This window comes from Polypterus senegalus, chromosome 13 (assembly GCF_016835505.1).
Source record: "Polypterus senegalus isolate Bchr_013 chromosome 13, ASM1683550v1, whole genome shotgun sequence".
Taxonomy (NCBI): Eukaryota; Metazoa; Chordata; class Cladistia; order Polypteriformes; family Polypteridae; genus Polypterus; species Polypterus senegalus.
Window position 1 is genome coordinate 135,700,573 of NC_053166.1, and position 267,500 is coordinate 135,968,072.

At 37.2% G+C, this 267,500-nt stretch overlaps 6 protein-coding genes across 15 annotated transcripts in view; 3 read left to right on the top strand and 3 right to left on the bottom strand.

The window, feature by feature from the left end:
* The window catches only part of foxk1 (forkhead box K1), a 71,623-nt gene extending 51,434 nt beyond the window's left edge, over nucleotides 1-20,189 (bottom strand). Inside the window, exon 1 of the mRNA XM_039774131.1 lies at nucleotides 19,671-20,189. Within this exon, the coding sequence (XP_039630065.1) occupies nucleotides 19,671-20,071 (401 nt within the window). The 5' untranslated portion in view covers nucleotides 20,072-20,189. The remainder of the gene's footprint in view (nucleotides 1-19,670) is intronic.
* A 21,316-nt stretch (nucleotides 20,190-41,505) lies between these two features.
* On the top strand, nucleotides 41,506-66,319 carry ap5z1 (adaptor related protein complex 5 subunit zeta 1). Of its 3 annotated transcripts, none has more exons than XM_039774026.1 (17): nucleotides 41,506-41,790; nucleotides 43,582-43,719; nucleotides 44,004-44,190; nucleotides 46,031-46,175; nucleotides 46,867-46,979; nucleotides 47,263-47,431; nucleotides 48,167-48,307; nucleotides 48,414-48,451; nucleotides 49,495-49,657; nucleotides 50,351-50,529; nucleotides 52,495-52,637; nucleotides 54,370-54,519; nucleotides 54,772-54,883; nucleotides 59,978-60,075; nucleotides 63,411-63,543; nucleotides 65,380-65,594; nucleotides 65,881-66,319. In XM_039774026.1, the coding sequence occupies exons 1-17, from the start codon at nucleotides 41,783-41,785 to the stop codon at nucleotides 66,161-66,163; spliced, it is 2,415 nt and encodes an 804-aa protein (XP_039629960.1). In that variant the 5' UTR covers nucleotides 41,506-41,782; the 3' UTR covers nucleotides 66,164-66,319. The 3 variants fall into 3 exon arrangements, with proteins under 3 accessions (XP_039629960.1, XP_039629959.1, XP_039629962.1); XM_039774025.1 differs by lacking the exon at nucleotides 41,506-41,790 and adding an exon at nucleotides 41,798-42,094; XM_039774028.1 differs by lacking the exon at nucleotides 41,506-41,790 and adding an exon at nucleotides 41,798-42,094 and having other exon boundaries at nucleotides 44,097-44,190.
* A 2,277-nt stretch (nucleotides 66,320-68,596) lies between these two features.
* Nucleotides 68,597-169,658, bottom strand: radil (Ras association and DIL domains). Of its 4 annotated transcripts, none has more exons than XM_039774022.1 (17): nucleotides 169,409-169,658; nucleotides 166,005-166,121; nucleotides 164,501-165,066; nucleotides 140,242-140,373; nucleotides 137,071-137,366; nucleotides 132,092-132,781; nucleotides 122,817-122,854; nucleotides 120,984-121,105; nucleotides 108,254-108,366; nucleotides 104,079-104,319; nucleotides 96,723-96,895; nucleotides 93,428-93,578; nucleotides 87,520-87,710; nucleotides 74,390-74,789; nucleotides 73,917-74,020; nucleotides 72,056-72,195; nucleotides 68,597-69,280 (listed from the first exon to the last, which is right to left on the bottom strand). In XM_039774022.1, exons 2-17 carry the CDS (start codon nucleotides 166,040-166,042, stop codon nucleotides 69,181-69,183), a joined length of 3,495 nt encoding a protein of 1,164 aa, XP_039629956.1. In that variant the 5' UTR covers nucleotides 166,043-166,121; nucleotides 169,409-169,658; the 3' UTR covers nucleotides 68,597-69,180. The 4 variants fall into 4 exon arrangements, with proteins under 4 accessions (XP_039629956.1, XP_039629957.1, XP_039629955.1 ...); XM_039774023.1 differs by having other exon boundaries at nucleotides 73,917-73,969; nucleotides 120,984-121,135; XM_039774021.1 differs by having other exon boundaries at nucleotides 120,984-121,135.
* Nucleotides 169,659-189,543: 19,885 nt separating this feature from the next.
* On the top strand, nucleotides 189,544-190,790 carry c13h16orf91 (chromosome 13 C16orf91 homolog). The gene is made up of 2 exons (XM_039775019.1): nucleotides 189,544-189,744; nucleotides 190,389-190,790. Exons 1-2 carry the CDS (start codon nucleotides 189,656-189,658, stop codon nucleotides 190,717-190,719), a joined length of 420 nt encoding a protein of 139 aa, XP_039630953.1. The 5' UTR covers nucleotides 189,544-189,655; the 3' UTR covers nucleotides 190,720-190,790.
* A 230-nt stretch (nucleotides 190,791-191,020) lies between these two features.
* On the bottom strand, nucleotides 191,021-193,465 carry LOC120542506 (histone H3.3A). The gene is made up of 4 exons (XM_039775020.1): nucleotides 193,364-193,465; nucleotides 191,979-192,116; nucleotides 191,602-191,755; nucleotides 191,021-191,511 (listed from the first exon to the last, which is right to left on the bottom strand). Exons 2-4 carry the CDS (start codon nucleotides 192,104-192,106, stop codon nucleotides 191,383-191,385), a joined length of 411 nt encoding a protein of 136 aa, XP_039630954.1. The 5' UTR covers nucleotides 192,107-192,116; nucleotides 193,364-193,465; the 3' UTR covers nucleotides 191,021-191,382.
* Nucleotides 193,466-220,953: 27,488 nt separating this feature from the next.
* unkl (unk like zinc finger) overlaps nucleotides 220,954-267,500 on the top strand; it is a 97,095-nt gene continuing 50,548 nt past the window's right edge. For 2 of the 5 annotated variants that reach the window (XM_039775705.1, XM_039775707.1), the window contains exons 1-4: nucleotides 220,954-221,379; nucleotides 223,167-223,376; nucleotides 249,356-249,532; nucleotides 253,872-254,005. In XM_039775705.1, coding sequence (XP_039631639.1) covers nucleotides 221,198-221,379; nucleotides 223,167-223,376; nucleotides 249,356-249,532; nucleotides 253,872-254,005 — 703 coding nt within the window. In that variant the 5' untranslated portion in view covers nucleotides 220,954-221,197. Of the gene's footprint in view, nucleotides 222,255-223,166; nucleotides 223,377-249,355; nucleotides 249,533-253,871; nucleotides 254,006-267,500 lie in introns of those variants that run through there. The other 3 variants (XM_039775706.1, XM_039775708.1, XM_039775710.1) reach the window with 3 other exon arrangements.

Below are 267,500 nucleotides of genomic sequence, written 5' to 3' on the forward strand. Positions count from 1 at the left end.
TGGTCACATTTGGATGAAGTCCTCTACTTAAACCTTCCTAGACTCCAAATACCAATTACTTGTTGGATAACCTCGAGAACATCAAATCACTTAGTGCCTGAATTTTATTTTTAATGGGGGAGGGATAGCCTCATGTAACTTCAATTTGTGGCTTAATGGTTTTAGAAGGATTACACCACCAGCAATACACAGAACTATAAAAAGAGGCAGTCTACTAACTACTGACAAACAGAAGAAGTTATATTAACTCAAAATAAGTGTTTTTCTCATTGATTAAAAGTAAAATGAAAATAAATTGAAATACCATGTATTAAAAAGAAAAAAATAAACAAAAAAATAAATGAAAACAAAACTAAAACAGATCAGTTTGAAATGAAATCATCGCGGGTAAATGAGTACTGTACTTGGTTTTTTTTTTTGGTTTTTTTTACACGATTCACATAACTATGACTAACACTTCGCTTTCCTTACTATCCTGTTATAAGTAGGTATTAATGGTTATGTGTGATAACATGTCTTGCAAAGGAGTTGCTTCACATTTAAGGCTGCCACTTTCCTTGCTTAGACAGACACCACTTTCTCATGACCCTAAACTAGATAAGAAAATAGATGGATGTATAGATGTACCAGCTACATGAACTACTGCAGCCACATCCATTTCATATAAAATCCCTTTTCCTTCTTTTTGACTAATTATGCTATTTTTATTAGTCAGCAATTTGTTCTGCTGTAATTTCTAACAACCTCATTCAACCATGAAGAACTTTGACTTACTAGGTTTGTACCTACCAGCTTACAGATAACTTCATCTGCTCTCAAAGTACACATGAATGTTTTTTTTAATCTCTCATCTCATACAAAAATGAATAAAACTGTAAAATTCATAATAATAACCTTTGAAAATGTTTAATGTTTAAAATAATGAAAGAGGCTGATGACATAAGAAAGCTTTTTTTAAATAAGCAGTTTCAAAACTTAGCCCTGAAAAAATTACAAACCAGATAATTTGTTCAAAATAATACTGGCATAACAAACAAATATGCCCAGTTTAACGTCTGTTCCAATTAGAAGTCAATATTTGCTTTCAAGTGTTTTTTCAACTGCTGATCTCAAAGGTACTGCTGCAGTAATAACAGTGACCTCAATCATCCTAGTTACTTTTCCATTAGAACCTTATATAGCAATTCCTGTCTAATTCAAAATGATTTATCCTAAAATAGTATATATGTGTATATAAATAAACGTTAAGTGTCACATGAACTTTCTGTTGTACAAAAGACAAATCCTACAAATGAAATTTGAAAATCTGCTAGTCAATTTTAATCATATACACTAAACATTACTCTTAATTCATCCAGTTGTTAAAATAAATTGCTAATACAATTACACGAACTTGACCTCTATTACAGTCTTCAACACTAATAGACTACTGAAAAGTCCATTGCTATCAGACAATGACAGCTAAACTAGCAAGCTCATGAGTCTGTGCCAAAAAATCCTAATACATAAGAGGTTGAGGAGTATACCAGTAGATAAAAAGTATTTAAAAAATAAATAAATGGTACAGTAGCAGCATTTCAAGATTTTCAGTGCCAGAAGTAAGCGCACATATTCCTCTCAAAACCCTCCCCCCAACACTCGGTGGAATAAGCAGGTAAAAAGATTCCTTGATGTGAAAAACAAAGGGAAATATTACTTGAACGAGATCATGACTTTATGGTGGGGTGGGGGTTAAATCTCCCCACACACCAAAATTTTATGATGAGATTGAGACTTATGAAGGATCACATATTGCTCCAAGGTAATTTGAGACTTCACAGGGAACACCACAGTACTTCCCGATTGCTATCTCAAACATTTTATGCTATCAAGAAGGAAACAGTGTATGGTACGGTCTGATGAAGCAGAACAACAAGGAGGTGCTCAATTGTGATGTGCACCAAAGAGGCTGAAGCAAGACCCAGGGGGTGGGGGGTATTTGTAGTTTGGTTATCCATCATTTGCTTAGGGAATTGTTTTGGTACTGGCACTGAGGTTCAGAAGCTGGTATTGATACCATATTTAAAATTTTTGAACTGGTCCAACACTACAAAGCACACAATGTCAATCAAAGCAACAAGATCAAGTGTAAAACAAGATCATTTAATAACGTGACTGGGAGACAACAAACTCTTAAGGTCTCAGATTTTCAAAATAACAGTGCCAGTGATTTAGGACATCATTAGGTCATTACAGCTTCATGCTTTAAATATCACCATTTAGAGCTAATACTGTGTACAGTAGTGAACTACATAAAAATGTCTGCTAGTAATGTGTGTTCATTTCTTTAGACTTATGTAAATGTTTCTTTGTGTGTGTTGAGGTAATGTGTAAACCGTATACTGTCTCTAAGAGCTAGAGTGATATTTTGTTCCAGGATGCTCTCACATCTACAGTTGTTCTAAGAACACGCTTTAAAATTTTCTCCAGAACCAGAATGTACCGTTCTGCTCCTGGTTCGGTTCCAGTTCACTCTTAAACCTGTGATCCCTGACTTGCTGCCGTTTTATGCTAGACGAAGTAAGCATCCATTTACCTAAAAACAAATCTATCTATATATTATATAATAAAACACCACAGTCTGTGTGTGTCTGTCCTGTCCCTCAGAGTCTTTCCGGCTACAGCCCCAGTACAAACGAAACCGTGTAAAAATCACAAAAAGAAAACAGAACATTTATTGTCACATTTTCACAGATTTTTGGGTCTGCTGTGTCTGGGAGCGTGCTGCCTTCCAGCATTATACTTTTCACCCTTGGCTTGCTCCTTCCACCCTGTTTCATCTTCTCTGTTCTTCACTTGAAAAGTGTTGCAGGCTGCGTACTAATTACTCCAAGTTATGTGAAAAACATTGTAATGTCAATCTCAGTGATTTCATACGTGACAGACACAGCTCTTCTATTAAACTCTGTGTTGTTATATTTTACATACACTACAGAGCAAGATTTACAACGAGTGGCAGCGTGGTGCCGGCTGGTCAAGCATGCACATAACAGTTCCATTGTACTTGTTACACATGGTAATAAATAACTGAACACATTACACACTTTTTGCCAAAAGCCTTGGTCACCTGTTTGCCAATACTAAGTTCACAATCCCAATCAACACACGATAAAAATATACTGGGAAAATTAAAAAAGGCATATTACATAACAGAGCTAAACCACAATGAAGCAGACTGGAGTGCCACAAACCAATTATCGTATTTTAGAGTGCATGCTAAGATGGTTTTGCTGAGGATGTGGTAATAAGATAAAAGCCTGATGATAACATTTTTCAGCGAGTAAAAGTAATTAGTAAGTTTCACAGTCTTTTCTCAGTAGACATTTTCTCAAGCTCATATTTCTGCAGTCTATGACTGAAATAACTGATCACCAACATGTTTTTCAGATATGTCTATAGCAGGGATCACCAACCTTTTTGAAACTGAGAGCTACTTCAAGGATACTGAGTAATATGAAGGGCTACTTGGTTGATACAAACATCCTGAATAACAAAGGTGCACAGTTCACCTTTAATGATAAAATATTCATATATCATGTCCCGTTTGTACTAACCACTACCTTTGTAACATTTCTGAACAAATCATGAACTCTGTCCAATGTTTGCATAAATTATCAGTTATGTAAGATTTAAAAAAAAACTTTCACATTTTTAAATGAATCCTATCAAATTTATACTAATCACCAAATCTATATCATTTTAAACAAGTCATCACATGTGTTACACTTTTTTGAACAAATTATTTTTCACATTTTTGCACAATATTTGAGTTTAACGTTGCCATGGTGTTTCACTAAAAACATCCGTTATCTCTTTCTTTGTCTGTAAATGTCTGCTAGTGGGAAGCCTAGCATTGCATGCTGTTCACCAGTGTACTGTAATCTGGGGTATAATTTGACACTGCAACTCTGAGTGAGACTTGTAGATGGGCATCAGTAAGGCATGTTCTGTGTTTGTTCTTGATGAAGTTCATGTCAGAAAAGGCTGATTCACAGACGTAGTTTGAACCAAAAAGGCAAGCAACTTTCATAGCTGCTGTGCATACATCTTTGTACTTTTTTTGTGTCCACAAGACACCAAACGTTTGGTGCGCCCTGATGGGCTTTGAGGTGGAGTTCATTTTGCAGCCTTACTATTTCAATCTCCACTTGTCCAGCATCCAAGATGAATGATGCACTTAGCTGCTCACCAATGCATGTTGTGTCAACATGCTTGAAAGGATTTGAAATGAATGACACACATGGCTCAGGTTGATCAAATTCACAAAACCTGTTCTCAAACTCTTGCTCAAGTCTGTTTATGACTTGAGAGTACTTTTCTGCGGCTTTGCTAAAAGCTCCAGATGCAGGAGCATTGTCATTCAGCACTGACAGTACAGAGGGAAAGTTCAGCACTATTTTTCTCTGTAAATGCACAGAGAAAATTTTCATCTTAGCTTTAAATGCGTTTACAGCACGTATCTTGTCTGCGACAGTTTGCCTTGCAGCTCACAGTTCAAATGGTTCAGCTTCCCAGTGATGTCTGTTAAAAATGCAAGTTCCACTCAGTGTCCTTGAGCAGCGAGGTGTCTTCCTCTTTGGACTGCATGAACTCTTTGATTTCGCCCAGAAGTGACAAAAAACGCTGCAAAACTCGTCCCCTGCTGAGCCATCGGATTTCTGTGTACAGTAATAGGTCACCATACTCATCTGACAGCTCCTCCAATAGTACCTTGAATATCCTGTGTTGTTTGGCTTTGGAGCAGAAGCCATTTATGATATTCATAACAGGAGTCATCACATGATCAAAGCCAGCCATTTTTGCACATATCGCCTGGTGGTGTATGATGCAGTGGTAATGCAGAAATTTTGGGAAGTCTGTGTCACCTTTGCATTTCACAATGAAGCCTGCATGTCGACCTGTCATGGCAAGAGCCCAGTCTGTAATCACAAACACCAGCTTTTCAAATGGTACCTTTTCACCACATTGTAAATGCCATTCCCCTAGTTTTTGTCTTCAGGGCAGTAGTGTCAGGAGTTCTTCTTTTGTGGAGAAATCATCAAACACCATTTGGATAAACATCATCAGCTGTGACGTGCTGCGATGTACTGCTGCAGTCCACGGACTTGTCACACTGGATGCTAAACCACCTGCACTTAATCAGGTCCAGCTGACACTCTTCTAACCATCGTACTTGACCACAGTTGGATATTGAAGAGAGTAGAGATGACATCGGAACCATTCCTCTCATCTTTGAACACAGTGTTTGCAATTATCATCATTGCTTCTTTCAAGACCTTCCCATCCAAAAAGACTTTCTTGTTCTTTATCTTTTTGTGACATTTTCACCAGCCTTGTGAAAAAAAGACCGATTGCCCAAAACTGCCTTTAACTCACTGGCTTTTTCTGCCCATAGTGCACTGCCATGTGGGTAGTTAGCATGGAAGCTTTTGTGACATGTGCTGAAGTATCTCTCTACATTGTGCTGCTTTGCCGTTGCCACAGTCACCCCGTAAATGACACATACACACTTTTCTTTTACTGTCGTAAAAAAGAACTCTTCCTCCCAATCATTGTGAAAATGGTAAGTTTTCTTTCGCTTTTCAACCATGTTTCTTTATTTTTTGGGGGTAAAAGCCACATCTAGCTCCTAATCGTAGCTGTGCCTATTTGCTTGTCTCAGCGAAGAGTGAGATGAAGGTTTTTCTTGTGCACAATATTGTAGTTTGACCGCAAACTACCCCCCAATCTACATCAATGTGTGTGTTATTGACTCAAAAAGAACAGCAACACAATTAAATACAATTTTCAGTAGGAGCTCCATGGTGTCTAGTGCCATCTTTAGAATTTGCCCAGCAGGGAACTCACGTGGTCCCTATGGGTGACCAGGTGCCCGCAGGCACCGTGTTGGCTACCTCTGGTCTAAAGCATTTGCAATAATCACATGACATGAAAGACTTTAAGTGATTGCAGATGTGACTTTTTTCGATGAATATTGTCTAGCTGTCTACAGAACTGAGACACAACGTTAGCGATATTCAATAATGTAAATTATAAATGTGCTTTTAGATCACTTTTTGAGGAGAAACCTCAGCACTAGAACTGAAAGGTTACAGGGAGGTTGATGTTCATTGAGCTGAAATGCACAGTTGGCAGCCTTTTGAAATGACTGAATCTTACAAAATGTATTTGCTGTTTCATTTTTTTTCCTTTCTAAAATGACATGGACACACTATTGCTCAATATGAGCGTAATCTGAAAACACAGTTCAATACTCAATAACACTTTAAAAAGGCTGTATTTGGTAAATTTAAACCCTTTACTTTTCACATTTGGACCATGGTCCCATTGCTTCCATTTTAAAACACAACAACAGGCTAGTCTTTTTTATTTGTAATTCATAAAAAACACTTCACTTTAGAACACAAGTCATGTGGTAAATTAACATACAACATGATTATGAACAAATAACTATGACTTAAAAATACGAAAATGATCCTTTAAAACAGAGCAGAGGACAGTGAGCTCATATGCATCTCATTTGTTTTTCTCCATTTAGTGATGGGTGTAATTTACCACTTTTTAGTTTGGAACATGTGTATATTCATTGTCCGTTAAAGTCTAATACACATTAGGTTCATGACCTATGTATGTGAGGTTTACTTAAGCAAAAGTTTAACAACTTAATTAACTGACAGATATTGCTATGTTAATCAGTTTCAAACTACTTTGTTTTCCTGTCCGTTTACACAAATCTGTGCCTTCATGTGTACTCAATTTGTGTTTAGTAAAGTTTCTAATTGTGTTTACCAGTGAACTTGTTACAATGCTCTGAACCCGAACTCGGTGAAGAGCGATATACAAAAATAAACTGAATTAAAAATTAGCAGTATGAAAAACAAAATGTTAAAAGAAAACACAAAGCAATAAACAAATCAGTGAAATTGGGTGGAAAAGTTCCTCCTGGTAGGTTGAGATTGACATTTCACTATAGCCAAACAAGTTTTCATCCTTAGCTGCATTATAAAAAAAAAAACTGGTTAAAAACAAAAATGGATGTTTCTTTTGTTTTTTTTTTTTAACAAAGTGAACTTAAATTAAATGAATAATGCACACTGCCCTCTCTTAACACATATAATCTGCATCTCTTGTCTTGTGCCTGAGGCTTCCAGGATCGGTTATGGCACCTTTTGACCATGATTAACACCAGACAGGCATAAATTTTATGAAACTGATACTTTACAATGTTTTCCATTTACGGAATTGCTTACTTGACACTTATAGATATTACAACCCCTTAAAATCAAAAAGTGGATACAGAATCTTCCAAATTTCTGTCAAAGAAATTGGAGATAAGAATCAGCCATAAATGTCATAACAGGTAGTACATGTCTAAAACATAGGATATAAAATGAAGCAATTTCGCACATTGTCTGTAACAATAATAGACCAAAAAAACAAAACAATAACACCACAAAGTGCAATGCAACAAAAATGTGACAGTTATCTGTAACCAAGATTAAATGTCACAAGTCAAAGTGTTTGCTGTTGTTTTTTTCTCTATTTACTTTTGGAGAGTTGTTTTTCACGTTGGAAATTCTCCAATTAGTTTTGTTTACCTAGTTGTGCTATGATTCTCTTATTTGCGTCTTTTCATTGTTGGTTAGTTCATTACCTCATAATAACCCCACTGTCACAAATGTCATTACAAATGGGGCAGCATTAAGAACAGATGGGTAAGCTACACAGGAGTGGTGGATGTAAGGCAGTTGGAAAGCTTCCAGGATAGCTCCTGATCATTTTGCTTGTCTAAACAGGTGTACTCTAATTGTTTTGTTCCCATCTGAAGACTGGCATTTGATGACCCTGCCAAACAGATCGACATAATTTTTTTTGTGCTTCCACAAACACTAACCAAGAAAAAACAAAACAAATACATTGACTTTATTAGTTCTACTCACTAATATGTCACCCTAGAGTGGCAACATTTTGTGTGTTGATTAGCACATGCATTTAAGAATTTCTCAATGTAATGTGGCAATAATAACCTTATAAACCTAAAAGGGGACACATCAAAGTAGTTCACAGTTCTTTATCTCTACAGACAGGACTCTTATAGCACACCACAACAGATGGATTCAAAAAGATGGGAAGTTGATACACAGACAATTTAAATGACTAGACAATAACATGCTGCACATAATGGGCTAAATAATGATCAACAGTAATTAGTTACTATGTAAAACTACTTTAAAGCGGTTACAATTTCTTAGCATGTGCCCAAATCTAATAATAATATTTATATGATTAGGTTTGGCTAACAAAATAAGCAAAATAGCAACTGCCAACATACAAATGCCAAAGGGAAACAAAAAAGTGCAACCTAATTGTCATTTAATGATTAAAAAAGAACCCCATGGAATAAATCTCTTTGAGACAACAGGGGACATAAACATGGCCATATCTGCTTCAGGAATAATGTGACATTTTTCTTAATATGTTGCCAACAACAAATGAGGATATGAAAATATTTAAGCTTACAAATTAGTCAAGTCTGATATAATTATTTGGAGACAGTGAGGCCTGCTGTTAATGAACAAGATAATCAGGTGTGCCCAATAACTGTCATTGATGGACATAATTTTCCTGCCGGTGTGTGCATCTGCAAATTTTAGAGAGAACAGCATCTCTTCATATGCTGTATTCAAACAAATAACACTGCCAGTGTGAACAAAACCATGGCTATTTTACAATTATAATTCTTACCAATTTTATCAACTTTGATTAAGTTGTTTTCTTGTCCACCACAGATAAATCTGATGGCAGGGATAATTCAATCTAACTTGTCATTACTATATCTGATGTTAGATAAAGCTACTGCAATATTTCAGTAGATGGCAAAGACTGATAAATATCCAGCCATTTGGGCTCAAATTAAATGTTAGGGCTTTCTTCTATGATTCAATTTTTATGTTTGAAATATTTCCTCATTTAAGTTTGCATTGCCGTAGCATATCACAAATTGATATACGAGGTGGGCAAAGTTACATTAAAGCAAAAATTGACCAAACTGTGCACAATGAACTCCCACAAGGATATACATTTAATAAAACTAACTGGGTTATAGGCAAGAAAAATACATTTACTGGAATTACACTGTTTTCCTAGTTGCAGCATTTTGTTAATTTTGTTGAGCATTTTATTTGTTGCATGTTAATATTAGTCTTTTTTTAATACACATTCTATATATTTAAAATTATGTAACGCTGTTCAAAATTATCAGATTACTAGTAAAGATGTACCAATATGTAAATTCTAGTAGAATACCAGCAATTGCTTTTCCAGCTATTATTATATATGAGCTAAACTGTTTAAATCAGGTATATACTGCCATTTATTTAACTTAAATCTTTTGTACTATAATAAACTACCAGACTGTAAGCCAAAACAGATAGCAGTAACATTGTTTAAACATTTTATTATTCCTTAAAATTCAAATGTTAATATTGAGTACAGCAGCAATGAATATACAAATAAAAACGCAATGAAAAGTCCTACGGTATACAGTCATTATTTTGGATCATAAAACTAACACAGTCATTGGTAATGATTTCAGACATATTTGCACTCCACCAAAAGGAGCTTTTCATAACTAGTAAAACAAAAAAGTAACATAGAGAGTAAAATTAAAGTACTTGCTGCTCAGGTTGAGGATGTTAAGCAAGCATTTACGTTTATTGCATTTGGACTGTACTTTCATAAGATATCTCAATGTTAACCTTTTCTACACTGCTGCTGGAGGGAATTGTTTTGTTCTGGACGTGCCCTGTCTCTTGGCATGTCAGAGGACCAGGACTTTGTGAAATGTGATCTACCCTTATTTGGGGAGGCAAAATGGGGTAGGGAGAGAAAGAGAGCAATGGGATTTCTTATTTACCCTTTCTACCCAATAACAGTAAGTGCCAATATAACAATAGGCTATATAGCCATAACACTGGGCAATAATATGAAGTCTAGGCAAAAGTTATCATATGTAACAATGTACTACCTTAAGTCAAGACTACAAAATGTCAACAAAAGTTCAGAAGCAATGTCTCTATGACCAAACACTGAACTTTGTGAGCTGAAATGTCAAAGGTCTCCATCATGAATTCAAGATAAAATTAAATTGTATATCTTAAAATTCAAATAAATTAAAAATATCTAACTAACATTGACTAGTCAAAATGTAATTACAGAAATCTCTAAGTAAAAGCAGCACTTAAGTCATACAAAAAAATCCATCAGCTTTATCTAATCAAAATGGAATTACATATATCTACAACTAGAAACATGAGCAGCCAAAATCTAACTAGACATCCTTCTACCTTTTTGATTAGGTATCAAAAATAGGAGTTTCAAAGTATTAAGCCAGACATCTGACACAAAGAAATCCCACAGCCCATTTCTTAAATGTGACATATGAATGGGACTGCTTTCAGTACACATAGGAAATTCATTTTTGACTAGTTTAAGTCGTATTATTACTAGAATTAGATATTTTAATGATACCGCAATATTGGATTTTTGGCATCCATGTTGACTTGGTGCTAAAACAAGAAACACAAACTACAAACCACAAATGCTAGAAAGCTGTAATTTATATATTTAGTACACAGGAGTTAGTCTTTAGACACTTAAAAAATCAACACTGTACATACTCTTTTTCCTGTCCAATTTCAAACTTGTTTAATCCTGCGTTGTTTGTATATGTACATATTGATGCATATGGACTCAGCTTTGAGCAAATGAGTCCCATCTTAAGTCTATCAAGTCAACTATATATGGAATTATTTTTAACATTCAAAATTATTTCAGAAACACATGGGGTTAACTTCTGAATAGGTTATATTTTAAATTTAAAATGAATCATAGTTAATTACAAATATATAAAGGCAATTCAAAATATATGAAGTCACACCTGATATACAGTACATAGGCTCCACGAAACATAAACAAGTTCAAAGCTGATATTTGGGCAATTTTGAATACAAAAAATGAAAACACTTCCATATTTTTACACTATCTATACAGGCCTAATATGTTATATAGAATGCAGTTATCAGTTTTTAGTCAGAATAACTAAGTCATTAATAAGTGGATTATCAGAGGTATTTTTAAATAACACAATTTTGACACACGGTCATAATCGTCATAAAGCACAGTCCATGTAATCATTTCCATGGTTGCATAAACTGAACTAATTTCACTAGTATGAAGTTCATCTTTATTGTTTAAGTTCATAAGGCCAGGTAACTTACTAAGCATCTTTCTAGCAAATACCAAAGAGGACTAGCCCATTCAAGTTATGAGCACAACTTTTTTGTTCACAGAACATTTGCGAAGTTCATGAAAATGTCAAAGTGTTTGGAAATGGAAATAATGTAGAATACAAACCCTTTAAAATGTCTGATAGTCCAGATGAGCCTACAAGGGGTGGAAACAATTTTACAGTACCATTCTTTGCCATGTATAAAGTTATGATTTTACTATTAATCAAATATTAATCCATCCATCCATCTTATAAACCTGATGTGCTTTTAATCTAAAACTTCATGGTACAACAAAATAAAAAGACTCTTTAGATCTGTGCTGGAGGAGCATAATGGATTCTGTGGACAAAAATAATAGTTATATAAAATAATAACTATAAAAAAAGCCAAACAAATAATAAACGTGTAATGTTTACAATTTGAATGAATATGTACATAGATAACTAATACAGAGAACAGAACATTATGTTTACAGTGACTCCAATTAAAACCCTGATAAATATATCCTGTGTAACCTTTTGGGGTTTTGTTATAATATACATGCCCAAGTTGTTTTGCTTTATATACAGTATATTTATATCAGATTTAACTTTGTATGTTCATAGTCTAAGTATGTTTCAGTTTTAAGTTTTGATATGAAAATAGATTGCTATATGAATTGTGTATTTAAACCATACTGATAAAAATGGACTTTCTTAATTCAAAGCTTATTTACATCAAATTTGAAATCATCTATATCAAAATTCAGTTAGATATCTATCCAGCTTCTGAACTAGTTTTAATCCAGTGCCCAACTGGAAGGTTACACAGGTATTACATAATTATAAATATAATTTCAATTGCACATAAAATTATAAATTGTGTACAATAAGGTGGAAACAAACAACTTGTTCAGATTTTTTATTACTATTTTCTTTGTTGACATTCTTTTATTTAACCACAGCAAAAGTAAACATCTATACTGATTGATTTACAGTGTTCCTTGAGAGTCCTTTTGGTATCAGGCAATTTCCACATAATTTGCTCATTGTTATGATCCAATCAGCATAATGTACTGTGAATGTTACCCAGGAACAGACAGGCAGACATGCTGCAATTCCACCACCACGCGTTTATTTACAATACTATTTACAGTTCAAGGTGCACACAAACCCCTTCAAGTTCCCCAAAGTCCTAGCCACACACAATGTCTTTCTTCGGGCCGCCTCCACACTCTCTTGTCCTCTCCACACCCGACTCCAGCCTCGAATGAAGGGAGGCGGCCCCTTTTATTATCACCCGGATGTGCTCCAGGTGGGTTCCGGCAATTACCCACCAACACGCCCCTGTGTGGCGGAAGTGCCGGCTGCATCCCCGGAAGTACTCCGGGTGTCCCTGCTCTTCTTCCCCACAGCACCTCCAGGTGTGGTGGAAGTGCTGAGGTCCAGGGCTCCAAAGGCATGGGGGCGCCCCCTGGCGGCGACCACGGGCCCCTACATGGTGGAGCTTCAAAGCTCTGTACCCTCTGTACAAAGGAACCAGGGCGGTCGGCCCCAGATGGTCTGGGGAAGGCGCAAGCCCTCCTCCGGTCCTCCTGGGCATAGCCCATTATGCGAGTTTCGGTTTATTTGAGTTCAATACTTTGGTCATCATTATTATTATCATTCATCATTATGTTCGGTATCATCACCGTAATTATTTTTTTGTGCTAGAATTTCATTGCTACTGCCAAATTGTTTACTGATAGTTGGTCACCTGACTTTCAAATCAAGTGACACATGTCATCATGTCTAGTCTATATAAGGTGAGGGCAGGCATGTGTTAGCATCCTTGCTTTCAGATTGTTCTCGTTACTTTCTCAACTCTATGCTTGCGTGATGAAATAGAGGTCCTTATGTCCTTAATCTATATCTCTCTCTTTATATATATATATATATATATATATATATATATATATATAAATAAAATTATAATAAAAGTATATGTGTGTATGTATGTTCTCGCATCACGTCCGAACGGCTCAAGCGATTGTAATGAAACTTGGCAAACATGTTCCTCATTGGTCGACTACAAATACTGTAAGGTTAAATCAACCCTAACCCACCCACTTCTGGGTAGGGTGGGGGATGATCTTGCGCTCTTGTATGCATGTTATCATCCAGTTGACACTCGGAGCGACCACCAGAGGGCGAACTTCAGGTGACTGCCAGCATTTTTTATGTTTGAGCACCACTGCACGCCCTTGTTGCTTTTGAAATTACATAGAGTTGGCCGGGTTGGTATGCCAACTATTTTTGGGACTCATTCTGTCTTTGTGACTTGAACAGCCATATACAGTGGAACCTCGGTTCACAACCATAATTTGTTCCAAAACTCTGGTTGTAAACCGATTTGGTCGTGAACCGAAGCAATTTCCACCATAGGATTGTATGTAAATAGGATTAATCTGTTCCAGACCGTACAAACTGTATGTAAATATTTTTTTTTTTTAGTTTTTAAGCACAAATATAGTTAATTAAACCATAGAATGCACAGCGTAATAGTAAACTAAATGTAAAAACATTGAATAACACTGAGAAAACCTTGAGCAACAGAGAAAACTAACACTGCAAGAGTTTGCGCTATAGTGCTAGGAACCGCTCGCTAAAAACACTTTTTTTTTTTTTTTAATGAGTTTTAAGCACAGGGAAAAAAATTTACATTTGATAAACCCGTAATTTAATAAACCACCAAGAAAAGTAACATTGCCCCAATGCACGCTATGACCTGATCGCTGTAAACAGAACTGAAAACAAAAACAAGCCTTTTCTACCTTATGCTTTCAACCCTCCCTCTCTCGCTCACTCTCTCTTTCGCGAGCCTGGAGTGCTTGTGTGTGTCTCTCTCTCTAGCGCGCTCCAGTGTGTGTGTGTGTGTGTGTGTGTGTGTGTGTGTGTGTGTGTGCACCTCCGTGTGCCTCTCTCTCGCATGCCTGTGTGTGCGTGTCTCTCTCGTGTGTGTGTGTGCCTCTCCCTCACGTGTGCACGCCTCTGTGTGTGTGTCACTCTCTCTCGCTCACTCGCTCACTCGCTGCACAGGGAGAGACTGACCATGTACAAACCGAAAGGGAAACTGGCTTGTTCATATACCGAGTGTGTGGTCGTGAACCGAGGCAAAAGTTTGGCAAACGTTTTGGTTGTAAATCGATTAATATGTGTACTAAGACGTTCGTGAACCGGAGGTCCCACTGTATATTTCTTATATAAAACGTCTACGCATGGAAGTGTGTGTGACCTGTCCGGCCCGGAAGTGAGACATAGAGTCGGGGTGAGGGCTCCAACTCCAACGATACGCAAGCAAGGCCAGCACACTGGCAAAAGGAAACCTCTGAAGAAAGACAGTCGCTCACCTGCTAATGCACAAACGATGCAAGCACTTCGTCAACATGAATCCTTCTAGCAGAGAGATGCTCAGAGTAGCTCTGACGATTTAAATACTTACTAGAATCCCGTGCTGGCATACACAATTAGTATATACCAGGCGACTGCCAGCATTCTTTATTGTTGAGCAGCACCACACCCATGTTGCTTTTCAAATTGAATAGAGTTGGCCGGCTCCAAGCGGTCAACTAGATGATAACATTCATGCAAGACCGCAAGACAAGGACATTAGTGAGTCTTTATTGTTTGTCAATTTATTTTTATTGTTGTGTTTTTTTAATTATGTTTTTCTCAAACAATTAAAAAAAACATGAGGGTGAACTGGAGGTGACTGCCAGCATTCTTTATGTTTGAGCACCACCGCACCCCTGTTGCTTTTCAAATTAAATACAGTTGGCCGGTTCCGAGCGTCAACTGAATGATAACATACATACCCTGTACAACTTCTCAAGACAAGCACATTAGTGTCTTTATCCATCCATCCATTATCCAACCCGCTATATCCTAACTACAGGGTCACGGGGGTCTGTTGGAGCCAATCCCAGCCAGCACAGGGCGCAAGGTAGGAGACAAACCCCAGGCAGGGCACCAACCCACCGCAGAAAACCCACACAGACACGGGGAAGACCCGGGAAGTGAACCCAGGTCTCCTTACTGCGAGGCAGCAGCGCTATCACTGCGCCACCGAGCTGCCTAGTGAATCCTTATTGTTTATTCATTTATTTTTAAAGTTGTGTTTTTTTTATTATGTTTTTCTCAAACAATTAAAAAAAACCTTTATTTTCCTCCCAAGCAATGTTGGGTATTTAAGCTAGTAAGTGGGATATAGTATAGCATACAGCAAAAATACTAATCTTGCATATACAGCTAACCAGATGAACTTCATTGTGCAATACCACTTCACAAATAATGACCAAGAATGTACGGTTAACCTTTCTGTGTTCTGAAACATGAATTTGCTCCTCACCCAATACAATTTTGAAACTTTGCAACATAAATAGCTGTTGAAAGCATATATACATGCAACCACAAAGGAAAAATAAAAAGTCAATGTGAATTCCACACAGAGTTCAACTCAGAAATATCTTCATGGCTTTTAATTATTCTTCAGTTTGTATAAATGTACATTTGCTTTTACACCTGCATACTGACCCTCTCCAATTTTTTCAGATTCAAATACAAGGGTAGACTGTACCATCGTGGCTAAGGTTCTGTACTATAAACAAGAAATACCACAGTTCAAGTCTAAACTCTTAAAATAATGGTTCTTTAATGGCATGTTACTGAGTGGTGTAGTTCCTTAGAACCATTGCTTGAAAAAGGGAAATTTTATTCTAGGAAGGGATTCTTTGCATATGGAATTTGTTTTTGGCTATTTGAAAAGGTTCCTAATATTCGGACAGAATGGAAACCATTAACATATAGTAGGCTACCTAGAAGGATACTAACAGATCTAGAAAACCTGAACTTATCCCTTGGTATTAGTTCAGGTAGAGTCCTTCTAAAATTATGAACTCATGGGTATTTCGCAAATCTGATATCATCTATTCATGTTTATTAATGGAACCTGTTTCAGATCTAAATAAAAGAGTCTTTCTGGAATCTTCGTGTAACTGGTTCTTCTAGGAACCAAAATGATTCTCCTTTGTTATCACTCTGAAGAAAAACTTTGCCACATTTATTTTTATGAGTGCAGGCACCCCAACTCAAGACCTTGACAGAGTCACTGAGCTTCTCAGTGTTCCATATGTACAATAATCAAAATAGTTCAATCTCTGTTTTAACTAGGACGTATGGCATGGTGGTGCAGTGGCAAATGTTGTTACCGCACAGTTACAGAGCTCCTTAATGTAAATTCCCTTCCCTAATGTTCTATTATTTGGCCTGGTTTGAGTCAGCATGAACATGTGTTTCCTGTGATGACTTAGGGCCCCGTCTAAAATTAATTGCAATTTTTTGGGGACTGACCTTCAACCCAATGATCCTGGCTCCTAAGTTAAGCAGGTTTTGAGGGTGAATGGATGAACCAACAGATTTTATGTCACACCTTTAATATCATTCACCTCATAATGCACTTTTAAGGTATTTTCACACTTGTAGTCTGCTTGCTTTATTTCAAATCAAGGATGATTCATAACTTTGTTTAAATTTCCAGTTATTTCAGATATATTTCACGTTACAAACTCTCAAGAAAACTAAACATATCAATAAATATTCCGTGGGGCATGTCGTGATATTTCTTTCATTGGGCAGAAGCATTCTTCTCACAGGAAATAATATGGCAGGTAGACAACATTAGTGTTTGTGCACTGGCACAATTTTCATAATTATCTGGTTTATTTAACAAACAGCTCAATGAGCAAAACACCTATTATCGAACAACTGGAAGACTACTTGAAAATTATCTTCTACTATGCATGGTACAAAAAGGACAGGTTTTAATTGAGCGAGTGTACAAAAGAAGGCAAGCTCTGCTGAGGGTATAAACTGATGCACTTCAGTTTAATGACAGTAGATGTATCAGGCAAGTTTCATTTAACTGTATGATGCTGCATACTTACTCCCCAGTTACCACTATTTGAGCGTAACCGCAACTCAAATCACATATCTACTGTCTTAACCCTTAAAAATATTTGAGAATAATGCTTATATTGGAAAGTTTAATGATTACTACATAGTATCAAAATTACTGTACACATTGAAAAGATGCCCCACCTATGTGCACATTCTTTATGGTGTAAGATTATGAGGTTTGATAGTTGGTCTCACAGGCACTGCTATTTGTGTCTCACCACCTCTGCATGTTGTTTTTCCAACCTGATCACAAGTGAAATTACACCTTTCTGTTTTACTCCAACTGACATTTGATTGCATTCAAGAGAGACTGTGAGCCTGATTCAGGTGCTAGGCCTGTTCTGATTGACTGGTAATTGTGCAAATTGTTTTACACAAGCTGTATTACATTTGTTCCTACATGCATATTTATTTTTACCATTTTATTGCTTTCAGTGCTCCACATCAACCCTCAACTCATTATACTGTGAATAACACTCTGTAATTACTAACAGTAGATGCTTTGCATGACAACAGCAGCACACAAAATTTACCAATAATGCACAGTGTTTCATGTAGTTTGATTAGTCCTATGTCAGTTCACATTCATAACTCATACAAAGCACTCCAAAGCTCTCATGGCACAGCACTGAAACAAAGGGTCTCGGTACAGTTGTTTTGGTCTGCACCAGAGTCTGATTGGCGTGTTCACATCTGCCTAAATGAACTGGATATTCCAGGAAATCGTACCAGAGTTCAAAAACACTACAGCAAATGAATAGTTGTGAAAATGCCTTTAGAGAGAGAAGACGACTACAGTATGAGGATAAAAAGGAAAAAATAAGTTTACATTGTAAATAAAAAAAAAATCAGGATTGATAGACACTAAGATGTATTTGATAAGTTTTTTCATTTGTACTGTACTGTTTCTATGCAGAAATAAATCAAAATGACTTGGATGATGATATGGATTCTGGATGATAGCACAGGGGTGTGTGGTGCTGCTTCACAATTCAAAAGGCCTGGATTCATGATCCTGCCTTGGCACTGTTTAGGTGAACTATGTATGTACATTCATAAATCTTTGTTTTCCCCAAGTACTCTGAAGGTGTTGTTAATGTTAAACAGCAGCAATGCCCCTGTGCGAGTAATTGTACATGGTTCCTGCCCTGCACCTAGTGTCGTCAAGAAAGGCCACAGCACTCCATTAACCTAGAATTGGAGTAAGCAAGTCCAGACAATTTTATGAATAGAAATAAATGTGAATGTTCGGTACTATTCTTCAATGGTTTTTAGAATGGTAACACTATTGAAATACAACACATGAAATAAAGTTAATCGTTGATAACAGTTAATGTTAAGTATTAATCTCACAAGTCTTATGCTATGACATACTATTACTAAACTAACAGCAGGTCTTATTTCTTAAAGATTTAACAAGAAACCACAGTATTGGAGCTTCGGTCCCCGCCAATGACTCAGTGCAAGACCCCCTTGATGAGTCACTTTTCATCTGCAAGCTTAGAAACCACATGTAATTAATTTGTAGTTTGAAAAGAATATGTAATAAACATACACTCCAAAATATAATGTATGGAAAAAGCTCCATTTTAAAACTTCAACTTCACAAATGTTCATTGAATAGTAAAAGGTGCATATAAACATTGAATCTGGGCACATACTGAAAAGCCAAAAATGAATAACAGATTAAACGCAATTTCTACATCCTCATTTAAAACCCCAATATCAAAACACTGTAATCCTGTCTTTATACGCTGTCTTTGAAGTCCACACTGTACTTAATAGCAATATACCACTGACCACTGTAATCGTTATTATTGGTCATTTGTGCTTCAACACCACACACGCTCCATACAATGAGAAACGGCCGTGCACTGCAATTAATCTTTATTCTATATAGCGTCAATTGACTTGTTCCTTGACGCCAAATCTAGTAACACTCATATTAAAATGAAAGTCCATAGTAACCGTTTGTAGACTAGTCAGCAACATTTACTAATTCAACCAGTTTGTTGTGATGAGATCCAAGAGCCCCTAAAATAGAAACATGAAGCAATGGCTGAACAGGCTGCGTAAACAGTACACTGGAGGTGGGCTTCATGAGGGGCCAACTAGCCAGTTCGCTCTCACGGGCAGGCACGCTGTTCTGCGTTTACAGCTGCGGGTGGTAACAAAGTGGCTTCAAGGAAGGTAAACAGAGTGGCGGAGAGGGACTCCGACAAGGTCAGGAGCTGCGCGCACGCGGTCGACGTTCTTTCCTTTTTTAAAAAATCCTTTTTTTCTAGAATCTCGTGCAACTGCCATAAACTAAATCATGGCGTTACACTCTCTAATAACAACATTTTTTTGTAAAAAGGTTGAAACTTACTCTCTAGGTAGCAACAGTGGGGGAGCCCCTCTCCTCTGGAAGACACCGTCCACGAACACGCCGTTTTTGCCCAAACACCTCAAGTAAAAATGTGGCTCCTCAAAAGTAATCTGCAAGTGTCGCCGGGAGATGAAGCTCGAATGGCCCATATTTACGTCTACTGAACCGTGCGATGAGTTCCTTCCAACCGTCACTGTCTTCTGTCGCATCATGAACTCAAAGCCCCGGCCTTCCAGGCGAGCTAGGGCCCGCGGCGGTGGGGAGAGCGGTATCGGGGCGATCCCCACCGAGTTGGCAGGCAACGAGTAACCGGACGGAGCCCCACCACGCACGGGGCTACAGGGCGCGGACTTAAGCGCCAGCAAAGCTCGGGCTCCGGTATCGTCCCCAAAATCTGCCATCTTCTACTCTGCAAGTTACAGGGTATCGCAGCGCAGCTGCCAAGTGTAAGTAACTCTTTACTGCTGTAGAGGCACAGACACAACATGAATTGAGCAAACGCCAAAAGCTGGGACAGAACATCGGAGCTGGAGTGGAATTAGGCGGGACCAAAACAATACTCGTTACTTTTGAGCCCTCTGGGTATTACAAGTAGTTTTAACATTTCATTAGACAATTACTGTATTTTTAAATGGTTCCCACCACAATAACACATCACCCTTTAGGGGCCGATATTATCGTAGTTTCTGTGAAAGAAATAGATTTGCGAATTGGAACTCCAGGTCTTGTGGTGTTCTTGTCACAATCTGAGTAAAAGGACTCCGCTCTTTTTCAGCCTATGTTGGCCCTTGCTATTTAAATAAATTCCCTGCAGAAAGTACTAAATCTGAATTTTAAACAACTAATGACTGAAAGCATTTTTCCTGTTAAATTAATGACTGAGACATTTAACATTCCAAAATTTAATGGTCACTATTTTATGGGTATTAACCTGAGAATTAATTTCTGAAATTGAAAAACAAAGTAACATTAGGTATTTTAATTTTAATAAAATTCAACATTTGAACAATTCCAGCTGTCGAGCAATGCACTGCATTAATCCTTGCTAATTCAGTTCTGTATATGTGCACGAAAGGTGGATGATCATAATTATGGCCAAAGTACTTGGACTTATTTCCCTCATGAATTCTCATGAGTCTCATAATACCAGGAGATTTTAATTGTAGATTAAACTGTGTTAATTAGACCAAATAACATGTTCTATTACAGTATCTAAAATTACACTGATAATTTTATCAAGGATAGCGGCCTGTGAACCTTTTCTACCATTAGTTGAGATAATATCCAATTTTTTGCCAGCATATCATACCGGTAGTTATTTAAAAATGTATTACTGTATTTCTTTAATTAAACACCCTCTCTTAAATCTTGCAGCTACAATGCCATTGTCGTTCCTGACGTTGCTCCTATTGTTTTGGAACTGCAAACTCCACTAATACCACTTAAGACTTGTGTCTCATCCTGTTTACTCCTAGCTGTCATAAGAAATAACCTATTTAAGGAATACAATGATACTGTATAATACACATCATGGTTTTGTTATGTATTAATGTGTGTATATAGCTTTTATTGTTGGTTTTGAATTATTATTTTTCATATGTTTATGTACTTTGTTGTTTTAACTGTACCTTCATTCTATGTATTTTGTTGGTGGAGCTCCAGGAGACGGGGCCCTGTGACATTGCTGCACCTGGGTCCTCCCTCTGCCTTTATCTGAAAAACAGAGCAAGAGGCAATTGGCAATAATGCTCCTTCAAGACAGGTACGATCCAACATTAACTCCAGAAGAAGATCCAGTCAGTTGTTCATTTGGTTTGTTATTAGGATTCTTTTTGTAATCATTATTATTTCTTGTTTTGCTGGTTTCTGGTTTTTCTTGTCTGTTTATTTGAAATTTTTCTTTAGGATTTGTGCATTGGTACTTCACTATTTTGGATTGCCTTTATTTTGCTGCTTTGAAGCATTTTGCTTTGTTGTTTCTAATTTATTAAATAAATTCATCAATAATAAAGATTCATTGCTGCCTTTCTGTCTACAAGCCATCGGTTTGCATTTATTCCCTCCCTCTTAGGATATTTTGAGACATTTCTTTATATTTTTAATTGTTAAGCCAGTTTTCCCCCTCTTTGAGCCTAGCCTGGCTAAAGCCAGCAAGTATCTGTCTGGGGCAAACTGGACTGGGTGGGCTTCATCTGAGCTGGCCTGCCTTTATGTGTCTTTATGCAGGCCTTGATCCCCTTTTGTTATGTTTATGAGTCATTTTCATAGCAGGTGTTACAAAGGTGAGATTTGTAAAAGAGTGATTTCTTTGATTAAAAAAAAGAATTGCTGAAGCTTAATAAATTTTATGTAAAGAAGATGGACAAACCCTTCAGGCTATCTAACACGATAACTTCCTTAAAATGGGAAACCCACTGACCCAGATGGCAATTTAACATATTTCGCCAACATTTCACCAAAATAAGATTGATCGATATATAGATACTTTATTAATCCCCAAGGGGAAATTCACATTATAATACACTATGTTTTAATTAATGGTTTCTTTTAAGAAGAATAAAGGCATTAAAAAATGATTTTCAGTTCAGCAAAACAAATAAACTGCAGCCTAACTACAATTCTTAGTAATTGAAATAAATATCTAGCTTAATTAAGATTCCAAATATTGAATGCAGATTCTTTAATTAAAATCAGTAACAGTTCCTTTCTACCACAGATCATTCCTTCTCTTACCTATATCTCCTGAAGCTGCACTAAAAAGAATTTCAATGACTATACCGGTAGATATTACTGACAGAATTGTTTGTGCTAAAGTAGTCAAGAAAGTGAATCATATTGTAGAGCTTGCCAAGTAAGAAGAAAACTGTCTGATCTTGGAATGTTTGGTAAAAAAAAATTATGTCAGCAGTTCAAATTCTAGTAGCTTTTGCACATAATAGAATGAAATTCATACTTACATTTCTCCTCAGAACAGTGACTGCCATACAGTATAAATGCAAAAGACTTATATAAATGTTTGTACTGTATGTGTTTTTTTCATATTATCAATATCATGCTCATCTTTCTGCCAGAAATTCTTAGGTTTAACTTAAGAAAATATTTTTTTTTTTGTGGTGAATTAGTGTCAGTTGTACAGTAATGTTGGACATGTCCAAACACTAAGAACAGGTCATTTTTCTAATTAGGCTGCTCTGTATAAATTAACACCCTGAAAGTCCTTACATGCTTTACAAAATATATAGCTGAATATATTAAATGTTGCATTTTTATTTTCTTTAAATATTTTTCTCCTCACTTTCATTATTATCAGTGATGATACAAGCAACCATTGAAAAATCAAAATACACTTATTCTAGAAATGACAAGTTTTATTACTTTTAAATTGCCAATTTTTAGAAATTGGCACTTCCACTCAAATATTCTCTAGCACGTAAATTACATGTTGTGTTGTTGATTGTTTTGTTTTTTGAGTTGAAAAACTTCCAAACAGAAGCTGTCGCTAGGTTTGCATTAAGATTTATAAGGAGATATGGTGTATCTGATGTGCAGCTCCCAGAGAATTAAAGGCCAAGCAAGCAACATTTATATGAGTGTTTGGGAGTGATGTGTACTAAATTCTTGGTTGCAGCAAATCGGACCAAACCAATGTTTATTTGTAAAATGCAAGGAGAATAGGATATTTAAGGATTCTATAAATATTATTATTATTTACTGCACTGCCTGGCAACTTACTTCATGCACAATATTTTTGTTCTCTATGCAAGGAAGTACTTTTTTAACAAAATTTACCTGTAGCTAGCTTCTCTTTGTGCTACCATATACTTTCAGTAGATCTGTATTATCCATCCATCCATTTTCCAACCCACTGAATCCGAACACAGGGTCACGGGAGTCTGCTGGAGCCAATCCCAGCCAACACAGGGCACAAGGCAGGAACCAATCCCGGGCAGGGTGCCAACCCACCACAGGACACACAAAAACACACCCACACTAGGGCCAATTTAGAATCGCCAATCCACCTAGCTTGCATGTCTTTCGACTGTGGGAGAAAACCGGAGCGCCCGGAGGAAACCCACGTAGACACGGGGAGAACATGCCAACTCCACGCAGCGAACCTGGGCCTCCTTACTGCAAGGCAGCAGCGCTACCATTGCGCCACCATGCCACCCATCTGTATTATTAATCTGCTAAATATAAAATAATAGTCAATATATTTAATATATCGTAAATATAGACTATATTTTAAATTGTCTGTTGTAAGTGGTGAATGTTTTACAAAATAATGTTTCTCTGAAATTTAGGTGCATCAAAAGTAAGTGCAGTGAGAGTGTGCTAATGACAGTAAGTGATTTCCATCAGCAAGTTGTAGACATAAGCTTTCAAAACTAGATCACAAAGAACAAACCATCCATATATAAATAACCACCTTACAAATGCTGTTTACAGAATGCATCAAAACTATAAAAAGCAGTAAGAAAAAAGGTGAAATCTCATCTGCATCACTGCATTAATTTGACTTGTATGCCAATGTAATCTTTATTTAAGCAGTAGTTTTTTCATATTTTCACTGAACATTGATATGCTATTCAATGTCTTTGTTTTTATTATATGCGTTCAAAATTATTTCAGACCATGTGTATATTTAGAGTTCATTTGAATTATATGCTCCACTCAATGGGAAAACAATTAGTTCTGTGACATGGGTGCTCTTCAGTATAATAAAAAATATGATTTTAGTTGTCACTTTTAAAAGCGCACAACTAAAAACAAATGGGTGTAGAACTGAATTATATACCAATCAAAAAAGATTTCTAAAGATCAATGAAAAAATATTAAGACAGCTCTACAAAAGTAATTAGGAAAAGGAAATCTGGTGCATAACTGTTAAATAACAAATGCCTATTGTTTATCATGGCATTCTATTGAAGAAATTACATCAGAAATCACACTGTATTGGAAAAGGTTAACACAATTGGATCAGTAATATCACAATGTAGTGCAAGTTGCTCATTGTTGCCAGAAAAAGGTAGTGGGACTTTTGTGGTTTCACCTCTCATTCATAAGAAATAAAGCCTCAAAAGATCCAACTTCCTCTTTAATACAACTTAGGTTGTAGTTATCATATATCAGTTGATACAACAATGAGAAACTATTTACTACACTGAGCATAGCCTAAAATTGATAAACTAGTTTGATAATGGAGAAGTGAATGGCTTAATAAAGCGTGTTTACAGATATAATAAATAAACGCAGTTTAACAGTATAAGTAAAAAATTATGTTATTCACACTTTAGTTACTTTCACTCCAAACTAAAAAAGTAAAAATATATATAGTGTCTGTGTGTTTATATGTTTATATATATATTTATATATATATATACATATATATATATATATATATATATATATATATATATATATATATATATATATTGCTTAGTATCATTATTTCTATTTCCATTTATTTTAAACCGTAAATTTTTGACCATAATTATATTTAATTAAGTATAATATACTTAAATATAATAACTTTTTAGTGTTTTATGCCAACTCTATATATAACGACAATCCACAAAAAATGGGCAACAACACAAAAAATTAGAATAGGATAAATTTGATTTAATACTACACAACATATATATGTTTGTGTGCCTTAGTTATATTGATTAAGGCACAAAGCCCAGAAATTAAGTATGGACCACAGGTATTTTAGAAAACCATTAACAAATTATGAACATTTTTTCTCATTGTAATTAATTCTCTTATTATTTTATTACCATGCATTGATTAGTTATTTTTGTAATGTATGAAAAAAGTCCACTACTCAGTCACTGGGAAGGGCAGTAATAAAGAATACTTTTTTTAATCATCACACAACACTATTAAATTCAGCAGCATCATATAATAATATCTGAATTTGTATTAGCACTTGCACGATTACCAAGGCATTTGTCACAATGCCCTTAGAATATATAAATACCAACAGACTATAAAAATTCTGAACGGAGCTGCTAAAGTCCAGACACTGACCAAAGCACAGTGATCATATTAGAACCCAATGGGTGTGGCTATGCTGGGTTCCTGTTGAGGCATAGATATCAAAGTTGCGAATGGTCAACCAGCTAACCACCTAACATTTACACATGGGTTTATGATTAATTGGCACCTTCACTATAAAGTCAACAAAAGAGAGACATTGAGAGTACTGATGTACTTGGGTAAGAATTTTTGTTTTAGCAGAATGGTAACAGAAACAAGATTAAAACATCTATGTAATTGACACACTGTATTCTATCAAACACAACAATTGGTGGTTAATTTAGAAAGTAATGGACAATCTTGAATTAGATCATTTAAATCAGGTGAACTCTCATGTTTTCTCTTTTATTCTAAAATAGTTCCTGCAAAGTGAACACTTTGCTCTGCTTTATTGTATTCATTGCTCAGTTACCACAGTAAACTCTTACCAGTTATTAAGGTCAAGATTTTTCAAAGCTCTTCTTAGAATCTGTCTACATTTGATTTATTTTCTTTAATGTATTGTAGTTCTGAGCATGCTGTTAACAGAATGAGTGGCTCTGTGGGAAGTGCTTCTACCTCATGGATGCAACATTCTTAGTTAAAATCCCATTTGCATTCATAATGTGAGTTTAAACTGCATGGGTGTGTGGGCTTTCCAACAGGTACTTCAGTTTTCCAGCCACATCCCCAAAGACCTGCAGGTTATTTGGGTATTCTAAGTTGGCCTAGCTGATGTGTGTGTGAGTAAGCCATGCAATGTATTGGTACCTTCTGCAAGACCCCCTTCCTTGTGCACAGTGTTACTGGGTCAGACCACCAGAGAATCTAAATTGGATTAAAGAGATCTGAGAATGTCATGTTATTAAAGGCACTATATAAACCACCAATTCAATGTTACTCAGTGCAGATATGAAGGTTGGAAAATGGAAAAATGGATAGAATAGCTTTAAACCAATGCATCTGTAAATACATGTAAATGCAGATATATAGTTAAAAAAATTGTGGTGAACACAGTTATTGAACAAATTACACTTACAGAAAAAAATTACTGTTTCTCATGTAGGGCTAGAATGTACCCATGCTTTGCACAAATTTCTGCCTAGATAAGCCCCATCTCCCTATTACATATTATTGTATTTAAAATTTGAAGAGACAACGGATGGATGTCAAAAGTTGAAAAACTGTTTTATGATGATGGTTTTAACTTGACTAATCTGTAGTGAATTTACATTTTATCACAACAGAAGCAAACTTCGATGTCATACTGATTTTCTGTTTTTTTTTAAAAGGTTGACCTTAAGCCTGTGGCATTACAACTAAATTGTAAACCATTATAAAAATTGTAATAACAGGACATTTTAAAACCCATTTAATCCCATTCAGGGACAGACAAGCTGGAGCCTATCCTGGGAACATCTTTGAAATGTATGAGGATCAGTGAAATACCTTGTTGAAAAACTCACACGAACACCACAAGATCATGAAAACGCCACAAACAATGACCTTTCTTAGCACTCTAGATCTTATGCTACACAAAAGGTAATTTAATATGCAAAGAATACAGTAACTTTAAATCAAATAATTATTTTATGGCTGGCCTAACTAGACTTTAATCAAAGTCTATCCGAACCAGGATGGGACCCCACGTTTTCGCCGGTCACACTCACCCATAGACCTAGAATCTATTCTTCTTTTCTTGTGCTATTGAGACTGTGCACACTTTGCAACATGTTGGTTGTGTTCAAATCTATTTTTTGATATTTAGCTTGTGCACACGGTATATTTGCGGTGAGCAGACATCTTTTTTCTTGGATGTCCACTTTTTAGGGCTTAAAATGTTCATCCAGCTGGGATTTATAAAATTCCACTGTCCTGTATTTTGTTTTACTCATTACTCAAAACTATGTAAACAAACATACACTTTCATATTTGTTTGTTTCATGCACAACAATATATTGAGACTGCATGGAGCATACCTTAGTACTGTGTACACTGACAAGCAGACCTTACTGGCAAATGCAAAGGAGTTTGTTTAAAGAAAAGCCAAGAGGATAGAAATTAGCTGCACTATGACTGAACACCAGATCATAAGTACAAAAGACACCCAAACAAAAGTATACATTTACAGATAACATCATGGGTATCATTGTTCAATATAAGCTATGCTGAGTTGGCCATGTCATTAAAATGCCTGACATATGAATCTCAAAATAAATTCTTTTTTCTGAGATGCTGCAAGAAAACTGACTGTGTGGAAGGCTCATGAAGAGAATCAAGGACAGTATGAAAGCAAACCTCATTGCTTGCGTCATGCCCCCAAGTGACTAGGCTGAAGGAGAGTTTCAGTAGTTGGATGTGCACTCTCCTGAAGCACTGTGTACACTTTTAGTCTCCATATTTCAAAAAAGACATAAAAGAGCTAGAGAAAGTCCACAGAAGAGCAACTAGGCAGATTCTAGGACTGAGAGTTATGAGATAAGAGGAGAAAAGAGATGGAACTTTTTAGTTAAAACAAAAGGAAATTAAAAGGTTGCATGATTATTAATTAAATTATGAAGGGATTTAATACAGTGGATCCCAGCTGCTACTTTATAATAAATTCCTGAACAAAAACAGGGACACACAGTTGTAAGCTTAAGGGCAGAATTCACATTATTTTATAAAGTTTTTCTTCTCACAAAGAACTACAGATACATGGAATAAATTACCAAGTAGTGCAATAGAGAGTAGAGTTATTTAAATTAAATTGATGTTATTTTGGGGAATAGGATGATTGAGTTTGTTGGGCTGAATGGCCTGCTCATGTCACAATTGTTCATATATTCTAATATTCTATACACCACGGATGCTGTTGAACACATGGTTAATCATTAGAGTTACATCCCACCACTCAAATAAAAACTGCTATTGCATTATTTCATAAAAGTATTGCGTTATTTTGCAAAAATGTTGCAATACTTCAAAATAGTATTGCTTGTTGCTGCTGGTAACAACCCATACATTGGTGCTCCTTTTGTCTAGCAATTACTGTTGAAGGAGGAATTAAGCACACACATAAATTGTCTGCTCAGTTCTAGTCACTTGTACAAGTGACTAGAACTTAGCAGACATTAATTATACATTTACTCTTCCCAGTTTAGGGGCAAGGAAGGCAGTGATTCTCAGCACTCTCTCTCTCTCACCAGGTGTAAGACAAGGAACAACCATGGTGGATGGTACACTGGGCTTTGTGATGCCCAATTGCACAGCCAATAAGAAAAGAAACATATAAAGTATCTGTTTAGTTTTAATCAAGTTATTTGCTATAGATATTCTGGAACAGATTGATCGGGTGGTGCAGCAGCTAGTATTTATACTTCAAATCTTCTGGGGCTCAGGCTGGGGGACAGAAAAGAGGATGGATATGTTTTACTTCTCAACACATGAAGGATTAAACAATTTTTTTGGAAATTGAGAAGTATTACTGATAAATTTCCAGCATTCTGTGTTTAAAAAGGTAATCATCCACAGTTAAGTACACTGACTGATACTAATCAAACCAAAATAAATGGGGAGAACATGAAGACCTTGGCACTATGAGGCAGAGGTGTTACCTCTGTGAAACCACTCTGTCTGTGCTAAAACATCTGTACTACATTTACTAAATTTAACCTAATTAAAAATAAATTTAAAAAAAAAGAAACCACGTTTTGCTTTTTTTTCTTTGTATTTCCATTTTGTGTTTGTCTTTTCTGTATTTTTGAAGCAAATGATTGCATGAGAGTGTCATTATAATTCTCTGGCTAAAAAAAACACCTAAGTGTAGACCTATAACTTTGTTCTTGTCAGTGGATTGTACACTATAATTTGTGCTCAATCTGCCCTTCAATAACTGTCAATCAAATCAAATCTAATTCAAACATGCAGAATTTTATTTGTCACATACAATTTACACTATATACAATAATACATGCCTTTATAAATATCAATCAAAATAATAAAATAACTAAAAATAACTTGATAATGTAGATAACTTAATGTAAGACAGTTAACGCAATAGGGTATATCATGTAACTTTAGATACTTGGGAGCTCCTCCTCAGTCTCTTTGAACTGGTCTTTAGGCAGCAGTACTATTTGCCTGACTGCAGTACAGAAAAGATGCTGATGCTGGGATGACAGGTATCTTTGATACTTTTCTTTGCCCTGGTCTGACATTGTTTGGTGTAGATGTTCTAGAAATGCAATCCCAATGATGCATTTGCCCACATAACACTCTCTGCAAAACCATGTAGTCCTGCTGTGTGCTGTTCCCAAACCAGAAAGTAATACACCCTGTCAGGATACTTTTGATAGTGGATATGCATAAGTTTTTACTACTTGGTAGTGCAGCCTTAAATCCCTGACTGGTAAAGACATAACCATGTCTTATTCATCAAGGTGGGATGTGGACACCAAGGTATCTGAAATTGTCCACCCTTTGCAAATGAGTGCTGTTAATAATGCAGGGTGGGGAACAGACAGTTGCTTTCTTCTTTTATTGTTTCATTTCTCCTTTTTACCTTTTTTTCTTGCTTCTTTCTTTCTTTTTTTTTCTCTGTTGCTTTCTTCTATGATCATCAATTAACTTCTTTGTCTATCTGACATTCAGAAGAAGATTGATGTCCTTACACCAGTGTCACAGATTCTCCACTTCTTACAAGTAAACCTGCATATTGTTGTTAGATATCAGGCCTAACACAGCTGTGTCATCAGCAAACTTGATGTTACAGTCATGTACAGCCATGTAGTCATATGTGTAGAAGGAGTACAACAGAGGACTTAGAACAGAGCTATGTGGAGTGTGTGTGCTGAGAATGAGGGACGAATAAGAGTGCCACCCAATTGAATCATCTGGGGTCTTCCTGTCAGGAAGTTAAAACACAGTTACATGGGAATGTGTTCAGGCACTGGTCCTGAGCTTGAGGATGATTTTACAGAGTCTTATTGTGTTAAATGCAAAACAATAGTCTATAAAAAGCATTCACACACAATTCCTTCTCTTGTCGATCAGGTGGGCCAGTACTGTATACAGGATACATGTGATGGTTTCCTTTTTGGATCTCCTGGAGTGATACGTAAACTGTTATGGATCTAGTTCTTTTGGCAAAGAACTGCATGTGTAATTTCTGGCCAGCCTCTGGAAAAAGCTGTTGCTATAGCTGTTAGTTCAGACAGACTGGGTTTGCTTTCTTAGGCACATGGACAATGGTGATCTTTTAAAGCATGGTGGTGGAACAGACCGGGTTAAGAAGAATTTAAAAATTACAGTGAATGCTGGTGCAAGCTGATCAACTTACGATCTTAAAAACATGTCCTGGAATGCCATGAGACCACCAAAGCTAGCATGTGCATTGTTCTCAGGTGCAACATGCAGTATCTTTGCAAAATAATGCAATTCTTCAGGGAAATTATGTAATAATCACTGCATAACAGTGCAATACTTTAGCAAAAATATCAATTTCTTAAGTGAAATAACAATAATTATTGTGAAATAATGCAATACTTTTTATTGCAAAGTAACACCTTTTTCATGTAGGTGGAAATAAGCTTCTGTACACAATAATTACAGATCAATTAATTATGTTTTTGCTTTAATAGTGAAGGCATTTGCAAACTCTGATACAGACCAAAAACTGACATGCTCTCACAGAGAAAAAAGAAATTATTAAAATTGTTTGCACCACATTCTGTTGAAACAAACCAAAAAACCCTTGAAGATGCACCTTATTGTAACATTGCAAATGATGGCCGTAGTCACCGTGCAATCAAGTATTTTGTATATATTTTCTTCCCGTTTTGCCGTTATGAATAATAACTTGCAGTTGCATCAAACGTTAACTCATTTCTATAAAAACTAAAATGCTAAATTTAATTAATTTTTAACAAATAAATAAATAGACATTGATCACTTTGCGGTCTTGCGCCAAGTGTCGATTAACCCCGCCCCAATTTGAATACAAAAATACGGTCACTTTAATTTCATAATGTTGCTATAGAGACATTGCCAGCCTTTAAAAGGACCCCTGCGGCTGCTGTGATGTCATTTGAATAATTATTTGTAGCCATTTGCAAGGCTATCTTATCGAGGACGTGAATCTCGGGCCGTCCCGCGGCGTTGCTCGGTGCCCGCCTAAAAACACAACGCGTTTAAAGAGTTAAAGAGTGCTCGCGCACCCGTTCCAGGAAGCGCCCAGCAACATGTGGCGCTGTTTCGGGACAAAGTGCGCGCTCTTTCTGATCCGCGCATCGCCACACGCGCGCCAAACTCTCCCGCTGACGGTTCGGTTGCGAACACGCTCGAAGAAAGCGGGGTGTAAAGCACCATGCAGCCCCCAAAACACACTGGGCGGCTGACGTCTCTCTTTCTCGTCAGTTACCCCCACCCCCTTCAGTGTTTATAAACACGAAAGGTACAAGAAGTACGCAAAACACGGAGGTCAGAATCCAGCCACGGGAACGGAGGCGGTGCCAAAACAAACAAACAAAGTAAAATTAGGTAAGGGTTCTCTTCTGAAATACTCAGTGAAAATTTCAAGTTATATTTATAAAAAAAAGCTTGGTAAGATTTGAGTTATCTCCATTAACTTCCATTGGCAACGGAGCACATGCACCTGCAAAAGAGCAGCCCAATCCACGGCTGCGCCGCCTGCAGGAATCCAGCGTTAAATCCGGTGCCATCTCCCGCTGCGCAGTACCTCACTGACCTGAGCTGCACATTGCAAATTTAACACCACAAATGCAGTGCAACGAGAAAAATATAAAAGATCCACTGGCTACCGCTGCAGTCTAAGAGGTGTCATACACTTGTCACTGCGCTGGATCGCAGACATAGACAGGTGCCAGCGCTGCCAGAGTCTAGTAATTCGTGTCCAGCCAATACCACGGAACACACAGGCCTGGGGTGGCCGCGGTGTTAGCAGCCACAACTAAGCGTGTCAAAATATCCTGCTGCACTGCCCCAAATCCAGTTTAGTGTTTTCCACTTGCTTTAAGAAAGACAAGTCCCAGACAAAGCTCACAGCATTTAATAATAATAATAATAATAATAACTGACTGTTTCCCAAGGTTCTTATATGCGTAGAGGGTTTTTAACTACAGGACAAGTATCTTCTTATATAATACGCTACCGTGGCTGTCAGTTTGTCTGTCCAGGATTTTAAATCACCTGTAGCTTTGAACTATTGACATGAAATTTGATACACATTTACTACGTAACGTCTACTATCCGCTTTCAGGGTGATGATTGACCCCAAGGTTATTCCTCGTTTTATTTTTATTTTATTTTATTGCAGCGCCGTTTCCATCCCTACCACCTTCGCCGTCACTTCCCCAACCTCTTCATATCTTAAATCATTCTTGAGGCAAATTGAAGACTTGAGTAAAAAATTATGGAAAACGTACTAAGTAATTGCCACACATACACTGACTTAATCAGTTTTAACGCCTTGCTGTTAAAAAAATCCAGAATCCAGCTGTATAGTGAAATGTTGTAGCCTAGCTACTTCCTCATGACCTTCTGAAGGTTAGTTTTGTTGAATTCTGGAGTCTATTAACAATATTCTACCATAAGTGTCTCATGTATCTAGATGGGACAAGGAAAGATGAAGTATAGTTGTTATAGTATCTCCAGTGGAATGGTTCAGATGATAGTCATTGAGGCAAGAGACAGAGGATATCTTCGACATAGGTATAATGGTGGTGGTTTTGAGGCATTTATCGACAACTTCCTGTCTCAGGGAAATGTTTAAAGATGTCTGAAAAAATATCCATCAGTTGCTTTTCACATTCCCTGAGGACTCAGCCAAGTATGTTGTCTGGTCCAGCAGCTTTGCATGGGTTTACATTCAACAAAGATCTTATTATGTCTGCTTTGGACAAACACAGTGCCAGTTCCTCCTGAGGAGGGATGGATTTCCTCACATGTATGTCATTTAAGGCATCAAGCCATGCATAGAAGTTATGTAGAACATCTGGAATGGAGGCATCACTATTGCTGACAGGTGGTGTGGTCTTACAGTTTTTGATGGCTTGGATTCCCTGCCACATGTGCCATGTATCTGTGGTGTCCTTACACTGGCTATGAATTTTCTTGCCATAATCTCGTTTATCTGTTTAGATGCCCTGTGATAGGTTTACTTTCACTGTCCTAAGAGACTTTATCACCTGCTTATTACTTTGATTTTAGCAGTTTCAGCAGTTTAGCAGTTACCTGAATATGTTTATATTAGCATAGGACACCTGGAGTTTGCAGTTTATTCAGCTAAAAATAAATGATTGAAATAATAGTACAGATTCCATACAACTGTATTAATTAGATGAAAGAAAAAGTAACACTGGACACCAAATCTTTTAAAATGTTTTAGTGATTATGATAGACAGTTTCAAGCTGAACACAAATATAATTTCAGATTGAGTGTATCACATAGGAGTTTGGAGAACTTGAAATCAGCTTTAATTGAATTTAGTATATTTAGTCACTTATTGATGCTGAGACATTACATTAGTTTATGTGAACTAAAAATGTTTTGCTACTTATTTTCTTTTGAACTCATCATCTGGTACTTCTCATTTCAGTGTCCATCAGTAGTTGGCCAACATTGACAGATTCCATTTGCCTTTATAATGCTTTCCCATCATTACAATATCCTAATAAAGATTGGCAGGGAAGAAGTTCAAGTATGACTGCAAAAAAGTAATCTTTAGTAATTTTTAGCACTTTATGGTTTTGTATGTTTGGAGCATGTTGTCAAACAGCTGCACACAGATTGATTTGTTCTCAGTAGTTGCCAAGGAACATCTCAACAACATCCTTAAAAGCCTTCTATGCAGTTTCCTCCAGCCCCACTAGCAGATCTTTGAACCACTTTGTCGTTGATAATGCACCTGATTTATGGACCAGCAAAAATGCCTTCTTTAATCTTCGCATCAGTTATTTGTGGAAAAATCTGTCCCAAATATCTAAACCCTTCGCATACCTTGTGCATTGCTTTCAGGAAGTATTTCATCAATCCAAGTTTGATATAAAGAGGAGGCAAAAATACCTTTTTTGCATCAAGTGGTTTAAGATGCCACACTTTCCTGCCATGCAGCCAAATGCTTACAAAGCACCTAGTTCTTTTTAATGTAATGAGACTTTTTAGCATGGCTGTCCCATTTGAAAATTAAACGATACTTTACAAAGTATATCACCACAGACATTCCAGTAAATGTAATTGTTGTACTGTATATGTATGCCTAAAATATGTGATTTTTATGATCAGCAGGCCAAAATATATAATCTACAATATCCAGTGTAATTATTGTGATGTGGAAGAAGTGTTTATGCACTCATGCATATGCATTGTCTTGTTTCATTGCACTATAATTTGAGAAACAGACATGTTCAGAGATGGCATCTAAACCTACTGTCTTCATCAGTCTTACCAGTACAATTGGATACTTCCCAAGAGTTAGTAAAAACAGGGAATCATCTTATCTTAGTTTATATTTTGAACTGCATAAGAGGTGATGAATCCTCTACAAGACCTTCCTGATGCCTGCAATTAAATCACAGTCTGTTTACTCAGTTAAGAACTGACTTGAATCTGGGACATTGGGAGAATACAGTATACTCTTCAGTTGCAATCATATTCACTTTGTGTTTGGCTTTCACTTACATAGTTTTCCCAGTAGTTGATTGTATTCAATTAATCTGTTCAGGGCTGATGTTCAGGGGCTTCATGACCTGTTATCTAAGGGTCGTGGGGGTTTGCAAAGCTGTCTCCAAACCAGCTGGGTGTATCAGAGGTAAGACATTCTTTTCCGGAGTCTCTTTAGATTAATCAACACTAGACAAGAAGGAGCAGCATTCTATTTCTGCATGGCGTGTGTTCTCCAAAGCATCAGCAGAATTTTCTGCTATGTTTTTTCATATAAAGTCTTTAACTGGGTTCTGGCTTCTGGACTAAGCTGACCATATACTTCACTAGTGCTCTGAAAATCACCTATAACTGTGTCTTTACTTTCTGACAGGGTCTTATGTATGTTTTATGTTGTGATATTTTTTAGTTCTTACTATCAGTCTGCTCTGTGATAGGCTGTCTTCATTGTTACTTTGACTTCCTTGTCAGTCCTTCCAGGAAACCACCTTTAAATGAGCAATATGATCTCAATGCGCCCATCCTGGTATTATGTGTTCCCCAGTGTTGATGAATTCTCAACAATGGCCATCCCTCATTAGCCTCACTTTATCTCTTTCTGTATGGAGATGTACTGTATTCCTGTCACTGGCTGGGCCTCCTATCCTGTAACATCATGGGAAACATTGCAGGATTTCTTCTATGTTGTTAGGTACTAGCCTGTTTACTTTCTGGTTATATCCAGTATGCTGATTGGTCCTACATTTCTATTACAGTACCCTTTTTCTACACTTGAATATTGATTTGCAACCTTATCTTTGGAGAAGATTTCTCTCTCCTCTGCAGCCTAACTCGGCCCCATCACTGTTTGTGCTCCCCTTTCCTACCTGGCAACACCTTGCATATAAAGGGCTGGTGTCTCAAGTGGGAAAACCCTACTTTTAATTGACTTTTTTTGGCAAAGGAGGTGAAAGGAAAAAGAGACAATGGATTTGACATCATTTATCCTCTTCCAGTGACTTTTCCACTATTCTAAAGATGAAGAGGTCAGAGACTGTGTAATATCCATTTCCTGCCCCCATACACCCTCAAAATCAGTCCCCATAAGAGACATTCCAAACTGTGTGGCCTTGGACCTGTTAACTCAAAAAGAAATCTTTAAATCTGAATGAAACCTAACACAAATATTAACATTAAAATGTTGAAAGCCTTTTAGTTTTGAGCGAGATTGCTCCAGTAGGTTCTGCTCTACATAAGTAGACAGACACTGCGGGTATACAACCAGTCAAAAGTTTGGAATGATCACGAAGTTTTCATGTTTTTGATAGAAATTTACATCTTATTTATCACTATACTATTAAATTAATTTAAAACTACAGCCACGCCATTATGAGTATTTATAATGGCTGTTTGAAATGACTGATGTTTATTATTCACTTAAATCATAAAACCTCATTTTTAGAAGCTATCCTTCAGTGTCCTGCTAGTAAACTCCCCTAGTTTATCCTTAATTATTCATTTTAAATTCTAATTGGGTATTAGAGAAACCTATGTAGTTGCATTAACAATACTGAAACCTGTTATTCTGTTCACTTATGTTGCAAGGTACCCACATTCCTAAAGTTTAATTTCGAGGACCAAAATGGGCAAAATGAAACGGCTTTCTCAAGAAAATGACAGTCTATTATCTTTTTTTTTTCTTCTTCAGAATGAAGGTTATTCCATGTGACAGATCAACAAGAAACTGGTAATTTCATACATAAGTGTCTATTACTGTCTTGAGAGAAGAATGCATAGAAAAGGAACTGCTTAAGAGTGTAAGAACATTTTTTTTATTTTTAATGAATTTGCAAAACGTCCTAAAAATCCTGCTCTTTCTTTGTCATTTTGGGGTATTGAGTATTGTTTGATGTGGGAAAACTGAATGTAAGTGATTTATCCTAAGGCTGCAACATAACAAAATATGTAAAAAAGTTTTCTGAATACTTTCTGAAGGCATTATATATGTTGCATACTATGTATACTTTTTGCGTGGGAGGGTCTTTTGTTGGTGTTCTATTATTGTCAGTAAGAATTTCATTGCACTACTTTCTGTGTACACATGATTAATTGAGTTGACTTTTACGCACGTGTTAACCATAGGAAAGAAGGCATAACATTTTCCTCTTGAAAGATCTGGTATGAAGAAGAGTTCATGGTCGACTCAGTGGCTGTAAGGTGTCCAAGTTCTAAATTTACCAAATAAATTCTACTAACCCTCCAACATCATGCTAGGCAGTTACAATGAGCTTTCTACTGATACACCAGGTAGGCAAATAACATGGTAATGACCACACAACTCCATTTTTGTCTCACTGTTCATGGGGGTTTGTTTTAGCTTCCCTTCAATGAAGACAATGCTTGTTTAGTTTTTTCCAAAGGCAGATATATAAAATGTAATATTTTTCCATATTGACAGAGACTTGTAGATCACTTGATGTAGCATTTGGTGCCTTGTACTCTTTGTTCTTAGGATCTATTTGCTGGGAAAGCAACTCCTGGGAATACCAACAACATTTTTCTCAGTGCAAAAGCACAGAGTCCAAATTGTTTGCCATTGGCCTTAAAATCCTTCTTATATCAATGATGTCTTTGGCACTACTTTACTGCAGACCTTAAAACATCAGATCATACTGCCTAAGGTTCTTCTTTTATAGCCTGATCAATAGTGAATCAGATTTACCTGATATGCAGTGCATGCCACTAATTACCCTCTTAAATAATTTAAGTGTCCTTACTTTATCAAAAATGATTTTTGTTTGTCATCTTACTTTTTAATAAGTAATTACAAAGTAATATAGTCTACCTATTGTTTGTCACCTGAGGTTAAACTTAGCTAATTTATGGATTTCAAATAGCTGTGTTCAAATGACTCTTCATGCTCACTTTTCTGTCAGTTTTCAGAAAGTAGTCAACTTAAAGCAGAGAAGAAATGCTTATGCCGGTGTGGTTCCTTATTTACCTGACGAGGTAAGAAGATGATATCAGGGCAGCCGAGCCAGCGCAAAGATAAAAGATAAGATAAAAGCAGGCAATTTGAGAGAAAATGGCGTTATAAACAGTCGGTGCCTTCTGTGATCCTGGGAAATGTGAACTCACTACCAAATAAGATCGAAGAACTGGCTGTGCTGGTGAAAAATGTCAGAACCTACAGAGAATGCAGCTTGCTGTGTTTTAGTGAAACGTGGCTAACAACTACCATCCCAGATGCTAACGTGGAGCCACCCAGGTTTAGCACAGTTAGAGCGGACAGAGACGTAGTACCTGCGGGAAGAAGAAAGGAGGGGGACTCGCTCGCTATGTCAATACAAGATGGTGCAACTCAGGACATGTAAACGTTAAAATCTCCACTTGCTGCAGGGACATTGAACTGTTGGCTGTAAGTCTGCGTCCCTATTACTTGCCCAGAGAGTTTGGACACGTGTTGTGAATTTCCCCTTGGGATTAATAAAGTATCTATCTATCTATCTATCTATCTATCTATCTATCTATCTATCTATCTATCTATCTATCTATCTATCTATCTATCTATCTATCTATCTATCTATCTATCTATCTATCTATCTATCAAACTTAATTAGTCCAGTGCAGGGTCATGAAGGACTAGAGCCTATCACAGACACATCAGCACACATTCACACTCTCTCGTCTGTTGTTATCAGCACAACCTTGGCTCTTTTTATGGACATTTTACTGATTTATAAGCTTTACTGTGATTTACAGCATCATCATGGTTTCACTTTCTATTCTATTATTAAAATTTAAAGTGTGTGAACATTTTTTGGCAACTTGTATATATACCTAATATAAATTAAAGATAATGTTTATTTTAGCATTACCATGAAACTTCTTTTAGGTTGGCAAAGCTAGAATCTGATCCATTTTCTAGTGTGCTCAACCATGCAAGTATACAATAAAGATTAAAAAGTATAATTTATATTTGGGCATGGCATGGTGGAGTAGTGGTTTGCTTTATTGCCCTAGAGCAACATACAGTATATAAATGTTAGGTTAATTGGAAATTCAAAGTTAAATGAGCTTGTGTGAAAGACTATACTTTCGGATGGACTGGCACCTTGTTGAAGGTTGGTTCCTGCCTTGAATCTAGTACTTTGGCTCCCTGCCACCATGCATTGAAGAGAAAGGCCTAATGCATTATGGCAGTAAATATATATATGAGAATGGATGTGGAGATGGTGCACTGCAACATAATTTGGGGGCCCAAATCAGTTACAGGCTGGACTGGTCACATAACACAGAGGAACTGTTTAAAAAAAGGTGGGGTAGACTCTTTTTTTTTTTTTTTAGGAAACTGTGTTTCCCCAATATGGATAGCAATATGGATATGTTCTGTAACTCTGTGATGGTCATTGTGATTTATTATGCTGTGGTACGCTGGGCTGGTAACATCACTTAAATAGAGGCCCAGCAAATCAGCAAGATGATTAAGAAGGCAATGTTTGGGTACACTCTCGACTTGCTTAGCAAAGAAGAGAGTGAAAATAAAACTGAGTGCCAATAGGAACAATGCTGCACATCCTCTGTCTGACAAGTTAAAACTGAGGACTTTCTGCCAATGAATTTTTCAGAAGTGTGTAAAGAAATGCTATTGGGGTTCCTTCATTTCTATGGGAATATGCCTTTATAATGACTCACTGGGACAATGACTGCCCTTTTCATCTTTAACGAGTCAGACGTGTATTTGTTATTTATAATATTGATGTTTTTATTTATACTTATTATGCTTCTGTAAAAGTCAAAATTTCCTCTTGGGAAATGTAAAGTTCTATCTAATCTATGTGAATGAAAAATTCAGGCACACTAAGGAAATATCTTATTATCCTTTTATAAAATGTGTTTGCCCAAATCCATCGCTACCAATAAATGAAGCTTTTTAAAACGTGAGGCTGCTGCCATCTAGTGGCAAACCTAATTAATTTATATAATGACCTTGGGTAATTCCAGCATCCAAAATCGATTGATTTCATCTTTTTTAAGATATGATTTTTCCCAAAAAAAATTATTTTCTGTACTTTTACGTGTCATATATACTAACATCAAGAAATGTAAAAGCACTATAAAAATCATCAAAATACAGCAGTATAAAATCTTACTGAATTTGAATTTAATTTTGATACCTGCTATTGATTAACTCAAACTAATGTCAAAGGAAAACTCTACAAATCATCCAGATTAAAAAAAAAGATATGCGTGTAATAATTTCCTTTGCTGTGATTTCCCTAAGAAGGCTCTGCCCTTAGAAGCCACATTACAGTTAAATTAAGTATTCACTAAAAGGGTCTCCGATGATTTCATATTAAGCACATTGTTTTGTGAGGCTTCTTGCAGTTGATTAGTTAGTTGATTCCCCAACAAAATACTGTAAGCAAACGAGTATTCAAAGCACACTGGGGTGCTGAAAAGTACCATTCTCGGGATGGGGGAAAAGTAAATATCCACTGCATTTCAAATTCCCCTGTGCGCTTGACTTGACTTGCTGAGAAGGATTTAATAAAAATACATCCCAGCTACGTACCCACATAACGCAGGACGTACATAAAACCCACTTCATGCAACATTAGTGTCACAGGAAAGTATAGCCGATATTGCCGGCATAAGGTTCAAAGCAGGAAACACACCACCTTCTCATCCACATCTCAAAGGAACATATTTGGATTGGGACGGCACATACCTGACGAACGTGCAGACTCCCTGCGGTCAGTGACCAGACAAGCAATCAAATTTAAATTCTTGTCACATCATTGCATGTTATGTACACTACTTGCTTAACCATCCCGACCGCATAAGGTTATATATATAATATACAAGCATAAATATATATTTTTGGACTGGCGGCAGTAAGCATCCTATCAATGTTGATTTTACAATTTGTAGGCACAATTACTGAGCATTTGAAAAGATAAATACAACAAACAACATCGAATTACAAGGCAGCAGTGTACATCTTTACGCGGCGTACAGGACCGTTGGTCATTATTGAAGGTTCTTAACCTCTTACAGGTCAGAGGACATGTGACGTGTTGCTGTCAGTAACGCAAAAACACCAGCCCACTTCCTTTAAACGTGAACTTTTATAGAATAAAAGACTTCAGCTTGCAAAACAACCTGACGAAAATGCAGCGGTAGATTTGAACAATGCAGTGTTCGTTTGCAATAGCAAGCATTTAAATATTTACTGGGAATTGCCTCATGAACCATGTGGGTGCCTGCGTGTGTGGGTCCTGTGATGGACTGATGACCTGTACACTGACTTTGGCTTCAATGAACTGGTTAAAATTGGGTTGAGAAATGCTTGTTTTGCATGGACAACTAAGAAAGCAAAATAAGGATAAAGCTGAAAAAAGTACACCTGCCTATGCGACACTGAAATGGATGAACATACGAAATACAACGCATGAATGGGCGAGTTTCGAAATTACGTTTTTTTTTTTCTAAAGAGTACTTTTATTTTGACAAATAGATCGCACCGGATGTAGTTTCTTCTCGGTCATTGGATTGTTGTGGCTTTCTCACTGCACGTGACACTTTCTTGACTGGTTGACAGCCAGTTGATGCGTAAATCTGAGAGCAAACCCTCCTATGACAAGCAAATTAGGAAGTAACTGGTACAGTTCCTCTGTTATATTATTAGTTACAGTTTATTTCAAGGCATTGGAAAGGAAAATATGTTTTCTGCTGGGGCAGAGAGTTTAATCAAACAGGCCAGGTAATTATTAAAACAAATTTACACTTTCACGTACAAGTTCCTTTATCCAAAAAATGCCGAATCCGTTGATTTTTATTAAGGAACCTTTCGTAAATGAAATTCTCTATATTTAACGTTTTGTTTAAACCTGCCGCTGGGTGTTTTAATAAAACATTGTTTATTAAATAGTCAAACGGAATAGGAAATTAATCTTCCGTTTTTTGACTGCTTGCTAAGTAAAGAGTTTCTGAAATACCTTCATCGTTTGCAAAACAGCACTGTTTTGTCTGGTTATTAGTTATATTCATAATAAATAAAAGGATGAATGCTATCGATTACGTGCAGTTTTTAAGTCTGTGATAAAACTCTCGTGTGTTGGGACTAGTCTCAGTTTACCACGACAGTGTATTGGAATAGGCGAATTAGACATATCGATCATTATAAAGTCTATGTACAAGTCAATTAATATATTCTGGAACTACCCATCTATCCTTCTAACCCACTTATAGAGGGCAGGCGAAACCAAACCCAACCCAGTTGTACAGCACAAGGGAGGGACAGATTTATTAGTGTTGCAATCTATCAATTTGTAATTTATCTCTTGTGTGTGTGTGTGTGTGTGCATGCGAGCGCGCTCAGAACGATATTTAAGTAATAGCTAGTAAAATCCTGTATTTTCCTCATGCGGATTAATTAAATTCAGAAACTGTAAAAATAGTCAGATTCCATCCCTGGACAGACCCCGCTGCAAATCATATTCACCCACAAACTGTTTAGCTGCCAGTCAACCTAGTCAGCATGTCATTGTAATGTGGCAGAAAACCCACATCAAGATGGAAAGAAAGTAAAATCGCAGAATACACAGTGACTAGGCACACGTACTAAACCAGACACCTTAAGAATTGAGGCCTCAGTGCCAAGTTTGAATTACTAACGATAACCTTTAATAGCAGCATCTATTTAAACAGATCTTCTATGAATTTGCATTCTACTGAAGCTAAATATATTTTAAGCTGATTTGAGGCTGTGTGTAATTGTGCTGTGTATTGGACTGACATCTCACCCAGGGCTCGTTCTTGTATTGTGCCTGATGCTGCTTTAGCTCTCATTACCCTGTATTGAAATTGACAGGTTTATGAAGTTATGTGAATGATTTTCATTGTCTTGGCTCTTCTGTGCATGGAGTTTGCATGTTCTGCCTGTGTCCACGTGGGTTTCCTCCAGGTGCTCCGGAGTACACAGTATGGTTTTCCTAATAGTACAGAGACATTCAGATCAGGTGGATAGGTGTTGCTAAATTGGCTCTTGTGTGTGTGTGTGTGTGCGTGCGTGCTCTCACCCTGCAATGAACTGGTGCACCTTATCCAGCAATTGTTTTTACTTTGCACCCTATGCTTGCTTGGATAGACTCTAGCTTTTCTGTGACCCTGCTCTGTATAAAGTGGGTCTGGAAGATGGCTGGCTTTTAATTGTTTTGTATATTTTCCTTATTGTTATGTAATTCTCAGAGAAATACAGGAGGATGAGCTGCAAAAGTTTTATAAAAGGATATCCAAACTACTTCACTGCAAAGATTATGGAATTGAAACTGTGGATTCACTGCAGAGGCTGTATCTCATTCTATCAGCAACAAAATACACTAGGAGGTTGGTCATACTCATTAAATTATAGTTGTATACTTTGGATCAATGAAATTTTCTAGTGTACAAATACCATTATCGTGATTATTGTAAGCTTTGTTGCTACTGCATTATCATTAGTTGAAATATTTAAATATCTAAATTAAATGGAAAGCATCACATAATTTATTTTTGTGCTTATAAATTCATTGATATCTTTAAGGTTACATAATTTGACATTTCCATGAATATGTATTTTTCCTTGAATTGACATTAAAATGATAATTTCCTGTCTTTTCTTTTAAATCAAGTTTGCCTGCAGATATTCTTCATCCATTGCAGACACTGCTTTGTTACTCAAAGTCCAGTGAACAATTATTCACACTGTCTTCTGCAATTTTAAGAGAGAGCACCCAGTACAACCTTGAGGATATAACACTAGATGACATTCAAGACAGCAAAACCTTGAGTTACTTGACTACAGTGATTCTTGCACAGGTAGTTATTTTCCTTTACTTTATAGGTTTGGAACATATTAAAGAAACATGACTGTTTAGGATCTAGTGATGTGTAATAGCTTGTAAATTAGTCTTTAAATGGCAAGGTTGGTGCTTCAATTCCAGACCCCGCCACATTGTACGACCCTCACCTAGTCCCTGAAAATGCCAATTCTCCAATTCAAAAAAAAAGAGATATAGTCTAGTACATCCTAATTCATATGTTCTTTTGTTAAAGTGTTTGCAAATTCCCTACCTTAATAAAAGGACAAGTCTCTATGTATGACTGTCTCTCTGGTTGCAAGGGTTTGGAAGAAAATTTAAAGATAGGCTAAAAATGTAGAAGGATTAAAAAAAAAAAAAATGATAATAAAAATATCAAATAAGGCCCTAATTTAAAAAAAAAAAAAGGTTTTATCTGCTTTTTCTGTTGTCCAACTTTATACCCAGGGAACATCAGCATGGTATTGACTTTCTTGCATCTCCTCAGGTCACATGAACAAAGTTTATAGTAGTAATGCTAATCACTGATAACTTTGTGTGGTGGGGAATGGGTGGGTGAAAACAATGATAAATCAATGTGCCTTTTGTGAACTTAAAAAGGTAGGAGTCCCTAAATGAAACCAATGTGGTAGCAACCACCAATACATTTTTCCAGCAAAACCCTCACTATAAGAGTAATCAGTTTGACGATCGTCACTGAGTGGAAATGCTGCAAATGAGTTGCTCAGTCCAAAGAGGGAAAGGGATCAGGTGTGTATTGTTATACCAGGCAAAAATGGACATCCCATGTATCAAAAATATGAGGTATACATGTTCTTTTAGATTTCAACCCATCTTAGACATGTATTACAGCTAGTACAGTACAAAAAGTATATTAAATTAATTTAACTCATTTTTTATTAAGTTTTCTGCAGTTGGCATTCATGGATCTTTTAAGGTTTATTCAAGAACCAAGGCTTGACTATGTGTATCCCATCACAATGAAGTTTTTTTTTCTTTCTCCATTCAGTCGACTCAACACATTAAGTATAATACCCATGGAACATGTTACATGTTACTTTTGTGTTCCATTACTGTTACTGCCTCATCTCTGCACTTCTTTCCTGTTTGACTGCCCATGTTGTGCTCTGAGCCAAGAACATTGTGTAAATATTATATGAATTTCATTTCTTCATCAATCAGTTAGAATAACATTAAATATAAGAGAGATCTGATATTTAAATTAGCCCAGACCTTGCAAAATTAATAGCTCAGGGTTTCTGGGGCTAGAGGTTATCCTACCGATATTCATGAAAGGGATGAAGTGCTCCTGGCATGCTCACACAGTCATTCATACAAGGCTAATTTACAGATGCCAGTTAACCTGTTTTGTGTCCTTAGGATGTGATAGGGAAAGTATAGTACCTTGTGAAAAAACTACTTATACACTTGGAGAAATTGAAAAGAGTTAATGTGGGACCTGAATCAGGACTCTGGAGCTATCAGATATTAGGGGTAACCAGTGGCCTACTCTGTTTGTCCAGTTAAGAAAATGGAAAGATGAACATGGCTGTGATTGTAAGAAAAAGTAAATCCAGGAACCCTTAATGTTAAAGCCATAAACATATTTTCTTTATGTTAGAATCAGCTGCTACAGAATTTGATTAAGGATTTAGTAATTCAATATGGTATTGTGGAGGCTTTTTTCATAATGTTTTGAAATATGATCACTTATAAGCACAGAGAGGATAAAAACAGAATGGTAAATTTTTTCCAATATAAAAAAGAAATAGCATTTGACTAATTTGCTTATTTATCACAGCAAAACATATGGATATTTTTCTACTTTTTATTTTCAGGTTGGTAAACGGCAGGATGTTTCATCATTGAGTCAGCATGTTGTTAGGTGTTTAGAGACTCGCCAGCCAGAGAGCAACAATTCTCGATGTTTGCTACCTATCCTGTTGAAGCTCATCAGCCTTTCACCTGAGAGCTTAAATGAAGGCAAATATTTTTTTCATCAAGATTTTAGATTAGTAACATGACCAGACAAAGTCTATGTATTTTTCTTTTGTTTAGTAAAATCCACTTGACATTCTTTGCAATTCATTTATTTTTTTAATAGTAATATGATCATTGTTTTACCAATTTACATGTTGTAATACATTGGTATTATATTGTTGCATGTTGCAATAGCCGTTTACAATTCAAGATCAAGCTGAGAAGTGTCTCTTTTCCATATATTCAGACAGGAAGATAAAGTGACACATTTGTGCCATATAACAAGTTATAAGTTTTAGACAGTTTTTAAATAAGTAACTGCTCCGTTCAGTAATTTTTCTTAAACTGCTTATTCTAATACAAAGGTTGTGGGCAGCTGAAACCAATCCTTGCAGCAGCAGATGTGTTGCCTCAATAGACTATAATGGGGCAAATTTACCCACTTACTCTTGTTCAGTTATATTGGGTCAATTTGGTGTCACCAGTTTGACATGCATTTCATTAGAGTTGTAGTAGTAAGTATTTATCATAACTACATTTGAAAACAGTTAACGGGAAGATGCACTAGGAAAAAATTGTTACTGCAACTCTGAAGTGTTCAGTTAAAGTCTGTTGGTTTTCTGTAAAAACTTCAATGTATGTTTTACTGTATTTATTACCACCTAATGGTACATTAATCCAATTTTCAATGTAGATCAGATCAACGTGGTCAGTAAAAAGCTTGTTGATTGGCTGCGTTATGCCAGTACACAGCAAGGTGTGCCATTGTCTTCAGGGGGTTTCTTTACCGGAACAAGAACACGACAGGTAGATTGTAAATTTCATTGTCATTTGGAGGTCATTTGAACTGTTTAAAACTGAGGTATATTTATTAACTTTTTTGTATGCATTGTTATGTATAGTAGCATACCAATCTTGTCTCTCTTAATGTCAGGTTTTGTTGTTTTTTTTTTGCCTAGAAATACATTTATGTCAAGGTTTTGTATTTTCTAAACACCATTCAAAACTGTAATGAAATTCTTTGGCTTGGTTGGTTTTTTTAATCATGTTTATTTTTGTACATTTATTTCCCACTGGATTAATTCTCTAGCCAGTTCCAATCACAGAAGTTGATGGAACTGTTGCTGCTGATTTCTTTACTGTCCTCTGCCTTGGCCAAAGCTATACAGAAGACCAATGGATGAATATGCATGCTTTTTCTATGATAAGAAAATGGCTTCTCTCTTATACTACAGAAGACAATAGTAGTGCAGATTCAGGTATGTCTAAAACATTTACTAACTACAGTATAGTGTTTTTCTTAATAAAATAAAACCATTCCATTTGTTCTTAGCAAACCATAAGGTTTTAAGTTTAAAATTTTGTAAATTAAGTTGTGGATTTTTGTTCCAACTAAGACCTGCATTTAATTGGAATTGGCTTGAACAAAGACTGAGCTGAATAGCTATTATTTAAGCTGTATGTGCTTGGATTGTATAAATATGTAATGTTTGTCAGTTTTGTTGTAATGATGACATAACATTCTTTGACATGTACATAATGATTAAACATATGGTGTAGACATGAAGATTTATTGACTCAGTGAAATTGTCTTGTTGTTGTAGTATCTTTTTCAAATGAAAAATTTGGTAACTAAGGTAGGTGTACTATATAAAGCAACAAGGGAAGCTGACCATTAACCACTGCCAGAAGGTTTTAAATAAACAATGCCTCCTTAGTAGGCCTGCCAAAAATGTGATTAGTCATATCTGTAAAATTAAATTAGCTAGTAGTTACTTTATTATAGACTGTACACCAGAAATAACTGTATATGTGTTTTATAATATCACAATAGTGAATTCTTTTGTGACTATTAACAAAAAGGTTGTCTTCTTATTGTAAAATGATCTTTGTTACAAAGTAAAGCAAAAAATAAAAATCAGTGTTTAAATAAATGTGCCATCTTAAATTGTCAGTATGTTACTCTAATGCTTTAGTATACATTTTCTTTTCAGATGACAGATCAGAAATTGATGGTTCTGTCATGTCGATGGTTTCAGCAACTTCCACATCAAGTCGTTTACTTCCTCCTAAAGAACGTCTGAGAGAGAAGTCTTTTGAGTATTGTCATCGTCTGATAGAGCAAAGTGATAGAAGTAAGAAACAAACTTATTTTATCCAATTAATAGCTTTTTTGATATATAATAAGTATTTGTTATGAGTTTAATCTTCTTACTGAAGATTGCTACTTTTTATTTTCAGAAGCTATGAAGAGAACAGATGCAGAGCTCCAAAAGGCTGTATGTACTCCCACCAATAGTATTTCAATAGATCAAGTATTTTTTAAAAGAATATTATTCAATATTAGAAAGTAAGATTTCTTTTTCTAATTTCTGGGATATCATTCACTGTGTTATTTGAAGTCACTGTTTTCACACATTTGATAACAGGCTAACTTATCTTTCTACATGACTTTTGTCAAACATATAATGAATAATGCAGCATTATTACTGGTGTTAATCAAATGTAACCATCTGTATTGTGTTGTTAGGTTTTTATATTCTCAGTAAGTTTAGCTAAAGACAGTAGAATAAGGGAGGATGTGTATGGTATAGTGTTTGGTGTTGCTTGCCACCTCACAGTTACAAAACCGTGGTGTGATTCCTTGTTTACCCACTACCTCTGTAGAGTTTGTGTGTCCTCCCATGTACCAACACGTTTTTTCCCCCAAGTTGCATCATTTGTTGGATTACTTCGTAAGAGTGGCCGCATGTATGTTTCTTGTGAAGTTAAAGCCTGGTTTGTGTCTTGCCCAATGCATGAATAGGCTTTGGTTTGCTGTGACCCTGAACTGAAAAACATTAATTCAAAAAGTGTATTGGTGGTAGTTGGAATATCAGACTTTGGCAAACATTGTGCACGTTCTAATTGTAGTTCATGTTTAAAGCAAAATACATTTTTCTATAGCATTTCTTAAATTTCTGTTTCTGCACACTCATGATTCAAAATAATATAATATAATACAATAAGCCATTTAGCTGCCATGACGTGGTGGTTGGCGATGCAGAAGCAGGTATGTACTTGGGGTACATCCTTCATGAAATTTTTCTCCTCTGGTTTGGACCGAACTCCTTGTCTAAGATCATCAAAATTTTGGTGGCTTGAAAAATCAAAGAACTTTTCTTTAAAATTTTGTTAAGTCAGTTTATTTCAGTATGGAGTGAAGGACAAAGTGATTTTCAATAAGAGCAATGTGTAATGGCCTAGATCTTTACATACTATATTTGATAAAAGATTCAGATTTTTTTCTAGCTTTGATTGTGTGACATTTTTATTCCACCAGTGCCTGATAGAAGCTGTTACCGTGATGGATATCATTTGTAGGGAGGACCATTCATATGTATACCGTGCCTTTCCTTGTGTGAAAGCTCTGTATGGAAGGATCAATGGTGACCTTTTATTCTCCAGAGCATTGCTGCCAATTGCTCAATTTTATCTAAATCACAGTAAGTTACATCTGTAGTTACTTTTTTATTCCTATTTTAATGGTCTTTTTTTTACTCCTGTTCAAATCATTTTACCTTTGTGATTTATCCCCTTATTCTCCTTCTAAGCAGCACTTAGTTTGACAGTTACAATAATGAAGTTATAAATAAAATTATAGTTGATGTCCTAACTGTCGCTGATGGAAACCTGATGAGAAAAGCTGCAATACTTTTACAGTATATTGTTTAATAATCTGCATGAACACTGGAGGCATATTGGTTGTTTGTGCTGCTTCCAGGGTCCTAGCACACTGAATGCTTGAATTTTATATTCTTGTTGTTAGATTTCTCTGAATATTTTCATATATTCCCTTCTACATCCCAAAACATGCATGTTCGGTTAAATGTAAACTCCACGTTTATGTCCATTTCCATCTCTCTATCGGTTTTTCTAAACCTGAATACTACACAAAACCGGAAAAAGCATTATATTGGATGCCTTTCCATTGTAGGGAGCATTCACACACTCATCCACAGTCACTCACGCCAGGCCAGTTTAAAGACACCAATTAACTGCAGCAGTCATGCTTTTTTGGGATGTGGGAGAGGGGCTCTTTTTTTAAAGACAGAAGGATTTCTGGTCTAGCAACTTGAAAGAGATAGCATATGGTTAGAATCTAAGAAAGCTATTGATCACAAATTGAACTTTTACAGGTGAGACAGCAGCTGTTGATTCAGAAGCCCTATACCGACAGCTGTTTGAAAATGTCCCTCCTGAATTATTCCATGATTCTGTTTTTGCGTTTGAATTCATCCAGTTCTGCAGAACCAATGTTAAGGTGCTTAGTGAAAGAGTGAATGTATTCCAGTTAAGCTTTCCTAATCTGTTGAAGGTAAGTTGCAGGTCTCTGTATAAAGATATTAACATGTTAATTAATTTTCTGGAGTAGAATGGAGCAGAAGCTGGAGACATGTTGCCAAGTAAATTTTGATAACTTTTTATTTTATAAATTTGCAACTTTGCAACCAAAGGGACATTTTTACACATTCTCCAGTTGACATTCAGGAGAATTGTTCTGTTAGTACATTTTTGTTTACTTCTTGTACTCTGTCTATTTGTCTTCATATACTATAGCAAATATGCTGCCTAGGGTTTCAGAATTCTTGTTTTAAAAGTTTTATAATTTCAAAATACTCGGTCTTTAAAAAAAGACAAATGTATTTGTTTGAACTTTTAATTTTTTCGGCCAAAGATTGGACCTCATTGTTGTCTGCCCATGCAAGAACATTTTGCTAATGTAATGTGGTTTGAACCTAGCTGATGCCTTCAATACAATGTTCATACTGTAAACTGATTGTCATGCCTAAAAAAATTCAGTGAATCAGGTGATTGTTGGCAGGACAGTTAAGGCTCTACACATGTTGTCATTGTTTCTGTGGATTGTGGGTTTGATCAGAGTGTATTTATGTGTTTGTTCAAAAATCTATTGAATGAAGGAGAAGTTTAATCACAAAGTAAGAGTGTCCAAGGTTTCTAAGTTAAACTGCTGTAAAACCAAGAGATGTTGCAGTCTTTGGAAACATTTTAAACACTGCAGTAAAATGAATGGAGATTAACAGAACTTTAAAATAAACAAAACTTGCAGAGCTCTGTGAACCCTTCTACCAAATTTACCTCTCGTATCCGTTCTACGGAACTTTCAGATGGCACATAAAGAATCTCTTTAAGCTTTAATTCTGTTCTTTTTGTTTATGTAAGAAATGAATAGTAATCTGAATAACAGTAATAGTAAAGCTGCATTGGCCATAGTGAAAAGTCTTTCTATATCAGGGAAATTAGTAGTAAAGTTTAATTACACAATTTATTTTTTATTTTAGATTGGCCTGTTTTTCTCTTAAACTATAATGTGCATCTTTATAATGTTATTTGATTTCTCAAAATTGACTCCTCGTGAGTGAGTGTGAGTGTGTGTGTGTGTGTGTGTGTGTGTTTGTGCGATTGTACATTGTAATGTTTTGGCACCATATTCAGGGTTAGTTCCCCTTCTGCATTCAGTGCTAAGTGCATAATTGTGTTACAAAATTGATGGGTGGATCTGCAGTTTTAAAAAAAGAGACATGTCTATTATGTTCAAACTTTTAAGTGTATAAAATAAAGCTTTTCCCAGATTTGCATGCACATTTGTGCTTTAGGGGGAAAATGATAATATTTTAAAATATGTGCCTTAAGTATTAATGAAATTACAATGTAGAAAAACGTGTTTTTAAATTTCATGATATGTCCTTTGAGTGAGAGGTAGAGTTTAAAATGATCCATGACCATTTAGTCCCGCTCTTTAATTCATCATGGCTAAACACAATATACCAAAAATCTGAAAATGAATTACATAGAAGTTAAACAGAGGAGACAGCAATGCTTATGTTGGTATTGTGCTACATTTTCCATTTTTTTAGTTGTAGATAAACTGCAGCGTAGTAAGCAGAAGCAGAAATTGGCTAATAAATAAGTCATGCTCAGATAGCAGCACATTGTCTTTAATTTACTAAAACTTGCTCAACAGATTTTTCTCACAAAAATTTACAGCCTAACAACTATAGAAGGTGCATATGACAGCACAATGTCTAATGCTGCTGTCCTAAGCAAATACTGTATTCTCAAAAATGCAAAAAACAAAATTTGACACATAACTAAACTACTAGAATATTTACTGTATGTTAATGGTTCTACCTCTGTCTGTACTGGAAAGTGTCACCATTTTCATTTTATTTTTTTGTAAATTGGGCATGCCACCACAGGAAAGCTATTAGTCTCCATTTTTATCTGTAGCTAACACTGCCCATTGTGTTGCTTCTTCTAGTTTCTGGCATGGAACAGTAGCACGCTCCTCCCTGAATTTATTGATTTACTTCCATTTTTGATAACTACTGATAAGGCTGTTGAAATTCTCCACACATTGCTGGACCTTCCTTGCTTAACAGCAGTTCTTGACATACAGGTCAGGTTAGTACCCTTCCTTATGTGGTGAATACAGTACTTGAAGCCTTGTTTAATGGATATGTAAATATTGCGTACTGGAAAGGCTAAAGTGACTCCAAATTTGTCCTAGAGTAGTGTAATTTGATAAAAATGAACAATGAGGTTATCACTATTTAAGTGCCATCTTCTCTAAAAACACTACAGAACTGTTAAATGTAGTAATTACATTCTTTATCTTATTATTAAACTTGAAAGCTTAATTATTAATTGTTCCAGATAGCGTTACAGACATTATTGTTTTAAGAAATGGTTCGAAGGTGACACGTTTGATAAATATTATGTCCATTTTAGAGAAGGCTAATAGATTGTCATCTTCATTATGAAAGTGTGCTGTTTACTTTTAACTACAGTGTGTTATGAATATTAATTTAATTTGTGACTGTCATGAGTATGTATAGTAAATTGTCAACATGGTAGAGAAGGTCATTCATAAGTTAATATTGCCTAACAGAAAAAGTCTATACCTTTTTGTTTCAAGGAACATGTTGGCAAAGCAGTGAGTGCTTTCAAAAAGAACAGCATAATTGAAATCAACATTTATCAGAGAGCATCATCTACTAGTGTAAATCTTAGCTCCTGAAGAAAATCAGAAATGCATTTGTCACACACAGACTAGGAGGGAAAATCACTGGTACTATTTGCTTGGTAGTACCAAACATTTTAAAATCTGAAACTTCTTTTAATAGTAGAACCCCTCCGAGTTCTTCATCTGTTGTGTTCAGTTTGTTTAACCTGTGTTGGGCAGACATGCTAGTAATAGTACTTTATACTGTGGACATGTGACAATAATAGTACTGGTCTGTAACAATGTAGCATTTATTTTTTTCCAGACAAAGATGCGAGTCTTAGACCTTGAATTAAATAAGTAGAGGCAGCAAAAACAATGTTGTGTTTGCTTTTTTTTAACTTTATACTGTTCAAAGTCCATTATGTAATAACTTGAGAAAGTAATTGTGGAGAACAGCTCTAATAGTTAACCTAAATAAATTCATTTTGTACTTGATAGATCTCCAGCATAGCTCTGTGTTTTTAGAAAAAGAACACTCAAAAATTGTGGCTAAAAGAAATGTAAAGTTTTGAATCTTTTAACTGATCTCTTTCTGCTTGTAGCAGTTTTGAAGTCAGTCTGTTTGTGAGGAAATGCTTTGTTGCCTTACGCTAAATACACCAATTACAGTTGAAAAGATGGTGTGTTTAGAGGTTAGTACTGCAGTCTCACATGTACAGGAGACTGGGTTTGAATTTTGGCTTGGTCACTGTATTCCTTGAGATAGTCCGCTTTTACTCCCACATGTCTATGAGAATAATTTGTGACTTATGATTGGATTCGTAGACCTGTATTTAGAGTATACTGTAGATGCATTTAGAATGAGTGTTTCTTTTGTATTTCAAATTTTATTTCTGGATTGTCACTTAGGATATCTTATACAACTGATTCTTTCATGTATTTTGCAATGTTAGCCTTCAGCTTTCATATGAGTGTCTGAAAACACAGGTTGTGCACCTTATAATGGAATGGCACCTTTTTCGTTATTTTTTCTCAGACTGTACAAATTGTAGCTTAGATAGGTGTCTAACTTCCCTTCATATAATGTATAGATTAAAATAAATGAATGGATAGGAGAGTATTGATCTTCAATATTTTACAAAGTGCTGTCTTTATATTTTGTGTTAAATTTGATGCTGTTTGCTTTAGGTCAAATTCATTGCAAGCCTCTGAGAGGATTCCCCTGGATCAAAATTCCAAAGTATCCAGCTCAATGGACGCATTCAGACATCCATACTATAGGGGTATGTTCCTGTATATGCTAAGAAGTGAAGCTGGAACTGGAGACACAATTGACAGGTGCTAATTCCTAATAAGAGATCAGCATGATCATCTTTACCTCTTTTATCTTCTTTCATAAATTTATTAAGGCTGACTGAATTCATTTTTCTCTCTCAATGTTGGAAATTGTACTTATGGCTAGGAGAAAATTGCCTTTTGAAACAAATTTAACTTAGAAAAATTCTGTTTTCTCTAGTAAATGTGTATTATAGCAGGATCTTGGTCCGAATGAAATTGTATTTATTTATATATTTATTGTTTTATTCCTAGGCTGAATGTGCTTCATGAGGTGTTAATGGACATGGCTGAATACCCAAGGATTGTGCAGTGTGCACAAGTAGTTCCCATCCTGCTTCATGTGTTTTTTAATGTCATAGCACAGGTAACCTCAAGCTTTTGCATAAATGTAACTGAACCAACCTTTTGCAGGTGGTTAATAGTATGCAGAATTACTGTCACTACATTGACATTTGCCTATATTATAACAGTCTAGTACAAAAGCAAATGTTAGTGGTGACTCTATAAAAAGATGTGAATATTAGAGAAAGGCATGATACACCATACGTTGCATCCATGTTGATGTAATACCAGGGTTTTGGAGTTCTTGAAATAACTGCGTGAGTCTGAGTGTAGAAAGCTTAAAAATTACCATTCTGATTATAACTTTAGGACATGCAATGTTTCCAGCAGTAGTTTTATAGGAGATGCTATGATTCTAATTTATTAGGTTATAGTATTGTAAATCACTATGCACACCCTCATCCTATACAGAATTTGGGTGAATGAGGGTGCTAGCTAGTAAAAACTTGCATTTGAGGTGTGCAGTTGGATTTGTAGAAGAAGTTATTGGTGCAGGACCTTTTCTACTCGTATTCAGGGAAGAACTGGTAGTTATTATTGAGAACTGTGGGGTGATAAATTGCCTATAATTGTACTGTTTTGACCCTGAACAAAACTACTATAAAAATTCTTGTTAACATTATAAGAATTTTGTGACGTTCTTTTCAAGTGTCAGATATTCAGAGCATGGTGAAAAAATGGAGAAGTCAGATGTGCAAAGGAACATCAAATCTGGTTAACATAACACAATAAAAGAGATGGGAAGTTGGACATCTGTAGCAGATCTCCACTGGTTTTAGTTTCAAATTAAAGTATCTACGCAATCCAAGCCATTTTATTACTCACTGGCAAAATCAAATTGTGTTTTATAGAGAAGCAAAATGTGCTCCGTGCTAGCATAAACAAGAAAAAAAAAAAAACATTTTGTTGAACTTGTGTTTGAAGACAATAGTCCTTATAACATCAAAGTATAATTCTCAGCAGCTCCAAAGTGTAAATGTTGGCATGTAAGGAACACATGGTAAATGTTTAATGAAAGTACATTCATCATGCACATGGGGTGCACTTTCTGTATCTACCTTAAGTATACAAAAGTGGAATTTGGCATCTCAAGCCAAACAAGCACTTTCAGTAAATAAAAAAGTGTTAGTGCCTAAACTGCATGCCTACAATGCAAATTTTAAGTTTGTAACGTTTAAGCCCAGATAAAATTTAAATCAGCCATGTGTCTTCACGTACTAAAATGCCACTTTTTTGCCATTTTTCCATCAAGCAATATTTTTTCTTTGTGGTTTCTCAAATAGCTTAGAGTAGACATTCCTTTGTAAAGTCTAAGTTGCCAGCGTGTGAAGGTCAATTTCATTAAAATAAAAATCCTTTGGTGTCAGATTTTCATGTATTATTTGTTTATTTGGGGGGATTGGACAGAACTTGTTAGAAAACAGAGCAGTAGACAGGAGCAGTCATAGTATCATTTGAGAACTGAATTGACATGCAGCCCTGCACAAAGCTGAAATAGGCGTATAAAATATATTGGTTCTCAAGATCACATCATAACTTTATTTGTGTCTATTGCTTGTGCTGCTTAGGTTAAATCTCGTGGCATCCCCTGTGCAACCCTGCTTTATGTGTGTGTCAGAAGTTTTGAAAATACACTTTTCACACATCTTTGTGTGTTTTACTAGTAGGTTACACACTAAAATATTTATTTCTCTGGCAAAACATCTATTAAAGCACTTGATATTCAAGTCAAATAAAAATTTGCAGCATTGACTCCACCATCAAATAGCAGACTTCTCAACTCCACTTAGATGGTTCAATTTATGAATATCAGCTCTACATGAACAGAGGCACAATTTGTAAGCTACTGCTTTAGTTCATTATGGTAGCAGAATATTCAAAGTAGTAACTAATCTCCTACACAGAGCTAGAAATCAGAGCATCATGTACAAAAAATCTTAGTGAAAATTAAGAAGAGTAAAAATAAAAAGCATCACAAAGTCAACAGCATTACCTGCAATAGTACAATGTATATTATTATTTTGAAAATGGGTGGATTCTTGCTTTACAAGTAATGGTACTCAAATAAGCTGCTACTTCCTGCAATACAGTATATGGTAATGGGGGAAGTGGGCTCAGAAAATGTGTAGATGTACAGCCCCTATAAAAAGTATCCACCCCTTGAAAGTTTTTAGATTTTATTATTATAAAACACTGAATTACACAGGATTTCATTTGGCTTTTTTGACAAAATGGTCTAAATTAATTACAAATATAAAACACAAAAATAATTGATTGCTTAAGTATTTATTAGGTGCACCTTTGTCAACCATGAAAGACTTGATTCTTTGTGCACAGATCTCTCTCTGGATCAGCATTATACCTGGACACCACAATTTTTGCTATTCTTCTTTGCAAAACTGCTTCAGTTCTGGCAGGATGCATGGGGATTGCGAGTGAACAGCCATTTTTAAGTCCAACAACAAATCTCAAGTGGTTTGAGAACTGGACTTTGATTCAGCCACTTCACAACATTACTATTTCTGTTTTTAAACTATTCCTGTGCAGTTTTTGCTTTCTGCTTAGGGTTGTTGTCTGAACGGAAAATAAATCTCTCAAGGTGCATATTTCTTGCAGAATACTTAGGGTTTTCCTCCAGGAGTTCCCTGTATAATCTGCATTCATTTTACCCTCTAATGTCACAAGCCTTCCAGGGTCTTCTGTAAAGAAGGACCCTTGCAGCATGATGCTTGTACCACTATGCTTGGTGTGTTTTTAATAATGAGCAGTGTTCAAAATTTGCATTGCAGCTGCCTTCAAAGTCTTCCACATGCTTCCTGGCAAACCCTAGCTGAGATTTTACATGTGTGTTTATTATGTTTTGGCTTTCTCTTTGCCAGTCTCCCATAAAGCTGTAACTGGCAAAGGACTGGGCAACAGCTGTTGTTTGTACAGTCTCCAGTCGTAGCCACTGTGGCTTGTAACTCCTGCAGAGTTCTAAGAGGTCTTTTAGTGTCTTCCCTCACTAGTCTTGTGGTTGCACGATCACTCTGATTTTGTTACCTACTCTAGGCTGATTTCCAACTGTGCTATACACTTTACATTTCTTCATGATTGATTTAAATGGACTCCAGTGTATCTTCAGTGACTTGGACATTTTGTTGTCTCCATCCCCTGACTTGTGTGTTTCAACCACATTTTCATTGTGCTGCTTGGAGTGTTCTCTTGTTTTTGTGTAGGTTAGCCCACTATTCTGACTCACCGCAAGCTGGACCTTCCAGCTAAGGTACATTTACACTATAATCAGTTGAAACCCCAGACTGGTAATCTCCATTGAACTAATTATGGGACTTCTAAAACCAACAGACTACACCCGTGGTGATGTAGGTGTGCTCTCTTAAAGGGGGTAAATATTTATGTGATCAATTATTTTGTATTTCCATCCATCCATCCATTATCCAACCCGTGGTCACGGGGGTCTGCTGGAGCCAATCCCAGCCAACACAGGGTGCAAGGCAGGAAACAAACCCTGGGCAGTGCACCAGCCCACTGAATATTTTGTACTTTATATTTATAATTCATTTAGATCACTTTACAGAGATCTGTTTTCACTTTGACATTGACCACCAGAAAGACACTATTCAATGTCAAAAAAGCAAATTAAATCGACTGTGATTCAGTGTTCAGCAATAAAATGTGAAAACTTTCTAGGGTGTGAATACTTTTTGTAGGCAGTATACTTGAGGCAATATTCAACCCTTATATTTGCCACCACAGCTAACAGTCAACACAATATTAACATTCATTATATCCATAAGTTGATTTAAAGTGAGAAACCTTTTTTGGAATTATTTGTACAAATTCGGCATAATTTATAGAACTATTGCAGTCATGCACAACTTTGTGTCATTAATCCAAATTTAACAGATTGTTTTTAACCTTAATTTATTGAATAATTGTCTGGTGCAAATTGAAGATTTTAAAAGTTAAGTTTTTTTTTTTTTTTTACTTTAATGTAATTGTCAGTCACTGTCCAACCTGCTATATCCTAACACAGGTTTATGGGGGTCTGCTGGAGCCAATCCCAGCCAGCACAGGGCGCAAGGCAGAAACAAATCCCAGGCTGGGCGCCAGCCCACCGCAAGGCACACACACACTCACACACTAGGGACAATTTAGGATCGGCAGTACACCTAACCTGCATGTCTTTGGACTGTGGGAGGAAACCCACGCAGACACGGGAGAACATGCAAACTCCACGCAGGGAGGACCTGGGAAGCGAACCCAGGCCTCCTTACTGCGATGCAGCAGCGCTACCACAGCGCTACCACTGTGCCACCGTGCTGCCCTAATGTAATTGTTCATAACATTTATTGTACAGTTATCCCTTATTATCATCTTCTTCCTGACCTACCACTTTCTTATCGACCCATTCATATTACAGTGTTTTGTAACCATTGAGATTACAGTTGTTTTGGTCAACTGTTTTTAAATGTATTATCAGATATTTACAATTATATAAATGCATCCATCTCTTCATTTTCTGAGTATACCTACTCCAGTTAGTAAACCAGAGGCTATCCTGAGAACATCACTTAAATGAAACATTCATTTATACTCCATCAAGTTCATGCTGAACTATCAGACATCTCCACTGCATTGCTCATAGTTTCTTTAATGGTCTGTAAAATGTGACATTGCACCAATATCACATGTGTTTCTTTTAAAATGCTTTTTGATTTTGTTGCACATGGTGCCTTTGACATTACAAGGTTAGTCAAATTGGGGCCAGACAAGCTTTTACATTTTTGTTTAGACCAGCAATTTTGTGGAACCGAATCCCCCTTAACAGCTAGGAGCTTTCAAATTTGCATAAAAGTCATGCTGAATAAACCTAAACTGCAGGTAAGAAAAGGTCACTGACTTTCATGCAGGTTTTCTGTTGAACTTTGAGATAAGTGAATTTGTTGAATTATACAACACAGGCAGCTGAGACCTTAATTATTTGACTGATTGGTCTCATTTAAAAATAAATATTGACATAAAACAAATGCATCTACATTAAATATTAAATGATGTTTATGATTTGAGTGTGAAAATATTTATACATTTTAATCTAGTTGTTTTACTTTGTTAGAGTACAGACAAGATGTTGATCAACCAGCTGATTTTAGTGCTTTTGGAAAGAAGTAGTTTGCTTTTTGATGTACAAAACTACAAGACAGAAGTGCAGCGGTGAGTTATTGTAGTTTTTAAGAGTCAGTTTTTTTTCTACTTTACATGAATAATTTCAGAAAAAGTATTAAGGGATAATAAGGGATATGTAAGTGTCCAGTAATTATTGTGAGTGAACGAAAAGACCATGTGTCAGAGTTATAAAATTTGCATACATACAAAAAGAGGCTCAAAATGTCCGTGTACAGCTTTCCACACAGTTTATAAAAGAAAATCTTCAGTTTTTCTTGGGCCCTATACTTTTAATTGTAACAGCAATCATGTCATTCATATGCCAGGTAATAGTGTCTACCCACTCAGATGCTTGTGCCTTATGCCTTTCCCTAAGCCCAAAATGCAGAGAAGAGACACTATAATGCTGCACGTGATCTTGTGCTCTTAGTTGCAGTGTGCAGCCAGAGACTCTTGAATGCTCTTAAGTTGGTAAGCTACTCTTCCAGCCAATGATTGCAATATGTATGAGGCTGATTTAGCATTCTCCATATATGGTTATTTCAGAGTTATAACCAGGCGGTGTTCGAGGAGCGTTCGTATATGCATTGTGATTTATAAAGGGTAAATTTCTTAGAAATGTGTGTATGCAATGTTTAATAACTGTGTATGCATTTTCCTGTTTTTTTTGGGGAGCCCAGGTAATCATAGTTGAATCCATGTACGCTTTTATAAGTAACATCCCAGGAAATAGTATTGAAAATGGGTCAAAACCAGGAGATCCTTAAATAACCAGGTAGCCAGAAATCAAAGGACATGATGGCAATCAGAAGTTGTGGACAATAAGGACAGTCAAAAAAAAACAAATACAAACCTACCGCTAGGACCTACTTGGAAAGTAAGCTAACTATATTATGCAAGATGTTGTTTATCACCAAAGGATAATGCAGACTGACGGCAGTACGTATTTAAACTGTAATAATGATAATGTTACAAACGTGATGGCAAGGCCATACAGTGGTGTGAAAAACTATTTACCCCCTTCCTGATTTCTTATTCTTTTGCATGTTTGTCACACAAAATGTTTCTGATCATCAAACACATTTAACCATTAGTCAAATATAACACAAGTAAACACAAAATGCAGTTTTTAAATGATGGTTTTTATTATTTAGGGAGAAAAAAAATCCAAACCTTCATGGCCCTGTGTGAAAAAGTAATTGCCCCCTTGTTAAAAAATAACCTAACTGTGGTGTATCACACCTGAGTTCAATTTCCGTAGCCACCCCCAGGCCTGATTACTGCCACACCTGTTTCAATCAAGAAATCACTTAAATAGGAGCTGCCTGACACAGAGAAGTAGACCAAAAGCACCTCAAAAGCTAGACATCATGCCAAGATCCAAAGAAATTCAGGAACAAATGAGAACAGAAGTAATTGAGATCTATCAGTCTGGTAAAGGTTATAAAGCCATTTCTAAAGCTTTGGGACTCCAGCGAACCACAGTGAGAGCCATTATCCACAAATGGCAAAAACATGGAACAGTGGTGAACCTTCCCAGGAGTGGCCGGCCGACCAAAATTACCCCAAGAGCGCAGAGACAACTCATCAGAGAGGTCACAAAAGACCCCAGGACAATGTCTAAAGAACTGCAGGCCTCACTTGCCTCAATTAAGGTCAGTGTTCACGACTCCACCACAAGAAAGAGACTGGGCAAAAACGGCCTGCATGGCAGATTTCCAAGACGCAAACCACTGTTAAGCAAAAGAACATTAGGGCTCGTCTCAGTTTTGCTAAGAAACATCTCAATGATTGCCAAGACTTTTGGGAAAATACCTTGTGGACTGATGAGACAAAAGTTGAACTTTTGGAAGGCAAATGTCCGTTACATCTGGTGTAAAAGGAACACAGCATTTCAGAAAAAGAACATCATACCAACAGTAAAATATGGTGGTGGTAGTGTGATGGAATGGGGTTGTTTTGCTGCTTCAGGACCTGGAAGGCTTGCTGTGATAGATGGAACCATGAATTCTACTGTCTACCAAAAAATCCTGAAGGAGAATGTCCGGCCATCTGTTCGTCAACTCAAGCTGAAGCGATCTTGGGTGCTGCAACAGGACAATGACCCAAAGCACACCAGCAAATCCACCTCTGAATGGCTGAAGAAAAACAAAATGAAGACTTTGGAGTGGCCTAGTCAAAGTCCTGACCTGAATCCAATTGAGATGCTATGGCATGACCTTAAAAAGGTGGTTCATGCTAGAAAACCCTCAAATAAAGCTGAATTACAACAATTCTGCAAAGATGAATGGGACAAAATTCCTCCAGAGCGCTGTAAAAGACTCATTGCAAGTTATCGCAAACGCTTGATTGCAGTTATTGCTGCTAAGGGTGGCCCAACCAGTTATTAGGTTCAGCGGGCAATTACTTTTTCACACAGGGCCATGTAGGTTTGGATTTTTTCTCCCTAAATAATAAAAACATCATTTAAAAACTGCATTTTGTGTTTACTTGTGTTATATTTGACTAATGATTAAATGTGTTTGATGATCAGAAACATTTTGTGTGACAAACATGGAAAAGAATAAGAAATCAGGAAGGGGGCAAATAGTTTTTCACACCACTGTATGTGCAAATCAATGGCATTGTGTAAAAAAAAAAAAGTTAAATAATTGGAAAATTAAACTTTTTTAAAATTAATCTAAATGATAGTAATCAAAAATGGAATCTGTATGCCAAAATATTTGCAAAAACAAACAAACAAAATGTTATTACAGGAGAAACTATTACATTCTCAATGGATAGTGTTACTTTTATAAAAAAAAAGACTTCCTTACTGTAGTAAAAAAAAAGCACTCTACTATGTAGTTATGCAAGATTTAAAAGCCCAAGATTCCAAATTTACTGAATCAATGAACCAAATCTGTCACTGGAGTGTATAATTTGATCATTTGGAGTGGGCAATAATAAAGTGGTAATTATATGTATTAAATGAAAATGGGATTATTACTTATCTGAATAATTCTTACATTCCACTATACTGAGATACACATACCTTGGTTTAATGTTTTTTGCCTTGAACAGTGTGGTGTAGCAGTTAGGCCTTTACTTAAGTTCATTTCATTAAACCACAGTGTGACAAAAAGTGTGTCCCTAATGTACTATTTTGAAGTATGTGTAAATGTTTGAAATATTTTTTGGATGTAAAACTCACTTTTAGTGAAGTTATGTTTTGTTACTGCTCTGTACTTTGCACAGATCAATTCTGTGCCAACTGTATATAAAGAATAAACATATAGGTATCATATGTAAAGAACATGTTTGTTTATTTTTTATAACTGAAGCAGTGAGATTACATATGATGAGGTACAATGCCATGACCCCCTGCTTATTTCACATTACAGGGTCTTCAGTTCTCAGTTTCTTGTTCTGTGTAGGCTGCACCCTCCGTTGATTGTGGAGCAGTCTAAGGAGCTCCTGGAATTTCTGGGTGCAACTGGAAACATCCAGAACAAAGAGAACTTTTTCACATATGTGGTAAGTACTCAGCAAGACTTCCCTATGCTGACTTTTCTTGTTTTGGTGTAAAGAGCATTGCTACATATTTTTACCTGCTGTAACTTATCAAAGTTTACAGAATATCACACCGGCAGATCTTTTCTTTGCTTGTTTTGCATGTTCTTCTGTAATTAATTCAAGCAAGACTGCTTTTATGTTATATTCTACTATATTAAAACATAATTGTACTTCATTACCTACAAAGAAAATGTAATTTTGTGTACATAATTACAAACATTTTACGAAAACTGAGTGAGTGTGGAGCTGTATGCAGGCGTGTGTTGCAGTGGCCCAGAGGCTCATCCGTGTCATCTGGTGCCTGATGATGCTTGGGTAGACGCCTGGTTCCACACTATTTTGAAAAGGGTTCAGTAGGTTAAATAAACTAATGGATAGAGGGATACTGAAAGTGATATTAGTCGTGAAGAGAATATGTAGTATTTATATATTATCCAAATAGTATAGATTTGCATTAGTGAGTATTTTTCTATTTAAATGTGGCATGAATTATTCATATTGCATGTTAAAATATGTTGCTAAACATGTAGCTTCTGTTTAGGATCAGTACATATGGCAGATTTTGCTATTTATATTGGGTTTAAATATATACTTAATTAAAAGAAAAATACTGTACATACATAAATATATTATTAAATTGCATTATCCATAATGTAGAAAATTTCAAGACAGTAGACAGTCGTTTTTGATCAATGTGTGATTTTTATTTTGACCCCCCATCACACCACAAGCCATTGAACCACTGACATGAAGTGTAGCCTTCGCTGTAAGTACAGGCAGACTTAAACAGTATGCCAAATTCATTACCATTGGCTGAACCGTTTTGGTGTGCTAAAGCAGTTTTGGTTTTGTATCTTTCTTGAAGGACATTTTTTTGTATCAACAATAATATGCTTGCAAAATTTTACTAATTTTGACTCAGCTGAATTACAATGATGCATTTTTTTCTTCCATCCTTACCCATGAAATTTTTGAAACGGCATGTAACCTGGATTTTGAAGTGGTACAGCTTTATTATACATGCAAAATCTCATTAAAATCGAAAAAAGCTTTTGGGAGTAACGCACAGTTTTTAGGTTGCCCCCCATTACAACCACCCTCTGTGATAATTTTTTGAAATGGTCTGTATTTTAAGTTGAACCAACAGTAACCTACATGCAAAATTTCATGAAAATCCTTTCAGCAATTTTTGCATGATTGGCAAATGAACCAATAAACTGACAAAATGCGATCTGAGGGTTGATATAGGGCCTTTAATGAAGTGATTTGAGCAAAATGAATAATCTCAAAGGAAGACAAAATGTTTTGATTTTATTTAATTTAAATTGTGAAATATTTGTGTTACACTATTCTGTTCACCTGCATGCAGTGTGTATAAGTCTGATAATAATGTAATTTAATATTATCAAGCTTGCTTAATCCAATTTGTGTGGAAGTGGACCAGAACCAAACCTGGATCAGCTGCTAGTCCAACACAGTGTTCCCTCATATGGGGCCAATTTAAAATAGCCAGCATTTTTAATGCAGATGTTTTAGGATGTGGGTGCAGAACCCCAGTACCAAAGAAAAATCTGTTCAGACACAGGAATAAAGGGCAAACTCGACACCAACAATGACTGGGCTGTATAAGAAGTGAATTGTTCTGATTGCTGTTTTGATGAAGTACCATGTTTCAACTGTGCTGTATTTTGTAAGGATAAAATAAAATGCTAAAAAACAAAATGGGGCAAAGACCCCAAACTAAAATAGTGAAAATAGGGAAATAAATCTTCAAAGTTTTTTGTGTGTGTTTGTTAGGTCTGGGCTGTCGGCGAATACCTGTCTGTCTCTTATGACAGAAGGTGCACTGTGGAGCAGATTACCTTGTTCTTTGAAACTTTAGAAGCTGTTCTGTTTGAAATTACCCAAGTCAGGCAGTGCACTGGCTTGCACGTACATAATCCCCGAGTGATTACTGTGCTTATGACAACGTTAGCCAAACTTGCTTCACGAAGTCAGGACCTCATCCCAAGGTATGTGCTTATTGAGGTTCATTTTCTGAATAAATATTTTTACTGTGTTTAAAGGTTCACATGCTGCATTCAGATTTTCCACAGTGAAACTGTGCATAATTGGTCATTAGGCAACATAAGTACATGCTCTTCATTTGCTTTTGAAATTGTTAAAAAAAAATCATTATGTAAATTAAGTATTACGGTGGAGAGTATAACTGCTTTGGTAAGTATGCAGAAAAACAGGGAGGCATTGTAGAGAGGAAGAATACTGCTGTGAAATGCTTGGATTTTTGTTTTCATCCAGAGTTTCATTGTGCCTCTCCAAAATGAGCACATTTGCACACAAAAAGGCAGCATCTTCATGTTACAGTGAGGATGATACAGAAGAGATTGTCGCTCGTGCCAATGAACTGATCAACCTACTGAAGTTGCCAAGTGTGGCTCAGTTTGTGCTGGCACCTTCCATGGATGGGATTAATCCACAGTGGCACAGGGATACAAGTGCAGCTCTGCCACTAGTCATGCGCACTATGAGTGCAGTCCTACAGAGGGAGTCGGGCTTTTCTCCTGCATTGTGTCCAGATTAACCTTACCTTCAGTCTTCTTTAAGAACCTGAACTCCAAGAAATGCTTCTACACAAATCTGTGTGTGTGTATATGTATGTGTATAAAATGTATGTGTGTCAATCTAAGAGCTTTAATAATTGATTGAACCTTTAAAAATAAAATATGTTGGCTGCAAAGTTGTTTTATTTTTTTAGTTTATTAAAAGTTACCTCTAGGACAAATAGCCTTGAATGTGAAGGTGTATTTAGTCAGCAATCTAGAAAAAAATCTGCATTTATTTTTATGATACAAAGAAGTACATTGCCATGATCTTAAAAATACATTTTCTGATAAAAATGACAAACATCAATACAACAGGATTTTGTTCCATACAACTTGTGAAAAAATAAAATCAATACAACAGTTACAAACTGGGTGTTTTTGTTAATTTGCATCCTCGTAGAGAGCCAATAACATGTAATGCACATCAAAGACAATGTTCTTTTTTTTAAATAATGATTGTTGATCACAGAACCAGATACAAAGTATTATTACAATAAATATTGTATACAATTTGATTTGCATATTTAATGCATAATAGTTTTCTACAATATTTTTTCACTTTTAGATTATTTGTTGGCTGACAAAACTCTATTTTTTATGTTCACAAGACCAACAGGCTAAAAGACCAATTCAGCTTCAGTGACGCTACATTAATTACTAACCTCATTTATTACAAGACATTCTGCAATCATGATTTATTTCGTGAAAGCAATGCAAATTACTTAAATCACACATAATTAAGTGTTTCAATAGTGAAATCAAGTATTGGGTGGAGAAGGGATGCAATGAATATTCAAAAACAAAACTGTGTTTAATAATACAGCATTTTAAACAGATTTAAATATCTTCACTGATTCTTAGTGAATCAGCCCTTTTCACACAACTCGGAATTAACACATCAACAGGAAAATCTACTTCCTGTTAGTTAAACAGTAATGAATTGTGTTTATTCCAGTTTTCTGTTTTCACTTCCAATAATTGTTTTTTTTTAAATGTGAGAAGCAATGTTGAAAAGCACTACACAACAGAAGCGTCAAAATAGGACGAAGGCTAGAACAAGTTTGTGGAAGAATTCCTTCATATTTACCAAGGTAAGCTTTCATTAACTTTATGTCATTATGCTAACAATTTCAACTGACCTGTTTTTTATATTTAATGTTGGCTCACTCCATTTTTGACAGATGCCAGTATACTGTTATAAGGTAAGTTACCTGTCATTTTATAAAATACCTTTGTTGATCAAGGTTTAATTAGCAACCATTTATCTTTGCATCATTTTTCTTGCATTTTTCGTATGCAAGTTAGTAAGTTCCTGCTGTGAATTGCACAAACATATGACAACTAAACTTATGTTTTATATTGTTATTGCAGTTAAGGCAGGTGCAGTTGACCAGGTCGCTATGTAGTTGGGTTCTAGGAAAAAGGACCTGATGTGCTGTTTTCCATCAAGGTGGAATCTCACACGTTAACTCCAAGATGAGCATTTGCCCTTTAAAGCGTTGATTCCCAGTACAACGCCAAAGTTGTTCCAGCTAAGAAAGACACATGAGCAATTTTAAGGCATCATTATGTGCTCCTCAGATTTAAAGCTCTGGTTACAAACGTAAATGCTGTCATGGCATGTAAAGAATGTGGTTCTTTATCTCTTCATTGCTTAGATCCATTTTCTTCACATATTTTATCAGTGGGAAAATTTTCAACACTGAAAAAACTGTTTTTGTTTAAATTTTGAGCAAAAAGGGACACTGTTTAAGCTCTTCATTCACCATTCTGCCGTTGGTCAGGGCAACTGGAATAGAGCTTAAACCATCTATGATGCCTCAGGGTAGAAAAAAAATAAAGTGTGAAAAAGGCTCATTGTTTCTTAATAACACCTACAAATATGTAAACACTTGAGTGTAAAATATTGAAGTTGGTTTCATTGATGGTTTGTGTTCCAGGCATTTAGCTATATATCATATTCATGTTTTGTGATTCATCAGGATTTTTTTCAATTTTCTCAATTGGCTTTTCATTCACCATAAAAAATACTGTTATAAGAAGCATACACCCTTCAGATAAATAAACAGCAATAATGAAAAGGTCTCATGATAGCTAATACAAGTTTGCAGAACAGGTAGGTAAATTATCCAGAGGTTAAGCTTTAGACCAGCACAGCAAGAAAAATACCACTTTAACTTAGAGATCCTAAAGCTAGAACACCGTCACAGGAGTGAGTACTTTGGCATACTGTTTGTTTATCACATTATCTGGCTCACAGTATATTAGTCACCGACAGGTAGAACCATTTCTTCATTCAGTAATCCTACCTTCATTTATCAACTTAGCTTTGGGAAAAGGTATTTCCTTTTGAGGTACAAAATTGAAAAATATGTCTCCATCACTGAGCTTTACTTCAGCGATGTAAAGATAAGTAAGCACACTCATGTGCTCTTTTTGTTAGCCTACTTGAATTTTTACAAGCTTGTCATGTCCAGATCGTTTTTCTAATTTGTTTGACGTCCCACGTATTTCAAATCATCTAATTTCAGTGTGTGATGAACATTTTAATTACTGATACCACACACTTTAAATCAACTGTGATAATCCTAGACATATGCTTTGATTAGAACAAAGTTCAAAAAGTAAAATAGAGCCTTAGCCGGGGCACAGACATTAACAGTCATATACTTTCTTGTGAGTAAACATGAAAAGTTGGTAATACTGTGGAAAATATTTGCATAATCATTATAACACTTTATGTAACTATTAACAGATAAAATCTTCCCCTTGTTAATGATTCCTAACTGCAGATCAAACCTATTTAGAACTGTCATGGAAGCACAGAACAAAAATTATTTTTCAGATGCCATGAAATGCTTCTTTCAGTCTATAAGCATTACCTCCTGCTGGCAGGTGCTGGAGCCTCCCATGCTTATTTGGTAAGCTGAAAGCTTAACCTTAGAGTGGTTTAAGCAAAGTTAAAGGCTTTGCATATAATGATTTGTTCTTCATCCTAACATGAGGATGCACTGATTTTTTCAGAGACCTCTTTGTCAGACTTAGCAACCAAAAAACGAAGCCTCCCACCTCCAAGACGAATAAGGTCCACAGCACTGTAAAGGAAGCATAATAGTTAATATATGGGTTTTAAAATATTTGCTTTCAACTTTTACATTATTAAATGCCAGAAAAATGCAACTGCATGAGTTACATACTATGATAATGCAAGTGGGGACCAATCATTCATTCCGTCTCAGTTAACTAATTGACATTATTTGAGCAGTGTTCAATTTCTCCTTTACTAAATCTAATAACCAGCAAATTACAAATCTGAATAATCGGGTGTACTATCGTGTGTGCATAGTAAAATTCATCTGCATGTCTGTCATAGACTAGTAATAGAGTTATACAAAAAAGGACAATAAATACAACGTCGGAGACAAACAACAAAAGAAGTGCACATCATGCATGCATTTAGGACTTGTAGTGACTGTTGAATGGAATTATGACTTATGGATAAAACCTGCTCATCTATCCGGTAGTACTAGTGCTAATGGTACTGTGCAACTTGCCAGAACAGAGGAGAGAGATATATGACAGTAGTGCAGATATTGTAATTACTGCTTGCCATTGTAAGATAGCATGTGTTATACAACTCTGTTTTGCTCACAAAACTAAAAGTCACAGGAAAAGGAGCGAAGAACTGCAAGACAAGTCATAGTCAAAATGAGAGCAAAGATTAAAACTTGGAGAAGCAATTAAACCATCTTCAAAGCCAAAATTCAAAGTAAGGAAAACATAGGCTAGAGTTCTTTAACCAGAGAATCAGAAAAATAAAGAAAAGGTGTGCCAAGTCTTAAGTTGTTCAACAATCTCAACAATGGGATATAAGGGTGATGTCACCCACAAGGGCAACCAGATTGTTACCAAGATGACAACACAACTAATGGAAGTGCCCATTAAAAATAAACATGGCATTACAGGTTGTACAAGATCATTTTAAATAATTCAAATAACCGTCGAGCAATGACAAAAATAATTTGCCAATCTTAAAAACTTCAGATAGATGCAAATAATAGTAGAAAAACAGGACAATACTTCCATAATAAATTAAAGAGTAATACAATTCACAACAGTCTCCTGGACAGTGAACTGTGTGCTTATGGAATTCTGTGTGACCTCATCACCCTCTGCTGTCCTGAGCTGAGCAGGTGCCGCACCAGGGTGTTATGTACTGTAGCTATAGAATACATTAAGCATATGTGGAGGTAAAGGCGTTGGTGAGCCTTCTTGATGGTTGCTCCAACAAATATATTGCTGTTTTCCCTCTCCACAGTCTCACTTGCCAGTGTAAATGGCAGTGTGATCTGCCACCCGATTTTGAAGGTCTATGACCAGCTCCTGGATTTTGCTGAATACAAGGGAGAGAATGGTGTTTTGACACCACAGAGTCCGCAGACAAATCTGCCTGCCTGTAAGCCATCTCGACATTGTTAGTGACCAGGCTTGCAATTTTACTATCAGCAACAATTTTTTGATGATGGCGGAGCTGTGTCAGACCACACAGTCAAAAATTGAATAAGGAGTAAAGAAGGAGCAAGCACCAAGCAAGGATAAAGTGATATGGCCAGTATGCTCATTTTGCGCTCTGCCAGTTACGAAGTCCAAAATCCAGTAGCAACTAATGTGCACTCCTTATTCTTAAAATATACTTGTGCCAGAGCATTCAAGAAACTTGTTTTTGGCCTTTTCCTTAACTGCTTTGAAACACAACACAAGCACTAAGTGCTTCATCACCACCGTATTCTTGCTGCAACAGCTGTAGTATTGTTAAAGTTGGCAAAATCTAATTTTGGCTGTTTGTTCAAAAGTGGGAATTTTTCATGCAGCCAACACACCATGTACACTTTTTTCCCAGCCTCATTTAGCACTCTCTGAGAAAGTGTGAGTGAGCAAATGCTTGGAATGACAGAACTGTTATGCCATTATACATAATATGCATGAGTCAAAGGCTTGCAGCCACAGCAGTGCCACATGGCGGCCATTCTTACAACCTATTGACAGTACCTCATAGAACCCGGACCACAACTCTTAAAAAGATTTGAGTGTATAGGGTTATGTTATCCATCCATTTTCTGAACCTGCTTTGTTGTTTGTCAAAGAACACTGGGACTGGAGCAATCAAACAGAAACAAATCTAAGATGGGGCACCAGTCCAGAACACTTTCACACACACAGTAAGTCTCCCATGGAGCAATCCAGAGCTGATAAATCAGCCTATCTTAAAGATGTTTGGGATGTGGGAAGAAATCCCACACAAACCCTTAGTAAATCAGCAAATTCACCACCTGCAGTGACTAGACTGGGAGTGCTAACCCATTCGCCACCCTCTTTAAGATATCCACAACTTTCTATTTGTGTAGACCGCAGTAGATTGTAATTCAAAAGACATCACGCTTGTCTACCTTGAGATAAACACTAACAGCCTGAAGGCATTCAGTGATATTTATGAAAAAAATTATGTTACCCTGGAAAAATGTAATGTATTCACACAGATTTTTTTCTTACATTTTTATATTTTATTAACTTATTCTTAAGAGCATTGTAGCAAACAGAACCTGTGGGAGCTATTTCAGCTAATGTAAGGAAAGCCATTCAAAATTTTATTACAAAAGGTTTTTACACATGTAAGACACACAAAAAAAAATATGGCTTTTCTTCAAATTACCTTCCTGGCAAGGAATAAGTGATGCTCTACTCAAGTAACCCAAGACAATTTATTGCAGGCCACCCTGCCAGCCGCCATGCGAGGCAGAGCGGCACGCTGATGTGAGCCTCCGGAGAGTATTGTTACATCATTTTCTGCCGCAGTAATTCAGAACACTCACCTCTGATAATCAGCTCCAATAAGGCTTGTACCGTTAACTGCTAAAATTCTGTCTCCAATATTCAATCGTCCATCAGATGCCGCAGGGCCATCTGGTATTAAAGTTCTGATGTAGATCCCAGGCAAATTGAGGGGAGTGTGCTGGATTTGAAAAGAAATGATTAGTGATGACACTTTGTTTAGAATTGTCAAACACTGCATCTCATTTATAGCTTTAAATCATGCATCTCATTCGTTGTTTGGGTTCAGCGCTGAAAAGACAGTAAAATATTGGCATTTCTAAGGTGGCAAAAAATGTTTGTATTTTGTATATTCAGGGTCACAAGTACCCTCATGGTGCCCACTTCCTTTGATTTGACAGTGACATTATTACACATGTTCTGTTGTATGGTGGGACCGTGGAGAAGTGATTAGTGCTGCTACCTCACAGTGTATCGTCAGAATTCTGAGCAGCACAAACCGAATGAATACACAGTACTGGGAAATGAGCCAAATTAGGAAAAAAAGAAATTAAACAATACACCAGAGCAATAATTACAATTGTAGTCAAAAGGGTAGTCAACTTTTGAAAGCAGAATGGCAAAGGTATGTGTGGGAAGAAAAAGTTTTAAAGTTGTTGATCCAAATCACAGATGGGGAATGGCGCATCACGCCAGTTGTTAATGCGTCGTGTGGGTAACATCAGACATTGTGGCATATAACCATGCCCACCCCCTCAGGAAATATGAACAGTGTTCTTATAACAGAACCCACAAAATTAAGGAACACACCAGAAATCAAAACAGTGTTGTGAAACAGTAAATTATATACTTTTTTTGAATAAAGTAATAAATCCAGCTTAATTTCCATTGAGCATACCAAGAATATATACAAAATATTTATATACAGTGGCTTCAGAAAGTATTCAGACCCCATCACTTCCTTCACACTTTGTGTTGTAGATTTAAAATTTAAATGGATAAATTGCAATTTTTTTTTAAATAAGTAGGATGCAACTGACCACAATTTGGAGTGCCACAGAAAATGTTTTGTTCACGTATATGTATGAGATACTTCAGTTTTTGATTTTTAATAAATTTGCGAACCTTTATGAAAACATTTTCACTTTGTCATTATGGGTTATTCGATGTAGACTGATGGACAAAAATGTCCAGTTTATTAATTTAAAATCTGTACAGTAAACTGTGCAGAAAGTGAAAGGGCCTAAATACTTTGTATTTTAAAAAATAGACTGTAGGTTTTGTGCTGGTTACTGTGGTTTTCCTGTCATATACCAAAGATGTCTGTGTTATGTTAGCAGACAACAGTGAGGTTTATAGGCTCAGTATTGTCACTTGTAAAGAGTACAGTGAAATTCTTACTTGTATGTGCTAATCCTCATGGAACCACCAAGATTAGCTAAGAACTACCTTTCCTTATCTTATATAAGGATGAAATCTCCATTAAAATGAATACCTGTGTTTGCGATTAAATGTGAACTACTACTAATGTATGTTTTGTGAAATATGTAAATACTGCTTCTATACAGTGTCTGCTACAAGTACAGCTTATAGCGTAGCACAGATAACGTTCATTTCTAAGTTCACGTATTTGTTCTTGTGGGTGTGTGCGAGTGCACCTTATTCAGGCGCTGTTGTTTTTTTTTACCTTGTACATGATGCTGTTGGTATAACCATTTGAACATACACACTTGCCCAACCTGAATGAATTAAGAAGATCTGAAGATTGATGGACAAGCTGCCCCTGCTAGCTTCATAAAATGAATCACAGTAGTGGGGTTGAGTGGGGTTAATTGTTTCATGTAACTCTACTCCACATTAATGAAAATTTAATTTTGTAATATTGTAAAGTCATCTACTCACCAGCCCATCGATCAGTCCCATTCCGAGTCCGAATGGTCCCTTGTCCAGCTCCACTACAAATACGTAACAGAAATCATCAGCTGCTGAGCTGTGACTGGAGGAGACTGGGGTAGGGAAGTCAAAAACATCATTGATGTTGCCTGCACAGGACACAAGTACTGTATATACACGATTCTGCTTGCTTCAGTGTTTTGGTAGGGTTTCATGCAGGAAATTGAGAAAAGAGCTGAAAACAAACCTTGGGGCCAGCATTACCTTTGTGGATGCAACCTACTCAGCAATTAATGCAATTTTGTTTTAGCGTAACCTTTAACTAATATTCTTCAAGTCTTATGAGGAATGCTTTCTGTCAAAAACTAAAATCATAAATAGTATCAGAATAAAATCCTCAAAAGTAATGAGAACATGCTCAAATAAAGACAAAATTCATTCATTATATCTTACAGAAATAAGAAAAAAAGTTTAAAGTCTACCTTCTAGCCCATTGGCGATAAAACCATTCACTCCTTTTCTGGAATTATGAGTAATCCTTGGATTTCCGTTGACTGGCAAGCTCTCTGTCTGGCTGAATTCTGTGTACAGTGGTGTGTTGGGAGGGGTCAGCAAACAGGACGGGTCTAGAGGCTGCATGGCATGGCGGAACGACCCATTTCGTCCCAGGCTTGTCTGGATTTGGAACTGGTGCAATTTCTCCTTCAGTCTGTCATCATGAGGATGCACATCTTTAGAAGTGCAGCTCACGTTTGACATCACTGACACTCTCCCATCTGTGTCCATCTCCACGTGGCTGCCGGGTCGTTGCTGGTCAACAGGAGTGGAGTGTCCGCCCACCACTGTTGTTCTTAGGTTGCTGTGAAATCCTGGGATTTCATTCTGAAAAGAGAGAAAGTGATGCTTATTGCAAAGAAGAGGTGCTGGTATTAACACAACTAGGAAACTGACCAAAACATCTATCCACTCTACAGGAGTTAGTGTAGTGCTATGTCAGTGTGCATCTGCTAAGGAGATAAAAGGTGTGACGGGGGAGCTGTCGTCCCATTGAACCCTCAGAGTTGACTCCAGACACCAGGTAAAAGTCCAAAGTTTGACTTTTTATTATTAAACAGTGCACAAATCACCCTACACTCCACTATATTCATACAATAAACAATACCAATAATCAATAAACAAATCAATCCTCCCACTCCCAGACACGTCGCCACCCTTCCTCCTGACTCAGCTCGTTGTCTGGGAGTTCCCAAAGTCCTTTTATAGTTCATGGCCCGGAAGTGTTTCCCATCCTTCACTCCATGGTTCCTTATCACTTCCGGGTCAGATACAAAGTCCTTTTCTTCACCCTGCATAGGGCAAATAATAGTCCCTGTTTCTCCCTGGAGTGACCCCTGGTGGTCCTGACATTATCCAGCAGGGCTTTACAGGAAAACTCTATAGTCCATGATGCCCTGCTGGAATTTGGGACATCTCCATGTCGCAGGGAGGGCTCCCTCTGGCGGCCTGGGGGTATTGGCCGGGATAAATGGCTGGCCATGGACCACAAAGGTTAAAGGTTATTTACATGCTGAAAAGGAAAGGAGTTTAAATACACAACATTTTGGATGTATAGTCATCATCACGTGTGCAACTAAAAAGGAAAGAGTAAGTAGTATATATAGACGGAAACAACACCATTGCAGGTGAAAGGAGAAAAGGTGAGAGTAACTGTAAAAAAGCTGCCATTAGAGATGATGAAGGGAGAAATTAGCAAGATATTCGATCTTTAAAACCTGGAAGAGAAATTAGAAATGTATTTGATCTTTAAAACATGGAGAATTGTGTGATCCCAGGGTGAGAATGATCTCAGCTTCTTCTGTTTTTCTTTGCGAAGTGTTTTTGAAGCCCTGTGAAAGAACACAAACCGAGAGAACAGTGTGGCTGTGATCAGGGGCTGTGAAGTGTTCTAATATATGCTTTGTGAGGTCTGTTATCTTAATGGCTTCAACGTGCTCCCGGAAACGGTCTGCTAGAGTCGTCCTCCTGTTTCACGTGTGTAGATGGCTGGAATCTCACTACAAAAAAATGAAGGAAATAAGAGTTGTGGACTGGCATGAGGCCCGTTGTTGAGTATTGAATTGATCAGAGGGAACAGATACAAAGCTATTGTTGGGGATATAATTGCATGTGACACAGCAGCTCCCGTTACTTCTCAAAGTACCTGGTGAGGAATGTGGCTCTGCTCTGTGACGTGAACTGCGGACAAATAGTTTGAGAGGTTAGGTGGTTGATGAAAGAAGATCAAAGGAGGGTTATGTAAAAGGTTCCTGTGGAAGGATCAGTCTTCAAAAGGGAGAATTATTTATTTAATGACCTGTGAGAGAGACATGGAGGGTGTTATGGTAGGATGGGAAGAGCAGCAGGTTGTGGATTTCATTATTGGGGTTCTTCTTAGAATGGATGTTACAAGTGGTCTACTCCTGGCTTGATTGAGGGCTCCGTCCACAATAGGAGAAGCATAACCTTTATCAAAGAAGAAACTCCTCTCTATGAGAAGTGAAACTCATCACTGCTGAGGTGGCAGATTCTAAAGGGGAACTATGAAAGATGTAGAGAGTTTTTAGTGAGCTGTAGAGAAGGTGACTGTGTGAGTCAGTTGGCTTGTTATAGACAGTGACTTTAAGTGACAGAAAAACTGGTAGAAGGATTAATATCTAAAAATGGTGTAATTGTGGTGGAAACGTTGACTTATAGAACTGAGAGACGGATGGTATCTATTAAAATCATTGATGAATTCTTATAACTAGAGTCTGGAGCAAGCCTCTTCTTTTTCAGCGGCTCACCTGATTAAGACTGTACAGCCGTAACTGTGTATTTAATCTTCTTTCCTTCTTTCAGTGTGGAAATATCCATTACATTTTTTTTTACAAATTCTTAAGCCTGCTTATTCTGTTTAGTATTCCTTGGAGTTGCTGCCTATCCTAGCAGCACTGGCTGAAACGCGGGAACCAACCTTGGACAGGATGCTAGGCAATAGTAGAACACACTTGCACACCAGAACGCTTACTATGGCTGACTTACTTTAGGGCTGTCCAAAAACAAAACATGCCAATCTTAAGGATGTGGAGAACATGCACACCCCACACATGCAGTGACAGAGCTGGGATTCAAAGATAGGACTCTGCTTCATCAATAATCAAAACAGGTTTTCTCAAGTGTGATTTTCAGTGAAGTAGTCAGATTTATTTTACACTTGACATGCTCATAAATTTGATACTGCCACTTTGCCCTTGTTCTGGTGCCTCTTGGATTTGTGTGCTGCAGACTTATGAGTTCTGACTGGAAGTTTCCTAGCAGTGCTGGAGCCAAATGTTACAATTTGAATCCAAACTACAAAAGAAATATCACCCTCTAGAGAGTGCTTCTTGCTGCTGCTGAGAAGCTGCATTTCACAGATTCTGTCAGTGTTCTCGGTATATGAAAAAAAGAATCAATTTGCATCGTGCTACTCGACTCACTTCTGCTTTTATCACTGATGCTACAACTTCAGAGAAACCATTCATACTTTCTGGATTGCACAAACCTGTCAGTACAGATTGCCTCCAGTGAGATGTTCTGTCTTACAGTATGATAAAATGCACTTTGTATTGAAGCATGTCATGCTGTTAAATGTCTGACTTGAGTAGGCTGATGACGAGAAAATCAAGGATGTGATATGTGCCGCAATCATTAATTATTGTGACAATGTTGCACTAATTTGACATGCTTATTTAAGAAACTAATTTCAGGAAACAAGGGCTGCCCCAGTATCAATCAACTCGGCACCACATTATATGTATTTTAAAGCCAGGAAACCTTGTAATCTGGTAAAAGGTTTTGTATTACTTTTCAAGCGGCAGCCTTTGGGCATGACTGTAGTATGGAACCCCGGTGAGAATTAATTTAGGTGTTAGTTCCATTCTGTCATGTGAGCTGCTGCTTCCATTCATGTGTTTTAGGTTCACCCTTTTGGTCTCATTCATTATGATTCGATCACAGGGTACCTTTTTCTCCCAGACATTCCTGGCTTTCCTAGCCATATCACCTTTCGCTGATCACCTCCACCACCTCCCCAGTTTGTTATTTCTTTCTCAGCACTTTCATTCTGTTATTCTCATGTCAGTCCTTTCTCACTGTGTGCCATGTTCACCCTTTCATTAGTAATGTCTCTCCCTTACATTACATGACTTCACACACAGCTTGCTGAAACTTTTGTCTTCAGTAGCAGAGAGCAACCCCCCAGATATCTCAAATGAAGAACCTCTTACATGCCCATCTTAAAGTTGTTATCACAACTCAAGATTCATCTACAGTCCAAAATCAGAAGAAGTTGGGACGGTATGGAAAATGCAAATAAAAAAAAAAACTGCAGTGATTAGTAAATGTACTTTGACTTTTATTTCATTACAGACAGTATGAACCCAAGATATTTCATGTTTTGTAAGTTAACCTTATTTAATTTATTAATAAACATCTATTGCTAAATTTCAGGCCTTCAGCCATCTCCAAAAAAAGCTGCCTTTAAGATGACATCTTTTCTTGGGATGTCCATGCAATGAAATAAAATTCATAGTAAATTTAAGAATCACTGGGTTTTTTTTCTTATTATTTTCCATACCATCCCAACTTTTCCTGATTTGATTCATTTAGTATGTCACTTAAGTAGCAGACCCTTCTTATTTTCTCCACTATATAAATTTATACTTACTGAATCTAAGCTTGGCATCCCAATACCACAAAACGGATGTCCGCCACTTACAGCCAACCCTTTAAACTATTAAATCTTCTTTCAAGGGTGTGTAATGAAGTGCAGTCATGCTAATCACATATGGCTTTGCCTCTTCCAAAATCCCTGCCCTTTCATCTCAAGCTACCACCTTCACACCATTCACTTATATTCTAGTTTTTATTAAATATCTTCTTTTTTAAATCTACTTTCAGTTTTCTTTTTGTCATCAGTACAGTACCACCATCCTACATCAGCCCGTCATGAAGACCGAGGGTGACAAAAAAAGAATGTTGGAGGCAGCAGCCAGCTTGGATAAAGTCAGATGATAACTAGTAACACTAATTGCTGTGGTTTTATAATAAATCTAACTATTCTGCTGTAAAGTGGAGCCAATGACTCTATACTGAAATGTGCTTAAATGGAAAAATATCAAACAGTAAATACAAAACAGTTCAAACAGATGGTTTGTTATTCAAAGATTCTTAAATTGATTTAAAAACTCTGTTATTTATAGTAGAGATTTACATATCATAACATACTCCAAACCTGATTAATCATATTCAAGGTTATGAGGGTCAATGCCTGTCCTAGCAGCATCAGGCACAAGCAGAGAATACCTAAGCCCACTCACACTAGGACAATCTGGCAGTTAGCCAAACAAATGTGAAGTACTAAAACGCAATTTTTCTTCCTTTTGGGTGTGTGCATGGTTGTGTCTTGGAATGAACTTCTTCTTCATATGTAATTGGCCGTGTAGCCTGTGATGCTAAGATAGGTACCAGCCACCCAACTCCCTGAACTGAATGAGATAATTAGAAAATGAATGGATGGATGGATGGATCAGACACACAAGCTACCTTTCTGTCTGACAGGTGACTCCACACCAATCCAGCAGGAGGCTGACATCTCTTAAAAACTGGCCAGGCTAAATATTTTGGAATTTCATTTCTCCTTCCTAACAGTTTTATCAAACCCTGCTACTTTGTAAGCTTTGTATTCCTTTAACCGGGCCGCCTTACTTGATTGTTGACAAGTCTAAATATGAGGTGCGGAGGTTACTTGACACACAGAAAGTAAGGTGGTAGACATCATTACTTACTATATTGGAAGAGCTATGGTGCAAAGGACAGTTCATCAGTCCACTCCTGTATTTTACATTCTCCGCTATTGTTATGGAGCTTTTGTACATTTTTGTTCCAAGTAGCTGAATAGATGTGTACATCTTATTAGGGCATTCTGTTAGGATCTGATGTGCTGACATTTAATATGTGCCATCTGTTTGCTTTGCAGTACATAGCACTATTGCACTTGGCACATGTGCTACTTGTCGCATGTTTGCTGTGTGCTGTCATCAGGGATATGCATGTGCTCGGGAAGCGACATCAGCTACAGGCAACAGTAAACATTTTGGGGGTCATAAGTATTTACCCACTCTGATCTAAATGGGGAGTGACTGCATCTAGCCAAAGGACTAAGTAAAATGTGTGAAAGAAACTTTTTTTGCTTGACATTTAACTCCTTATTCTTTAATTAGAATTTCAACCTTATATTTTGCATTACCTTTTCTCTTTTGTGTTTGATAAAGAAGGATTTAGGCATTACTGGCTGCAAGTATGAAAAGTACAAAAAAGCAAAAAAAAAAAAACTCTTAGTATCATATTTTGCAGTCTAAATCATAAAATTATGCTGTAGGAAAGACCTTTCTAAAAAGATTATAATACATTGTTTCTCCGAAATTCAAACACATCTTAGAAAATTAGAAATTTTACAAATAAAGATTTTTTTAGTCTACCAATTTGGTTATCTTGTGATCTCCACCAGGATTTTATATTAGTATTTGTAGATCTTCAAGACACAAAAACACACAAACTGTCACTGTATTTAGTCTTTGTGCTAAAAATAAATAACTCTGACAACTATGACTGTGTGTCTCTGGCTTTAAAAGCCGTTTTATTCCAGTTTTATCTGTTTTTGAGGTACTTCTCTGTAGGCAGCAGGGAAGCTCAATCAATATTGCATTACTGTGGTCTGTGTATTTTTAATAAGTTTTGAGCTCATATGAATAATCTTCTTATGAAATAATATTCTTGTATACGTGGTACAGTATATATTTTATTTCTACTTATTATTTTTTATGTTTAATTGCTTGTTTTTCCTTATGATTATAAATTTTTGCTTTTTTTCATTATTAGCAGTATTAAAATTATTTCTTGAGCTCTACCAGCAGAAATGTGAGAAGGTTCTTTGTTACCAGAGATTTTTTAGCAAAAGGGGCAAAGCTCTTAATTAACATGGATTGGTTTATTGTTTTAAAACAATAATATCTTAAATTTATAAAAAAGCATTACCATACAATGGAACACACTAGAACATCACAACCACTGACCTGCTGAACCGCGATGATGTGCAGCCCTCCATAACCCTCTGCCCTCCACACCTGGAGCACCTCGGCTAACAATGAGAGAGACAGAACATTCTAACCGCTGCCAAACTGCTGTGGTTTACCAATGGGGCTGTCTGTAAAGAGCATGACATGGTTTATACACTGAATGATTATTTCATTTAATACACACCAAGTGTAAAATAATTATATGTGTTTTCATTGTTTTGTTCTTGTCATTATTTTGTCATTGTGATAGCTTTGATGGGGTTCTGTATGCAGAATGACTTTTTCACAGTGTATTTCCCAACACTGATCCTTTTTCACATCTCCATTTTTATGCAGCTTTTTAAGACAGCTCTGGTTGCCAAGCATATGAGCTAACATTACATTACATGTGACTTCATGATGTTAATGACATGCTGTATAAGATGTTGGAGAAAATGTTTCTTGAAAAATGTTGTGATTTATTATAGTTAGGGAAAGGCAATTTAGTTAAAATCATCACCCCTTTCTTCTCTCCTTTTGACCTCCGATTTTTATTCCACATATTGCTTTTTTGATTTTTCTTTTCCATAGCCTGTTGGGCTCTTCTGCTCTTTGTTAGTTTGAATTCAGTACAACTGTTAGGTTGACCCTTTTTCACTCTGGCCACTATAGGGTCAAGAACTCAGCAATATATAGTAACTTGCCCATGACTCTGTATTCACTCGTATCCTGATGATGATGCTGATATACTCCTTATTCTTACCAGCTGCTTTCATGAGTCACATCACATTATCAATAAATGACAAGCGAACTTATTTCTGTGTAATATTTAAGAGTTTGAGGCTGATAGCTGTATGCTCTACAAATACAGACATGATTAAAAAAGAAGATTCATACAAGTTCAAGTTAAAAAATTAAAAATTTGTGCACTGCTGTGTAGCATAAAATGCCAAAGTATTAAAAAAAAAAAAAACGTTAATCTTGCATACATACAGAAAGTAAACATTCATTATTAGAGAACTCATATTTTGCTTATATTATCCCTCATGGAATAATTTGATATTTGAAAGGTATACTGTAACTGTCATTAATGAATACAGCGGAGAATTAATTGCTCTTATATTGCATTGACCTAAGTTCAGTTTTAAAAACTCCAACCCTTTATGATGTTTATTGGTACTAAAAGTTGTCAGTAGTCAAATAAAAATGCAAACCATTTAATCTTCAAAACTGTCATGTATCGCTTGTTATGAGTGGCTTTAACTCACACATTAAAACATAAGGCTAGAAGGGGGCATGCTGCTTCATAGTTCCAGGTGCAGTACCTCATAGTATTGCCACTTTTATGTCTTCTACATGTCTGCTTTGTGAGTGTAAGGTTACCTAGTGACTACAAATTAGCTACTTATGTCAGTGTGAGTATGTGCAATACTATGCTCTATGACAGCGTGGCATCCCTTCATTGTAACAATTTTTAACATGTTCAGAACTTAGATGGAGGATTATTAGAAAATAATTACTGAATTCAAAACAGATGATTTTAACACAGTTAACTTTAGCATACTGTTTATCATTGGTCTTTCACTGGACAAGCTATATCAAAGTATAATACTACAGTTTCTTGTTGTCAGAGAGAGGACTCTAAAAGAAGTAAATTCTGGAATTACTAAGAGGATGTAACTGCTTTGAATACAAAGGTTCTTCAATTAAGCATTTAGTAAAGTGGTTGAAAACATACAGTATAATCCTAGTAGCCATATTGCCTCATTACATCACCTAAACTCATTAGAAGATTAGTAATGATTTTAATGTCTAGTACTTAGTTTGGCCTACTGCTGAAGATTCCTATTATCTACTGGATTACAATGTCTCCTAAACCTTTACATCTGCTTCCAGCATGACAGGAAGATCAGCTCTGTTTAAATGATTTGCTACTTAAATGGAAGTGTCCTTAAGCCAAGGTATAATGTAATATTTGCATTGTCTTTTGGAAGACACTCATAATCATAACACATTCAATAGTATTTTGTTTTTAACATTCAGAATTACATTAGCAAGGACTAGGATCAAATTATCTTCAAAGAACATTTGCTTTTAACACATTTTGTTAAACATTTTCTTATCCTTGTTAGTGAATTTTTTGCCATAAAATTCTTGTTGCATGGAATTCGATTTGCTGAATGACATACAATAAATATCAGTACAAACATACTGAATAAGGAGAAAGATCATTTTTCTGCAAACCACACACTTTAACGTATTCATTAACATTAGTCTGTTGTTTTGTTGAGCTGTCTATATACGTATTCAGCATGCACTACTTGAACCAATTAATTTTCTGCAGTTCTTTTTGTGTGGGTGAAGAGTTTTACATGTGCATATGATTTTCAGTTGTTTTTAAGAGTACAGACTACAATACTACATTATTAAATATTAGGTGGACCATGCCACATTTTCTTGAGATTGCAATGTACTTTATGTTATATGATCCAGGTCTAATGGTTATGAGAAGATCAAGAGAAGCTTCACTGCCACCCAAATTTGAATTGCTCTATTAAATTCTAGCAGGTACGTTCCAGATGATTTTCCATTATTATTAATAAGGCATTTCTCAATAATGTCTGATTCAGGACTGAGGAATAATGATTGAATTTGCTTTTCAGAGATGTAGACTAAAACATGTAGCCAGTTTAATAATGCGGATACTTCTCTAGTCTGACAAGTTGTAAGAAACATTGGAAATACAGGATATATATTGAAAAGTACTACAACATTTTTTTATATCTTTAGACCCTTTATTATTTAATTTAATTATCACAATCAGCATACACATGTAATTTTCTCTTAAAGAAACAGTATAAGGGATAAAAAGCATATTAGTTACATATGAGAAATAGGGGATGTCATGGAACATCTTATTATTTCACTCTGAAGCACATATATCTGGTGAGAAATGTTTTTGATGGGTGATTATAATAAAGCATAATATTACTGAATTGCTTTTCCTAATCTTAAAATTGTATCTATTTAATGCCCCCAATAATAGAAATTTAGTGAAAATATGCTCTTGAATAGAGGCAATTGTTTGTACTACTGAATAGTGTATACGTAAAATTCTTTAGTCTTCTCTAAAAAGTCTTTATATTTAATAGGGTTCTTATCATGACTTGGTTTTTCTAAGATTTAAATATTAAACAGATAAAATGTGGACACTTTGTTAGGCATATTTGTAAGTTGGTTCTGCACTGACCTTCAGATCAGCTTGAGTTAGATGAGCAAATAGAACAATGAAGAATGTTTTGAAAGCACAGGATAGCAATGTTAACTCGTGTCAAATTCCATGTGTTGGATCTCTTCTTTGAACATCCTGTTTCACCTCCTTCCATGGATGACAGATTAGGCCAATATATGGTGACTGCAGAGGCAACTACATTCACCTAAATTTTCACCTAATCTTTGAGAAACAATTGAGACCAACTGTTTGTCAGAAAACCATACCCCACATTTACACAGCCTTATCAAACTATGTTATTGAGTCTCAACAGGATGAATTCATTCTGTTTTCACTATGCTCTAGCCCTCATGTCAGCATGTATCACCAGGAAGTATAGGAGTTGTTAAATTAAACATTTTTCAGTTCTTTAATATCCATTGGTTATATTCCCTACCTTACTATAAGGACACCATCGTGTTCTTCACCAGCATTTGGTTGGATTGTTGACAGCCATACACAATCCAGAGATGTGTTTTGTATTTTGTTAAGTCTCTTTCAGCTGCACTCATTTTTATATTGGACTACCTGTAGCCTGACTTTTTGAGTCTCTTTTATCAATGCTCTGTTTCCTACCTCTGGACCCCTCTGGGCTCAACTTTTTTGGAGTGGTTGCCCATTATAAATACACCCAAAACTTTGTTATACATGAACAGCCCAACAGAGAAATTGTTCTGGATCATTTCTTACGATGCCACTTTCACAGCCTGTTAAATTGTCAGTCTCTTTCTCCTTCACTTTCAGAATTGTACAAATATACACATATTCACAAATTTTTTAAATTTATTCTTAATGAGAATGGCATTAAAAGCAGTTTTTGGTTCCAGTAAATTCTGCATTGTCTTTTCTGTGACATAGAAGTTGTTGCTTAACTTATATTAATGAACTTGAAGTAAATCTAACAAGAAAAAAAAATAATTTCATTATTCTAGGTGATGAAAACCTAAATGGTATGCAGTTAGTAAATACACACCAATGACATTACAAAAATATATGACTTTAAATGTAAGAAATCAACATAAATAATTTGCTTTGTTTTGTCTGTATGGATATATACTTAATGTATGTTACCCATATTTTCTATCACTGGCACAAGGCAAAAGGGAGAAACTGAACAGCTATTCATAAAGAAAGCTAAAATGAATACATGAAATAAAGCCATAATACTAATATTAAAAGAAATCTTTATTGTATGGATTAGTGAAGGCAGAAAATACACAATGTTATTCCTTCTCTCCTTTACACAGAACCAATTTTGTCAAACGTCTGCACCCTGACTTTAGTAGGAATTAAGGGGTATGTGTTACATGGGAGAGTCTAAAAGGTTTACAATAGCAGGACCATTAAAGTCAGGTCCACCATTCACTGTCAGTCAGATATGCAGATTGGCTGTTATAGCATAGACATGACTCGCCAAAGGTGGCTTTGATAATCAAAACTCCCAAGGATTTATAGGGGATTTAATACAATGTTCTCTGCATAAGTCACTTATCTATATATGACAAACTACAAAAATGCAACTATTAATACTATTGTGGTGTAGTAAACATTCTCTGTAAGATTAATAACCACATAAAAATCTTTGTGGACTCTCAAATAAAGAAAATGCAAAACACACAAATGCAGTCCGTTTAAGATTTCTTAAGGTTATTGCTATTGTAAATGCCAAATAGGCAACTGTGGCCCATTCAAATTGTGTCAGTCACAACAAATATATTCCTGTTGAAAGCTTCTGTAAAGTTATTAGTAATACATTTCTATCTGGGTCAATCAGGAAGAGATACAAGAACATATACAAAAATCTTTATAGCTTGGAGGTCAGAGTCAGAATCAATATTAAATATAATCCTGATGTATGCTTATGAAAGACCATTGTCCATAAATAACATCTGACAACCAGATGAGCTTGGCAAAATAATATGTCATGGGAGAATGATGAATTTATGTCTTTTTAATGTTTATTCTTTGTTTTTTGCACAAAAATCTGCAGCTTTTAACAGTGTCACTAGACTTTTATAGATTTTTTTTGACTTGTAATAACTTTTTATAGTGACCCAGTTGTATGCCAATCCAGTCACACTCACTTTTAAAAGGTGTAATAGAGAATCTAGTTGGTAAGTCTTTCAGACAGGGGATCAATAGGACAAGTGAGGACTGCCTTTAGCCAGGGTGCCTTTACATATTGCCCATTGGGTGGTGGGAAGCAAGATCTTCAGAAACCGAGTCTGGTAACTATGAAGATAAACAGCTGGTAAGCCTTACCTGAGTGATGTGTCTGTGACCATTTCATAACAAATGTTTAAGAATACGCCAGATTGTTCAGGTTCCTTCAAATAGTGCATATGGATAGAGCTGCTTGTCTCAAAGACATGCTATGAAATTCTCTTTGCAAGGTGTATCCTTGATGTAATTGTTTTTTTATGTGTGTTTTTGCATTAATAAGGTTTATTATATATAAGTTAAGAAATAGAATTATATATAAGTTAAGACATAGACGTTAGTCATATAATAGGGAGAAGACATATCAGAGAATTGTGTTGCTTTGTGCCACCAGAATGGTTTTCTTTATTTTCTGAAAGTTTAGCAAAGTTGATCTTTCAGCTTAGAACTGTTTCAGTAAATGTCTTCCTTTAAGATCTGGTGTTGCCCTACTTCATTCTGTGTGCTTTGGGATGCAAGATGTCATCTCTGGACATAAATATTTTATATAATGGCCCAAGAAAAAGATCATACAGAATATAAGTTGATAAGAGATGGCTAAAGTCAAGAGTTGTGTTTTTTATTTGAATGAAAAATTAACCTCAGACTATGCAGTTTTAATTATTCACTCATTGTACCAGTATCAAAAGACCACACAATTTATGTTGCAATTATTGTGTAACAAGAAGTCCTTAACTATCGCTAGTAGCTATATATCATGATGACAAATAAATGTCTAAATCAAGCCTATATAAATCCATTGCTTCCTATAAAGCTTTTGCCCCAAAATACTTTGAACTTTAATATAGTGTTCTAAATGCATGCTCATATGCATTCATACATCCATCGGTGACATGAAGTTGATTTAGCTCTACAAGATTCATGTTTTTGATTTCACTTTTGCTAAAAATAGAATGTAGTGATTAAAGAAAATGTATTATGTACTGTTATATGTTGCAGAGTTGTCTCTTCTACATGTTTAGAACTACTGTATAGGACAAAATAACCAAGTGCTGGTTGTACCTACCGTCAGCTCCTGCATATCTGAATTTCCATTGGATGGTGAAGCTCTGGTCTTGACACCCCAGAGGAAGTGACGTACGTATAGCAATTGTCTGTAGATATTATCATCCACGCAGTCAGATTCCAGATCCACTTTGAACCCACTGCTGGGCAGGACAATAGGTGGATGGTTTTCAAAACTCTCTAGAAGATCCCCTGAAAACAAAACAACATGATTGTTAACATTAGCGTAACCTTTGATCATACTGTATCAAAAATATCCTTCACTTTTGCTGTCACACTCAATAGTTAACAGATGAAATATAAACACAATTTGGTCTTTTAATATTTTAAATGTTTTATAAAAGGGATTTCATGGTATTCTTATTTTCATCAGGGCAACGGATGGCAATGTGATCTCACCACAACAATAAAGCATCGCATGAAGTACTGTGCTTGACACCATTAGGACTTTTACTGAAAATATTTGTTTTCCAAATCCATTTGAACACATCATAATGACTTATGTTGATTGTAAATGTTTTTAACTATTGAACACATAAATCAATTAAACCACAAAATTGGAAATTAATGTACTGTACAATGAAGCTCTTTCTGACTTCAGGATGTTTCTACATTATGCTTGGCTTCTTTTACATCCTTATTCTTAACAGAATATTCTTTATTCTGTTTATTCTTTATCAGCCTGAGTGCACATAAATCACATGAACTACTGTAAATGGGCATATCCTAACAAAAATCCTGAAATCATATTATAGTTGCATTCAGTAGCAGATTTCGGTACGGGTGAATGGGCAATCACCCAGGGCGGTATGAGGCATCTAAACCAAAAAAAAATAGGAATGTTAAAGGGCATGCACTGCATAAAGTGCGAGGTGTGTACACAGAAGTGTGCTGTTTATGTTGATGAACTGATTTGTACTCAAGACACTGAGGGGGACCCTCTATGTGATCGTCTAAGTCAAATAGTAAAGATTGGCCACTATGGACACCAATGGTTGCTGTCTCTCCTCCCCTCCCCTGCCCTGGGCTCCAAATGGGCTTCGACTGGCACTGGTTATACTGCATCTCCTATAACAGGATGTTTATTGTAGTACAGTATGTGCACATGACAATAAACTTGAACTTGAAAACCATTTCATACAACAACACTACTCAAGTGATGTTATACTGTTATTATTAAATGAGCAGTTATTTTATAGAATACCAGCCAAACAAAAGGAAAGATAGGAAGTGATAGAGAGATGCCTGATAAATGGTATGAAGGCCTTTCTCTGTCTACTATGGCCTAAGTCGGTACGCTTTTATTTTTTTGTTTTGTTTCTACACTTCAAATCCTTCCTTCATGGTTTAAATTAAATACTTGTTTTTCTTATTTTATGGCTAATGTTCCAGCACCCACAAGACCCTACTCTGGATAAGTGAGTTGGAAGATTGGTTTTTCATTGACAAATCCATATGAAAACCTGACATTTTTATAGTACTGTTAAGAAGTGCAAGCATTTTACTGCCTTTACAAGGGCCAAATGAAAGAGGGATGCCTAAAGTCAGGTATATAAAAAGTTGTCTGGTTTGATTTCTAACTTTACTGACCTGAAAGAAGCTAACAAATTTCCTGACTGTGCTCACCAGCGCAACTTCAAAAATTGTTTACAGATTTTTCTCAACAATTTACTGAGCCTGGGGAGAAAGAACATAGTTCACCTACAACAAAAGATATTACTACAGTGAGTTTAGGACTGTTCCGTATTGGCTGCCAGGAGATGACATATATGCATTGCTGGCTATAAAAGCAAACATTTTCTTTATTATTGCAGATTCTTTTTATATTATGCAGCACCTTCACTTTTTCCTGGCAAATAAAAGAGCCATAGTAAACACTTTTTAAGTATTTTATGCTTTAGCATTTTATTGTGTACTAGTAAAATACCCGCGATTCGCAGCAGAGAAGTAGTGTGTTAAAGAAGTAATGAAAAAGAAAAGGAAACATTTTGAAAATAACGTAACATGATTGTCAGTGTAATTGTTTTGTCACTGGTATGAGTGTTGCTGTCATATATATATATATATATATACACACACGTATATATATATATATATATACTGTTGCTGGGGGTGCCAGAATCCATCAAGGAAGAAAAATCAAAAACATTATTTGTACAAAATCTTAATTTATTTATCCATTCCTACATAATTAAATGGGCAGGCTATTTCGTATCAGTGCAATACGCTGCTTGTTAAAACGGATGACTCCCGCTCTTACGTGCAAGTCTGCGTGGATATTATGAACTATCGTATCTGTTCAAGTTCTATTTAAATTTTAAATAGAAGGAATTTTTATTTAGTCGACAGAAATATCTTTGGTAGGAATGTAAGTTAAATGTAGGCATCATTGCATAAATTTTTCTTCACCATAGAAATGTAAAGAGTAAATTCGCCTTACATTCCAACCAAAGATATTTGTGTCGACCAAATAGAACTTGAAAAGATATATTTTTTCGAATGTGATCGTGTAATTCAGATCGAGTTGACGTGCAATACATCGAGTCGGCGTGCTATTGTGCTTTCGCCTGTGTGCCTCAATAAGTCACCTTCCCCTCGCTCTTACTTTTTTACCGTTCATCTAATGATTACACTGAGTATGGCTTTACCAAAACAATCATTGATCACGAATAAAGTATCCATTATTCATAAAGCTTCAATTGGTGATCTGTCTTTCTGCATTAACCGCATATTTTTTCATACGTCTCAAACCAAGGGGGTGCAAGGGTAAAATGAATTCGGGAAGCGCTGATATATATGTATGTGTGTGTGTATATATATATTGAAATAGTTTTACTATGAAATAATGCAAAGAATACACGACACGTGTTTCGCCCTAATTTTGGGGTCATCAGGCGTACACACTCACTGCATCCCCTCTCGGGAATCGAACCTTGGACATTGCACCACGGTGTGTGGTTTGTCTATTTGAGAGTATGTAGATCGGGTATATATATATATATATATATATATATATATATATATATATATATATATATATATATATATATATATATATATATATATAATATTGTGAACGCTGGCCCGGACACAGGCAGATGGACAACATAGTTTCACCACACACCCTTTATTATATACAATATTTACAGTTTTCGTGCACTACCAACCCCAGTGCCTCCTGCACCCTATCCCCCAAAGTCCAGGCTACACAGTCCTTTTGTCTTTCTCTCCTGGCCGCCTCCAGTCTTCACTCCAGCTCCGTCTTGCTTCCTCCCGACTCGCCACGACTGCTGGGAGGCGGCCCCTTTTATGGGAACCCGGATGGGCTCCAGCTGCTTCCCGGCACTCCTCCGCAGACACGCCCTTGTGTGGCGGAAGTGCCGGCTGCGCACCCAGAAGCCGTCCGGGTGTCCCCTGTTGTCTTCCCCCCAGCACTTCCTGGTGTGGTGGAAGTGCTGGGCTCCAGGGCTGTTCAGGCAGCAGGGCGCCGCCTGGCGGTGGCCACGGGCCCCTACAGGGCTGGGCTTCCATGCTTACCCGAGGCCACCAACATAACCAGGGCGGACACCCCCTCGTGGTCTGGTGGAGGTACAGGCCCTTCTCCGGTCCTCCTGGGCGTCCCGGCCGGGCTCCTGCCTCGTCCGGATGTGGCAGATGATGGTCTGGTAGTGGGGCGCCACCTGGCGGTGACCACGGGCCCCTACAGGGCTGGGCTTCCATGCCCTCTACCCAAGGCCACCAGCGTAACCAGGACGGACGCCCCCTCGCGGTCTGGAGGAGGTACAAGCCCTATATATATATATATATAATATATATATATATATACATACACACATACCCATGTTTCGCAGCGGAGAAGTAGTGTGTTAAAGAAGTTATGAAAAAGAAAAGGGTACATTTTAAAAATAACGTAACATGATTGTCAATATACAGTATTTGTTTAGTGAGTGTTATGAGTGTTGCTGTCATCAAGGATTTGATTATCATTATTTCTTTCAATCAGGTTCGTATTTGTAGGATGTGTTGTGTTCAAGTAACATTCCATGTTTGTCAATCGTTGTAAAGATAACAGGTTTTATTCGATCGATTATGTGAATTGAAAAAATAACTTTTTTACAGTATGACAGGAAGAACTTTTATGTTTAATGGTCAAAAGTATATTTTTTCCTTCCAATAGATATAGCAATTTCTAAAATTATTTTCCCATGTAAAATATATACCAACCTCCTTGGCATTAAATCTGAGTGTCTCTCAGGCTCAGAATTCTATGTTAGCATGGTTAAGGCTGAATGACTTTTAGGTTAGGCTGTTAGTGTTCATTTTTAAACCCAAATAATGCTCAGGACAGTATTCTGTTGCCAAACCACAGTGATATGCTTGGTGACTTAAGTTACACAATGCTGAAGCTGGGTGAAGTAATTACATAACATAGCCAAAAGGCAAAATGATGGGAGGACAAAAAAGATGTTAGCCTCCTAATGACTGTTCACCATGTAGGAACTGTCAATGTTTGTGTTATGGGAAATGTAGAAGTCACTAAGCCTTATGCTGTGGCAGCCAACAAGAACTTGATGTGCATGTCCATTGTGTGGATTAGGCACTGACATTCTACACTCTCATGTGCAAACAACAGAAACACCCTGCTACTGCCCCAATTGCGATGCCAGGCTTGTGTTGGTAACTTTTTCAAAGCATGCTGCACAAAGGATGTGTACTAAACCTGCATCAGTACAGCAGTAAACACTAGACAGACCTTTCTAACTGTATGTATGTTGATGTTTTAGTATTTACCTGTTTCTGTTACACATAATAACATTTTTTCTTATTGAAAAATTTCAACATCTTTGGCCTGTTTTACAAGGGATAAACCTAATGCTGAGGAGGTTGACAGATTGCTCAAAACATATTCTTATTAATTTTTGATTTTTAATTTATCACAAGATGATGAATGCTACTCAGGTTTAAATTCATGAAAATTTATAAAACAATGTTAAAGGACTACTGCACCCATAAATTATATTTCTTATATTACTTACCCCATATGGTTTATAGTGATAAGTGAGAAAAATTGTTAATCTCTTGTTTTTGTGGAAAAGTCAGATCACAACATTTCTGACAGAAGCCTGTGGTGACCAATGTTTGACAAAATATCCTTTAAAAAATTTCACATTACTCATGTCACACAATTTTACATTTCCATTAGGAAGGACTCACCAATTAATGGGGGGAGAGAAGCAGGTCTTCAATTCAAAAGCATGATCCTGTGTGAATGGATTTCATGTTTGTTGAGTAGTTTCATTTTCTGAAGGCATTTATTTAACAGTATTTTAGCAAAAAATATATGTGTTTTGATCATTGTGAACATATGATTGGTTTACTTGACGTGTGGATTATGCGACACAAGCAATGTGATATTTTTAATGGATCTTTTTGATAGTCTTTGCTGTTGACCAGCATTGGTCACAATTGGCTCCCATCCTGTTAGAAGTTTTATCTCTGTTCTCATTGATAGCGTGAGATTAAACATTTTCCTCAGTTGTTGCTACAAACCAGATTGGGTAAGTAGTATATAAAAAAAATCTTTTTTGAATGGAGTATTAATTTAAGAGTTGGTCATTAAAGAAAATGAATGATATCATGTGTTATAAGCTTATACTGATGATCTGGACTGGCATGAAGGTGATTTCATCTCACCTGTGCTGGAATGCTAATACTTAATTTGAATAACAGACGTACATAGAGCCCCACATGTGACATCTAGTCACCATTATTTTACCAGTACTGACCCATTCTCATTATTTATTTGTGATAAGCCTGTTTAGCTTGTACCACTCATGCTGTCATGATTTGCATTTTCTCTTCTCCTATCAGTTCATTAAATGCTAGAAATGCAAATGAAGTCCACTAACCTGTTCTGTAAATCTGTGCTTCCTCCTCAGGACTTGGATGCCATGCAGGGATGGGACCAATATCACCCGATAGCTGGTAATGCACTAAAAGATGGTGTATCTGGGCAGGTGTAAGAGATGGGTATTCAGTACACAGACCCTTCCAACTCATCTAAGGAGAAAATAGAGCTTCATCAGTAAAAGGCTAGACATTCAAAGCAGATGGACTAGCAGAAAATCAGCAAATACAAAAGTAGGTTAGTGGATTTAAGAACAAATTAGAATGTACAACATTAAAAATAAATTTTGTGCCCTTGCATATTTTGTAGGAGGTAAATCTTCATTTGTTTTCTTTTTGTATTGGTGCTGTTCAGCGCTTTTGGGGAGCCTCAACTAGTTTATTTTGGTCCACCTTGGGAGCACTTATGGTGGGATCAGTCCTGGTTGTGTTGATGTCTTATGTTAGTTTTTCTATTTAGGTCCATACCTAATTTTAATATTCCTGATAAGACGCAGAATTAAAGAATCTTACTAATTCTGAATCTTTGGTAACTCTGCGTTGTAAGTGAAAATACAAATATTTGATAAAATAATAACATTCTTCCGAAATTGTTTAGTATGGAACCTAAATGCATTTGAGTTTGAAGGCAAGTCCAACTAACTTTACAAAGTTGGAATGTTAAAGAAAGATGCAGGTAATGTGTTAAAAAAGCAGTGCTTTTCCAGAGGCTAATTCTAGCAGGAAGCAGGAATATTATGCAGAGCTTGTGACTGTGACAGACTTATAAAATGCCAGTTAGCAGTTTTATTAATAAAATATATACTACAAAAATATCCTATTTTTTGTGCTTCATAAAAACTTTAAAGAAATTATGAAATTGTTATGATAAGTGCTTTTTTATCTGTAGCGTGTACCTGCCTTACTAAGTCGTGGTTACTTGATAGCCACATGTTGACAGTATTTGAATAAAATATCCATAGAATGAAATTCAGTTTTACATTTCTATTAATTACTGAAGTCTTGTCTCTCTTAATCAGTCCTGCATAAATTCATCACCTGACTTGTACTTTTCCAGAACCCCACCCTTTGCCTTCTAGAAAAAGGGATGAATGTAGCAAGGCTGAAATGAAGAGAGTCTGCTGCAATAAAAAAGAAGCAGTCAGAAGCCTGACTGGTCATGAGAGAGAGAGACAGAGGTTTTCTAATTCCAGAGGTCTATACTATCTGTACACTAAAGACCTCAAGATGTAGGATTGGTAGGATGAGCAGCAGAGTGGTGGCATTGCACTGAGTGAATTCCCATGTAGGGACAATGGGTGTCAGATTTGTCCAGGGAAGGGGAAGTATAGTAAGACTAAAATGGAGGGAGCCTGATGTAAAAAGAAGACGCACAATTGGTTACAAGAGCAAGGGCAGATCTCCTTTAACTCAATTAGCTAAGATGGAGTACTCTGTACTCTCAATCCAGTAGCTCTGGACTTGCAACTTGAGTGGTGCTGCCACTCGCTGATGACAGTGATGAACTTGCATGGCTATCCCACATAACTTCTTTTCAGCTGGGCATCATGGGTATCAGTGCAACCAGGCATTCTTGGAATAACATTATTCCCAAGACTGGCTGTTGTATATCATGGTAAAACTGGCTAAAACTGGTCAAGGCAAGGCTCTGCTGACTTTCATGTGACCCATAATATATGGAACTTTGAATTATCCTCAACCAGTCTAAGCTAATGGACATTTAAGTTGTGAAAATCTGTCAATACTGGTTGCAATGTTTTGTGCTCCTTGACAATACTTATCACTATGTATCCCAAGATTTCCCGGTGGGAGACACTGCAATAGTGTGGGGTTTTATACTTAGAAATGAATGGTATTATTTCCATTGTAGCTATCAAGTGGAATTTATTAAAAACTAGGTTTTCTTTTCTATCCTGTTAATGATTTTTATGTTCATCTGGTGCTCTGTGGAGTTTTTTGCAGCTGTATGTGGTGGTCAAGGTGAAAGTCATCACATCCAAATCTTAATGATTTTCCCCAGGCTCCTGTGTTCTGGCTTTTTGGTTTTTAAATTCCTGATCCTTTTCAACAACATTAATCACTCTTAATTTCTCTTTTACCTTAATTTCTTATTGACCCTGACCACTCCATACTCTCCATGCACCATCTTAAATTCATCTTCTTAGACTCAATAAATGCTAAACTATTAGGTATCTCTGACATTTCATTTTACAATATGACATGCTTAAAGTTATCAGCATCCTGTATGAACAATATATCCAGTGGCTCAATTTAATGCTGCCTTTCTAATTATTTGCTTCATAGCCATAAACTCCTGTTGCAGAAACTAATGAAAATGGACTTTGGCTACTTGTGGCTGCACTCTAAAATTTCCTCTGTTGTGATCCTAATCCAGCATGATGATCTGATAGCACCTTCACCAATATTTATAGAGAATGAATTGTGGGATTTGTGATTTAGGATTTGTGGTTGGGCACTGGACAGATTTATGCGTTATTAGATCTTATATTTAATATGTTAAAAATATAGTACCTAGTGGTTTTAACAATAGCATTGAATCACAGTGGATTTCATTTTGTAGGTGCAGTAAGCTATGTCTAATCTTGACCATAGTAATAAAAATGATTTTCTCCTGAAAAATACCACCTTGCCCTATGTATACATTTAAATAGAACAAATATCTGAACTGGAGAAATTTAAGTACCCATGGGTACATATTTATGAGTGAGGAAAAGAGGGTATCACAAAAGTGACCAGCATGATGAGGCACTGAACGTAGTACTGCAACCATACAGCTGAAGCTGTGTCCTTCAATGAAGTTGTAATTTTCTGATAAATCTACATCTTCATACACTGAAAGAGACTGCAGGCGTAAGTGGCCACAATGCTCTCCCTTTACAGTGCTGCAGGTTCATTCACAATAAAATGATGAGGAGCTCAGTTTTCAAAGAGGCCGCTGGAGTAAAGGGATAGAAAAACAATTGAAGCAGTTTGGGTTCCCTATGGAAACTTTCCACAGGTATGATGGACACAATATCTTGAGACAAGACTCGGGAAAAGATGAAGGGATTACATCTTTTAGGTAACCTAAAAATATAACAGTCCTTACAATGGAACTGAAAACTGTTATTGGGTATAGGGAAGTCTAGGTAGTGCATTTTAGCTCCCTATGGTAAGTTGGTAAGTAATAAGACAAGAAATAATAGAATGGGATAAGATTCATCTTTTTATGAACTGAAACAACATAGTGATATTTCACTTTTAATTTTGTGGAATTTCAGGCTGACCATAAATTACCTGGATTAAGTGAAGCATTGGTGTGGCCAGTATGTTTGCAGTAGCAGAAAACTTTGCAAAGAAGTCATCTGCTAAATGTGATAGTCCTGCATTTCTTGCCCAATCAGTCAGCATTCTCAAAGTACCCTGGATTTGAATGCCACGTGACCACTGAAACCAGCCCCGCATAGGACCTGGAAAAGACAGAAGAATGCTGAAACAGACATCATCAATTAAGAAATCAAGGTTGAAAATGAAGATGATTCCAAAAGACAAAATTATAGTACAAAATATATCAAAGAGACTATTTGGGTAGAACAAGCCTTAACAAACACAACAAATAAAAAAAAAATGAATTGCAATGAGTTGGTCAATAGCCCAGGCAAATGGTATAGTGCTATTGCAATGGTGTGCAGGTGAAGTAATTTTAAAGCTTTAAAATTGTTTTGCAGCAGTTTAGAAAAGAGACCAAAACTGGTCAGTTTTAATAATAGCAGTGCCTAAAGAAATGTTCTAGGAAGGAATTTTCAGACAGTGAATCCTCAAAGATGTTCACCAGGAGATACAAAGAGGTGTTTTATAAGTGAAAGAAAGTCACCTTCAAAGGAATACTCCTAACCGGTTCATAGGATGTAAACAGTATGGGCAAGTATGATGTAATGGTGTAGATTACTGATTGGTTAGGTCAGGACAGGTTGGGGAGCATGCTTTGGTACACACAGCGAAACAGCTCAGGATTCTGGTTGGCAACCCCCAAGGCAGACTCACGGTGCAGCCCCACCCTCCGGAAATAACCATCTATCTGTCACAGCCAGGTGTTACATGGGCAGCCCTTTGTCCTAGTCCAGCCACGCAACCGGATCACCCTCGGGGAATTGTGCCACATGGCCATAGTGCCATAACTGACCCTCCCTCACAATGCAAATAATGTGTCTCATTTGGGACTCCATGAGCAACCGCTCATTTGACACAAAGTCAAAGCAGCGGTACCCAAGGATTCTCTGAAGAGACACAGTACCAAATAAGTCCAGAAATCTGAAAGTATCAGAAATCTGAAGATGGGAAACATGAAGCCAATCTGTGGTAAACTGCTAAATCTTTGTGTCAAAATACATGAAAAAATACATGTGTTATTTTTTTTTTATTTACTTTAATACATACATGTAATTGCATGTTTGATTGTTGTAATATTTACTGCAGAGCAGCAAGTCTCAAATCTCCAGAGATGCAGGTACATCTACTACTACTACTACTGTTACAACTGCTATTACTACTGGTTGAGCTTTTGGGACAACTTAGCTAGTAGCTAACCAAAAGATGGACTGAATGATGTGTTCTCATTCATCAAGTTTCTGATGATGTAATTCTTAAATTCTTTGCTTTTTTCCAAGCTATTCTTTTCAAACTGTAATGTTTAGAGGTTGTAAATTCTCTTCATGTCTAAGTAGTGTTTCTTCATGGACTCCAGTTTTCTACCACATTCCAAAGACCTGTAGGCTAGGTTCAATGGCCTGTCTGAGCAAGCTCAAAGTGAGCATGGGTGTATATTTGAGTGCACCCTGTGGCAGACTGGTATCCCATCCAATACTACTTACTGCTCTGCGCCCAAGGCTGTAGGCTCCCCACAACTCATGTGATAGACTAAGCAGGTTCAGAAAATAAACAAAAGGTTAATGGTGCTTGATTATTATCCTTTTTGCCATTTTTACATGAGCTACACCTACTGAAAATTGGAAACATTCAATTTTAAATATGAATATTCTATTTAAATAAGAAACTAGCCATAACTGCATCTTCTGTTATTCATGGAAAGAAGGTTGTAATATTGGTCAGATGCACATCTGCACAAAAGAAGGATGAGACAATATATAAATAACATGTAAGCTTAAATTTTTCTATGTACACAATTGTATGCTTAAATGCTTGTTGAATATATACTTGTATGCTTACATAATTTCATTAATCCATCCATTATTCAACACGCTATATCCTAACTACAGGGTCACGGGGGTCTGCTGGAGCCAATCCCAGCCAACACAGGGCGCAAGGCAGGAAACAAACCCCGGGCAGGGCGCCAGCCCACTGCAGTACATAATTTCATATTGAATTAAATAACTTATTAAAGCGGAATATTTTCCTTATAGTGTCCTCCCACACTCCAAAGACATGCAGGTTAGGTGAATTGATGTTGCTAAATTGGCTCAAGTGTGTGTGCCGTGCAATGGATTGACACCCAGTCCAAGTGTTGTTCCTGCCTTGTGCGCGATGATTGCTGGGATAGGCTCCAGCTGCTCTGCAGCCCTGTTCTGGATAAGCAGGCAAAGACAATGGATGGATGAGTCTTCCTTATACACTATATTTTTAGTTAATAAGGTATTAGTTTTCTTTGCTTTTCTATATCAAGAACCTTTTACTTTTCCTCTTGAGGTTGACCGAGACAAACTAACATATGGCAGTGTGTAAAAACTGGCAACAATAAAAAAATATCTAATAACTGCTGAATGATGGATATGGAAGTGCCATAATTGAGTAGACCTGTCCTGTACGCTGCTTGGAAATATGTATACATGTGAGATTTTAATTTGTGAAATCTAAAGTGCCAACTGTCAGTACATACATAGATACAAGGATAATGCTCTACCATATAGGTGAGGGTTTAGAGTTATTCATTTATTCTTAAATATCTATTGGATTCATAATTAGTTATAATTATTTACTTCTCATTTTCATTTGTTTCAATAAGATCTGATCACAAAAAGATAAATTATATTTTTATTATAAACATCAATTACATTTTTCTTTGTTAATGCATGCTTTTGTTCCCAGTGCTGCTTGGACAGGCTTTGGTCCCTCTGAAACTTAAACTGAATTAAGCAGGCCTAATAAGCAGGTTTATTTTACATGTAATAAAAATGTAAACAATTTTGCCTAATACACAGAAGAGTATAAAACATTCCCTGAGAATCATGTATGATACTAATTTTATTTTATAATGCACAGCCTTTTCTCCTAGTGCTTTTCATCATTGTAAATGCTAGTCCTGCTGTCATAATAGGATTAACCAATGTCTGGTTTGTAATGAATGTACAATAATCCCCGCCTGTTTTTCACTAAGAAATTAATTTGTTTACTGCTTCCTACTTAATCCAAACCAATCTGTCGATTGTGCCTTTAAATGTTTGGGCTACAAGATGGTCTTTGTGGACTGTTGGAAAATGTTTAAAAATACTAGATATTTTGATGTATTTATTTTGGGATCCTGTGCAAGACATAAAGACTGAATTCTTCAGGCAGTCAGCAGAAGTTTCATGGATTTGTGTTAGAACATTTTGCCAGTGAATATTTGATAATGTTCTTACATTTAAGAAACTTTTAAAAACTCACACATTTATTCTCAAAGCCAGTCTTGCTTAAATCATAAACAATTAATTTATCCAGCATCTCTGTTGTGCAATTTACGAGTCCACTTTTTTAAAGACAACACAACCTGTAATACAATCTGCTTGGCAGGAGAAATAGTATCACTTAGAGCTTCATAAGCCCTTAGCAGCTTTTTCAATAAGTCATCAATGACATTAAATACTTTATCACGCCAGACCCTGTCAGGTCAATATGTATCATATTAAAAAGAGAAAGGTGGTGTCAAACGTCTTTTAAAAGGTTACAGCATTATAAAAACACCTGCAAGTGGTAGTTGTCACAGGTTCTTTTAATAAAGATTAACTGTTTCTGCTGAGCTCTGCATTGTAATGCCGATTCTGATCATGTTACTCATAGTAGCAACTGTAGTGGGCTATGGCTGAGCTGCCAGAGACAGACGATTGCATTAATAATTGATAACTAGTCCACTGGACACACAAGATAAAATAAACAAGAGCCTTTAAATGAATTAATGTAAGCTGAGCAGTTTACCTCAGCACTGCACCTTCAGTCTACTGATTCGATAATACATTAAAATGTGTACTGATGTCTCTAGGGCTCTTTAAATAATGCTGCAAACAACCACAAAAATTCAGGTTTCTTAAACTGCTTAATATTACTAAGTCTCTTTCTTAAAACCAGTTGGCTTTGGATATAAAGAGTAGCAATTACATGCAAAAGAAAATGTTCTTTAAAATCATTGGGATCAAATAATGTTAAGCGGGAGTTTTCGGATTTACTCCCATAATCCAGGGAAATGCAGTTTGGTTACCTGGTGAATGTTACTTGGCTGGTAATATGTGGGCACTGGTGTGGGTGTTTATGGAAGGGTATCTACCTGGGGCTGGCTCCAGCCTTCCATCTGGTGTGGCTGGAAGAGGCTCCTCATACCAGGGAAAGCAGTTTATTAAAATAAATAGTGTTGTTTGGGCATTTAATAAAATATAACAGGATACCTCATATTAATTTTAAAGCTAAAGATGTTTTTAAATGCTTTAACATATTATTTACAATCCATATTTTTAAATAAAATTAGTCATATCTGCAACAGGGTGATGTCTGAGCATGTGTTGGCTCCAGTTGTAATATCACTACCCTGGTAATAAAGGGTAAGCAGTTTTATGAGGTCATTATGGAAGAGCAATATGTTAAGGAGGAAACCAGTGCAGTTCCACCAGTTAGTAAGATTATTTCTGAACTGCTGTGACCATGCGTCTGAAATTTTACGTCCCTAGACAAGACGCTGATTTTATCTGCTTGTTAGATGTCTTCATGATTCACTAGATGAAACACCTGACATTGCCTGGGTATATTTATATAATGGGTTAAGGTAAGAAATCTATTTTTTCTTTGTTTATTAAATGCTGACCATTTTGTCATTGATGCCAACAATTCAAGTGTCCTATCCCTCATCTACACTATCCCTCAATCAATTTCTTTACACTCGTGACTCAAAAATTGTTCTTTTTGTGTACAATTGGTCTCCATCATTGCCATACCTACTTTTTTTGAGCTGGAACCATAAATGCCATTTTTTCCATTTCCTGGTTTAGAATGACAAATAGATTTTTAATCCCCCAAAAATAAACTGGATGACTTGTTATATAATTGAATTCATTGGCTACAGAAAGCATCTACAGTAGGGGACATGGAGGAGTTGGTGATCACAGTCATCACTACATGTCTCCATATTATTACAGGAGACAGAAACAGTGGCAATATCGTAATAAGTTTTTAAAGATGATTCAAAGCTGATTAATAAAATTGCTACAAATGTTTTATTGGCACAAAATCCTAAAATTATATCTGCCTCATCCTAAAACAAACTGGAATAAATGTCTACCATTAAAAAATGGTAAAAGTCAGTAATGATGTCCTTAGTCCATCTATACCATATGCCATTTGTGGTGCAAAAACCTCATTATTGTCTGTTTAAATTTATACTGTTGCTCATTTAGTTTCTTATCTTCAAAGTATATTCTGCTGTATTCTTTGTGTGTTTGTAGGTGGTTCTCATTGTAGGAGGGCCACCTGTCCATCACTGCAGGAGGCTGTAAAGTCTGAGCAACCCCACGGTCCCTTGCAGTTCATTCAATGAGCTGTGATGGTGGTGTGTTCTTCCATGTTTATTACGTTTTGATTATTTGTGATTTACTGGATGCTTGACCTAATGCTCTGTTACTGAGGTTTTTTTTTTCCTTAATTTATGATTAGGACTTATTTGCTTTGGATTGCTATTGCCAGACCATTGCTGGTTCTACACACAGAGTGATTTGCATTTGCACCATTTAATCTAATACACGCATCTTTGGGATGATGGAAGAAAAGCTGATGACTGGGAGGAAAGCCTGCATTAACAGAAGTAGAATGTGCACATCTTATACAGAAAGAGACTAGGTGTGGACTTCTGAATGTTCAATCTGTGAGGCAGCAGGGCTAACCACTGTGCCACCTTGCTACATTTGCAAGAAATAAATGCTCTGATACTTGAGCAAAAGCTTCACTATTTAATTAAATAAGCTAGATGGCCTGAGCAGTCTCTTTTTTGAAAACTGTCTCCATTCTTTATCTGTCTTACTATTTATTCTATGTTGCCCCATATGAGAAAACGTGACTGTGCACATGAGCTTGCCCTAAAAGGACAGGTACCCTGTCTAAAACTAATTTGTGTCAAGGTTTGTCAAGATAGGCACCAGAATTACCTTTTTGATGCTAATAGAGAAATATTATTTGAACTTAATATGGATGCATTTTTGACTTGACACCACATGCATAAGTAGGACATAATCTTATTATCATGGTGACATACTGTACATTGAAGATAATTACCTTATGTGGCTAGCATCCTAAGAAGTGCAACCATATCACATAAGCTTCTCACCCGCTTGACTTCAGTGGTATTTCTGTCTGTATCAGAATAATCTTCAAGCTCACTCTACTCCAAAAATAACTATCAGCACTACTAACTCCATATAAACCTTTGCAATAATCCAGCTATTCTGAAAGTAGCCTTCTAATGATTTCACTACTGTTCTACTCTCTGTAAACGCTACCTCTGCATTATGTCAGCCTCTGTCTAAAATACTAATCCAAGGTATATTAGATACTGAAAACTGAAAACTTGGCTACCTTCACTGTATTTAGAACAAGACATTCTCATGCAGTCCCTAATCTGTAACATCTCCATTTTCTGACCTTGTTATCCACCTCTAACTTACTTTTACCACAAACTATTTGCTACAGAGTTGCTGTACATAATTACTCATATGTATTTCAATGAACAGTGCAAGTCCATATATACCAGAAGAATGTCTAGCGTTCTAAAATAATTATAATTAAATAAAGCTCAGTGTGATGATAATCAGTGCATGATTACCAGAAGCCAGTTTCTTGTTTGTTTGTAAATCATACTTAATTTATTTAAAAGTATACAACTGCTTAAGATTAATATTACACTGGTGACAAAGAAAGAAACTAAACTATTTGTATGACAACTAAATATTTAATTTTATATAATCAAATCAAATCATATTATGAAAATATGCATTATTCATGTGCAGTCTGAATAACTAACTGCAGGTGTAAATGAACCGTCTTGTTGTTGTTTTGCATATTTTAAATTTTAATTAAGTAAATAACTTCAAGCACTGGAACTTACATAACAATTAAAACTTGTTTCTTGTTCCTTGTATACAAAAAAAAACATGTCAAATAGTGCAACACTAATAATCATTACTGGCATACAAAAAGAAGCTAGTAAATATTTAGAATGAACACAATAAAACATTTTCAAAATATGTAGAAATGAAAAAGTACTAATAGGTAGTACAATAGTTGAACTATTTGTTATAATGTTGAATGTTTTATCATCTTATCTGTAACAGTCATCACAAAATGAAAATATAAGCTGCACAGATGCCATAGCTGAATAAATCACATTAAATGAAAACAACTTACCTTTGTCTAAAAGCTGATTGAAAAGTGACACGTTGGTGAAGAAAAACAAGTAAGCAAACATCTGGGACTGGACCTCCATGTGCACCTCATACTGCTGCAGGAGGTCTAGAGTGGTCTGGTAGATCAACACCACTTTTCGAACCGCTTCAGGGACACTAGCAGAACTTCTCCAGGAGGAGTCAGTGGCCTCAGTCAAGAAGGGGTTACACTCCAGCAATCCAGGCAAGCAAACATATAACGACTGCATTGGGAATAAAAAATGTGTAAAGTTATGAACCAATCCGAAAGTAAACAGGAGGCTTTACAATGACGATAATAAAGCATTCCAATGTCTGTGTAGATTTTTCTTTGGATACTCTGCTTTTCCTCTGACATCTCAAAAACATGAACATTTTAATGGATTAATTGGCTACTCTAAACTAGCCCATTGTGAGTGCAAGTGTTTGTCTGTATGAGTCAGACTTGAGATGGACTTGTGCTCAATCCAGAACTGGTTTCTGCACCCCACTATGTTATGCTATGTTATGTGGAATAGTGGAAACTATTCCACATAATTGTGTTAAGATTTCACTCACATCACATGGAAGGGAATGACCAGCTAATGAACAAATTTGGGCCATGATGTATAAAAAGTCAGATAACCAGGCAAAGGACACAATACAGAGAGGACTGAATTAACAAACCAGAAACACAAACCAAACCTCCAATGTCATGATGCATAGTCAAAAAAGTCTTACACTAAGGGCTTACAGTTTTGGCTAATACTACCAAAAAAAAGTTTGAGGTGTATGTGTGAAAGAGATGCAGTACACAGAAGAAAGGAGCTGAGTGTTGCCATCTTTTATACATCGGACACAATAACAAAACATTCCATGTGATCTCCATTGTCATCCAATTAGCAACCAGCACAGCAGCCGTCAATTATATGGCTGTGGCCATACAGAAATAGGCAAAACATTCAGGTGACCATCCATGAAAAACCCAAATTGTAGCCATCGTGATAAAGATAAAAAAAATTATGAAAACAAAGTATATGTGTACGCAAACTCCAAAACTGACAATTGACATTTTTACAATTTTTTCTAAATTAATTATAAACAGGGTATGTCTGATTCAATCAAACCTTCTAAACAGGTGGTGAAGGAACCCACTGCTTTTAGAACTTATATAATTAGCACACCTCAAACCCAAAAAGATGTTTCACAAAATTTCAGATTAAATGTGCCTGCTGTAATTCCTGTTTGCTCTTTTCTCAATCAGACATTCAACACATTCAGATGACTATCCAGCACCAGGCTTACCCTCTGACTTTATTTTACATAGTACTAGAGTAACAGCCTTGAGAATCAAAGATATATTTGTAGTCAGACTGGTTTATACACTGGCAACAAAAAGGCTGTAGGGCTTATCAAAGCCTTTGAATAAGGCAGAGGTCTGATGAAGGATGCACAAGAGGTTAGAATGCCACAAAATGAGTTTGTTGGGTGACTGTCAGCCAAGATCAGATCACACAATTCTCAAAAGCCATATACTGTAGGTCGATAACACAGCTCCTAACAAAAAACACAGTATTAAGACAAATGAATAATCAATCCATTCCTAACTTAATGAAATTAAAATGCACCATTCAAGTTAGGGGTGGCAGAAAATTTCAATAAGACACAGCTGCATATTATATACAAATTCACAATTTACAGCTGCTAACCAATCTAACGTAACATAAGAGAATAGTCTTAAAACCGCTTCATTCTAATTCTGGGTCTTGGAGGGCTGAAGCTTATCCTTGTTGTACCAGGCACAAAATAGCTCTGGACGGGGAAGCAGTCCAGTGCACAGCTCACTCAAGCACATCCACAGGAGCCGATAAACGTAATCACAACATCTTTGGGGATGTTAGAGGAAAATCAAAGTACCTGGAGGAAATTTCACACAGACAGAGGAAGGACATGCAAACTTTATACAGACAGAAACATAGTGTGGCTTGAAACCTAGGACAGTGATCTGTGAAGCATCACCATGAACCACTGTGATGATATGCCATCCAACAATCTAGCATGCAGCACCAACCTCACTGTGCCATCTCTGAATACTATGAATAAGTTTTCTGTTTTTGTAGTCTTTGTTGTGGTTGCTTTGACATTTTATACATTTTCTGCTAACAACAATAAAAATTCAATTATATATATTAATAAAATGTGAATAGGTCCAAGAGTGCTTGTGAATAATTCCCTATTTATTGAAGAATTTAATGAATATGGAGTACAGTGACATTTTTATTGTACAAGTAGGGCACTTTAAAAATTAGGCAAGACATTCATTTAAATGATTATTAAGCTGCCTTAATATTTTGTAAATGTGTCTACTATTCAAAAAAGTGACAAAGTTTATTCATAAAAAAAATAACTGCTACATTTGTTACATTGCATCAGTTATGGAATCAACAGCAACAAAATTGAACAAAAGACAAATTGGATGGAGCACTTTGTACTTTTAAACAAGATAATAACAACAGCCCAACTTTCATGCCCAAAAGTAGAATGTTATACTTATTTATTTATCTAACAAATCATAAATGAAAACAGGTTTCTGTGTTTGTTTCTACATCTGGAGAAGAGGAAGTCATTTGTTCATTGTTTACTAGCAGACACCCCATGTGTTTAATAAGATTGAATTATTTACAGCTATGTAGTTAAATAATTTGCTGACAGTTGAACTAGAAATCTTCAAAATACAGAACAGTTAATATAACTCACCAGTCTAGTTAATAAATCATACTTTATGTACAAATTTCTAAACATTGATTTTGGGTTGCAGTTTGAAAAGAATCTCAGCTATAAAATTAAATAAATCATTGATGATTTTTCTGACAAGAAGTGTTGCCAGCACAAAAATGTGTGAGCTGGCAGCGATTTTCAGGGAATCGTTGATCATTTAGCAAGGGTCAGGTAGGAGATTTGGATTTCCAGCAGACTTGGGATGTCTGATGTAGTAAGTGTTGAAAAACCCACAAGAAATCCCGCACTATACAATTCATTACCTGTGCCACCGGGGTACACTGCAACATATACAAGACACTCTTTAGTATGGGCATGAATACAAGTCCAATGATATTGTCTTTGACATGTCTGTATCTTAACCGCTTACAAAAGAAATATTTTGTTACTACTACAACACTTGTAGTAGAAGCAGTAGCAGTAATATCAAATCAGGGCATTTCAAAAGTGCTAATATTGGTCAAGTTCAATAGAATCAAGCTACCAGAGTTCTTGCAGTGAATGAATCACTCACACGCTTAAAACACTGGTGGAAATTAAGGGAAAGTGTGTTCAAGACCAAAATCAGAAGGCACTTCTTCACACAGTGAGTTGTAGAAATCTGAAATAGCCATTGAGTTTAGGAAGAAACCTTGACAACTTAGCTAAAGCCAAGCAAAAGAGTTTGATGGATTGTATGATCTCCTCTCATTTATTAAACATCTTATATTCTGCACCCTCTGATTTTGTCTAAAATTTCTCATTTATATATATATATTACTCTGACAACCAACTTGAAGATCCCAGAGTACTTGCATATTTTAATAATTTACTGGCTGAAAGTTATCACTTTTTTAATAACTGGTGCTTTTGTCATTTATTTATGAGGCTACCTTTCTTGACTGTGCAACAGTGTTACACATGACAGAGATTAGACTTGGGCATAAAGGCGTACATAAAATTTACATTAGGCAAGCTGTATAACACCAATTATAGCTGACACAATGGGCCAGATGGGCTGTGAGTCTGTTGTTCTCTTCCCACTAGAGGATACTAAAAGAAAACAAAGACATGAGTTTGGAAGTCCAGGGGAGGCTACATGAATATATTATGGATTCTCTCAATCTTTCTTTCAATATATCATGACTCTTGATCTTGCCCAAAAGATGCTGCAAGATTAGACTTGGATTTTTATTATGTTAATTCTTTGCTTAATTTAACAAAACATACCATATTATCCTCTACATTATCTGCTGTTTTCATTAAAGAAGAGCAAAAGCAAGTTTCTATTATATAAGCTATTTAAAACATAAAGATTCAGAAAAAAATTGTAGATAATATTTTCATTACCAGCCTAATTCTATTTTTATGCTTTGAATTTCAAAGAGGAGAGTTTGCTGTTTGGGCCAGGTGCATACATACTTTTGTAATGTAATATACACATTGCTGGAATGTGTACATTATGACTTCTTCCAGAATTGTCATGGCTTCTTCGTTAGCGGATATTGTGGTGGAAAGAAGAGATTCTTTGGACCCTAAAAGTAAAAATAAAATACATTTAAAGCCAATAAAAAGGAAGATGAAAATGAGTATTTACATTATTATAAAGGTACTTGTATTGAAAGGTTTGAGTACTCATAAATCATAATGTTTAATGTATTTACTCTGTAAATGCAGTATACATTTAAATGCATACCCTCATATTCTCCAACTACATGTTCTAGATTACACTTACCCAAAACTAGAAGGCCACCTAATACAAAACTACCTCCGTAACAAAAAAGAATTTTTAAGGATAGAACAGCCTCAACACAACCTCAAATCATTATAACCGATTCCAAGTTACTTGTTCCCATCTTGTGAGCCTTAAAACCACCTATCTAGGAGCTCCATAAACACAAAAATTTCAGATTATTATCTGCTATCAAAAGTTTTACTCCAATTCCAAAAACGTTGTGATACTACGGAAAATGCTAATAAAACTAAAAGGAGTAATTTGTAAATTTACTTTGACTTGTTTTCAAACAAAAACAATATAAAGACAAGATATTTCATGTTTTACTATATCAACTACATTGATTTTTGAAGATATATACTGTATATATTTTGAATTCATGTCTGCACCATGTTCCAAAATTTTTTTACAAGGTAGATGTCAAAAGCTGAAATAACAAGGTGATGAGAAACAGCCGAGGCAATCATGTTCTAATATATGATGAACATCTGAAAGAGGCCTAGTCCTTCAACAGCAAGGATGGGTAAAAGGCTCACCAATTTGTTAACAGATGTATAATATAATATAATATAATATAATATAATTTTAATGTTAAAAAGTGTTTTATTTTCTTTTTTTAATTCCAAGTTTGTTTGTTAAAAGCATTTTTGGATATTAAGTGAAGCTTTTAAAAGCGTGACTTTTACTATTTTTATTAGGACTTGAACTTGTAGTATCAGTAATGTAGTTTAGCTAACCACAGAGAGAGGAAGTATTAGTACAGACAGAAGGCAGGTTTATTTTTACAAAAGCAGACAGACCTTTTGCAGAAAAGTCTAGCAAGATGAAAAGTTCAGAACCTTAAATGGTAATCTGGTCACTTTTCTGGACTTTCCACATGTGTATAAGCAGAGAGGGGCTTGGGGTATCTCACACTGGCCCTGACAAGCTTTTAAAAGTCAGCTTTAAGCAGGAATTGATTTAAAAGAACCAGTAAGAAGGGAAACCAAGGAGATCCATAAAGTCAGACGAGAAATGTAACCTTAAGAGACTCAAAGCCACAAACCAATTGGGTGTGCTAGCTAGCATCGTCTGTGACAGCTTCTGAAATATTCAGGTTGTATTAATCAATTTGCCACACCCATTTTTTTTATTTGCTTTCCCTTTTCAGCACTTTAAGAATATTTAGGAATGTTAAAAACATTTATTTCAATGGCACATTTTCATACAGAGAATGTAGCTTAAAGTCATTTACAGGATGTCAAAGGGATAGTTAAAAGAAAAGAAAAACAAATATCTGCAATGATTGAATAAAGGTTTATTGCCTGCTCCTTAATCTCGTCGCCTGGGGGTATATAGGAAGGACAAGAAGTCCTCTAATAGGAAAAATGAAGCACAGCTGCGGTCAGTCCTGGGTGATGTCGGAGTCCATAGTTCCAGCTACAAGTGTATTGCGACTGTGGTCTGTGTCTCCTTCCAGGTCCCAAGGATAAGAGAACAAGATTGTGGGTGTGGGACATACAGTATATGTGGGTCTACTGACAAAGCATCTGGGTGTTGCAATAAAGGTGTCTAATGTTTTTGGATGGGGTCATTTCGAAACCCTTCCGTGATAAAATCGATGCATCAGTGAATAATTCAGCACTTTGAGAACAATGTTCCCCAAAGACCAGTTGGTATAATTTGGGACATTTCACCCTCTACGGCACACAATATGATTAAGAGACTCAAGAGATTTGATCAAATCTCAGTGCGCAAAGGGCCAATCTCAAAACCCAAAACCATTTCTGAACGTGTATGATCACTAAACCCTCATATGCCATGTTTTGTAAAAGTGATCATGGATATCATAATGGATATCATGACATGGGCCTTTGCCAGTCAATACCATTTACCACTGTATCCACAGATGTAAGTTAAGGTTTTACTGTGCAAAACAGAAGCTACCCATCAACACTATCCAGAAATGCAGCCAACTTCTCTGGGCTCTGTCACAACTGAGGCAGAAAGTAGTACAGTGGAACATATGAGTCAGCATTTCAAAAAGTTTTTTGAATAAACATTCTTTGGGCTAAAGTGGTAAATGACAATCCAAGCTGTTATCACTATCAAGTCCAGCGTCTGTCATGCATTGGGAGTGTGTCAATGCCCATGGCAAGGGTGACTTGCACATCTGTGAGGGCACCATTAATGCAGAAGATATGTACAGCAACACATACTGCCATCCAGACCCTGTTGTTTCCAAGGATGTCCCAAATTTTCCAGCAGGACAACACCAAACCACATTCTGCCAGGATTACAAGGGAATGGCTACATAAGCAGAGAGTTTGAGTACGTGACTGGCCTGTGTGCAGGACTGACCAGTCTCTGGCTGAGAATGTGTATCACATTATTAAGTTCGAAATACAGCTATTGAAGACCTGTAATAGTGGATGAATGGGGGGAAATTCCACTTGCTAAACTCAACCACTTGTGTCTTCAGTGCCCAAATATCTAATAAGTGTTATTAAAAAAATGGTGGTAAACACTTGACTGTCCAAGCATACTAGAAATGTGCTGCAGTCATCAGATTTGACTTTATGTTTAAAAAAATGTAAAAAAAAAAAACAGCTTTAAATTCACAAGGTATAGAACATTAAATAATGTGTTGTATTGTTTTCAATATAGTACAGGGTTCCCACTGGAATGGTCCAAAGTCATTGAACAGTTAACTGCTGTGTAATTTTGTTATCATTCTACCCAAAAGGTTAGGGAGGTCAACTTCTAATGATCAAATGCATTGTTCTTAATAAAAGATACAGTATAGCAAAGCTAAGTTTTAATCTTGGAGCGAGTGCTTAAATCAGGACATAGTCATGGGGCTGCATTTAATGTAGCAAAGCGGTGAGATGATAGTAGAGGCTGTCCCAATGGGACATTAATGAACAATTCAATGTCAGAACTTACACTTAACTGCTTGCAAACCATCTTGCTCTATTGGATTGTCAACCCATCCATCCATCCATCTTTCAAACCCTCTGTATCCAGAGCAGAGAAGTGTGGAAGGCAAGAACAATCCCTGGACAGGGCAGCAGACCATTGCAGGGCGAGAGCACACACACCCACACCCACACTAGGGCCAGTTTAGCAGTGCCAATCTGCTTGCCCTGCATGTCTCTGAAATGTGGAAGGAAATCCACAATGACACAGGAAGAACATGCAAACTCCAGGCAGAGAGGTCCCAGGACAATCTAAATCATGCAAATAACTTTGTAAACCTGCTGATTTCCAACACAGGATGATGAGCTGGAGCCCTGGATGAGATGCCAGCCATTACACAGCACACTTACACTTAGACACAGTCTCACATCAGCTTAAAATATCTTTAGCTTCATTATTCATAGAAGACCACTGACCAAAACATAATGGAAAAGGAGTGTCCTATTTGCATAAAATATATAAAAAAATCAATGCACTGTTCAAAATTTTTGTAGTATTTGGCAGTCATTTTTTAAAAAAATTGTCCTCAGAGAAATTAATATGCTGTATCATTGTTAACCTTTTGGATAGACTGTATCATTATCTATGAGTAACTACTTCAAATTAAATCTTTTTCTTTCTATGCACTCTAGATCAGTTAGGTAAGGGGCATTTAATCTGAATAAAATTCAGTTTTGTAATTCTGACTGATCTGTAAGGTATACATTCATTATTAAATAAAACATACCATGGTCCGATGTCCAGCTGGAATGTTATATACCAAATATCTGTTCCAAAATTTATTATGAGATGAGACACCCAAACACAAAAGTCCAACAATGTTTGTGTGCTTTATAGTTGCCCACCACTATAATGTCTGCTGATTGCAGCTCTTCATAATTATTGCTCTTAACCTCATTGCTTCGAATTTCTTCTTTTAATAAAAAATTAATTATAAACAAAGCTAACCCGTGACTGCAATTTACACACGACTTAGTCTATGCCAATATACTTTATTTAAACATACTCAACAATTTCTACTTGGTATCCATTTTGCTGATTTATGACACAATGTTCAAAGTTTCCACATAATGTCAGTCTGTCATTAAAGTATTATTTGTTGATTAACTGGTAGCTTAAAATAGATTGGAATGGTATACTCCTATCCATTCTGATGTAATACCTGTTTAATGTCGGCATTCAAGATATTTCTTTCAAAGGCCTCGCACAAAGCTAGCATTTTACCATCTCAGAGCAGTGCTTCCATTTCATTATTAGCACGTTCCTAGCACTTCTGCTATACAAAAAAAAGTCGAATCCCCATAATAATGAACAAATATCAAAAACAAATTGTTGAATTCTTAGGTACTTTTAAAATAAGTAAACGTCGAAGTATTCTAAAAATCGCCTACTCAGAAGACTGTAAAAAATGTGACATGGATGTCGGACTTCTAATTTTATGATGCTGCCTGAATTATATTTGAAGCTCATTTATTTTCCTTTTAGGGTATTTGTTATAGACAGTATCTTTTATGAAGATCTGGAACCTGTCATCCTCGCAGGGTAAAACAATTTGTAATTGTGCATTTCAGCAGTCACTATCTTAGATCATCACTCTTTGGCTGCTGGGCACCAATTCTTTTTGGCCTTTTTTCTACATTACACATGTTTCTTTATTTATAAGCAGAATGCCACTGAGAATTTTAACCCTGCATCTGTAAGATATTTAATGTAGGCTAAATGACATTTTTAAATGTTTGGCATGCTGATATGTATCACATTTGATGAAGATTTATTCCCTACTTTTCCACTCTATAAAACTATCTAGAATGACATAACTTCTTTGGAAAATTGACACAAGCAGACAAGCAAATTCCTACCTGAAAAAAACAATCCTGAACAACCAGCTTTTAAAAATAAGAAACACCAACTCCACTGTAAGTAACATTTATCATAATTTTAAAGCAAGAGCAAAATTTGTAGTTTTAGCAGTTGGGCTCCTACACAAACATTGTTAAACAACGTTATATATATTATTATTATTATTATTATTATTATTATTATTATTATTATTATTATTATTTCTATAATAGAAATTATAATTTTCAACTGGAATACATGATTTTCCAAAGTACAGTCTTCAGCATGATTTTAGAAATATGCAACGGAAAAAAAATCAAAACCTGCATCCTGCATTAAAGTGACAGAAAGAATATTCATAACAAAAAAAGAGTACAATCATAAATAAAAGAAGATTTTTGACAAATACTTGAGAACAGTGCACTGTAATGGACTGGCTGTCCTTCCAGTGTTAGTTTCTGTCTGTTGTCTGTCGCAGATGCAGATTACACAAGCTCTGTCAATGGGTGGAAATGAGACATAAATCATTTTTTACAGTTCATTAGTGCTAATTTCCCATAATTTTAATGCATAGTTTATTAACTCTATTCCACAAGTAAAAGACAAATTAGCATACAAAGCTGAAGCTGCTGCACATAACTGTTCCTACATCTACCCATTTACTGAGCCCACTTACCCAATTCAGGGTTGCAGTGAACACTAACACATCATGACACTCACTGAAATACAATCAAAAACACTAGAAGACTTTGGGACAATTAATTCAGTACACGTCTTTGTACTTTGTACTGTGACCAAGGCAGGATTTAAATCTAGGAATCTTCAGCTCTTTTGCCTTTAAATAGCAAGGACAGGTTTTGTGAGACTAAGCAGAAGATAAGACATGCTCAAAATATAGCAAAAAAGTCAAACACCTGGACATCATAAGCACAGGCAACAAAAGCAACTAAAGCCAACATATGAGGTACTGATCTTCCTTCACCTCTCTTTTGTACCACATTTTTGGGAAAGAAATGGGTCAACAGTTACATCTAGAAATATAGACAGGAATGTACATCAATACAAAAGCAAATCAAAAAGTAGTCTTTAAGTGAAGAATTTATTATCACCACTAAGCTACACATATTTTTCTATTATTATATTTTGTTTAAATGCAAAAAGAAAATTCTTACAAAATCCATACTTTAACTTTCTGTTTCACTTAACTATGACACAGAAATTATTATAAATCTGTACTACTTATCAATCAAAGTTGTTTACCATTTCCCTACTTTATTTTTAAACTTCATGTTGATGAGACTTCTAGTGTCTCATCTCCTTAGGCTAAATCTGCTAGTGATAAGTCTACCTGGGATTGAAACGCTCTACACGAAGGTCACAGCTATCTGTAACTGAAGGTGGACGGAACAGATTTAGTTCAAGATCAACATATCGTGTAGTTTCAACAGTTTTACTTTGTGGATCAAGTTTGACAAAGTTCCCTCAGAGATTACTCTAAACACATGAGACGTTTTCTCATCACCAAATTTTCATTGCATCACCTGTGTTTTTCACCTCAAAATCATAAGCATTAACTTAGAGATGTAGAAACATGTTCCTATTGGCTGATGAAAGACAAATGTTAAAGGACTGTTTATACTGCTACTCTTACACAGCTACAGTCATGTCTGTATCATATAAATATTGAACAGATATCTACAGGCTAGACAAAAATTTTGATGCATCCACTTAATACGACTCTTTCATTTTAAGAATTTTTGGAAGCTAGGGATTGTGTCAGCAACAATGGGAAAAAACGGGAGCCAACCATAAATGGTTATTGCCACGCTTGGGTCACAGAATTGCACAGAAACACAGGAGATTGTAGAAACAGGAACTTTGTTCAAACACTTCAAACAAGCATGTCTATTTCAGAAGTAAAATGAGCTCCATATGTAGTTAGTTCTAAATTAAAAGAATAGACAAACATCATAGGGGTGCACAACGGGAGTGGGACCCCCAACAGGAGCAGAGGATGTCTGGGGGAGGAGAGAGAAACAAAGCAATCAGCCAAAAAGGACAGGTGCTGTTCTTGCTTTTAAGTATGCAAAGCACCACGCGAGGAGCATATCACACGATGGAGCAGCTGCAAGTAAGGGAGCATAGAGGAGGTAAACTGTATTTATTCCCATTGTTTCAGCATTTAAGAGGGGGTTTTGGAGGAGCATCCATGTTTTCTAGGGGCGCATTCAGCACCCCTGTTCACAGTATCAATCCACTCAACAACATACTCGCTCACAAAATGACAATTTACACTCGCCAGTTAACCTAATCTGTGTCTTGAGAACTCAGGCTCAATATTACTGTGAAAAGGAATAGACCAGGAGATGCAGAACGCACCAGAATCCCAGTCAAAATGGCAGGCAAATATATTGTAAAGATAAATGGATTGAAAAACCAAAACGAGAGTAAAGCAAAAATCAGAGTCTGATGCTAGGGCCTACTTGAAATGAATAATAACTAACGCTAAGTTCTTCAGAGATTCGATACATGCATCCACCAAGGGATAGCGCTATGATATCATTAGCGCAAATGAATTGGTCATATAACACTACTACTGAAAACAAAATTTTTAAAAAACAAAACTTGTTCAATTCAAATTGAAGCATTAAACAAAACATAAAAATAGAATCCTCTATGTAAAAAAGCATCCTTAACTAAAATTATTTGTATAAAAAGACCAGAATATATGACAATAAGTGGTATGTGGAACAAAACAAATCATAAGCAGACCAAAGGTAGAGTTGCAGAACTTGCACACTCTACACAGACAATGACTGGGCTGTGAAGCAGCAGTGTTAAATGCAACACCACCATGCTATGCTTAGTGAAGAACTGTCATTGGTAAATGACCATTTGTGAAACAAGGAAGCAATGAAAGGACATCATATTTGCACAAAATTTCTATCGGGTGTAACTATTGTGGACTACAGAAAGTCTCTTCATGCCTCTCAAAGCAGACAAGCTGCCTTCTTGTTACTGGCATGACTAGGTAGAACCTAATACAACATTAGACTGAATGGAAAGACTTGTTTCAGCTATGCAGTGGATATAGAACAGCAATTCTTTGCATTTATTTGAAAAACTGTTATTTCAAGGTTTTGTCCTACATGGCACATACTGTATGCTTTGATTTTGCATCAGTATTCTGTCACTGTACAGGCCATGTTACCTGGTGCCTTGTAGCTCTCCCCTTCAAGTCTAACCATTTTGTTATGCACTGCTCTTCATCATTAATCACTTTGTTATGTTCCTGTAAATTGTTTTTCTTTTTTTTTTGTGAAGATTTAAACTGATTAACAAACATGAATGGGATTGCTTAATTTCACCTAAGGTTTCTGGGATGAGTCCTGGCTTGCCTTGCAACATTAAAGAGAATAATGAAGTTTCATAAAATGCATACTTGAATACATTAAGGAGTCAATTAATTAGTTCTAACAATAATCTGTTTAGCCCTTAATCTGAAGAAAAGCATTACAGTTAATTGTAAATGACAAACAGGCCATGCTTAACAAATATGGCAAACCTAATCAATTAAAATTAGTCACAACAGGTATTTTATTATTAAATTACATTGAATAGAGTTTTAATGTATTATTATTTCATCAGTGTCACAGGAAATAGCAGTAGTTGTTTGTCTTAATTATCGCTTAGGACAGGAATGGAAAGTAATATATGGCCTTCACACAAAACACAGACAGCAAAAGAAAACCTTCCAACTTACAATCATTGCTCTTCTTTTGTGATCAGCTAAATTCCCACCTATAATAAAACATCACCCAGTATAAAGACGTTTCCATTTTTCTACCCACTCATTATCACATACTATATATTGATCAGGTCCTTTTTAACAGCAAAATGTTGAGGGCAACATTTGTCAAAAAAGAAAGCAAAGGAAGACACTAAACTCCTGTCCTCCTTTATGCTATCACTAACTTCTCCTACATTTAAAACTTTGATGGACCCTTGTCTTAGACTCCCACAAAAGACAAACTTCCAAAACCATTCCCATATAAAAAAGGTCATGAGCTTCTCCTTTTTGAAGTCTAATAGCAACTTCTGTATTGATTCATTATATCAGCCAAAAAACACTTCATTCATCTGCAATTTGTTTATAATGTCTGCACATTTAAAAGAAAAAGTTCAATATTGTCAAAACATCATTGAATATGTGAATTTCCCCTTGGGATTAATAAAGTATCTATCTATCTATCTATCTATCTATCTATCTATCTATCTATCTATCTATCTATCTATCTATCTATCTATCTATAATATACTAACTTTCCTATCTATCTATCTATCTATAAACAGCCATTATGAGACCCAACAAGCGACAGTAGCCACTGCATAATCACACTGTTGCTCTACTGAGCTACACTGACTTCAAGTGTGCTTTTGGTTTAAAGAAGCACGCTGCAAGGGCACCATTAGGGTGAATCCCTATTAAGCCTCTGGAGGATAACTGCATTATCAAGACTACAAGCTGTCTCTATTTATTAGCTCTACAAGACCTTCTCCTAACAAAGCATTTGCTACTCATAAAATTATTGTGAACCATAACAAAAAATGCCTTCAGTGAATTCTCCTTCTAAAGACATTTTTAAACTCTTTTTTACTGGCACATTCTGCTAATAGCAGTCAGTCAGTCAGTCATTTTCCAACCCGCTATATCCTAACTACAGGGTCCCCCTGGAGCCGATCCCAGCCAGCACAGGGTGCAAGGCAGGAACAAACCTGCAGAACACACCCAGCACACACTAGGATCGCCAATGCACCTAACTTGCATGACTTTGGACGGAAACCCACGCAGACATGGGGAGAACATGCAAACTCCTCGCAGGGAGGACCCGGGAAGCGAACCCAAGTCTCCTAACTGCGAGGCAGCAGCGCTACCACTGCACCACCGTGCCGCCCTGCTAAAGTTTTTCCTTAATTGTACATATTAGAATATTATTTAACTTAAATGGTAGTAAAACTCAGCTGAAAATCTTGTAGTCATTTGGTATGAAATGTAAATGATCATTTAAAAAAAAACGTATTCCACTGTTCAAGTGATATGAGCAAGCGCAGCTAATTTAACATCCCCACATCATTTTGGGCCAATCAATGCAGTCCTCAGAGCCAATCTTCATTTTAAAATTAATGATCACACGTCCTGACCTTCCTTAGCTAAGACAGGAGAATAATTAATGCAGAAAATGAACTCAAAAACATCATACCTGAAGGTCAGGGCTGCCTCTACCATTTAGGCAAACTAGGTGGTCATCAAGGGTGGCAAAATTGGATGTGGGGATGAGGTGGAAGACAGCTTTATTTTTTTAAACAATACAGACCTACAGACACTAAGACTCAATAAGACTGTCTGATTATACCGCTTTATATTATTTTCACATACTAGTGATGTTTGGTCTTAATGTCTGATGACCTACACAATCTAACAATAATACTTATAATGATATTAATAATCTTCAAACTGACTCAAACATGGCAAAATAAAATTAAACGATCAAAATGGCAACAGGACTGCAGCTCTTAAATACTTTGCTGATTTAATTTAAACTATAATCATCTCCCAAATGGGCTTACATTAAATCTTGTGTTAAAACTTTGAAAATATCATTCTCTGTTGTTCACCAGCATCTATAAGATTTGATTCTGGTACGCTAGAGCAGTTCTCCATCGTCCATCTCTTGCTGGAAAAAACTTTGTGAGGTTCTGCATTGATTGATTAGTTATATTACATACTGTACACGAGAATGAAATAAATAGGAATCATGTGTAAACATTCCTATTTAATGATAATCATTATACTTCAATTTCATTGAACCTTGTGATATTGTCAGTTTTAAATGACATGTTCAGTATATAATATGGAGCTGCCTTCATAAAACTATAACTAGAACGATACCATCATTGTAAAGTACATGGAGGGCTAGAGGTTTAAATAAAACACTATACAGTTAATAATTGTGGTATACGTGATAATAAAATTGTGATTTTTTTTTTCTTTTATAAAAACATTAAATGCAATAAAAATATTGCCCAATTCCTACTTGGTTTTCTGAAATGGCACTTCTCAAGAGCATATTTCAGTGTGTTTTTATACTCTACAACAGGAGAAAATATAGCTTCAATGTTGTTTGTGAATTATTTACACTACAGCCTTGTTTCTGGCATAAACTATTCCCATTAGTTATTTTAGATTATCTAAAGGTGCTACTGCATCTTGTATTCCTCTAGGAACAAACTAAGGTTTGCTTTATACCTTTGATATCTACAACAAAAAACATATTCGTCTCAAGTTAAATTCCAGTAAGGAATACAAAGTGAAAACTAAAAGTGATGAGTGAGATTTATGACGTGCAGAGAAAAAAGTGAGAAGTGGGGAGCAAAAGGTGGCAAATGAGAAATAATGAAAGAATGGTGACAAATAATAGGTGTCAAAAAGAGAATGAGAAAGACACAAATGAAACAAGACAGACAAGGTTAAAATATACAAATCCTGATCTATCATAAGAAGAATCATTTCTCAAAATGAATTTTGAGCAAAATCTTATTAAAATGATTTTAAAATATTGTATGTATGAATGGAGATAGATAGATAGATAGATAGATAGATAGATAGATAGATAGATAGATAGATAGATAGATAGATTATCATTTCCTTAGATGAATCACAAATAAATATGTCTCAACTTTAGAAAAAGGTGCGAAAAAATATATAAGGACTGATGCATGATAAATGGTAATGCTAATGCCTGACGGCTGAAGAAATGAAAAATACTAATGTATTATCATGGACATTGTAATGAAAAAGTTAATTGAGCATAACTCTGCCCCTACAATTTGAAATAATACTTAAATAGTTGATTTGTACATACAGTATCAATAATGGACACACACATATAAATAGGGCTTTTTTTCACAAATAACTTATGCATAAACAAGTTTATTTAAAATACATCAGTAACACTTTAGTTGAGGTACTGTAAAATTTACAAAGGTTTCTTTTGGTCTTCTTGAGACATATAAAACATCAGTAGATCGGTTATTCATCTCTGTGCAGTGTGCCATATTGACATGACGGTAAAATGACTTGTTAGCATGAAGGACTCGCAGGTCTCATAATACTGTTAATATGTAATATCAAGAGCAACGTGTTTCAGTTAAGCCACCTCAGACCGCTCCAAAGTGATGTTTTTTTAGTAGGTCACATTGCAGAGATGAAAAGACTCTTTCCTGAATCTTTGTTAAGTGTTATAAAGATGAATAGATGTAATAGATGTATTTTTGCAGTACCTACATTAAAGTATTACCAACACAGCCAATGATAAAATTGTTGCTATTTATAGGTGAATATTTTTAAACAATTTTTTTATAAGTAAATGAATACACATATAAATTAAAGTAAAATATTGCCACTAATAAAATTGCCACTGAATTGAATTTTGCTATTTATGGTGCAATTTTTAAAAATAACTAAATATGCCATTTTTGAACATTAATTCAAAGCAGTGCAAGTTTCTCTTAGTGTATTATTTCATGTTTGATTTGCATCCTTCTCATATAGTATCTCACCTTTGACATCTTCAATGCCTTGTATGTATTCTGGAGTCTTTTGCTGTATGAAGTACAGGATTTCAATACTGTTTGCCATCCAAAAGACAATAAGCTGTAGATCTGGGACCAAATCTGTTATACTTAGGAGGGACAAAGAAGCAGGATCCTGACTACAAAGCAGAAAAAGTTAAGTATACATTTGTTACCACTAGTAATGACAAAGAAAATGGTAGTATTAAGTCAGCGCTAAAGTGTACACATGGTTTTCTTGGTTTAGCAAAAAAATGAAATACTATTATGAGCAAGTAGATAATTCTGGATCCAGCAAAAGAGACTCAGACCATCACCCTTCCTCCTCCATGTTTGACAGATGGTATCACACTGAGGAACCATCCTTTTGTTTACTCAACAGCGTACAATAACCTTGCATGATGAGCTACATACAGCTTATGAAAAACACAAAAAAGAAATACTATACTTGAGTAAATGACGTAAACCAATGAAAATCATATCCATCTAATAATGATTACAATATACAGGTATCCTCAGATTTCACAATATTCATACCGATTACCTGTTTCAATTCAAAAGAATATACCATCCATCCATTATCCAACCCGCTATATCCTAACTACATGGTCGTGGGGGTCTGCTGGAGCCAATCCCAGCCAACACAGGCAGGAATAAAAACCCCAGGCAGGGCGCCAGCCCACCGCAGGGCGCACACACACACACACATCAGGGACAATTTAGGATCGCCAATGCACCTAACCTGCATGTCTTTGGACTGTGGGAGGAAACCCACGCAGACACAGGGAGAACATGCAAACTCCACGGAGGGAGGACCCAGAAAGTGAACCCAAGTCTCCTAACTGCGAGGCAGCAGCACTACCACTGCGCAACCATGCCACCCCAAAAGAACATACTTTCCTGTAAAACTGTGTTTTGAAATGGCCATCAATAAAATCCAAGTCACCAGGAAAAGCAGGAATGGATCTAATGCAGGAATGGACAATTGTATATTGAGACATTGAAGAGTAAGCACCACCGGTGAACTAATAATATTATTTAAATGATGTCTTTATCCAAGGCCACTTACAACATTTCAGATACAATTGGTTACATTTTTTCATTTTTCCTATTAGGGCACAGGCAGGCAAAGTGTCATGCTCAAGGTCAGTCAATGTCAGTAGCAGGATTTGAATCCACAACCTCAGGGTTTGAAGTCTAAAACCTTAACCACAATGCCACGCTGCCTGCCCAGAATATTAGCCCATAGAAGAAAAAACAAAACATTTTTGAGTACAGAAAAGCACTTAGCTTGTCATACAAGGCTTCTGATACATCCAATTAAATGATTAATTTACTCCCATTGTCTAATAGAATTTCCAGGATGAGGTTAGGTAACACAACATCCCAAAAAACATCCTTTTAGGTACACATAGCTTTTTCTGTGTGTATCTTTTTGGCAGTTTGCTATGAAAATCAATCTGCCTTGCTAGTGTGTACCACTAGAAAAGCTTCTTTCTCGTTCTACTGGGAAAGATATAATGTTCAGTAATTAGGAGGGTTATATTCTTGAAATTATTCTCCTCTAACCATTTTAGCTGAAGTAGCCTTAAGGGAAATCAGCTGTTTTTTAGTATTGTGTATCTTTTATAAATAAAAAATGTAATTAAGACCTCAAATGCATTGACTAATTGTTTTTATTTAAATTTCTGATTTAAAATGTGATGTCAGTCCTTGGACTGTGAACAAAGAGCCCATCATGAAACCCTCCAAAATAAGCCCTTCATCCCGCCAGTAAGGAATTTATTGCCGGTACACAAATTGAATAAAAAGTATGCATACTGCTGAGATTGCTTTTCTGCCAACTCCTTTGTCTTCTCCTGTAAAAGAAGAAAAGGAAAAATAAATATACCCATTACTATTTAAGCAATTCTATATTCTACCAGCAATTCTGATAGTTTTATAAGCCTTAACATACCTATTAAGTATATTGTCATTAAGAAGGTACATCCAAAAATGTCTTCAATGTTTCAATCTTTAATGTTTTTGAAAGAAATACGTTATATGTTTTTTAAACAAAAACAACTGAAGAAAACAAAAGATTTACAATGAAAAGAAGGGGCAAACATTTTTATTCTTGGAGTATATTGTTTATCATCAGATTAAAAAAGCTTTAATGTGTGGCCTAAATCTTGCAATCAATGTACAATTTGCCACTGTGTTAACAATTTAGTTTAGGTATTGCAAAAATGTATCCATTACTCATTTTCTGTTATGTATCAAGACATTAACAAAGACTTACATAGCATCAGTAAAGTGGTTGTTCATCTTAGTAATGTGCCTTACTAAAATATCTTCACTTTGGAGTTTTCAGAGGTAGCTTAAGTGAGACATATTTCTCTTGATATTGTATACTTCAGTGTAAGACCAGTGAATTTAACCAGCATCTAAAATACCTCACTCCACAGATGAAGAACCTATTTACTGATGCCTTATAAGCATAATTAAGACTTTTGTTATAGTCTTATTACATAAGAGTAAATGGGTAAGAGAAGCACGTTTGCAATACCTAAAGTGTTACTTTAAATGCTTTCTGTTCTGTTCTGTTTGATTTTTTCCAAACCCATATTTACTACAGTTATACTTTTTGTAACAAAGGGAAATCATGAGATATTCTTTGCAATAATATCATTCTTAAACCTACTTAATCCAATTCAGGTTTATAGAAGGCCGGCCCCTATCCTGACAGCACTGGGCACAAGGTGATATACAGCCTTGGACCAAGTGCCGGCTCATCATATAAGTACTGTACATGTAGATCCTACCCACAGGGGCCAGATTGTCATCGCTAGCCAGTCTAACTGAAAGGCTTTGGGGTTCAGTGGATTTGGAAAGCATTCAGACCCCTTCACTTTCTCCATATTTTATTGTGTTGTAGATTTAAATGAGTATATATGCCATTTTTGCCCAATCTACACTCAGTCACCCGTAATGACAAAGTAAATTATCAGAAAGATTTGCAAATTTTTTAAAAATCAAAAACTGATATCTTATTCATATAAATATTCAGACCCTTAATTTAGCAGTCTGTAGAAGTCCCTTTGGCAGCATTTTCAGCTTTGAGTCTTCTTGGATAAGTCTCTACTAGCTTTCCATACCTGCATTTGGGCCACTTCTCCCATTTTTTCTGGCAGATCCTCTCAAGCTCCATTACATTGGATAGGAGGCGTCTGTAAAGTTCTATGGAGTTTATTTCTGGGTTTCAGCTGAGCCACTCAAAGACAATAAGAAACTTGTCAGGTCATTCCCATGTTGAAAGGTGAACTGTCACCTCAGTCTGAGGTCACATGCACTCTGGAGCATGTTTTTTTTAAGGACTTCTCTGTATTAGGTTGCTTGAATTCTTCCCTCAGTTCTCAGCAGAAGTCTTCTGAAGCTCTGTTAGGGTGACCATTGAGTTCTTGGCCATCTACCTAACCAAAACCCTGCTTGACCAGTAATTCAGTTTGGTCAGATGGCCAACTCTAGGAGCAGTCCTGGGGCCTCATGCATAACGCCGTGCGAAGAATTCACACTATAACATGGTGTACGAACGAAAGCGGAAATGTACGTACGCACAAAAAAATTCAGATACATAAATCTGTGTGAACACCAACTTCCACATTCTTCCGCTACATAAATCCCGGTGAGCGTGAAAAGTAACACATGTGCATGCGCCTGTTGTCCCGCCCTGTCTCCTCCCAGAATTACACCACTTTGAATATGCAAATCAATATAAATTGCCCTTAAGCTCAGCATTCTGTGAAAAGGCAATGGCAAAAACACAGGGGGAAATAGAAGACGTTCAGCGAATACCAAGCTGAGGCAAGGAAAAATGTACTATTTGTTGGTTTAAACAGTGGTATAAACAACTAAAGGAAGTTGATAGAGTGTCAGAGAAACTCGAAAGCTCAAGTTCACAAAGTCGCACAGTACCCGAAATAAAAAAGTTGTCACATATCAAAGTCGCCATGAAAAGTCGAGTCCAGCGTCTGAGTGTCATATGAAAGCTTATTTTATATATTTTTTTTATATTTTAAGTTTTATCTGTATAATTTAATAAACATATTTTGCTGCATTTCATCTTAAAAATTATATTGTCATCATATGTAAATACGTGCTTTATAAAGTGGCTCAGGTTGTGCAATATTATAATTATCGCAAGTTTACAGTGAGGTAATTGTACTTATAAGTACAAAGCATTCTACAAGGAGCACTTGATGGTCTGATTGAGTGCATTTATAGTTCTTGGGATGAAACTGTTTCTAAACCGCGAGGAAAAGCTCTGAAGTGTTTGCCGTGTGAGAGCAGTTCAATAGACACCATGGTTAAGGCAGCGTGTGCTTGATGCTGTATACCGATAATTCTCTTTCCAATCAGCTGCTGTAGAGCTGTGGTTCCCCACTCAGATACAGTGATATAAATACTCTGAGTGGTGCAGTGAGAGTAATATGGAAAAACATGATCTGTTGTGGCAACTCCTAACAGCAGCTGAAAGAAGAAGAAGAAGAAGGTGCAGTGAGAGTAACAATGCTAAAGCATCTATAGTATTTAGAATAGTTTGACCAATCTTTGGACCATTATATTGTTACTAATTAATTACAATCAGATGCATTAAACTAATAAACAGTATGCAGTTAATTGCATAAAGACGCATCAGGGATGTGGATCTGAAAAAGAAAGGGAAACCACACTGGAACAGTAGTACTATTTTGACGCTGGGTGCCACCAGTTTGCAAAACCGAGCGGAGAATTTGCGTATGCCAGGGTTTGAACTACTGTGAAAATGTGCGTGGCTTTAAGCCAAGTTCAGGTTTTACACATCGCGATTTGAACATGGAAACATTCGTAAGCAACATTTTTGTGTGTATGCACCATTTATACATGAGGTCCCTGGTGTTCCCAAACTTCTTCCATTTCACAATCATTGAGGCCACTGTGCTCATGGGAACACTAAAAGCTTTAGAAATGTCTTTATACCCTTGCCCTGATCTGTGACTCACCAAAATTTGATCACTGGGGTCTACAGAGACTTCCTTGTCATAGTTGGATCCAGTCAAGTTCCCGACACATCTCAAGGAAAATGAAGCAAATAGGAAGCACCTGCGTACAATCAAGAGTACCACAGCAAAATGTCTGAATGCATACATAAAGGAAAGACATTACTTTATTATTTTTAATACATTTGCAAACCTTTCTGAAAACATGTTTTCACTTTGTCATTATGAGCAATTCAGTGTAGATGGATGACTAAAAGTGAAGGGGTCTGAATCCTTTCTATATCCACTGTAAATACACATTTTAAGACCACTTGATTGATTGCTTAAAGACTACATGTGAACATAAGACACACAAATGCAGATTGTCACTTTAAACTTAATAAACTACTTCTAAATACACAAAGTATTATCTCTCTATTATAAAAGAAAATCTTTAGACAAGATGAGACTATTGCCGAGAGATTTTTTTCAAGTCCCGTCCTTCTCTCAACCATTCACGGTTAACGGCCCACGCCCATGATCCTCTCACTTCTCATTCATGTGAATGCTTTTGTCAGACACAGTTCCTGCGCTCTCAGCTCTTATAAATTTTTGCGTTTTCCTCATTTTGAAGTTCCCAATAAATGAAGACTTATTATGTCCAAATCTTATTGAAGAATTTCATCCCGAAGGGTTATCAACAGGAGAAATGAGTACACGGGCAATCCTAGCATAGAGAAATGATGAAGTCAAATGAATTAAAGCGAAAATTGTTGATCGGTTACACGGCATATTGGTTAAATGCGTATCAATAGACTATGCTGAAAGAGTTGGTGGTGATGGTCCGGAAGATGTAAACATCAACTTAAAATATTCCGTAGAATATCTACAACCATTAACACCGTCTGGTCTTCCACTGGCCGAATTACTGTTGAAAGAAGGATGTATCGTAATGTTATTGTGTAATTTATGTATGAGTGATTGGCTATGCAATTGGACAAGATTAGTTCTTTTCAAAATTGCTCAAACAATTCTTACATGTAAAATTTTAACAGGTAATGTAGTACATCATCCACAGATAACATTAGACAACAAAGGAGATCTTGATATGCCATTCGTATTAAAACATTTACAGTTTTCCATTAGAATAGCTTTTGCTATGACAATTAACAAATCACAGGGACGTACATTCGAAATAGTCAGTTTATTTATTAGAGAGAAAGAAACGATATTCACTCACATGTAGTTATACATTGCATTGTCACAATGTAACTCCAGACACAGAATCAAAATTCAAAGTGATATTGATGAAAAGTTAATTTTTACTGAAGTTTTACAGTAAAAGTGTAAGTTTAAAAAGTATTTGCATGTTAATTTCAAAACCAAACAGAACAAAAACATATAACGCTACAAATACCTCTAACATAACATGAAACATAATTTTCTTTCAATTTTTTACGTTTTACTATTTTTTACTACGGTTAATTATTTTCTGTAATTTTAAATATTTATGTCTATTATGCATATGTAACAATTCCCACGAAAATAACAATCTGTTTAAATTGTACATCTGCTTCCCCATATGTAAGTGGTAGAGCCGTGAAGTGGCTAGTGCATAGCACCCACACGGGGGTTGGCGAGCGAAGCGAGCAGGCAAAGCCCCTAGTTGTTTATATGTAAGGGAGACACATGAACTTCACACAAATAGTGTTCAAAATTGCAGAACCGCAAAACAGAAAGTTTTCTATTCTGTTTTATTCTGTTCTATTGTATTAAACAATATTTAAACCACATAGAGGGCAAAATTAAAATCACAAAATCTATGCAGGCTCATAGTTTAGTTTAAATTTATATAATTAAAAATATACTATTTTAAATTTCACTATTGCTACTATTATTATTATTATTATTATTATTATTATTATTAGTCTAGAAACCCTTTTTCTTAAAGTTTCAGATTCTCCTATCTGAAAAATACAAACTGGATTATTCCTGCATTTTTCTATTGTTTTCATCACAAACTCAAATTTGCTTGCATATTCGTTTGATAACTCAATAAATTGGACCTGGACTGCAGAAAGAATGTGCCTAAGTTTCAGTTATGCTTTTTAAATTAACAAGACTTGCACAAAGAAAGGATAAACTGCTACTCAGCAGAAAAAAACACTGTGTCCAAAATTAAATTGCAAATAGTGTTATACATCATTTTCTCCAGAATTTGTGACACCCTGCATTAATCTTCCTACAAAAGTGTTGCATAAAATGAACATCAATTGATAGCCTGTTATTATCATTGACAGGATCTGAACACACAGTAACCATCACACTGTAACCATGACCTCTGCCATCTTTATGCAATGCTGACATTTCTTTATTGCTGGTGCTCACTACTGTATGCCATACATATTTGTGTTGTTATGCAGTGGAGATAAGGATAATTTTTGATACTAGCTCTACTTCCTTATAGCAATGTCATATTAACTGACTCATTTAAGAGAAGAACAGAATTATCAGGATGAACTAGTCGTGGTTATTGGAAGTCAGTGAGCTCTCAGGATCTGTGTTTCTTGCACCTTTGCTAACATTGCAGAAGTCACTTGGACACAAGTAAGTGTTGGGCCCACCATTGAACAGACAATAACATATTAGCTTACCCATCAAAATAAAGGTGGCAGATGAAACACTGTGGCATGAACTAAGCCCTTTATTTGCCCTGCTTAAAGTTATAATCAAAACTCCCTTGAATTTTAATTTCACAGGTATTTAACATAGCTTACTGAGATAAAAGGAATTGTCTGATCATAGGGTAAGCCTATCTGACCTCATTTTTGTGTCAAACTAGAAACTGCAGAATTAGAGCTGATGGCTGGCAGAAAAGGTAAAAAAAATGTTCAGCAAATTTAAGAAAAAATGAGGAGGCTGACTAGTGCTTATCTTTCTCTCAGGTTTCCATTTTTCTAATAGTAAAAAAATAAAGCAGTATATTGCATAAAGAGTTATTTTGTCAACAAAAATAAATGAAATGCATTAAATATAAACTCTTAATAATACATTGCAATATATAACGTTACAGTCATATATTTGCAAGGAAAAAGGAACAAGTTGAAATATTATCAGATTAAATAGTAGATATTAGGTTTGAAACATTCCACGTCTTTAAATATTATCAGTTTGATTAAATAGTAAATATTAGATTTGCCACATTCCACATGCTTAAATATTATCTCCTTGATTAAGTAGTGGATTTAAATATTCCACGTGATAAATTAAGTTGTTTTATAAAACTGCTGTTTGAATTTCAATTCAGTTTCAGGTTTATTAAAAAGAAATCTTGAAGTGTGTGATAAAGTGCAAGCTATTATTATCGGCAGAATGGTATTAATTTAAATAAAAGCTACATGATGTAACACATTAAAAGTCAGAAACTGCTTAAAAATGAATTGTTAATTTACACAAAGGAATATGGGCCCAGTACTCAAATGAAGCTAATTGTCATCTCTATCTAGACCCAGTGCCTGTGAGTATGGCTATGTGCCTAAATGTGTTCAGGGCCGTTTCCAGGGGTGAGTGGGGTCCAGAGTGGGATTGGCTTTACCTTGGTGTTGTTTTAGGATTCAAAGTTGTGGCAGGGAGTACAGCTGAGGTGATGAAATGGCAACCTAATTGGCCAGCCAGCACACTTGTTTGTAATGCTTTTGGTATCTTTAGGTGTGTCAGTAGTATCAAGATCATCTTCACTCTTGCTTTTTAGAACAAACTGTGACAGGGTGTAGTATATGATCCTGGTTTACTATTTTCACTGGCCCGGAAGTGCAGTCATTATTATGCAACATGACTGATGAGTCACACCTAGAGTATCTCATTCTCTGTGCTAATATCTGAAACGTAAACCTTAAAAAAGCACCCATTTAGTGCCACTAATGCACCATCCCTCTTCTGTGTTCATTATTTTTTTATAATTTTGCACACATTCTAATAATGTGTTCCTATCTTTCTGTACACCAGTTTTTCCAAGCTAGTTTAGTTATATCACAGTCCACAATAACTTTTAGCTTGTAACAAATGACATACTTGGGATGGGATGGACATGCCTCCAGTTTTTATATAATGCATCGGCTCTCCTGATAATTTTAGATTTCATCATGAGTAAAAAGGAGTTTTGTGTGTGACTTTGTTAAAATATTTACTCCTGTATATATTTGTATACGTATGCTTATGTTGAGTCGTTGGGCGCTTACAGCAGCACAGAAGCACTAAACAGCCAGGTGCGTTGTGCTTTTCTTTGAGGTGGCTCTTACTGTGCCCAGGGATGGAAAGCATCCTGTCTTATAGTGATTATTGCCTTGACTCTCTAATAGAAAGGTGGGTTCAAAAATGAACTGAGAGATCGGTGTTGCACTAGAGTGAAAATAAATACAGCTCACACCTTAGAGATGTTTTTCTTCATTACTAAATCCTATCATAAGAAAAATGAGGAGCTTCTGACAAATAAAGACTGACCAAGAAAGGGAAACTAAATGATGCTTTCGGTTTTCTTTCTGTTATAGCACAAGAAATTACTGAAGCACAGAGAAAACATGTTAGAACAGGGACAACAAAAAATTTTTTGAAATTAATTTTCACACTTGTTTAATATATGGAAAATTTAATAAAATGTTATTATTAATTTCAAAATTTGGTAAATTTCTCTGTGCTGTCGCGACTACCTTAGCAGTTCAGCCATTTATCAACCCTTAGTTCTTCTATTAGATTTTGAACTACTCTGGCTTTACTACAGTCAGTGAAACTGCAGAGTAATGAAGATAATCAAGCAAACACTGAACATTCTGTGATTGAAAAGTTTAGGGGCTGACAATATCACCCTAGCAAGATGCAAATTGTTGCAGTATAAGTGACTATCCATCCATTTGCTATTCAAACCTTCTTACATAGTGACTGGACTTGCATTCAAATCTCCAGGGTCCATGTTCCTCTATATCTTGAAACTTCTTCCCAGTTATTGAAGGTTATCCAGCCATATCCTCTTTCTCTATTAATTCTGTCTGCAACATCCTCTGCCCACAGAGCCAGCACCTTAAAATATTTTCCCACTACGTCTCTCCACCTAAGCCACTGCCTTCCTCTTGATCCTCTTCCTTCCACCGACAGCCGCCATACCATTCCAATCAGGTCACCCTGTCTAGTATGTACAATGTGGCCAAACCACCTCATCCTTTTTTATTTTGCCACAATACACCTGACCTCGGTCAATTTGTAGACCTCCCTGTTTTTTTGGTTTTTTTTTCTTAAAGAGATCACCAGCTGCCATCTTAGAGTGTAGATTTCTGCTCTGATGAACAGTATGTTCTCCTTCTTTCTTTTGGCCAAAACTTCACACTCATACAGCAAGCTTGATCAGGCTACAGTCTTAAACATCTTACACTCAAGTATACTGGGTAATCATTGATCATTTATAACTGCTTCTGCATCATTTCTCAAATCACCCTGCTGCCCAGATAAATGCTTAAGGATTCACAATTAAGTAACAGAAACTGAAAAAATAGAAAGCAATTGTGTTATGAAGGAAGTTCCATTTAATTCTCTTACCATTTAATTTCAGAGATATATTAAAATATTTGAAATTGAGAGTAATCTGACTCTATCCTAGTACCACTGGGCCAAGGAGAACACGGATCCCGGGGTCAGCACCAAACCACAGCAGGGCTAACTTATTGACAAACCTATAGAGCCAATTTGGAATCATCTTATCACGCACGTCTTTGGGGAGGAAAATTAGAGTGCCTGTAGAAAAATCCAACAAGACACAGAAAGAAAGAATGTTCAGACACCACACAGGAAATGACTGACTGTAGGATTTGAACCCATTATGCTGGATTTTTATGGCAGCAATGCTAGCCACTTCATTATGGTGGTACATTTTAGATGACAGAAAGAAATCCATTTGGAAAAGTAAGTTAGCAAGCCTCAGACCAACTGCGAAAACCTCTGTATTCGCCAGAGTATTTGAATGATAATTCATTGAAACACTGCAATAGTGTTATAAGGTAAGAATAGCACAAGAACAAACATAGATTAATCTTTCAGAAGATTAACACTAACCCAGGCTATAGACTGTATCCTTTTCACAATCTTTAGCAATAGCTTCCCAAAGCTTCCTGCCTCGAAGGCTGTGGCCGAGTGCTTGATGCACAGACATAGCAGGTAAGCTGGAGTCAATTTGTGGTCATCCCCACCTGGCTCAATAAGAGATATAATTCTCCCGATCAATTCGTCTTCATGGACTTTCTCAAATTCCAGATGCAGCTTCCTTCTCTGAAGGTTTTTACTTTTGTTAAGATTAGGTTTGAAGCTTTTGCGCAATTGCTGTTTTTCTTTAATTACAGCCCCACAGACCTTACAGGCAAAAGGTGCAATTTGATCTATCTCTCCATCTGGCAGCTGGCTCAGTGCTTTCAACCTGGCAAGTGTCTGGGCTGGAAGAGGCTTAGCACTGACTGGATCCTTGTAGAGGAATATATAGTGAGCACCAAAGGAGAGCAGGTCACCATGGCGCAAAGGTGTAGTGTGCTCCGCCTTAGAAAAGTTTATTAGAATGCTGGCACGTGGTAGTGGTTCCATTACAAGCCTTTCCTCCACCGTCTGACTGAGTCTTTTCAGCACTTGAATCTTCTTGATTTTGCAGTGCAAAGGCAGTATATCTGGTGAGGAGAGGCATATGTTGGGACGGGCTGATGATGTCTCTTGGCCAACAGTGTGCTGGTCTCGATTTAGTAGGTACACTAAGCAGTCCTGCAATTGAACACAGTAAAAAATATTTATAGCAAACTCATCAATAAAAAAATCATTAATATTCGGTTTAGACAAATGCCTTTTCTATTCTCTGTTTCAGGCGGATGCTCAAAACTACATAATCCAGTTCATTGTTGTGGGCCCCAAGTGACTTAGCTTCTTAACAGGGAGTTCATCATACAGGGTGGTCCAGATCTAATTATGCAGATCCAGATCATCTGGATGACTTTGATTTATGCAGGGACAATTCCAGTTCGGTGCGAAGACGATTCTTCATGTCGTCAGTTTGCACACTTCTCGATGGTCCGGGATTTTTTGGGTGATTTTCTATGTAATAAACTTAAGTTATAGCGTAATGAAAATTGCATAATTACATCTGGACCACCCTATACTTTAAAGAATGCAGTGTGTGCACTTTAATGCACTGCAGTATTTCTCACTATGATTTCACCAGGAGACTCAATCGCTTCATCGACCCAGAATACCCTGATGGTAGATGTGCCCCTGGTTCTGGTGGCCAGCAATGGTTGCAAAATGAAACTGGATGGAGTGGCAGTCCAGTGCTGGGCTCATGTACATATAAAACCAATGTAGAAGCACCAATCAACCTAACACACACATATCTTTGGGATGGAAACCCGAGTACCTTCAGAAAGGAATACATAGACATGGGGCACCTCTGGAAACTCCACACAGACAACGACTAGGTGTGGGATTTAAACTCAGGATTCTTGTGGCAACAATGCTATCCATTGTAGCACTGTGCAAAAGCTCTGTGTTTGCAATATGCTGTTACTTTCTGATCATGTATGGGATTTGTCCCTGACAACGGCACTGACAAGTGTGCCACCGCTCCACACAAGGGTGTTTATTAATCAGCATCAAACAATAACTCTGGATTGCTTAGAATAAAAGTTCTGTTTTTCTTTCTGCATTCACATTAGGCTGTCTTAAAGGAAGACCGTATCATTGCAAAAGAACGTTATACTTGACAAAATAGGAGAGAACTCAAAATACAACACTTGTTTGAAAAAGAATTTCATTTTACAAGTCAACTCAATTATTTAAAAGCAGGGCTATTAAAATATATAAGTAAAAAGTATAAAAAATATTTGTAATCCTTATAATTATGGTGCTATTTTTTAAACCAGTATTGTCGAATAGTTTTCTAACCAAGAGTGGAATAAAAAACCAATGTGAAGAATTAAATCTCACACCAAAAATCTGCAAACAGTAGAACACAAGATCCCACAAGGATTTGTACTATATCTGGCTACTTGAATTTCATTTTACAAAACTACACCTGTCAAAATATAGTATAATTACTGCAAAAGAACACTGCCTCAGTGGAGAGCAGAAGAGAAACACAGGATTTACTCTGTACATTATCAAACTTCTTAATCTAGTGTGGCCACACTATTTAATATCATTACAGTTTTTCAAATTAGACAAAAGAAAAACATAAATCAATGAACATTTAGTGGCTTGGTTACATCTCTCCCACGAGGTCATGCAGTATAGTTCTTCTCAGGCTGGTTTCAGGAATAGAAAGCATAAATGAACCCCTGATTCACTGCCTTACTTGTGTTTCTGAATGGATGAGTAGTAATTTCCTTAGACTTAATAAGGAGAAAACAGACATCTTAGTTTTTGGCAAAGATTAAAATAGTTAAGGTCTTTGCAATAAACCTAGCCTTAAAAATCAAGGCAGAAGTAAAGAATTTATGACATAAACTATAATTCGCACATTAACTACATACTGCATTCTTTCATTTAAGGCGCTTTGCAAAAGTTAGACCTCTTATAACATTGCAAGATGCTGAGAAATTAACTCATGCTTTTGTTTTTAGTCAAACAAATAACTGTAATGCACTACTGATAGGACTGCCTAAGAAAGACATTAAGTGATTGCAGTTAATTTAGAATACATAAGCAAGAATCTTACCCAGAAAAAGAAAATCCAAGCACATCTCACCAGTTTTAGCATTGTTGCAGTGGTTACCTGTATCCTTCAGAACTGACTTTAAAATACTATTAATGGTATATAAAGCTTTAAATAATCTTGTTCCTTCCTCTATTTTGGAGTGCCTGTCCCCTTACATTCTAAATCGTAACCTTAGATCTTCTAATGGTGGTCTGTTTATTATTGCAAGAGCTAAAGCATAAAGGAAGTGGTGAGGCTGCCTTTAGCCGCATACACCAAAAATCTGGTTTTACGCAACACTAATATTGTAACTTATTTTAATTTTCTTTTGTTTTAGGTATTCTGGTATGAGTTCAGACCATAGTGTGTGTGTGTGTGTGAGTGTGTGTATCTGTATATGTGTTGTGATAGACGGCCGGGGACCTTGCCCCACCGGGAGGCCTGGAGAAGCAGGGGACCGGGAGAGGGGCAATTCCTTCCCCAGGACGCAAGATGGCAGCCATCCTGGATTGTGTGGGAGCCACAGAACTGGAAGGCTCAACCCTGTGGGTATACGTGGCCACCGCCAGGGGGCACCCAAAGGACTAAGGAGCCTTGGACAGCAGCACTTCCATCACACCAGGAAGTGCTGGAGGGAGATCATCAAGGAGCACCTGGAGCACATCCAGGTGCATTATAAAGGGGGCCGCCTCACTCCATTGAAGGATATGGAGTCGGGTGGAAGGAGACGGAGCTTGCGAGAGAGTAGTGGAGGCGGCAGTAGGAAAGTAAAGGACTGAGTAATCGTGTGAGTCTTTGGGCACTGTGGTTGTGCTGTGTTGTAAAGAAGAATAAAAGAGTGCTTTTTGGACATCTGGCTGTCTCAGTGTCTGTCTTAGTCCGGGCTATATTTTACAGTATATATATATTTAATGAACTTCCGTAAAAAGCCAAATTTCCCCCTGGGGACAAATAAGGTTCAGTCTATCTATCCTTTAGGACAAAGCTTAAAAACAATAAGGAACTACTTAAGCACAAATACTGTATGTTAGGTAGAATGCCCATCGGAGGTGGCCAGTCTTTTGAACTTGGACCCCCAGCAGGTTTTGTTTTTTTTTCTCCATCTCACCACTAGAGTTTTTAACAAATATTTCTGTCCTCCATGGCCATCTGACCATAATAGCATCAGACTTATCATTACACACTAGAAAACAATCTATAAAAAAAGAACTTTAACTTTTTGTTTAATATCTTCTTGTATATAAACACGCCTGAAGAGGACATTAGATAAGCTGATTTGTGTTTTGTACTGAATAATATGAAGTTAATGTACTTTAATCCATTCTTGTTTATCATGGTGCCAGAGACTGAAAATGTGTTTTAAGTTAACCTAACATGAAAGCAAAAATCTTATTGTAGTCTGTATATGTGACAGTACACATTCTACCACTGTTACTGCTACTACAGGGAACAACAACAACAACATTTATTTATATAGCACATTTTCATACAAACAGTAGCTCAAAGTGCTTTACATATTAGAGAATAGAAAAATGAAAGACACAATTATAAAACAAAATAAATCAACATTAACATCGAATAAGAGTAAGGTTCAATGGCCAGGGGGGACAGAAAAAACAAAAAAAAAACTCCAGACGACTGGAGAAAAAAATAAAATCTGTAGGGATTCCAGACCATGAGACCACCCAGTCCCCTCTGGGCATTCTACCTAATATAAATGAAACAGTCCTCTTTGGATTTAGGACAGGGAACACAGCATTTTGCTATTGCCAAATAAAGGATCATGAAATGTAAAAAATTAGAACCAAATCAAAGTAATACAAAAAGACCAAAATAATAAGAGAGGCATAAGACAAAGCTCACTAAAGCTCCAAAATCACTGTGCAAAACCACTTAACCTGCTCTCTATCATCACCTTCGCTCTGTGTCTAGAACCACCTTATATTGCAGAAATGATGTAACAGTGATTAAAGAATCATAAAGATTCATACACTCACTTAGCAATTATAAATGAAAATCACATCCAAAGGTGGTAGATGACAGCCAAACACCAAAAATGATACCAATGCACAACTAAAAGATCACGCATTTGTGGTCTGTTATTTGACAATGATGAATCACTTTACACCTCTGCTGGTCTCTTACTCATACTTTAATTTTACACAATTTTTTTCTTATTTTTCTAAAAATATGATGCTCATGTTTGGTTCAAATGTTTTGTCTTAAATATCTTATTCCATTTAAAATGAAACAACTATCTGCAATACATTTTTGGAAATGAAATTCTTGATTGTTGTACCATCATAATGGCATTCCCACTCAAGACTACCGTGAATATTTCTAATAAGTTATGTCTTTGTCTTACATTCCGCTGGCTGTACCCTTGGAGGAGCAGAAGATGTGGTGAGTGGTAAAGTGAGTGTCGGACACCTCCACTCTCCCTCTCTTCTTTTTTTCTACTGCAGATAGAACCCTCTTTCCCATATCTTCCTCGTAGTGGTCCTGGAAGTGTAGAATAATATCGCTTGGGCTCATCCACAGGGCTGCCCACCAAGTTAAGACTTGTTTCACTCAAACTGCGGCAGAATGTGGTTCCTGATGTCAGAGAGGTTGCTCCCTTTGCCCGATTTCTCTGTAGCTTTCTAGCTTGTGCATTAATGTCTGAAAGAAAAGCAAGACGTAAATATGAAGCACCAAATCACTTTATGTGTTTATGATTCCACGGATGGTATATAACAGTAACTGGGAAGGGTATATGTCTAACAGAAAACAATTTCAATGTTAAATGTAAAATATTATCTCCTATAAAATGGCACTTGGACTGTAAGTTCATCATCATAGAGTGTAAGTTCATTATTTTCAACATATATCTTATTATAACACTGTCTGGCACTGTTTAATATATTTAGATTGATTCAGTTTGTTTTTGCAAATTAAAATCCATGTTACATACATTACAAACATGCTTGACTGTTTTTGTCTCAGCAATAGTCCTTGTAAATCAAGCACTTACATGGCTTATTCTCATAAAATATTTTGGTATTTCAAAATTAAGTAATACTTTCTGGTGTTTACCAGTTGAAATGTATGAAATAATGAATGATGGATGATTTACTTCTTTATTATCAGGTACAGTATTGTCATGTGTGTACATGGGCTCTGTCCATTCACCACTCTCTATACTGTACATGCTGCTTACCCCTTGTCCAAGTGACTATTTGCAATTTGAAAAAAGCATGAGGGACAAGCAAGTTACCAAAAGCTAGGCTGGCAGTTTAACCTCAGACAAAGGTTTTTAAGGGACTGGCACATTCACAAACAAGCAGAGTATTCTCATGATGGAATGTTTGCATTTCTAGTGTTGCCATGCACCATGACAAGATGGTAGGGGTTAGGAGCAAGCAGCACACAAGTTAAGAGGTTATGAACAGTGCCCAGCTGCTACCTGAAAGAAACAGCCCATCAGTGGAACTCGAGCAATCTGCTTCTTGTTTTCCATCTTAAAGACTAATAGTAGCTGACTGTTTCATACCAGGAAGAAAACATGATAGGACTACTCTGGCAAAAAGCAATTCTTTTGTTTTATAAAAGCTTTGACATTTAAAATAAACATTTTAAGGAACTGTTATGCCAGTATTGAATTCATAATTTAGACAAAAGGTTAAATTCTACATTTTAGATCCCTTCAAAAATGATTATTTTCATGTTTACTCTGAAAACAAAAATTATTACAAATTCAAGCGATAATTCTGGAAAATAGTTTGGGACATTGGCACATACAATGATGAGTGCTATAATGAGCATATGCAGTATGTCAAAAAGCATGAACTTCACCCTTAAACCTTATTTAATATATATATATATATATATATATATATATATATATATATATATATATATATATATATATATATATATATATATATATATATATATATAAAAATATTGAAAAACAAGAGCTGGATTATAGGAAAATATACTGTGGATTCAGAAAGTATTCAGACCCCTTCACTTTCTACACACTTTATTGCAATGGATATATTTGCTATTTTTGCCCATCAGTCCACAGACAGTAACCCATAATGGCAAAGAGAAAACACGTTTTCAGAAGGGTTCAAAATGTATTAAAAATCAAAACTGAAATCTTTCATTCATATAAGTTTTCTGACTCATAATTCAGTACTTTGTTGAAGCCCCTTTGGTAGCTTTTATAGTGGTATCAATTACAGCTTGAAGTTTTCTTGGCAAGTTTCTACAAGCTTTGTGCACCTGCATTTTCCATTCTTCCAGGTATATCCTCTCGAGCTCTGTTTGACTGGATGGGAAGTGTTTGTAAACTGCCACCTTTAGGTCCCTCCACAGATTTTCCATGGTATTTAAGTCTGGGGTTTGGACCATTGTCTTGGCTGTATTCTTCAGGTCATTGTTATGCTGAAAGGTGAACCATCGCCCCAGTCTGAGGTCACATGCACTCTGGAGCAGGTTTAGTTCAAGGACCTCTTTGTATTTGGCTGAATTCATCCGTCCCACAATTGTAATCATTCCCGTTGTCCTTGCGACTAAGGAAATCCTCCCAAAGTGCAACCATGACCATTACTATGCTTCACCATAGGGATAGTATTAGAGAGGTGATGAGTAGTGTTTGGTCTTCACCAGACATAGTACTTGGAGTTCAAACAGTTGAATATATGTCTCATTAGACCATGGGATCTTTTTCCTCATGCTCTCCGAGTTCTTTAAACTCTACAAACTTCTGACAGGTTCTTCCATCACAACAGAGGACTTCTGAAGCTTTGTTTGAGTGACAATTGAGTTCTTGGTCATCTACCTGACCAAGGTCTTTCTTGTCCAGTTGCTCAGTTTGGGCAGACAGCTAATTATAGGAAGAGTCCTGGTGGTTCCAAACTTCTCCCATTTCACAATTATTGAGGCCACTGAGCTTCTGGGAACACTCAAAGCTTTACAAATGATTTTATCCCCTTGCCACAATTTGATAGTAGAGGTCTACAGAAAGTTCCTGGGACTTCATGTAAGGAATTGTGGACCTTACATACACAGGTGTGTGCCTTTCTAATGTGTTTATTTTACCCCAGGTAAACTCCAATCAAGTCCTACACACATCTCAAGAAGAAGTAAAGCAAACAGGATGCACCTGACCACAATTTGGAGTATGTAAGGGGGGAGATGAATACTTATAAAAGTGAGAGATTTCAGTTTTTTTATTTTTAATGAATTTTTAAACCTTTCTGAAAACATCTTTTCACTTTGTCATTATAAGTCACTGAGTGTAGATGGATGGGCAAAAATGGCAAATTTATTTATTTAAAAATAAGTCTGCAACACAATAAAGTGTGCAGAAGGTGAAGTGGTCTGAATACTTCCTGAATCAACTGTAGAACATCTCCATATGGCACAAATAGAAATCACGGCACAGGAAAGCCATTGTGAGCACCCAGAATATGGTCAAGATGACGACGACGATGATGATGATGATGATGATGCAGTGCAAATCGAAACCTGAAAAAAATTCCCCCACCTGTGAAGCCAGAGTATGCTGTTGAAACATTAGGGGGCACTAGCATATGCTTGTAGATTGCTGATATTCCAGCGTTTTCATGTTCTGTTTCACTTGGTGGTGTCACTATAAGGTGAGGGAGTTTGAAAGGTCCTATAGTGAGGAAGGGCAATTAGAAGGTTACATTACGATCTAAGAAGATGGCTTAGAATAATTTAATATGATCACTAACAATTTCTACTCCTGTTAACTAATACATATTAACTCAAATTTTACACACCACACGTCACAACTAAATCATATGAAAAGTACTCTTTCACCATGAAATATACCATTAAACCACATTTGTTAAGAGAAAGATGCAAAAGAGATAAAATGATGTGATTTCTGCTGGAGCTTAATTTCTGAGAGTTATAAAGAGCAGATAGTGACGTGCTTGCATTTCACTCCCATGTCTCTCTTTTTAATAAATTCAAAAAATACTTTATGATATTTCTAGTTATGCATCATTAGCACCAGAATTATAAATGTTTCCTGCAGTATAATTTGGAAGGGGTCCCTAAGAACCAATTACATGCAGATAATCAGGAGTGCAGCAAAAGAAATGGATCATTACAAGCAATAACAGCCTCGGATACACTGGGGCAATTTAGAAATGTGAAAAATTCCCTGAGACAAACCACTCCAAAAGAAAAGTAATAAAGACTGGGAAGGAATCTGGATTTTATTACAGCATTTTCTAGCCAGCAATATTTTCTCTAAAGACAGCACTACTTAACAGCAGGTGAAAAAAACCAATATGCAATATTTCGTACACTTCATTAATCCCCCAAGGGGAAATAGTCCTTTTGTGCAACCTTTGGAGGTCAGAGTGCCGGGTCGGCCAATGTACAGCAGATTGGAGCCATTTTAAGGTTAAGGATTTACTCAAGGGCCCAACTGAGTAGGATCCTTTATGGCAGTAATGAAATTTGAGCCAGCAACCTTCCAGATATCAGCGCAGATGCTTAGCCTCGCATCCACCACTCTATCTTTAGCCATCAAAACCCTTTAACTATTCTTATTTTTAATCCTTTATTTTAAACCTTTGGTTTAGTGCAGTGTTTCTCAACCACAGAGTGAGTTGTGGGCTGCCGCCTGTGGGTCGCAAAGTTGCTATTTTTTTATAAAAGTTTTGTGTTGCGGTGTGTCATTAGTGGGTTGCACATTGTGTTGCTGCTCTGGCGATTGTGCTTGGTTCACTAATGGGGACCCTGCTCCTTGATGGGTCATGAAGACATTACCATTGACAAAAATGGGTCACGACACCAGAAAGGTTGAGAAACACTGGCTAGTGTTTATACTACTGTATTTCCACCTAGGCAGTTATTACTGTTTACATATGATTTCCACATCTCTAGATTAAAGCATTGGTTAGAAAAATTTTAAAATGTTGTCTACTAGACGTAAGAATATCCCATTGATACATTCTAATGATTCACCCTTAAATCTCTAATTAGCATCTCTGCTTTTTAATGTCATCACAGTTCACTCTTCATCCTCAAGCTGAACACTCAGGGAGCTGAAATTGAACCACTAAAAAACTGAGAACAGCAAGAGCATCAGAGACAGTATTCTACTGTACACTCTTTTTGGAAATGAGCTTGTAGCACAGGAAAGGGAAAGTCAGGGGGACCACTCTTTCCAGAGATGCCCTTGCTGGGACATATACAATTAGGTCCATAAATATTTGGACAGAGACAACTTTTTTCTAATATTGGTTCTGTACATTACCACAATGAATTTTAAATGAAACAACTCAGATTCTGTTGAAGTGCAGACTTTCAGCTTTAATTCATTGGGGTGAACAAAGCGATTGCATAAAAATGTGAGGCAACTTAAGCATTTTTTTAACACAATCCCTTCATTTCAGGGGCTCAAAAGTAATTGGACAATTGACTCAAAGGCTATTTCATGGGCAGGTGTGGGCAAGTCTGTCGTAATGTCCATATCAATTAAGCAGATAAAAGGCCTGGAGTTGATTTGAGGTGTGGTGCTTGCATGTGGAAGATTTTGCTGTGAACAGACAACATGCGGTCAAAGGAGCTCTCCATGCAGGTGAAAGAAGCCATCCTTAAGCTGCGAAAACAGAAAAAACCCATCCGAGAAATTGATACAATATTACGAGTGGCAAAATCTACAGTTTTGTACATCCTGAGAAAGAAAGCAAGCACTGGTGAACTCAGCAACGCAAAAAAGACCTGGACGTCCTCGGAAGACAACAGTGGTGGATGATCGCAGAACCATTTCCATGGTGAAGAGAAACCCCTTCACAACAGCCAACCAAGTGAACAACACTCTCCGGGGGGCAGGCGTATCAATATCCAAGTCTACCATAAAGAGAAGACTGCATGAAAGTAAATACAGAGGGTGCACTGCAACGTGCAAGCCACTCATAAGCCTCAAGAATAGAAAGGCTAGATTGGACTTTGCTAAAGAACACCTAAAAAAGCCAGCACAGTTCTGGAAAAACATTCTTTGGACAGATGAAACCAAGATCAACCTCTACCAGAATGATGGCAAGAAAAAAGTATGGAGAAGGCGTGGAACAGCTCATTATCCAAAGCATAGCACATCATCTGTGAAACACGGTGGAGTCAATGTGATGGCTTGGGCGTGCATGGCTGCCAGTGGCAATGGGACACTAGTGTTTATTGATGATGTGACACAGGACAGAAGCAGCCAAATGAATTCTGAGGTGTTCAGAGACATACCGTCTGCTCAAATCCAGTTAAATGCAGTCAAATTGACTGGGCGGCGTTTCATGATACAGATGGACAATGACCTAAAACATACAGCCAAAGCAACCCAGGAGTTTATTAAAGTAAAGAAGTGGAAAATTCTTGAATGGCCAAGTCAGTCACCTGATATTAACCCAATTGAGCGTGCATTTCACCTGTTGAAGACTAAACTTCGGACAGAAAGGCCTACAAACAAACAGCAACTGAAAGTAAAGCCGCTGCAGTAAAGGCCTGGCAGAGCATTAAAAAGGAGGAAACCCAGCATCTGATGATGTCTATGAGTTCAAGACTTCAGGCTGTCATTGCCAGCAAAGGGTTTTGAACCAAGTATCAGAAATGAACATTTTATTTCCAGTTATTTAATTTGTCCAATTACTTTTGAGCCCCTGAAATGAAGGGATTGTGTTAAAAAAATGCTTAAGTTGCCTCACATTTTTATGCAATCGTTTTGTTCACCCCACTGAATTAAAGCTGAAAGTCTGCACTTCAACAGAATCTGAGTTGTTTCATTTAAAATTCATTGTGGTAAGGTACAGAACCAAAATTAGAAAAAAGTTGTCTCTGTCCAAATATTTATGGACCTAACTGCATATGTCCCAGCAAGGGCATCTCTGGAAAGAGTGGTCCCCCTGACTTTCCCTTTCCTGTGCTACAAGCTCATTTCCAAAAAGAGTGTACAGTAGAATACTGTCTCTGATGCTCTTGCTGTTCTCAGTTTTTTTTTGTCCTCACATTTTTATGCAATCTTTTTGTTCACCCCACTGAATTAAAGCTGAAAATCTGCACTTCAACTGCATCTGCATTTTTTTTATTTAAAATTCATTGTGGTAATGTACAGAACCAAAATGTTATCTGTAGTCCTGCCTCATAGTTTCCTGAGTACCAGCAGTCACATTAAATAAGCACTGTAAATACACTACTCCAAGTAAACATAAAATACGTCAATATTGGCCACAGTTTTTTCTTTCATTTCCAGCCATGTGCAGCAGAATTTCTAAATATCCATAGACAAAATAAAAGTAATAAAACCCTGCAACATAAAAAGAAAAACTAAAGAAGAAAGTCTGTTTTTTGAAGCAAAGAAAAAATCTTTCTCTCATCAATAATTTGTAAGTATTTTTAGAATTAAAAATGAGCCACACAGAAAAATGATCTTATCTAAAAAGTTGTTTTTCTTCAGACAAAATCATAAGGTTGCTGGTTCAATTCCTTCTGACTCGACTGTCCGTCTAAAAGAGGTTGGCATCAAGAAGAGCGCCCGGCCCTTTGGAAGGGAGCAACCAGCCAACAAAACCCAGAAATGGGCTATTAAACCGGCAAAGAGACAATGTGCAACCCTATGGAAGACGCTTAACCCACCTGATCAGCGACTGTGAAAAGTACGTAAACAGTTGTGTTCTATTCTGATCAAGTATGTTACCTTGGATGAAACTGTGAGCCAAACACTTTTGTACAATAACAACAATAATAATGATTGCATCCAAAGCTTACTTTTTCCAATGTGCATTATAGATTTTGCATAAAAACAACTTTATAAGGTACCCAGCTTAAGCATATATGTGTAGCAGATGACAAAGATCCTAGCCACCCGCGTTACAGAAGATCCTCTTTAGTTTAGCCGATTAGCTCAATAGTATCTGGTCTGCAGCCAGGCTAACAGTATGAAGGTTAGGGTTTGATCCCATGTGGGGGCTGAGCTGTGAAGACACTAAGGGCCAGTCCAATCTATATTACAACATGTAGTTTACCGAAGTTTATTACGCATTTAAAGTATATAATATCAATTTTGCTTACTAGTGATCTGTTGAGAACTTATGGACAATTTAAAATGTTCATACAAACTTGTTATTTTGAGTATTGACTATTGATTAAAACAGGGTTTTACTTAGGCTGTAAGATATGGTAAACCAATTCTGCAGTGCTCATACTGTGTATTGCATTTACCTAGTCCTAAACATTTAATACTTAGGTATTGGATAGAAAGTAAAAGGAAATGTGTTTTAACACAGGCTTTGTTCTGTGTATTTATGGATAATCATTTTGGTGGATCTAGGGTTATTTGCAAGCTACACTTAAATGAGGATGACAAAAGACATATAAAACATAAATGCACAAAATAAACCTAAACTGAAAACTCATTCATCTGCTTGCCTTTTCTTCCAGACTTCAAAAACCAGTCTGGCACCCTGTGTATTTGAACCTCTCCCAGGCACCTGGCTGTTGACAGCTAACCAGATGCATCCATTAATTATACATTTAAGTGCTTGCTGGAAATTTTGTGGGTTTTTAATTAACATTGACTCATTTAAATACTTCGATCTGCACTGTGTGGCTGTCAGAAAGATTGATGTTAAAGCCGCTGCCTCCTAATCCCAGTGAGACAGACATATTGCTAACCTCACAGAAAATTTTCCCTTAAAAGTCGCCAATGGGATACTTCCGTTACGTATATGTCAAAATGGAAACTGTAGTGTAGTGTTTACAGCGGCATATTCTTTCCTTGATTGGCGCAGATTTTGCACGTTTACCCTGTGTTCATGTCACCCAAAATCGCCAGTCATTCAAACTTGGGCAAATATGAGTGGGTGCGTCTTCTGATATTCAGTATTGGATTGGCTCCTGTGTTGGACTTGAGGCTACTGGGTTAGTTTCTCACTCACTCTAATACTAAAACTGAAAAATCGAGCTCAGTTAAAGAATCGATAGATGAAACAAAGCATTTCATGGTCTTTTTTATAAGTTACTTACCCCTTCTAGTTTGTAGTGAAGGCTGAGAAAAAAATTTAATCTCATGCAGAATGGAGATAACAATGTTTCTGACATAACAGGAGCCAATGGGGTGTAATGGTGGACAATAACAAATAATGAAGACGTTCGAGGACTGGATTCTGTACCAGTGAATGAGGGGAAGAGGTGGGTCTTCAATTCAGAAGTGTGATTCTATGTGGAAGAGGTGTCCTGTTTTTAGACAAATTTCCTATTCAGGAGTTATTTAAAAACTAGGGGGCCTCGTGCCCTACTCTTTTCGCACGCCAACACCCCCGGCCTGTGCTATATGCTAGCCTCTTTGCGGTCCTGTAGCTAGCATATGGGGATGCGGATGTACAATTTAAACAGATTTTTATTTTCATGGGAATTGTTACATATGCATCAACGCAATGTATAACTGTCCGTGATTGAATTTTGTTTCTTTCTCTCTAATAAATAAAATGACTTTTTCAAATGTTTGGCTCTATGATTTGTTAATTGTCTTTGTAAAAGCTATTCTAACTGCAAACTGTTAATGTTTTAATACGAATGGCATATCAAGATTTCCTTTGTAGTCTAATGTTATCTGCAGAAGATGTACTACATTACCTTTCTTGGATACATCCTTCTTTCTACAGTAATTTGTGTGTTGTAAGACCAGACGTTGTTAACAGTTGTAGATATTCTTCATGATATTGTAAGTTGTTGTTTTCATCTTCCACATGATCACCACCAACTGTTCCAGCATAGTCTATTGATATGCATTTAACCAATTTGCCGTGTAACCGTTCGACATTTTTGGACACATTTAATGAGTTTGAAGTGTAACTGATCGACAGTTTTGGCGTTAATTTGTTTCTCTGTGCTAAGATTGTGCATGTACTCATCTTTTATGTTGATAACCCTTCGTGATGAAATACTTCAATAAGATTTGGACATAATATGTCTTCTTTAATTGGGAACTTAAAGTGAGGAAAACGTTAAAATGTATAAGAGCTGAGAGCGCAAGAAGTGCGTCTGACAAAAGCATTCACACGAATGACAGCTGAGAGAACCATGGTCTTGTTTGAAAATGTTTGAGCGGAGGGCATGACTTGAAAAAATCTCCCTTCCAAAAAGTCTCGTCTCCAAAAAGTCTTGTTGCGTCAAAGGATTTTTTTTATATAATAGAGAGATATTTTAGCAAAAAATATGTGCCTTTTGCCTGCTGTGAGCAAATAACTAGGTGACTAGATATGTGGCTTATGCAACATGAGTAACGTGATATTTTTTTCATGGAGATTTTTGATATTGTTTGGTGTTCTCTGGCATCGGTCACCAGTAGGTACTGTTCTGACACAAACTTTGAGATTACATTTTTTTCTCATACGTCACTACAAAAATACTTAAGTAAGTAACATATAAAAATATACTGTATATCATTTTTGGGTGGGGAACTCCTTTACCTCTTGTCATAATAAACAATAAAGGCAAACAGCCTGACTTACAATAATAAATACTGAATATCTGAGAATGTTGCCTCGCTGCCTCAACAGTATGACCAGAACCCAACACCACCTCTCCGGGCCAGGAGGGGGTAACAGATATATCCTCATTTGAGAGAGAGGCAGAGAAAGCAAGCAAAATGAAAGTACCTTGGTGGTCTGGCCTTTTTAAATGTCACTCATTGTTCAGGAGTGTAGCTACTCCTGGTTGTTCTAAGTGTGACTGTAAGCTATCAGATAGATTGTTATAATTTGCATAGATTGTTCCTCCACAATATCTAATAGACTGAACCCTTCCTCACTAACACTGACACTCAGTTTTTTGTTCAGACCCCTGTTCTCTCTAGGTAAGACGACTGCATCATCCTGCTTGAATGGCTCCCTTGCCACTACTCTGTGACTGAGAATCACCCAGCATACTGCTGCCCACCTACTCATTTGCTTCACTCTTTTCACAGTCTCCTCACTGCTGTTGCTACTCAGTTTAAACCTTTGCTCCAACCTGCAGTTCCACTCCTCATTTCTTCTGGTCTGTCTTGCTTTGTCCATTCTTCTTCATCACCCTCCTTCTGTTTTGGCCTGCATCCTTACTGTTCTCATGAAACAGGAGCAACATTACTTTGTTCATCTTTTATCAAGTCAATGACATGTTCTGTAAAAGTTTATTATCAATTACCTTTTCCCAACGGTGTTCATGCAGTTGATAGTCCACATATTCTGCTGCCCTGAAAACTTTCTACTTTACATTTAAATTTTAAAAGGGAACTAGAAAATGTGGAAAAAGTAATGGTATTCAATTTAAACAAAGAGACTGGCAAAATGAAACACAGTTTAAATTAAAATTAATGCAGTCTCAATCGTTCATTTCTTGGTAGAGTTTAACAATGCCCTTAATATAAGATTTAATTTCTTTCAATGTATGCATTTAAGCAAAGTAAAAATGTTTCATATAATTTTTATGTACCATTCTTCTTAGCAGTCTACAGCACTTTGGATCCTATATCATTCCTATATGTGTCATCTTTTGTTTCTCATTAAATTGTTACATTTTATAACACTTTTAACAGCCTTACAAAAAGACAGAAAAAACTTGCTAAAATACATGCTGTAGGTGAAGATAAAAGAATGTTTAATTAAATGGAAGAATGTACTTTGAGAATTCCTTAAAAATTCACAAGAAATGGGGAAAAGCAAATTATAGGAATGTCAACACTAGAAAAGATGAAGCATACAGAATTGCTTAAGTCACAATGTTTTCCAAAGAAAGGTTATTTCATTACAGGTTTAGAAGCGGGCTCAGCATACTAAATAAAGCAAGACATGTTTTCAAAAAGTCAGGCTTAGTTCTGCTTCAAGTGAATTATATAGGATTAGGCATGTAACTGTACTTCCTTTGGGGTTCTGTTTTCAAACCGTATTGTAAAACAGATAATATGTTTTCAACAAAATGTTCAAGGTCATTGAGAGAGTACAGAAAACAGCAAATATCAAAACCAAACACTAAAGATAAAAAATTACATTCAGATGAAAAATAATCAAAGCAAATGCATCTCCTCAGAACTTCATATAGCAAAGCTTACCTTCTAAAATTTAAGTGTTACAAGAAATACAAATACAAGCTTTCATTTAAATTATTTTAAGACAGATTATTGTTCACTTTATTTTTTTCATTATTTGACGGATGTTGTAAAACATGGGAGAAAGCTATGAACCCCAGAGTAGAACATACAGAAATGAGGTTGTTACAATAGAAGTGAGGCATGTGTGCCTGTTCTTGTGTGCTCCCATTCTTAGACTGGTGTGCTCACCAGAGAATGTTGTTTTCCTGCACCTATTCATACTGAGGAAGACGTTGGTGACTTTATCACGAATAAGTGGCCCTTGGAAAATGCATGCGCTAAAGGACATCATGAATATCATGCTGGTGGAAGCAAGGTAGGCTGGCATTCTGTCTATGCACCACTGTCACAAAGGTGTGCTTGTGGTAACTGTCAATATTGCCTATGTCATGGGAATGTGTGGAGTAAAAGTAAAAAGTAACTAATCTCATCTACTTTATATAGGGTCAATTTTGCCAAGTCATGTCATTTTCTACCCCACTTAATCCAGACAAAGGTTGCAGGGGTACTGGATCCTATCAGCTAGCATAGGCCGTAGAAAGGAAATAAGCCTTAGACAAAGTACCAGTTCATCACAGGGAGAACACACATACACAAACACGAACCACACACTATGGACAGTTTAGCATTGCCAATTCACTTAACACGCATGTCTTTGGACAATATGAGGAAATCCGAACACCCAGAGGAAACACACAGACACAGGGAGAACATGCAAAGTTAACGCAGAGAGGATATCCTTACTGCGAGGCAGCAATACTACCACTGCGCCCCACGTGAATCTCGTCCTAAGGTAAAAAATTTTATTTTCCAGCATGAACATAACACTCCTCATGCATAACAACCAGGTCTAAACAATCTCTGAAAATGTTCCCCATTATTAATCCATAAATATATTTTTGGCCAAAATAGCACACTACGGATGTGTCTTATGTCCAGAGCTGTCTTCTAGAATGGGTCCTACCAATATTTCTGGCGTGAAATATAATAGCTTTTCTGCCTACATATCACATTACCATATGCTGATGCTCATTTATTGTTTTATTAATGTATTGTTTTCAGGTATTTACTAATTGTAACTATCCATCTATGCACCCGTTTCTAAACACACTTTATCCTGAGAAAGGTGGTGGGGAAGAATTGTAAGCATGTGCCTAACATATACTGTATGCACTGTAATTTTCTCATAAGTATTGTATATTTTTAGTTAATAATGGGAAAAGCATGTAGTGTAGGTTGTGGAGTTGTAACAGTTCATGTCTTCATCTCACAGTACAAGTCCTCAAATTCTACTTAACAGATAAAGGAGAAATTATGCCTGAGTTTTGGCAGTAAAATAAAAGTGGATTCAGCTGTCTTTTATATTTGCACTTTTAGTATATTTTGCACAAGACTTCTTTGAAATTTGCATTTCCAGTTAAATTGTAATGCTGTTTTCATGCAACTAGACAGAAGAGATAATATCACGTTTAGTACGCAAGAATTGCAATATTAGTTACTTTGAGTGTGTGTCTCGGATTTATTTCATAATGTTAAGGCTGGCCATGTGGAACTGAGCACTTTACCGGTAAGAAGACTGTTTGTGTTTGCATAGCCTGATGCTAACCAGAATATAAAATGTGCATGCCAATATTCAAGAAACAAGACAGCAGTAGAGGGAGACAATGGAATACAAGTTCAGCAGTATAGAGATGAGTTCAATCTACCAAATAAAGCAAACAATCACGCCCTTTTTGATGTCTTGATACAAAAATGAAAAGTAATTGCATGGAGTACATTATGACATGCAATGCCTTTGTGCTTGCTATCACCTACTGTCTTTTGAAAAGTGATGGCTATTAGAGAAGGACAGAGATTTACAAGATCAATCTTAAGACTTTAAGAATCAATATTAAATTGTTTAAGCAAAAAATAATGATTAATCCTAAAATCAATATTTTTATCCAGGCCTAATGGCTATACCGTTTGTGCCTGCGATGCCCCTTTTGTATACAAATGTGGATAGTAAACCATTCCAAACCTCAATCAGCCATACACATAGTTTGTAGGAATAAGTTATATGATTCATTCACTTATTGCCTGTGGTCATCAGCAAGAAACGTGTATAAAATGGTGTTGAACTCGTCCCTGCTAAACAGGGGCATTCAATTAATTAACAGACATGTTTGAATAAGTTTATATTAAGCTCTCCAAGTATGGTACGTATACTGAAGATTAATAAAATCCTCTCAAAAATTCATAAACAAAGAAATAAACAGCTTTTCTTAAAGCATTTATAATTTGACTAGCTGTACCCCATGACTGTGCCCACATAGTAATAAAACAAGACAAATTTTAAAAATCAATAGACATTGGCATTATATCTGATCGTGTTCAGCTCTGACTGGCAGTGATATCTCTGGCAATCAGCAGATACCCTCGAAAACACACGTAGCTCTGATCTCTCTCTCAAAAATGTCAAACGTTACTCCTTAACAATCTGTAGATGATCATTCTGTTGAACAAAAAGGTATCACTAGATAAGCGGAGGCGAGGTGCACTCCAACACATGGCGAGTTGTAGATCAACTACGTGCGTGAATGAGGAAGGCCACTCTCTTGTACATCCATCCATCCATCATCCAACCCGCTATATCCTAACTACAGGGTCACGGGTCCACTGGAGCCAATCCCAGCCAACACAGGGCGCGAGGCAGGAAACAAACCCTGGGCAGGGCGCCAGCCCACCGCAGGACGCGCACACACACATACACCAAGCACACACCAGGGACAATTTAGAATCGCCAGTGCACCTAACCTACATGTCTTTGGACTGTAGGAAGAAACCGGAGCACCCAGAGGAAACCCACGCAGAGAACATGAAAACTCCATGCAGGGAGGACCTCTCTTGTACACTATTTGCATAAATACATCAGTACTGCAAGCGAACTATGGTACTTAGTGCAATGAGAGAAGTTACTAAATCAACCAGAAAGTTCAAGCAAATCATAGAAAACAACCAGATCTAAATCTGTTAAGTACGTCTCTTGTGAAAAGCGGACAGACATACAGACAGAATGCACTTAGACCATGAAATTTTTAAAACCGTTTCTTTTTGAGCATCTATGGGCCAAGAGTAACCTACATTACAAATTTCAAGTCCTCATGGTTCGGGAGATTTTATAATGAGTGAGTCAGTGGTATTTGGCTTTTATATATACTGTATAGATGAATGATTGATGAATGCTTTTTTTGCTGATTGAAGGCAAAATACTGACTTGCCAGGCCTCAAAATATGCCTTCCAGAAGACAACTGCATGGAACTTACTTCATCTTACTCTTACATGACCCTACAAAGGGCTTTCAACCAGATATGGTGTCACACACACACACACTCCTATGTTATTCAGCAGACGTTTCTGCTCTTAGATCTACTCTATGGGCCATAACCTGTATATGTTGGTTTTTGGCTTCAGTGCTATTACCTGCAGGAGTAGAATTTGCCTGTAAATTATAGACATATATAAATTTCTCACTCTGAACCTAATGTGTAATGTAGCATAGCACATAAAAAGGTCTCTCTGCAAAAAGCAGAATTACAGATAAAGAAGCGTTTGGTAAAAACTCCAAACTGGTGTGTGCCCTGTGCTTCCTGTGCCACATGAAATCTTTGAAACTTGTGACTCCCATTATCAGAACCTTTTCCCTTGTATCTATTCTTAAGACTCCATTTCTTGTCACGTTCTGAAGACCCACTTGTTCTCCCTGGCTTTTTAATTGCAGTCTTCTCATGTATGAGTTTCCGGGGCTTCTGCAGCTCGAAGTGATTATACTGTCACTACCACACTGTTCTAAATGAACTTGATGTGATATTATAAGATTCTCTTTAGTTCACTTGGAAATTTGTCCTGTTCTGTTATTTTTTTTTTTACTCTGGCTTGTAGCTCTGTTCAATAGCTGGGCTTGATTTTTATAGATCTTTATTTACTATTACTGTTCTATAACATAATCATTTGAATGTATACATATGTTTTCCATTGTGTAGCTCTATAGATGCACTCTAAATATAAAATATGAACACCTTGCATGTCTATGTTTTCAAACTACTGACAATCAGATATAACAGAAGTAGTATATATTCTGCATTGGATTATTAAAAGCTGTTAATAATAAATACATGTTCCCTTGACAGTTTGCAAAAGATTAAAAAAAACGTTAACCAGATTTGTGCACAGGAGGCAAGGTTTGGGCATTAGAGAATAATCTGTCTTTTTGTTTCAAACTTAAATAAATAGTAATTGAAAATTATTTTAAGGTTTCCTTTATCGTGTGTATTTATAATTGTTTTAATTGTTTAATGTGGATAAAAAGGTTGAAAATGCTATTTTATGCTTTATTGAGGATGCCACCGCGCTGGATTTGAATCCTACTTCTAGGTGTCGTCTATGCGGAATTTCCATGTTCGCCCAGTGTCCATGTGTGATTTGTCCTTGAGTAATCGTGTCTTTTCCTCTTACATCCCCAAAGTTGTGCCAATTTGGCTGAATTTTGATTCTAGATGGATCCGTTTCAGTGTAGATTTGTGTTATGTGGAGGCTCTGTGATGGACTGGTGTCCTGCTCATTGGCTGTCTTACAATGATTGTTGCTGGGATAGGCTCCAGAACTCTAACTAAATTAAGCAAGAATCAGAATGTTGTAATATTCATTTTGTCATCCTGCCAGCTTGTGAGTTAATTTGTTTATACAAGGGTTGGTGACACTAAAGAACAACATTTATAATTAAGACTTCAATGCAACACAGTAAACCTACGTGGTTAACAATGATAGTTGGCGTTCCTGATGATGCACAGCTACAGGTACTTGAGAGCATTATGTTCCAAGTACTCCATTAGCTTCCCCAGCTTTAATGCAACAAATGATATCATCGATGTTGCATGATGGAATGTAAGAACAATGTTCAAAACTGGCAAAAAACACATGCAGCTAAAGAAATGAAAATTTAAAAAAATGTGAAGAGCTAGGAATTAGTAAATAAACATGAAAAATTGATTTGGAAAAGTGAAAATTCATTTGGGAGAGTATATGAACTTTTCAATGAGCGAGCGAGTATTCACAAGAGAAGGAGCAGCTATTGTGATGTCACCCAAACCAGAGAAAGCACTAACTGACTGGCAACCAGTCACTGAAATTATCATCAACAGCACATTTTATTCACAATAAGTTAAAAAATATGCAGTGTAAGCATACACTCCCACTGAAGACAGCTCAGAAGAAGAGAAGGGTCGGCTTCAAGAAGCAATTAATAAAATACCAAAACATGATAGTAAGATAATTACTGGAGACTTCAATGCTAAGGTCTGGCAAGATGACAGATATTTTTAAGAAATAATGGGATACCTTGGGATTGGAACCAGAACAACAATGGAGAAATATTAATGAGTTCTGTAAAGTTAACCATTTTGTCATCACAGGCACGCTTGTCCTACATAACGACATTAATAAAACAACTTGCATATCACCTGATGAGAATACATGCAATCACACTAACCATATTCTCATAGGCTGACAGCACAGAAATCAACACTACATATGAGAGCCGTGAGAGGAGCAAACGTAGCAAGTAATTACTGTCTTGTTAGGTCGAAAATAAAAGTAAATTCATAATAGGTCTAAAATGGGCAGTATGATTCAACACATCAAGATTAGACTAAGATCAAATTCAAAATAAATTCATAGTAACACTGAAGAACAAATATGTAGCATTACTGTCATTGCTAGAGGAAAATGATGAAGGCACAACATCAACATAAAATGAAAATATTAACAAACTCCACACAGAATCTTCATATGAAATATTAGGTTACAAAGGAAAACATCACAAACCATGGATCTCAAGTATAAGTTGGAAAAAAATAGAGGAGTGAAGAAATATTGAACAGAAGCTACAGATTAAAAAGTCAGAAGATCAAAAATTAGATAAAACAAAAAATATAGTGTTAAACTAAAGAGCTCAAACTAAACTTTAGGCAAGGTAAGCAAAGGTGGATAGAGGGTCTCTATGAACAAGTGAGGCAAGCAGCAAATGTGTGCCACATAAAGCTATTCTTTAACATTACCAAAACTAAATGTAATACAGGAGGCAGATCAGGAGCGCTATTTGAAGTAAGGATAAACAGCTAATTACAAAGAGTAAGATGGCATTTCAAGAAAACTCTTAACTACAACACAAGAATAAGCCCACTACATATATCACAACCAGAGCAAGATTCGGTCATTGAGGCAATTAATGCAGAAAGATAAACTAAGGAGAACATTCAACAGATTTTAAAAACAGCAAAAATGGAGGAGCAGGTGACAATGATGGCATAATCTCATATATGTTAAAATCTGAACCTGCACTTATACTGCAGACATCATATCCGATTTTTACAACAACCTCTGGAAAAGTGAAGAAATTCTAATAATGTATGGTCAAAGTGGCCAAAATAGGCAATTTTACCTGATGCAACAAATATAGGTTTATAGGGTCATTATGTGTTCTGCCAAATAATTATTAATAGAATTTACAGTATGAAGTGATTAATAAGACACTGAGTTAAGGAACAACTGAACTTATCTTTATACTTAAAAATATTATTGAGCAGTCAACTTTGTAGGTGAACTTCTTAGATTTTGAGAAAGAATTTAGCTCAGTACACCAAGTGTGCCTCTGGCAAGTCATGAAAAGTTATGGAATATAAGTCAAGATGGGGAGCATGCACTGGTACAGTGCGTTGCCGCACCCACTACACGACAAAACAACTCGGCATCCCCTTTTTTGCAACCCCCCAGGCAGACACGCGGTCCAGTCCCACCCTCCAGAAATGACCCTCTATCTGCCGCAGCCAGGTGTTACGTGGTTGACCCCTTGGGCTGGTCCAGCCACCTGGGACCCCAACAATGAGGATCTTTCGAGCCAGATCACCCTCGGGATAACGCACCACATGGCTGTAGTGCCATAACTGACGCTCCCTCACAATGCTGGTAATGTGCCTCATTCGGGACTCCATGAGCAACCGCTCATTGACACAAAGTCAAACCAATGGTACCCAAGGATTTTCCAGAGAGACACAGTACCAAAGGAGTGCAGTCTTCATCTGAGGTCACTGGATAGTGTCCATGTCTTGCAACCATATAGCAAGATTGGAAGCACCAGGACTCTAAAGACTTGGACCTTCATCCTTTTGCATAGATATCGGGAGTGCCACACAACCCTTTCCAGTGACTTCATGACCCTCCATGCTCTCCTAATTTGTCTACAGACTTCACAGGAAGAGTCCCCAGAGACATGAATGTCACTGCCAAGGTAAGTAAACCTCTCAACAAGGCAACACTCTCTCCGCAAACAGATACACTGTTGATGGCTGTGCCCAAGAGGTCATTAAAGACCTGGATCTTGGTTTTTATCAGGACACTCACAAGCCCAGATACTCAGGCTCCTCACTCAGTCTCTTGAGCGTCCTGATCAGAGCCTCCATTGACTCCGTGAAGATCACAGCATCATCAGCAAAGTCAAGATCAGTGAATCTTTCTTCACCAACAGATGCCCCACAGCCACTGGACCCCACAACTTTGCCCAATATCCAGTGTTATACAAGCATTGAACAGAGTAGGAGCAAGAACGCAACCCTGATGAACCCCAGAATCAACTGGGAAAAATGCAGAGGTCCTGCCTCCAAAATACCTGGAATACGTGACAAAATTATTAGGATTGTTTAATATCTCTACAGCAAAACTAGGTGTACAGTTCTAGATGAAAAAGTAGAATCTCTGGGTTTCTAAGGAACACAAAAATGTATAACGGTATGTCAGGAAATTTGTTTCTATTTGTCATAGACTGGCTTTTGATGAAAATGACTAAAATAAAGAAGCAAGGCTTTGGATTTAAAATGTTCAACCACCTAGAAAATCTAGACTTTTGCTGAGGATATACAGTAGCCCTCCTCTCATCATCTCACAGACATTTGCAAGACAAATTCACAGCAAAGCTTTCACACAAAGTTAACATCAATGAAACTAAGATCATGTGTATAAACCAAAAAGGAGCAGCCAATATAGACAGATAGACAGCTAATCAAACAGGTTAAGCAGTTGTTGTATTTTGGCACAACAGTCGGTACTACTGGTAGCAGAACAGAAGATATTCATGCTAGAATTGCATATGGACTTCATCAATATACTCCAGGCTGAATATGCTTGTTCACCACTTACTCTTTAAAAGAAGAAACATTCCCTCACTGTACGGAGGGCCAGTCACCCCTATTACCAGTTAGGTCACCTTTGCTCTCATGTCCAGAAGGAATCACTTTTGATTGCTTCCCATTCTCTATTCTCTCTCTCTCCCTCTTCCTCTTACATTATGTACTGGTGCTCTTGCCTATTTCTTTTCCAGGTTACCTTGGTTATATCCTTACACCAGTCAAGTATCTATCTATCTATCTATCTATCTATCTATCTATCTATCTATCTATCTATCTATCTATTATACAGTGCCTTTTTTATCTATCTATCTATCTATCTATCTATTATACAGTGCCTTTTTTATCAATCTATCTATCTATCTATCTATTTTCAAATTTTCTATGGAAAATAATGTACAGTACATTGTATGCATTGTGATGAACTTTCAATGTTCATCACTTGCTTCCTCTAGGCTTCATCATAAAGACATGCATATTAAGTTGATTGACAGATTTGATTGGAAAGCTGAGCATACTCATATTCACCCTGTCCAGGGCTGATGCCTACCTTTATGCAGCCAATACAGGCGCCCATCCTACACGTTCCTATACTAGAGGCTTCAGAAAAATTATAAATGCATTGTTACTTGCATGTATAATATATTTTATATCATTTATTGCAACTGATTATTTTTATAAGTTATGCATAATGTATATCTAATAAAACAAAGTGAATAGAATTTTAAATAAAACTTTGAGCTGTATAGTCTGTTATATGGAGTCTTCTATTAGCAACATATATGCATGTATATACTGCACAAATAAATGAAGGGAAACCTTAATCATCACAGTCTGACACAAAGTCAGTTAAGCTTCAGGGATATCAATCTGCCCAGTTAGGAAGTATAGGTGCAAATGAAAGTGACAATAGGTATACTTGAAAGGAAACTGCAAGGCAACCCCCAAAAAAGAAACAGATCTGCAGATGGTGGCCACAAACAATTGCTCTCTCCTTATCCTTCCTGACTGATTCTTCTCTAGGTTTGTGTCTTGCCAGTGTCCTTGTCACTACTGGTACCAAGAAGTGGTACCTGCTCCCAATTCAGGTTGTGCAGATAGTCCAGCTCCTCCATATGTGCCGTCATAAGAAGGTTTGCTGTCACAGTCTCAAGGTACCAGGAGACAGGCCATTACACGAGGAGAGGTGGGGAACATGCAGGCCAGTCAATGGCATCAATATCTTCGTCATACAGGAACTGTCTAAACACTCTGGCCACATAAGGCCAGGCATTATATTTAGCACATGCGTTTATAAAGGACATTATAAAGTATGCCGTACGTAACTTTGACTTTTTGGATTCAAACAATAGCCTATCCGATGCCAGTGTATGTGAAAATATGTCAGTTTGTGAAACAATTAAGTACAGTGAAACAATAAAAGCAATAAATATTTTATTAAATTAAATATAGCATAAACCGTAAAATATGTATTTTTGTTTGTTCACAATAAAAATAAAGTTTTACTTAGAAATGAAGAAATACTTATGGTTAAACATCTTGGTTATCCAAAGATAAGCTTTGTGAAGTTTGACCTTCATCCTATAAATTAAAACTAGGTCTGTCAACTTGAGACCATAAACAAAATGGTATCCTTTTGTTCATGGTGTAGCATCTTAAAACACCCAGCAGCTTGTAACAAATCTCTTGATAATCAAGACTTAAACAAAAATGGATGGCCTCTAGATAAGGATCAATACAAACTAATGAATTTTTTTCCCTAGCTATATCTTTCCTTTTTGAAAAACTGTTACTTACTTTTGAAGGCCAAATGAGCAAAAACATCATCAATAATGTGTGGCACTTTTTAAAATGATTTTATTTTATATAAATGTATTTCATATAAAAAAATGCACTTCTTAGAAAAATGCCCATTCAAAATCTTTGTCTTATTTGTTAATTATTATACACATGGTATGTTATGAAATTAATGAGACTGCGTGGAAACATCCCAAGAGCTGTAAGTGATGTACTGAAGGTCGTCACAGAGGATAATTTCTAATAATGCCATAACATTTTTTTAATAAAATTATCCCTGCTATCAGTCTACTATTAATTTCATATTAAAAAAGAAACAACACACTTGATAGAGGACTTCCCTGGGTACAAATTCCAGTGTGAGACCATCATATTATTCAATTACACTGACTGCCTTGACTTTATAGATTAACTTGTATTAGAAGGAGGCTACACAGCTTGTTGGCTAAAGCCATTAGACACTGACTTTGTCTTTTCCACAAAGCATAGGCCTACAGAAGATTATTTAGATAATGACTAGTGTTAGGTAGATTTGATATTTTTCTCTATACCATTGCCAAAAGCCTATCTTTGTTAATGGTATTTTAGTATCAACCTACAAAGAGAATGACGGCATAGCTTCAGCATTATTATTCTGCTAACATCTACATGCACTAATAAATTTTTGATTCTTTACGTGCGAGAAAAAAGTTAGAGGACAAAACTCAGTGTTGGTTTTTATCTGAGATTAGATTTAGGTCATTTGAATATTTAGTGAGGACTAGGTGATTGTGGGCTATGTCCTAACATGTAAAACTAAAATACTATATGTACTTCATGCTTAACTATAAGGGCTGCTCAAACAAATTTGCAAAAATTTCTATAACTGAGTCAAAATTAACTTGACATATCTGCATCTGATTTTATGGTTAATTTGAAATGTTCTCCTTGCTACAGAACAATCCATTTCCTAGTGCATTCAGATTTTGTTCCTCAAAACGACATTGTGCAGTGATGTGCATTTTCAACACAACAACAAACAGTTACAAAAATGTAAAAACACTGGAAGTAATCCCAAAGCTCAGATGGATTATTCTTCTTCATCTACCCTACTTGCTCCCTCAGATTTCTACCTTCAAGGGCGTAATCCATGGGGAAAGAGCTGGCAGGTGCATGATAGATAGATAGACAGACAGACAGACGGATGGATGGACAGACAGACAGATAGATAGATAGATTTTGCTGTTACTTTTTATCTCTAAATCTGTTCTCTACACTGAATTGGACTCACAGCCTCTATTTCAGCAGGCAGTCTCTGTTTATACAAACATCCATTGCTTTGAAAGCTGGGCTGCTTTTGAACAAATCCATTTAACACTAGCACTGTGACCTTTGCTGTTTCATGTCTTGGGCAATGAGACTTCCAAGTTAGAAAACACAGAACGCACAGGCATTTGTTACAAAAACATGTTTTTGTTCTTATCATAACACATACAATTAAAAGCATTTTCTAGTGCAAAGCATATCTTAAAATAAAAATGTACTTTAGTGCTGGATGGAAATGTTAAGCACAAAGAAAAAACACACATCAGAAGGAGTTACACTTATAAAGATGCGCCATGATGAATTAATTTTTTTTAATTTTCTTGCATGTTGGGACATTCTGGATATTCAGTGAATGAGGTTCTAGTACTTGTCTCATACTTGCATCACTGCACAATACAATTTCACTCAGAATTACTCAGACACTGTGATTGCCGCCATCAGCCATTAATTTGGTTCTTCAATTAGTCTGCTCTCTGTTTCTGGTTTATCCAGGACAATAGCACAGAGATTTGAAACCTTTCCTTTTAGTAAATGGTTCAGGACTGGAAGCAACCCTGGGCTTCATGCTTTCCATTACAAGGTACACATAAACAGACCTATTATTGAAAATGTCGAGCATGCATCCCATTCCAATGAAAGTACCTTACCCCCCTACTGTGACTATTGTCAAGGTGACAACCAACTAGTTGATTGAGCTTTACTTTATATTGTATATCTGCCTTTCTCTAAGCATATTTTACAAGAGAATGTAGTTCATAGTAACTAGATAACCGACTGTATTGGATTTATGAATGAATACCTTCAGTAATTCTGACAATACATACTAGTGCAAAGTAAAAGTATATTAAATCTGAAAAATCAACAGACAATAATGAGTTGGTGCCAATAAAATGAAGATTGAGAATAGTCACACAGAGACTGCCTCTGTAAAAATGCCACTGCTTATAAAAATGTTTAATCAAAAAAATCATTTATCCTCCCCATGTATTTTTGTTGATAATGCTTTAGGAAAAGTGGTTTACGCTACAGATAAAATGATATTATAAGATTAATAAAGTTTCATTATGTAGCATGCAGCTTTAATGAACTGCCTTAAGTATTAATGTTTAAGATATACTAGACCACTAGATTATTGCCTGAATAATGTTCTTTCAAGTAACTTCTCATAATGACATAACATATCATTCTCAAACCTGGATAATCTAATTCAGGGTATTAGAAGACCTGAGGCCGTTCTGGCAGTAGGAGGCGTATGGGTGGGACCCACACATTGCACACAGGGCCAGTTTAGAATTGCCAATTAACCCAACTTACAGGGCTTTATTATATAAGATAACATAACTCTGCAATCTCTGCCTGCTTGATCTGGATGAGGATTGATGGGTGGTCAGAGCCTATCCAGGAACATTGGGGTCAAAAAAGGAGCCAGCAGTCATCTACAGGGCCCACCCATACAGAGCCCATAAGGTATAGCGAGTTCACCTAGCCTGCATTTTGTTATCATATATCATATATATTAAATATGTTCTCAAAATGTGTACAAGCAGCCTCTTTTACTAAATAAGAATACATCCAAATTTAAACGTTACTAAGGTGCCTGCTCACCTTCATACATTTTATTTTGGTAAATATACAGGAACTTTGTACTGGTTGATGCCTGCATGTGTTTTTCTTTAGTTTTCTTCAGTATATCCTAAAGAAATACATGTTATGTTCATGTGCACTTCTTAATTGTGGATGTGGGTGTGTTTGAATGGACATGTGAGTAGCTTCTTGTCTTACTAATGACTTCAGTTCCCCCAAGACCCTGAATTAGATCAAGTGAGTTTAAAGGAATACTCAACCCAAAAATGATATATATATATTTTACATGTTACTTACCCCATGTAGGTTACAGTGATGGCTTAGAAAAAGTTTTAATGTCATGTTTTAATGCAGAACATAGTAAAATGTTTATGATATAACAAACCCCAATATTGATCAATGCTGTACAATGGCAAACAATGTGAAAAACATATGTGGAAAAAAGAAAAAAAATCTCATGTTACTCATGTCATATAATCCACATGCCAGTTATCCTGTCAAATGCTCAAAATATCCATCCATCCATTTTCCAACCTGCTGAATCCAAACACAGGGGTCTGCTGGAGCCAATCCCAGCCAACACAGGAACCAATCCTGGGCAGGGTGCCAACCCACTGCAAGACACACACAAACACACCCACACACCAAGCACGGCATGTCTTTGGACTGTGGGAGGAAACCGGAGCGCCCGGAGGAAACCCACGCAGACACGGGGAGAATATGCAAACTCCACACAGGGAGGACCCAGGAAGCGAACCCAGGTCTCCTAACTGTGAGGCAGCAGCGCTACCACTGCACCACCGTGCCGCCCATGCTCAAAATATGCAACGCACAAACATTTTTGTTAAAATATCATAAACATGATACTTTCAGAATTATCAGAGCACATAATAAACAAGAATTGAATTCCCATAATACTGCACTATTGAATTAAAGATCTGCCTCTCCTCCTTACTGATAGGTCAAGAGTAATGTCTTCAATTCAAAAGCACAGAATTATGGGAATATGATTTGATAATTCTGTTTAATGATATGTTATCACAAAATGCATGTGTTTTTCACATTTTGAATGGATAAAAGACATGGATAATGCAATGCAAGTAATATAATTTTTTTTCTTTTTTCCAAGGACTGCAAACTACATGGAGTAGGTAACATATTTTCATTTTTCAAAAGTTGTACAAATCTGGCACTGTTCCTTTTTTAGCAATAAAGAGGTGGCAACATCTTTAAAATCATAATAACATGCATTAGTAGTATGAAATTAACTCTGAGAAAGAGTGCCAGATTTCCCAAAGGCTTCCTTCAAGTTGTTTTTTTTTTTTTCACAAAAGCCAAGATCAACAAGAAAACGGTTAGAACAGAAATTGTCAGTATTTTCATGCACATTTTCCAATTTAACATCAAGCTAAACCAAAGTGCAGAAAAAAATGTATTTTACTGAGAGAGTTACCTTTGAGAAAATGATATGAACACTTTATTTGGCAGAGATATACTGTATGAACAGCAGTTTAAAATATCTTCATTTAAAGCAGCAACGTTAACCTAGCACATGCACTATACTGTATCTGTAACTGAATAGATCAGGGGTATTCAAACATGGTCCTGGAGGGATGTAGTGGCTGCGGGTTTTTGTTTCTAATAAGAATTCAATTATTGCTGATGAAGCACTTATTTTTATGCTTCACTTTACTCGTCTCAATTGGCTTCTAATTAAGAAGTTGGGTTGGGGCAAAAACCTGCAGCCACCACAGACCTTCAGGACTGACTTTGGGCACCCCTAAAGTAGTTGATCCAATAGCTATACTTGAAGACCAATTTGTTAGTGTTCTGTCCAACCTATGCTTTCTGCAACTTGAATGCTTTGCTTCTGTTATATATACAAAAGCCCATTCCCTATTCTTAGTGGATTTTTGGAGCTGTGCACACAGTGAACACCCAAAGGAAAGAATTGTTCACTAAGTGGAGCAAATCGCCTTGTGAATCTACTTCCCATCTATTTTTGTAACGTCTTAGTCTTCTATGCGGTCATGATGGGCCGGAACCTATTACAGCAAAATTAGGCACAGGACAGGGACAGGATGCCAGGCCACTGCAGAGCACACACAAACACGCACACATTCATACCAGAGCAAGTTACAGTCACCAAGCAACCTGATTTGTGTGTCAGGAATGTCGAAAAAAATGGAGTATGAAGAGATAACCCATCCATGCACACATTATGGCCACTGTAGAAAGTGAATTTAAGACCCAATGCTATCCATTGCACTGTTGTGTATGACAACAAACATTTTCAAAATATAATCTGATTTGTTTACATATTTCACTCATAATAACCAGAATTGAGACCATTACAGTTCACTTTTAAATATTGCTTCATTTTAAAACTCGGCGTGAGACAAAGCTATTGTGAGAGTAGCAACAGGCACAAGTCAGTAACAAATTCTAAAAGAGATTCCAGGATATACAAGTGGAGATATATAATACACACACAGGGATACTAGCAGTTAAGCGCCTTCAAATAATCCAACAGCATGTCTTTGGACTGTGGGAGAAAACCCATATTAAAAACTGGAAAAACATTAAAAATCCACAAAGGAGAAACAACAGCAATGGTTACTTTAAGATATGACTGACTATAGAACTATGAGTTAAGCTGAGAAGCCTATTACTGGCAAGAAGTCACATTTATAATTAAACATGAAAAACATTTCTGAACAAAAAACTGCATGAAATTCATATCTACCTGCTGTGATGGTATCAATCTCCTTAGAAGCCATCTCTTCCACATCAGCTCGTTTCCGTAGCTCAAACCTACGTGCAAATCCCTCTTTGGGCTTCCACAAATCCTGGAGGAGGAGGGGTTTCTCATTGTCCCCAAGAGCTCTAAGGCACTCAGTCCTCCACTTTTTCTCTGTACCTTCAAACTTCCCAATCACGTCACATAGCAAGTACTCACTCACTGCAGCTTTGCTCAAGGAATATCTCTCCAAGGCCTCCTTCACAAGTTCTTGAGCGCTTGAACGGGGAGTGGCCAGAACACTTTTGTAATTGGCTCCAGCACAGATTTCATCACCAAATATCTTGAGAACTCCGGGTGCAGATGTCTGTGTGGATAGCTCAGCGGGGTCATCAGCTATTTGGTTGGGGATGTCAGCAACAGATCGCCGGTCACGATAACTCAGGGTTCGGTAAAGGACTTGAGTAAAAGTACGACTTTGTCTCTTCAGCTTGTTTTTAGAAGGAAGGGACATGCTGGCTGAAGACCCATAAAACATGACGCTGGAGTTTTCACGGGGTTGGTGTCTAGAACTTAAGGAAGGAAGGACTTTTAATGTGTTTATCAATTATAGCCATTTGGAACTTTTCTAATTTTTAGTCACCCTGCATCTTATCAAAAGTTTGACTTAAAAAACATTTTTTATAGGATTATCATCCACCTTAATAAATAACATGTGTATGTGTGTCTGTTTGTGAGTCAATCCATTTGTCATTGCAAAAGATGGCACATCACAAACATTTTTAGTAATAAAATGCACTGCGTCTGTCATTTCAACAGATGGTGCACCATAAATATTAAACAAATCCCATAGCAAATGGCATATAACAGAGAAAAATATCAATTACATGGTGCACTGCAAATGTTAATGTTGAGGTCTGTGTTAATTATTTAGATTCCCACCTGTCTTAGACAGGTAGCACAGCTAGTAATATTTTATGCACATGTAGAATATGCACTTGTATTTGATAACTTGATCATTTCTAATAGGTGTAGATGATTTTTAGAGTTTTAACACAGCATTTAAAAAAAATAAAACAATACTAGACACGCAACAAGTCAAGTTACAACTGCAGATAATTAGTTATAAGGTGAACAAACTACAATTTCATAGGACAGATTCACCAACTTAAATATAACCTAAAGCAACAGAAAGATACAATAATTTTTCATTGAAAGCTGCCATAGAAACAACGACATGAATGAATGTTATATTCAACTTGTACATATCGAAATTTCACATGATATCATTTGACTCTCAAACGCACATTGAAATTGGCATATTGCATAGAGACAATGTCTGGAAAACCCAAGCGGAATGTGTAAACTCCACAAGGACAATGCTGAATTCATGAGAGCTACCCAATGTGCCACTATCAAGGTATTCATGTGTATTATGGGTTTTTTGGGATTTCTCTGGGATCATTATTGTCACATGTGAAATTCTTGATAGCGATTATTGTCATCTTACCTAACTGCAGACTGTCTTCTGCCGACCCACCAACCCATGCTGCCTAAGCAAAGACTCTGAACGGTAAAGCAGTGTCCTCTCACAGGCCCAGCTGGCTTCAGGTACCGACAAGAGTGACTGTAAAGACAAACAATACTGTACATTGCTGTTTTAACATAAGGAACATGAAAAAAATGTTATAATAAAAACCACAAATTTATTGTTAATTCCATGCTGTTGTCATAATGAATCTAAATGGTGAATCTCTTCATGCTGGCTTTAAAATCGAAACCAAAGAATAAGTGTACATTAAATAAATCATAACATAAAAAGGAACCTATTGATCCCATGCTAGAAAAAATGTAATTGGACCACTGCAGAAAACATATTTCTTTTGAATTTTGCAAATAAACATGTTCCTAACTGTACTGGTTTATTTATAAAACCTTCAATGTCTCAATACGTTTATTAACAAATATCTAAGCATATATACTCATTAGATATTATAAGAAATGACAAATATTATCAATTACATAAATTATACCTTTATAGCATAATCAAAAGTAAAAGTGTCTTGCAAATGCTGAAAATGTATTTGTGCAGAATGTGTTTGTCACTATCAAGAAATATTCTTTGTCTGTTGTGAGCGCATTTTGACTAACAGCTCCAGTGACCTGGGCTTGAACTGCAGTTTAGTCGCCGTCTGTCAGGAATACGCACATTTGCTCCCTGGGATGGCTTTTCTTTAAGTACTCCAGCTTCTTTCTACATCACAAAGACATGCAGATTAGGTTGACTGTCAAATGTTAATTAACCACATTACTGTGAGTGTAAGAAGAGCTGTGAAAAGTCTACACTACAATAACCTGGTGTCCAGTCCATGACTGGTTTATGTCTTGTATTCACTGCCACTAGCATAAGCTCCAGTTCTTTAGGTCCCTGTAATGGAATAAAGTGATTCAAAACATAACATAACATTAGATTCAGAGTCGTGAAGGGCCAAAAAGCTTTCCTGGCAGCATCAGGTACAAGGCAGGAACCAACTCTGGACTGGAGGTCTGTCCATAAGGTGATACATAAAATGAATGATTTGTTGAATGTTATTATCACCTTATATTGTACTATGACTTAAAGCATCTCACACTGCTCTCCTCTACATTAGTGCATTTAGTGTAAATGTGTCAAACATATGAATTATAATCCATAACCTCACTGATGCCAAATCAACTAGTTAAGGATTACCTTTATGACATTGTTTGTATTCTACTTGTGGCCGAGTTAACACAAATACAGAAAAACAGTTAACACTGATGAGTAGTTTCCAACATTCAGTTGAATTATGTTACCCTGACAGTACCAATAAATTTGTGGATTATGAATGCTATATATGCTGTATATACACTGGCCAGCATGATTTTATCACAATAAGCATTGTTCATAATTTAAAGGTGAGTGTGTTAAACAATAGTCCATCTATTCATATATTTTAGAACCTGCTTACCCTTTACATTTGCTGTACTAGTTACATATTTATATTCTTATGTTTCTCTAATTTTGACATTTTTAGCATGTGATGCATTGCTAACTGACCTTTACACGTACATAACTGATACTGAACCTAAATTATCACTTACATGGTTGGTTGCCCTTATATTTATCTTCATTCCCCTGTAATTCATACATCACCTCAGATTAAGGAATGTATGAAACAAATCTATCTATCTATCTATCTATCTATCTATCTATCTATCTATCTATCTATCTATCTATCTATCTATCTATCTATCTATCATAATAGGTACTGGCACAACCCAACTGGATTCATTGAGTAAGAAAATGGATGAATGGAAAATAGAATAATGAACCGGCTTCAGCTCAGACTCCATTTAGGGTTGATACAGTTCATGTATTTTCAAGTGAAAAAATTACAGACGATAGATAGATAGATAGATAGATAGATAGATAGATAGATAGATAGATAGATAGATAGATAGATAGATAGATAGACAGACAGACAGACAGACAGACAGACAGATAATGTGAGGCATTATATAATAGATAGATAGATAGATAGATAGATAGATAGATAGATAGATAGATAGATAGATAGATAGATGTTCTTCCATTCATTTAATCCACTAAGAAGGTCGTGAGGGGTCTGACCCTGCGTACATGACTTTAGGATGTAGAAGAAAAATCAGAGCTGCCTAAGACAGTCCAAGAAGATACAGGGAGAACATTTATCCTGTATACAGGCCGGCCAACATTTGAACTTAATCTCCTGGAACAATGGCGTAACAGCTATATCTATCATATTTGTATATTCTTAATTATTAGAACCTTCACCTAAACGGCTCTCTTCAAATGCCAAGGTGCCTTCTGCATTAAGTCACATCCCACTACTGACACTGTTTGACCATAAGCAAGTCACTTCACAATACTGTGCTCCAATTTGAAAAATCAAAAGAAATGTATCCAATTGTATCTAAGATGTTGTAAGCTGTCTTGGATAAAGGTGCCAGCCAAAATAAAAAGTAATAACAGTAATGAATAACAATCTCCCTCTTGTTGCCAAACTTTTACACCCAAGGTCCATAGTTATGCTGTGATGGATTGATTTGTTCGGACTCCCCGACCAAGAACGACAGGAGCAGATTCACAACATGGATGGGCAGACGTGCTGTAATCGCACTATACGAACAGAACAATACAAGGGCAAGGTTCCCACCCTTTATACTTTCCATTAGGTAATTGTTACAGACATATTCAAGGTAATTTGTCTTTTCTGGGGACCGTCGTTGTCGAGTCTAAACACATTCTGCACACCGAGAGCTCGAAACTTCAAACAGAATGAGACTTGGCCGCTGCGCGCTCTTGTTTGTCTGCAGCAGGACAGTTCGGTTTCCACTGGCAACGGCACAAGCTCCCCTTTCAACTTGGCGGATTCCCATCAATCTAAAATTCTTCTTCTTGCTTTCGGAGAAAATGCGTGCAGATGCATAATTTCTTTCACGGTTTCACTTGAATCACGGCACATAAAGGATCAATCAGATATTTGAATTTCTTTTTCCTCCTTCACTGCGCTGATACTTAAGTTAGCTGCACTCGACACACAATACTGAGCTATATGGGCTGCAAATATTTGTTCCCACCGGCTACCTTTTTCTTTAAAATCGGGTTTTAAAAACTGACTTACTTGAGCTTACTTTATTAGGTCCTGTCTGCCTTGCTGTGTCTAGTGTGCTGATTTCACCAGTTTGAAACACTGTTGTCCTTCTCTATGTGTTATTTGTAAGGCACGAAGAGTGACACGCTCGTTTTAATGTCATTGGTGTCCTCAAATGATGCACCTCGGACATCTGGGAAAACAAGAAAAGTCGAAGGCACGGACACCTATTTTAGGTAATCCGTTTTTTTCCACTTACCTTTCCCGCAGTGCCAATGGCCATTCTTTTCGTGATTTCTTCTCACTTGTTAGGTTTTCTCCTTGCACAGAAATTCCCAGGTGAAAGTCACTTTATCAACGCCCAAAAGCAGGTGAGGTTAGCTGTGCCATGGATGTCCAGCGTGCCTGCTTTCACCGTCTGCCCTTCTGCAATGCGAAGCCCCCCGGCGTTGGCTGCTCGAGCTCTCCACACTGTCCGCTCTTGCCGCGGGCACCACAGGCGCTCGCACTTCGGCTCTGCATTTCTAAATTCCGAGTCTTGTCGAAGATGCCCGAAGCCGGCGCACGCTTCGTCTCGGCTGTCTGTCGGAGTTGAGGCTGTCCAAGTTCAATGTCTCCATCTGCCGGAAGTCTGCTGCCTGCCTCTCGCTGTTACAAACATTGACTAGATGAGATATGAGCCTGACGCAGGGCAGGTCAACGCCAAGAGACACCAGCAACAAGAACGGCTCTGACCTGACCAATGAATATTTATGTACCCACCCATATAGTAGATTTATATTTACATTTATTTCCCAAATTTTTATACCAAGTGACTTACACAAGAGGTCAGCATAAACGAGTAAACATCCAGCTGGGGGGCTGTTTGGGAGCAAATGTTACAGGACATATCACAAGTGAAGAGCTCAGAATAAGACACAAGAGAGTTACAATCCCTAGGTTACAAACCCTAACAAGTAATGTGTTAGACAGACATTCGCCAAAAAAGAAAGTCTTCAAATGCTTCTTAAATACATTAAAGGAGTCTGCAGTTCAGATGGAGGTGGGGAATTCATTCCATCACCTAGGAGCTAGCATGAGTCTGGAGCGAGATTTAATGCCACCTCTACGCCATTCATCAACAAACCTGAGTCGACAAGAAGGAGCATAGACCATATATATAGGTATTGACTTGTCAACTACTCTGTAGGCAAGCCCCAAAGATTTGAGCTTAATACATGCCCCTACAGGGAGCCAATGTATTGATCTGAAGAGAAGAGTGACATGTACCTGTCTCATTTGGTTGAACACCAGATGTGCCCATTGCATTTTGGATCACTTGCAATGACTCGGTGATACATGCCTGTACTCCTGCCAACAGAGAGCTGCAATGGTCCAGACATGACAACACAAAAGTCTGAACCAGGAGTTGTGTTGCATATTCTGTTAGATACAGCCTGATCTTGCAGATGTTGTAGAGTGAATCTGCAAGACAGACAGACTGCTCCAGCATGGTCACTGAAGTACAGCTGTAAAAGTTTGTGTACAGACTTGGCTGGTGTTAGCAATAATGAGCCGAGCTAAACAGAGAGGGACAATCTGGGATTGCAAGAAGGTCCATCTATGCCAGTGTGTTCCTTTATCCACTGCGAAATATCAGTTAGACATGCAGAGATTCTATCTGATACCATGTGGCCCTCTGGAGGGAATGACAGGAACAGCTGCATATTATCAGCATAGCACTGATGAGAGAATCCTGGGGACATGATGATTGGGCCTAGTGAGAAGGTGTATAGAGAGAGGAAAGGACCCCAAAATGATCCTTGCGACACCCCTGTGCTTGCCTGGTGCCCTTTAACATCTCTCGTCACCAGGGCACACAGTCCAAGAGGTGGAACTCGGGCCACCTGATGGTAGCCCCCGTGACGCCATTGTCAGAGAGGGTGGCAAGGAGGATCTAGTGGCTGGCAATGTCAAAGACAGAGGAACGATCTAGCAGGATAGATAATAAAATAGATAAGAATTGCTTGCCTAAGGGTTCTAACCTTGTTATACTTCTTTTATTATTTTATTGTCCTCAGGAAAATATTACTGTGTACAAAACCTTTTGCTGCCAACTTCATAGATATTTGCTTATGTACTTTGTTGTAATAGATCATAGTTTAAAGTCATGCTGAAATTACATTTCTCCTCTGAATCAGTACCCAGGTTGTATGATTCTTTGCTTTGCAGTATGTTTGCTGTTAATAATTTGAGGTGCCTAGGGTAGAATATATGGAATATAACATGGACAGTGAGACAGGTAAGATGTCATCGGTAACAGGTATATATATATATATATAGATATATATATATATATATATATATATATTGTGAAGGATGGCCGGCCATTTATCCCGGCCAATACCCCCAAGCCGCCAGGTGGAGCCCTCCTTGCATCATGGAGGTCCCCAGAAGACCAGCAGGGCATCATGGACAATGGAGTTTTTATGCAAAGCCCTGCTGGATGCCGTGGGGGCCACAGGAGGGAGCTGCAGGGAGGACTGAGGGCTTTTTCGTGCCCTGTGACCCGAAGGTTCGTCATAGGAAGAGCAACGGACTTCCAGGTTGAAGAAAAGAACTTTTACCTGACCCGGAAGTGGTTGAGGATCACATGGACTGGGGATTGAGAACACTTCCGGGTCAGGGATTATAAAAGGACTGTGGGAGCTCCCAGACGGCGAGCTGAGCTGGGTGGAAGGGTGGCAACGCGTCTGGGAGCTGGAGGATTGATTTATTGTGTATTATTGGTTATTTAATGAGTATTGTGGGGGAGAATGTGTTTTGTACACTGTGGCATAAAAATAAAGTCAACTTGAGGACTTTTACCTGGTGTCTGGAGTTGTGGACAGGGGTTCAAGGGAGCGAGAGCGCCCCCTATCGTTCACAATATATAGTTATATATATATACTGTATATATATATATATATAACTGGTCTTGACATTTCTACTTATCCTTCATTAAGAAACAAACCTAAGAAGTTAGTTGGTACTTTTTGTGCAAGGTGATCTGATAACGCAATAAAGCAGCCAACCAAGACTGAAACTATCCAATGACCTCAATTTCACTATGCCCTCACTCAAGGAACAGGTTCAACACAGTGGGCAGCAATTCACCAAATGTGATGAGTGATTTCAGGAATGCTTGGATAAAAGGTAGCAGAAATAAAAGGTTTCATTACATACATAACATAGAAGTCCTAAGTAATATCCAATTTGCCATCAAAACATTAAAACAAGGAAAGTAGGAATGTAAAAAGTAGGTAATCAGGGATTAAGGTAAAAACTTTCTGTGGTAATTTAGGAAAAAACTTTTCAAATATGACTTAACATTTAAAAACTGCTTTATTTATTTATTCTTTCAGCTGCTAGTTATACATGCAATTGGTGCCTTTTGATTATAATATGAAATCGATTAAATCCAGATGAAATTGTAATTTCAATGCACTTTTTTCTTTTGGAAAATATAAAACAGTTGCAAAGTGATTTATGATTTTAATTTCATTCATTGCTGTATTCATACCTGCTTTAGCTGGCTTGGTCTTAGACTACACTAGCATTATCAACACAAAGCAGGAATCAACCCAGGATATGCCAGCTTGGATTCAGACACCTGTTAATCTCACACATGGTTTTGAGATGTGGGCAGGAAACCTTCAAACGTCACCCAGGGAATGACTGGGCTAAAATTTGAGCCCAAGGCACTGGAGATGTGTGGCTGTACTGTAATATTAATCACTTCACTTATTATTTTTTAAGATACAGAATGTAAATTGCAGATATGGCACACTTGTTAGTTGTTATATTTTTACAATCAAATCTGCTGTGACTTCAATCTTTTTAACCATCTCTTAAGGCACATTAAGAAAAAGTGGGCTGTAATGAAACAAGTTTTAAAAAGTTCTGTTATTTACTTGTCGACAATACTGTGTACGCTCAGATCATATTTGTCAGCTAATGTAATCGAAATACCAGAGCTAAATTTGCAGAATTGCTAAAAAAATAGTATATTTAGTATAAGAGTGTTGGGTTTAACTCCAGACTCGGGTGTGGGTTGCATGTAGCTTGTGTCTTCTCCAGTGGCTCTGTGTGTTTTGTGCTGGTACTTCAAGTTTCCTCATTTCATGTTTCATGTTAGGTTAGTTGTTGATTGTAAATTGACTGTGTACTGCAAGTCATTGTGTGTGCCTGTGTGATTAATTAGTGCCCTGCTTATTGGTATCTACTTCATATTCTGTGTTACTGGGATATTTACCTGTGCCATCCAACCTTGAACTGATTAAGTGGGTTAGAGAAGGGCTGGATAAAATAGACTTTCTGGACAGGCACCCTGCCCAGGATTGTTTCCTGACAGAAAATGAGTGCCACTGGGATGGGATTCAGCGCCCCGTATCTCTAAATTGGAGTGAAGAAATCTGACAATGTTCTGTTATGTCATATAATTATAGAATTTTGCTCCTATTAAAAATCTATATAAAAGCAAACTCTTTGAATTCTTTAACTTTTACTTTCTCTATATTTGGTATGCAGAGAAAATATTTTATTTCATCAAAAAATAATTTTGAGTTTTCAAAGGACAAACATGTTTTGACATCCTTACAATATGTTTTGAACATTTTCACACAGATGTGTCTACCTGTGTTTGGGCAATAGTGTGTTGGTGGTGAATGGCATCGAGTGCTACTGGCACCCACTTGTTCTTCTCATTGCTCTCTTCTGGCAAAAGGTAGAGGACCATAGACACATCACTAAATTTGGGCACAGATCATACAGTTACTGAAGATAGATAGATAGATAGATAGATAGATAGATAGATAGATAGATAGATAGATAGATAGATAGATAGATAGATAGATAGATAGATAGATAGATAGATAGATAGATAGATAGATGACTTTGTAGAAGCCCCTTTCACAGAAATTACAGCTTCTAGTCTTCTTTGGTAAGTATCTACGAGCTTTGCAAACGTGGTGTTGGATAGTTTATTCTATTTTTCCTGGAAGATCTTCTCAAGCAATGTTAGATTGGATGGTAAGCATCTGTAAACTACCATCTTGGCCTCTCGACAGATATTCCATAAGTTTTAAGTCTGAGCTTTGCTGGGCCACTCAAGAACAGTCAAAGACTATCCCAGTGTTGTCATGACTGTTTGCTTCAGGTCATTGTTGTACTGTACTGTGTGCACTCTGAAACAGATTTTCTTCTGGGACCTCTCTGAATTTGACTACAGTCATTCTTCTCTCAGTTCTGACCAGTTTCCCTGCCCTATCACTGAGAAACACCCCCATGGTATGATGCTGCCACCACCATGCTTCACCATATGAATGGTATTAGGCAGGTGATGAGCAGTGTGTGGTCTTCATCATATATATTGGCTAAAATTCTGCCCAAAGAGTTACATTGTTGTCTCATTAGACCTGAAAATATTTTTCCTCGTGTTTGCTGAGTGCAAGTGGGCTGTCATATGCTTGTTTACTCAAGAGTGGCTTCCATCAAGTCACTCTACCACAAACATCTGATTGATGGAGTTCTGCTGGAGTGCTGCTGATATGATTGTCCTTCTGACAGGTTCTCCCATCTCAGCAGAGGACCTCTGAAGCTCTGTTATTGGAACTGTTTGGGTCTTCTTGCCTGGTTACTCAGTTTGACCAGAAAGCCAATTCTAAGAAGAGTCCTGGTGGTTCCAAACTTTTCCTTATCACAATTATTGAGGTTACTGTACTCTTGAGAACACTCAAATATTTACAAATTAAACCATTTTATTCCCTTTCCCTGATCTATGCCTCACCACAATTTGATCACAGAAGTCCACAGGGAGTTCCTTGGGCTTCATGGCCTGGTTTTTGTGTTGACATGCAGTGTAAATTGTGGTACCGTCTATACACAATTATGTGCCCTTCTAAACCATGTCCAATTAGTTCAGTTTAGCATAGGTAGACTCCAGTCAAGTTCCAGGCACATCACAAAGACAATTAAAGCAAACGGGATTCACCTGAGAACAATTCGGAGTGAAATGGCAAAGGGTGTTAATACTGTATATGAATGAGAGATTTTGTTTTTGATTTTTAATAAATTTGCAAACGTTTCTGAGAACACGTTTTCACGTTCTCATTATGGGTTATTGAGTGTAGACTGATGAGAAAAATATATCCATTGAAAATTAAATCCACAGATAATATTAACATTAAAAGATGTTTTCATGTGAACATAAACATTTTTACAAAAGGCTTTAATTTGTAATGTATTGTCTAAAAAAACAGCCCCAACAGATGAGTAGGCCTTAATTTGAGGTCTATATTATGGCTGGCCTTTAAATCTTTAACTGGTTTAAAATTTTTTGTTAATTTTTGACATGGATCTACACAATGCTTATTGGTATTTGTAGTCAACTAGGCAGTTCTGTTGCCTTATTTTTGAGTAAAATAAAATATCCTCCCTAGATAGAGTGAGGATTCCTTCCCAAATGTGCCCCAGCTATTTACATTGGCTGTGTTTTTAACAAAGTCCTGCTTTGTAACAAACAGTAAAATACAAAACCATTGAAATATTTTGCAGAAAATTCACTGCAGACTTTGGTGTTTTACAATCAGGTTCCTCACTGTGATGCACAGAAAACCCATAACCAGGAAACCTAACCCCACATTGTTATGTATAGGGAAACACTAAAGTGGACATGCAGAATTGGAATTAGTTTTACTCACCTGAACAGTATATGGCAGGTACAGGAATTAGGGTGCATTTGGAAACCACACAAAACAAAATCTCATCCAGGTTTCAAAGAAGCACTGCTGTTACTAACATAATTAAAACTGGACAATATAAAAGATGAAACACAAAACGCAGTCCACAGTATGTTGCACACTACACAATTTTATGTTGCTGTCATTTGCAACAGGACAGAATATACAGGGCACATGTGCATCTTTCTATATTTTTTATTCACATTATTTTTCAGCATTTCTTTTTAAGCAAATTGCATTCACACTTTCATGTAAACTGATCATTTAAATAAGCAAAAACTATAAGCAAATTAAATTTGCTGAATTGTGTTTTTTAAATTTTACTCTTTAGACCCACAACATTTGCTGAAGAACTGCTGTAGACCTTGGTTGTGTTGTCACAACTGCCATTATTATGCCCAACAGGGTATTTATTAGGTTTACATTCATGTGTCATCATATCCATTTGGCATTAATAATCTTGGTGATGGATACCAATTTTTATGCACTTTTTTTTATTCCACTTGAATAATCTCTGATTTATTTTAGCTTAGTGTACCATTTTGAAGCAGCAGGAGCATTGTGTGTCAGGATAACAACAACAACAACAACATTTATTTATATAGCACATTTTCATACAAACAGTAGCTCAAAGTGCTTTACATATTAAAGAATAGAAAAATGAAAGATACAATTATAAAACAAAATAAATCAACATTAACATCGAATAAGAGTAAGGTTCAATGGCCAGGGGGGACAGAAAAAACAAAAAAAAACTCCAGACGGCTGGAGAATTCAGGATATTCACCTGTCTAGTGGTCATCTGCATACCGAGACAATGACCCATGTGTTCTAGACACTATGAACACGGCTGTATAAGGGGCCTGTCAATTTCCAAAATGCTTGTAAGTGTCCTGGAAGTGTTACAGCTTTCAGAAAGGTTTTCCATGGATGCTTGTTTGTAAAGATGCTCAATGGAGTTTGATTTAATGAAAATGATATAAGACAGCTTCCTCAAAAATGCAAAAACTAAAGGGTTTTGTAACACTTGTATGATTCTTTAGGGAGACTTACCTACCAATCACTAGACCACACTAATGATTGTCCTATACCCAACCTCTATATCAGATTATTTGATCCATCTCTCCATTTTATAACCTCTTTCTCCATTTTGGGTCATGAGGAGCTGCTGATTTTCCAGGTAGGACTGGTGGAAGGTAGAAACTACATTCACTCTTAATGAGCCAAGTCAGGTCAATGTATTGATGTATAGCACAGTAGGACAGAACTGGAGTATATCCAGTATATCGTGGACTTTGTCTTGCATGCCTATAACCCATCATGTCTGCTTGCTGCGGAGTTGCCCTCAATTCAGGATTACTTCTTGCCTATCAGCGTGGTTCAGCATCTTGCCTTCTTATGGTTTCTCATTCTTTGTCACTTAAATGCCTTCTGCAATTTGCTTGATGCTCAGCAGATGCTACTGCTCTAATTTGTTTTTTTTTTATCACTCTGCCATGAACACACTGCCACAAGTAATTTGGCCATGTAAGCTACTGCTGCCTAAAAGTTTTTAAATTTCCAGAACATATCAAGTTATTTGCTTTTGATCAAGACCAAAATCAAGTCTCTTAGCCCATCAGTTTGTGAGTAGTTGTTTGACAGATGGACAGATCTTTGAATTGTATAGATAGATAGATAGATAGATAGATAGATAGATAGATAGATAGATACTTGACTGGTGTAAGGATATCACTAAGAAATTTGCAGGGCTGTTAAGTAAGCGTTGCAGGTGCTCCCCAGGCCACTCACACCATTGTTTCAGTACACTGCAGACACTTGACTGGCTACTCAGCATTTGCTCTAAGACAGAGATTCTCAAGTTCCCTCCCAGGGGACCCCTGTGGCTGCAGATATTTGTCACAATCATTTTCTCCCTTTAATTGGACTTCTGCTATTCCTTAATTATCCAAGCTGTCATTTCCTAGTTTAAATGTTTTGGTGTCATTACAGAAATTTTTCAAACTGTTTGTTGAATTTTTACTGGAATATAAGAAGCACATTATTTGGTTTTTTAATCTTAGTTTTTAAGATTTTCATCATTATCACCATGATGATTTCTGTTCCAGTTTTAAAGGGAGTTATTTAAACCATTATTTATAGTTATTTTAAACCATATTACTGCCTCTGAATCTTTCCAGAATTTAGTGTTGTTTGCCCTCATAGCTACTTTACTTCTTATTAAATTTCATTATTTGGATACAATTAAAGGAGCAAAAAAGATAAATTAGTCAGAAAATGACAAAAGAGAGTTAAGTGTTATGGAAAAAACAGGAATATTTCTAAATTTACAGTATAATGGTGGTGCAGTAGTAGAGCTGCTACTTCATAGTAAGAAGACCAGGGTTCGTATTCCAGGTCCATCCTGTGTAGAGATTGCATGTTCTCCCTGTGTCTATGTGAGTTTCTTACCACAGTCCAAGGACATGCAGGTTAGGTGAACTGACAATCCTAAATTAGGCCCAGTGTGAGGCTGGGGTGTGTGTGTGTGTGTTCACCCTGCGATGGACTGGTGCCCTGTCCAGTGTTTGTTCCTGCTTTGCGCCCAATGCTAGATGAGACAGGCTCCAGCACCTTCAGCGACCCTCTTGAGGACTGAGACGTTAGAAAATTATTCAATATGACAGTATGTTAATCTCACATCACTGCACATTTATAAATGCAGAATTAGAGAAGCAAAATAAAAGCCCACCTAATTAAACAATGAGATCAATTACAGGGAAAACGACTCAGTGATTGTGACACTGGTTGGAAGACAAACCCGCAGCCACAGGGGTCCTTTAGGACTGAACTTGCTAAGCTCTTCTTTTTTCAAAGTGGTTATTGTAGTACAAATTAATATACACATTTGAGAAATCTAATGAAAAAAAGACATTTTTGCAGGACACTATGCAAGTTACAAGCTGCACAAATGCAAGTCAGTCTTGTTTTCCAAAAACTCGCAAGAAACCAGGCTGTGGGTTTATTTTGCTCTACTTTCTTGAACGTGTGTTGCATCACAAGAAAGATACAGCAGAGGGCACACTTTACACCTTACAATGTGAGAAATTCTCTTATCAGTGTTTGTTATGATTCATTACATAATAATAATAATATTGTCACCTGTTTCATCTAAAGCAGGGGGGTCAAGAAGCTGGAGCTTTACCTGGAAACATCAGATACAAGGCAGGAATCATCCCTGGACAGGCCATTGCAAGACCCACTCACTCTCACTATTAGGGCCAACATACAGTCATCAGTGCACTTAAACTGTATATATCTTTGTGGAGGTGTGAAGAAAAATAGAGTGTCCTGTGGAAAAGACAAAGGAAAACATGCCAACTCCACACACAATAACTGAGTATGGGGTTCAACCCAATGAAAATGGATCTGTGAAGCAGGAGCACTGATTTACCAAGGCATTCTGTAGTAATTTTATTTAATATACTCTATTAATTTACTTTGTCATCCAAGTGCTATATTAAATGAAACTGGGTTCACTTACACTGAAAGACACTATGGTAAAAGAAATAAAAGAAAAGTTCTGTTAATCCGTTTTCTAAACCTGCTTCTCACATAAACATTTTGAGGAGAAACTATGTTTGCGCATAAAATTAATTTCCTCAACACAACTCCAGTCCAGTGAAGACTATATTTCACCCATCTTCGATTCCACGCTGGAGAAATTAAAGTTTCCAGTTATCCCAATGCAAACATCTTTGGTATGTGGAAGAAAACCAGAGAAAATACCACGCAGCCATGGAGAGAATGTACAAACTCACTATAGACAGTGACCAGAGGTCCGAACCTGGAGCAGAGTGACTCTAAACTGGACGTGTGTGTGCGTGTGTGTGTGTGTGTGTGCGTGTGTGTGCGTGGAGTGTGAGAGAGAGAGAGAGAGAGAGAGAAAGGCTGCTTGAATGTGATTGTCTGGCATGGCACTCCATCAGGGGATGAATCTTGCCTAATACACTCAAACTGTCTCTACACACATCAAAATCCTTATTGTTAACTTAACACTCATAGGGTATACAGTGTATACAAATGCCATTTACATAAAATATGTAAACTTTTAAAAGTTACTTTAACGGATGGCAGGTGCTGTGGTGTAGTGCTTAGAACTGTTGACTTCAGACCCTGGCATTGTGGGTTTAAACTACGGTACTAACAATGTGTAACCATGAGCAAGTTATTGCATCTGCCTATGCTCCAATTGGAAAAAAAAAAATAAACAATTGTATCTTTCAAATATTGTTAAGTCCCCTTGGATAAAGGCCTCAGTCAACTAATAATAATAACTATAACAGCTCACTTAACATTGAGGATTTTGCTATGAAGCTGTGACCCTGCAGCTCAAGACTGTCCTTCCCATCATCCTTATTTGAGTTCTGTCTCTTTCTCCACTTTGAGACCCAATACTTTCATCCGCTGCATCTTTTCTTACATGGGGTGTTAAGGGTGGCCAAGTGGTTTGCAGTGCTAACTCACAGCTCCTGAGGCCTGGTCGCACTCTGTTTAAAATTTGAATGTTCTCCCTGTGTCCATGTGATCTCTTTGTTCGCACATCCCCAGAATTTAATACATTACTGTAGCTGGTGACTTTATATTGGAAATATGGAAATAAATGTAGCTAAGTGCATCAGGGTGTCTTGTAATGGCCGGACACCAGGCTCTGTTCCTTCCTTGCACCAAACACACCAGGGTAGACCCCCCCGACTCAATTCAATTTAACTCTGAACTAGACGAATCATGGGCGGCATGGTGGCGCAGTGGGTAGTGCTGCTGCCTCACAGTTAGGTTTGCATGTTCTCCCTGTGTCTGCGTGGGTTTCCACTGTGTGCTCCGGTTTCCTCCCACGGTCCAAAGACATGCAGGTTAGGTGCATTGGTGATTCTAAATTGTTCCTAGTGTGTGCTTGGTGTGTGTGCGCCCTGCGGTGGGCTGGCACCCTGCCCGGGGTTTGTTTCCTGCCTTGTGCTCTGTGTTGGCTGGGATTGGCTCCAGCAGACCCCCGTGTCCCTGTAGTTAGGATATAGCGGGTTGGAATGGATGGATGGATAGATGAACCATTCACAGGAATGGATGTATGGATGGATTCTTCTGTTTAAATATAGTGTGTTGTCTTTACAATTTTAAAATTACCAAATGTAATTCAAAGGACCTATAGTGTTGTGCCATTGTCTTTTTTATTTTTAGTCATACTCATAACTCAACATTCTCAAACATACTTTACCCAATACAGGGTTATAGGGGTTCCAAGGACTACCAGCAGCATGAGGCATACAGCAGAACCAGCCCTGAATGGGATGTCAGTTTATTACATGGCACACCTGCCGTCAGACAGAGCCAGTTTGGAAATGCCAAATAACAGAACACACATCTCTTTGGGGACCTGGGAGGGACAACATGGAAACTTCAGACAATAACAGTACGGGATTCAAGTCCAGAGTACTCAATCTATCATGCAAGTGAGCATGTTTTATTCATTATTATTTTAAAATAATCCTTTGAAATGTAATTTTCATGTTATAGAGTTAGTTGTGTGGAGCAGCAAAATGGGTAACATTTTGCAATTACGTATTTGCAATAAAATGTGAAGAAGTCTCAGAAGTAATGGATAATATTTAGCACCACCAAATCTAAAGAAACTTCTAAGTCATACTAATAGCTGACAAAATAAAGTAAAAAGGTGCATTAATTGAGACAATGAAGTGCTTAAGTTCAAGGATGTGCATTAAAATGCTGGGCATACCAAGATGTGGAGGCTATAATTGCTCAAAGAAGACAGAAAACTAACCGTTGGGCTAAATGTTTGGCAGGTGCTTCAGCAATAAAAATGGATCGTTTTGATAATGTTTCATAAAGAATGGACGCAAAGCTGACAGTGGCACAAATATCACAGTAAAAGACAACATCAGCTAGGAGCAGCCACAGAAAAAAGCACAAACTCCATTCCAGTGATTTCCATGCAACAATTTGAAATGGCAATGGTAAACAGATGAGTCTCTCTGGGTCATCTGACTGCAAATGTCAGTCTAAGAAAGGAGCAGAACACTTCAGCGACAATAACGTGCTGAGAACTTCAGAACCAATAATATGATCTTATGTCCAAACTTAAGTAAGGAAACTGTAGCTATGCTGCAGTGCATAACCTGGTCATTATACCCGAAATGTGGATTTTACGCCCAGAGCAGGTCATCCACCAAAACGGAGTGAATGTTCGAGAAGTAGACTAGTTGGGGAGGCCACCAAGAGACCTATAACAACATATGAAGGAATTACAAGCTACAGTGGGTGATATTGGAGAGACCATGAAGACAACAACTTCTACTAGCTGCTTCAGCAATTGTAGCTTCATAAGACAGCTGAAAAAAAAGGCTGAACAGGAACAGCTTAAAAACAGCAATGCTAATGCCCAGGGATGGCCAAGTCAGAGTCCAGCTCTCAATCCAATTGAAAATTTGTAGCTGAACTTGATAAATGTTGTTTATCCACAATCCTCATGCAACCTGACAATGCTTGAACAGTTTTTGAATAGCAAATGGAGAAAAATGGCAGTGTCCAGTTGTGCAAAGCTGATAAGAGAGAAACTTGTGTACGGGTTGGATAATAATAAATAATAATAATACATTTTATTTATATTGCACTTCATATTTTAGAAATCTCAAAGTGCTACAGAGTAAAAAAACAAAAATAATAAAAGAAGAAAATCTATGTATGCTTTAACAAAATATCTTTCTAAAAAGATGAGTTTTTAGATTCCGTTTAAAAACATCAGTTGACTGTGGGGCTCTCAGAATGAATTTCATTCAATGTTGCATGACTAAAAAATATGAAAATTTCGAAGGTGGTGAATGCATTTTATAGGTACTTTATAAATCTATCCTGAATGACTGTATACACCCTAGAGTTAAGGACCCGATGGTAATACCATAATCCACAACTTACAAGAGGCCAACAGTCAGTTTAAATAGCAAGGCAGTCCCATAAAGCTTACATCAGTAACTAGAACTCAAACAAGAAGAAGACAGTTCATTTGATGCGTCACAAAAGCCACTCATAGTGATAAATAATGCAATGACACTGCAGTTCATTTCGAAAGAGAATCGAATAACCATGAAAGTGTACATCTGAGGCGCCAGAATGCCATATACTTAAGAGGCTAAATAAAGTCTGATAAATTGGGTCTGCAGTCTTACTTAAACATGAACTACTATACTGTTTGACATTTTATCTTTTCTCACATAATATAACTTTTTACAGTAATTATGATATGATGCATGATGCAATTGGTGTCTTTAAGGATATTTTAGGGAATTAAAATGACAAAACAGTAACCCCCCCAATGTAAAATATTGCAATAGGCAGCTTTACATGATGCAGCAGGCTTTTAGCCACCATTACAGGAAAGCAGGCAGAATGTGGATGTGTTGAGCAGCCTCCGTGAGGTGAGGGGAAAGCCAAAATATGGAGATGCCACCCAGATCTGATCACCAAGGATTTTATTATTAGCTAGAAAGTTTACTGTAGAGCTGCATCAGTAAGCAATATGCAATTGAAAAAAGAGGTTAAATATTCAATTATAAAGTCTTCATCAGATGTGCAGCTGGAAATGAAAGAGAAAGTAGCATATAAAGAAAGAAACAAAGTCATAGCAGAGAAAGGACAAAAGGTGACAGTATCAACTCATTTAATTTTTTTCATTTAAAGCTCAAAGTGCTTTCCAACAACAGAAGAAAAGGGCATAATAAAGAGTACCAAAAATAAAATAAGAACCAATTACAATATCTACTCTATATGTATATAAAATCATAAGCCTAGAAGTGCAAAATTGTATGTGACATTTTTATGTCCCGTTTTTTTTGGGCTTATTTTAAAACCTACATTTATATGTTTAGTATCATTCTTTACAGAGTTTATCAAACTTTAATGGGATGTTGTTAGATTTTCAGATTCTCATTCTGGAAATAAAAGACAAAGAGTAGGACAGTTGCTGTAGAGGCTTTTAAATGTTCGAAGCGCCGCGTGAGATGCAGATCACACGACACGGCAGCAGCAGCAAGCCAGCAGCTGATCGAACAAGGAGGAGGTAAAAAAAAACTATGTTTGTTTCCCATTGTGTCACCATTTAAGAGGGGGTTTCAGGGGAGAGATTGCATCTCTTTGAGGTGCGTTCAGCCCCCCTCTTCACAATGCGAGTGGCAGACTGGTTACAACCGGAGGTTGGGCGCTGAGGGCGCCGGGGAGGCTTGCCCCCCTAGTATCATATAAATCTGTATAAAAATTAACAAAATTAACAAGCCATCATAACTAAAAAAAAAAAAGATAAAATACATAATAGGGAGATATAAAATAACCCAACAAGAATTAAATATTTATCTAAAATAATGTGTTTTTAGTCGAATTTTAAATGTAGTTACAGAATTAGGATGCTCAAGAGAGAGGCAGTTCCAGAGTTTATGGGCCATAACAGAGAAGGCTCTGTCCCCTTTTGTTCTTAATCTACTGTGTGGAATAACGAGTAAGCACTGGTCAGATGACCTAAGAGGTATACCTGTATGATAAAAGTTGTGCATGTCTTTAACATATCCTACGGCTAGATCACTCAGAGCTTTATAGGTTAGAAGTAAACTGTTTCCTACAACTAACTAACTGGCAGCCAACGTCAGTCAGTCCGTCAGTTATCGTCCAACCCGTTATATCCTAACATAGGGTCACGGGGGTCTGCTGGAGCCATTTCCAGCAAGCACAGGGCGCAAGGCAGGAACAAATCCCGGGCAGGACGCCAGCCCAACACAGGGCTCACACACACACACCAAGCACACACTAAGGACAATTTAGAATCACCGATGCACCTAACCTGCATGTCTTTGGACTACGGGAGGAAACCAATGCAGACACGGGGAGAACATGCAAACTCCATGGAGGGAGGACCTGGGAAGCAAACCCAGATCTCCTTACTGCAAGGCAGCAGCGCTACCAATGTGCCACGTGCCGCCCGGCAGCCAATGTAATAAGGCTAAAATACGGGTGATATGAGCAGAGGTTACCTGGACAGTAAGTGAAAAAAGCTGCCTTTAGAGAAGATGAAGGGAGGAATTTAAAAGATAGTCCGTCATTCAGACTTGGAGAAATGTGTGATCCCAAGACTAAGAATGAGCTAAGCTTTTTCTGTTTTCTTTGTAAAGTGTCTTTGAAGCCCTTTGAAAGAACACAAACAGGGAGATCAAAACGGCTATGATCAATGGATGTGTTTTCTTCAATAGGCTTTGTGAGATCTTTGATCTTAATGGCTCAAAAGTGCTCCTTAAAACAGTCTGCTAGCTGTCTCCCTGTTTCACCTGTATAGCTGGTTTTAGAACACTTCACATCTCTTGATTTTAGCCACAATGATCACTCTCTGATTGTGTTCTTTCACAGGGCTTCAAAGAAAACAGAAACGTGAAGTAGATTGCTTGACACTTCCTACTAAAAATGCAATAAGTAAGATTTGTAGACAGGCAAGTGGCCTGTTATTTAATATTGAATTTGCCAGAGGGGCCAAATGCAAGGGTATTGTTAAATGGCATATTTGCAAGTAACATAGCGGCTCGTGTTACAACTGACAGAGCCTTATGAGGAATGGGTCTCTACTCTGTGAAGTGAGTGGTAAATGAGACTTTTGCATAGGTTAGGTGGTCAATGAAAGAAGAATAAGGGAGGCATAGGAAAAAAGGCTCCTGCAGAAAATGACCTGTGGTAGAGATAGAATGTTAAGGTGAAATGGCAGGACCACCAGAATGCAGACGTCATTATTGAGGTTCTTCTCAAAGTGAATCAGGCTTAAAGTGGAACCAAATTACTGGCAATAATCTATTTATGGTTATATGTGAAATTCACACAGGTACTTTAGGATAGGGGAAGGTTTCCCATGTAGATTCATAAAGAGGTGCTCATAAGTACAGTAAAGAAAATCTGCCTGTGTAGTAAATGTTGATTATTGTGATATAATGACAGTTGATCAAACAATGGGGAGAGGTAGTACTCCACCTTGATCATTCCTGAAGAGGGGCAGGTACTCACCAAAATGCTATCAAAAAGTCCCGTCAGGTGGGGTTGGGGGTCCCCTTGTGAAAATTAATAAAGATGTGCCAATACTCACCGGTATTCTAGGAAATGGTGCCAGTACCACACAGTGAAACCAAGATTGATTTGATTCAATGACTGTTGATTGAAGTTTGAGGAGGAGAGACTCCTCCTTGAAGAATTCTTAAGAGGTGCCGATATGCATGTATGTAAATACATGTAAATACAAGGTGGTGTAACTCTGGACATATAAACATCAAAATCTCCACTTGCTGCAGGGACATGGAACTGTTGGCCGTAAGTCTGCGTCCCTATTTCTTGCCCAGAGAGTTTGGACACGTCATTGTTGTTATTGTTTACATCTCTCCTCGGGCGGACGTGGAGACAGCGCGCGACATCATCCATTCCACTGTTTCTAAATTACAAATGCAGCACCCCGAGGCATTTGTGCTAATCGCTGGAGACTTTAACCATGTGATGCTAGACAAAACATTACTTGCCTTCTCCCAGTATGTGGACTGTAACACCCAGGGAAATAGAACTATTGACCAACTGTATGCAAATGTTAAAGACACATACAGTGCCACCCCACTGGAGGTGCTTGGGAAAGCAGATCACAACCTGGTTCTGCTTCAGCCTCACTATAAACCAAGAGTGAAGGAGCTGCCTACAACCACACGCTCATTCAGGAAGTGGTCCGCTGAGGCAGAGCAGGCACTGAGAGACTGGAACTACGGACTGGGATATCCTGCAGGGATTACATAGTGAGAACATTGAGGAGGTTGTTGACCGCACTACTGACTACATCAACTTCTGTATGGACTTTTTAGTTCCAGTAAGAACAGTACGCTGCTATGCTAACAACAAGCTATGGATTACAAGTGACATCAAGGGCCTTTTGAACCAGAAGGAAAGAGCTTTTAAAGGCGGTGATCAGGATGAGCTCAAGCACATGCAGAACGAACTCCGAGTCCAGCTCAGGGTGGCAAAGGAGCAGTACAGGAGAAAGCTGGAGCAGAAGTTGCAGAATAACAGCATGAAGGAAGTGTGGGATGGGATGAAGATCATCACTGGCTGCAGCTCAAAGCAGGGTGCCACCATTGAGAGACATGTGGAGAGAGCAAACCAAATGAACAACTTCTTTAACAGGTTTGACCACCCTAACCCACTCTCACCTCATAGTACTTCATCCTCCACCCATCCTTCTGCTGATACCAGCATAGGAGAGACATCCCCACCCACAATTACAACAGCCCAGGTAAGCAAAGAGCTGAGAAGACTTCCTGCCAGCAAAGCAATGGGTTCAGATGGAGTATTGCCACGACTGCTGAATGCCTGTGCGCTGGAGCTGGGGAGTCCTCTACAGCGCATCTTCAATCTGAGTTTGGAACTGGGGAGAGTCCAGAAGCTTTGGAAAACATCTTGCATCACCCCAGTCCCAAAGGTATCCTGTCCTAGTGAGCTCAATGACTTCTGGCCTGTCACTCTGAAGTCACATGTGATGAAGTCCATGGAGCGGCTGCTGCTTCACCACCTAAGGCCACAGGTCCACCACACCCTCAACCCTCTGCAGTTCGCAAACCAGGTGGGAGCATAGGATGCCATCATCTGCATGCTACGCCGATCTCTCTCCTACTTGGACAGAGGCAGCGGTGCAGTAAGAATTACGTTTCTGGACTTCTCTAGTGCCTTCAACACCATCCAACCTCTGCTCCTTAGGGACAAGCTGACAGAGATGGGAGTAGATTTATACCTGGTGGCATGGATTGTGGACTATCTTACAGACAGACCTCAGTATGTGCGTCTCGGAAACTGCAGGTCTGACATTGTAGTCAGCAACACAGGAGCGCTGCAGGGGACTGTGCTTTTTCCGGTCCTGTTCAGCCAATATACATCAGACTTCCAATACAACTCGCAGTCCTGCCACGTGCAAAAGTTCGCTGACGACACTGCTGTCATGAGCTGTATCAGGAGTGGGCAGGAGGAGGAGTATAGGAACCTAATCAAGGACATTGTTAAATGGTGCAACCCAAACCACCTACACCTGAACACCAGCAAAACCAAGGAGCTGGTGGTGGATTTTAGGAGACCCAGGCCCCTCCTGGACCTTGTGATCATCAGAGGTGACTGTGTGCAGAGGGTACAGACCTATAAATACCTGGGAGTGCAGCTGGATGATAAATTGGACTGGACTGCCAATACTGAACATCTACCTCTGTGTAAGAACGGACAGAGCTGACTATACTTCCTTAGAAGGCTGGCGTCCTTCAACATCTGCAATAAGATGCTGCCTATGTTCTATCAGACGGTTGTGGTGAGTTCCCTCTCCTACGCGGCGGTGTGCTGGGGAGGCAGCATAAAGAAGAAGGACGCCTCACACCTGGACAAACTGGTGAGGAAGGCAGGCTCTATTGTAGGCACGGGGCTGGACAGTTTGACATCTGTGGTGAAGCGACGTACACTGAGCAGGCTCCTGTCAATCATGGAGAATCCACTGCATCCACTGAACAGGATCATCTCCAGACAGAGGAGCAGCTTCAGCGACAGACTGCTGTCACCATCCTGCTCCACTAACAGACTGAGGAGATCGTTCCTCTACCACACAATGCGACTCATCAATTCCACCCGGGGGTAAACGTTAACATTATACAAAGTTACTGTCTGTTATACCTGCATTTTTATCACTCTTTAATTTAATATTGTTTAATATTTTTTTATCAGTATGCTGCTGGAGTATGTGAATTTCCCCTTGGGATTAATAAAGTATCTATCTATCTACTCAATGGTATGCTAAGAAATGGTACCAGAACCCTATGTTGAAATTGGAACAGGTACTGTTGCAGCGTACCAGTGAAATTCAAGCACTAGACAGAATGTTATGAGGTCTACTGCTGGCTTGAATGCAAGTGCTGTTCATTGCCACACAATGTTCTCCAATGCACCTGCGATGCTCAAAGTCAAGTGCTTACATTAAAAAAAGAAACCACCAAGATCAGCAAGACATTAAGTATTTTCACAAATTCTGTGGCACCTAAAGCTGACAAGAATCTGTGCGCTGTGCAAGATGCCTCATAGAATGATTATTTTCACTTTGAAAAAGTAAAAAGAGATATAAAGTAAAACAAAAAGCATTATAATTCTAATTTTATGATATCCCTGAGAGCGCATATGCGCCACGTCACACCTGTTTAATGTTACTTCCAAAGCCCATGTTGGCTTTTTGTTAGCTTATTTTTAATTCGTTTGTATAGAACGCTTTTCACTGAGTGCAGAATCACAGTCAATAAGACTTTACAAATTACTAAGGTAGTACACACATTGATACCTCAAAACTGATCCTTTTTCTCATTTTAGGGCGGTTTCAGGTGTCAGAATATACACACAGATATATAAAACATAAGTAAAAATAAAACTTACTATGAGAAAACAACTGAGCTATTTGCCGCCGCACGCTAGATGGCTGTCACGAGCAAGCATGACACCCTGCAGCTGTCTCCATCCGGGGAGTTACCTAGCCTCAGCCTCACAAAGGGACTTGGTTTGCATCAAAACAGGAACGGATATATAGCTTTGCAGTTTCCGCCGGACGAAAGACGCGGTTACACGTCTTGCGGCGGCTTAGTGCGCGATGGGTTGAGATTATCTGGCTGAAAGAGAAGACGGAGATGCTGGTGCTTGGGCGAACACCGTGCTGTCTAGTGGCACGACCGCAATTCTTCCGTGATGTTTTACGGAGCGACGTGTCCTGGCTAAAGTAAGTGCATTTTGTTACCGTGTAGGCGCGGTTTTACCAAGACTCCAAGTACAAAGCGCATCTTACAGCTTCAATGCTCCAGGAACCGCGTAGGCGGCAGTTGTTTGGCTAAGCGTGACCTTGCCTCAAAGAGACGAATCGGACCTATAGGGGGCACTGTTGGTTTTACGTATGTTCTCCTGGACGCCACACCTGAAATGTGTTAATTACCTCGTGAAGGAATATCCCAGTAATTCATGGATATGTACATCCAACTTCGTGTGGATTTTTTTTTAAATATTCTAATTAACCGTGCATATTACATGTATTGGCCTTATAAGGGCAGGATGTTCCGATGTACCGGAATGCATTAAATACGCATATGCACTCGGCACTGTGGGTCAGTGGATTCGTAATTTAAAGGGTTAATGCTAATTTGGGGAATACGTCGAAGATGCACAGCTATTTGGATCTAAGTGATAAGCAACGAACATTAAGTTTTATAGGATCCACTGCACAGGCACACTAGGTTTAAAAATTTTAAAACCAGAGCCATTTAGTATTGTAAATTTGAGCCAACCACGTCCGTTTGAAGAACCATTGTTTTTGAAACTAGAGTTGTGCATCTGCACAGTTAACATGCATTGTGTTTTTTTTTTTGGTAGGGCTTACACAAAACCGTTCAGCACAACTGTGAATGCCTACTGCAAAGAAGATAATGGGAAAGGACCACTGAAATTTTCTGGAAGTAAAGCAGACCCTCGTTACTGGAAAGTGGAAAAGTCACTAGGTTCCAATTACCTTCGGGCATGGTGGACAGTAGTTCCCATCAGTATACTAGGACTGGTCACATTTTTTTGGTGTTTTTCACGAGAAGAAAGGGAAGTTGACCAGAAGCTGCTTACAGGAATGCAAGACTATTGGCCAAACAGTTTAGAGTCAGTCCAGGATGGTTCAAATGGATCTCAAGAAAGCAGTAATTCAAGAGAATTGTGAGCAGTTGGGGTGTAACATTTTCCATGACAAGGTTTTGGGATTGTGATAAATAAAAAAGTGCATAAACTGGAGTGGAGTGGCATTGGTTTAAATGGTTGAAGAAATTGCAGTTTCATTTTAAAAATTACAAGTAGATTGCTCAAATCACTTTATATACTTTTATCCTCGAGTCCACCCAGTTATGGACATGAACAGGATTGTGCCCCCTCCACAATCCCATGAAAAAATCAGAAGCTAAATCCCAGACAAGAGTTAACAACCCCACCACAGTCAAATACATGCAGAAGGTCACAGTAAAATGTGAGGTAGTGGAAAGTTTATTTACAACCCAATAAAGTAATCACAATGCAAAAAGGTAACTGATCTAATAATTTAGAGCATGCAAACTATATAATCCAGCTATAGCACAATGAGCCAGAGGTATAACAATTTTTAAATACAAAGTCTTCCTTGCTGTTTAAGAAACCTGAGTGTGATTGAAGGAATGTTTTACAAAACGCTTTTCTACGGTTGCACTGTAAACCACTAGCCTTTTTTCTATCAATACTAACAAAATACAAAATAAAAACTTAAACCTCCACATGAAGGTCATTTCAGTTCAATAAAAGTTTAAAAAAATTTAAATCCCCAGCCCATCCCCAAAAAGTCGTTCAAGCGGAAAAGTTAAGCCCGCTCTCCCCGAATCCTCCTGGCAAGCTGTATGTCCTTGGGCATGATGGTGACCCTCTTGGCATGGATAGCACACAGGTTTGTATCCTCAAAGAGACCAACCAAGTAAGCCTCGCTAGCCTCCTGTGAATTAACAAAAATATTAGTATTAATCTCACAAAAAAAATCTATACACACACACACTACACAACTCATTTCCTTCACTCAACACACCTGCAAAGCACCAATGGCTGCACTCTGAAACCTTAGGTCAGTCTTGAAATCCTGTGCAATCTCCCTCACAAGACGCTGAAACGGAAGCTTGCGAATCAACAGTTCTGTCGACTTCTGATATCTGCGAATCTCCCTCAAAGCTACTGTTCCAGGCCTAGAAGGGGAAAAAAACGTTTAAGGAGTTGAATGAGACATCAATAAGAAATTACAGGGTTACAACTCTTGGCAAAAGGACAAAATTCTTAATTCAAAAGGTACAAACAAAAAATCTAAAGTGAATATAACGGAAGTCCGTGCTCATCACATGCCCTAAAACAGCATTTTGAACACAAGTGCCGTTCAGTCTCTTCCGGTAGAACTCCACAGCCCGCCCTTACCTGTATCTGTGAGGTTTCTTCACACCTCCGGTAGATGGCGCACTCTTCCTCGCCGCCTTTGTAGCCAACTGTTTCCTAGGTGCTTTCCCACCAGTGGACTTACGCGCAGTTTGCTTGGTACGTGCCATGGCGTCTCAACTGGGAAAGAGGGGGAAAAAAAAAAAGTCAGATACAATCCATGCCGCATAGAAGCTCACTGTACAGCGACATCCTAGGTACAGATGGGCTGCTTTCTTTGGTCACTGTCTCTAGCACATGTGATAGCCAAAAGCAGCCAATCAAAAAATAAACTGTCAAGCTAATTAGAGGTGGGGGTTGGCTCCACAACTATACCGACACCAAATGGCTCACAATTTATACATTTGTCTCAATGAACGACGATAAATCCCCCGCACACGATTTTAAAACGGAATGAGAAATTAAGAATCGTTAACAGTATACATTTATAACTTATTTTAAGTATTTCGAGTACAAATCATTTTCCAATATAAATATATTTTTTAGACAGCGTTGCGTCGATTCGAAGTGTCTTTAAATCAAAATATAGCAAATCGACCTACTGATAGGACTACGAATGTTAAACACAAAATGCTAAAGAGGCGACTAACAACTAGTTAAACTTGTCTGCGCGTCTCCCATGACACCCATACGATCACAAATAAATATCGATTAATAAAATAGTAAACCAGTCTGGACACGTAATGTCGAGAAGGCGGGAGAGGATTCAAACCTGAAACGACTGCTTTCTTCCGCCCATCCCTCCCTCCTCCTTCCTACACCACCCCCCATCCCTCAACCACGAAAAATAAAACGTGTAAAGAAAAAAAAAAATGTTACAAGTGGGTTAAAACAAATGATCTGTACAAACGGCGTAAAGAGAGGGGCAATCGGTTGGCCTCCCCCAACATCATGTCATTCCACCATTACACGACCTCCGTAAGACACGTTTCGTTTCTCTTTTTCCTTTAACATGGCGACCTGAACACAACCATTTGAAGCCTTTGTTTGCAGATCGGCTACTACGCGCCAGCCCTCCCCGCATCTGCAGAGCCAAAGGCGCGCTCGCCGGCACAGCAATCAGTAACAATACCCAAAACGACAGTAAGCACAGGCAAAACTTCGGCAAAGGGGTACAGCCTGACAGGAAGAAAGGCTAACCTTGGGCACGAAATGGCTGGTGCAGAAAAAAAAGAGGCTACAGCGCCTTGTACGCGAGAAAAAAAAGGAACAGTTTAGAGGCTAAATGGCTAAAGGAGACGAACACAACGATCTCGACTGTGGTAGCCAACACACTACTCGCACACACCTTCACTGGAAAAACAAAAGTAAACGGATATCTTTAAGAAAGCCCAAAACTTTACGGGAAAAAACAATAACACACTCACCGTGTAAACGGCTCCACAAGCAATAAGATGCACTCCCTCAACAACCGATGCGTGTTCTAAAAAGCTAAACCCCCGAGCTTGTCAATTTATAGGCGAGGTGACGTCACTTGATTAACCCCGCCCTTTACTGGGAGGCCTGCGTGACAAACCGTTGTCCCGCCGCCCACGTAGTGATATCATCACAGTCTTATTGTTATTGTTCTGCCGCAACCCAGAGAGCTGGCCGCAAGCTTCACGCGCGTGCGGGGAGACACTGCCAGGCCGTTAAACTTTAATTCTGAGCTATTTGGAAATGAATGTCGCACTTTGCGGGAAACACAACAAACAAACAAAAAAAAATCTATACAAGAATACACACAATATACCTCTATATGCACACCCACTCTATGACAAAAATAGTGGTTCAATCTGCGTGAAAATCGGCGTGGGAGACATACAGAGCCACGTTTGCAAATGACTAAAGTGTGCATGGCTATTATGCAAACAGCCGCCACTAGAGGGCTTCATATTGACATTACCGTAGAAAAACCAACCCAGATCACCTCAGTGATATGAGGATGCTTCTAAATGTACTGCGGCTAAGCTCAGCGTTTACATTTGCTTATTTGAATATTTTACGTTTATCCAAAGCGACTTACAAAGATGTCAGTATAATCGAGTATACACCAGTCTGGGGAACTGTTACAGGACAAGGATGTAAAGTAATCATAACAAGTGAAGAGCTCCGAACAAAATCCAAACAAGTTACAATTCCTACGTTACAAAATCAAGCAGCAGTTATCCAGAAATTCCCCAAACGACAGTCTTCAAATGCTTCTTAAACACATTGAGGGAGTCAGAGTTTCAAATGGAAGTGTGCAACTCTTTCCATTAGCTAAGAGTCACAAATGAAGACAGCAGACCTGAGTTTTCGAGAAGGAGCTCTGGACATGACAAGGGTCTCCATATAGGTGCTAACCCAATGACCACTCTGTAGGCAAGCGTCAAGGATTTGAACTTTGTACGTGTTGGTACAGGGAGTCAATGTAGTGATCTGAAAAGAGGAGTGACCTGCCTGCTATGACTGATTGAACACAAAACATGCTGTTGCATTTTGAAGCATCAACAATGGCTTGTTGACACCGGTAGTCCTGCTGGCAGAGAGCTGCAGTAGTCCAGACATGACAAGGCCAAAGCCTGGACCAGGAGTTGTGCTGTGTACTCAGTCAAGGACAGCTGCTCATTAATCACCCCAATGTTGCATACAGACCTGGCAGATTTTAGTAATAATGCACCAGCCTAAACACTGATGGGGTGCTGAATTGCTGGACAAGCTGGGAGAACACAGAAGGCCCATCTTTCCCAGGCTGAACTGGAGATGGTGTTCCCACATGCAAACTGAAATATTGGTGAGACAAGCAGAGATTCTATCTGAGAGTGTGAAGTTCTCTGGAGGGTACAGCTGTGTATCATCAGCATAACACTGATAAGAGAAACCATGGCACATTATGAAAAAGCCTAGTGAGGAGGTGTATAAAAGGAAGATGAGAGGGCCCAGCACCGATCCTTGGGATAAGCCTGTGCTTGCCTGTGGCACCCTTGACATCTCTCCATGCCAGGACACACAGTACGATCTGAGGTAGGACTCAAACCAGTTGAGGGCATTCCCAGCAATGTCAAGGTCAGAGGGGGTGACAGGAGGATCTAGTGGTTGACTGTGTTAATGGCAGAAGAGGAATCTAGCAGGATGAGGACAAAGGACATGTTGGTTGCTCTAACCAGCCATAACAAGTCAACAAATGTTAAGGAAAGCCATCTCTGTGGAATGGCTCCTCTTGAATCCCGATTGGTTAGGATAAAGCAATCCATTCTCTAGAAGAAAACAACTAAATTGCTAGTCTTGATGATGCCAGGTGGTGAGCCATTGACACACACATTATATATTATATATATATATATATATATACATACTGTATTTAGAAAGAGAGATAGCAGACTGTTAAGTCATCTTTAGAAGTTACCTACCCATTTATGGAACCAATGAGCTCCTGAAACATATAAGAAAACAATGTGGATAGCCTTTTTAAGCTGGATATTGTGAGAACAGTGGGTATCATGCTGCGGTAGCTGTTGCCGGTCTGGTGGACTTTGATTGCGGCATGGTATGGTAAAATGATCCAGTCACACAACACACATCCTATTATGGTGGGCCTATCTGGTCCCATTTACAAACCATACAGAGCCACATGTGGTTTCTGGTCAGCCATGTGTATGTACAGTACTTTGTGGAACATCTACTGCAGCTTATTTTACAAGCTCTTGAAAACACCATGTCTGGGAGGAATAGCTGCGCAATGCATTGTTGGATTTGCCTCAGGAGGTCATTTTGCAACTGTTTGATGGTTTGCCATATGTGTCTGTATTGAAAATCTATCTTTTACATGATGTTGTTCTCTCTCTTTCTGTTTTTTCTTTTTAAATCATGTTTTATTCTGTATTGTAGTTTTCATATAAACAGCAGTTCTGCTTCAGGGTAATACTTTGTACTTCACATAAGTGAATGTGTATAAACTTAGAGAGAGAACAAGAGAGGGAACAGGGCACATTCATAGATGCCTCCCCTCATCCCAGAGACCACATATACAGTATGAAGATTAGTTTGAGCGGCCAACTCCAAATTGGTCCAGTGTGAGTGAACATAGCTATATATAATGGTGGGCAGTTGGATGGCACTTCTGCCAGGGTTGATGCACACCTTGCTCCATCACCTTCAATTCAGTTAAAGTGCAAGTGCACATACTTTATGTATCTTTGATCTTCTAACCCAGAGGTGGTGGGTTGAAATTCCACTAAGGCCTTGAGCATCAGCCAAATCACTATGTATATACTGTATGTACATGCAAATATACGCACTCACAGTTACTGCAAATATACCTTTGAAAAAAAAGTTCAGCTCTTCTTATGTTTACGACTTCCAATATTCAAACTTAATAATATGTTATCCCATAGTTCACCGTCCGAGAACGTACAGTATGTGCAACAACATGAGATCTTGTCGCACTTGAAAACTAAACCGAAAATAGGTTTTTAGCAGACCAGAATCCCTGCTGGTCCAGCAAAGAGGAGCAACTCTATATATCCCAAACCTTTTTAATTTTTAAGACTATAAATCTTTTTCTGGGTGGGTCATGGGGGATCCTACAATGCCAGCTTTGGGTGCAAGGCAAGCAACAACCCTAACCAGGTGTAGACCCATCACAGGGTGCATTCATGTACACAGGGGGACTTGCTTATTCTGGACAAATTCAAGCTGTCAGTTAGTCTAACACACATGATTCTGGAAAGGGGTTTACATATGACACCGTCATCAGTGCAAGCTCTACCCGGAGACTTACTGGGCTGAGGTTCAAATGTGGTCGTGTGGAGCACAAAAGCAGAAGCAATGATTACTACACTGAAAAGTACTGAAACTCTGAAATAAATGTTTGTAAAATACTGAAAAGAATCAAGTATTGGGCTCGCAATTGTCACCTGTGAATGTGCTGCAAAAATGCACATTCTTGCGGGCTGCTTGCTGCAAGCGGAGCATTCATAAAGGCGAATAACTTCTTTTTAAGAGAATGGAATTTGGACCATGCAATGATCCGTACAGAAGGCCGAAGCCTAGTATTTAGTACTGATTTCTGTGCCAGCCCTGATCGTAGAAACATCACTGATTTCGAGGTTTGATTGACATTTTTGTCTAAAAGGACGACTGAACTACGTTGAAGCAACGCCTACTGCTTACACTCAGCCTGTCTCTCCTGCTGGCGTTCCTGGCTGTAACACAGCAATTTTAACCGTGCAATGCATCCGTTTTTAAACTGCAGTGGTGGCGTCATTTGGGGACACAGCTGGTTGACTGCGTTTCATTTCTTAGCAGCATGCCTGCACCCAGTGCTTCACAGGGGGTCTCCAATCCCCCAAACCCCTCAATTGAGTGTCACTTCCTTACGGCACTTGATGCTTCGCAGCACACTCCAACCACTGGATTGGTCATTCAGGTGTCCAAGCTTCATGGCGGAGACATTTACAAAATTTGTGAGATTTATATTATTAGAAAGGTAAATCGCTCAATTTATATTTACATTTTATGCACAGAGTTAAAAGGTTTTTTTTTTTTTTTGAGTTCAATTTGTTCACCCACAGTACTGTATGTGATTCAAAAATCAGAAAATTGACTTCTTCATCTTCAAGTGTGATATTACTTTTGTAGGGGGTTTGCATAAATCAAACATTTTCTAGGGATGAGGGACATAGAAAAAGTTGGAAACCACTGGTTTAATGTTTTTAAACATTTATGCAAAGAGAACAACAATCCATATTCTTTGACATAAATATAACTTCTCTAGTTTTTGTCACATCTTAGTTTTTCTGATCCAAAATGGCTTGTCATTTTTATACCTTTCTCTGGTGAAATGTATATGAATTATTCCATAACAATTCCCACAATGTCCCTACTACCTTCTTCCCATGTTCCTGGAATCTTTCACCCTGCTTTTCCCTGACTGCTTCAAATTTTCAAGGAAAAAAGTCCAGATGCAAATCCAAAAAATGAATATTGAGACTCATGTTGCAACCCAGTTCCTTAAAACTAACTAATATATATATATTTTAGATCTTTGTTACCTAAAAACTACTTCTTTGAATGGTATCCAAGCCTCTCACTCCACGTCATTCACCACACCATCAAATTCTGGATCAGTACTCAGTTTTCGAATATCAGGGCTGGCAAAAATGCTCCCTTTCAATTTAGCCTCAGACAAACCAGGAAATGTTTGGCATAAATAAATAATACAGGCTCCATCTTTTCATAGTGCTTTGACAAACTGCATCATTAAACCATGCTTAATATAAAGTGTGGGTTTCACCAAGCTAAGCATTATGATGCTTTTGACACCAAGCCGTGGCCTTTCTCTAGCTCAACATTCCTTCGGAACCTGATGGAAACTCTTGGCTCTGCTGTCCCACTTACAGAGGATACGGGAATTCTGTATGCTTTAACCGTGAGAACCTGAAAGTTCCGAGTATCTTACTGGGTCAGCAGTCAATTTTTTTCGAGAATATTTTCAAAGATCTTATGGGTTTCTTTCAAATGCACAGAATGAGCAATTGATGCATATTCATTACCGACACATATCTCACAGCTTCACATGCTGCTCTGACTCATCACTGTATTCACTTCCACTTATATTCTGACCTTATTGTTAAATACTGCAACTGTTTTGCTTTAAACATAGACTTTTATATTAGAAAATTACATTCAAATTATGAAAATAAAATATTGATGATATTTCAATAATTATAGTGCAAAAAGCGAAAAAGTATGTTTCATGAAAAAATATTAAATGATGGAGGAAAATGGTTTTCATTTTTGACAGCTATTAAAAATACATTAAAATCACATAAAATAATTAAATAATTTTTCAGTGTATACCTGTGATTAGAGTTGCTTAGAAAGTTTTCAATTTGTGTAATACATTGGAAAAGGAAAAAATGAATAAAGTACTTGGGCCTATCTTCATCCTGGCAGAGAACAGCTGGACTAACGCAATGCCATATTTGTATTGTCTTACTATGAAAAATATAAATGATATATATAGACGTTTACATCTCTGGACTGGGGCGGCACGGTGGCGCAGTGGTAGCGCTGCTGCCTCGCAGTTAGGAGACCCGGGTTCGCTTCCCCGGGTCCTCCCTGCGTGGAGTTTGCATGTTCTCCCCGTGTCTGCGTGGGTTTCCTCCGGGCGCTCCGGTTTCCTCCCACAATCCAATGACATGCAGGTTAGGTGGATTGGCAATTCTAAAATTGGCCCTAGTGTGTGCTTGGTGTGTGGTTGTGTTTGTGTGTGTCCTGCGGTGGGTTGGCACCCTGCCCAGGATTGGTTCCTGCCTTGTGCCCTGTGTTGGCTGGGCTTGGCTCCAGCAGACCCCCGTGACCCTGTATTTGGATTCAGCGGGTTAGCAAATGGATGGATGGATGGATCTCTGGACTGGCATTCACTCCATCTACACTTGATTTCTACCTCTCCTGCTGTTATACTGTACTGTAAGTGAAAAAAGATGGAAATAGTTAAAGCAAAGTCAAGTTACACATCCATAGCCTATAACTGCATGTGGAGTGTTATACAAATGCTGTTTTTAGAAAGGAAACACAAAAGTGATGATGGTTTCTGGCACAGTTACCTATATTCAAAATCCTGACGCAATCAAAAGTCTTCTTGATTAGTACATCAGGGACCAACATGTTGTCTGCTTCTAAAAGGCGAGGTTACACCTGGCTTCACACCTCTAGAGAATCTATCAACTACTTAGCACCCTGCTAAAATACCTTTCAGCACTCTAAGAAACTGTAAATTGATGTCACTGTGGCCGAGTAAATGGGTCATTATCATACAGCAATCAAAGTTTAAACCTAATCTCATCCAACACCCTAGTACTACCTAATCATATGAATTACAGCACTGGCTAAGAGTTGACAATGATGAAAAACGATCAGCCAGGAAATTGGCTGGGCATAAAGCATATCCAGACACATTCACACACACAAATAATCACAACAAGAACAATGCGTACAATTATTATTGTTAGCTGAAAAACTTTACTCAATTTGATATAAAAATCTCAAGTATAAAATGCATTGATTTCCATGGTCCTTGATCTTATAGCACAATTATAAAACTGTGAAAGCAAATATACCAGCAAGTGCATGAAATACATCTCTCTAGTATATAAAAAAATCCTGGGACGAGACATGACTTTTTTAGAGAGATACTTTCAAGTCCCGCGAGATCAGACCTTGTGCCAAGAGATTTAACCACGCCTGGGGCCGGAAATAAAAGACAAAGCATGGATGACAAAGTAGAACGTCATAAAGAGATTCAAAAATGTTGGCACGATACATATGCAGAGCAGGTTAGAGATAATGAAAGTACTAAAATTAGAAAGTCGCAAAAAATGGTAGTAAAGATCGCATTAGCGCAAACAAATGGAAATTATTGCTTAGTGAAATAACGGAACAGCAAAAAGAGATTAAATATATTGTTCTGATTTAAATTTTAAGTCATAGAATTGTAGATTGTCTAATTCATGTTGCCATCAGGGAAAAGTAGTGTTTCTTCCAAATGAAGAGGCATATCTACATGAATTAAGTGAAATCCACATACGTGAGCGGCAGAGACGTGAAGTGGCTGGTGCGTAGCGTGGGCCGGGGGTTGGTGAGTGAAGCAAGCAGGTGGCAAAGCCCCCTAGTTTTACAAAAGAAAAAGATATCCTAGTAGAGTTACCCAATCACTAATCACTGCATCATCAGGCTACAGGTGGAAAAAAAAACTTTTATTTTCAGGGTTGTGAGGAGTTGAAGGCTATTCAGGCAGCACTGGGCACAAAACAGCAGACAACTCTGGGTAGTAAATGCCCCCTTTGAAGGACACTCATGCACAGACGCTCACATCTTGATACAAAGTCAACTTAGACCCACCTATGAATTTTTTGAGACTGTAGTCGGGATGTGGGAGGACAATTTGAACTCCTGGCAAAATCCCATACGGATCACTGGAGAACGTACATCTCCCAGTATTGTATGTCCACTATATTTTACTTTCTGTATGAATACTAACTAAATTCTTGGACTTATTATTCATCCTCATGTTCAACATCACATTTAATATGTTTATGTACAGGGCATCCGGAAAGTATTCACAGAGCATCACTTTTTCCACATTTTGTTATGTTACAGCCTTATTCCAAACTGGATTAAATTCATTTTTTCCTCAGAGTTCTACACACAACACCCCATAATGACAACGTAAAAAAAGTTTGAGGTTTTTGCAAATTTATTAAAAATAAAAAAACTGAGAAATCACATGTACATAGGTATTCACAGCCTTTGCTCAATACTTTGTCGATGCACCTTTGGCAGCAATTCCAGCCTCAAGTCTTTTTGAATATGATGCCACAAGCTTGGCACACCTATCCTTGGCCAGTTTCGCCCATTCTTCTTTCAGCACCTCTCAAGCTCCATTAGGTTGGATGGGAAGCGCCGGTGCACAGCCATTTTAAGATCTCTCCAGAGATGTTCAATCGGATTCAAGTCTGGGCTCTGGCTGGGCCACTCAAGGACATTCACAGAGTTGTCCTGAAGCCACTCCTTTGATATTTTGGCTGTGTGCTTAGGGTCGTTGTCCTGCTGAAAGATGAACCGTTGCCCCAGTCTGAGGTCAAGAGCGCTCTGGAGCAGGTTTTCATCCAGGATGTCTCTGTACATTGCTGCAGTCATCTTTCCCTTTATCTTGACTAGTCTCCCAGTTCCTGCCGCTGAAAAACATCCCACAGCATGATGCTGCCACCACAATGCTTCACTGTAGGGATGGTATTGGTCTGGTGATGAGCGGTGCCTGGTTTCCTCCAAACGTGACACCTGGCTTTCACACCAAAGAGTTCAATCTTTGTCTCATCAGACCAGAGAATTTTGTTTCACATGGTCTGAGAGTCCTTCAGGTGCCTTTTGGCAAACTCCAGGTGGGCTGCCCTATGCCTTTTACTAAGAAGTGGCTTCCGTCTGGCCACTCTACCATACAGGCCTGATTGGTGGATTGCTGCAGAGATGGTTGTCCTTCTGGAAGGTCTCCACAGAGGACCTCTGACAGAGTGACCATCGGGTTCTTGGTCACCTCCCTGACTAAGGCCCTTCTCCCCCGATCGCTCAGTTTAGATGGCCTGCCAGCTCTGGGAAGAGTCCTGGTGGTTTCAAACTTCTTCCACTTATGGATGATGGAGGCCACTGTGCTCATTGGGAACTTCAAAGAAGCCTTCCCCAGATTTGTGCCTCTAGTCTACAGACAATTCCTTTGACTTCATGCTTGGTTTGTGCTCTGACATGAACTGGAATGTTCTCTTCTGCCATCTTGAATGTATGAGCTAGAAAATTATTTTTTACATATGATATCACATCTCCCCCTTTCATTCCCACTCAGTCTTTTCTGATGGAAGTCTAACTATTAACACTATATTCCTGCACATTCCCCAATAAGAAAATATTCCAAATAATACATTTGTTAATAAAGAAAAACTCCATAATCACTTGCAATAGCCACTTCTCTTGCAACAGTTAGATACTCTGGCATATAATGAATCCAAATAATCTAGTTTGCGTCCCAAAAAATGTAAAAGCAGATTGCTAGTAACAATTGAGTCAGATCATTATACTGTATACTGCTACAGAAGATAACCCAGATAATTCCAATCGGCATCTAAAGTTTTATTTCTGAACACACATGAACACAATCTACTTACATTCGAGGAGTCAAATTTTTCTTAAAAATAAAGAATGGGCTAAATGACCCATTTCTTAATGTAATGTAAAACATGTTTTTTTTGAAGCCAAACAGGTCTCTCTCTTTCTCTATTATTTATTATAAAAAAAAAAAATCTTGGAAGGAGACGAGACGTTTTTTCTCAGAGACACTTATACGTCCCGCAAGACGAGTCCGCGCCAGGGCTGGAAATAAAAGGACAAAGAGCAGATGACAAAGTAGAACGTCATAAAGAATTAAAAAATGTTGGCACGGTACACATACAGAGCAGGATTTAAACTTTGAGTCAGAGACTTGTAGATCGTCTAATTCGTGTTGCCAGCATGAATTAAAAGATTCCAAAAACATTGGCGCGGTATGAAGTCCTGTGGGACGGAGACTTTTAACATGAGATTCATTCAAGTCACGCCCTACTTGCAACTATTTTCAAACAAGACCACGGTCATCTAACCTCAGTCGTGTGAATGCTTTTGGCAGACACACTTCCTGTGCTCTCAGCTCTTCTAAATTTTATCAGGACAATCATTTTACGCGTTCTAGATGTCAAGTCAACAGCTAAGCGAAGAAGGGGCATGGACAAACATTCAAAAAAGTCATTTTATTTATTAGAGAGAAATAAACGATATTCACTCACAAGCAGTTATATGTTGCATTGTCACGATGTAAGTCCAATCAAAAATCAATGCTATCTGGAAGAAAAGTAAATTCCAAATATTGTTTTTACTAAAGCATCATGCTTGAATGACAGGTGCTTGCTCTTTTCAAAAAAAAAAAAATGCTTACTTGGCTTCAGAATCAGAGGTTTATTCTACAAAAGAGTGTTTTACATATTTTCTATTTATGTAATGAAATTAATATTAGTAATTTAAATCTGAATGGCATTGCGGCACAGCATGTTGAGAGGTAGGCTAGCGTTCTTTTCCCAGCTGGCCTCCCTTCTGTGTTCAGTTTACTTGCTCAAGTAGTGGTTTGCTGGGGTTGGCTCTCTTTGTGTTTTGACAAATAACTAGGAAGAATCTCGACTTCAAGTGGATTTGGCCCTGTGAAGGATTTATTCTCACTGTATTCACGAAAGGCCTCAGCTCAGCTCCCATTAGCAAGAAAAAAGAAAGTACAGAAAATGGATGGCTGATAAGTAAATAAAGGTTTCAGAAATCCAATAGTGTGCTTTGTTTACTGAAATACTAAACCTACTCCTGCTGGCCAAGAAATAAATCAATCTATCCAATTAATTCATTTATGAGTTTTAGGGGACAGAGCCTAATCTGACAGCTTCAGGCAGGAACCAACACTCCATGGGATGTCAGTCCATTGCAGGAAACGCTCATACACAAACCCATTTAAATGGGGTCAATTTATAGTAGCCAATTAGTTGAATATGCATGTCTCTTGCATTTTTGAGGAGAAAACTCACACATATATGGGGAGAACTTGCAAACTAAACAGACAGAGCCAGCTCAACGAGTTAATTCCAGAACTATGACGCTTTGAATCCACTGTGCTGCCCCGTAACTCATGAATATGAATTAAAATTTTCATATTTTAAGTTTCAATAATAAAAAAAATCTTAAAAGTATATGGTTTTAACTATTTAACTGAGGAAAAGTAACATTACATTGTTCTATAAAACAATAAATACAACATAGTAACTAATGACTACAAATATATCTGTCAATTTTGTATGCTTGTCTACAGAAGTAAAAGATGAATGGAATCTGTCAACAACAAGTATACAACATAAACCTGCTCTGCATGAAATGTCACTTCACCACAGGTCTTCTATATTTGATCTTAACAAATGCAAACATATCATGCAGACACCTTTCTTGCCACCAGATGGCATGTATGAGTTCAATCCTGCTCATTAGCTGTAAAAAAAAAAACACAGACACACAGATATTAAAAAATATCCCTACACTTATATGTCTAATTCTACACAACACAACACATGCACAGTATTTATATTCTCAATGGTATGGCCTGGTGCATAAGAAGGGGGGAATCCCAAAGTCCTCCCAAGTTTGACTCACACTGTAACACTCCTGCAGGCAGACCCATCTATTCTCATTCCAATATTTTTAAACAATCAGGGAGTTTAATCTATGTGAAATAATTAGCATTATATCATTGTCCAAACCCAAGATAAAAGGGGCCAAGAGTAAACAAAAGTTATTTTTTGATATTTGTGTCTTTTAATCATTAAAGAAAGGTGGATAACATTACAATATACTGTACTACTAATGCAGAACTGGGGGAATTTTTTGGCCCATTTCTTACCGAACTGGTTTAGATTTGTTGGTAGGATTTGGTTATCCTATGTCTCTATTATAAAAAAAAATTTTGGGACAACACATGATCTTTTCAAGGGAGACGGAGAGACACTTTCACGTCCCGCGAGATGGTCAAGTCACGTCATACTTACAACTTTTGGAAGCAAGTCCTGTGAGACTGTGAATTTGGCAAGTTAAGCCCTACTTACAACCATCTTCAACCAAGACCACGGTCAGCTAACCTCTCAGTTGTTGGAATGCTTTTGACAAACACACTTCCTTTGCTCTCAGCTCATAAAAATTTTAGACGTTCTAGATGACACATCATCGACTAAGCGAAGAAGAAAAAGCAGCACGTCAAAAAGAGACCCAAAAGCGTTGGAGAGAAAAGGCAAAAAAGAACAATAATAATCTATGTTCAAATTCTGAAAATAAGTAATAATCAGCCCAGATCAACTAGAATTGAAAACGTTGTAGGTCCAATCGGGGTCAGAAATAAAAGACAACAACATGTAAAATTTTAACAGGCAACAAAAAAGGTAATGTAGTACATATTCCGCGAATAACATTAGACACAAAAGGAGATCTTGATATACCATTCATATTAAAACATTTACAGTTTCCCGTGAGAATAGCTTTTGCTATGACAATTAACAAATCACAGGGACAAACATTAGAAAAAGTCAGTTTATTTATTAGAGAGAAAGAAACTATATTCACTCACGGGCAATTATACGTTGCATTATCACAATGTAAGACCAAGCACGGAATCAAAATTCAATGCGATCTAGAAGAAAAGTTAATTCCAAATATTGTTTTTACTGAAGTTTTAAAGTAAAAGTGAAAATAATGCATGTGTAACAATTCCCATGAAAATAACAATGTCTTTAAATTGTATTTCCGATTAACCAAACCTGGGGGATGGCGAGTGAAGCAAGTGGGGGCAGAGCCCTCTAGTTAAATTTAAAGAAAATCTTACTTGGCAAGAATATCACTTTAAAATGAATTGTTAATTTCAGATTTTGCTATAACAATTGGAAACTGGATAATGCCTAGGCCACTTCAAGGCTGTTTTCTTCAACCATTTTAATGCAGACATGACAGATCACTGACTTGCTGCTTCAGCACAATTCTCCATGGCCAACCCATCTATTGAACAATCCTCCGTTACAGAAAAGATGGTTGCTTCAGTGATATCAGTTCCACCAGGTCTTGATTTAGCAAAGCATTAAACAATTATGACACCAGGACTACTATGCTGATCTGCTGCTGCTTACTTGGGTACACTATTTTATCTATACTAATAAAAGGCAAAGCCCTCACTGACTGACTGACTCACTCATCACTAATTCTCCAACTTCCTTCTTTTCTCTAATGTGATAACATGGCTCCAATAATGTTTCAGTCAAGTGCAGGAGCTGGTAAAATCGCTTTGTAAGTTTTTAAAGATGGGTAAATATCCATTCATCCATCCATCCTCTTTCGTTTATCTGAGATTGGGTTGCGGGGGCAGCAGCTTGAGCAGAGATGCCCAGACTTCCCTCTCCCCGGCCATTTCTTCCAGCTCTTTCAAGGGAATCCTGAGGCGTTCCCAGGCCAGCCAAGAGACATAGTCCCTCCAGCGTGTCCTTGGTCTTCCCCGGGGCCTCCTCCCAGTTAGATGTGCCTGGAACGCCTCACCAGGGAGACGTCCAGGAGGCATCCTGATCAGATGCCCGAGCCACATCATCTGACTCCTCTCGATGTGGAGGAGCAGCAGCTCTACTCTGAGCCCCTCCTGGATGACTGAGCTTCTCACCCTATCTTTAAGGGAAAGTCCAGACACCCTGCGGAGAAAACTCATTTCAGCCGCTTGTATTTGTGATCTCGTTCTTTTGGTCACTACCCATTGCTCATGACCATAGGTGAGGGTAGGAGCATAGATCGACTGGTAAATTGAGAGCTTTGCCTTATGGCTCAGCTCCTTTTTCACCACGACAGACCGATGCAGAGCCTGGATCACTGCGGATGCCGCACGGATCCGCCTGTCGATCTCACGCTCCATTCTTCCCTCACTTGTGAACAAGACCCTGAGATACTTGAACTCCTCCACTTGGGGCAGGATCTTGCTCCCAACCCTGAGAGGGCACTCCACCCTTTTCCGGCTGAGGAATATGGTCTCGGATTTGGAGGTGCTGATTCCCATCCCAGCCGCTTCACACTCAGCTGTGAACTGATCCAGACAGAGCTAAAGATCACAGCCTGATGAAGCAAACAGGACAACATCTTCTGCAAAAAGCAGTGACCCAATCCTTTTATTTATTTTTTTTTATTCATTTTATTACAATCCATACATAGCAATCAAGTTTTTACAAAAAAAAGAATTATGTTAAGAACAGATCGATCCCCACCCCTGAGAGAGAGAGCAAGCCAAACGGTGTAAAAGTTAAGGCTTGTAAACATAAAATTTATAAATTCTCTGTGCTTTATAAACTTATTTTAAAATATTACTGATAAGATCCTGCCATGTTTTGAAAAAAGTCTATAGTGACCCAATCCTGAGTCCTCCAAACCGGACCCCCTCAACTCCCTGGCTGCACCTAGAAATTCTGTCCATAAATGTTATGTACAGAATCGATGAAAAAGGGTGGAGTTGGAGTCCAACTCTCACTGGAAATGGGTTCGACTTACTGCCGGCAATGCGGACCAAGCTCTGACACCGGTTGTACAGGGGCTGAACAGCCCTTATCAGTGGGTGCGGTACCCCCCACAGGATTCCCTGAGGGACATGGACGAACGCCTTTTCCAAGTCCACAAAACACATGTAGACTGGTTGGGCAAACTCCCATGCACCCTCTAGGACCCTGCTAAGGGTGTAAAGCTGGTCCACTGTTCCGCAACCAGGACAAAAACCACACTGTTTCTCCTGAATCCAAGGTTTGACTATCTGACGGACCCTCCTCTCCAGGATTTTGAATAGACTTTTCCAGTTAGGCTGAGGAGTGTGATCCCTCTGTATTTGGAACACACCTTCCGGTCCCCCTTCAACCAAGGCAGTCCTACAACATCCAGAGCCTTGAGGAACTCCGGCTGTATCTCATCCACCCCTGGGGCCCTGCCACCAAGGAGTTTTTTGACCACCTCAGTGACCTCAGTCCCACAGATGGGGGAGCCCACCTCCGAGTCCCCAGGCTCTGCTTCCTCATTGAAAGGCATGTTAGTGGGATTGAGGAGGTCTTCGATATACTCCCCCCACCGACCCACAACGTCCTGAGTCGAGGTCAGCAGCGCACCATACCCACCATATACAGTGTTGACACTGCACTGCTTCCCCATCATGAGATGCCGGATGGTGGACCAGAATCTTCTCAAAGCCATCCGAAAGTAGTTCTCCATGGCCTCCCCAAACTCCTCCCACACCCGAGTTTGTGCCTCAGCAACCACCGAAGCCACATTCCGCTTGGCCTGCCAGGTACCAATTAGCTGCATCTAGAGTCCCACAGGACAAAAGGGTCCCGTAGGACTCCTTCTTCAGCTTGACGGCATCCCTCACCACGGTGTCCACCAGCAGAAGTTGAAGCTACTTCTGACAGGGAACTCTGTCAGACGTTCCCAGCAGACCCTCACAACACATTTGGGCCTACCAGGTGTAGGGTAAATGTCAACAGCTTTTGTTTTAGAATTTTTCATGAAACTTCTTATTATGGTACTGTCTAAATCAAATCTCATTATTAAGAGATTATTAAGTAGTAAAAGATGTCACTAATTAAAACTTTAATTAGGTGGACTTTATTGAATAAATTGGGAAAAATATTTTCATGCCTAAAGATTGCATATTTAACTGTCTTGCACAAATCGAAAAAAAAAAAAATCAACCCACCTAGGGTCAACACCAAGTCCTAGGCAACACTGGAAAGAGCACCAGTTGATCACAGGGCTCATTCAGACACACATTCATATAGGTACATGGGCTAATTCAAAGTTGTCAACTAGTGTAGCATTTACAACTGTGAAATAAAACTAGGAATATATAATGATATGAGAAGGATGTGCAAAGCAGTGTGGTTTTGAGAGCCAGGATTAGTTTCAATAATTTAGAGGATAGGAAATGTAGCACTTGGAAAACCTAAAGTCCTTGTAATTTTTTTTTTACATATACAGACTTTAGCATCACCTTGATCTGCCGTGTGTGGCCACTTTAAAAATGGGGGAAATTATGGGAAAGTGACCAAATTCAATTGAATCCATAGGACACATACACACAGGAATTCCCCATTTACCATTTTTGAAAGTCTTTTAACCGAGGCATTTACATGACATGGGAGGTTTTCTGCAGATTCCAATGAACTTTGCATGGAAAGGCTCTTTTTAATTTCATTTTTGAGAGCACGTCCCATGATTTTAAACAGCGTCTTCAGGTTTGTTAGTTGCTATTTATGTGAAAAAAAAAAAATCCTGTTGGATCAGGTTCATCAGTATCTTCACTTTTAAGCCTTCCATGTTAAAGAACAGAAGTTTAATTCACTTAGCTTACAACTGCAAGATAAAGCCTTTTACTAAAGGTTGAAAGCTTCTACTGCTGTTGTGTCATTTTTTAACATAGTGAAATAAAGTTTACAGCATGTTTAAGTCTTCAACATACTTCTTAACAGGTTGTGGCTACAAGTTTTTGTTTCAACCAGTTTTACATTTAGCGAAACATTTTACCCGTTTGATCTCATTGTTTAATTAACTGGTCTTTCACTTATTCTGCATTCAGAAAACAGTACTAGTGTGAAATTTACATTCATAATTAATAACTCTATTGTCGTATTCCATTACCACACCTTTTTTTCTGGAAAATACAGCCTTAAGTTTATCCTAATAGTAACAAGAAGTAATGAGAAGAGTAGACACCAGGTGCAAATGACAATGATTGACACGATAAAAATACAAATAAATATTTTTACATTTCTTACGAATGCAAATCTCACATACTATTGCTTTTGTAGTTTGCTTCAAGTATGCTTTGTCACCCATGTTAAATTCATACTTGATGTTCTTTTAGCCAGCAAAAAGTATGGTGTATTCTTTATATGAAACAGAGTCTGCACGTCTTTCAGAAATTTTGCAGACTCTTCAGAATTTGCTATCCCTAAGGTTGAGTCATGTGGAAACTTTCAAGTTAACCTTCTATATCTCAATAATATAGAAAGTAACTTTCCTAGCATAAGCACATGAATTGAATGGTCTGATCACATTTTGATCATTCTCATCTTTACCTGTCCTTTGTTTCATGCCCATTTGCAAGTTCAAAATCTAATCCTGTAAGTTACCAAGGATGCCAATGGGTTCTATGTTTGGGATTATTTCTGAAAAATAACAAAAAGACATTTTAAAATGTCTAAATAAAATACTGTATACATATATTTTACCATATAAATCCAACTACTTTTTGAAAGAAGTCTAAGAAGATTTTTGGCAGGATCATTCTCTTCTCAATCCATGCAGGGGTTGTTGAGTTGTCATTCAAAATACCGTTTTCACATAAGTACTCATTTAGTTTGTTTGTGGCTTGGAGTATAGTGTTCATTGTTTTATATGAGGCCAAAGTGGTCTATAGCACAATTACTCTGATTCACTTTCTCTGGAGTCACATTTGATTGTTTGCAATCATTAGGTTCTTCTATGACACTATCTACGTTTCTTACGTCAATACTTATCTTACAAAGTCCTACCAGGGCCAGGGGTTTAACTGGTCTTCAACCACCTAATATCTGAAACATCAGATTGCTCCATTACTCCAGATCAGAAAAAAACTAATTTCTCTATTTTAAAATGCTTCCTTTAAATTTCCTCTGTTGAACAAACTTTTATATATACATAAAATATTATAAAATATTTTGTTTGTCTACATTTTTCCCCACTTGTGGCAAAGGCTGTTGGGATAGACTTTGCACGACTGTATAATGGCCACAGCAAGATCTTCAAATGAACCTGTCTAAATTTAATATTATCACAGATGAGGGTTTAAATGTGTGGTTCCAAATCTATCTTTCATCTTTGAAGATAAATAATTAAGAAAAAAGCTAGTTAAAGCTATGGGTGATGATAATTTAGGTTAGGGGTCCCTAAACATGGTCCTGAAGGTTTGCAGTGGCTGCATGTTTTTGTTCCAGCCCAGCTTCTTACTTAGAAGCCAATTATTGCTAGTGAAGCACTTTCGCTCCTTACAACAATCTTGTGCTTCATTTTAATAAAGTATCTATCTATCTATCTAGCTAGTTAAGTCACTTGTCATAACATTAAATGCTTATTTTAGTCTTAGACAGATGCATCTATTATTTTCAGTTGTTTCTTGTTTTCTCGACTTATTGACAATTATCAAGGAGATGAAAATGATGAAGGAACCAGCAGTGCATGGATTAACTGGTTGCCCTTTACAGCCATCATAAATATGTGTTTTTGATTAAATATCTGGAAAGAAATGGAACAGGAAAAAACTGAAGTACTGAAAAATTACTAACCTGTTTAGAACCAAAGATCATTTGGATGGCATCTTTGGAAAGAAACAATCCACAAAATAAGAATGACATGGCATGGCAGAATGAATGCCATAGACATAAATAACCAGGTCTGTTACCAGCAAGGACTGGATTTAAATTTAGGTGGATTATCCAACTCCACTGGACCAGAACAAAACTTATGAATTAGTAAGGATTAGAATATGTGGCAAATAAAATATTAATTTAAATAAAATAAATGGTCTTTAAAGGATAAATTTGGTATTTTTCCAAGTCAAAGTTATTTCTTCACAAACACGGTATTTATGCATTTGCCATACAAAATTGTTCCAAAGCCCAGTGTTTTGTATAAATTTAAAAAACTATTTTGCCTGCACCAATGCTTTAAAATTGAGGAAATGGGGAATGAAGCACCACTGGAAAAACCCTAAAACTTACTGAACAAATTCTCTGAGTTTTGATAAAAGAAAGCATGTCTTTCATGTTTCTGACACAGGTTTGTGACAACAAAAGGCATTGGGAAATAATCATTTTATTGCATATTCCTGGTACCATTTTTCTCGATGCAAAGATACATTTTCTATGTGTGTGAGTTTTCACATAAACACGGAAGTAAATCAAAACAAAACTAATCATGCCCATGAACAGTTTATTGTAATTTATTCATACAAAAAGAAAACACTCCAGGGGGTGTGGTGAAAGGTTATTGCAGAAGCCTGTAAGTGCCGTCGTATCACACACAGCTGGTTTTCTTTACATATAAAAAAAAAAAAAGCTATCATAACATTAGTGTTTTTTTCTTAAAAAAACATATAAGCTATTTTACAAAGTGTGTGTAATCGCAACACTCATATCAATATATCGACAACTGTCATGGCTTGAAAAATGGATGTATTTGGTAAGTTTTAGGGCTTTTGTTTTCCAGTGGTACTTCGTGCCGCATTAATTCCAATGTAAAGCGCCAGTACAGGCAAAATATTTTTATAATTTATAGAACACAATTTTGTGTAGGAAATGGATATATACAATTTTTGTAAATAAATAACTTTAGCTTGAAACATACCAAACTGATCATTTAATGAAGGTTGACAAAGATTGCATACTGTATTTTATAAAATTCAGTGATTATAGTTAACCTCTATAGTCTTCTATGATAGTATTAAAGGATTAAGTGCTCATTAGATATATTTAATAAATATTTAAACAATATTTTAGTAAAAATACAAACATACATGTGTTTGGGCTGTTGTTAGCATACGACTTAATGACCTAAATGTGAATTTTAAGACTCGAATAATGTAAGATTTTTTTTCCTGGAAGTCACTGATATTGTTTGCTGCTGTCCAGCATTGGTTACCACAGACACCTATTCTATCAGAAACTTTTTTTTCTCTTTTCTACCTGAAAACATAATAACATTTCCCCAGCCATCACTAAAAACTACATGGGGTAACACAGATAATATGTACAATTTTTGGGTGGAGTATTCCTTTACACATTTTAAAAGTCTTTGATTGTATTTTAAATTTACTGTCTTCTGAGAAACCAGCTCAGTAATTAGAGCTGCTGCTTCATACCTCTAGGACGCTTGGTTTAAATCTTGGCGCAGTCCTTACTTGTGTAAGCTTTCACTGTTTCCCTGCTGGTCCAGTTGGAGATTTCTTGGCTTCCTCCACATCTACATTCATGTTAGGTTAACTAGATAATTAACCCTAAAGTGGCTCATATAAGTGAGGGTGTGTATGCACCCTGTGAAGGAGTAGAACCCTATTCGGGGTTGGTTCCTGACAATACTAAGTGGAATCTGGCTCCCAAGATCCAGAATTCAGATAAAAACAGATGAGTGTAATTTAAAGAACAAGGCTTTTCCTTTCCTATAGAGTGATTATTTACCTTTATTAAAAAATAAAATTTCAAGTCACACCTTTCTATACAAAGCCAGTAGTATTTATCTGCACTATAATGGTTTATCTACATAAAAGGTGTGGTAAATCTGAATTAACATCAATCCATAACAGAAGTAGCATTGTCTTTATTTTTGTAACATGCTTTAAAATGATAAGAGTCCTGTGATAGGCAGATATTTTGCAGTAAGCTTTGGTAATGACAGAAAATGCTAATGACAGCAGTATGACAGTCTTCTTAACGTTACATTAAAAACTGCTTTTAATTATCAGGCATGTTTGTTCTACTAATTTGGATCCCTATCAAGAACATATGATAGTTAATACTCCACTCATAATGTGAAATAAAATGTTCTATGACACAAACAAAAAATGGATGTATAATCGGTCAAATACGGCAACACTTTCTCAATATTCTCAATAGACTGTGTAACTGCTTTCCTCAAGAAGACAGAAAAAAAAAAAAAAACTTTACATGTCTGAATCCCACCAACTTTAAATGGCTATAGAAACAGGAAACCTGGAGAGTGCAGAAGTTCATTTAGTAAAGAGATTCAGACTAAAACTCTGGTTGAGCATTAGAATTAAGGCATGCTGTACATGGTGGGAAATACAGAATACGAATAACAAAATTGTTAAATCTAAGCTAGGTGATTATTTATTCAAAAATACCAACAGAATATTAGGAAAGAGGATTTGTTTTGCCATTTTAAGACTATGTTACATTATGCAACTTTTCCAGCAATTTCCAGTCGTAGCATTGACTTACTTAATCTTAGTGAGCTGGAGACACTCAGTGACAAGCTCCCGCGATTCCAATGTGACATACTAAAAGATTCGCTTCAACTAGTCTGTGACTCACTCCAAAATAAATCAAACAGGCTTGATCTTGTCTTTAGTTATAGGTGCGGGCTCTTTATGAATGAGAGCTGAGAACCAATAAATGCCCATCAGGAAGTACAATGTATTTCATTTAGGAAAAAGGAATATAGAACACAGGTATTTTGGACCTCACAAACACACTACAGAATGGAGAAAAAAAAATGGCAGCGACTGTGACTGAACTCACCGTAGCTGTCAACCTTCACATAGCACAGGCTCCATCAGGCAGGAGCAAGCAAGACTGCGCTAGGAGACAGGCACTCAGTAAGTAAATTTGACATTGGTGGCGATTTTCAGTCATTTAAACTAACTGGAGACAAGACCAGCAACTGTGGTCAGCAAATATGATACACCCAATGAGAAGTAACATTATGCGAGAATGGCTTTAGGTGAGGATTTATAAAGAGCATTAAAAAATAAAATGGGGCTTTACTATTTTCCTTAAACTAATCTTTTTTTTTTTTGTGCGAGCACAACCAATCATTGCAACTTGCCTAGCACAGAGCAAGAAAATGTCTTATAAATTTACTGTAATATACAGTACATACAGAATAAGTATGAAATGGGATACCATTTGTTAAGAAGCAACTGTTTTTAACCTTGGCATTACTTAAATTAATAATTTGCTCATATCTACAGTATATCATTCATAGTATATTACATAATGACCTTCTCTTTAAGGCTTGTTTTCTGTGTGTCTATTAGGAGTTAACACCAGGAATGAAAATTGAACAGACATACACAGTTAAAAAAAAATTTACATTCCATAACCTACAGTACATTACAGCTTGTTTCTTGTGCTCATGGAAAAGGTGAGGACATGAATTCAAACCACAGTGGGGTAGACTGATGCAAGAGTACTAGTAATGCAAATCTCACCCCAATGTTTATATATATATATATATATATATATATATATATATATATATATATATATATATATATATATATATATATATATATATATATATATATATATACACACACACACACACCGGTATGAAGCCAGTGTCTGTATGAACTTTGTATTATTCATGTGGGATTTGAAGAAGTCATGAAGAGTTTAATGAGATGATGTTTTGCATTAGCAAGTAATTCCAAATCTGTTTTTCAAGTTTATTTTTTTAAGTCAGAATGGGTGCTGGATACTTTCAAGCTCTTGATTAGAACAAATGTTATCCCTTTCATTTTATAAACTCATACAGAGGGACATTAAAGACTTATGGAAAGATTTAAAGGCATTTAGAGTAGAATCTTGCTTTTAATCTGCCAAAATTATTAGTTTAAAAGTAAACACCATAGAGGCTACCATGAAGACTTGACTATTTCAGAGTTTCCCCAAAATAAAGGAATGCAAGGATACTAGTGTCCTGTTAGGGAAACTGTAGTCTGGTGTGCTGGCACAGTTAGGTCATCTCTGCCTTGAAGAAAAGCTTTCAAGCCACAGCAGTAATTGAGTCAAGAAAAAAATATTGGGATAAAAGGTCCACTAGAGAGATAATGAGGACAAGAAATGATATGAATACTCTGGAGTATTGGGAATTAAGTTTCTGAACCACTTCACCCAAGACACAAGGAACTACTGTAAAAACAGGCCCTGAGAAGCAGCAGAGTTTTTTTATTTGTTGTACTTTTTTCCTTTATTTCTTTTTTAAAGAAAAAGTAACATACTCCTATTGATATATCTGTGGCTCTCTGGAGATTAATTCCAGGAGAGGAAAGATACTAGCAGGAGTCTTTTTCAATACACAGTTCAAAATCTATCTAACCATAGTCAACTATTCATCAAATACCCTGACAAATACAACTTGTCTACTTTATGCCTGGGTATTCAGCAATGTGCAACAGCACAGCACCTAAATGGAAGACACACCAATCTGTACTACAGGACATTGCCCAGGGAAAAAATTGGAAAATAAAATCATTATTATCATCACAGTTATGTAAAAGCAATACAACTGAGGCCATTAGCAGGTGAAAGAGAAGTATGCTATGTTATAATGGAGCATATCTAATTCTAGCAAATAATTACAAAACTTTACGTCCTATCATTAAGTCTCCTGCCTTCCACAATAGCCTATTCCTGGAAATTACAAAATCTGCATCTAGTGATGTATGTGTTTAATCCAGGTATAGCAAATTCAACAAATGAAATGAAGCACAAGTTATGATGTAGATGATTGACCAAGAAATGATCTTTGGATAGTCTCTGGCCATCATAACTCTGGAGTGGGTTACATTGTTCTGAAAATGTTATTTTAAATGCAAGATGTTAAAGCTGGTACTAAACTTAACCTAAAGTTAATGTAATAATAATAATAATAATAATTCCTTACATTTATATAGCGCATTTCTTATTACTAAAGATCTGAGAATGTGTTATATAGCCCTTATCACTGTGTTCTTAATTTGCTATACAGTAGAGCATTAGTGTATATGTTCAGCATTAATTAAACAAGTACAGCAACCTAGCAATACATCATTACATTAAGTTAAAACTGTTCAAATGGCCGAACAACTAATTTACAAATCCAGACATCATTATTATGAACATGGAGAGAAAGCTAATAAGCTTTTAGCGCAACAAATCCACAAGCAAGATATGCATAGCGCAATCTCGGTAATTACTAACACGAATGGAGATAAAATCATCGAACACAAAAATATAATGTACACTTTTAGAGACTACTATAAATCCCTATATACTACTGAGTTTAAAGAAGACAATATACAATCTAATGCATTTCTGGATAAATTAAAGATACCACAAATTGACGCTTTTAGTGTGGAGGAACTCGATAAACCTCTGTCATTATCAGAATTACTGGATGCTATAAAGTCACTCCAAGGTGGAAAAGCAGCAGGCCCTGACGGCTACCCTGCAGAGTTTTACAAGAAATTCTCCGCTCAGCTAGCTCCCCTCCTATTAGCAACATTTACAGAAGCCAGAGATAACCAATCTCTTCCACAAACCTTTCGCCAAGCACTAATCACTGTCTTTCCAAAACAAAATAAGGACTTATTACAATGTGCATCATACAGACCAATTTCACTTCTGAATAACGACGTTAAAATACTCTCTAAAATCATAGCTAGAAGGATGGAGAAAGTGCTCCCCTCGGTAATATCACAAGACCAAACTGGATTTATTAGGGGCCGACACTTATCTTCAAATCTTCGACGCCTGTTTAATGTAATATACTCACCAACTAAATCAAACACCCCAGAAATATTATTATCATTGGATGCAGAAAAAGCATTCGACATGATTGAATGGAAATACCTTTTTACTATTTTGGAGAAGTTTGGGTTTGGCCCGAACATTTGTGCATGGATTAAATTACTGTATACTAACCCAGAAGCTTCAGTTTGCATCAATAACATTTGCTCAGACTACTTTAAACTAGAGCGTGGCACAAGACAAGGATGCCCTTTGTCACCACTGCTGTTTGCAATTGCCATTGAACCACTGGCAATACATTGTCGAAATACTGATCAGATAAAGGGGATTAGCAGAGAAGGACTGGAACAGAAAATCTCATTATATGCAGATGACATGGTACTGTATATATCGGACCCAGAAAATTCTGTGCCTGCAGTCTTAGCAGCACTCACAGAATTTCAAAAGCTCTCTGGTCTCAGAATTAATCTGAATAAAAGTGTACTCTTTCCGGTGAATTCGCAAGCATATAATATTAGATTAGACACCCTTCCTTTTATCATTGCAGAACAGTTTAAATACCTCGGGGTAAACATCACAAGTAAACATAAAGCTCTATATCAACAAAATTTTGCCGTCTGCATGGAAAAAATTAAACAAGACTTGCATAGATGGTCAACCCTTCATCTCACACTAGCTGGAAGAATTAACACTGTTAAGATGAATATTCTTCCTAAGCTCCTTTTTTTATTTCAAAACATACCAATATACATTAATTCTTTAAGCAATTAGATTCAACAATAACCTCATTTATTTGGAATTCTAAACATCCACGCATCAAAAGAGCGACCCTACAAAGACAAAAGGCAGAAGGTGGCATGGCTCTACCTAACTTCCAGTTTTATTACTGGGGCAAATATACAGGATAAGAACCTGGACACAAATAGAAGAACATACACAGGCATGGACCGCAATAGAAGTAAAATCCTGCAGTACTTCTTTGTATTCCTGCTCTGCTCCAATAAACACACGTTATCGGCAATACACTAATAACCCAATTGTGCTCCACTCACTTAGAATCTGGAACCAATGTAGAAAGCATTTTAAGACGGAGAAGCTTCTTTCTGTGGCACCCCTGCAAAAGAACCACCTCTTTCAACCCTCACAAACATATGCAGTTTTAATATCTGGAAAAAATTTGGAATTAACTTGCTTAGAGATCTTTATATAGACAACGTCTTTGCATCCTATGAACAATTACATTCCAAATTTAACATTCCAGCTACAAATTTCTTTCACTATCTTCAAATCAGGAACTTTGTTAAACAGAACCTTCCAGATTTTCCTCATCTTGCACCCTCATCCACGCTGGAAAAATATTGCTCAATTTCAAGGAGTTAGACTCCATCTCTACAATATATAAAATCCTTTTACAATCCCTTCCTTTCAAAGATCCAAGAGGACACTGGGAAAATGACCTCTCAATTAATATATCAGAAAAGGAGTGGAAAGTAGCAATGCAGAGAATTCACTCAAGCTCCATATGCAAAGCATACAATTATACAACTCAAAATTATATATCGAGCACATCTGTCTCCACTAAAACTCTCCAAAATGTTTCCAGGGCATGATCCAACCTGCGACGTTGCAACCAAGCCCCAGCCTCACTGGGTCACATGTTCTGGGCCTGCACCAAATTAACATTATTCTGGACAAAAATTTTTAATTACCTCTCAGACAGTCTTGGACTCACAATCCCTCCTAACCCATTAACAGCTGTGTTTGGGGTTCTTCCAGAGGGTCTTAAAGTGGAGAAAGACAAACAAATTGTGATTGCATTCACTACACTGTTGGCACGCAGACTTATTCTGATAAACTGGAAGAACCCAAACTCTCCTCTTTAAGTCAGTGGGAAACTGATGTGTTATATTATTTGAAATTGGAAAAATCAAATACTCAGTTAGAGGATCTGTGCAGACTTTTTCAAAACATGGCAGGATCTAATCAGTAATATTTTGAAATGAGTTTATAAAGCACAGAGAATTTGTTGATTTAGGTATTTTTTACAAGCCTTAAATTTTACACCATTTGGCTTGCTCTCTCTCTCAAGGGTGGGGATCGATCTGTTCTTAGCATAATTCTTTTTTTTTTGTAAAAACTTGATTACTATGTATTGATTATAATAAAATTAATAAATAAATAAAAAAAAAAAAACTGTTCAAATGGAAATGAATAAACTAGGCTTATTCACAATACTCATTTTAAGAAGCCACCATACTTTTGTAAAATACATTAAGAGCAAAAAGTGTATCATAGATGGGGTAGAAAAGTGATAAATCAATGTTTAAATTTGGATTCAGTGAAACTGTGAAAGGTGCTATTTTAAAGAAAATTCAAACAGTAAATCTATTTTAGAGGAGTGAATGAAAAATACAGTATTTCTTATTTTCAAATAATGTGTGGGGAACTTAAAAAATTACAACATTTGAACACACACGGACTCAACACCTGCTCATGATACATCAGAGCTATTGGGTAAGCCACTGGAATGAAAAGCTAATTAACTAAAAGTAGGGTGAACAATATTTCAAAGGAATGTTTTATTCTCAGCTCCAATGTAGATGATATGAGCTTCAGACTAGACAAACCAGTATAATAGGCACCACCACTGATACTGCTTAGCCCTTTGAATATTAAAATTTGATCCACCAAGCTTGAAACCTTAGACATCCATTTTATAATGTAACTTTCAGGCTGGAGAACCTCTAAAAAGCTTTTAGTTAAACTGTCTCAGTTAGTTCATTCAAACTGTGCAACTCCAAGTTTTCTTTTATAAATTTATCTGACATCTAGGTCACAGATAAAACGAGTCATATGTTGACTTTTACCATATAAGGCTAGAAGTAGAAGATAGTACGTTTAAGTACATTTTAGTATCTAAGACAACTGCATTTTGTTTTACTTTTTTCCATTTTTTTACTAACGGATGCATGATATATTAATCAATGCATTGGAAAATAATGCTATTGGAATCTCTGCTGTACAAGATAGTACGTTTAAGTACATTTTAATATCTAAGACAACTGCATTTTGTTTTACTTTTTTCCATTTTTTTTTTTTACTATTTTCACTATTTTTTTTTTTTTTACTAACGAATGCATGATATAGTAATTAATGCATTGGGAAATAATGCTATTTGAATCTCTGCTATTAAATCACTGCACAAAACCAAAGTCACTTTAACAGATAGTATTCAGTTTAGAAAGTTATGTAAGCAATTGAACTATAGCTCTTTTACTTACAAGTTGCTGTTGGTAATCACTTAAATTCAATACATAAAATAAAGCATCGGTTTTAACGTTCTGTGGTAGAATTACACCTGAATGGGACAAATTGTACTCGAATGTCTCACAAATGCACTGTTGATTATATAGACAGAGAGCATACGCAGATTGCATGGAAAAAATAACATCGTCACGGGAACTGTCAGTAGTACAAGATCCACCTTCCCATGGTGTTTAGTGTATGCCCTCTATTGGTTTTACTATGGTCCACTTTTACTTAAAAGCCCCAAATAACGTGTTTATCATCCGAAATCTCTAAGTGGGTCCCTTGTGGGTGAAAACCGTTGCACCCAATTCTACCAGAATGCACTCGGCTTTCCGCGTTGCCACAACTGTGAATTACTTCCTAGTTAGTAATAGATGTGTAACTGTAATTAATTCTACAAAAATATATATATATTATATATATATATATAATTTAAAGCCGTTGACTTTAAACTAATTTCTAAAAGAAACTGTTATGCGTCAAGATGTCAGGAACAGTACACACAGCACTAGTACGCAGACACTAGACATCAGATGGAACTTTGCCGCAGACGTATTCCTAGGCTCATCAGACCGTATCTCGTTTAGAAGACTGCGTCAGGCTACGTTTCGTCTCATTGAATGTTGTTGTTTTTCGCTAAAGTCGGCTTTCCAAAGGTTAAGAGCAATTCCAATGCCTATATAAGTGAACCTTCTTTCGAGTTCTACCACAGGCTGGGTAGGGAAATGGGTCGCCCTTAAGAGGACAGCGGCTTACCAAGCAGACATCGCTGACACGGTCCTCTCTCTTTCACACACGGACACGTTTCGGGAATAGGACTGTCCGCTGCAGCGGAAGAGAAATACATTTCTGAAAACGCCGAGAAGTCGGACTATTTTGAGACCAGATTTGCCCATACGCTCTTTAAGAACTTAGGGCCCATCAAAGCACATAGGACGGTTTGATGATAAAGTTGAGCCGGCTCCGCTAATTGCGTACTCTAAAAATCTGTATTTCAACGAGCCACTGCGGCAGGCCGGGCATTTGTAATCAGCTTTAGTAACTTTCGTGTAACATGGAAGAAGATTTCGCTTTGTATTCTGTTACATTCATTGAAATAATGAAAATGATCACAATGCACTTCTAACGTTTATAACTAATACTTGCACCGTACAGCGCTAGCGCAAATGAAACACGCATACCCCTGCAACACTTCCAGCGGATCCAGATTGCCACCGCCAGGGATGACGAATGGCTCCACAATCGCCAGTGCTCACAGAAGGACGACAGTCTTTGCGTTTTTACCTAAAGATATCCCCGTCCTTGGCATTGGCTTGGTGTCGTGCACGCGCGAACGGTTTGGTGGAGGAGTGAGCGCTGTTTGTTTATCCCGCCAGTTGCCCATGCTGCTCTGCTGCCCGCTAGCAGAGTGCGAGGAGTGGAGCGAGAGGCCTCCGCGCAGGCGCTCTTTATTGTTTTGACTGAAAATGCCGTCGGTTTCGAAAACGGCGGCGAGCGCTTCTCCTCAAACCGAGAAACCAACCCACTACACGTAAGTAAAGCGATATTCAGAACCGCAGGAAAATTTGATAAAAATAAACAAAAAACACCGCAAGGCTTAAACCTCGCTATTCTTTTAGTGAAGTCGAAACGTTGCAGAAATTGGTCTGCGGAGTGGGTTTAAAAATGGTGCTTTTTTTCCCTTTTGTAATTTTTCTTTCCCCTCCGAATGCACGTAAGTAAATAAAAATGCAACATTTAACGGACACTTTGACTCCTATAATTAATCGGACGATTAACGACTTATTTTATATCACCTTAATTAACCGCTTGCAAAATATTTGTTTGCACGACCAAGAGCTAACTTGCATTTTACTTTTATTTTTTGCCATCTTCTATCTCGGCCTGATTTGCTGAAGTATGTACGCATCTTTCTTAACGTACGTATCCGCTCTGAACGTGGCGTTTACGGAGCACATCTTACGCAGATGGTGAATAAGAATAGCTCGGCGCCGTGAAAGATGCATGGGAGTTTTTGGGTAGTATGGAGTAACATTTCTACAACAAGAAGCGGCAATAAAATACCCATGGTGCTCAACGATTTTTTTCGTCTGTTATTTTTTACTTCTGTTTTATAAATGCTCAAACGGGCTCTATCTGCATGGTTCCTTTTAAAGTGGGATGGTATCAAATGTCAAAATGGGACACGGTTTCGTGTATCCGCTACTGTGGCCAGTCGTTGTACAGTTAATGTGCTGTTTATTCTCATTTTGAATACGCCATGTATTTGCTTAAACTACGAGAAACTTAGTTTAGGAAATGCTTTTGGAAGACATGTCCGGAGGCGAAGTGATGATGAAATGATCGCCACATTCAGATAGAACCATGCAGAGTAATATTTGTTATTGCTGTTGAGGTAGATCAGAAAGAACGATTATTAATACATATCTCTAATACCTTACAGCTATTTAAAGGAGTTTAGGACAGAGCAATGCCCCCTGTTCTTGCAGCACAAGTGCACCCAGCACAGACCTTTCACATGTTTTCACTGGCATTTCCTAAACCAGCGAAGACGGAGGCCTATCAGGAGACGGGATGGGACATTTAACTACAGTCCAGATGTGTATTGTACTAAGTACGATGAAACTACAGGGATCTGCCCCGATGGAGACGAGTAAGTGATTCTTTACGTTTTTGTTTTGTTTTGCGCTGCCTGCCTGACGGAGCTATTCGGAGGCGATGGAAGCATCGCTGTCCAACTACGAGGGATTCTGGAATTGTTTTTTAGATCCCCCATAAGGGATTGTTCGGGATTAGTCGGCAGATTTACATTTGAAATATTTTGCCGTTTATTGTTTACACAGCATACGTTTTAGACACACAATATTAAAGTTGTCGTTTGGCCCAGTGTCTTGACGTTTGTATTGTTGTGAAGCAAGTACGTTGTGTGCGCGGATCGCCATTATTTAAGTTCATCTCGTCAGAAATAGTAATTGGGGTGGTCATAGTCCTTCGTGATCTGTTGGATAATGTGTTTTTTTATTTTTGAGAAGAATAATCAACAGGATTAACGGGTACTAAAAGCGCACACCGTGTGACACGTACACGATTAAACCTGCTTTTTGGGTTATAGTAGTTGTGAATTACCCATGTTTCGAGCTACCTGCGACGCATGTACTCTTGTTTTTTGGGTTTGTATTTGCTTCGACACAAATGTCTTAAACATGCCCGCAAAATAACGTTGCGACGCTACAAGCGTGGGTTGCATACAAAATAGCAAGCAAGGGGGCGGGCTGGACAAAGCTCCACTACGCCCCCTTCCCTTGCTTTTGTTTTCGGGATTTATTCGAGGATCGAAACCTAAGGGCTCGACGATTTATTATTTCTGTGGTCCCCGTGGGTGTTTTGTCTAACTCGCTTGGACATGAGGTGCTGCAGTCTTCCGAGCAGTCCAGCAGCTGTGTTGCCTGCCCGCCTTTTGTTCTTTCTTTCACGGGCTGCGCTCACGCCCCTTTCCAGGCACAGCCTGAGACCCGATTCCCTGCTTCGCACGTCCATCCCCCCGATAGTTTCACTTTTCCTTGCGCTTTGTTGGCGGGACAGGAAGAAACGACAGTGGCTCCGGTTCTGTTTCGCAACCGCCAAACAGGTTTAGACATAGCGATTTTTTTATTTGAGGAGAACTGACAATTTTTGGAATGCGACGCGATTTCTGTTCTTCACACGCGACAAAAATTATAGATACGCAATAGTTTGTGTGTCAGGCTTGCTAATTAAACAGATCCCTTGTTTTTTAACGGCACAGTCAATGTTCCCTTTAAATTGAGGCGATTACCCTGTAGCGTTTGGGCGTTTTGTTTATAAATACGCTCTAAAGTGCAATAAAACCATTTACTCCTAGATACGCCCCCCATACCACCCTCCCCGCTCACACGTAAAGTCTGCCATGTAGATTGAAAGTGTCGTACGCCATGACACCTCACACGGTATAGCAACACTCGCTGTCTTTGCTGCTGACCCACGAAAAATAGCAGAAACCCTCTCCGTTTGTGTTTTGAACTCGAGTGCACTCCTTAGGAACACGAGTGTCGTTGTATTACTATTTCTGTTGTAGCCTGCATTGCCTCAGATTGGTTAAACACTACACACGATAGATTCTCTTTTCCAGTAGGGTACATTTTTAATTTTGATAATACAGTATTAAGGATTGGGGGTATAGTGCGTTTTTCTCTGCAGACGTGCTATCTTTTTTTTAAGATATTGGTTATTTGATTTGTCTCAGGTTTGTTGATTCGTACATTTATTGTCGATTGATAAACCTGACCCATCTACTATCAGTTTTTTCGGACCTGACACTCTCCTGTTGCTCGAAGAGGGGACAATGATGCTAAAAGTGTTTTTTGCGAGTTTAGACTTGTTGCCAGTAGAATGATTTTTACAAAGTCTACTGAGAAAAAGTGCTTATTAAAATAGTAAAATGTGAAGATTGTAATAATTGGAATAAAGTTATCATTAAAAAATACAATATTTAATGTTTCAATAATGATTTGACTTAAGAGTATAACATAACGATTGACGCTTGATGAAATGTAGAAATGAGTTCTGTCGTTTTGGCATTTTATTAGCGTTTGTTTTCCTTTTTAGGTTGGGGCTAGAGTTCAGTGTAAAGCAGTTTAAGAAGTCTGCATGATTTGTCGGATTGATTTTCATAGGTGACATTATGATATAAAACCTATTGGGTTGTTGTTTGTTTTAAAACATTGTGTTACTAAATTGACTGTTTTGTACTAGCAGTCTCGTTGGCTTTCAATTATATCTGCTTTGTAAACAAACCCTTGTTAATGCTGATATTTGAATTGAATGTTAATAAACAATTCCCCTGTGTAACAACGTTTTGTTTTTCTAAGTACTGTACACTTGCACATAGTGAGGCAGACTTCACTCAGCTTTGCCATTAACACCTGTTCCCACAATGCATACTAAAGACCACTCATTTTAGAAAAAAAATGTCAGCCTTTGACATTCAAAAAATGAATGTTAAAAGTTGATTACTTGAGTAAACTGGTATTGAGTAAAAGCTAAACTAAAAAAAAAGTGACCATGTGCTGTTTTATATTGACAAAACAGCCTTCCAGTTAATGGTCTGTTTTTATAAGGGTTTTTTCAACTAAAGTGTTTTTGATACATGCAGAATTAGTTCCAAAGCTGTAGTCTTTTGTTTTCTACAGTTTCAGCGTTAATTTTTGTGAAAATGTCGCAAAGATGTATTTTTCATTGCATAATGACATTTGTTGAGTTGTGGATGATATGCAGATTATTATTAATATAGTATTAAAAAAACTTAAGACATTCAATTCAAAGTGTTGTCTACATTCTTTCTACTGTCGTTCCGTTAATCTTATTTACCAATATTCTAATTTTGCATGATTTTTATAGATTAATGTAGGGCTGACACTAAAGATATTTTGTAAACTATTAATCTATTAACAATTTTATCGATTAGTCTAATAACTTATTTTGTCCAAATAATCCAAGTAAGCATATGAATGTTTTCTGTATTTTAAGTTTTTATTAAATAATTTTATAAATGAAATTTGAAAGCCCCTCAATGGCTTTTTTTTAAAGTGAGAGGTATATTTTAAATGAACTCTCAAAAAGAAATTTTATATTAATTAACTGGAATTTAATCAATTAAATTATGTAAATATGTATTTATATTTATTGTAAGACTCATTGCACATGTATTAAAAAAAATCTTGAGATGTATATGACTGCTTATTCAAGTGAGTAGAGCTGTAAGGTTATTAAGGAGCTGGCATGTTGTGAGGTCTTACAGATTTTATTAGCAGACTAGGGCTGGGAATCCATTAAAAAAGGTTAACTGCATTAATGTATAAAATTAATTGTGATTAATCACACTTAACATTGAAATCTAATAAAAAATAATACATAAATAATAAAAAAAAACACACTGAATTCCAAAATTAATGTAGAAAGAACAGAAAATTATTTAATAATTAATGGCATAGGTTAAACAATGCCCTTAAACCTGAACTTTTAACAAAGTACTACTTGAGTGAGTACAACCTGAATTAGAATACCTTCCTAAAAGTCAAATTGAAAAGACGGCAATAAGAAAACAAGGCCGATGTATTAATTCTCAAATTGGCATAGCGTTTGAGACGCAGACCTATCAAAGTAAAATATGTTCAAAACAACTATTGACTTTGAATGCACTGCTAAAGGCTGATTTTATTGAAAGAATATGCATCTCTTAAATGGGCATACATTAAAACTTATGTTTAAAACTCTGCAAATACTATCCTCAATTGTTCATTACTACCAATGACTTGATAATTATAATTGGGTTACAAGAAGTGTGCAAACACAGAAAAAAGATGGAAAACACTGCTCAACCTGCAGTACACCTTTGCTCCTGTTATGCTAAAAAAGATCTCCATAGCTGGTATTTTGCTTAAACACTGACACTGTGCATTACTTGAATGGTTATATTGTGTTCTTTGCATAAATTACCATAGATACTGCAAACTGAAATAATGGGCAAGAATTGTCATTACACTTCTGTTTTGTAAAACTTTGTCATTCTATTAGAGCAGTCAGCACTGTAAGTTACCTGCCAAACCAGAAAGTTAAATACAGAGGTACTAGAGACTTATTTTGGTTTTAGTGCCACTCAAAGATAACTTTTGTAGCGCTTATGTGATTTAACATTGAAACATGAAATAGCAAAAAAAAAAAATTTACCTTCACAACTTTTCCTTTGGCATTGCACCAGGACTGCCATAAACTCCTCCTTTTCTCCCACTCCCCTGCACCTATGTCAGTATGTATAAATCAAGAAAATAAACACCAGTGCTACATACTGATGTGGCGTATCATTGTGAACCATGTAATATAAAGTTTTAAACCTTTCTATGAAATGTTTATTTCATAAAATTTTTAAAGGTAGCATATAAATACATTATAGGCATGCATTATTTAACAGAGAAATAATTCATTTTTAAAATTTGGGTCAAGTTAGTATTTTTCAAGAATAAGTTGGGACACCAAAATTTAATGAGAAATATGTGACTATTACGGGATATATGGGCTATTTGTTCTTTCTAGTATATCCCCACACTTTCATCAACTATGGTGCTCCTTTCCGGCCAGATGGTCTTCCATCTCATTTGCTGAAAAAAGCCCGGAACAGTTTCATTTCAAAACTGTTAATTGTTAATTTGCTCTATGGTCTGTACAGTTGATCCATTTGGAATTGCAGTATAAGGTGTGTGTGTCATTTTTCTTTTCAAGAAAGCCCAATTCCCTGCAGTGGCATGCCTGTAAGTGTGTAGGTAGAGTGGTATATGTTGCTGTGCTGTAAAACTTTCTTTCAGTTTGAATACTATGCGATAGATGCAACAGATTAACAAGATTTAAAATGTATCTTCCTGAGTCTGCCTGATCGTTTATTGAATATTATTTATTTACAGTTTAATCACCAAAGAAAAAAACTCATCAATAACTTAAGTAAAGTCTGATATATAAAATAATAGAAAGAAAAATTCTAATTCTTTTGAAAGTAAAGTGCTTATACATTTAAAAAATAACCTTCATATATAATAATTTTTTGTATAATTTTTTGATTCATGAGGCATTTATGGCAAATTACTGATCACAACATGTTTTATTTTAAGAGACGAGAGCATACATTTTGGACAACATTTTAGATAATTTCAAATGACTTTTTTCTTACCACAATATAAAGGTCCTAAAAATTTCCTTAAAAAAAAAAAAAAAAAGTTTCTGTCTTTGTTCAAGCATAGATGGACTTTGCATTTCCCACAATAGATATGTGAGAAGTAATTTCCTCTGCTTGCATCACTGTCAGGTTTCTCATGCTGGAAAATGATCAGTACCATCCTTTTTTCACATCAAGAGGCACAGTACAAGTTGGCCTTTTGCTGGGTGGTGTTACATCTGATTCTGGAGAGGATGGTGGTCTGCAGCACTTGATCTTGGCATTTCCTGGGCTTCTGAGAGAAGTGCCAAATGTAAGTCTGAAACCTTCACAGAGCCATGGGTTTCTTTGAAACCTTCAGTTTGTTCTGGTCTTTTCTGTGCAGGATCCATACATTGATGACTGCCACTGTGACATTGTGTCACCAAATGTGCATGTACCATCCTTGGGATTTGAAGCTTAACTTGTAAGGTGCAGAGAGCAAATTGAGGAGGTCAACACCTCCCATGAATGTCTTGTATGCCTCAGCAATGACTAGTCTAGGACAGTTGTATCTACTGATTTTTCCTGTTTCTGTACACTGTACAAGTTTTGTTTTTTTTCTTCAGTTTCACATAGTATTTCATCAGTTACAAAATGATTGAAATACATGTATGGTGTCCAGTCTGACCTATGTTCTGATGCTTCTTCAACACATTTATAAAACTCAGTGTCTGGAGGATCCAATTCCACTTTTCTCCATCTGTACCATTTCCTTTTGACTTTGCCCTTTGCTGACTCCTCTGGTGTTTTTGGGCCAATTCCTTCTGTGCTCATCTGGTTTACTCTTTCATTTTGCAGTTCTTCCTCATCACTACTAGTAGAGCTTTGCTTTAGGATTTAATTCCTTATTATTATCATCGTCAGTCTTACCCTAACTGTTCCATGTTATTTGAATTGCCATATACAAATAAGATCATTTCATCTTCAGTGCTGTACTTTTTGCTACCTAAAATTACCCATTAAAATCAAATTATTGTATACTCTGAATTTGTGCTTTTAATTGGACAATTTAACTTGCACATTAAAGATTTTTGAAAAATACAAATTGAAAATTGATGGAAAAAATATTAGCAAGTGAGCCACTGCAGCATTCGGCTAATTATCCTAAACAGGTTGCAAATATAGAAAATTAATATAAATATTTCAATTTCCATTGTAAATATTTCCTAAACTGACATTTTGATTTAATAGTCAAAATTTTATTTTGCATTGTTGTAAATATAATGCATTTTGTGTTATGAAATGCAATAAAATGATAATTGAGAGGATTATGGCTAAATTACCCAATATACCTGTACTATCATATTACAGGCACACAAATTCAAAATGATTTTACTATAAATTCTAGTATAAAATAAGTATTTATAAGTTGTTTCAAGCTACTACACCTTCATATTGAAATATCAGTAACAATATAAATAATATTCTATTTGTAACTTTTTTTCCCCAAAAAAGTTTGTCTGCGTCTCCACCTTGAGGTGACCAATTATTGTTTAAATGCCATCCTTTGCCTGCAGTGCACAGATATTTCAACAGATGGCAGAAGACACAATCTGCTTGTGTAGAACCGGCATTTCAGGGACTGTGCGAGTATATTAATGTTGCACAGTTCTGAGAATCCTCATAAAGCAAATATGATACAAATGGCGATACAGAGAAACTGCCCTGTTTTTATATAGGATTATATTGCAGATAAGAAGTTTATTTTCTTCTTCATATCTACAAGAAGATAGTTAAAAGGTCACAAATTGCTGGTCCTGACTTAAATATCTGGCTTAGGGTGAAAACGCAAGTACATTTAACAGAGACTGAATGACTGTGTTTATCTGTTCAATCTCAATGTAGAAATTCATCTATACGTTATTAGTTATTGATTGATTGGTTCAAGCAGTGCAGTTGGTAAATCTGAAATTAGTGGCAATTAAAATGTGACAGTTCAAAGGGTTGGAAGAGGGTTCCTTCTCACTTTGTTGTAGGGTAACAGTGCTTTAGCCTTTGCTTGTTTTGCAGTGTGGCAGTGGCTATATAGCATATTGAATGTGTATGAATTAATTCTTGTCTGATTGTCCACACTTTGTGGTTATTGGAGCCACACCTCAATTAAAGTCCTAGTGAAATGCCTATATCAACCTTCCAGCCATCAATTTCATGCTTTTTATCTAACATGGTATCGGGGCTATTCAAGTATTCTTATTCATGTAAAAGTAGGGATTGAGGTCATTTTTCTGTTTGGTAACACTTGTTTATATTTGGAAGGTTTTGTTCCTGGATTTCAGTGACACTCTCCATCTTTATTTTTTGTTGCGACTTGTATTTGCACAATGAAAGTGAAGTGATAATTCCTTATTTGGCATGTTTCCACATGGTTTACATTCAAGTAGATATATTAAGTTGTGTAATACAGTTGTTAACTTCTAAAAAGCCTGTACAAGAGCATTGTTCTGAGATAAGAAAAACAACCCAACAAGGCTTTTGTTTTTATGTTGGACTCCTGTGTTATTTACTGCCATTTTAAAACAAGGATACAAGTACAGTTACAAAGCTACAGTTGTGCTTGAAAGTTTGTGAACCCTTTAGAATTTTCTATATTTCTGCATAAATAATGACCTAAAACATCAGATTTTCACTCAAGTCCTCAAAGTAGATAAAGAGAAACCAGTTAAACAAATGAGACAAAAATATTATACTTGGTCATTTATTTATTGAGGAAAATGATTGAATATTACACATTTGTGAGTGGCAAAAGTATGTGAACCTCTAGGAATAGCAGTTAGTTTGAAGGTGAACTTCAAACTTTCAAGCACAACTGTATGTATTAAAAAAATAATAAAAATAAAGCATATAAAAATGTTTCTCTCTAGATCACAATTTTGTGTGAAAAATAAATGTATATAATGATTGTGAAGAAATAACTTTTACTTTGACATATTGTACATATGCTTTAATTACTAATAAGGTGGAATGAAATCTGCTCCATCAGATTATCCTTTACAGTATAAGAATAACAGATACAATATAGAGAAATCAGGGTATTTCTTTACCTTAAAATTAAGTCGGACCTTTTTTCTCTGCAGTTAGCAACAGCATAACTGATAGAAAACACACATCGAGTACAATGGTGGTGTGAAGAGAAGGTTTCTGTGGGTTTACACACAGGCATCAATAATCACGCAAATAGTGGTATGTGAAAAAGTACATTATTTTTGCAAAAAAAAATTGAATGCAGCTGTTAGTACAATATCACGCAAATGTGTGATCCTCTCATCTAGTAACAGCTAGATCAAATGAGGTTTTCATACATAGTGGTAATCAACAAAGAATAGAAAATACATTGTATTCATAAGCATTTAAATTCTGCATGTGCTGAGGGGTACATTTTTCTGCCAAATGTATGGTCACTAGGAGGTCAGAGCAACATTAGGTATAAAGCAAGTAGCAGATGTCCTGGATGGTACACAGAACGTGTTCAGGGCTCTGTCACACAGCCATACAGAAAAGGGTGTGTTGTGTGCAATCCTGCAACAGAAACCTATTATTAAAGTATCTGTTTAGTTTTATTTAAGTTACTTGCTAAAGATATTTTGAAACAGTGTGATCTGGTGTCACAGTGGCCATTGTTCACTTGGGGGCTAAGATTAAGGACGGAAATTATTTATGTAATAAAGGACTAAATGCATTTTTTTTTTCAATTTAAAAAGTATTACTGACACATTTCTAGTATTCACTGTTAAAGCACATAATTGTATTCCATTAAACACATTAATATCGATCAATTATAAAATGCATGGGCAGAACATGCAAATCATATACAGTTAGCGCTTTAAGGCGGGAATATCAGCTCTGTGCTACCATTCTGCCTATATGTTAAGACATCTCTGCTAGTGCGAGACAATTTTGACAAAATTCAGTATAGCTATATCCATTGAGTATATCACAGCATCACAATATTTAACGATATTTAATATGTATTAATAAAGATACTACTGTGCCTGCAGAATATCAATACCTTTATGCCAAAAAGTTGTACTGTATGCTTAGTGTTTTAAAGTATAACTAAACAAAAAGCAGTTTCCATAATGGAAGTTGGCTTTATTTATGTACTAGCAAAATACCCGCGCTTCGCAGTGGAGAAGTAGTGTGTTAAAGAAGTTATGAAAAAGAAAAGGAAACATTTTTAAAAATAACGTAACATGATTCTCAATGTAGTTGTTTTGTCACTGTTATGAGTGTTGCTGTCATCAAGGATTTGATTATCATTATTTCTTTCAATCAGGTTCGTATTTGGAGGATGTGTCGTGTTCCAAGTTGTATTTCGTGTTTGTCAACCGCTGTAAAGATAACAGGTTTCATTCATTGAAGTGTTCACTAACCAAATCGGTAGTGAATCTAAGATATTTAACAGGCATTCCCGGTATTAAGTTGTGGATTTGCCTGCGAATATTTAGCGGCAGCGTGTCTATGAACTTAATTTAAACTTAAGCTTTACACCTTGCTTTCCTATTGATATGTCTACAAAGGCTTGTTCAGCGTCCGAGGGTTGTTCCTTTCTTACTGCATCAATAAACAGCTCGTCTTCCTCTTTTTCTGAGACATCCCACACTGCATGCACGGGTTTACCTTTTCCAGTCCTGCAAACTTTAGAGAAGTAGTTCAATTTACCACATTTTTTACACTGTCTTCCTTGAGCTGGACATTGACTTTTTCCACCGTGTGCTTTGTTTCCGCAGTAGCTGCACTTATGAATATGCTTGTATGCGCCACTCGCTTCATATTCTTTTGCTGCCTTCTCAATCGTGTAATGCGTTTTTCGTTCAGCGCTCTTTGGAGATTTTGCTTGTTGTCTGCGTACTGCATTCACAGTCAGTTCATGTGAGCCGCTCGGAGTACATGCATCGAAGGTTCTCAGGTGTGCTTATGCTATCATATTCATCTTAGGCATGACAAACGCCTCGTAGCGGCAGCGTGTCTGCTGCTGATGGACAGCCTTATATGGGTAGGCACTCAATTACGTGGGAGGCGTGGGTATGGGGGACGCAATATAGGCAGGCAGCCAACTACGTGGGAGGCGTGGTGATGGGTGACGCAACTCCGCCTCACACGGTGACCGAGCTGCAGGCTATGTCCGTATATATGTACGTAAGTAGGATTCAGTTATGACCGTTACGTGTAGAATTTCGGAATGAAACCTGCTTAACTTTTGTATGTAAGCTGTAAGGAATGAGCCTGCCAAATTTCAGCCTTCTACCTACACGGGAAGCTGGAGAATTACTCTCAGTCAGTCAGTTAGGGCTTTGCCTTTTATTAGTGTGTGTGTATGTTTTTATATATATATATATATATATATATATATATATATATATATATATATATATATATATATATATATATATATATATATATAAATAAAAAATGACAGATATAGATATACAGTGGAACCTCGGGTCACGAACATCTCCGAACACGTACAAATCGGGTTACGACCAAAAAGTTCACCAAACTTTTGCATCCGTTCACGACCACACACTCGGGTGAGGAATTAGCCAGTTTCCCTTCCGGTTCGAACGCGCCGATGATTTATGCATGTGTTCAGTCTCTCCCTATGCATTCGCTGTCAACTCTTTGTGCTCTATTTCGTTTCCCTTCCAGTTCATACGCGCCAGTGATTTACGCACGTGTTCAGTCTCTCCCTGTACAGTACATTGTTCACGGTCAGACGTGCATCGCACAGAGGGACTTTGTGGTATAGCGGGTCCACAGCTCATGTGAAGAGGCCAGTTTTAAATGAATAATCGCTGCGCTACAGCTGCCACGTCCTCTTCATAAATAGAAGCGCGAGGTGGCTAAAGGGAGGAAAAAGAAAAGAAAGACGGAGGTTGCGGATTAAGGAAGTAAGCAGGAAGCACGTGGATAGAGCCGGTGCGAGCGAACACATGCTCTCAGGCAGGCAGCTGGACAGTGAGCCCAAGCTAGGGGTGTTTGACTGACACTTGGTGGGGCAGAAGGAAGCAGTCACTCCAGCTGAGTGATCAAGGAGCTGGAGTGACCAGAAGGAGGACGGCAGGCAGCAGGGGGTCGCCAGTTAAAGAATGCACCGGGCTTGTTTTTAAAGAGACTGCTTCCAGCATTGTTTTAACCTTGTTGTATTTAATGAAGATTTTTTTCTATTGGATTTTAACCTCAACTTCACTTCTGTTTTTATGGGATTATTTATTTATTGAAGGATTTTGAAAGCGCTACACTTTATTTATTGGACTTTGTTTTTGATTGTTGTTTTGTTGATTTTAATAAAAGCACTTGGCACTTTTTGCACCATCCCCTTGCTCCATTTTACTGTACAGTAGGGCCTCACTGTCATGCTCATCAGTAACATTACCGACGGCGACAGGTTTAAGGGCTCCTGGAAGCGAGATGGGAGCATGCAGCAAACCTACATCATCAAAGACTTTACCTCAAAACTGTAATCTCCTCTCCACCCAGTACCTCCTCACTTCCTTCATGCCAGAACTCAATTCATGCAAGGTTATTTTTCTTGGTTGTTTTTTTTCCCTGTGCTTAAAACTTAAAAAAAAGTGTTTGCAGCGATCGGTTCGTAAGACCATGCGTGAACTCCGGCAAGGTTAGTTTTCTTGGTTGTTTATGGTTAGTTTTTGTATAGATTTTTTCAAATGTTCATTTTTTTTCCCTGTGCTTAAAACTCATGGAAAAAAAAGAGTTTACAGTGTTTGTAAGGCTATATATAGCATGAACTCTTATAAAGTTAGTTTTCTCTGTTCTGGGTTTTCTCAGTATTCAATGTTTTTACATTTAGTTTACCATTACACTGTACATTCTGTAGTATAATTTAACTGTTTTTGTGCTTATAGATCTTTAAAAAAATATATTTACATACAGTTTGAACGGTCCAGAATGGTTTCGTTGTATTTACATACAATCCTATGGGGAAAATTACTTCGGGTCACGACCAAATTGGGTTTTGGAACGAATTACAGTTGTGACCTGAGGTTCCACTGTAGATTCTCTCTCTCTCTCTCTCTCTATCTATCTATCTAGCTATCTATCTATCTATATATATATGCGATACTTAGGCACCTGACCCAACACGGAGGCACGTATAAAGACTTTTTATTTCTTTCTTCAGCCGTGGGCGCATGTCTTTCCTGTGACCCACAGGCAATACACAGTCCCAAAGCATAACACTAAAGCACAACACACTCTTCTTCCTCTGCCACCACTCCTCCACAAGCGTAGTCCTCCTCCTCCCGACCCTGGCTCCTCGAGTGGTGGTGGCTGGCCCTTTTTATAACCCACCCGGAAGTGTTCCAGGTGCTTGACCACCTGGTTCTAATTGCACCTCCGGGTGGGGCTGAAGATTCGTCCAGCCAGGCTGCTGAGTCCATGCAGCTCCCCCTAGCGGCCATCCGAGCCCCCAACCAGGCTGTGGAGGACTCCATCTCCCATGGAGCCCTGCGGGTGGTTGGGGAATCGCCGTCAGCCATGGAGGCTGCCACCAGCATCCCGGGGGAGGTACTGGACTCACCGGAACATAAGCAGCAGGGGCGTCCCTGCCGGGCTTGGGACCCGGCTTCCTTCACAATATATAGATAGATATATAGGCAGTCCCTGGGTTACGTACGAGATAGGGACTGTAGGTTTGTACTTAAGTTGAATTTGTATGCAAGTCAAAACGGGTACATTATTTTAATAAGTGCTATTGTTGACCGGCTGTAACCAAGTGCTCTGCCAATGAATGATGGAATTTCACCTTTCTCTGACCTTTTTGATTATTTCTACTTTATTTTCAATGGCGATGGTTTTTCTCTATTTTACTGTATCATCAGCACTTGCACCAGATTTGTTTTTCAGAGACATTCTTGAAGGGTGAAGACAAAAGGTTAAGATGAGTTCTTCTGCACAGCACTGCCTGTAGCGTCTGCCCACCAAAAACGAACATGATGCAGCCAAAGGCGGGTAGTGAATCGCCCAACCCCAATTCAACAAGCAGCCATCCGAGGCACACTACAATGTTACCCCCACCTCCCCGTTCACCCTCAAATGCCTCCATTCAGCCACAACCGGGTCAGTGCTTGCATCATTACCAGCCGTGTGTGCCGGGCGGGCAGTGAAACGCCCCTCCACTCCATCCAGCCTGCGTCCAGTCAGGAGCAGTAGCTGTGGTGGTGTAGTGGGCGGGCGGCAAACCATCGTCCTAGCTGTGGCCCCGGTGACAATGGACCACGGGTCACTGCTTGCTGCTGGGAGCCACCCAAGGGACACTACTGTACACTGCGCGAGCAGCGAAATCTCCCCCCTCCAGCCACCGCTTGCAGCATTCCCAGGCCGAAGATGACGGAGCGGCAGTTACTGAGGTGTATGCGTCGCAGCTCCATCCTCATTCGTATGTCGTAGGTCGGATGTCCGTAACCTGGGGATTACCTGTATATAGATAGATGAACTGTTCTTTCAAAATAATCTTAATATTTGCATTCATCATTGCCATATAAGCATTAAGAAAATATTTTAATAGATTTTTACTAGTCACTATTTTAAATATTTCAAATGTGCAAACTGCACAAAAAACAGAATTCAAAAAGCAAAAACTAAAAACAGCTCACTCAGGTAGACAGATACTTTAGTTCACTTTATTGACTTTTTTAGAATTTAAAATATGTAAACAATGAAATATGTCAAAAATCTTAAACAAGTTTTTGGCGGATCACACAGTTTGTGTTCTGGAGCAGACACAGGAATATGTTTTTATTAACAAAGTGTTCTGAAAACTGTTATATGTGGGCCAGAAAGGCAAGCTTATCTACACTGGCTTGAGTGATCCTCTGTAAAAAGAAACCGTGTTACTACCTGTACTAAATACTCTTTCAGAGGGCACTAATTATAAGAATACATTGTTTTAATTGGATTTCTACTATTGTAAGAGGTTCATACTCATTTCTGCCTCTGCCGTTAGCAGATAGCTTTGCAGCAGTTTCTTAATTTCATGCCTACTGCCAAGACCAGTTCCTGAATTTTTTGCAGCTTTTACAAAAAAAAACAAAGCTTCCCAGAGTCGTCATCTACTTTGGTTTAAAAGCCTTAGCCACCAAATCTGATGTTCCTTGTATAAGCAGTCTTTGACATGGGCTTGCTTTCTCACCTGATCATGACGCATGCTGTAAATGAATTCTCACTAGCTCATCTGTTGCACTGTTCTTGATGAACTCTACCATATCATAATTTACATAAGTGGTTTTGAAGTGTGAATCTATAAATAATGCCATGTCTAGGAAGTTGTCAGTGGAAGGATCTGAATACTGGTCATTCAGGTATTCCAGTGTAGTTGTTTTAATCATTCTAGTGTAGGTCTGCATCATCTAATGAAACTTTCTAAACACTTAATAAAGAGCTTGAGCAGTGGCATTAGATATGACACAGTGACATACTGCTCTCCAGACAGTGCATCTGTAAATTGTCATGTTGGTGTGGTGTTGGTTTAAGCCCGAGAAATGCCTTTGTGACCATATCTTGACTGACACCTTTTTTCCTCCTCTCTTCTGGAATTTCCTTTGAAGAAAAGTGTTCTACTACATACTTTGTGGTGACTACTTCACAGTCATGGTTAGTATCAATAAATAGTAAGGTTTAATTCAACAGGCTGGCTGTGTTCAGTCAACTGAGCCTAAAGGTCAATTCACTGTCAGCTACTTGAATAAGTAAGAAAGGGTGAAATTATCTTTTACAAAGAGAATGAAAGTGTTGGAAAACTTTATTGCCTCAATTTATTAAGCATTTTAGAAATGGCTTTGCATTTATTCTGGTTTCCTTCATTTGTTATGTTTTCTTTAAAAATCTGAAACCATTCATTGTGACAGATAAACCAAAAACAGATATCAGGAGTGGAGTAAATCCTTTTGCACAGCACTGTATTGAACAAGACAAATTACAATTCAAATGTCACAAACTCCTGATGTACATACTTTCCAGTTCTCTTCCTCCTTTTTTGTAAAATCAAACTTGTCAATTTAAATATTATTATTTCAGAATTTCTGCAAAACAGTACCAGGAGTCCCCGTGGACTATGTTGTTTGCTGATGACTTTATGATCTGTAGCGATTGTAGGGAGCAGATTGAGGAGACCCTGGAGAGGTGGAGATATGCTCTAGAGAGGAGAGGAATGAAGGTCAGTAGGAACAAGACAGAATACATGTGTGTGAATGAGATGGAGGTCAGTGGAATGGTGAGGATGCAAGGAGTAGATTTGGCGAAGATAGATGAGTTTAAATACTTGGGATCAACAGTACAGAGTAATGGGGATTGTGAAAGAGTGGTGAAAAAGAGACTGCAGGCAGGGTGGAATGGGTGGAGAAGAATGTAAGGAGTGATTTGTGACACACGGATATCAGCAAGAGTGAACGGGAAGGTCTACAGGACGGTAGTGAGACCAGCTGTGTTATATGGGTTGGAGACGGTGGCACTGACCAGAAAGCAGGAGACACAGCTGGAGGTGGCAGAGTTAAAGATGCTAAGATTTGCATTGGGTGTGATGAGGATTGACAGGATTAGAAATGAATAGATTAGAGGGTCAGCTCAGGTTGGATGGTTGGGAGACAAAGTCAGAGAGGCGAGATTGCGTTGGTTTAGACATGTGCAGAGGACAGATGCTGAGTATATTGGGAGAAGGATGCTAAGGATAGAGCTGCCAGGCATGAGAAAAAGAGGAAGGCCTAAGAGAAGGTTTATGGATGTGGTGAGAGATGACATGCAGGTGATGGATGTAACAGAACAAGATGCAGAGGACCGAAAGATATGGAAGATGATCTGCTGTGGTGACCCTTAACGGGAGCAGCTGAAAGAAGAAGTCGTCGTCTTTGTTGTGTTGTTTTCAAGGTGTCCATATTCACAGATCAGCCACAACATTAAAACCACTGACAGGTGATGTGAACAACATTGACTATCTCAGTATATGGACACCTCTCAAGGGCTGGAATATATTAGGCAGCAAATGAACACTGTTCTTGAAGGTGATGTGCAGGAAACAGGAAAATGGGCAAGTGTAAAGATCTGAAGGACATAGACAAGAGTCCATTTGTGATGGCTAGACGACTGGGTCAGATCATATCTAGAATGGCAGGTCTTTATGGGTGCTCCTTGTATGCATTGGTTAGTACCTATCAAAAGTGGTCCAAGGTAGGACAACAAGGGAACTGGCGACTGGGTCATGGGCGTCCAAGGCTTATTGATGCATATCTTGCCCAATCCCACAGAAGAGCTACTGTAGCACGATCTGCTGAGAAACTTAATGCTGGCAAAGAGAAAAAGGTGTCAGAAGACATAGTGCAGTGCAGCTTGCTGTTTATCCGCAGAAAGACTATAGTGCCTATGCTGACCCCTGTCTGTTGCCAAAAGCGCATACAATGGACACGTGAGCGTCAGTGCTTGACCGTGGAGCAATGGAAGAAGGTGGCCTGGTCTGATGAATTACATTGTCTTTTAGATCATGTGGATGACTGGGTATGTGTGTACTATTCACCTGGGGAAGTGATGGCAGCAGGATGCACTATGAGAAGAATGCAAGCAGAAGTGACATGATTGAAGTGTTTTAAAATTATGAAGGGAATTAGTACAGTGGATCAAGACTTGTATTTTAAAATGAATTCATCAAGAACATGGGGACACAGTTGGAAACTTGTTCAGGGTAAATTTTGCACAAACTTTAGGAAGTTTTTCTTTACACAAAGAACGATAGACACTTGGAATAAGCTACCAAGTAGTGTGGTAGACAGTAAGACGTTAGGGACTTTCAAAACTCGACTTGATGTTTTCTTGGAGGAAATAAGTGGATAGGACTGGCAAGCTTTGTTAGGCTGAATGGCTGTTTTCGTCTAGAGTGTTCTAATGTTCTAATTTCTATGCAAGTTATACCCTGTATTTTAGGGAGATGTAGCCAGTCAAAGTTGTTATAATCCCCCCATTAAGTTCAAACTTTGTTAGCTTTAATCTCCCTTAATATTGATCCAAAAATGTAATAGGTTTTGAATAGAAAACTCCTGGTATTATGAGATCCTTCTACTGTCAGTGTGCTGTTTGGTTTAAAGCAAGCATAATGGGTTTTAATATTTTTGGCAAGTTCACACTAGTGTATTTTGCACAAGGTGAATTAGGTTATATAATCTATGACTATCTGAATATCCTTCCAGGTGTACCATAACTCTGAATTGATTCTGAAATGTTTTTTTGTAGTTTCTATGTCCCATTTTGATGCCATTTTGTTACTGCTTTCCATATTTCTATATTGTTGTATTTAAACAATGAATGCATCACAGACATTGATCAGGGAAATTGCTTAACTGGTGTAAATAAAAATTAAACAAAGCAATTGCGAAATTACAACTTGTAGTTTAGCTCCTTGAGTGAAAATGTAACTTAGTGCTTGGCATGCCAGACAAAGGCATACATTAGTAGTATGTTTGTACTAAGTTAAAAATAGAAACTTCTTTTTGTTTTTTGCTTGTACAAGGTCATTCAGTGACTGTTGATAGCTGATAATACTGTCAGTTCGATAGCATGTAATTGTTGACTACTCATATAACCTACTACAGTTCTAATTTTTTGTAAGTCATACAGTATAAAGATAATGAGATACCCAAGGTTTCAAACCACAACAAATTTAGGTCATATATTTAAATACGATGGAGTAGGAAATAAAGATCTTTTTTTCCTGATCAGTTGTGACTGGCTTCTTTTGCTTGTGTCATTTATCTAAAGTACATTTCATTTTTTTTATTTAGCAGTTAAGAAGCAGTCAAAACACCATCTAAGCTGTGCCTATTATTATTTGTTGTTGCATGTGCATTTTAATATGCGACTAATGTGCAAATGATAAGTAGTTATGCAGTGGGGTGAATGACAGATCGCAATCTTCCTTTGTTCATTGTAGTATATTTTTGTTTCACCTGCGGTCTGCTGTTTTAAGTGTGTTATTTAACAGGTTACATTAAAATAAAGTTTTCTTTTTAGGCATAATTATTAATTTTCATCAAGGATGTAGCCCCCCCTTGCATACAGTGTACTAGTTCTGGAAGAAGATTTACAGCTTTACAAAATAAAATTTTGTATTAATTTTTTATTGTTTTGTTCAGATTTGTCTCGTGAACTGACATAATTACAATTTTAACAGCTGCCTTGGTAAGGTGTAAGACTAAAGAAAAGAAACTGACTTTGCAGATAATGAATGGGTACATTGGTTTGAGCGTAATTAATAAAGCAGCATGTATTATACAAATAAAAATTAGAGGTGAAATAGACAGTATTATTGTTCATTAGTTGCTGTATGTGTTGTCACTGTCACATTACATTTTTAGTTGTTAAAATTTCAGTTTGAGTAAAGTTTATTTTGTTGTTGTTCCTTTATTTTGTTGACATGCTCAAAAAATGGGTTGTATGATTTGATGTGGATAAAGAATGCTAATATGATTTTTTTTATCACACATTTGGACTAGCAGTTATTTTGCTTTGGGGTGTAGTGGAATACAATACAATTTCAAAAATCATATCCTCTATCAAACTTTTGCATTTGTTTTTTTGCTTCATTTGCTCATGCTCAGGGAGAAATTATAGTGACACCTGTATAGCACGTTGTGGTGGAAATGTACTCTTTCCTGGATTTGTGCATTGGTCTGCTGGTGTTGCGCATCCAACCTCTTTGCCTGCAACAGTAAAAACTTTAGCCATAGTGTGGTCGTCAAAAAAATATTGAATAATGTTGTAACTTTGTTTTTTTAAATTAGTACTGCTGACTTAAGTACTAAGAGCCAACCCAAATTGTCAGTTTTATTATTAAGAATAATTTCGTTAAGCTTTCGTGTCTAGGATGTTACTAAATGTTGTAGTTGTTTTTGATTGCAGAATGGAGCTTCAGAATTTGGTAATCCTCTTTTTAGTGAAAATACGCAAGTGCACAGCAGGTGTCAAAGATGTGGCTGGTGTTCGATGGCCTTTGTTTAAAATGCACTTTAGCAGATGCTTGACTAAACTTTTTTAAAGTGAAGGTTAAAAAGAGGCTGAAGTATACTGTTGCACTAAAGTCAATTCACAACTTTGAGAAATTTTACTTGGATTGTAGAAAGAGGCAGCTTCAAATTTGTAGTTGTGTTGCGACTAAACTTAAAGACACTCCTTGTCATTTCCTTAAAATGTCCGTGGTGGACTACTATATTTAAAACTGAAGCTGAAAAGTAAAGTCAGTGACACACACAAAAAGATGAACAATGTGCAAGGATAACCTTCAAGAAAATCGACTGTGGCATAGGATGACACCTGTCTAACACTTGAAAAGGACAATCCAAAAGAGAAATAAAGAAGGATTTTGTAGGATGGCTCTACCTATTATACTTAGCTCATCTTTGCATTCTGTTATAGTCTTTTACAGACCATAACCGCTTCTAGTTTTGGCAACAGTTCATGGTAATCTCAAAGTAAATATGTTCACTGGCAAACTAAACTCATTTATCCTCAAATCCATTTATTTCAGTGTCACTGCTGTTCATGCGCTCTCTTCACTGAAAGTAAAGAACAAAGTACAAATCACAGTTCACAATATTGGTCCTGTGGGAGCCAAATTGGTTCATGCAGACAGACAGGCAGACATGACGTTGACAGAAATAATATGTAAGCATTTTTAATGTATTGTTTTTGTCTACACATGTCTTCAAAACTCCATTTACCAAATATTATTGCAACAAATGTTTTGAATAAATATGCTTTATGGGAGGCATTCCATTATTTTGTAGGTTAATTTATATTGCTACGATGTAGTAAAAGTATTCCAGTGCTAAAAATATAGTATGTTTGCACCCCTATGATTTTCTTATAGTTCTTTTATGTATATATTTTTGTCTCCCTGTGTTTCTGGAAAGCATGAGGTGCTTATGACTTGTACAGTGTTCTATAGGCACTTATGTACAAGGTGTCAGGACACTACCATAAAGTTGTTTGTGTATGTTGCAATTTACCCACATGTCAATCAAAAGCAATAATGGTATTTTTACATACCATTCTTTTAAATAAATCATGTTTCCATGTAGTCTGCTCTCTTTCATTAGTAAAATCCTTGATTTGCACAAGTATATGTCAAGAAGAGCAGTGCATCAGCAAAGTGAATCTGGTTTTATCAATGATCCCACTTAAGTCGAGTTACATACTGTGAAAGACTCATTACTATTACATAGCCGAGTTTCAGACCTTCCCAGTGATGTATAATTATCTATATTTAGTCATTGGTACTACATGTCACAGCTGTGAATAAAAGGTAAGAAATATATTGTGTTTGTGACAGCTAATCTTTACGCAGAAGCTTCTGTGAGAGTGAATACAAATTGTATGGTTGATGTGCAATAAGACTTGAAGTTTGAAATAGAAAAATGTCGACTTTGTCTTCCAAAAAAAAAAAAAAAAAGTGTATGGTTGAGGAGCTCCTCAAAGTTACAGAATGACAGTGATACGGAATATGAAGACCTTGAGTACCAGTTCTGACTCTATTAGCCCTACTGAGAATGACACCTTTTCTAAAGGATGCGATGCTGTGCTTGATTTGTAAGTACTGCTTAATATGTCTTTGAAGTGTCACAGTGTGCATTTTTACAGTTCAAGTGACATGGGTTCGGTTACTATATCCGGCCACTGTTAGCAACACTTCTGCACTTTCTTCCTATGATAGTTTTGTGAGTAGTGCTCTTCCAGTTTCAACTTCTTAGTGTACTGATGAAGTACATTTATATTGTACCCACGTGATGTTTCACATGAGGAGCCTGATTTTTGATTGATGGTCAATGGCCATGCAAACTTTTCCTGGAGAACAACTCTTCGCTGGTGCTCGCACTTTCACATAGGAACTTCTGTCAACCCTCAAATTGTATGTTCTTGAATTAGGCCACACACTTTCATGTGGGACCACTCTTTGATTGAATGTCCATGAATCGCACCACGCCACTGCTTGCAGTTTCACGTGGGGAAACCGCAATTTGATTGATTGTTGTTCATCTACACCTTAGTTTTTGAATATGCCAGGTTTACTATGTGTATGCCAAAAATGTGCTGTTTAGGTTGTTTGTACACTGTGAATTTAGAGGTATGTATGTGCCCTGTCCAGAGCAGTTTTCTGTCCTACACCTAGGGTTGTCAGGCAGGGCATTGTCCCCAGCACTGGAAGAAGCTGGTATGAAGTAAATGTTTACTTGTACTTGGTTTATTCCATATTTGAAATGCAAGAAAAAAGCAGTAACATCAAAAAAAAAAAAACACAAACAAATGAATAAAAACATACTGAAGCTTTTGTGGGGCAACTGCAACAGAAGATATGAGAAGATTGGGGTTTTGTGTTGCAATTCACAATCTACTGTACAGAATGTAAGGTTTTTCTTTGTCTAGTGGTAAACCGAAATTGTTTCAAGGACTTTCTTGAAAAATTTTGAAAGTAAAGGTTTGGATGAATTATATGTACACAGTTAAAAATTGTTTACTTGTTGTTTCAGAGTGGAATATAAATGTGTGTGTTTTTGTGTTTATATGTGCAATATATATATAGTTTTTATGTGCACTGATATGCAATATTCTATCTAAGCTTGGTACAGTGGTAGCTGACATATTGGGACAGAACAGAAAATCGAATAAGGGGTTGTGTATCATAAAATGTCTTGGTTTTGTACTGTAAAATCTAATTTTTTGGAAAGAAATTCCTAAATCGCCAATTTTTTTTTTTGTTTTTATTTAGGTTATAATGATGTGAAACAAAGGTATTCATTAATATAAAGACATTCTTTTCAAAATTTGAAGTGTTATATTCCATGCTATTCAACCAAACAACTGTTTAGTTTACATTCTAGTGTCAGTTTTAGTATTCAAATAGGACATTTCTGGTCATGCATAAACTATTCAAACAGAAACATTTGACCTGACAGCCGTAATAGACCTACATAGGTTTAGATGTTGCCTAATGTCCTTTGAGTCGCATATCAGGTTATGGGTGGTCTAAATAAAAGAATTTATAAATTAAAAAAAAAAAAAAGTTTGGTTCTAGCTGGACATGAAAGTGCTGATTCTCAGATGTATATCAATTTTATAATAAATTAATAAATTTATCTAATCTGATAATTTGTATAGAATGGCTGTTTTTGTTGCAAGGTAATTTGGGTAGGTGTTCTGGTTATGTAGATTTTTTAAATGAAAGAGAGCAAATGTTATGTTTTCAAATACAAGAAAAATGTTAATTGTCACTTTTAAAGATTTAAACATAATAGTGATGTGAAAAAGCATCAGTTAGGGTGGGTTTATACTTCACGCTCAGAACACATATGCTTATGCATCGTGGCTGCCACAACTTCCCAGTATTCATTTGATGCATCCTCTGAGCATGTCCTCAGAAATTAACGTGACTCATGCACGGGTTGCAGTACTAGCAAGAAAATCGTGGCGTAGGTGGGTTGTGCAGTGTGTTCAAGTTGGAACGTGACATCAGAGTCTCTGTTTACTATCAACATGCGACAGCAAGCTGCTTTGCATATCCTACAGGATCAATGTGCATGCTTCAGTGTATGATAAATGGTTTAATGCAGTGAAGCAAATCATCAAACTTAAACGCTGACATACAAATGTATTAATGGTGCTTTTCTTAATCGAATTTCTCACATAGGCAATACAAATGGTGCATATTCCCCATTAATGACACCATACATTTTAAAGGTCTCACTAGGGCTGGGCGATAAGGCAAAAAAAAAAATCTAGGTTTTTTCATAAAGTTTGACCAATTCACGATTTCGATTTCGATTTTTTTTATTGTGTAACTAGTCAACTTAAAACATTACAACAACATGACTTAAGTAACATTCTCTTTATAAGTAACTTGAAAAACCATCTGGTTAAGGAACATTGTATTTTTAATGGCCATGCCATACATAAATTGGTCAACAAGGTGTAAATAAATGTAAAACAAATTCACGAGTTAAATATCTTTGCAGAAGATTTGAATGAAATATGAAAGTAAATATTGTGCAATTTGAATTAAACATTAAATACTTCTGAATATATAGTAAGAAAATAACCATTTTAACCAATGTAAACATTACATCAGTCAACTCAAAAAGTTATGCAAATTTTCAACAGTAAACAAAAAAAAAAGATTTGAAATAGCAGTTCATTGTACTTTGACAGAAATATTGTAAAGAGCTTTCTCCTTCATAACTGCAGAATATGAATCTATAACCAACAAACTCATGTTAAGTGATTGGCACTGTTATTACAAAAGCAAAACAATAATAGTCATCATCATCATTTCAGCTATTAATGAAATAACATCTGAATAACTGCGATTTTAATGCTTGAATTATTAATCATACTTACCAATGGCATTGTAAAGACGATGTCCAAAGCACTGAAGATGGGTCCAGTCGTTCATCTTCATTGCTTTGATCATGTTCGTTCCACTGTCAGTGGTCACGCACACCTGTCGATCCTCCACAAGCTTCCAAGACGCCAGCGCATCTTTAAGCCCATGACCAATTATTTCCCCAGTGTGATCGTCAGGAAAATAACATGTCTGAAGGCAAAAACTTTGCAGTTTCCATTCTGCGTCAACATAATGGGCTGTAAGGCTCATGTAAGGCTGAAGAGTACGACTATTCCACAGGTCAGTCGTCGTAGAAAAAAAAGATGCCCTTTCAAGCTGCTCCGCTACTTTTCACGTGTTTCAGTGTACATTCGGGAATAGCTACGTCTTTGAAATATTTGCGGCTCGGCAACTTGTATCTTGGATCAGCAGTGTGTAGCATTTTTATGAACCCTGGCTTTTCGATGGTGTATATTGGAACCATGTCCTTAGCGCTATGAAACGCCACAGCATCTGTCATTTCTTTCCATCGGGGCGCCTTTTTGTCGTAGAACGGAATTGGAAAATGATACCGCTAATGACATCTGGCGTTTTGCAATTTTAGGTGGACTTTTTGCACTTGGATTTGGCTTGTTTTCATCTCTTAACTTTGAGCATTCTTCCCATTCAGCTTGGTGCCTTTGTCGCAAATGTTGGAATAAATTAGTGCTGCTGCCACTGCCGGTTGAAACTGACTTTCTGCATATTTTGCATTTGACAAAAGTTTGTTCGACGTCTGAACTCTCGAATCCGAACCATTTCCAAACCACAGAGGTAACGTTACTACCTTTCTTTGGCACAAGGTCATCCTGCCGTGAAGAGCCGTCCATCTCTATGATATTATTTCTGTAGCCTATTACGTTCCTTCATAGAGCACTGTACTCACAGGTGAGAGGTTAATTAGGCACCATCATGTGTTCGGAGTCGGACAAGCCTCTTAATTATTCTGCCATAGGTGCAATTACAATGTATCTAATTTTTTATTAAAAAATCGCTATACCTCGATTTAATAAAAAAATAAATCGTCTTAAAACGTAAATTCGAATTAATCGAAAAAATCGCCCAGCCCTAGGTCTCACACACTATCTTCTGTGCTGTGTTTTTTTTTTTTTGCACCTTTGCAACAGTATCAGAATGTATTTAAGCCATAGAGAAAAAAAATCAGGGACACGGTGTAAAAAAAGAAACAAAAAAAAAAACACAAAAAAGGTCTGTTCCATGATTAAATTGGAAAATTCAACTTTAATCTCGTAGTTTATTTTGTCATTAAAGTAGAACGTTGTAAACATCATCTTAAAACCAACCCACTTGTTAATCACTATATTCTTCTGGGGCTTCTTCTTACACAGACAGCAGAAGAGGGCAGTGATTGCCACACAGAACACATTAAATTTGTTATTCCAGCTCTCTGCACATTTGGAATCTTTAGATTTATACTTGATATCACTTTCATGATGAAATGTGCTAAAGCATGTATGTTACATTTTACAGATAAATCATTAACTTCATTTAACTAATTAATACTGTTAATAATTACACATGTGGGATCAGTACAATGGCGGAGTGGTAGTGCTACTACCTCGCATCCCATGGATGTTTTGGGATTTGGTGATGCTAAAATGGCACTAGTGAGTTTATATGCTTGTATTCACCTTGCAATGAGCTGATGCCCTGTCCAGGGATTGTTTCTGCCTTGCGCCTGATGCTAGCTCGAATGAGCACATCCTTGGATTGATGGATGTAATCATTAAACATCTGTCCTTTTCAGAGATATTATGGTAAGTGATGATATGTCAGACACCTTTTGGAATCCTCCAGATTTACATAAAGTATGCGTTCAAGTATAAACAGTACATCGTTTGCGTAGCAGTAGTGTATACAGGTGCACACGTTGCATCTCGTTAACTATAAACCTTGGCCTTGCCTTGTATGAAGCACCTTACTTGATTCCCCTGAAAAGACCCAACAGTAAAGAATATGCTACCTTGTCAGCCTGTGAACGCATCCTAAGTTAAGGAGGTTCGCAAAAATTTAATGCAAACTGTCTGAATACTTTTGATGTAAAATTATACGTTCACAATGATTATATACACTGGGATGACACAAGCTTGTATTGAAATAATAAAAAAAAAAAATTCCTTTGCATGATACAAATGCACTTTATGACGTAACTATACTTTTTAATGTTTTTAACCCCCTTTTTAATGAGAAACAATTTAATAAGAGTGTCAGATTGGCATAAAATAGAACCCACACTCCAACGATATTTAGATTAAGTTTGTCTATTCTGAATTAGCCGTATATGCATGTTTGTGTGTATGTAAGTATGTGTTGCCTGTCCAGGGTAGATTATTGCTGTTATCCCAAGGTTGCTGTAGTAGCTATGTTGAGAAATGGATGGATTGATGGATGAGACAGTAGAGCTGTCATGTGCTTTTTTTTTTTCTTTCCTGTATTTCAGTTGTCCTTACCTACATCGAACTACCGGTGACACAGAACGAAAATATCACCTTCGGTACTATAAGACAGGCACTTGCATCCATGAAACTGATGCTCGAGGGCACTGTGTCAAAAATGGACTTCACTGTGCTTTTGCTCATGGCCCTCATGACCTCAGGCCTCCTGTATATGACATAAGGTAAGGAGTCAATTTATAACACTCTGAGTGTTTTTATCTGGACACACTATGAAACATTTTAAATTAACATATGTTGCAGTTTTACGTGTGAATTGGCCATGTTTTATGTACTAACTGCTTTTTAATAAAATTTTTCACTGTTTTTTTTTTTACATTACTTTCGTAATTCAAGCCTCACAGAAAAGCTTATTGACTTTAACTTCCAAGCAGCAGTTTTTACTTTAATGTTTACCCTCTTTCAACCCAGATACTGTGGATTCTTTCCACACATTCTAAAGTTACAGCCATAGTTCACAAAAGAGAATTTATTACCTGGGTTGGAGTGTTAGTGGGAAATGACTGATGATACAAGATGCTACAAGGTAATCCATGCCAGTATATATTTCATAGTTGGTGACTGAGGTTATTGTTAAAGCTTGTAAACATCAATATATTTTATCTGTATTTATAATGTAAAATAATAAATAGAATGTAATCCCTTTACGGTTTATACTACTTTGGGTTTGAGTGCTAGTGTAGCAAGCTATTTTAGAACAATTACATTAATGCTGAAAAAATAAGTAATTAAACATTTAAATTTCATAGGTTTAAATACTTTTAAAATTGCTACTTTAATTTTTACATGTTAAAAATTGCTTGTTGTATTGTGCAAAAATAATGTTTGTTGCATTGTGCCACCTGCATATGTATCTAAAGTCTAAAGGATAATATAGGAAGTGTTTTTGTGAGATGGTTTAATGGTTGTTAAAATTTGATTAGATTCTTTGCAGTGTGGTTTTAGAAGTTACTGTCTTTTTTTAAATATTCAAATGTTAGTACCCACTGCTTTAGTATTCAGCATTCTATATTGACTGTTATTACATCGGTACTATTAAAAAGAAGGCACACTTTTTTGACACTCTGTTGCATTTTATCAGGGACAGTGTATGTTAATTAAATCATATGTTAAAATAGTTAATTCTTGAATCAGTCAAGTCAACTGATTAAAAGTGTTCACAAGTAGCATCTCCAAATAGTTTCATGAAAGTGCAGTGAACATCTTTCTACTAAGTCTGGAATTTACAACCATTTAAATCGTTGTTGCTTTCCTCCATTCTCATTCTGTAAACTGTTGGGTCTGTTCCATGACAAAAGAGCTGCTTCTTTGTGAATTGGTATTCAAATACCTGGAGATTTCTTTGGATGAATGTTAAAACTAGCCTATGGATGAAAGGAAATTTTTCAGAATTTGGCAGTGTTTATGCCAAGGAAATGTGCATTCCTCTTGTTTAATGGCTGCTTTTCTGTCCTTTTACACAGCTTACAGGTATTCTTAGAAAAAAGCTTTTTAGATAGAAACCTTTTTGGCACTTAATTGTGCTATTTATCTGGATTGAATTTCAGTGGTATTATTATTCAAAGCATTTTTCCCTAGAAGGCAGATTATGGTTGTACTCTATTCCAATGACAGCCCTTCAGATACAGAAAATATGTACTGTATTGCTTTCTTACAAAGAGATCAGTGGGCGATTCCTACAGTATGTGGTAGCTATAGTTCCCGTGAAGGTGACAGAGTTTCTCTTTTAAAGATAAAGACTGCATCAGTTCTTGGTCTAGTTATTTATAGACAGATTAGTTTGAGATTTTAAAATGTTACTGTTATTTTTAGAAAGTAGGATGTCTAGGTAAATGGTTTAGTAAAAATGGTCACAGTAAAGTAGATAGGTGTGTCAGAATGGTAATATAGTCATTTTTAAAATGGTCAATTGTATTAACAGGCAATTCAGAATACAGATCAGATAAAAAATGCAGTTGTGGTCAGTACGGTTAAAGCTTTCAAAATGGAGCAAACAAAAATGCTTTGTCCATTTTCATTTGTAACTCCTTATTTCACAGGGGATTTAATGCATAGTAGGGAAAAAATTAAAAGTATGTGTTTGTTGTTCCTGATTTGCTTGACTTAACTGTGTGGGTGGGAATGGCTTTTACAAAACGTCTGCTGTGCTGTATCTTTTGTGGGAATGTATTTATCACATTTCCATGATATACTGTGGTTTCAGAAAGTACTCAGACCCCTTCACTTTCTGGACACATTATTGTGTTGTAGATTTTATTTTGGATGGATATATTTATTTGCTATTTTTGCCTATCAATCTACATTCATTAACCGATAATGACAAAGTGAAAACATGTTTTCAGAAAGGTTGGCAAATTTAACAAAATTCAAAAACTTAAATATCTAATTCATGTAAATATGCAGCCCCTTTGCTCTGCCATTTGAAATTTTGGCCAGGTGCATTCTGTTTTCTTTATCCTTGATGTGTCTTGAACTTGATTGAAGTCCACCTGTGGCATAATGAATTGACTGGCCATTGTTTACAAAGACATGCATGTGCCTGTGTATATAAGGTTTCTAAACTAACACTGCATGTCCGGACAAAACCAAAGCCTTTGAGTCCAAGGAACTCTATATAGACCTCCAATAAAATTATGATGAGGCAAGGACAGGGCAAGAGTAAAACCATTTCTAAAGCTTTGAGTGTGCCCAGTTCCACAGTAGCCTCAGTAATTGTGAAATGAAAGTTTTGAACACCAGGACTCTTCCTAAAGTTAGCTATGTGGCAAAACTGAGAAATCCAGTAAGCATGGCCTTACTGTACTCAGGGAGGTGACCTAGAACCTAGTGCTTTCTTTACCAGAGTTTCAGAAGTCCTCTGCTGACAAGAGAACCTGTCAAAACTGTAACCATTTCAGCAGCATTACTTAATTGGGCATTTATGGTAGAGTGACTAATTCCCACTTGGAGATTGCCGAATGGCATTTCAAGGATTCTGAGAGCATGAGGAAAAAGATTCTCTGGTCTGATGAGACAAAAATTGAACTCTTTAGGCAGAACTGCATGTACTACTTGGGATGAAGACCAAGCACTTCACATCACCTGCCTAATACCACCCCTATGATGAAGAATGGTAGTAGCATCATCATGCTATTGGAGTGTTTCTTATTGGCAGGGACAATGAAACTGGTCAGAACTGAGGGCAAGATAAATATAAATACAGAACAGTACAAGAAGAAAACCTGTTCCAGAATGTATAGGACTCAGACTTGGCCAACGGTTCACATTTCAGCACGACAATGACCAATGCATATAGCACAGACAACACTGGAGTGTCTTTGGGACAAGTCTCTGACTGTTCTTGAGTGGCCCGGCCAAAGCCTATACTTACACCCTGTAGAATGTGTGGTGAGAACTTAAGCAGCCAGTTTACAGACGCTTCACATCCACACTAATGGAGCTTGAGATTATCTGCTGGGAAAAATGGAACAAACTGCCTAAATACAGGTTTACAAAGCTTGTGAAGGCTTGCTCAAGAAGACTCAAAAATATAATTGCTACCAAAGGGGTTTCTACAAAGTACTAAATCTAGAGCCTAAATACTTACATGAATGGGAGGTTTCAGTTTTTTATTTTTTTATTATTTTTTTTTATAAATTTGCAAGCATTTCTGAAAACTTGTTTTCTCTTTGTCATTATGGGTTATTTAGTATAGACTAATGGACAAAAGTGGCAAATTTATTGATTTAAAGCAACATTTACAACACAAGAAGGTGTGCAGAAAGTAAAGAGTCTGCTCTCTGGATCCACAGTATCTTTCACAGCTTTTCACTTTTTATGAAGTCTTAACATGTATTGTGTATGGCTGTTTTCTGGACCTATCCTTGCGGTCATGTACCAAAATTAAATAATAAACTAAATTTCTTATGTTTTTTACTAAAACATTAAAGAATTCCATTTGTTGCTTAATTGTTATAGTAATCTAGCACATTGCAAATGTACTGTTGGGGCCATTAAAATTTTACGCATAGCCATAGAAGTTCGCTTTCTCCTTGCTGCAACTTGCCTTGTTGGTGCAGAACCATCCAGTGTCACTGTGGTCTTATTTTTCTAGTGGTATTTTTTACTCTTCTTGCAGTTTCTAAAAAACTGGCAGATGGTGAATTGCTTCCTGTGAGAAAACTTCACAGTAACTTGCACAGGTTTATTGTGAGGAGTCTTACCATTGTTCTTTCCAAAAGGATTAGTTTTTTCCACTTCTGTACAATGGCAGATTATTCCTATCACTTAATCTCTTTTTAGTTGCATTATTTCACAATTATAATTGTGCTATGTCACAAATACATTGAATTATTTTACACGTCTTCCTTGTAATTGGTAATATTACCAGGGCATGTTAGTTTCTCTTCCAGGGATAAGTAGAAAAAGATTCAGTGAGTCTCTTGTGGCCAATACAGAAATGGAAATCTATATATACTGTATACAGAATACAAAATGAAACTGTTATTTTGTATTCTTTTGCAGAGAGATTCAAGCACAGGAAGCTTTACAAAATGGTCAGCTTGGTGCAGGAGAGGGTATTCCTGATCTTCAACCTGGTGTGTTAGCAAGTCAAGCAATGATTGAAAAAACACTCACAGAGGATCCAAGGTGGCAAGGTAATTCACTAATGGTACTCTAACAAAATACAAGTAAAAATTTTACATGTTGTATTAACAGTGTAGGATGATGATGGCTTATTTTCTTGAATTTACATAATTTAAAATAGGTATTGGCAACGTCTCAAACTGTCATAGACACTATGCAAAGAATGTTCAAAGTATGTGTGTACAGTATAATCAAAATTCTTCTTTTTATTATTTTTACCTGTTCAAGATTACTAGTGTAGGTTAATCCTCACCTTATCTTCAAATAATGAATGACTTGCTTTATTTGCAGTTTTATTTACTGTGGGTTTTGTGTGTGAGGAAATGAAATAAATCAGAGAGGAGATTGTCTGTCTGTTTTTTCTCTCTTTATAAAGCAGCGGTTTTGGACTCGAGGCCCAGGTACCAGTTCTTGTCCCTTGGACTTTTTAAAGTAGCCTGTTTCATACATTTTTAAGACTGTTAGTTCTCTCAGTGACCCCCTTTTATCCAGCTTTTCATATATAGATTGTAAGTGTATATAGTTTGCCAGATTACATTAATACCCAATATTAAAATGTATCTCTGTTTACTCACATTTATCTGTACAGCACTGCAAATTATAGTCACTAATGTGTAGTTACAATAAAAACTGACCCCACAAGAAAAAGTGAAGAGAGGGTGACATACCACACTTCCATAAAGAATGTTGGTGTTTTAGCATATACCAAAGAAGTGATAGCTTCATGAAGGAGACAATAGCTTAATTTGGAACACACCACAGCTATCAGTCCACTCATTTATTAAAACTGCACAGGTGTCAGAGCTGGCCACTCTCCCATGGAACATCTGACTACTGTAGCAACCCTTCACAACTCTTTTTTGCCTTTCCCACTGATTTGATTGTTGTATATGAATATAAGATCCATCTGCATTTCCACTCATGTTAAATGCAGCCATACTGCATTCATTTCTAAACAGGTAATCCACATGAAGCTAAGCATGTTCATACTTGGCCAGTACTTGGATGGGAGACCAACCAGCAAAAGCTTGGGTTGCTGCTGGATGGGGTGTTGGCAAGGCCTGTAGGGGGCACTTAGCCTGTGGGTTTGTGTGTGGATCCCAATGTCCCAGTGCATTGCCGGTGAAACTGTGCTGTAAAAATAGCGGCGTTCTTTGGATGAGACTTAAAATCAAGGTCCTGACTCTTTCTGTTCATAAAAGATCCCTGGGCCTCCTTTTTACAGAGTAGGTTATATCTCCATGTCTTGGCTAAATTACCCACTATGACCTAGTCATTCTGGCCCCCTAATCATCCCCGTACCTCCAACTGGCTAACTATCTCTCTCATCCCTTCACCACCTAACCGCTAATGTGTGGTGAGTGTACTGACATCATAATGGTTGCCGTCACATCATCCAGGTGGATGCTGCACATTACTGGTGGTTGAAGTGGCTCCCTACGCAAAAAAGTGGATGAGTAGTGAGAAAAATGCTATATAAATGTAAAGAATTATTAGGAATTATTGTTACATGTGATTGTAGTCTGTTTATGACCAACTCCAAATGTGGTGATACATCACCAGCGTGCTAAACACCCATTTGCTTTTTTATTATTATTTTTTTAATATGTTTTAAGTTCCTTCTGATCTTGGTGCATGATGATGCATGTGTAAACATATTGCTCTAGCTAAAAATTTTGATGTGTTCCTACTCAAATTTATGTGGTGATGTGACTTTTTTTACTCAGTGCTGATTCTTTTTGTCCGCGGCTACTGATAGCATTTCTCACCTTTGGCAGTGGCCAAGAAAGAAAATTTGATAAAGATGAAAGTTTTTGGCTCAGTTATGCTTAGGCCACAGAAACGGATATTTTTTTTTTTTTATTATTATTTATTTAGATAACTATTTAGTCCTCCCGAAAAGGCAATAAACAGAAAAATAACTGTATCAGGGTTTGAACAGCAGACCTCTCGCATCCAAAAATTCATTTTGGATTTCATTTTCAGAGGTCCTTAACAACATGTGGGAATGTGCAGATAATTTATTCTTCATATTTTTCATTTATTCTACAATGTCCCTTCTTTCTCAAAAAACAAACCTTTCTTTTCTTATGCAAATCTTTCATGTTTATTTTCCATCCTAAACACAGGCTGAATGTGCCATGTGTCAATAATGTTAAAAAAAAAAATAAAATTGACTTTTCAATCAGTAAGTTATCAAACGTGTCAAAGTTTTTTTTCATATCAAATGACGATGTCTTCTTTCATGTTGCTGAACAATGTGATTCTCCATGGCCAAAAGAGAGCACCACTATTACATCCCTAAAGAAGACTGTCCGAATATTCACCACTGAAGCAGCAGCTAAGATTCTCTTGCATCCCTCACGTTAGACCAGTGTCCTATTGGAGTCTTTGTTGGATGCATGTGTGATTCGTGACAAGAATGAAGCAGAATCAGACATCATGATATGTTTCATGCATCCAAGCTATCCTGAACAATCTTTCTATTGGCCACCTAGAGACAATATTTGTTGAGTTCCATTACGTCGTTTTACTACACTGCTTAGCACCTGCAACGGTTAATGAGAAGCAGTACCATCTTGATCTCAAAGACAAAGATGCCATACAATCTGCACTTCAATTGAAACAGAAATCAAATGGGTCACATTCCAACTGGTGCAATTCCAAGATGTTAACATTTCATTATAACTAGTGTTGGGTTTAATGATAAATCAAGCAGATGTTGTTCATGTGTTGTGCTTAATGTGCCTTTGATTTTTTTCCATTACTCCAATATCCAAGTTAGTGACTATCATTTCTGAGAAATGCTGAAATTAACCCATGTTTAGAATGGAAAATAAAAATGAAAGATTCACATAACAAAAGTAAGACACGTTTTTTGGGAAAGACAGGGCCATTTAGGATACAGAAAAAATAATTGTAAAAATGTCTGGACATTCCTACAGTGCTTTAAGCTGGTCTGAAAATTAGATCCAGAATTCATTTTTCACATTTGAGAGGTCTATTTGTGAAACCCTAATGCAGTTTCTTGTTTGTTTATAACCTTTTGAAAAGCTCTGTGTAGGTATCTAAACATGGAAAAAATTTCAGCAGGCTGTATCAGTTAAAGGTATACTTTCTGAAAGGCTAAACCTGGCAAATCCAGAGACACTATTTTTTTTCCCATTTTTGAAGGTCTACTCAAATTTTTTATTTTGTTATGTACTATACCTATAAAGTTACCAGTATGGGAAATTTGAGCCTGCTAGGTGGTTTAGTTCTTGAGATTTGGCCTTGTGAAACTGATGCAGAAGTAAAGCTGTGTCATATCTGACACCCCTCTCCCCTTACAAAATTGCCTGTATCTTGGAAAGTATTGATCTTACATCAAAGTAATTTTACAGAGTGTATCCTCTATAACATGGGTACAACTAGATATGTTGTGTTGTGTGGTATATAGAGATATAATAGAGATGGGATAATGTTTGTCACAGTTTGCTAAATGGTTTGCTAAAAGTCTGCTTTTCTAATTGCAAGCAACAGCTATTGGAGGATCCCACAGCTATGTCTTTTATGTTTCTACACCTGCTTACTCTTATAGTCCCTTTGACTGCTTCTTCCCATTCTCACAGATATCTGACTGCTTCTACATGTTCTCACAGATACTGCTCCCACTCACATGTTCAAGGAGGTAATATGCGGGATGCATGAAATCTGTCTTTACTAGCTACAAAATCGCAGGCGTGAATGGCTTAACATACAAGTTCCATACATCTCACTACATTGTTTTTTTTTTTTTTTTCCTTTTACAATGTTACATTTATGGTAAAAAAGATAAGGTAACAATATTTTTACGTCTGCGGTATAACTTTATTGTAAATAACCGTTCTTTCTTTACAGCACATTACAATAGAAGTGAATGTCTAACCATTAGCTGAAATCCATACACTGTAATAAATATGCCAATCATTAAACCATCATAAAATCGTGTCAAAAGCATACACCAGAGTTTGGCAGGGTTTGGGATGGCTGTGTTGTCTTAATGGCTCAGAAGGGGTGTTGCCATTTTTGCCACCTGTCAGTGTAGCACGCATGTTAAGTGCTGTGCTGCTGTTGATGCAGCATGTGTCTTCAATGCTGGTCAGATGTAGGCAAGCAGGTAAACCTTCTGGTATGGAGATGAAGATGTACTTTGCTGTTTTCTTTTACTAAAGTGGCACTGCAAACCGCGTTCCAGGTCTGGATATCAGCTTTGAGGCTCTCCCTTCGCCGCCGCTTCACAACACCTCTACGATCTGCCTTGTCCTTTGCATACGCATTTTTACCACTTGCCCTTCTTACGGCCCATTTGGGGTCACTGGCAACTTCATCTGACACACTTTTCTCCAGCTTCTTGAGCCCGAAGCTCTGGTGTCTTCAAAGGTCCCGGCAAAGTGGATGAAGCAGTGGTGTTGGAGCTTCAGATGTGTCAGTCTCTCAGCTGTGTCCAGATTATAAATGTCAGCCTCGAGGCGCTCCAGCACCTCCGCCAAAGAGCCATTATGGTGCTCGGTGCTGATGGTACAATATAATACTACAAAAATACAATAGTATCCCGTTTCCACTTCAGTGTTAATAAATGTAAACTAATGATATAATAAAAGCAAATTTGTTTCATGTTAAATATTATAGTAATATTTTGTGAGACAGTTTTGCCGTGAAGCTCACAGTACGGGGGTGAAAAGATCAAAATCACATGAACAAAACGCATTTGAAGTGAGAAGTATTCTACTGATCGAAGTGGCAGTACAACTACAAAGGACAAAAAAATTGTGAAAAATTGCCAGGCTCCGTCCATTGATTCTCGCTATTTGGTTGAAAATGCAAAGTGAAAAATGAAAATTCAATGAGCAGCAGGTGATGGCAGTGTTTATTTGCGTTTTACTTTATATTTTTGCAAATTCATTGTGGTTCAGGCTGAAAATGAAATTGCAAATGGGGTTATTTAATTTTAATTTTTGCAGCATTCTTGAATGCAGACTTTGAAAATGAAATTGCAAAAGAGATACTACATTTTCATTTGCCTTTTTACAGAAAATACCACCCATATAGATGCAGTAAACAGCTATTTAACAAAATTTAGTTCTCTAATAGCGCTTGGGTAGAAGCTTTTCAGTAGTCTGGAAGTGTGCATCTTAATAGAACTATAATTCCTTCCAGAAAGCAGCAGAGTAAAAAAACTGGTGTCCTAGGTGAGATGGAAGGAAAGTAGGTGTTAAAAGATTTTTTTTGTGCTGATTTGATGACTCTCTGAAGAGCCTTTTTGTCAGCTACTGAGCAGCCAGCATACCATACAATGCCAGGATGCCACAGCTAAGTATGCTTTCCACAGAGCAATGATAGGACACTATCAGCTGCTTGGACATGCTAGACTTCCTCAGTATCCTTAAGAAGTAGAGCCTCTTCTGTGCCTTCTTCACCAGAGAAGATTTGTTAACAGACCACAAGGTTCTGGGAGATGTGTGTGCCAAGGAATTGCTAGGCACTCTCTCAACTATGTTTCCTCTGATGTATAGTGGGACAGGTTCCTCTTCCTGCCTCTTGAAGCTCAAAATCTGCTCCTCTAATTTGAAAGTATTGAGTGCCAAGTTGTTAATGAAGCACAGTTGAGACCGTTTGCTGACCTTATCTCTACAGGAAAACTCCTCATCTTTATGTATCAGTCCTGCCACAGTGGTGTCATCTGCAAACTTGATGATTGAATTTGTGTTATATTGGTGCAAAATCATAGGTATTTAAGGAATAAAGAAGAGGACTCGGCGTGTAGCCCTGTGGAGCTTCAGTGCTGAAAATCAGGGTCCGGGAGTGGGGCGCCCCCATCCTAACAGTCTGTGGTCAGTTTGTTAAGTCCTTGCTCTATCTACATGTGTGTTGATTGACACCCAGGGTGAGCAGTTTGGTCACCGTCCTGTTAGGCATGATCATGTTAAAGGTGGAACTGAAGTCCACAAATAACGTCCTCGTATATACATCCAGGGGTTTAAAGTGAGTCACATAAATAAGGTAGTCCATGATGATCCTCCCAGTATTTAAACATCCCCCAGTTGTTATTACACTTGGGAATCCTCGGGTCTATAATACATTAAAGTTCAAGCCCTGAATTGTGTTTTGATATTTATTAATGTCAGTTCTAATTACTTAAGTGGTATTTGGGTAACCTCTTGATGAATATTACAGTATTTTAAAGCCATTAGTATTTTTATATATTAAAATATGTATAATAAAATGGCACAATATTGGTCATTTGAATATCAGAGGTGCTTTTAATAAAAAGCCATTGAATTGGATTTCTGTTTTTGCCTTGGTAAGAAAAAGGTTTGGTATCAAATACAAAAATTCTGTTATCGTGGCATCTGTATTGACATTATTTTCTAGCTTCTGGAGCTGCAACATAGTAGCCAATAACAAAACCCTAATCAATATGAGAAATCACAATCCATTTTGGTAGGAATATTTTCCGCAAAAAGTTTCTTCAGTTCTGTTGTGTGTGACAGGCAGATTTATATCAGTTTACACATAAAGAAAATCAATAATCATTCTCCTCAAGGCATATACATATTTTGTTAATTGTGCCTCCTAATCATATCTTACTAAATTAAATTGTTATCCATGCAACTTATTCTTTTGACTTCATAACTAATATGCACCTTGAAATAATCCTTGAGCCTCAGAAATATTTCCAAGGTGCAGTTATGATTAATTTTACAGTATATTGAGCGTGAAGAGGAGCTTTAATATTGGAATATGCAGAGAATGTTCTCTTTTATATTAAATCAACAGTATTTAATATTATTTGTGTTCCCTGCTTGTGTTTGATTTGATAGAATATATAGTGTGTATATATAAATGAATACCCTGATTACATTAACAGTGAGAAACACAAGTTTTGCTGAAAAGGAGAAATATTTATTAAGTAACAATAATTCACTCCTTGATTAACCATGAATCGGATTTGTTATTTACTTATTTTTTTAAATAATCACTGAACACTTAACAGAATTTGTTTCAGCTAGGCAAAGGGCACATTATGCTTTTAAAATGATCAATTGAGAACTGTAATTAACAGGTGGTATTACACTAGCATTAGCAAATGAATTAATCAAATGTAAATGTGCAAAATGTCTGTGTATTTGTGACTTCTTCCCTTTTGGACTCCCTGTATGCGTAATCCTGAGAGAGCATTTTCTGTAGTGGTTAGGACCTCTAAATATGAGTCATCTGACTTTTTTCAATCTTACATTTCACAGATGTTTCTTCATCCTAAAGGTGTGCTGCTTTTGAGATTGGTAGGTTTTTTCAGAAGAGGTTCTCCTTTCAGAAATAGTAATATTGATTTTGAAGTGTATATATGTGCTCATTTCTTTTACTTCTAGAGTTTAATGTCTTGTGTAGTTATTTTACTTCGTAATTGTACTGTATATGTGCTTTTGTTAAAGATGTAGTCAAAAGAAATTTGTTAACAAAACATCCTAATACAATACATTGTTTGTCTTCTGTGGAAATGCTACACTTTGAAGTGTATAGTGATTCAATTTATACCAATTAAGTATAGTGTGTTTATTCTTCTGTGAAAAGCAAGAAAAAAACTGTTGCTTCGCTATAAACACGCTTGCAGAATGTGGTGTACAGTTTTGTTGCATTACAGTCTGGAAAGAAAATGGATTTTCTTTTAACAGACTTTATATTGTCCTAATTGTTGAGGCAAAATGAAAATAAAATAATTAAATAAATAAATGCAGTATTATGAAAAAGTTTGGGAAACCCTCTCAGCCTCCATAATAATTTACTCTACTTTCAACAAAACAGATAACAGTGGTATGTCTTTCATTTCCTAGGAACACCCGAGTACTGGGGTGTTTTCCGAACAAAGATTTTTAGTGAAGCAGTATTTAGTTGTATGAAATTAAATCAAATGTAAAAACTGGCTGTGCAAAAATTTGGGTCCCCTTGTAATTTTGCTGAGTTGAATGCATGTAACTGCTCAATACTGATTACTTGCAACACCAAATTGGTTGGATTAGCTTGTTAAGCCTTGAACTTCATAGACAGGTGTGTCCAGTCATGAGGAAAGATATTTAACCCATTTATGCCGAAGGTTGAAATTTTTGAGCTTGTGCATGAAATTCACATGTGTTGCGTAGAAAAATATAAGGAACAAGAATTTGAAGAGAAAAAAAATGTATTACATTCCATTGTTGAATTATGTGGTGTTCCAAAATTGGAACACTAGGCAAATCCACTTCTTACATTATACATAACATATAAAATTGTGTTTCTTATCTCAGGAGATGGTAAATACCTGCTTTTCAGTGTGATATCCAGCAGAGCATTTGACATGTAAGGCAACATCATATTTTTCAAATCAAAATGTGTTGTTCTTATGACATTGAGCACACCGTGTTTGCTTTCCCTGTTTGACTATCACATGATTCAGGCCATCATAACGTGAATCAATGTTGCGCTTCTGAGAAGGTCTTCCTGTTCGGCCAGGGTCGGCAGGATGACCATGGGCCTCCAAATAATAGCATGCGATACGTTGGCGAAACACCAGAAGATCCATTGGCTTCTTATCATATGTTTTATGCAGTTGCCATGCATTTTGTAAGGCCAATTTGAAATAGAACAACAGAGGACTTGAATACCATTTCTTTCCAAGGATTGATGCCCGATACTTATCAATGTTTTCATCAGCACTGTCTATGCTTCCCATGAAATGGTTATATACTTTGATCATGTGTGGCTGCTGGACTTGGATCTTTTTCAGTTTCTGGGAATAACAATTGATAAGACACAGGGGATCGATACCGGCAACAGTGACAACACTGTTATCATGCCATCTGCATACAATATTGCCTTTGCCATCAATTTGATAATCAAATGTGCCTCTTTCTTTTTTCTTTAGCACTACATCTGACTCCAATGGTGTTTTGTCAATGTGATCCTTTTTCACTGTACCTGTTGCCTGATGTCCCATTGAACTGAGCTTATCCAGAAGTGCAATGCAGGTGAAAAAGTTATCAAATACAAAATGGTATTGTCCAGGGTGTGCTTGTACAAGTGCCTCACTAAACTGCAGGACAAGTGATGCACCAACACCATATTCCTCATGTTTATCTGGGTTTTTACCCTGATATGACTGAAACCAGCAAATGTAGCCCAGACGAGTGGCATCACACCAAAACTTGAAGCCAAAACGAATGGGTTTTCCGCGAATAAATGGTTTGCACCCATGACGACCGAAATAAGGAACCATCAAAGCTGAAATATGTTTCACTTGGAACAAATTTCATGCATCTATCATTGAGTTTGTTTATGAGAGGTCGCAACTTGGAAAATTTGTCCATTGAATCCAAATTGGCATTGTCAGCAACATGCAAATTAGAAAATATGGTTTCAAAGCAATCACGTCTCATGGCAGCACTAACGAGTACATTATGCACATCTGTTCTTCATTCCCATAGCATGTGCATTCTAGGAACTGACATGTAACCACTCAAAAAAATAATTCCGAAAAAACATTTGAATTCAGAACTAGTCAATCCCAGATTTACACCCTTCTTGCAGGGTGTAAATTGGAGTATCTGACAGTGAGTTCAATGGTTTCGTCAGTTCAAAAGTTTCTGTGGGAATTCTGGTTTTCGGTGAAGAAATTGTTTGGTGGTTCTGTAACTCTACCTGCTACGGGTTGTGCAGTTAGGTCAGCCTTTTTCCATTTCCGATCAATTTTTGTCACTTTCTTCTTCTTTGACGGAGGAGGTTGCTGAGCAGTAGGGGTTGATGGAACTTCATCATCAGGGGAGTTATCTTCAAGTATGTATGTGGGATCACTTGTGTCGGACTCCTCTTCACTGCCATCTTGAGTGCAACGAAGAACCTGGCAGATTATTTATTGTTCCACCTTCTTCATCTCCTCAGTCCTCATCAGAAACGGGTGATGTAGCATTTTTGGGTGGTTGTATCACTAAAATATATTATTAGTCCTACTGGTAGGGGTTTTGCCTGGTGCTTCAAAAATGAAACACGCAAAATGAGAAGTCCATGCATTGGTCCATAATCAATGCAGCAGTGATAACTTCGGTAGTCTCTTTTTACAGCACGATAACATAACTAGTAGAGAAGTAATAGAAAAAAAATGTTAGTATATGACATAGTGCAGCAAAGTTATATCTACCTTCTTCGGATGGTTCTTCAAAAACGTGAGAAAACTCGCATCACTTCTTGAGGAGATCCCAGCACACCAATATCTGCAGCACACTGACTAACTCTGTGCATGACGTGATAAGGTGTACCCCCAGGAAGCAGACATGTGTGAAAAGTCGGAGCCCGGCGATGGCCTTGAGCAGTAGGATATAAATAACTCCAACGTGACTGTCATTCCAATAATGGAACACGAGGCATAAATGGTCAGTTGCAAGTTGTGCTTCCCTTTGACACACCTCTGAAGAGTAACAGCATGGGATCCTCAAAGCAACTCAAAAGATCTGAAAACAAAGTTTGTTCAGTATCATTGTTTATGGGAAGGCTACAAAAAGCGATCTCAGATGTTTAAACTGTTGGTTTCAACTGTAAGGAATGTAATCAGGAAATGGAAGGGCACAGACATAGTTGCTATTAATCCCAGGTCTGGCAGGCCAAGAAAAGTACAGGAGCGGCATATGCGCAGGATTGTGAGAATTGTTACATACAACCCACAGATCACCTCCAAAGACCTGCAAGAACATCTTGCTGCAGATGGTGTATCTGTACATCATTCTACAATTCAGCGCAATTTGCACAAAGAACATCTGTATGGCAGGGTGATGAGAAAGAAGCCCTTTCTGCGCTCACGCCACAAACAGAGTCGCTTGTTGTATGCAAATGCTCATTTAGACAAGCCAGATTCATTTTGGAAGTGCTTTGGACTGATGAGACAAAAAAGGAGTTATTTGGTCATAACAAAAAGCGCTTTGCATGGTGGATGAAGAACGCCACATTCCAAGAAAAACACCTGCAACCTACTGTTAAATTTGGTGGAGGTTCTATCATGCTGTGTGGCTGCATGGCTAGTTCAGGGACTGGGACCCTTGTTAAAGTCGAGGGTCGGATGAATTCAACCCAATATCAACAAATTCTTCAGGATAATGTTCGAACATCGGTCACAAAGTTGAAGTTATGCAGGGGTTGGATATTCCAGCAAGACAGTGACCCAAAACACAGTTCGAAATCTACAAAGGCATTCATGCAGAAGGAGAAGTACAATGTCCTGGAATGACCTGACTTGAATATCATTGCAAATCTATGGGATGATTTGAGGCAGGCTGTCCATGCTCGGCAGCCATCAAATTTAACTGAACTAGAGAGATTTTGTATGGAAGAATGGCCAAAAACGCCTCCATCCAGAATTCAGACACTCATCAAAGATTATAGGAGACATCTAGAGGCTGTTACATTTGCAAAAGGAGGCTCAACTAAGTATTGGTGTAATGTCTCTGTTGGGGTGCCCACATTTATGCACCTGTCTAATTTTGATATGATGCATATTGCATATTTTCTGTTAATTCAATAAACTTAATGTCACTGCTGAAATACTACTGTTTCCATAAGGCATGTCATTTATTAAATGGAACTTGCTACTTTGAAAGCTCAGCCAATGATAAACAAAAATCCAAAGAATTAAGAGAGGTTCCCAAACTTTTTCATATGAATGTGTGTGTGTATGTATGTATGTATGTGTGTGTATATATATATATATATATATATATATATATATATATATATATATATATATATATATATATAAAATAAATAAATAAATAAATAAAATATACATAGCCGGGTGGGACGGGGAAATTTGGTAGTGTGGAAAGTTAAATGTGCACTATTTTTATTAGTTAATTATTATTCATTATTTTCCAAAGCTCAGTATGACTTCTGTTTTAAGGTTTGACACTTGTGAAAGAATATTTTTATTAAATTTAAGAAGTATCCAATTTAGGATCCAGCAACCCTAACAAAAAGTTTAAATAACAATTGTTATGACATAAACCAACAGACACAAGTATTGTCGCTGTCGGGAAGAAAAATAAAAACATTGAAAAAAAGTATAGGAAACCTAATGAAAAATTTAAAAATATTCTTCAAAGAAGGTGTCTTCAGTTAAATATTTATTCTTCTTTTCTTCCTAGAGGCCCAGTTGTCTGAAGCTTTCCCATAATCAAAGTTCCCAGGATCTGGGCCCTCCAAGGAGATCGCTCGTACACTGTCATAGTGACTGTACTGCAAAGTCATCAGACAACCATCTAATGTCACTGGCCATGTTCAGCTTAATATGGGGAATGTTCAGAATATTTTTAATTTCCGTTAATCCAGCCATCCTAACTGAAGAATTTTGGAAAAAATAGAACAGCTGCCTTAAGATGTTCAGTTTTGTTCAATAAGGTACAGCAGCTGCTGCTTGGGCACTTGCAAGGGCCAATCGGTGGTTTACACAGTGGCAGTTGACCAAGAGTCCAGATGTTTTATCTCTAAGCAGTTTTGCCACACCTTTCTGTTTCCCAATCATAACAGCCGCTCAATCTGACCCTAGTCCAACCAGATTAGCAGTTTGCAAGACTAGAGTGTCCATAGTCTCATTCAGTGTGTTGGTTATAGTCTCCGCTATGCAGTCAATCATATTGCGGCTTGATACAAAACTAACTCTGACCTCTTTAGTGACCTGGCAAACATATTTAATGTAAATAATTGTTTTACATCTGAGATATCTGTGGTTTCATTACACAGAATACTGAAAAACTTTTCTGTGTGTATATTTATGTATGTTAGGTATGTTAGATTTTATTTCTGATGCTAAGACATCCAGCAGCTCTTGGATTATTTTTTCAGAGGTGTAATCTTCATTTTTACCAACGTTAAGACTTTTGAGTGGGAAAGGGAGAGCCTGTTGGATATTCAATTCACACTTGCACTACGGCAGGTACGCATTCTCAACATTTCCACTTTAATCTCGACACTTAAATCGAGAATATAATTGACATTTCCACTTTATTCTTGACATATCTACTTTATTCTCGCCATTTCTCGAGATTAAATTCGACATGTTGATTTTATTCTCAGAGTTTGTCGTTAAAGTAGAACATCATAAACTAAACTTTATCTTAAAATGAATGTTTAATTTACTAGATTTTCTCAAACCCCCTTCATAAATTATGTAGCAACATGTCAACTTTATTCTCGTCATAAGCGTCAAGGTTAAAGTGGAAATGTTGAGAATAAAGTCAACATCAACTTTATTCTCGACATATAGTTTTTTTTCTTCACTTTGTCCGTATTTTTTTTTTTTCCCTTCACCGTGGCCCTAATACGCTTCCGTACAAAACCCTCAGCAATTCAGTGACAAAACTTTTGCTCAGGACACAGTGTGTGCTGCAAGGGTTTCTGCACACTTTATGCAATATGGACGCAGGTCCAAACATGAGCAAATATAAGAACGGCAGATGGGGTCACTTTAAA

Bases quoted from the DNA above. Each gene is read 5' to 3' on its own strand.
- ap5z1 (XM_039774025.1), top strand. From the start codon at position 42,054: ATGTTTTCTGCTGGGGCAGAGAGTTTAATCAAACAGGCCAG. The intron at 47,432-48,166 runs GTATGTCTAAAA...TTTTCTTTTCAG, and splicing joins CAATAGTAGTGCAGATTCAG to ATGACAGATCAGAAATTGAT. The intron at 65,595-65,880 runs GTATGTGCTTAT...GTTTTCATCCAG, and splicing joins AGTCAGGACCTCATCCCAAG to AGTTTCATTGTGCCTCTCCA.
- radil (XM_039774021.1), bottom strand. From the start codon at position 166,042: ATGGGTTGGTGGGTCGGCAGAAGACAGTCTGCAGTTAG. The intron at 140,374-164,500 runs GTAGATATGAAT...TCCTCACTATAG, and splicing joins GATTGATACCATCACAGCAG to GACCTTTCAAACTCCCTCAC. The intron at 121,136-122,816 runs GTATGCATACTT...TCTGCTTTGTAG, and splicing joins GCAGAAAAGCAATCTCAGCA to TCAGGATCCTGCTTCTTTGT.
- c13h16orf91 (XM_039775019.1), top strand. From the start codon at position 189,656: ATGCTGGTGCTTGGGCGAACACCGTGCTGTCTAGTGGCACGACCGCAA. The intron at 189,745-190,388 runs GTAAGTGCATTT...TTTTTTTGGTAG, and splicing joins AGCGACGTGTCCTGGCTAAA to GGCTTACACAAAACCGTTCA.
- LOC120542506 (XM_039775020.1), bottom strand. From the start codon at position 192,106: ATGGCACGTACCAAGCAAACTGCGCGTAAGTCCACTGGTGGGAAAGCA. The intron at 191,756-191,978 runs GTAAGGGCGGGC...TTCCCCTTCTAG, and splicing joins AAGAAACCTCACAGATACAG to GCCTGGAACAGTAGCTTTGA. The intron at 191,512-191,601 runs GTGTGTTGAGTG...GTTAATTCACAG, and splicing joins CAGCCATTGGTGCTTTGCAG to GAGGCTAGCGAGGCTTACTT.